Source organism: Sceloporus occidentalis, unplaced genomic scaffold, assembly GCF_023333645.1.
Source record: "Sceloporus occidentalis isolate IW3139 unplaced genomic scaffold, rSceOcc1.0.p SCAF_72, whole genome shotgun sequence".
Taxonomy (NCBI): domain Eukaryota; kingdom Metazoa; phylum Chordata; class Lepidosauria; order Squamata; family Phrynosomatidae; genus Sceloporus; species Sceloporus occidentalis.
In genome coordinates, this window is record NW_028317052.1 from 1,923,217 (window position 1) to 2,209,832 (window position 286,616).

Below are 286,616 nucleotides of genomic sequence, written 5' to 3' on the forward strand. Positions count from 1 at the left end.
TGCAGGAAGCGATTTACTGCATTTATTTCACACTAGACCCCACTGACACTCGACGCATGAAGTTTGCCGTAGACTATCAAGGAAATCATTAAATAATTATCAGGTGCATGAATGGTTAGTGCACCACCAGGTAGTATTTGGGGAGAAAAGGGGGCCATGTTTAATGTATTATACATACTATGGTTCGATGTGTTATAATCTTTGTGTAAGTTACGTGTGTAAAAGTTTCCATAACTTTAACACATAGCTGCTAATACCTGCCCAGGGTGATCTGTTTAATGCTCCGAAGAGCTCATGGAAAGGAACGTCCTCAGTGAATGGAATTTGTACGTACAATAAGTTTGGTCCATTTGTGTAAACTTTTACACATATATCTGTTAAAGCTGATCATTTCATATCTAGAAACTGGAAGGAATCAATGTTTTCTACCTGTTGTCTACCGACAGGAATAAAAACATACAACATATTGTATATCATTTAAAAAGCCATAAGAAATCACTGACTTGTAGCCAACATTTTTTTTAATGTACACAAGTTTAAATTGTCTGTGTATTTCCTTTTTGTTACCATAGCGATGCCGAGTTTATATATTTCCTGCTGGTTACACTACAGACTTCTCTATCCAAGTGCCGTACATGTCGGATGCTAGTATTTCTTTCCCGAGCCGTAGCAGATAAATATATAAACGTACCACCCCTTGCAAGCAGCAAATCACAAGTGACATCTCCACCAGAAGGAAAAAAGACCAGAAATCACTGGGACTACGTTCAGTTACAATATGTTGAAGAAAAAAAGACCATCATGGCAACTATTTATATTTAAAAATATGTGGACGGAAGATCTGCTCACACGGCGTGAGGCAAACTGTGGCAGTGCTGACTATTCATGTGGTTTGGTGGCTCTCAAATAGGGGAGCCTTTCCAGGCCATTTTGACCCCTGTGGCCCCCAAAGTGAAGAATTATTCTCAAGGTACACTTCAGGATGCCGTCATCAGCACAAAGTTTGTAAATGTGGCAGATTAAAAGGGCCCAGAGGCCCGCAGGGTTTCCCGAAAGTTCCAGCTCTGCTCCACCAATGCCTCTTGATTCTACATAAAATAAAGCCTGAACACCAATATACAAAATACAGCTAGGTACACGGGGAGCACAGTGCTGGTTCATTCTTTCTGCTTCCACATTTCTATTTCTGTACAAAAGGGATTCAAGGAAAGCACAAGCAAATTCTGGAGGTTCCTCGGAGCCGCAAGTTTGCTCTGTCAATCCCACACTCTCCTCCAACCTGAAAATGTCTCTGAAATTTACAGAGGAGCAGGGTGCCCTGACCTTCTCCCGGCTGGGGGGATCCGCGCTCACACGTCAGTGGAGTAGTACAATGTGTTTCGTTTCAGCTCCGAGAAACTGATGGGTGGATGCTGCATGTAGTAGAGCAGAACCTGGACCTGAAGGAGAAGGAGAGAAGGACACGGTTAAATGAAAAAAGTTGAACTTCACAGTAACATAGTAACATAGTTCATAAGGTTGAAAAAAGACCAAAGTCCATCAAGTTCAACCTATATACATATTGTGTCCTTACTGTGTTGATCCAGAGGAAGGCAAAAAAACCCTTATGAAGCAGATGCCAATTGCCCCATACCAGGGGGAAAATTCCTTCCCGACTCCAAATATGGCAATCAGAATAAATCCCTGGATCAACGTTCTGTCCCTATTAATCTAATATCCATAACTTGTAATATTATTGCTTTCAAGAAACACGTCCAGGCTCCTTTTGAACTCTTTTATTGAGTTTACCATCACCACTTCCTCTGGCAGAGAGTTCCATAATCTCACCGCTCTTACTGTAAAGAACCCCCGTCTGTGCTGGTGTAGAAACCTTCTTTCCTCCAACCGTAGAGGATGTCCCCTTGTTATAGATACAGTCCTGGGTATAAATAGGTCCTGGGAGTGATCTCTGTACTGTCCCCTTATATATTTATACATAGTTATTAAATCCCCCCTAAGCCGTCTTTTTTCCAAACTAAATAACCCTAATTCTGGGTACTGTAGTCCTCCCATTCCCCTTATTACTCTGGTTGCCCGTCTTTGAACCCTCTCCAGCTCCACTATATCTTTCTTGTACACTGGTGCCCAGTACTGTACACAGTATTCCATGTGTGGTCTGACTAGTGACTTGTACAGTGGTAGAATTATTTCCTTGTCATGGGCATCTATGCCCCTTTTGATGCACCCCATGATTTTATTTGCCTTAGCAGCAGCTGCCTGACACTGGTCGCTACAGGTAAATTTACTGTTAACTAAAACTCCTAAGTCCTTTTCCATGTCAGTCGTCCCCAGTGTTTTCCCATTTAATACATATTCCCAGCCTGGATTTTTCTTCCCCATGTGCATAACCTTACATTTATCTGTGTTGAACCTCATCTGCCACATCCCAGCCCAAGCCTCCAACCTATGCAGATCCATTTGTAATCGTGCACTGTCCTCTATTGTGTTAACCACGTTACAGAGTTTAGTATCGTCTGCAAAGATTGATACTTTACTATACAATCCCTCTACAAGGTCATTAATAAATATATTAAAAAGAATAGGACCCAAAACTGACCCCTGTGGTACCCCACTAGCAACAGTAACCCACTCAGAGTATGTACCATTAATAACCACCCTCTGTTTCCTATCAGTGAGTTTCACTAGTGATTAAAAGAGAAGGAAAATGCCATTTATGATTTTTTTGCACATAGCACTATATTAACTTCTAGTGGATTCAAATAATTTCCACAAAATGTTTAGATATGTTCCCCAGAGAATCATAAAACACAAAAATAGCAGAAAAAAGCAGTCTTGGACAGGAGTCCAAAATGAGATCTTGAGAAATGTGTGCAGCCGGCCACCATGGGAAAATGCAGGGCAAGAGCAATGCCAGGCTGGTGTATACGTAACCATTCAACATCACCAACTCAGTACTTGGAGAAAGAATTTTATCTAAATGAGTGTTCCATCATCACGTCATGAAGCTGTACTATTAAAAAGGAACTCATCCATCTACTTTTAGATTATTAAACCCCCCCCCCCAATTAAATACCTGTGCCATCACGTCATGTGACCAGATGTCGGAGGCCAGGTTCATGTGAACTTTAGTCTCTACCTCCGATGGCCTCAGTAATGTGGGTCCAAACACAGTCGCCAAATTATGGAGTGACATCTTGTTGATGGGTTCTTTCTCTGCAACCCTAGAAAATGTGGATAGACGGGGCACACATGAGAAAGACGGTCATGATAAAAAAGACTGACAAACGAGGGCACTAGATGTGAAGAAAACATTTTGAAGACCAAGCTGAACTTGGAGAATGTGGGAAAAGCTCTTCAGAGGAACAGCAATTATCCCGTCATCCACCTGCTCAGCTGCATATAAACATTTTCATAGCAGAATTAAATGCTGCCTAAAATACCCACTATTTCTACATACACATACCATAGACAGCAAAGCACGCAGAGGCTATCTGAAAAACTTTTCTAGCTCAACCACTGGCGTGAGACTTTTCAGTGAGGGCGATCACAGGATGTGGGTCAGAGCGGTGAAGGCCTCGTGTGCACATGGGCTTGAAAGGGCTGAAGTTGCAGCTTCAGACACAGTGATGTCACTGGCAGAACTTCAGATATGCAGCTGGGGGTCTCACGCTTCCCAGTGTCATTCCTTTATTACAGTGTGCTTTTCCTTAAAAATGCCAGCCCCCCCTTTTAATGTCCTGACAAACTGGGATACTGGTACGTGAAAACCAGCTGCCGCCATTCCCTCCCCTCCTCCTACTTCCCACTAGAACTGGTTATCCTCCAAGGGAGCAGATGTGGGACCTGGCTTGCACCTTCTGCTCGGAATGGAAAACTTGATGAATTTTTGGATAGGGTTTGTTTTAGTTGTATTCTTTGTACGCTTAGAAGCAGTAACTTTAAAAAAAGATTAACATGTTTCATAGCAAGCAAATACCAGGATTCAGTATCAAGCGACCAAGTTATAAAGTGATAAAACAGAGCACATAGAAAGGACATACGTATTACCGGAAAATTACACAGAAATCTAAGAGAAAATGAGAAAAATGTCCTGTCCTGCTCTAATATCTTCATATATGTACACATAATTAATTGTATGTCATCTTTATTTTTTGCATTAAGATCATTTTAGAGTTGTAACCCTGAGGTAGCCAACATCTCCATGGCTTGGTGGTCTATCATGGAACTTGCAGCCTCGGCCCCTGTTGATTATCCTCTACTAGATCTGTTCAATGACACTCTCTTATATTGTTTGTCTCTCTGTCTGTCTGTCATATTACACATCATTCAAGGGATCTCAGTCATTGCAATAGGTTGGACGTTTGGTTTAAAAGAGGAGACCAATTTCAGCAGATGTGTGCCAGCAGAACCTGCCTTCCTTCCTTCCTTTAGGATGACTGCACTTACTAGCAAACTGTGGACTCGCGTTATTCGACTCCATGAGTTATATCACATATGTTATTTGTGCAGCTCTGAAAGTAGGGATCTAATAAACGTATCATATAGCACAAACGTGGCTTCAATCTCATAAGACAGCCTTCTCTGCATGGTCCATTCCAAGCTGAATGAGAGTTAATCACTATTTTCCCGAATATAAGATTCTCAGCAATCACACACTGATACTTAAACATCTTCATGCTGTGCTTCCCACTTTTATTTTAACAATTAGAATTTATTTTCTTGTTTAATTCAATCAACCCCCCCCCCCCCGAAAAAAATTGAATTTCCTTTTATAAAACTTTATGACGTTTTTGCTTGGTTTATGCCTATGGCCAGATGACGCAGGTCACAGCAATAGTGGCCCAGTATCATGCGTGTTTCTTGCATGACTAACAATGTCTTATCAGCCATGTTTACTTAAGCAAACAATCTTTCGCCACTGTGATATTACAATAAAAGCTCTTTATTGCTGTTACTGGTCAGACAATTGTCTGCACAGTCGAGCCTCTGTGTCTTGGGCTTTGCAGCCAAATGAAGGATGAAATGTGAAGAGGGATGGCTGTATAAAACAAACACTATCATGTGGAGATCACCGCAAAGGCTAACGCCTGACACCACCACAAACGGAACCGAGAAACTCAGAGCTGGCCACCTGGAGACACCATCTCAATGATGGTGAGAGAAGACTCCCATGTTATCTAATAAGGCTTTTTACTTAGTAGATGACAAACTGATCTGCATAAATGTCAGGCAACAAATGTTTTCTCCTAACAAACAGGTAACATGACGGCGATACCCAAAGCTCATTAAAAAAATGGATTGTGTCTCAGAATTCTATGGTTACCTTTTCAAGTGCTGAAGCAAAAAGAGGAAGGTCATTAGGTTTGGGTCAGGTAAGGAGCGCAGAAGGTGCATCATACAGTTCTCCTTGGCTGCTGGATCAGAAAGAGCTGTAACCACAGAAGCAGAGGATACGATATCAGAGTGTGCACAAACGGCAATGACAGTATTAATAATCAACGTCTTAATAAACTGCTGTCTTCAAAGATCTGTCAGGCACCGGCAGGTCTTGTCAAGGATAAATTTACCAAAAAGTACAGCAAAATTCAACATGCATAAAGAAATGTTTTGCATTTTAAAATATTAAAACACAGTTATCAGTGCCACAGCTGTCGTTATGAGGGGTACAGTTTTGCTGGGTCCAGAAAGCACAGCGTGAGAAGAAAAAGACTGAACACATACCTATTCCTTCCATAAACGCCAGGTACAGTCTGTCTGTAAGGAGAGGTTCTGGCAGCTCACGGAAATAAAGTTTTAATGTGCCGGCTATTGCATTGATGTCCATGTCACTCAGCATCATAAGAATGTCCTTGTTATCTGGTAACAAGAAGTGTTATGTAGCGGAATCACCATGGTCATAGACTTTAACCAGGGAAAGGTTACAGAATTCAATGTTTATTATAACTTACAAACATTAGAAGGGTGTTAAGAAATTAACATATTTACTAATAATAAATAATAATAAAATATTATCAGGGAAACAGCAACTCACTGGCATCAAACGCAGATTTCAAGGACTGGATGTCTGTGGCGACGCCGGATATTCGGTAAATTCCAACTTCTTCAATTCCTCTTTTCTCCACTTCCTCTATGCATTGACGCACAATGTATGGCACCTTGGAGCGCTCGCGTCTGGAAAGATAAGAATATGGCTCATTAGAGGATCACTAACAAGCCCAACGCATGGGGTGTGCATGAACTGTGTGACATTGACAAGGACTTCTACTCTAATTGGGGAAGTCACAGTAGAACGGCACATTGTATTTAATGAGAGTTCTGAAAATCCGACATGGAATAAGTAAGCCTTCACTTACTTTGTCACGACACTTATTTTTACACCAAACACCCCGGTCTGTTTTTTGGAGGGCGTCCTTTTCAAACTCATATCTCGGCTGCTGAACTTCATGGAAAATTCCACTTTAATCTAGAGATGGATGAAAGAACAAGAACCCATCATGAGTATATTAACTCACTCAAAGCTACGGCTAAAGCTCAATGCCGAAGCACTTAGGGATAACAAGTTGTAGTTATTTCACTTCTTGGTAGTCATTACTAAAGCTCTCTGACCTCTAACACACGGCCAATAACCTTTTGCTGTATAGTATAATGGGAAAGCAGCACAGCATATAATGGGGGGCTGTTATTATTTACTGGGATTCTTGTTGTGCAGTTTGAAAAGTGATCTTATGGCTACAAGAACACTATTCAAACCTTTGCAGCAGAATCGGGTTTATAGCTAATGGCGCAACAAAAATCATTGTGCGCAGCCACGCATGTTTATTATAACATAAGAACAATGTGACAAAACACAATTAAGTAACTTGTGCAGACTCTATTCCCTGCATAAAGGGCATGTACTTTGTGGATAGTTTTTGTTATCTGAGCAGCACCGTGCTGACGAGTTAACAGTAATACACACAGTGCATCGAATGCCTAACACTTTCTACAGAGCGGATCACGTATTAACACCCTGACCCTCTGGAGTTACCCCGTTCATTTCGATCACGTCCATGTGCCAGTTCTTGCTCTGGACAGCCTGTGGATCCAGCTGAAAGACACAATTCCATTATTAAGTTTTAAAATGAAATTTACGACAAAACAAAGAGTCACAGCCTGTTGAAATGATTAGAGCCGGCCTGGTCCCGCACTGCAAGGAGACGGAGCGTCAGCACGTGGAGTCCTCTCTCTATTTACATTGTTTGGAAAGTATTTTTAATAAACATTTTCAGAAATGGCATGACTTGCAAACCATTTTCACTGTTCTTATAACCATAAGTATCTACAACAAATACACTATCGTACTGCACCCAGGCAATACAAACTGTTGCACAGTGGCTTATAGTAACCGCCGTTTCTGGCTTAGGGCTGTGGGAGTTGTAGTTTAGCAGCAGAAAGGCTTCAGTAATAAAGCATATAAAAGGGATGCTATCCGGTTAATAAGAAGCGGCGAGCACATCTGGAACCAAAGCTAAGATATGTCGTCGTAGCCAAAGGAGCCGCAGCGATTTGTACCTGTCCGGGAGAGAGCAAGTCTTTCCCAAAGACGGCAGCGCTAGATCTATTCCCACCCAATTAGCCTTGGGATAAACATGGGCTCTGTTTTGAAAGTTCAAGTTTTCCATTTCAATAACCAAACAGATTCTAGTCTATTTATAACCCCTGGGAAAGGCATCCAGTAATTTCCTGTCACGGTTTATTTTGCCCGAGGTTTGTGGAATAAGAAAAAATCCACATTGAGGACTGGAGTCTGGGCAGCGGCTCCTGCTATAGCCTGTGCATTAATATGATGTATACGCTGGCGATGACATCACAGCTCATTACACAATACACTCGCTTCTAATATGCATACCGATTTTTTTGTGTTCTCATACACTATTGATGCATTTAAAAATACCGTATATATTATTTTTAAAGACTTAGTTTGTTGATTGTAATACCTTCTTAGGTGATAGATCCAGTTTAACGGGACACAAATGTTATTGCGAATGGAAATGTTGCTCAGAACGGTTTATCAAGACACAAGATTAACATTATTTTCTTTATATCAGCCTTTTCTATAGATAAAAGTGTAGTATATCAGTGGAGTTTACATATTTTGTAATAAAATGTGATAAAACCTGGTGCATTCTAAAGCCAAGTGCTTCACAAAGTAAAGAGTATTCATTTGTGTGCACATTTGCTACAAACATGGCTACAGTGCAGCATATATACTGTATACATATATATGTGAATTATACAGAAATATAGATTTACGTGCCCGGCCTGTCCAAACCCTATGGAAAGATCACGTTTCCTAATCGCGTTACAGCTGGGTGTGGTATTCATGCCATGAAGCTTTTTGAAACATCTCATACATCACCTGAATTGTAAGGTTATTCCACAGAAACCCAAACCTCTCATTTATATTATGTTTATATATTTGTTGCCAACTTTATTAGGGTGAGAAGCGCAGACAGTTTTTGTTTTTTGTATACATTGTACAGTCAATACACTGTTTCTTGCAGCATGCTTACACCTGTTTGGTAGGCCTCGTATTATACTTTGTATTATTTGAGCCTGAGACTAGCTCAGCGCACCGACATTTTTTCTATTCCACAGAAACGACAATCTAACATTAAAGCTAATCTCTCCTCTAATTTTTAGGTATAAAAACGCCACCCATTTCAGTTAGAACCTAATTTTCTATGAAATCTATGAAGTATCTTTATAACAAAAAATCCCCGAACAGAAAAACTGCATACTACAGGGGTTGTGAACCGACTACTATATGGTATTAGCAGGGCTTGTCTGCAATACCCCAGCGAATCCCACTTTGCATACATCTTTGCATTACATTTTTGGAATCTAAAACTGTCCAGATGAGCCAACAGCTGATTTTTGATTCCCTGGCTTGTGGCATTTGTGCTGAACAGATGGATAAAGTCAGTACAGCTTTGATGCGACCGAGTACATGAAAAATCTGCCGGCCAGCACTTTATGACGGATTTAAATAAGATGCTGGATATACACGCAATATACTCAGTACTTGGACTCCTTGTAAAAGATATCAAGTGAATTTGGGATATTGGAGAATTTCCTTTCCTGTCCATAGTAATCAAAATGGGGGGGGGGGGACACTTTTCTATCAGTACCTTTTTTTGCTCTTATCCCATAGCACGATAAAATTAAAAGTTATTTCAGTACAATAACTACACTAGCAGGTAACTACAACATGGTGATACTCTAAAAGTGATGTGTATGTACAATCTATCTATATATAGTATACAGAGTTTTACGCATTTAGGTTTACTATCTGTTTGGTATACTTGATTATTTGAGTTGATCCACGGCACATAAAGGGTGAGGGGTTCATAAAATAGATCATCTAGAAAACGGAGCTTCCTATGGTTTTTGCCGTGATGTGTGGCGTCTGAAATACAAGCTGCCCCAGATGCCTGTTTTGAGCTGAATAAGGTAACGGTCTCGGCGAAGCATGCTTTCCTTTGATTGCCGACATAACAGGTCTTGATCTGAAAGACCTCTGGCTATTTAAGGAGCATTATTATGGAAACACTATGTTCTTAAATCAGAGACCAAAGGCTTCCACGACTTCAGATCTTCACTGTGCCGGCGTTTTATTTATTTACAGACAGATGTTCAAGTAGATAATATCGAGTCTCGGGGAATCAAGCAATCAGGAGAAAAAGTAACCGCAAAGCAACTGAAAATGCAGCCAGAAAAAACAATATTTTTAACAAAGTATAACATGGTCAAATAGAATATTGTATATTCTTTTATGCCCTAAGATATGAAAAGTGCAAACCAAAACCTCAAATGGTATTCTAAGGTCCCTGTTCACTAGATGGAAGATCTATGGGATCCCCTGTTTGGATAAAATCCCCCATCAGTGTTACAAAAGGCTAAATATTTCAGTTTGGACAGCCAGTGGTTGTAACCTCAACCATTATATAATATAAATTACCCCAAAAATGATCAGTCGGTGGTAGTTTGAAGGGAGCACAATATAGCAAGCTCATTTGATAAACGAGGGTACTTACTGTGCGCCATTTTTTTGTATTCTGGATTTCTTTTTATTCATATAGTTTAATGTTTTGTATGTTTGCTTTAGGAGGGGATTTGGACACTTTTTTTCACGCTGAAGGCTGTGGTGACTAAACCTGGTTTTGTGCTCTAATGAGACTTGGGAATCTGGGAAGCCCCGAGCTCAGGTCTCATGAATGATGAGATGTAGCGACAGCCTGCAATTTCCTACAACCAGTCAGTATAACGATAGTCTCTCATGACCTGCTAACAAACGTGTTACCATGTTCTCTACTAAATCTTTACCTCGAAACGGCTTTCCCCCCCTAATAATTACCCTCCATAGTAATATTAAGTGCAATAGTTTAAAGTTACATGAACATGCTTCATTTAAATAGAATAAAAGCATTGACCTGCATTCTCCAGGGCCTGTCCACCAAGAGCAAATGGCTAAGATTTCCCATCCTAAGAGACTTCAAAGGGATGCTTAAAGGGTATTGGATTTTGATGGGTTTTTTGCATGCGCAACTAACAAGCTCCAGTAACTGCAATTAAGCCGAGCAGCTCTCCTGAGTCAGCAGGTAGTGCTCTTTAATGCACTGCAGCTTCCCCTGCGCGCCTCTCTCAAGGGTACACAGAACAAAGGAGCTATTCACGTATAGCAGGAGGAATAAAATACTTCTTATATATCCAAATGACCAGCTGATGACACCCAGTTATCCATCAAAAACCCAATTAGCGACTCAACAGAGCACGTTGCTACCTCAATTCTTGGTGCTACACACCCGGTAAACATGCATGCCCATCTGCCTTTGTACTTATTACTGTGTGGAATATTATATTTGCTGGCTCTGGTGGAATAAATAAATAACTATTTTAAACAGGCATACCTGGAATTATTCTTTAGGAGGCAACCTGTAAAAACCAAGTGAAGAATACGCTTCCAATGCTCCCAGATTACTACTTGGTTGGAGCCGGTACTTTATTTGATGAATAAATATGAATGGCGCGTTACCCACTGACTCCTCGCAAGAATCTTGCCAATGGTTGATAACAGTGCTGAGTGAAGTTTTTATTGGATACAGCATATATGGATTCCCGTAAACACAAAGGGATGTTTAGCAGTACATATTTCAATTTAAACAGAGGTTGATCCAGGAATTAAACCGACTACCAACAGTCAAAGAAACCAACCAACCTACCTCCGTACTCATGTGGGGAAAAATGGCAATGACTTAGGAATGGTATGTTTGTCTTTGGCTCGATCAATATAACCAGAAATACCAGGGAACTCTTGGACCCCAAGTTTGTAAATTTTAGGCTTGAATTGAAGATTACTTTCTAAAAACAAGAATATTGAAGGCTTTGGAAATTAAGGTTCCATTAATCTATTTTATAACTGACATGCAACTAATTTGCATACTAATATTGTCCTTATTGGCTGTAAATACCATCGGCCATTTAGAATTTTTTTTTATTTTTTTTTTACTTATGTTGCTATAACATTTCCATTACCTGCCTCCTTCTCATGTGATCCCTGTAGCTTTCAGAAGTTGGTTGAGCTTTTCTCAATGATTAATATATATATATATATATATATATATATATATATATATATATATATATATTAGGCACAGTATATCATATTAAATAAATGTAAAAAGCAGGCATTTGATGAAATTCCCATGATCCTCCAGTCAGACAGGGCTTCCCTGCTTCATGTATGGACCTCTAACACCGAGGTTGCGCTGCACAGGCATTTTTTCAGCATCTTTACATGTTTCCCTGTATAATTTTCAGATCTGTATGATTTAGCAGGTTTAGAAACAGCATGGAAACGGTTGCAGCTTTCAGAAACAGCAATCCCAACCAGGAAACCAATGCCCCGTGCATGTTTCCAATTATACTGGCTGTTGTCAGCGCTGGGGAGGAAATTCGGTAAAGCTATTAGAGCTGGTTTGTGTAAATGCAATTCTGAAGTCACACAACGCACATTTACAATTAGCAAATGTACAAAGAGGAGGATGTCTGGATTTGAGACCTGAACGGATGCAGCTACATATTCTGCAAGCCATATGCTTTAATGATGTTTAAGCTATGGAGGTTTGGGGGCAACACATCATTGGCTGTAACAGATCTGTTTCCACTAATGGAAATACCACCAGTTATCATCGAAAGGGGTTCAGCAAACCATGAAAACCCATGATCCAACATTTCAAGAGATCTGGAGATCTGCTTCCTTCAACCAAATTGCACCCATCAATTGCACTGTGCATCCCATACCATGTATAATCATCACTGGAAGGAAAAGGACTCGGAGGAGAGAATGAGCCCAGTCCGGAATGGAAGATCAGCTTAAATAAATGAATGTGAATCTTATGTCTTTCCCAAAAACATGTTGAGGACTCCAGGTCTCAATGGGGGGGGGGGGGGGTTTGGAAAAAAAATTGTTAAATTATAATAGTCAATTACCTTGGAAACAAAATTCCCAAGCAGGGGTTTGTTCATAAATCAAATGATTTAGCATATTAAAGTATTTAATAGTTTTACTAGCCTTAATTTTAGAGTGAGGTCAAAAGAAAACGGCTTAAAAATCCAGAACGGAAATATGTTCAGGTATGGAAATTGCTCCATGTGTTTTCGATATGTTGGGGGCCGTTACGATGACCTGTCACAACGCATTAAGTGTTATGCTAGAAATTAATTTTAACTCTGTAAGTGCCAGAGGCTAAGATTAGCACAATTTATGTTGTAAGTTTGGCATATTCAGGTGGTAAAAGTACTGCAGAGATTTTATTGCTTCCCTACTCAGTGAATATATTAAATAATTTGGCATCATTACCAGGGTTTTGGATGGCATGCAGTCTGGGATGACAGGAAAAGTACGTTCTACACTTCTGTCAGTCTGCTAGAATTATTAGATTTTCTGGAAGGATGAGATATGTTAAACCATTAGGAAACAGCCCTACTTAACCATGTTTTAGATTTCTGTTTGTTCGCTGTGCAAACTGTTATAGATAAATGGAGGGTGCTGTGCTGAATACTCACTCACTGAGTACAGACTCCTACAGGTCATTCCAACGCAGCAATGAAACTCTTGCCGCATTCATGGAAGAGAGATTGGTTTCCAGCTATGTGACTCATGACCGCTCGCACCTTACTTTCACAGTGAACCGGACCAACATGATTCATTCCAGTCTGCTGACCTTGGCTGTGTTGTTTCCTAGGACTCTGACATCATCAGTGACATCACTTTCTCCATATGCTCATGAACACCTGTTGACTCATGGGGTCCAGAGACATGCAGATACATTGCCGATTGCCTCATAATTTTAACTACAGCTCCTTAAATCAGATGATGGTTGAATTTTGAGCTTTGTGTTTGTCTAAATTAACCAAACATTCATTCAATTGCTATGCAAAATATTAAACCCCTTTCCTCTCCCACATTAGGACTTTACCTTGTAAATCTGTGACTGGTTTAACTCTTTGGAGACAGAGGGGTGACTATTGTACAATATGTTCCTCACCACAAATTGTTTTGCAACTGGCTGTACAATACACCCATTGTTTTAATTTAGTAATGAGAGTTGTAGTCCCAGAGGGCAGCATATTACTCAACTAACAGCTCTAATAGAAGTGCTTGTATAAAATGAATAGTGCAGATACAAAGACAGTAGCTGAGTAAATGACATTTAGAAATATTGAAGAGACAACACATTTATAAAACACGGATTTATGTCACAAGCAAGTGAAGATTATATTTTAAATCCTGGACTTGGTAACCTGTATACAAGCAGGGAAACGCATATCGTACCATCAACAGAAGCCCACAGGGGTCGATTATCAGTGGTGTAATATTGCATAGGCTTAAGAATATAGAATTATTCCAGAAAATCTGTATTTTCTATAAAATGCAGCATGGAAGGACTGAAGTTTAAGCTGAGCAGCTCACAAACCAAAACTAATTCAAACCCCTAAAAGCTATAGACATTTGTTAACCCTGAAAAGGTCAGTTTCAATCTGTACATTGTGTGTACTGTCCATAGAGCAGCTGCAAAATGAAAAATATGTCTACTATTCCATACACAAAGCATCTGGCTCTCAATGTACCGAGGTCCTTCACATGAACGGGTCCGAGGACAACACATGCCAGATCTCAGTCCAGATTCCACTATAACAGCTGGACATTCCACAATCGGTGACGGCTTCCACCAGTCCTCAACTTCATTCAGCCTTGTTTCTATTATACTCACTATAATGAGGAATTGATGCAGAACAACAAATCTGTGATGGGCAAAATATTGTTAAATTGCTTAATTAGGGACCCAAACTGCATTTACTTGACTTGGTCTGCTTTGGCTAGGATGTAGATCATTTATGATCATTTAATACTATGTTAGCAGGGACTATTAGTATTTTTAAGCTTGTACTTTTGCTGTATGCAGAGATGGTAACAATGGTCAGATGTTCACAATTCATTATGAAGGACCAAAACTGGCAAGTTCCCCCAGCATGAAGGGCCCTGCATAATGTATAAATTAACGGGTGAGAATATTTTGGAGAAATCTTACTCATTTAAGTATACTTAACGGCGGGCCAGACAAGCTTATCCTGGAGCCAAAAGCTCATTGGGTTCATAACTCCTGAATGTATATTGAAGTCATTATACATAACTCTCCTGTCAACTCTCCCTTTAGTGAATAAGCTTCAGTATTCAAAGTCAAATTTAGCAGAAGTCTGCTCTAAAGCATCTTTTCCTACCGTCTAAAAAGACCACGCGTGCCAATGATTTCTCAAACTGAATCGAGACTCCAGGGAACAGTCCGGCAGTGAAGCAGCTCACATTTTTAAGCTATAAGGATCTTCACTATTTCTAGGTATCAACAATACACCGGAAAAATAATTCACTGTGAAGTCTGAGGAACGTGCGACCATCCTGCTGTTTTTGAACACCCATTGCTCTCAGTCAGCCAACAGTGATGGTAATTGTAGTCCAATAGAGCAGAGGATGTCAAACCCTCTGAAACATCAAACCCTTGTGTGAAAAAAGAAAGCTCTCACTCATGTACAGATGTCTTCAATTATTAACAGCTCAAACGGGAATTCATGCAGGAACCAAGACAGAACACAGAAAGAGACTATCACTGCCTCATTTTATTACTGATAAAACAAAGAAGCTCCCGACTACTCCTTGTTATACATTTAAACCATACAACCTTACTTAATGGACCCAAGGCAACTTGCAATGGTGGTGGAATTGGTTCTACTCATGAGAATGACAACATGTTAGTAGTTTACCGGTAAAAACATAATGCGGACAAATAACAGATAGGTGAGCAAAACATAAAGGCTTCAACTTTAAAAGCACGACTTGTGTTTTGCTCTGAAATTTGCTATCAATTTAAAATAAACATAAGACCCAATCAGTTACTTCAACAAAGTTCTGTGATTTGCTTTAGTAGTTTGCATTGCTTAGCAGACTCGGAACCAGTCAGCAACAAAAATACATAAGAGGGTACTAGACTAAGCCCCATATCATTTTCCTTTACCTTTTGCCTTAGCAGCTTGTTGCGGACTCTGCCCCATAGTCGGGCCCCTGTGTTGGCGGGGCGTTTGGCCCCTGGCTCTTGTAACCTGTCCAAGCAGCAATGTTCTAGGTGTTCACATACTGAGTTCAGATTGCAGTCTGTCTGCATTAAAACCTCCGTCATGTTCAGCTGCGCTCTTCCGTCCTTCTGATATGAAATAATCTGGAACGTTATCACCGGGTGATTTCCTTTAGGTCACTCTCCCCTACGGATCACTTCAAACACCTGCACAAAGGAGACTTGTTTCCGGCTTCCCACCCTGCTGGTCACTGCTCCCTCTGTGTCCGTCACGCCTCATGGATGGGTCTTGCACAAGAACAAATCGATGGAGAGGTATGCCAGTCAGCATATACCGGAACCACAGCTTATCGTCCAACTCAAAGTAAACAGAAGACAGCTGATAGCAGAATACCGGCGCTCACCATCCTCTACTACATGTAACTGAGCCCAGAACACTACAGAAGGGGGTTCAAAAGGCAGCCTCCTCCTGCTTACTCCTCCCATCAGCAAAACTCAACCCCCTTAACTCTTAAAGAACCATTTTACTGGAAAAGCATTGCAAACCAAGTATGCACCGTGGCACTAAGGGGGTTAAAATAAAACCCAGAAATGTGCGGTATATAATGCTTAAATATAGGATAGCAAAACGTGTTGCTTCAACAGCAGATAGCCATATCTAAAAGTTAGCCTGTATAAATATTTGAAATGCCAAATAATCCATGTTACTGAGAAATTTTCTCCATCAAGGTCACGTCAGGCTCAGGAGAAAAGACATTTTCCTGTAGAAATTATACTGCAGGCAATTTACACAAATGCAGTGTTTCCAGCACAGCCCAACACATCCAGTCCTTTCTTTACAGGGGTAATGGAGGTGTCACACACTATGAACATGCTTCATGCACACAACAATCTGCCAGTTGGCAGCTGGCTACGCGAGAGCGGCTAAGGAAATCCCAGCCAATCCTCACATCCATGGAAAAACGCAAGAACGAGAAACGAGGTCAGACAGAACCTTTCCTCTAACGCCAGGCTGCTCACATTCTATACTCCTGGCTTTTTATTACATTCATTTCCACTTGGATGTTATTTCTATCCCAGTGGAACCTGGCCAATGAAACCACATTCCAGATGCCCATAGAGGTGTATCAATTTTTACACGGACATTTTATGATGATTAAGGTGACCAGAGATTACTTTTCTCTGGATTATGTAGCCACAATACTATAACAAAAAAGCGTTACCAGCACGACGACTACTTTAGCAGGCTAAACTAATTAAATTTTTTTTTTAAAGAAACTAAACTTAGAGGCCCATTCAATGAATGATTGGAATAATGATTACGTATATGTATACACATATATATATAGTAAGAATTTGTACATTATATTTGCAATCATCAAGCCTTTACATGCTTGTGAGGGTGTTAAGTGGGACAAGATAGTGATGGAAAAAGATAGAGTTACCAGATGTTATCATCATCTACCCTTTTAATGCATTTAACTCTAGCTGACAAACACTTCCAAGTTGCAACGTTTCTCATTTCTTTCAATCAACGAGCGGTCCCTTTGCCCGTATTCTATCGGTCAATAAATAACAGTATAACAATCCAGCAGAAGCTGAGGGAGCCCTTCCTATCACACAGGCCCTAGATAACGTCTTACGTTATGGTGATCAGGTTGTATATAGGGCATAATATTACAGTACTTACAAGAAATCGGGAAGGGTCAGACATTATACCAGGAACCTAGACTGATGCCCTTGGCCTGGGGTCACCTCATATGTCAATCTAGAAGTAGCTAGGACAATGGTTAGATGGATCAAACATTTTAATACATTTTAGAATGCTATGGCAGCAAAAACCCAAACAAAAAATTCTAATCCCATCAACACCACCATCAAGCACCAAATGAATACTGATGTCAAAAGTCTATTCACTAATAGAGTTCCCAGTAGAGTTGTGGTTTAAACACTCTCGTTTCACAATTCATTATAAAGGGCCAAAGTTGGCAGAGCTGAGCTGGCCCTGCATAATGTAATTGGTAAGATGACTTTGGAGAAATCTTACTCATGTATCTACACTTAACAGAGGGCCAGGCAAGCTTATCCTGCAACAGAAGCTCACTGGACTTGGACACCATTTCCTTTGCAACATTCTCTGCAAAGGGAAAGCACTGTTTAAACCGTGTTTAAATTGCTTACTTACAATAACAAGCAAAGGGGAGCAGTGTCTGTATCTCCACCTTTTAACACACCTCATTTCATGTTTTAGACAGCAGGCTTCAACTTAGTGCCACGTGGCCAAAGCTGCATGATTAATTACGCTACTGAACCGGCCTTCCACCTTCTAGAGCTTCTTTCCGCAAATTGACTTGATACTTTACTGTGCAGTATCACAAGGGCTGTTCCACAAACTCAGAAATTAGAAAGCAATAATAATAAAGGGCCAAAACACTGGAGCATCAATAGGTACAATATGGCAGCTAAACCCTTTGACTCTTTGTAAAAGGTAAGATCAATGAACAGTTCAGGGTCAGTGAGCAATAGGTTTGAAACCAGTTTACTTCTAAGGGTTGGAACCCCAATGCAGGCTGGCAGGCAGATCTCAAGGAGAATTTTGTGTAAATCTGGCAGCATAAGGACTATAGCCGAATAAAGAAAAAAAAAAAGGAGAAAAATAGATTTATTTTTTTTTAACAGATCTTCTAAAGTCTATAATTGACTCTTTGAAGTAGCAAAGCTAAGATAAGACACAAACATATTTAAATTAAGAGCGGGTTTTTGCTATTCGGGGTGATTTTACAGATTGTGTTTCCTATGGCAACAACAAAAAAAGAATATTTTAGGCATTTATGCATAATATTACAGAGCACAAAAGATCCAGTGAATGTTGGTGCTCTGGAGACCTGGAGACATTTATTATCATGTACATTTTGTGCACACAGTTGGTCTCGGATACGGGATCGCAGCCACTCGCGATACAAGCTCCTGACAGTAGCTGATAAGGACAGCTGCAGTCACACAAAAGCTACTTGGGTCTTCAACAGGATACATTTTCCTTCCAAAACAGGGACAAAGAACGAATTGCAGGGCAGCTCAAGTCAGTGTTCAGAGGAAAAGCTAAATCTCATTTGTTCTGGGGGGCTGCTTAGTTGAGAGTAGTTTATAATGGGGGGGAGAGCATAATTTGCACTGGTTTCTAACAAACGGCATCAGCATCTATAAGCCCCTCAGTGCATCCGTTGACAGATCTCATTGACAATACAAGACCCTGGGTGTGGAAGGATAGCACCTTAATTAACGTACACTATGATAGATGAAGCTATTCTGTAAAGCCGGGATAGGTAACTGACCCTGATATTAATGTATAAGATACTGCGGTTAAAAAGCTTAGAATACTTTAAATAGCCAACTAATCCAGGACATAGGGTGAAAATAAGGATACCTACTATAAAAACAACCAGAAGCTGGATGGCCACCTCTGACAAGCAGTGCAGAGTCTGTAATCACCCAATAGTGATCTGAATGAGGATACTCCGCAGCTCCAGTCACAGCGGACTATGAGTCCCATGATGCATTTTTACCCAGAGTGTTAAATGAAATTCCTTTTGCATAAACAATAATTATGCCAGTTGTTTCCATTTATTTGAACTTCTACTAGTAATAAGAGCTGGCAAAAAGATAACAGCATTGCATTCCCTCTGCTACTGGGGTATGAGACCACATGAGTAAGTAAAGCAAATGGTTAAAAACTCCAAATGTCCCATGCAAGCTAAAATAAAATACTTCCAGAATTGGTAGAAATTATATGACCTTTTAAGGGCAAGAAGAAAAAAAAACAACAGATTTTTCATACAATCCCACGAGAGGGCTGAGGGGACAAATGAAATCCACATTTAAAAAGCCCACATTTTTTTTTTTAACTTTCAGCAGAATTGCCCGTAAGCCACATCTGCTTCCAATCACAGACCTCCTTCCCAGATGGGCCAGTACCAGCAACGGCAAAGACAGGAGAGGCCGGGCAGACTTTGGTGACAGGCGTAGATAACACCCAATGTGTTTACTTAGAGTGCTTCTATAGACTCAACGCCGAGTTGTCATCCCAGCATCACCATCAAAGCAACCTACTCGGCACATCATCTAAGCCTTCCATAAGGTCCTACACAACTAAAGTGCTAAACGTCCATATAACAATAAAGCATGGGTGATGTAACAAAATATAACTAGCTTGAACACATTATTCCATATTCAACATGTGACAATCTTTTCACTGAACAGTCTAAAGAGACTAAGCTGATTGTCCCTCTCAGTGCCAGAAGGATGAGCAATGCATGCCTTAACACTGCTGTAACTCAGATGCGGGTCTGATAAGAGGTCAGTGGGTGAATACTGCTTTATCCTTCAAGAGTCATTCTATGACCTTTATGTACAAAGGCAAATTTTGTCTCTGACTGCGGCACAGTCTAATGCTTTGATAAGGTCCCCACTCCTCTGCCACTAACTTCTGTACATTTAGTATTATACCATGGTTAAGGTGGCACGAGGATAAAATTAGGTAACACTGCATGCGCAATGGTATGGTCCAGCGCTTGTTCTCAGTGAGGAATAAACATTTATAATGATGGAGGGAGAGGCACTGGGCTCTTTGACAGGGAATCACAGAGGGAATGAAGGAAAAGACAGCATTTTGTACAATAATTGATTTAAAAAATAAAGCAGGCTAGTGGTCTGGACTTTTTAAAACTAGTATCTAGCATTATAGAACCTACAACTTTTTATAAAGGTTAGGCGTGCAAAATCCCCAAGAGCTTACAGTTTGACAGCCCCACTCTAGTACTCAGGTTCTGCTGAATATCATAAGGAAAAGCTCCCTTACCAAGATTGCTGTAAGGTTTCTTCCTCTGAGAATAGTAATGGTTTATTTTACCTTTGGAAATAACCGACACTACAGAATGGGTCACATTAAAAAATAAGCAAACAGCAACACAAGTTCAATACAGTTTAATGCACAGCAAGCAGCCAGAAGGCGCACAAAGGCTTAATGTCTGTATTTGTGCTGTAAGCGTAGACTGGGATATGAAATCTATTTATTTTCATAACACAAAACCCCATATACTTTTCTTTAAAGGACGGGGTCTGAGGATGGTTGTTTGGTTAACTACATTTGTTTGACGCTCAACAGAAATAATCAGGCTGAGAGGCAGGCAAACAATCTAGGTTGGAATGCCTCTTATTGCCTTTCCTAAACCCTGCAAAGCATTAACATTCCTGTGCAAGGGACAGGAAGGTCTCCATAATCTGCCTGCTGCCATATGATCAAAAAACAAAAACGTTGAGAGAAAGTATCATTCCATTTAAATTCACCAATTAAGAAACCATTACGGAGGAGTGCAGCCTGGAAGGCGTCATAAGGGCTAAAGGTGACTGGGACTCCTTTGTTACCTGTCTACTCTTGCTGAAGTAGCAAAATACTAGGAGTAAGATGATGCTATAACTTAAACCAATTACATCAGGGGCAGGCATTCCTTTCATGGCTGATGACAACTCATTAGACAGACTTTAATCTTGTGGCATTCTTAGTGAGGGTCAGTCAACTTCACTCTATTGCTCAACTAGTTATCTTGTCTGTTATCTATGTATAGAGAAGCTCAAGTCCAAAATGTTGGGCTAAATAAGATTGCATGCATTATAAGTGTAGTATTTTATGCTTTCTCAACAAAGAAGTGGAATATGTAGCAAAGGAACATTTAGGGCTGTTGCCTAATCACTCTGTATGACTTGTTCCCAGATGCGCTCCTTCATCCAATTATAATTCTTTTTTTTGCTGAATCTGTAAAGCACGTGTATTTCATGATCGGACTTCCCCTTGTTGTAAGAAGGGGAGCTGAAATAAAAATGGCTGTAGAAATTGGGCTCAACATTGAACTCGGTTAGGTACTAAATTCTAAGAGAGACAGCGGATTAAGATGCTGGTAATCCATTGCCATCTCTGCAAGTACCAACTGGGTTTAAGGCAGAGATCCCCACATGATCCATTTCACTTCATCACTTCTATAGGTCGTTCCAATAGTTATGATGTCCAGGTCTTGGGAATGTTTGGGACAGATAAAAAGCAACTTAAAATACATTTTAAATTGTTGAAGATGAGATCAATTTAAACCATTACGCCAGCAAAGTTAGAAAGTAAATGGTTTCCACCACATAACATTAGCAGTAGTGATAGTGATATGCGATCCAGAACTCCCACATTTTATGTTCACATTGCATCATAACCACGAAGCGTTCCGCATCTCAGTATCAAATCTATTAAGGAGCATCCCACAAGCCACCCATGTAGACCATTTGTATCTCAGTCTATCTCGCTACAGCTATATCTGTCCCTAGTCATATCAACGTCCTGGGGGTGACAGCACTTAGTCTAAACAAGACTTTAAATGGCTGGGATAAAAGGTCAGGACCCTGATCTGTTAGTGTAAGGGGCAGAAACACAGAAGGGGGGAGCTTGCTTGACAGATGTGTCCATGAGGGAGATGGGATGCCTTCCCATCAGTTACTCGCCCCTCTGATCTACAGACACATACTTCAGATGCAGCAACACAGAGTTCAATGTCTGAGCTCATTAGCAAAGTAATGTTGTGTTTGCTGAACACTTGTGTGCAGAGATAATGGTCAGGCTGCCGTGATCACTGGCATATAACCCTTCCTGAAAAGCTCAAAATGTTCAACAATTCAAATGCTCCAAAAAATATCCCCACGTACCCAAGGAAAGCCCTCTGCATCCAACTTAAAGAGGAGCAATTAAGACAAATTAACACAAAATGGCTTGATTTACTACAGATTTACTACAGATGATACAGTCTAACATTTTAAGTTTACAGAACTAGAATTCTTTGCCACCATATGGTATGAATTATCACACAATTTTTTAAACCGATTTATTTCTATTTTTTTAACATACATAGTGTGAAGCTCACCCGGAGGCTGCGCTCCATAATGCCATAATTTTTCTTTCAAAAGCAGTAAAACGCTATAACTGTTTTCTAACCGAGAAACGTATTATTAGTCCATTAACACAGAGCCACTTACGCCAATAATAATAATCATACATCCTTACGGTTCTTGCTGCCTGCGTTCAACACAACTGGCTAATCAGGTAACTAAAGGGACAATGGTAGGATAAATATTTTATCTATACTTACAATGTAGGCATTTACTATGAAAGGTATTTTCTTAACTCTTTCATGGTAGGGGGACAATGGTGTTGGCCAACTGAGATAATCCAGGGGGGGGGTTTACCGGCTGATTGATATTTCTAAAATGATGCCATGTACCTAATGTATCGGCTTGTCATAGTCTGTCAATTCTAGTTTTGTGCTGCTTAAATTGCGCTATATAAATGAGATAATAATGTAGACTTGAAATATTCAGAAACCATCTACTTGTCAAATAAAAAGACTAACCATGAAATCAAGTCAATGTCAGGTGGATATCTCCATCAAGCCCTAAACTTTATAGGTCACATATGCCCTGACGTATTCACCTGGAGACGAGTAATTATATAGATTTGTTTGTCCTGTTGGCCTTTGGGGGGCTGGTGTGCAGACGTGAATGGCGCACATTACTTGCTCCATGTAACAAGGTACACGTGGCTTTGGACAAGCAAGTAAATTGACATAACATTGAAATGCAACCAGGATGACAATTGCCGGTCCGGGCACGTCACGGAAAATCATGTCGTTAACGACAAATGACGGGTAAAAAAAAAAAATCGATCCGTGATCGATTTTTTTACCCAAACGGCGTTGCTGTAATGCCTCGACCTCGAGGCATTCAGCAACGCCATCATCGGAATCAGGGGCCATGTCTGGCCCCTCCCCGGGGCGTCAACATCCGCCATACAATGTATGGTGGCGGACGCCCGTTTTAAAAGCGTTTAGGAGGCGATCAACGATCACCTCCTAAACTTAAATGGTGTCGCTAGAATGCCTCGATCAGGAGGCATCCAGCGACACCAAACACTTACCTCTTGATGGACTGTGACCGCTCCGGAGAGCGGTCACAGCCGCAGCTGCCGGTGATCTTCGCCATCTGCAAGATGGCGGCGACCCGGGAAAAAAAATAATAAAGACGAAAAAGTTCGCTAGACGGTCTCCTGACCCTCTAGAGAACTCTGGCTCCACTTGCAGGTTGAATACAGGTACTGCATTCAACCATGCAAGTCAATGGAGCTCAGCTTTCTAATCACAGTGTGATTAGAAAAAAATAAATTAAAAATAAAATAAAATTAATAATCATTAGAAAAAAAATAGTAAAAAACCAGTAAAATGTAAAAATAATTTCCCTCTGATGTCACTATCAGGGGAACCTTCAAGTTGAAAAAAAAATCTTAAAAATGTTTTAAAAAAGGCAAAAAAAAATTTAAATATATATATAAAAAATATATTTTTGTGAGCAAGTCCTAAAATTAGCACATTAGCTTAAAACAATTCTCGCATGGAAAGAGTTAAAATACTGGCATATTAAATGCCCATGGGGTGTCTACTTTTAAAAAATGTATGATTTGATGGGGTAAATTGAATTGGCCGGGTTCAACAATGTCCCAAATAACACGGGGGGAAGGATGGCCACACATCTAATTTCCAATTAGAAAAATGCACACGTACCAAATGTGGCCTTTTAGTTCCCCCCAAAAATGACAAACCCATGCATGTGGGGTATCACTGTACTCAGGAGAGGTTGCTGAACTCATATTGGGGTGTCGTGTGACAGCGGCATATACCAGGAGCTCTAAATTCATACATAAAGTAGGTGTGTGTGGGAAAAATACACACACAAAAATACTACTGCAAACTTTGAAAAAATGCTGGTGGTAAAATGTGTGCATGCAAAGAGTTAAAATACCAGCATTTAAAATACCCTGGGGTGTCTAGTTTTCAAAAATATATGGCTTTATTGGCCACACTGAAATGGCCCGGCTCAAAGATGTACCAAATAGGGCATGGGCAGTGGATCCCCAAATGCCAAAGTTCCACATTGAAAAATGTGCACGCTCCAAATGTGGCCCTTTTGCCCCCAAACAGCCAGGCAAAATCATTCATGTGGGGTATCACTGCGCTCAGGAGATGTTGCTGAACACATATTGGGGTGTTTTGTGATAGTGACATATACGAGAACTTTTTAATTCATACCTGAAGTAAAATGTGTGTGACAAAACAAATGCAAAAAAATGACTACCACAAAGTTTGACAAAGACTGGTGGTAGATATGGTGCATGGAAAGAGTTAAAATACTAGCATTTGAAATACCCTGGGGTGTCTAGTTTTCAAAAATATATGGCTTTATTGGGCACACTGAAATGGCCCGGCTCAAAGATGTACCAAATAGGGCATGGGCAGTGGATCCCCAAATGCCAAAGTTCAACATTGAAAATGCGCATGCCCCAAATGTGGCCCTTTTTCCCCCAAACACCCAGGCAAAATCATATATGTGAGGTATCAATGTACTCAGGAGATGTTGCTAAACACATATTGGGGTGTTTTATGATAGTGACATATACCAGAACCTGTTTATTCATACCTAAAGTAAAGTGTGTGAAAAAACAAATGCAAAAAAAATGACTACCATAAAGTTTGACAAAGGCTGATGGTAGAATTAGTGCTTGGAAAGGGTTAAAATACTAGCACTTGGAATACCCTGGGCTGTCTAGTTTTCAAAAATATATGACTTGATGGGGTAAATTGCATTGGCCGGCTTCAAAGATACCCGAAATGGCACATGGGGGGAAGAATTACCAGATTTGGAAAAAATGGCTTTGAAATAGCAAAACGCTACCTGTACTTTTTGCCCCATAATGTGTAGAAAAAAGCAAAAAAACATAAAAAGATTGGGTATTTCTAAACTCAGGACAAATAGTAGAATCTATTTAGCAGGTTTTTTCATTACCTTTTATAGATGAGTAAAAGATTTTTCAACTAAAAGTTAGAAACAGTCATTTTTTTCTAAATGTTTCACCATATTTTATACTTTTTTTAATAGTAAATAATATGATACAATCAAAACAATGTCATCTAAAGAAAGCCCTTCTTGTCCTGAAAAAAAAATATCTAATGTGTGTGGGTTCAGTAAACGGGAAAGAAGAAAATTACAGCTAAACACGAGCAGCGCAGAAATGTTAAAACGGCCATTGTCACGAAGGGTACAAAAAGTAAAATCAGCCTTTGTCACGAAGGGGTTAATCTTCTTATGCCAGACTCAGCTGTGACCCTTTCACATATTCAGCGATTGTGACAGCAGAAGATGGGGAGAGGGATGAATATGTACAAGGTGTTTCAAGGACAATTAAAACAGAGACTCTCCCCTATAACAAGCATCAGGGCTGAATTGTTGCTCCAGAAAGAGAAATTAAGTAAAATTATGGACTGCCAAAAAGACAGAAGCACTAGTCACATTCATCCCTGTTTTAAGGAAGTTACTGTATAAAGGACAAAACATGAATAATGCATTCAAAAAAGTACCAGTAACCACCGCAGCTTCAACAATATAGTGATGAGTGAGAAGCGGGTTTATTGATTGCACATCATCGCTGTTATCCATATGGCCACCACCTTCCTCTCTTACTGTCCTAACTGACTGAGGACTACAAAGTACCATACAACGATCAAAGCGATTATAGGATTGGTTATTTCCCTTTAAATAGAAATGGCCATTCAGATCAATTTTATGCAGACATCAGAGCTGTGCTGCACTAATATGTCAATATTCTCTGACTCCGGGAGGGGGTCCAACAAGATCCCACCACCAAGCAAAAAATAGGTAATATATAAAGCGGCGTAGATCTCATTTGCATTAAAGTGTATATGATGGCTGGTGTGTACCTTTAATGCCCCCCAGTGCAGTTCATATAGCAGATTTTGATCTAAAGAAGCAGTTGGTAGGAGGCAGATAAATCCATAAAAAGCACATGCTAACCCAGCAAAAAATTAAACACAGTACACACTGCTCTTTAAAAAGAGCTATTTTGGGTGCCTTGGATTCAGGGCTGGGAACTTTTCTAACTCACCAAGACTCTCAAGATGTTTAATCATTTGAGTGCCACGTACAACACATTGCGCTGCTCTCACAGGGAGCCTGTTGCACCCCAACGCTGCTCACAAATCATTTAATCATGGCGGGAACTGAGTGAATGAGGATGTTGGCACCGAGAAGTTATGTACGCTGAGATAATGATATAAACAGCAGTGCATCGACAGAGATTACTAGATCACCTCCTAAGACAACACATGGGAACACTGTCTGGAAAAACATGATAAGCAATGTAATATTAATAAAACAGAGCAAACACAAGCAATTTGTATGAAGGTAATGTTAAAGGACAAACAGCCGTTTATATGAAGCACAAACAGGTTTGATTCTGTTAACACGTTAAATACATTAATACGAGGTGTCAGCAGAAGAAGATATCCCAGGTCTTCTAAATAATAATAAAGAAACCAGTTTACCCATTAAATGAATACTGTTTTTCACTGATATCCGGATAGCCACCAGTTCAAACAGCATGGTTTATTGTAATTTATCATCTTACTGAGCTTCTGTTACATCGGGAACTGAAGACCAGCACTGTATATAATAGGCATTCCTTTAAACATTATTATGTTTATTATTACCCCCTCAAATTTATTGTGATGACAACAAATCGCCTTCAAACCGTATGAATGAATTTGTTTTTAGAAAGACGTGTCAGATTATATATGAATATATTTGTGTGTTAATGTATTCATCTTTCTTTTCTTAATAAAATGTATGTTTCCTGAATGGACCTTTTGCACAGTGGAAAAAATAACTCATTTTCTTTTTATTTTAGATGCCGATTTTAAAAACCTACAGAGCTTACATTTTGAAAAACGCAGACACGCAGAAAACGCAGATCTCTTTAATCGGGATCTCTGTGTCTGAGCCTTTGGGTTTTAATATAGCAGGGAAAGCGTACATTTATCTCGTGTACATATCACCTCGATGCATTGACCCCGGTTCAGTGGGAGGAAAGCATTTACATAGGGGGCCTTGGAAAGGGTGCCGGCCGCTAACATAACCTCTTTACCAAGGGAAATGAGAAATTAACTGCATTCTTGCTTTTTCCCTAAAGGGAATCGTATAGAAGCGGAAGCTGAGCCAAACTCCAAGGCTACAAGGTATAGAAACAACGACTAGGGCTGAATTCTAACTACATTACGTGATAAGGTAAACATCAGAAGACCTTTACCCCATCGCAGAGAGCTGCAGAATATGATGTCTTTATACCGCGAATACCAATAAATAATACTCCACAAAAAAAAACCCCAAGAAAAAATTTTCCCTGATGCTGGAAACATTCTCCACAGGCACCGGAAATTAACCGGGGTAAGACTATCAAGTTCCAGAGCTATGCAAACTCAGTACTTCAAGCCTCAAAGTATTGACACCGGGGTGATCGGATGAGTGAAATTAAAGCTGAAAAACCGTGATTTTCAGAGCTCTGTTATGTTTATTATTTTGATGCAATAACATAAAATAACAGCACAGTAGTTATTACACTTGTGCATTCGGATTCATACAAATTTCAAATTTACAGAATTTTGGTAAGTTCTGCGGTTCATACGAATCCCCCAAAACAAAGAAAGATCCCCTCTGGGTCCACATTCACTCGCACTCTCTAAATCTTTCCCTACCTTATCTGCAGACCACTTCCGCGTCCGCGTCTTCTATCTTCTCCCTTCTCTAATCTATCTAACTAATCTTCAATCCTTAATCTATATTTTTCTTAACCTGGGAGCAACTTCTGCCAAAACGGGCCGCTGCAGTGACAGCTAGCACCGCCATATAGCCCTCAGTCCACGTGTCGGAAGATGTGGAAGCGGTCAGCAGAAATGGAAGTGATCAGCAGAGAAGATAGGGAAACATTTAGAGAGTGTTCAAAAGTGGAAGAGAGTAGGCAAGAGTAAACGTGGGCACTGAGCAACAAATTTTGTTCCCGAATCAAAAATTCCACATAATTTTTGGCTGAAACTAATGCTGAAAAAAATAAAAGGACCAAAAACGAACCAAAAAGCATTTCTAGTAATTCTATGTTTTGTACATATTTTAACCCAACTCAATCACAAATAACAGATGGATACAACGTTATTGATATTAATTGGAATAGTTTGCAATTCCGAGTTCCCAAAGAGTGTGAATACCTCTGTGCCCCCGACACGATGATACTATAAATGAAGAGTGTTCTGGGTATGGATGAATGAAAAGGGTTCCTGTGTAGTAACAGAACCACAATGTGACCCTTCTGTGTACCACAAATCATGGCTATATTCCTGTAACATTCACCAGCCACTAAACAATTATATAGGTGCATTATATAAATAATAGACATTAGCTTTCTGCCTGCCTTTTTATTTTGCATAAACTGTTACAGAGCAACACCTGTCTGATATCTGTTAAATGATCTTTCCAATGTATACAGTCTCATTTAGATTATATTCATTCATTTTCTGTAATGTTAAAGCTGAAAATCTGCAGAACAGAGACCAACTGCTAATGACCCTGACATGAGAAACCAACGTGATCTTTAAAAATGATTGTGCCCACCCCCCAACTAGATAATAGACCCCATAGTCTATCGTTTGCTTTACACATGGATGCTTTGTGGTGGTTTGCCTTTGAGCCCCTTGGCACTTTACCTGAATTTGCCCTTTGCCCATGATCTTGTCTACAATCTCATTGTTATCCTTGTTCATCTTGGTCTTATCATAGCACTTTTCGTAGCAGAGAATTCGCAGGTACTGGGATCCCTCCAGTTCGATCTCAAACTCCTGTGGATGAGAAGTCACAGATATAAGATCCAAAAACTTTGAGATGCACCTATTAATGAGTTCATCTAGTGGAACCAGGATGAGGATCAGGTGAATGCACCAAATGAGAAATACTAGGAACCGGCACATATACAGTTACTGACATCATCAAGTCAATTTACCGAATCTACTTATGACTTGGGTTTTGTAATTGTTTTGTAATATCTGGTGTAATGTAAGGGACTATTATATTTGCTGTTAAGTGGCGGCTGGTGGCAAAACCTGGATAATATTCATCTCCTGTCCTAAAAACCTCCCTTTACCCAGCATCTTCTAAAAGGGGAGAAATAATCCGTCAAAGTTGAAATAGCTGCTCCTAAATTATCCACAATTTGGTTTCTAATTCATAAGAATCCTCACCATGCATCCGATCGTTTCGACGTACCCCACCTACTTGCCTTGTAAGAGATGCGTTTGGCTGAACTGCTTACTAAGAAGTGTAATACGCAGTCATCGTTGTTAAGTCAGTTTGGAGCAGTTCTTTTTACACAAGCACCAATGTTTTACAGATATTGGATTGTAAACCGTGGGAAAAATCGCAGATATTGTTTAACAGCAGTGGGAACGCGCACTACGCACTTTAATTGAATTTAAAACAGAAATGCATGCTAGGCTTTGTTTTAATGGGAAGGGGTTATGTCTGCCAGACTTTTTGTTTCTCACCTCATTCCACTCTGGCTCTGTGGTATCACGAAAAACTCTGGTTTTGGCTTTACTGACAAAATAACCAAACGAGTCCACTTCCAGGGTGCAGTAGAGATCTATCGGCAGAGGAAAGCAAGAGAAAATTTTGGTGCACAAAACATCTTATTGCTGCACTGCATTACTGCTAACCACATGTTAATATGTACAGTTATGTACAGTGTTGTCGGACAGATTGCTACAGTAATGTTAACATGTACCATGGCCCACTGTAACCCTTTAGGGGCTGTAGTACTGAACCCCCCACATTCCTCAGCAAACCTCCTCAGAGTTTAATTACAGAAAGAGCAAGGGGTCTGCTCTCTGCATATACCAGGGAAAGAAGTGAACAACAGTAACACATGTAAAGGATTACACTGCCAAGCCTCAATATCTTAAATCAGTATTTTAGTTAGATTGTAAACAAGGTACGGGACATACGGGCTTGATTATCTGGAGCAGTTTCTTCATAACTCTGGGAGTAAAAGGCAAAGTGTTTACTCGGCACTCTAAAGTTAAGGCTATTAGTGATCAGCAGCATCTTGAATACTCCCAATCTTTATGGAGGGGGGCATTTTAAAATACAATTTCTAAAATCTTCCCGAAAAGTTGCAATTTCAAATGATTATTCAGAAACTTATTGGTTTAGAGAACTGCTTTGCTAGCTCGCATAGGGTTATTCCCTATATACAAGAAAATAGGTATACTCCCTAATTGCTGACCAGAAAATATAGGCAGAACAAGAGAAAAATGAATGAGAAAGGGGAGAGAGAGAGAGAGAGAGAGAGAAAGAAGAATAAAACAAAAGAAAAAAAAATACTATCTTGGTATGTCCTTTATAAACCCTGCACTTTATCACTAATAGTAGCTACATCTGAAAACCGAGCAGGTGTCGCTTACTGGCAGAATGGTCGAATCCTTTGGCAGAATGAACGATGACATGCAGAAACCCATATAGTCCAGGAGACTCATCATCTAGAATAGAAAACAGATGGGTTAATATAACAACAATATCCTCAAAGGTCTAGAGAGAAAACAGAACCTTTGTGGAAGAAAGATGCATAAAACCATTTTGTACCCATCTGTAACTGGCTAGCTGGTGGTAAACCTTCAACAGCCCGACATATAAGTATATAAGGGAAGCTGGTAAAGCAAGTACAGATACAGAACTACATATATATCCTCAGAAGATTTCCAGAATACAATCTGTTACACTTAAGAGGCCTCAGGAGCTTTGTCATACAATTATTATCCACATAATTCACAGAATACCCACTGGAAAAATCTCTGGTATTCCCAAAACTCTCTGTTAACTCGCAAAACACTGATTGCTCAACATCTTGTTATCTGGAAACATGAGCCAGCGCAATCATTTGCCACTAAGGTTTTGGTAACGGCTAGTTATATGGACAATCAAGCAAAGACCAACAACGCCTCTTCCCCTGAAGTATATGTAACTAATAGTCATAACTCATAAAAGGCTTCTTATATACATGTTTGGGAGGCAGATATACAGCAGCGGCGATCTCCAAACGCACATGAAGCGTTTCCGGTCTACCTGGGAGAGTTCCTAGGGAATAACCTCACATTCCTCAAGTTCTTCCAGGGAAGCTGGATACGGAGGGGCAACCAACCCTTCAATTGCATGCGAAACATCCGAGCAGGAGACTAACTGATTTTACTATACTGCGGGAGAGATTCCCAACAGATTCCAGGGGGGTAGTAGAAGTATTATTGAACACTCATCTACAGACACCAGACAAGCCAGAAGGGCTTGTTTTTTCCCTCAGAAATCTCATGGTGCTGCCACAACTACAAGGGATTCTGGGTAGGCGCATGCAAATAATGTCAACAATGATCACCTTTTGCCTCTATATCCACTTTATACATGGATCCCTTGAAAGTAATTGCCCGCTGTACAGGACAGCCTTTAGACAAAACTCCGGTAAGAGATGCAGTAGCCAGATCACCGCTCATGGACAGCTGTTGCTGTTCCAAGGAAGCAAAACGTCAATTATTACTTAAAACAAATGGATTTATGAAAAGATTGCCTCTCTAGGAACGTGTCAGAGAGGTGATTATACATATGTATCAACACACATATATACAAAATAATTACACTGCCCCCCCCCACCCCTCCACAAAGAAGTCAGCGTACTAAACTCAACTTACACATGCAGCATCACTAACTACTAAGGACGCTATACTATCTTGGGCAGATACAGCAATGATCATTGTGCCTTTTCAACACTAGTACATCTCTCAGATGTGCCCGTTACTGGCATGATCAGTGTATGTAATTCTCAGAGTATACGATAGCTCATTGTAAACACTGCAAAATATGTGGCAGCTTTAGCGGCATAAATTGTTTTCTCTTGTGTCAATATAATTTGAATCCAAATATGATGATTCTGGTTCATAACGAAACACAAAGTTCGTTGTGCGAGTGTTCATCCAGTATTTTAGTAAATGGCATTCTGTCAATGGAATGTACATTCTTCCCAGCCCATCCGAACCAATACCATAGTAACAATAATTGTGAGGAATCCATTTGTTATTGTCCTTCAACTACTTCCGTCCTTAAGGCTTGCAAGAAGGCAGAAACCCCATGGCAGCTGACAAGCATATTCAGAATACATACATTAAACTGTGACAATCTGCGCAATTTAACATACTCTGTTTATAAGAAATAAATAAAAATAACGCATCCAGGGGCGGATGTACGCAGCCCGAAGGTCTGTTAATGCATTCCTAGCCAGACTGGCAGCAAATGGGTGGATAAACACACTTTTCCGCACATGTAGCAACTTCCATTAAAGGAAATATAAGGCGCTAATCATAATAAGTTAAGGGTGCAATGTAAATTGTGCCTGGTGGGTAATAGCTGTGAGCCTGGCTTGGTTAAATCAGGAGCGGAGTCCTATAACTCTCATCATCCTAAACGCCCCTATTCTTATATCCTTAATTCACAACCTTTAAATGTCGCCATGAAAGCTATAGCTCAGCCCATACCGTGGATTCATTTTAACAAGGAAATATACTAAATGAACATGATATTTAAGATACAGACGTAGATCTATGCAAATACCCTGTGGTCTGTTTTAGGTCTCAGAATCACGGCAGTCACAAAGGTCTGCTGACATTTAAGCATGTAGTTTTATAAAGTAACCCTGGTAAAGGGATATGTCCAGAATAGTAAAGTGTAATCATTAAAATAATCACTTTACAGAAAGTTTACTCTCTCTTTGAATGGAGAATCAACACTCAAGGGCCACAGGACCATTCTGTTCTCTTTACACTGAATTAACGTGAGCTTGCAGTTACTTGAAGCCACGGGGCTCCCATGCTTCTGATAACTTTAGAGAACACTCAAAGATTAGATCTGATCATCCAGTCGCTCCTAAATTACGGCCTCGTGTACCAAAACCTAGGAGTGCACCTGCAGCTAAAATAGCAGAGAAAATCATCAGATCTCAGAAAACCGCCACATGACAGAAAGGAAAACTCATGTGAATTGTTCTATTTATTCAAAGAACAGTTAATATACATTCAATTTGGAATGTATTAAATAGATAGAACACCAGTACCAGTATCCTGGATACATAAACTCTGCATTAACCCCTAATCAATAGAAGAAAGACTATCTTTTTATAAGCAATGAAGAGTTGGCCACTCTAATCCTTTTAACAACTGCATTTTAATCACACAATATATCAGCGCTGCCAAGGGCATTCTGGATACCACAGAAAGTGATGCACATAAAGAAATAAGACCCTTTAATGCTAAGGTATGAAATGTGAATTTAAGAGAACGGTGTGAAAATCACTGCAAAATATTTCACATCTCCGCTGCATTTCAGAAATCACCGGCATATCTGTAACTGATCATGACGCAGTTTTGACATTCCGTGAGTGCACAGCGGCAGCGAAGCCGGGGTTTAAACATTTCTGTCCAAGCAACTGGTCACGGGTTTCGCATGGTCCATTGTCAAGGTTAAACGAAGCTTACACATTTGCTGTTGGCAAGCTGTGACCCCTATGTGGATTTGCATGAATCTCTTTAACTGCAGCATTCCCAAAAGAGTGTGCACAAGACAAGACTCCGATCACTCAGATCCTGTCCAGAGAACAATTACATGAACTGATGGACACGTGTTATACATTACAGCTTGAAAACGTATTAACAAAATGGAGATCTTCATATCTGTAAAGAGACTCTCTGGCGTTTGTATGATTGGCTTGCTTTAGATATAGATGGGCGGATGGAACTGGCTCAAACCCCTTGTCGGCTTCTATTTTGGATAGTGAGTGCTGCTTAACGAGGTGGGCTTGGGTTTTGGCATGGCTTGTGTCAGTTCGCAAAACCATCTCATTATTGTTTTGTTTTGTGTAATACCATCTTTTATTAAGCTTTTCAGGACGAGGGCTTCCTTTCCTAATTTATTCAACCTTACTTCCAGTTCAATGTCTGTATGATTATTATTATTAAATTATTGCACTCATCGCACCTCCCCTTAATTATACGGAACATTACTGCTAAATATACATATGTATACATACCTTTTCAAACAAGTCAATCATTTAATAAGCTTTGTTAGAAACAATAAAGGGTAAGCCATTGAGAAACTAGCGAGACTGGGGCTGATTTTCCCTGTTACTGTGAGGTTACACCTAGCGACTTTATTGTTAAACAGAGCAGTTGCAGCAGAAACATTAGATACCGCAGGTGGAGCAGTTAAAGCAATAACCCGCCACTGATATACCCAAGGGATTGAGGTTTATGTGGGTTGAGGATAAACATGACTCACTGTGGCTTGATATTGTGGGAAACCACTTTCAGAAATGTACTGGGGGCACGCAGACTCCCCCTCACATCATTTATAAATAGAAAGCTTAGATTGATACAAACTGGTTTACTGAAAGCCTGTACTGGGGCACTGTTGGCGACATCATCAACGTACATAACATATAATCAGTGAACATTACCAGATTCTGTTTCCCAAGAAGATATATTTACTCTTCCGTGAACTCTTACTGAACGCTAGTGCCACCTTGTGGGCTAAAGGAGTCCTTCACTTACCGTCCTTATTGCTGATAATGGGCACATTGTGAACCGTTCGCAGCTTGAAGCAGGACCCAGTAAGAAACTGAAGCTCCACAGAGCTGAGTGCAAATGTTTGGAGATCTAGAACAAAAAAAAAGTGTGCATAACTTGAAACTTGACAATAAAATAAAACCAGGCATTAAACGTCATTAAAACAGAGACATAGCTCAAGTAGCTGGAAACTGGAAGTCTATGGGGGTATTAGACTGAACCTGGCAGCTGCCCCTGTTACCTGGAGAGAGTATGTAGGGAGGTTTTTACTACGCTTACTGCAAAAGTATACTTCCAGCAAAATAAGCTCAAATTACATTTTCTATGAATGAAACAATTATGTAGTCCCAAGAGTTTTTCAATATACAACAGATACATTTAAAAGAAATGCTAGACTTTTCCTCCATTAAGCCACCTCAGAGGTTATTTCCCATGATTCTGCGTTTTGAAAATGGTGATAGCAAGTTTTATTTTACGCACTAGTAGCTTGTGATGGATGGGGCCCAATTTTCTCATTCTCACCATGGATACAGAAAATTGGCAAAGGAGGTTTGCACATTACGAAAAAAGTGGTGTTTACGTTTTGGCTACCTCTAAGTGCACATATATTTTTTGATATGAGGGTCAGTCACTCCAAGACCCGACAAGACCGCTCCTGCCTTTGAGAAGCACGGTCCTTCCGCGGGCTTGGATTACATTGTAGCATTCAACACACACAACTTGCGTGCTCACCTTTTTTCTGTAGCTTTTGGATGACTTCTCTCCATTCGGCTCTCTCATAATCAGAGGATAACAGGAATAGATAGCTCTGAAAGGAAGCAGACGAGAATGTGGCAGATACCCGTTTGTACAAGACACAGCACAACTCAATGTGTCACCTAGACTACTAACATGTTTTACTGGGCACTGAAATGCACTGATAAGCACGGCTATGTCACCCAGTGTTTTAGAAAAGGAAAGTGCTCGTTTTTTAATTTATATTTTTAACTGAACATACACATATGCAAGTGAATCTGTCATTTAGAGATGTTCTTCAAAGGATTTAGGATCTTGGCTTCTTGAATGGGATACTTGGATGAAGAACCTATTACAGGAACGTCTCATGACCTTCCCTATTATTTTAGCTACAAATGGTCACCTTAACAATAATCTCATTTTCAGAATGTGCTTGATATGTCCACATTGTATCGTACTCAAGTTCTAAACCCCTTATTTTAAAATGTATCCCCTTTTTTGTGTGGTATCTCCCCCTACAGTGTGTCTCTATAGCCGATTTAAAAGGGTTAACGTTTGGTACCTTCATCTGCTCCGTCTATGTAATGCATTGCTCTGGCCACTCGTTGGGGTAGCCCTATAAGCACTGAGGCCTCTAGGTTGGAATAGCAATAAAGTTCACTCTTACTAATGTAAACCACTTCTGCAGAAACCCCCTCGATGCATCTGACAGGAGATATTGCAAAAGTTGTAAGAAGATCTATAGCCAGCTTTCACAATCTCGGAGGTCTCTTCTTCAGACTTCTGAGGTCCTGAAACTTATGCAACTTTTTTTTTTCTTTCTATATTGACCCAATGAAAGTTATTGTCTTCTACTAAAGACTTCCTTTTATCATCATAGCAATGGTCCAATCATATGGAACACCCCTGGTGTGATAGTGGGACCACTGTGATAGCGGGATTGCGGGGTTGTCTGATATACATGTTATAATTTAGATTCACATGTGTTGTGCTCGGTATGGTCTGTATTATATCACATGTATCCTTACGGCATTCAGGCTGTCGTGTTCCACAGGTTCATGAACCCCATAATGTTTTCAGGCAGCTGCACTTTAGCCACTTGTATATGTTGTCACTCTGTTATCTGAGCCAAACCTACTAGACAAACACCCTGACTCCTTATCATACTGCCAGTGGGAACAATAGAATGGCTCAGTCTCAATCACTCACCCAGACTATCTAATTAATGAATGTCTATGGGGGTTCGGACTTCATTAGCACTGAAATCAGTGGCGGATCTACCGGGGTCGCAGGGGTCGCGACTGCGACCGGGCCCCGGCGGCAGGGGGGCCCAAGCCAAGGGGCCGCCCGAAATCTTTTTTACGTTTTTTTTTTTTTAAAATAAGGCAGGGGCGTCCAACATGAGGCCCGCGAGACCTCGAGGTGCGGCCCGCGTAAGATCGGCAGCCAGGGCAACCGATCTTACACGAGCCGCACCTCAAGCCCTGCTACTTACTTGTGGGAGGGTCTTCTGGACAGCACAGAGGAAGCGGAGTTCACGTGACTTCCTACTTCCTCTGTGCTTTAGCAGAGAAGGCAGAGGGAGGCCGCGCCCCCTGCTGAAGTCTGTGAGCGGCATCGAGGGAGCTGCAGTACAGGTAAGGGGGTGGGGAGGGTGTTTGAATGAGTGTGTGTGATTGAGGGAATGAATCTGTGAATGAATGATTATATGAATAAATGTGTGTGTGTGTGTGTTAGCATGGATGTGTAAGTGCTGGAACCTAGGCATGATGGGACTGTGATTGCTGTTAGCAATCACACTCCTATCATGCCAAGTCAGCCAGTACATGCTGAAACCTGGCCAGCTGCCCCCCTTGTGTAGTGATAATGCCAGCAGTATGGGGTCTGCACTTACAGCCACCCTGTACCAGCATGTACTGGCTGACTTGGCATGATAGGAGTGTGATTGCTAACAGCAATCACAGTCCCATAATGCCTAGGTTCCAGCATTTACTGGATGGATGTGTAAGTGCTGGAACCTAGGCATGATGGGACTGTGATTGCTGTTAGCAATCACACTCCTATCATGCCAAGTCAGCCAGTACATGCTGAAACCTGGCTAGCTGCCCCCCTTGTGTATTGATGCTGCCAGCAGTATGGGGTCTGCACATCACTTACAGCCATCCTGTACCAGCGTGTATTGACTGACTTGGCATGATAGGAGTGTGATTGCTAACAGCAATCAGAGTCCCATCATGCCTAGGTTCCAGCATTTACTGGATGGATGTGTAAGTGCTGGAACCTAGGCATGATGGGACTGTGACTACTGTTAGCAATCACACTCCTATCATGCCAAGTCAGCCAGTACATGCTGAAACCTAGCTAGCTGCCCCCCTTGTGTAGTGATGCTGCCAGCAGTATGGGGTCTGCACATCACTTACAGCCACCCTGTACCAGCATGTACTGGCTGACTTGGCATGATAGGAGTGTGATTGCTAACAGCAATCACAGCGAGCACAGTCCCATCATGCCTAGGTACCAGCATTTACTGGTTGCCTAGGCTAACAGCAATCACACTCCTATCATGCCAAGTCATATTGCTAATTTTGTCCAATTGCGTGTTACCTACTTTTATTAAACATGTGAGTTTTTATTATTATTTTTAAAGGTGGGGGTCATTTTCAGTTTTGGCTAAGTGAACCCTGAATGTTTTGGTCCAGAATTTTCATTTTAGTTCATCCCTAGAATAAATCTAGGGAATCCTGAATTTGCAGTCGCAAAACTTTCAAGGCCCAGAAATCAGTGAGAGGAAGAGTAAAGGTTTTGTGTCATTTTACTTTATTTTAATCTGCATATTTTATTAAAGGCCATATTTTTTGTCACAGTGAAAAATGAGTGCGGCCCGCGCACGGATACAATTCTGATGAAGTGGCCCACTGCAGAAAAAACTTAGACACCCCTGGATTATGCCCTTTGTACATGCGCCCCTTTTTCTTTGATTATGATTCAATATGTAAATTGAATTTGTTGAATTAGTTGAAAAAAAATTGTTGGGTAAAAATCATGTTTTTTTTGGGGGGGTGAGGGGGTGAGGGGGTGGGGGTGGGGGGCCCTTAACAGATTCTCGCACCCGGGCCCTGAGGCATCTAGTTACGCCCCTGACTGAAATCAAGGGGCGTTCCCGGTGATTTCACTGCTTGGCTGCTTTCACTGTTTGAGTATTTAATATTTAAACACGTGAATGTATTTAAGACCCGTATCTGCTGCTCACTGTATTTTGTTTACGTGTTGCTCGTGAATATTTATTTTCTTGTCTAAAATTACATTAGTTTTTTTTTTTTTTTTAAATCAAATTCACCTTGCAATCGTAACATGCATGAATCGAGACCAGATACTTTTGTTAATGTTTCTGAATAAGTGATCTTGATGACGCCAAGCTACATGACTAGTGCAGCTTGATCTGCTCACGATGTGTTGGCTTTGCTGCCCCCATCGCACATATTGGGTGCCGTGTCTTGTGTTTTGTGTTTTCCTGTTAAGTCATTACAGCTAGTCTGCCGTAAACCTCTCACAAACCAAAGTGCTGTCTACACTTGAAATGCAAAGTCTTTGAACATTCAACTTTAAAGAAACGTGTCCTTGTGATACAGACTCAAAGGCAAATACTGGGTATAAAGCCAAATCAGTACAAGTTCTGAAAGTAAGGAGCTCATCCGGCTCCCACGCACTTGTTCCCCTGACAGCCTTACTCACTTTCCACATCAGACACTGCAGAATTCCCCTCCTGGCATCATCCTCTCCAAGTCTAACAGATTCAAAGCATGCAAATAACCATTGCTGTCTACCCTCGGGTCCCAAGTGACAAAACCAAAGCCAAATTTTGCATTTTTTTTTTCTTTTCTACAATACCCAACGCCCCCCCACAGAGTAATAAATCTCTGCAGGGATGAAACAGCCGCCCGGTTCTCAAGCTTACCTTGCCATTCTTGTTATGGATGCGGAAAGGGATGGTGGGAGAGAAAAGGAGCAGCCATGACTCGTACTCAAACATTTTTTTCTTTAGTCTCTCGATCGCACGGCTGGAGCCTTTATTGGACTTCTGATACAGGACAAAGAAAATATCGTCAGAATATGATCTGTGTTTCTTAAGCAAAGTTGACGATTAACCAATTTAGCACATACAATTCAAGTATACGGAATTACATTGACATATGACATTGCATAGAAACCAATGAAATGCCTCATATTGACTGCATTTAAATAAAGACACTTCTCAGTTATCAGCTGTGTCAGAATCCAATGTACCGTTTTTGCTCGAATATAAGACTAGGATTTTTCAGAGCAAATGTTCTATAATGTTTTATAACCCGACTTCAAATAGAGGTCTGACCCAGGTCTCCAGGGGACCCGGATCCTCCTCTCTGTCAGCCGGTGGTTGTCTGCATGATGGGGCTTCTATGACTGAGCGACGACGTGACATGACCTTCCGGCGCTCAATCATTGAAGCCCGGGTGGAAGTGTCGGGCAGCAGCAGATGTCAACTTGGCTGCCCCACTAAACACCAGGGAGTCTGGAGCATGAGGGCAGATGTGCATAACCAGGGGCAGGTTGGCAGATAAAAGGAAATAAAAACAAGAAATGCATTTTTCTCAATGAGTTTTTATTAAATATGAAAAAAGAGTTTATATGGGAATATTTATATGGTATTCTCTTTAAACATAGATAATTAAGAGTTTTCCTCATCTCATAACACAATGCCCCCTGTTTTCTAACACAAATGCTGCAGAAACACACGGGTAACAAAATTATAACCAAAAACAGAACAGGTCAGCACACCAGTAACTGTTCTGTCTTTGTTATTGAGTTGCTTTTGGGGAGGACAATCTGTTTAGGATTTGCCACCCACTTTCTAGGTATATTAATTGCGGTGTGCCCTCCTGCATCCTATATAGTAAATACTAAAACTATAATGCCACAAACTCACCTTTTCCTTTTGAATTTCACTCTTAAGAACTGAGATCTTGGCCTTTGTCTCTTCAATCTCATGGTCAGGGGGAGCGTGGAGCTGGGGGATTGGCTCGGACTCCTCTGGGGAAGGAAACACCAGGTCGGCCAGGGGAATGTACCACTTGCAGTCATACTGCTGATGCTTCCTGTAAGTAACCAAATTCATACAAAATATTTAATGATCCCTGCGCATGGTCTGACACGTCAACTATGCGGTTTATATTCATGTCTTTTCCCTGGGAGAGATACCCTGCTGTGTGCTATGCAGTGGATTACAAATAAATATTCTTGCACACCAAGGCGTTTGTGCCGTTATTTGCTGGCTCCTGCGGAAGTCTCCTACCTTCCTGTTGTGCTGCATGAGCTTTCTTATTATGCTGCTTTTTTTATTAAATACCTCGACTTCATATTGTCACATTGCACACTGGAGTGTCCTGACATTGGAACATGAAAAGCTAGCCACGGTCAGTCTATGCCTTGGCCAAATCATCTTATTATTTTATAACCTTGCCTTTTATTTAAAAGGTGGGGCTCCTGGCAGGACATACTACATGCCCTTCTTACTTTTCTATACTTTCTCTGGGGTCACTTAGAAATGTCCTTGTTTTTGAAAGAAAAGCAAATTGTGTCCATTAAAATAACATGAAATGGATCAGAAATACAGTGTAGACGTTGTAAAGGACTATTGTAGCTGATTTTTAATGAAATATCCTCCTCGGCGTACAGAGGCCCTTTATCACCCCCAACGCTTCGGTGTTCCAATGGTACGCTGTGTTCACTGACCCAAGTTTAACTTTAAAAGATCGTTTGATAACCCTTTTGCAACTATGTTACAGCTAGAAATGTCCTTGTTATCCATGAAAAAAAGTAACCCCAAACCATTATACTTTATGTGGAACATCTAAAAGATGTAGCTACTACTTTACAACTGTGAGTAATTGTTCATTTTCACAATGCTTTGGTTAGAAATGGCTGGGCATTTGACCAGTGTGCTGCGTGACTAAAGCTCATGATCAGATCATGTCCTGGGCCAAGTCAAGTTTAATATTAGAATTTACGAAGCAGATAAAAGCTGGTTCTGTGGCTGTGCCCCTAGTTTGCGTGAAGGTAATACAATTGAATACAATTACATCTCTCTCTCTCTCTTTGAGCAACCTGTGAAAAACTTCTCTACTGACTATTTTCTTGCTGAGAGACCTAAGATCTCTCTTCCAGCAACCTGTGAGAAACTTTCTTGCTGTGAGACCAAAGAACCTGTGTAATCAGCCGCTAGCCAGTCTGGCAACAAAGGTCCTGAAGCACCGTCAGGGGTAAGCTCCTTCACAGGATGCCAATGGCTCGTCTGACACGACTAGAGCTGCCTAAACACCAAGATAATGACAATGGCGCTTCACATCAAGATGCTTCTTTCTCTGCAGTCCACCCACTCACAACATGAAGGTGTGGGAAGCAGTTTGCAGAGCGCCTACACCAAGAAGTCAGTATTGGTTGCATTACTGAGCAGATGTAAGAATGTAATCAGTTTAAATTCCTTGTAGAAATGGCACTATTTCTATGCAAATAGACTGTTTATCTGAAATTGTGTTGGATCATTGCGTACCCGCACTAAAGCAACACACTTACCTCCATCGAGGAATTACTTCTGGACAGAAAGTCCAGCCAAACCCAAACATTGATTTGGAAACTCATTTTACAAAACACCTATTACCACCTACCCAACAGTTGCCTTCTTGAGCTTGGCACAAAGGAGAAGGTCTGTAAACAAGAAGAGATGCCGCAGTTTGCGTGAGTTTTCAGATAGCTCCACCAAGAAACCATCTTTCACCAGCTGCCGGGTCTGGAACGAGACAGAGAACAGAAAATGGAAGAAAAAAACCCACAAGTGTTATAAACAATAAAAACATTGCACAGATTCTACAATAGAAACAATCTATAAATCATCAAAGCAACTGTTCTTGTGGTACTGCACGACTCAAAAAACGCTTCCATCCTCCTTTACATGTTTTAGGATGCTCATATGGAGCACGTAATAAGGCAATATGCAGCCGCCTACTGGATACACGCTGCCCTTCTACATTCAGTAAGCCGATGTAAAAATGTAGTATATCCAGCAAGCGGCTGCATGCATGTAATTTACTAGCCGCTGGCTTCAAAGCACCAGGGCTTTTTAATATTTTTTATCTCGGTCCGGTCTGGATCACAGAGCTGCCACCAAGCAAACTGATCGTTACAGATGCTAAACCGAAAAAGGAATGGTACACAGCGTGTTTCCTCAAATTAGAGCGTTATGTGTTGGGCTTCCTTTATTATGGACCTGAGGTCCAAATAATTATGTGACTGATAATAGCTATTAGAATGTAACTAAGCCACGTGGCTTCACTGTAACATACATTCATTCAGGATAATTATACATCTAACGTGAAAGGGGGGGGCTACAGGATGGATAAGGAACGTATATTTTATTTAAACAGGGTTTGGTTTGTGTTACAATATTATTTCTTTGTTACAAAGTCAGTACACAACTATTTCCTTTGACAAAATGATGCTGCGTTTGCGCTCTAAAAATCATGGAAACATAAAAGGATGACAACACTTTGTCTGATCCTTAGTGACTTCGACTACATCATCTTCCTCCCCTCCGGCGGCTGAAAGATGCATTGTATGGATGTGAATAATTGACCTCATACAGGCTGTGAGCTGCCCTCCAATCTTCTACATGCTTATGTCATTCTAAGCAACATAAACACGCTAACAATGAACCCTTTTAGCTAAAATGTTCTAGACAAATTGGGTTCCCTTTGGTTCATAATCTGACAGCAAAACTCTCAATGATGTGACATATTAAGAATTCGACTGAAGCTTCGGTAATGAATGACTCTAGATTGTATTTGAGCTTTAACCGTTAAGACTGCCAACTTCACGCGCTGTAGATTAAACAGTACAAGCAGTAAAAATATGTCAAGAATGGTTGGCCTTGAGATATTTCTTAATAATTTTTTACATAGTGACGTTACAGGGGACACAAACGGGTCATACGCCGCCTGCTAAGCCATGCAAACAGAGCACAGGATTAGCAGTAGGGTTCCAAGGTGATCTTCACTGAAGGATCATGGGTTATTTGTCATATTTGGTAGCAGTCAGAGCTGCAAAACATAAATCTAAATAACAAAAGAATATTAAAAAAAATAATAAATAATTTGGAATTCAATTACATCCAGATCTTGGATGCCAACGCTCTAAAGATCACCAGTCAGCTAAATGGTGGCTGCGGCTTATTGAGGTCTAAGTGATTTGTGCTTCAGGCTCATGAGGAGACAATGTCACATCAATAAACACATTTGTACTTATTCTCATTTTTTCCCCTTGAAGGAAAAAGAACCACACAAGAAACTAAATACATTTTAAGAATACTCTACCATACGATGTATGAAGAAATTCCACTAAACATGTAATCATGTTACACAATCCCCTAAACTGCAATTCATAGAGTTATCCATAGAAAGAAAATCTGCTATGTGTGGCCTTATTAACCAAAATAGGAAATGCTTTATCATAATATATGTTTAACCCTTCCTATGTCTTTTACACGCCAGCATGCACTGGTGTAAGGATCCAAATTAATAATGCCTTTATTTGCATCTTTCGTCTGACATGCATCTCAGTTCAGTCCTCTCCTGAATGTTTTATTATACGATGAAGGCACGTTATAGCCAGCATGTCCTTCTCTATCTAGCGAAGCAGAAGACTATCATAATTAGGCAAGACTCCCTTCCCCTGCCCCTCTCTCACCTCTCCCTTTGGAGTTGTGACTGCAGTTCTCCTTGGATCAATATCCTCATTGATGCTGGACAAGAAGTTCTGTGAAATACGAAGGGCGTCTTGAAGTAATGGGTAGTCCGGGTGATCAGTGGGGGTGTGTTTAAGAAGATCCTGGGGGGGGGGGGCGGAAAGCATTGATTTACATTTTACATCATCTCCTAACAAACAGATTATCACATAACATACGACTATATGATAAAACCACTGCAATATGTATAAAAGATAAGAGTTACACACTGGAGTTTATTCACATAAGTGGCAAAGTGGTAGTTTGGACTCACAGGTATAATACTCACAGGCATAGGTCTGATGAAACAGCGGCTAGGATGGCCCTGTATAATGTGTATTTAAATCACTGACACGTCACCAGGTAAACTATACTTTACAGACATTCTTGGGAACGTGTCAGGATTGGCCCTCTATTGAGCATAATTAAATCAGTGAGTTTGAAAACATAACTCTTGCAAGCTCCCTAAGTGACTAAAGCCCATTATCTCTGCTGTGAATGCAATTTATTGGGCAGAAACGGCAGCAACATGAATATTAGTCATATTTAACAAAAAATGCATACACTGAATAATAAGGAGTCAGTTCTGTATTTTGGAAAAAGCACATAAGCTGACCAGCCACATCGAGGCATCTATTAACGGATAATTGGATGTGGACTTTAAAGACTGATTTCATTTCGTATGACAGATATTAATTTGGTCTGGAAAGTCAGCCATAATGATGAATAATAATTATTTCTCATACGCCATGAGCTTTGGCTAAAATATAATACTAACCCCTCGTGGATACCTAATAAATATACTTGCAGGCTGGGAACACTTTCAATGTGTTCTCCCATGTACAGAAGATGATGGAATGCTGTACACCAAGCAACATATACCCTCATATGACTCGAATCTTTGCTGTACAACTTGTCATTAAATAAATGAAGACTCCGAAGAATCCCAAACCAGCTGGGTATCCGTACCTTTTCCCAAAGCCTATATTTTATAGTGTATAGAAGTAATATGTCATGGCGTTTACAGATTAAAACCATCAATATACACTTAAGTCCCCCTACTGTGGATACCATGAGGAAATAAGTTAGAATCTACATTATTCCTCTTTTATTTTGTTATCGCTGCCCTGCGAAGTTGTGGATTTGTAAGGGTGAGGTGTGAAGGAAGGAGAGTTCTCAAGGACAGAAGAACGATTAGACAATGCTGGTCCAGCCACAGACTGCCACCGATCTCTGCCTTCATAGGTTTCAAACTGAATATTTTAAAAACAAAAAAGCACAAGCCATAGATGGCTTTAGCAACTGAACTTCATTATCCTAAAAGCTGTCATGCTGATAGTTCCCCAAAGTCCATGTCCTGTGCTTGCCTTTTCACGACCACTGGAGGGCAGTGTCTGCAGCAGCCATACCTCGGCCTTCCCATAATAACACTGTCACATTTGGTTACACATCAGAACATTACGGGACATTACTCAGACAATAACACAATAGATGCAAATGACACTGAGCAGCATGTGACATTTAGAAGAACGCCGACATAAAAGGCAATTGTACAATACGGAAATATGCGTGTTAAATTAAGATTTGTTCTTCTTTCAATGACATTTCCTATAGCAGTGAATAAAATAAATTTTAACTCTTCATAGAAATCTTGACTATTTAGGATACTAAGAATTATGACTATCCTGCCATGTGCAGGAACATGCAACAAAGCCATAGGCAGGAGTATTGAAGAAGTGAATGGTTCATAGGCTACAATCACATCCTCAGGGGAAATAATGTTTGAGGAATTGCCCTGACAAAAAATAACCTTGTATAACAGATTGATTTTGGTAAAGGTCAATGTCCAGCCTTTCTGAAGTTCTGCAGACCTTTGCTAGAAGATCCCAGTGTTAAGATGATGAGGACTGCACTTTTATCCAAGTCCCAGAGCATGGCTGTGAAATGGTACATGTATAATTATATAGTCGGTGATAAATACTTACATGCAGGACCAGTGTGCTACGAGTCACACGATCTATGGGTTTGTACAGCAGTGCTAAAAACAGAAAGAGGAATAAAGACAAAAGAATAAGCAACGGTTTGGAAGTAACAAAGCAGAGTATATCACGGTGATCACGCAGCACTCACTAAGGTACTATATGGAGTTACTATAAAGAGTATTGTAATGTACTATTAAGCCAATACATGAGTATGCAGATAAGTTCTTCACTGACTGTAATAGATATTAGGACCACCGACCTATTCCAGTAATGTCCTATTCGCTTACAGCAGAGACATTCATTTTAAGAAATCTCTATACATGGTGCCCAAAGACTAGGCTGACTAGGATTGCCACCGGTGCACCTTCCATGTCAGGTAAACCAATCCCTTATGGTGTTACTGATGGAAGCAATATGCAACAAAATGGGGGCCAGTGTCATATGGTCCACATTGCAAGTAGATGCAACTACTACTACATCCACTACTGCGGCCTGCACCCATACCAGTCAGTTCCAGTGCTGACTGAGGTCCGTGAGAGGTCTTTGAGACCCCTTGTTCTCATGCGCAGAAAGCACTACCACTGATTATATTTTTTACAGGATTAACCAATGCATATTAAAGTACTTACAAAGTAAGGAACAGGTTCCAGAACTAGAGAGGACAAACACCAGGGCTGAAGATAGAACAATGTAATTAGAATAGCTATAGATATACCAACACAAAAAGGTAGGCACTTTGAACTGAACCAAAGGGTCATTTCTTGCAACCATTACACTGCTGTATCATTACTTCAATTACAAGCAGGGAATGACTGCAAGCCGCATTACACACAGATGGGGTTATCTATAAAAAGTGAATTCGATACAAAGTCTGAAATGCGATGCCACCACCATAGCATCCGGCTGAATAGTCACATCCGCCGTGGAACTTCATAGACTGCTTTAGCGAAAAGTACATTGACACCTTCAACTAAATAAGAGCCTATATTCCAAAATGAGTACTCGGTGGCGCATGAAACACCTCCTCTGCATGGTGACGTTCCGGCCATTTAAGGCTGAGGCAGAATATGCGGAAAATTTGTAGAATCTTGAACAGCTTGTGAACGTTTGAGAATAAAACAATAAATCATACAATACCGAATACTGTGAATTCTTCACTATTCGTGTGTGTATTACAATGACTGGCATCAAAACCATGTAAGACGGGATGCATCACGTGCCATTCCAATCATTCAAGTAGAACACATTCACTAAAAAAAACTCTTGTAGAACTCACCCTATCTATTAATCCATTAGATATTGTCCCCAAAGTAAAACCCTGACTGCTGGAAAGAGTCCATCACTCGTAAGCAGCAGACGGCGCGTTTGCTTTTCTGATTCAGTACGCCTCCTGACAATAAATGAAATCACTCGCAATCATTTGACATGAGACTGAGATCAGCTTTTTGTCTCATCTCTTTGGAGCGTGCTTTTTAACTACTACCTCGAGGAAGAGAACAAATACGGATATAAATAGCAGTAATGTTGCCAGGCGCTGGCTGAGTTGAGGAGAGGGGGTCTGGTACTCACTCCTTACACCCCACTGAAACAAATCCCAGCATCTCAGAACGCGTACAGTAAGCAGATTCATTCTGCATAGACTCGCTGGGGTATCAAAAACAAGCAGCTGCTCATACAATTACACCGCCCTACCTGTCTTTATGGAAACTAGGTCTGAATGGGACATATCACGTATAGTTATACGAAGCATGAGAAGTGAAAAAGGGGACATGATGTCAGAATTGTTAGGATCTTTATTGGAACCCATAACTTAATATTTTTATTAGCAATAGTACTGAAGGTCTTAATGGTAAGGTATGAATTTTTGCAGATGATACAAGCGTCAGCAACAGAGTAGAAATTTCAAATGGAAAGTGATTTCAGTAAATTAGAAGAGTGGTCAAGCAGAAGTTTTATGTTGAAAAATGTAAAATAATGCATTTGGGATGTAAAAATCCCAAGGCAGAATATATAATACATAATGACTTCTGATGACTTATGCAGACAACACAATGAGGTGTTGGAAAATGCAAGCAGGGTGTCGGGTTGTATAGCGAGAGGCATTAGTAGCAGGAATCTAAGACCAAGGAGGACCGATAATAGTCTGAGTCTTTACATCAGGAAAAATGGGCAGACAAGATGGGCCGAATGCTTCTCATCTGCTGTCAAATTTTAGGCTTCTATGCTGTTAAGTAAATAAGTGTTAAAACGAGTTTCTTCTGTAGCGCTGAGCAGACATAAATCATCTACTTAATTTGTATTCTGCAAGGATCAAATTATATACTTTACTGACTTTCAGAAATATGATGCAACATATCTAAAAACTTTTTTGTTGCTTTAATGAGGGTATCATTTGATTCCCGTGAACTGTAACACTTTTAGCGTTGTGTTTAATGGGTTCCATAACAATTACTGTAATTTACTCAAGGAACAAAACAGCTGCCGCATGTATCATAAAGCAATTCATAAGCTCGTTGAAGTGCAAGAAAAGTGGATATTACAAGCAATACAACTTCCAAGCCTAGAATTCCAAGAAAGGAATACATTTTTCTTTGTCGCCCCTTTGATGCAGTTTGTGTTATTGATCGGTGGGGTAACAAGGCCATGTTCATCGCAGAGACTTTATTCAGAACCTTCAAATGGCCATAGAGAACTTAGACAGTGTAACAAAATGTTTGTCTCTCGTAAATTATCATGGGGTATAAAATGTCTTCAAGGCCCTATATTTGTTGTGGAGTCGGCACCGTTTCTGAACACATACCTTGTACTGCGCAACAAACGCCACAGTTACCCAGATTAAACAACCCCTAAAATACCCCACAAAAAGCCCTCTCTATTCCGAGACCGATAGGAGCTCTTTTTATTATTTTTTTTAACTGAATTCAGAGTTAAAGTTCTGGGACAGATGTGTGCGTACATGAAGCGTGGGCACCTGCCCGCTAACAGCAAACACGCAGTTTCCCTGTTTAATGGAAGTCCCGTGTGTGCTGTTAAAACATACAACACTTCCATCTGGAGCAGGACTGCTTTGATTCAGCAGCCCTGATTACACTTTATAAACATGTTGGCCCTTTTGGCGCTTCTGTGTATATAAAACACATTTGAATGGTGCACTTTACATTTTGAGAAACGAGCTCTGATTGTTGAAGAAACACCCCAGCCGTATTTTCATGTAAAAACGTACTGCATTTCTCTGTATGCGCAGTCTTTAGTAACTGATATTAAATGCTTCCTACATCCCTGAAAGCTGCTTTTAGTAAAGGCCAGGAGGAGTTAAATGAGACAGAAGACTCATTCTCTATCTTCAGTTACTAAAGAATGCCAGCACCTATTCACATGCAGTAAAACACATGGAAGTCAATGCAAGATGGACAAAAGAATTATTCTTCTAAACTAGGCTGTCCCCAAATCATTTGCTCACTAGCCAATGTTAAGGTTACGTGCGATCATAATCACCGCATGCGCTCCTTACTCCTTACACGGGTGTTTGTCGCGTGTCCATGACAGTCACATGCCTGTCCAATGCACGTCTCCAATCTCCTGCGATACTGTCCTACATGCCTTCTCCAGGAGGGCTATTTTTCATCTCAGTGAGGAAATAATTTGTTACATTGTGTCCAAACCCAGAGGTCATTTTAGGCTCAATATCCATCTGGCTCCTGCATCACTTTAGCATTTGAACTGGCCAGAGGGGGAAGCCTTTTGGGTTATGCGGTGGAGGGTCTAGGTACTGGAAATAGATGCAGATATTTCATTATGTAGGTCATTAATCACAAGGTCATGGTTTTTTATTCACAGCTGGGCTAGTGAAAGGTTAGTGAAACAGCTAGGCTCCCCTTCTCCATTCCATCCAATGGAGTAATACGTGTTAAGAGTACTAATATGCATTCTTTCAAAACAGAAAAAAATATCTAGTTACATAATTCATAATAATTATACACAGAAGAGGCAGCCCTGCAGCTGCCCTCCCTCCTCCATGGTCTTACTATCCTGCTTTAAGCAGCCAATCAGTGGCAGGAAAGTGCTACCATTGGAACCAAAGGGAGCACTTTTCATACATCCACAGGGCTATCTGAACAGACCTCCGGCCACAGTATTCACCAAGGCAGAGGTGGCACAGACTGGTGGCACAGTACAAACGAGAAAACAAAATGCAAACCAGCAGGTAAAAGGTTAAAAATAATGGAATTACAAGCAGAGTTTATGTAAAGTTATTACTTTTATACACAATGCCTGTTTTTACAAGACGCGTACACCGGATTTGTGTTCTGCTTAGGGCTGAAACTAATCGATAAAATCGATAATAATGATTAGTTGAATCGATTTTATCCTTATATAATCCGACCTCAAACAGAGATCGGATTATAACACTAGAATCCAGTTCCCCTGCAACGCTGCAGGGGACCTGGATTCCCCTCACTGTCGGCCGGTCTCTCACTTTCGTCTCTCTCCCCCCCACCATACACCCCTCTGACTTCTCCCCCCTCCCATACACTGCTCTGCCTCCCTCCCAGCTCCCTGGTATTTTGTGAGCCTCCGTTGCTGACAGGCACTTTCACTGCAGCTTCATAGAAGCCTCAGCGTAAGTGAAGGGCAGTAACGGAGGCTGTCTGTGCGATGCAGACCCCCACCAGCTGACAGAGAGGATGATTCTCTGCAGGAGACCTCGATTCTCTGTCAGCCGGTGGGGGTCTGCACGATGCGCACAGACAGCCTCCGTTACTGCCCTTCACTTACGCTGAGGCGTCTATGAAGCTGCAGTGAAAGTGCCTGTCAGCAACGGAGGTTCACAAAATACCAGGGAGTCGGGAGAGAGGCAGAGTGGTGTATGGGAGGGGTCAGAGGGGTGTATGGGAGCCACCCTCCCATACACCACTCTGGCTCCCCCCCGCCACTCTGCCTCTCTACCCGGCTCCCTTGTGTCTTGTGAACCTCCGTTGCTGACAGGAGGCAGAGTGGAGTATGGGAGGGGGAAGAGGCAGAGTGGAGTATGGGAGGGGGGAGGAGGCAGAGTGGAGTATGGGAGGGGGAGGAGCCAGAGTGGTGTATGGGAGGGGGAGGAGCCAGAGTGGTGTATGGGAGGGGGGAGGAGGCAAAGTGGTGCATGGGAGGGGGGGGCAGAGTGGAGTATGGGGGGGCCAGAGTGGAGTATGGGAGGGGGGAGGAGGCATAGTGGAGTATGGGAGTGGGGAGGAGGCATAGTGGAGTATGGGGGGTATAATGAATTTCAGGGAGGCATAATGGCATATCTGGGGGAGAGAGCGGTGTATAGGGCAGGTAGAGTTGTGTATGGGGGTATAATGAATTTCAGAGCGGCATATCTGGGGCAGGCAGAGTGGTGAATCAGGGAGAATTTCAAGGTGGTGCAGGGCATTTATGGGGAGCGGAGTGGCATATCAGGGTGCACAGTGGCATATAGGGAGGTATAAGGCATAAATGGGGGCAAGTGGCATATTGGAAGTTATAAGGCATATCAGGGGGGGCATAAGACATATCTGGGGGTAAAAGGTATATTATTATTATTATTATTATTATCCTTTATTTATATAGCGCCAACAGTTTACGCAGCGCTTAATACAATACATAAATTCAAGGGATATGACAAGACAAGAATTGACAGACTAAGACAAACCGATACATTTGGTGGAGAGAGCCCTGCTCGCAAGCTTACAATCTAGAGGGGCTCAGTTGGATATCACTGGCATATAAGGAGTATAAGGCATATCGGGGGCACAGTGGAATCTCTGGCATATAAGAGGTAAAAGGCATATATGGGGCAGAGTGGCAAGCTGGGGGTCAGATGTGCATAACTGGGGGCAGTTTGGTAAATAAAAGAAAATATAAACAAGGCTTTTTTCTCAGTTTTTATTAAATATGAAAAATAGTTAACATATGAATTAGTATTTACTAATAGCTTTGTACACTGTTTGGGTTCTTGTAGCTTTTATTATGTCAGTAAAATAAGAAGGTGAATAGCGAGAGGCCATTGCAATAAAGAGATGAAAGTGTAAATTGTACGTTTTTTATTACATTATTTAAAATAAAAAAATTTGCATTTTTTATCCGTTTAATCGAAAAAATAATAGGCCAACTAATCGATTATTAAAATAATCGTTAGTTGCAGCCCTAGTTCTGCTGTCCTAGACACTGCTCCTTAACACTGCTATGTGTTCTACACGGCACGAGGACACTCCTAACATCAAAACACGTATGCAGCACATAAACTCCATACTTCCCAACAAAAGCCTTGGGCATCCCAGAGATAAGTTATTATTAATTTTAATGTCAATGAGTCATTCAGGCAAAACACTAAACAATGGAGACACAGCCCTTGCTAAGAATTCACTGACATGTCTTGAGCAGTCCAGATTTGGATGGGGATATCACATGGGTTGGATAAGGTAAGGCATTTTCTATAGATCATTAAGTAACAAACTGTTCAAGATGGTTACAAAAAAAGAAAAAAGCATAGCAGTGACGCAGGTATTCATTGGTAGCTGGAAGGAGCTCGTTCCTGGTAACCAGGACGACACGTCTTTCCAAAACTTTACACCTAACAATGGGATCATTAGATGTTTTTTAGTCCCCGAGGGAAGTAAACAAGTCTTATTATTGAATGTAAGCATGTGACACACAGACATTTTATAAAGCGCTGGTGTGCCGGGTTGGCATACAGACCTTTGCCATATACCTTTCATTGAAGTTCGTAAATAAAAAGCAGATTATTAGCGGCTCTTGTGATGCCAGATGATTAGGTCTGGCATGTATGCTGTTAGAGAGGGCAGCTATGATCTAGTAATAAAGTGTTGAGGGTACCAAGGTAAGTATACCCTTTCCTCAAGTTTATTTAGCCAGCAGCCAAAAGGGTTTATGGAGCCAAACACATTCACACTCATTGGGTTATAGCTGTCCATGAGCCATGCGAACGGTGTTAGAAACACCTGATGACTTCTAAGTGAACTTGTTAAATATAGACTGCAGATTAAGGAACTTTGTACAAAACACAATTACCTCCTTCCCATCAGGTTCCATTAGAAACAGACAGATGAAACCTAGCAATAGTAACCAATGACAGATCATTAACACTGTATAAGTCATATCTACTATATAAAGAGCCTTCTACTACCGGGAGTGTAAACCTTACAGGGCAGAGACCATTACATGTATGACAATATCTGTAGACTACTGTACATATTGTACCCCCTCCTTTTATTACACTGTAAACTGTAAAGCACATCTGTTAGGGCTTAATAAATAAAATATACATACAAGAAGCTGACCTACCCAAGGTCACACAGCACAGCGTGTATAAGCACGCAGTCTAGGGTCACAGCTTATTGGCTCAGTCACCACCGCACACTCACAGTCACCTTCCTCTGCCTATTGTTTATTCGGTGACCTGGATGCATCCCTCTGCAGTGGCCGTCCCTCCCCACCGCTCAGCATCATCCATTCATGTCCTACACACATCTGACTTATGCCGGAAGAAACGCCCCTCCCCACGGTAATACTCCTAAGTAGTCATCAATGAAAAGACTAAAATGCCATCACGTTCTAAGACTAGCCATTGGCACTTTGTGAGACCCATAGCTGCAGACATGCAAAATTCATTCCTTTTTGGTCCTTCTTCCATGAGTCTGCTGACAGCAGAGCAGCTGGATTCACTATTATCAAAGCATTTACCCTAAACCAGTTTATTGCAAAGCCCAAAGCACTGGCAGATGAAAAGCGGGACCATTAAAGCAGAAGACAATTTCAAAAGGACTCATACAATGGATGAAGAGACGCCTAATCAGTGGAGCGTGCAGCTTAAAGAGAAAGGCAGCGCATCGGCTTTTCCCTGACACCTGTAAATTCACAAAGAGACCGGGAGTATAGAGAACTGATGTACAATCACACAAACTGAAAAGGTGTTTAGAAAATGCATTAAGAACTGATTGAAGAACAAGGTAGGAAAACACAGACTTGCAACACTGTCACACACAAACTACTGATAAAACACACTACATGCTTAAGGAAAGACAGAAGGAGAGAAGATCTCTTTACCGTAGGTGCAATTACAGCAAAGCCGTAGGATCAACAGAATTTCCATCTCCCCAGCATCCAGCCATGTCTCATCCCACTCCCCACCACCAGCCGGTAGAAGCCAATCTGCTGCTTTCAGCACAATAGCAGTCCCCTTACAGGCAGGCTTACACATCCACACATACACACACGCAGACACACAGACACGCGCACCAGGCGATGGGGGGAAGTGGGAGGGATATCACAGAAACACAGGAGGAGCAAAACAGTGACAAGAGGTGGACTTCGCCGGCATTTAAAAAGAGATATACTTAGATGAGTTGGGTTTTTTTCTCTGCAATCCAAATCAATGCTCTAAGCAAACATCTAACAAAGACCGGCTGTGCCAAGATAAAAAGGGAATTCTAACCATGAGAAAGCAACGAGAAAGTCTAAAAATAACGCAGACAAGCAAAGGAAATAGGAAAATGACCAATATAAGAAGGACATTTCCAGTTCACTGTTATATTCCCCAGTAGCTGAACTAAAAGCAGTGGTGCGCAGGACTTTTTCTTGAGCCTTCAGCCCTGTGCAAGTGTTGGCATATACACAGTTATCCTCACACACCCCATGTACACATACTATCTGTCACACACATGTAAATACACACTATCTTGCTCATCCATGTTTTCACACAAAGCCCTAGTTACTGCAGGGTGTGTGTGTCCTTGGTTCAGAAGATGCTCTTTCCCAACTAACCTCACACAGGCTGTGTAATGTTTGGATACTTGCACATGCAAGTATGCAGCAATAGTGGCAACACAGTTGAAAAGCACAATGATCCAGGACTAACGGATAATGATGTACCCTGACACTTCAGTTTTAAAGACCATGGTTCCCAAATGGTAAATTCTGGATGTGTATGATGGGAGCTGCAATCCAACATACAGAATACCAGACGTGCAGGGAACCATTATCCTTACTCAGAAGACGACCTTCTTAGCAACATGATACGACCTTGATAAAGCCCATCCCTACAAGAGATCAGCATGGCTCACTCAAATAGCAGATCTTACTATATACACTATGGAAACATTAAATGTGATCTTAGAGAATGGATAGACTAGATGGACCACGAGGTCCATCTAGTCTGCTGGGAGCTTTTCCTCTTATCTACCACCTTCTCAGTAAACCAAAACTTCCTTAAGTTACATCTAAGCCTCTGACACTTTTAGATTCTGACTTCTTGTTCCAACATTTCTACTCCTTTGAAGAGAGGACTATGTATGATACATTGCAGAAAAACTCAAACCAATGCATAGTTTTAAAAAAGTGAGGGTGAGTGGCCAGGCTTTCTAGGAACAGTACAATACCTTCCATGGTAACAGATGTTGGCACTTCCTTTGAATCCTTAGGACCTTTCACCTTCAGATCCTGTAAGAAACAACTTCATTCAGAATGCAACGGGGTGCAAACAGGCAATGCAGAAGCGGAGTTAAATTAAGCTAAGCACATACCAATATGTAAACCAATAAGTAATAAAAGCCAGCACCAGGACTATAAACACTGCACTTCTCTGTCGATTAGATGCAGGCAATATGCTGACACCTTCCCCAGGGACATTTGAAACTTTGAGCACAAATCAGCGAGGGAGCCAAGAGATATGAGGAATACAAAACTGCTGAAACCTGACCTAAGGACACCGAAATTGTGGAAGGTTGTGGGCTATTCACACAGCCTCGCAGGGATACCTGATCCATTCCATAAGTGACCTTCATTTGTCCTCATTTCAGATAAAGGGAGATGCTGGGTGTTAAAGTCTCATGGTTTGTCAGAGAGAACTTATGTTAACTTTCTCCCTGGATCAGGGAGAACTATGACTAGCCTCTGCATGGCCCAAAAAGGAGTACAGCCGAGGGTCTCCCCAAGACATGCAGAGCAGTGCGCAGGGTATATTGTTATATGTTAAAAGATTGTAGTAAACATTATGAATGTACATCTGCCTACTACAGTCCCCTTTTAAAAAGTGTCACCCTAATACCTGATCTAATGACAAAATCACAATATGATGTTTCCCAATTTACTTGAGGAAGGTAGTGTGTGTGTATCTGACAACCAAGCAAGAGCCGCACAGTCTGGGAAGTGTATGTTTACAGTTTATCCGGCTCTCAGGACAGCCCTACGCCAGGCGGCCTCCAACACTTTCATGTTAAACAATATTAGCACAACAAATGATGTATAAAGGCTGGGAAGAAAGTTTGCCTCCAAAAACAAGCCAAGACCTTTGTTCATAGTATATAAGCACAATTTTCTGATGGGTTTGCCTTTAAATTCACATCTAAAATCAACACAAAACGTAAAATAAATATTTTTAATTTCGAGGTGGACCGGTCCTTACCTCTGAGATTTTGTAGAACTGGGTGTTCCCCTGGCTGCATTTTTCAGCCGTCTCCAGAGCACATTTATAGTTGTCCACAAAGGCCTTGTAGACTCCCAGCTTGCTGGCCTACAAGACAGATAATGAAAGGCAAGTTGAAGGGCACAGAGAAAGTTACATAACATTCTGATTATAAGAGGCACCCCCTCCAGTTACTCGGATAAATCAAAGTAATAAACACAAAAAGAAGCCATCCATTCCAGCACTTGAACTAGAATTGCCTGAGTTTCCATGGCAACAGATTCGGGTAATGGTTTAGCAAGGATTGGAAACCACAAAGGCCCGCAAATGGTTTTATTTCCCATGAATTCCACATCTGCAAACAGAGCACAAAATACGGCCTTCAAAAATAGCCAAGTGGCATTACGTATTCGTAGGCAGAGTGGTTTTTTTATTGTTTAATTTTCTTTGTAGAATTTCCAGGTGGAAAGAATGAGTTTCACCTGTTCCAGCAAGTTTGATAAACACACAAGGATATAATGAAAACTACATCAGATGCTGCGACTGCTCTAATACCCCAAATTAAATTCCACGTGAATAGCAGAATACACGCAGTGAATACAATTCTGTGGAAGCGCTAAAGCAGTAACTTTTTAACAAAGTATTTCGGTAGGGGGTTTAAAACTTAAGGAGCGAAATGTGATTCATTCATTGAAAACGTCCAGGTAGATGGAGAAGAGCCCATCCTTTTTCCTCGCCCTTCACTTGGGCTCTGGTGGTCGAGTGTAAGCTTGCAAGTTTTTGGCAAACTCTGCCTAAATAAGCTAGCCAACTATTTACGATCAGGGTGATCTCCTAGGATTGCTAACTGCAGTTGCAGAACTGGGAGATGTTAACAAGTAGCGGGAATGGGCATCCTGGTAGCCATTGGTGCTATCAAAGTGTCCCAGGTGAAATAGACTCTGCCAGGAAACAAACAATAGAGGTTTAAAGATGGCGGAGTCACTAAGGTGAATACTTCATTTGGAATATAGCAGAAATAGAATTTTAGAAACACCAAATACACACGGAATAGGATTAGAGCACAAGAGAAATTATAAACAGACTACCCCGTCTGACATTGCTGATATGAGGATGTAAGATTATAGCAAGGGTTTCATAGCTTGGCCTTCAGCTAGACACTGTCTGGTCAAGATTTTCTACTTCAGATGGGTTTCTCAGGAAAAAAGCCCAATTCTACTGCAAAGACAACACTTAATATCAGCAGTTACTGATTTGAGCCACGCAATCACTCCAATGACTGAACGGATTAGGGGTATTAAGAGATGTGGGAGTTTACCGGCATCTAGCCATTTTAATGTAAACAGCCCAATTTAGGGACTTCTTTACCCAAGGGCCCAGTGAATAATAATAATAATTTAAAAAGCTTTACCATTATATTCAGGGTTGTTTTAAATGTATCATTAACACTTGCAGTCTTACTGGAATCACGGGCCCCGGGATCTGCATACAATGTGGTTTCTACCTGCTTTGCTGCATCTCTGGGATTTTTCCATCTTGCTTTACTAATGGCTTTAACTAAAGGGATGTGAAGGGGCTCCAATGGATTTATCCCCCCCCCCCAGAAGGGTTCAAAAGAGAACAATGCTGGTAGCTGTGGGATAATTTATTGTAACATAAAAAGGGGAATTTCATTGAACAGAGCAAGCGGAGACTAAGGGGGCTGTTTGGTTGTACATAGGAGCAGTAACTTAAAAACAAATGCATTACTGTTCCTTAAATATACAATAAAAACCCCTCTTACATCTAGTTTCATAGCAGAAGTATCAATTGGACAATTATTTTAAATCAGGAAATGTTTTAACCCTACTAATACTATAGTTTTATAAATATTTTAAAAAAATAAAATAAAAAGCTTCATATAACAAATTATCATGAAATACTTTACATCAGAGGCAAACACTGAAATCTAATGACCGCTCTTATTTTACTGGATACAAGATGACACCTAACAGTCACATACACAATTCACCCTAACCCTGGAACATTACAATTATGCTGTATCCTTCAGAGTAATTAAGACTAATGTCACTGTTGCCAAGTAACAGGCAGTAAGTGTGACGGACACATTGCCAGATTTGCTAATTTGTTGTAAAATCCCAAATCCTGCAGGAGATAGGGGGATAGAATAAGGACTAGTTATTCTTTAGTCGTTATATACATTGAGTTCCCTTGTATCAACCCAAATGGTCACAGGAAGAGTTGAGGGGAAAAAGGACAGATTCGTTTCTTCTCCTTACAATCTTTGGCTCTTTTAGAATCCATTCTATGAAGCACATTATATGGGACAGCACCAGTAAGGAAAACATTTTTGTTTCTACAGATGAAGCAACATTAGGTTTTGGTGGTGGTTGGGGGGGGGGGTCTGTCTGTAGTTATACGGGAAAAAACAAACAAACAGATTAATCAACATCCCTACTAACGAAGAATAAATAGTAAAGAACACATACACTCAGAAGAAAAACAAAGCACTTGACGTAACTGATGTACAAAACAGCTGGGGATGGCGGAAAGGGCAAATGCATACAGGAGAATTATGCAGAAAATTTAAAGGGACCACATGGCCACGTGCATTAATGTGCGCTTAGTGGCTGTAATGTTACATTAAATATGAGCCCGCTTGCCGGGTGCCTTTTTGCTTATTGATATTGTGTACCTTTTGATTCACAGTTTAAAAAAGAGGTTTACAAAAAATATATCAGTCCGCTGAGGATCTTTTTCCTGTGAGTTTCATTTTTCTCAACTGAAAATTACTTTTGCAACCCCCCCCCAAATGAACAGTCTTAAAGTCTACTCTCCCACCATCCTTCCAAACAGTCTTCTAGAATAATTTCATTAAAAACATGCAGCTAAAACAGATATTTTTAAATACAGTAATATAATAAATTAAATTTTAAAGTTGCTAGGCAGCACTGGATATTTTTCAAAGAACACAAAGTGTCAAGTGCAATAAGTGCAACTCATGGGGGGTCTCAGATCAAGTGGTGCTTCTCCTTGACATTGTTTTAGAGATCTGGATTGACAGCATTCGGGTTGTTTGTTTCTTGAATATAGTTTGTTTCTTTAGTTTTAGTTACTGTTTAACCCCTTCGTGACAAAGGCTGATTTTACTTTTTGTACCCTTCGTGACAATGGCCGTTTTAACATTTCTGCGCTGCTCGTGTTTAGCTGTAATTTTCTTCTTTCCCGTTTACTGAACCCACACACATTAGATATTGTTTTTTTTGCAGGACAAGAAGGGCTTTCTTTAGATGACATTGTTTTGATTGTATCGTATTATTTACTATTAAAAAAAGTATAAAATATGGTGAAAAATTTAGAAAAAAATGACTGTTTGTAACTTTTACTTATCTATAAAAAGTAATAAAAAAACCTGCTAAATAGATTCTACTATTTGTCCTGAGTTTAGAAATACCCAATGTTTTTATGTTTTTTTGCTTTTTTCTGCACGTTACGGAGCAATAAGTACAGGTAGCGTTTGCTATTTCAAAGCCATTTTTTCCAAATCTGGTAATTCTTCCCCCCATGTGCCATTTTGGGTATCTTTGAACTCGGCCAATGCAATTTACCCCATCAAGTCATATATTTTTGAAAACTAGACAGCCCAGGGTATTCCAAGTGCTAGTATTTTAACCCTTTCCAAGCACTTATTCTACCATCAGCCTTTGTCAAACTTTATGGTAGTAATTTTTTTGCATATGTTTTTTCACACACATTTTACTTCAGGTATGAATAAACAGGTTCTGGTATATGTCACTATCACAAAACACCAATATGTGTTCAGCAACACCTCCCGAGTACAGCGATACCTCACATGAATGATTTTGCCTGGCTGTTTGGGGGCAAAAGGGCTACATTTGGGGCATGCACAATTTGGGGCATGCCCTATTTGGTACATCTTTGAGCCGGGCCATTTCAGTGTGCCCAACAAAACCATATATTTTTGAAAACTAGACACCCTAGGGTATTTTAAATGCTGGTATTTTAACTCTTTGCATGCACACATTTTACCACCAGCATTTTTTTCAAGGTTTGCAGTAGTATTTTTGTGTGTGTATTTTTCCCACACACACCTACTTTATGTATGAATTTACAGCTCCTGGTATATGCCGCTGTCACACGACACCCCAATATGTGTTCAATTTACCCCATCAAATCATACATTTTTTAAAAGTAGACACCCCATGGGCATTTAATATGCCAGTATTTTAACTCTTTCCATGCAAGAATTGTTTTAAGGTAATATGCTAATTTTAGGACTTGCTCACAAAAATATATTTTTTATATATATATATTTTTTTGCCTTTTTTTTAAAAAAAAGTTAACATTTTTTTTCAACTTGAAGGTTCCCCTGATAGTGACATCAGTGGGAAATTTTTTTTACAGGTCGAGGTATTACAGCAACGCCGTTTCGGTGCAGAAAGCGAAAGTTGATCGCTTTCTGCACCCGTTTAAAGACGTGCCGGTCCTGGCACGTCAATTGTCATTAATGACTTGAATTTTGGTGACGTGCTCAGACCGGCAATTGTCATCAAGGGGTTAAACAATCTGCAAGAACGGAGATTTTTTTTTAAACAGTTCTTTCAAATATGCCTATAAAGTGTATCGTTATATATGAACGAAACCATTGCATGTACGACTCACCTTTACATAAAATGCGTATTTCTGTTGTAAACTGTCTAAAAGGTTAACTATAGTATTGTATACATCAATCTAGCATAAAATAACAATAGACTCCTAATTTCACTGGTTTACAGACTCATTTTAGATTGTAAGAGTATGGTATTAGCAGAGGATAATGTATGTTCCACATCTCAATTATCCAAAGTGAGGTGGCCACAGTCAGAGCACAAGCAGACTCACCAACTTCTGGAAGAGGTGACCAACGGTGGTCTTGTTGTCCCACTGCTGAACAATGGGACACAGGTTGTCGTAGAAGTCCTTATGGATCCCGTAGATGTCTTCAATCTTGTAAAATATGGCATCTATCTGCTGCATGGTTAAAACAGGCTGAGATGTGGTGGCAGTGGCCTTCAGTGGTTTCATGGGCTGCAAAGTAAACAGACAAGCAACTTCGTTGAGCAGATTCTATTAATTAAGAATTAAAACGCAAAACTTCTACTTCTATTTTCTTAAAACGTGACGCCCCTGTTCTCTCGGAGAAGACTGTGTTAATAGATATTTAGCACCCAGCACTGGTAGGAGGCTGTGTATGGATATTAGCAGCCAGTCCTAAAAAAAACCCAAAAAACTATAAAAGTTCTACTAACTCACAAATCCTACCGATCCTTGGGTTTAGAACAATTGGTCATGATTACAATCAAGAGTCAATTTAATTTTTTGTAACAAGGCTTAACACTGCTTTATGCTACATGTTTATTATATTTGAACATATTGCATAACAGACAATCCAGGAGCAATAGAACAATGGAGCAGAATGCGTGTCACACCAAGCACATGATTTTCACACTCCTTTTTTCCACACTCTATCTATTCATTTAAACTCATGTTCATAGAGAAGGTTGGGAGCGGCTATTTAAAAAATATCTAGTATTTTCTGATACACCTGCTGTAACAAAGAAGAAAATACAAAACGTAGCGAATTACCAGAGGCACATACCCTGCTATTCTAGGAGGCCATTAAAAGGAGCTTTTTTGAGGACACTGTCTGTAACGTAAATACCAAGTGAATTAACAGGTGATATGACTTGCAAGAAAGCCTTTATATGCGGCATGACACAGAATGGCGCAGGTAAGCAAGGAAGTTTGCATTTATCAGCTAACCTGAGACCTTAAACAGACCCTACAAAGCAGAAAAATATACAGCATATAACACCCGCACAATAAAAAGTAATGAACTCGAGTAGAATCAGAATTCTGGTGGGCAGTAGCAGCCTCAATTAAATTAAAATACTGCATTTGCCTTTATTTTTTAATGGATTTGCAGCCCCTTTCCTTCATATTAACTTCCTTTTGAATGCATTGGCTGCACCATCAAATGACTTTTTAGGCAACGTGCAGCAAGATTCAAAACAAGAAAAGTAATTTCTGTTTAAAAGCAGAATTCTACAACAAATCAAAACGTAATTGGGCATGTAAGAATATATAGTGCGTGCCTCGGCAGGGGCTGAAAAAAGACCTGGATGGTCAGAGCATCTTCAAATGACCTCTGCATGTCATCTTCTACTGGGCACTCCATCAATATAAATAAGGGGTGTAGAATGTGGATATGAAAGAACTTTAAAGTAGCCCAAATACTAGGGGAACCTGACTCTATCTGGCTTCTTGTTTGTCTGTTTCTCTACTCTCAATATTCTTTTGAAAGCAAACTTAGGCCGATCTTTACAGAGGTTGAGAAATCCTGAAGATTATCCCATGTATTAATCTATCCACGGCTGTCATATGATGCATCCTTAACTTATTAACTAGTTATACAACACATGACATTGTTTCAGTAATATGTAATGGAAATTAACCCCTTCGAGACAAAGGCTGATTTTACTTTTTGTACCCTTTGTGACAATGGCCTTTTTAACATTTCTGCGCTGCTTGTGTTTAGCTGTAATTTTCTTCTTTCCCGTTTACTGAACCCACACACATTAGATATTGTTTTTTTCAGGACAAGAAGGGCTTTCTTTAGATGACATTGTTTTGATTGTATCATATTATTTACTATTAAAAAAATTATAAAATATGGTGAAAAATTTAGAAAAAAATGACTGTTTCTAACTTTTAGTTGAAAAATCTTTTACTCATCTATAAAAGGTAATGAAAAAACCTGCTAAATAGATTCTACTATTTGTCCTGAGTTTAGAAATACCCAATGTTTTTATGTTTTTTTGCTTTTTTCTACCCATTATGGGGCAATAAGTACAGGTAGCGTTTTGCTATTTCAAAGCCATTTTTTCCAAATCTGGTAATTCTTCCCCCCATGTGCCATTTCGGGTATCTTTGAACCCGGCCAATGCAATTTACCCCATCAAGTCATATATTTTTGAAAACTAGACAGCCCAGGGTATTCCAAATGCTAGTATTTTAACTCTTTCCATGCACCATATCTACCACCAGTCTTTGTCAAACTTTATGGTAGTCATTTTTTTGCATTTGTTTTGTCATACACATTTTACTTCAGGTATGAATTAAAATGTTCTAGTTTATGTCACTATCACAAAACACCCCAATATGTGTTCAGCAACATCTCCTGAGCGCAGCGATACCCCACATGAATGATTTTGCCTGGCTGTTTGGGGGCAAAAGGGCCACATTTGGGGCATGCGCATTTTTCAATGTTGAACTTTGGCATTTGGGGATCCACTGCCCATGCCCTATTTGGTACATCTTTGAGCCGGGCCATTTCAGTGTGCCCAATAAACCCATATATTTTTGAAAACTAGACAGCCCAGGGTATTTCAAATGCTAGTATTTTAACTCTTTCCATGCACCATATCTACCACCAGTCTTTGTCAAACTTTGTGGTAGTCATTTTTTTGCATTTGGTTTTCCACACACATTTTAATTCAGGTATGAATTAAAATGTTCTCGTATATCTCACTATCACAAAACACCCCAATATGTGTTCAGCAACATCTCCTGAGTACAGCGATACCTCACATGAATGATTTTGCCTGGCTGTTTTGGGGCAAAAGGGCCACATTTGGGGCATGCGCTTTTTTCAATGTTGAACTTTGGCATTTGGGATCCACTGCCCATGCCCTATTTGGTACATCTTTGAGCCGGGCCATTTCAGTGTGCCCAACAAAACCATATCTTTTTCAAAACTAGACACCACAGGGTATTTTAAATGCTGGTATTTTAACTCTTTGCATGCACACATTTTACCACCAGCATTTTTTCAAAGTTTGCAGAAATATTTTTGTGTGTGTATTTTTCCCACACACACCTACTTTATGTATGAATTTACAGCTCCTGGTATATGACGCTGTCACACGACACCCCATAATGTGTTCAGCAACATCTCCTGAGTGCAGTGATACCCCACATACATGGGTGTGTCATTTTTTGGGGGAACTAAAAGGCCACATTTGGTACGTGTGCATTTTTCTAATTGGAAATTAGATGTGTGGCCATCCTTCCCCCCGTGTTAATTGGGACGTTGTTGAACCTGGCCCATTCAATTTACCCCATCAAATCATACATTTTTTAAAAGTAGACACCCCACGGGCATTTAATATGCCAGTATTTTAACTCTTTCCATGCGAGAATTGTTTTAAGCTAATATGCTAATTTTAGGACTTGCTCACAAAAATATATTTTTTATATATATATATATTTTTTTTTTATTATTTTTTTTTAAAAAAAATTTAACATTTTTTTTCAACTTGGAGGTTCCCCTGATAGTGACATCAGTGGGAAATGATTTTTACATTTTACTGTTTTTTTACTATTTTTTTCTAATTATTATTAATTTTATTTTATTTTTTAATTTATTTTTACTAATCACACTGTGATTAGAAAGCTGGGCTCCATTGACTTGCATGGTGAATGCAGTACCTGTATTCAACCTGCAAGTGGAGCCAAAGTTCTCTAGATGGTCTGGACCATCTAGCGAACTTTTAAAATTTGTGGTTCCTGTTACAGGACGGCGGCCATCTTCCTTGATGGCGAAGATTGCCGGCAGCTGCGGCTGTGACCGCTCTCCGGAGTGGTCACAGCCCATCAAAAGGTTAGTGTTTGGTGTCGCTGGATGCCTCCTGATCGAGGCATTCCAGCGACACCATTTAAGTTTAGGAGGCGATCGTCGATCGCCTCCTAAACGCTTTTAAAACGGGCGTCCGCCGCCATACAAAGTATGGCGGATGTTGACGTCCCGTGGAGGGGCCAGAGATGGCCCCTTCGTGCCGATCGCGGCGTTGCTGAATGCCTCGAGGTCGAGGCATTCAGCAGCGCTTTTTGGGTGCAGAAAGCGATAGTAGATCGCTTTCTGCACCCGTTTAAAGACGTGCCGGTCCTGGCACGTCAATTGTCGTAAAGCACATGCTTTTCCGTGCCGTGCCAGGACCGGCAATTGTCATTAAGGGGTTAAATGTGCCATATATAATTATTTGCTGACGACACAAAAATTTGCAACAGGGTTGATGTTCCTGGAGGAAGAAGCCAAATGGCAAACGATCTAGGAAAACTGGAAAAATGGTCAGAGCTGTGGCAATTGGCATTTAATGTAGATAAATGCAAAGTAATGCACCTGGGGCATAAAAACCCAAGGGCAGAGTAAAGAATATTTGGTACTGTCCTAACCTCAACATGTGAGGAAAGGGATTTAGGGGTAATTATTTCAGAGGATTTAAAGGTAGGCAGACAATGCAGCAGAGCAGCGGGTAATGCGAGCAGAATGCTTGGCTGGATAGCGAGAGGTATTAGTGGTAGAAAGAGGGAAGAGCTCACGCCGTTGTACAGATCACTGGTGAGACCTCACTTGGAGTATTGTGTACAGTACTGGAGACCGGATCTCCAGAAGGATATAGAAATGTTGGAGAAAGTGCAGAGAAGGGCTACTAAAAAGGTTTATGGATTACAAGATAAACCTTACCAGGACAGGTTAAAGGATCTTAACCTATATAGCCTGGAAAAAAGACGGGACAGGGGGGATATGATAGAAACATTTAAATACTTAAAGGGAATCAACAAGGTAAAGGAAGAGTTTATTTAAAAGGAGAAATACCACAACAAGAGGACACAAGCATAAACTAGAGGGGCAAAGGTTTAATGGTAACATCAGAAAATATTACTTTACGGAAAGGGTAGTGGACGCATGGAATAGCCTCCCAGCAGAAGTGGTAGATGTTAATAAAGTAAAGGCATTTAAGCAAGCATGGGATAGGTATAAGGCCAAGCTAGATATAGGATAAGGGCAGGTACTAAAGGAAAGTACTTAGAGGTTGGGCAGACTGGATGGGACTACTGGTTCTTATCTGCCGTCACTTTCTATGTTTCTATAAGCTGAGTCAGGTGTCATGTAAGCGGATATATAGTTAGAAATTAAATGTCATCTTTAAATTCATCCACAGCTAGTAGAGGACAAAAGATTATAAATAGTGAATTTAAAATCTAGATGAAAAATATAACAAAATGCATGATGCACAAAAAGATTCTGATGCGATCATTGACCTTCCGATAACAACAATGATAAAAATAGTCTAACCAACAAGAACATTCCACTGGTTATTACTGTAATAAGACCACATCTCAAAAAGTATTTCAATGCATGGTCCTCATGGAAACTTACAACATGGTGTTAAATAGAAGCCAACCTGCCCCTTTTTATTGGTTGTAATACCTCAAAGCACAAAAAAGTGCTGCATTTACACAAGAAGTTACAAATGCAATTCACACTCAATACAGCAAGTGACAAACGCTATATATATATATCATATATACACACATATACACACACACACACACACACACACACACACGTAAAGAACGAGCACAAATCCTTTTAAGGGTTTTAATTCAATAATATTGGATAGGGTTAGAATAGGATTACCTGATTAAAGAGTTACCTGCAGCCCTCTCGCCTAATCTTGGACTAGTGCTCCCCTCCCCATAGCCGTTTCCCAATGATGGTTGGGGTTCCGGCCATACAACCAGAGGGTCATAGCTGGTGGACAAACTGGGTATCTTAAGAGTACAGTCCATGCATACACACAAACATCCATCCGTACGCATCACGCAAGGGCATGGGATGTGTCTTTAGGATTTCTCAACCTCTGTAAATTTCCACCTAAAGTTTGCTATCAAAAGAATATTGACAGCAGGGAAACACGGAGCCAGATGGAACCAGGCTCCTCTATTCATCCTCAATATTTGGGCTATTTTAAAGATCTTTCATATCCACATTCTACATCCTTTATCCAACGCAGGTAAACAAAACACGCACAAAAGTCTCCTTCACAGAAATACTGAAGTGTAAGTTCCCTTAGTTCAAACAACTATTGCGAAAGACGCTAAGTGTGGTTAACATGCTATATGTGTCATTTCCGGTAAAATACCTCATATTCTCGTATTTCAGCATTTTTATGTTTTACCCTTTATGTGCTAGATAATAGTTTGGGAATTTTGGTTTCATAAATTACTTTTTACATCTTGGGGTTTTAAAGCACAGCATTTTTGGACTTCATTTAGTGTATTAACATCGACTAATTCCATTCAAACACCATTATCCACACACGAACCTCCAGTTTACAGCCGTTTTCAGAAAAAAACGTATCAGGGTCTTAATATGCTGCTTTCTTCCCCAGCTCAGTAGAAGTGGCCCCTCATACCTTACACTCACTAACGCAACCTGTGATTTAATTTAGGCCACAATGTCTGTATTAAAAATGTCTACAGCATACAAACAAAAAGATAAAACACAAATGTATCCTTGGGAAGGAATCGTGTGATACCAGCACATGGGAACTTACCAACAGCAGAGCTTCCAGCTGATTTATATAGATCTCTTCACTTGCCAGAACCCCAGACAGGACGAGCTTTCTCATCAACAGCCCCTTGTCCGACTCACTTTCACCCTGTAAATAAGGAGAAACAAATGTTCAGAAGGCCTTTTGGAATGGTAACTATGCATCATATGGCCCCAAAAATACTTCTATGGTGTGCATATACGGCTTGTTGGAGCATGCCATGATAATACCAACAGGACAGGCATAATGACCAAGAGTACACCGATTTTAATGCTCTGTCTACACATGATGGAGTCAAGTGCAGCAGGACAGTGAGATGTCTCAATAGTTTAGCAGTTAGAACATTTTTACACGTTAACTTGATACATGTGATGCTCTGCATTTTTGCTCCATCATACCCCCTACCACCCAGTCTGAGCAGTCACAGCATAGTGGTAAAATGGTATGAGTACAAGTAACCATCACTATTTGGTCTGTGTGTAGTCCCAGCACACCGAGTCTGAGCACTGGGATATGACATCCCTTCCCAGTGCAGGGAGCAGAAGAGCTGTCCCGAGCAAACAAAGGAAAAGGTATATACACGCACGCACGCACGCACGCACACACACACAAACACACACACTCTGGGACCACGATGACTTTATCCCCATTACCTACAAATGGGGAAAACTTGGAACAATGGCGAACCTTCTTAACAGTGGCCGGCCTACCTAAATTCCAAGAGTGCATCGACGACTCATCCGGGAGATCATAAAAGAACCCAGACTAATGTGTAAAAGAACTGAAGGCCTCACTTGCTTCGGTTAAGGTCAGTGTTCACCATTCCACAATAAGACAAACAATGCAAAAATATCATCCATGGGAGAAAATGGCAAAAACCATTGCTGACCAAAAAAAAAAAATACAAAAAGGTCCGTCTCAAATTTACCAAAAAAACGTCTTGATAACCCCAAGACTTTTGGGATAATCTTCTGTGGACTGATGAGTAAAAAGTGGAACTTTTTGGAAGACATGGGTCGTGTTACATCTGTATCATCATACCAGCAGTCAAACACGTTGGTGTGATGGTGTAGGGCTGCTTTGCTGGTTCAGGACATGGGTGACTCTCCATAATTAATGGAACCATGAATTTTGCTTTCTACCAGAAAATATACGGCCATCAGTTCACAACCTAAAGCTCAAGTGCGTTGGGTTATATACCAGGACATTGATGTGAAGCACACAAGCAAGTCCAACTCTGAATGGCTCAAAAGAAACAAAATGAGGGCCAAGGAGTCAGTCCTGAAATGAATCTGATTGATATACTGTGGCATGACTTTAAAAAGACGGTTCATGCACGAAAACCCTCCAATGTGGCTCCAACTGTGTGAAGGATTCACACAGATCGATCACGTGCACGGAATTGAGGGGGAGTGGATGGGTGTCCCCAGTGAACCGTAGCAGCCGCCCCTCGCATCATCGATGACGTACCTGGTACGTCCCGGTCTGCCGGTAACCTTTGACCCGGAAGTACCAGGTACGTCCCGGTCTTGAAGGGGTTAATATTAATGTGTGTTTATGTCCATCAGTGTCTGCATTAAGCCTAAGAATAAGTATGTATTTATCACTCCGGGTACTGCACAGTACATAAATATATAGCCCACAAAAGGCACACACTCACGGGTCTTCAGAAATATTTCATAGGTTTAGGGGTGGAGTGTTATAAAGGCTCCAATACAGCCCCATCAACAACGAATGCATATTAAAGCATATTATTTCTGATGCTGCAACAGAATTTGCACCAATGCTAGGTTAATGCACCAAGGGAGCTTGTTCTGTACACGCATGCGAGGGGTTTTGTTAAAACCAGAAGTTGTATACGCGTATTGCGTAGATGTCCCCCGCCGGCCCCGCGAGTCTGCTCTGGTAAGTCGGGGGGGGGGGGAGGAGGACAGTGGCAGCATATCGTGGGGGGGGAGAGGAGGACGACAGTGGCAGCATATCTCGGGGGGGGGGAGAGGACAGTGGCAGCATATCTCGGGGGAGGGGGGGGAGAGGAGGAGGACAGTGGCAGCATATCTCGGGGGGGGGAGAGGAGGAGGACAGTGGCAGCATATCTCGGTGGGGGGGAGGAGGACAGTGCCAGCATATCTCGGGGGGGGAGGAGGACAGTGGCAGCATATCTCGGTGGGGGGACAGTGGCAGCATATCTCGGGGGGGGAGGAGGACAGTGGCAGCATATCTCGGTGGGGGGACAGTGGTAGCATATCTCGGGGGGGAGGAGGACATTGGCAGCATATCTCGGGGGGGAGACAGAGTGGCAGCATGTTTTTTTGGTGTTTTTTTAAAGAAAAAAAACTTTTTCTTTAAAAAAGCACCAAACTTTTAGGGTGCGGCCTATATACGGGGGCGGCCTATATCCGAGCCAATACGGTATATAATGTCCACATGCTCCTCAGGCGGCAATTCCTCAATGTCCAGCTGATTATATAAAGTTACTAAAAGATCTAAATGCTGTGTGCCCATAATGCGTATTTCAATATGCAATATCGTGAATATTAGAGATGTATGAGGTCTCTGGAAGCTACTGGGATGAATAACAGTTTATCAATACTGCTATTTTACAACAATAAAGACTAGAAATTATTGATGCCAGAATCTATGCCCCCTCCAAAGTTTCACACCAGTGACGAAAAGACTTACAATAGGTGAAAAATACAGAAAACAGCAGTCAGAAAATATAACTGTTCTAAACCTAGGAAACAGGTAATGGAAATCCTCAACCCTGCCCTACCATAAAAAGATAACAGCATTATGTAGCTTTGGATACTTTAATGATTAACTTTTGCCATTTCAGGGTAAAGGAGCACCTTTACTGTTAAGGATAGCACTAGATGGTAAACTTTCTAGCAATGAGCGTGAGTAAAATAAGGATATTTTAGAACCTAGTATATCTGCTTGGTCACAGGAGCAGACTATCAATGTTTGTGCCAACCCTAAGTGAGATCATTGTGATGCAGCAACGGGGGGGGGGGGGGGGAAAGCAATCCTAATATAGTCTTCTCTAGGTTCATAACAGAAAAAAAATTGAAAATGAGAAGAAAAAAAAAAACCACACACACTAATGGACTTTAGCAGGCAGATGTTACTCTGACTTTACCACATGCATAAAAAGTAAAGATAGACGAGCTTTGGTGAATGTGTTTAAATAACCTTTTCGTGTAAACAAGGTAATATTCTCGGTGCTGTGATTTATGGGACCGGGACTCCGAGGGTTAAAAAGAAAGAATTAATTACAGGGGGGTGCATAAATAGTTCAACTGATAGTTACCCAGTACAGGGCATAAGAGTAACGGAAGGGCTGTCATTACCCATTGTACAGCACTGTGGAATATGTTGTTGGTATCTAAATCAATAAATGCTTGGCTGGATGACCGCTTTGCAGAAGAGGAAAATGTGACCTATACAACCTTTCAGAATCTTATCTTAGTCCTTCACAAGGAGAATAACCCGACAGAGATCCAGACCCCACACACCTTATCTGTAAGGTACCGGTCAATCCAGTACAGTACGGAAACAGATTCATATTGGTCAAAGTCCAAAACTGGCTTGCACCGATAACCAATACACCAAGATATGACCTGTACATACTGGATTCTGTTCCAATTCTAAGCACAAATGTCCTCCACACAGATTTCTGAACCCTTACATTTATTAAAATGACCTACCTGCTTGTACTTTGGTTCTTCGCAGTAACTATTTGGAGATAATTGTGTTTAAGGGGGCTACGGTATCTCTCTGATAAAGACAGTGGCATCAAAACTGGCTTATCTAATCCAACTACTGTCCTTCTCTTCACCCCAGTATTAGAAAGGTGCCGGAAAGGGAGAAATACATAAAAAATGTGAGGCAATAACATAAGGGAAGCCTAAAGACAACTTCTCCCATAGAATACACAGCTTTATATATAGCTTTATTGCGGTGTATATTATATTTTTACATATATAAATATATATCCGCACCAGACAGGAGTATAAGATGCTCGCAGGAACAGCGTACAATGAATGGCACAAGTAGCTGGCATTGTGTACAGGAACATCTGCACAGGGCTAAACCCTCCCAAATCCAAATGGGAGATTCCGCGTAAGGTTTTGGAAAATACCAGGGCTAAGATCATGTGGGATTTCCAGATCCAGAAGGAAAAGCAGGTACTGGCCAATCAACCCGACATTGGTGATAGATGTAGCATCGCCAGCAACATCACTAATAAGGAGTCTGCGAAGCTGGAGAAGCACCAGGGCCTGAAAGAAGAACTAGAGAACTACAGAAGAACTAGAGAGATTCGAGGATCAGGGAGAGGATGTCACTGGAAGCGCTGCCATTTCAGCAGCAATTCCCGCCAGATTATGTGTGTGGCGATGCAGACAAAGTTACAAGATTGCAGATTGAAAATAGAAGATGAAGATAGAAGATGCTGAAGTGGTCGGCAGAAGCGGAAGTTGTCAGCAGAAGCGGAAACAGTCATCAGAGAAGGTAGGGAAACATTTAGAGAGCATGAGAGAGAGAAATCAAGAGTGTGAGGGAGGGAGAGTGAATGTGGGCACCGGGCAACGAATTTCGTTCCTGAATTAAAAATGCCCCTAAATTTTCAGCCGCACAGAACAGGCAAGGAATGTAATTAGATGCCTGGAAACCAATGGCCAAAAGCAAACTGAATAGTTTTTCGGTCCATTTGCACAGGTCTAGTAGTTTTATTGTATCACACAAAATAAATACTGAACAGGCGCTCAACACAGCGAAGGGGACCAACAGCTTAGGGGTACGTCTACTATTTTCAATCACATAAAATGCAAAAATATACCGTTCAAAATAATATTTTCTATAAGAAAAGTATATATGCAAAAGCAACGTATCTGCGTAACCAGATTGAGGCAGGATAATTTACAGTGAAGGAGGAGAGAGACGACGCGGCAAATAATAAAGAAAGAACATTCTGGCGAATACAAACTACATGGATAAGGACACGCAAGTAACTAGTCATCATGCAGGCATCTGATTGGCCCCAGATTTATTTGGCAGAATGACAACGACCCCAAACATACAACCAAAGTCATTAAGAACCATCTTCAGCGCAAAGAAGAACAGGGAGTGATGGTGTGGCCCCCACCAGAGCCCTGATCTCAAGATCATTGAGAAAGTCTGGGATTAAATGAAGAGAAAAAAAACAACCGAGGCGGAAGAACACGAAAAATATATGTAGAAGAGGCTTTGTTTATTTGGAATAAAGCCAATATTTTTATGGGAAATCCAAGAAATCGTCTTTCCACTGTATTTATTATGTAGCTTCATATGAAAGGAATATAATTTCCAGCGACTAACTGAACCACACAAAGGCTCGCCATTATCAGCTCTTGTGTGTTCAACTTCTGCATGGTACGGCTGTCATAAAAGAATTCATGTTACAAACATCAAAGTCGTCATTTGAAACAAACAGAAATGCAAATGGAGCCATGTGCGAGAAGTTAAATGCCACGCAGTGCGTGTTAAAAGAAGTTTTTTTTAATAGATGGGGGAAGAACAGTTCTTTGTACAACTTCACTGGCTTGCAGTCATCCAGACATCAGCAGATGCGGTATAATAACACCCAGAACCGGCACAATCAGCCCTAGCAATAGGTTAGCGGAGATGTATAATTTTCCTAACACACCCCTATTCAAATCAGCTCGATGCAAACACATATTCGAGCTGTTCTGCCAAGCGAGGTTTATTTTTAGTCGATATCTGCTGAATTTGAATCAGGAGTGGGGAAATTCAAATAGATGCATATGAAACACATGTCCTCATCTCCAGATCTGCTTTCCGCAGTACCGATATGGAGTAAAAAGGGCCGTGATCTCGTAACGCGCGCAGACCACACCGGTGCGGGATCTTCCAGGGTTCTTTAATACGGCTTCATTAATACACAGAGGGCTCTGTAAGGCTGGCTGGCGAGGGAGCACCGACTCGGCATTATTTGGAAATATGTGGAAAGTGTGTGTGAAGGGGGGGCTTTACAAACAGAGCTACCTCTGTTCTGAATAGACGCACAAGGATGACTAATAATTTTCTACATTTAGCCTTGAGGTTTGGGAGACCAGCGCTAACCAAGGGCAGGTTCCTAACAGTAAGAAATGACAAGTGTACAGAAGGAGCCTGGCACCGAGATCATCGCCCCAGTAATACGAAGGACCTTCTAGCCGAGTACGACAACCAAACGCAGAACCAGATACCCAGTAACACTGACGTATTGTTAAGTTAAGCAGCTCTGGGGTGTGCGGGTGCTGGTGTGTTATACATCCTTTTCACCATCTTCATGGTCTTCTTCCAGCACATTGAGCCTATTTAATGGTGATGTGGAAAGCTATTGGTTTGCAGCGACACCTTTTATTGCGCCAAAAGATGTACATAAGCTTCCAGGGCCAATGATGTCTCTTTTTCAGATGGAATGGGTAGGACTAAGGAGTGGGGAGCCTCAAAATACTAATATTTCTAATCAATGATAAACTACACCAAACGCAAAACACGATAATCCCCCGGCCTGCATACAGGCTCATAAAATCCCAAAAATACAACACGCAGGTTTAATTAATTTCAACTAAGGCAAACAACAGAAAATCTAACTTGGATGTTTCAGTATTTCTTTGTTTGGATTTCCATTAGAATACCTGTAAAGAGATAGAATGATCAGGAAATAAATGAGCCATTTTTCCATTCTAAGTGATTGGGTCTCACTATGTATTGCTTGGTGCAAAGAAGAGAGGGGGAGGGGTGTGATAGAAACATTTCAATATGTAAAGGGATTTAACAAAAGTACAGTAGGGACGTTTATTTCAGAGGAGAAATTTATAAACAATAGGTCATAATCTAAAACTAGAGGGTCAAAGGCTAAGATGCAATGTGAGAAAGTTTTACTTTACTGAAAGGGTGGTAGATTAGTGGAACAGCCTTCCAGCAGAAGTGGTAGAGGTTAAACCAATGAGGACTCTAAGACAAGACCAAGGACTGATTAAGGGCCGAGTCTATGGGCAGACTAGATGGGGGATTGATTCTCATCTGCTGTGATTGTCTTTGTTCTATGTATATCATCACCCTTCCTTAAAAGAGGAACCGGCCAATTGTTACAAATGTGTTGGTTGTGGAATGGGCTGAACAACAGTCACATGGTATTAACACAGAGGAAAAACAGCGAGGGATGACCTCATTATTAGCGAGACCACCGGCTTCTGACTGAGAAGCAGCTTCTCTTCCGGACCTGAGCAAAGCAAAAGCACATATCATATTATGATAGAAGCCATTCAAAAGTTTTACAGAACACAAAACAGTAATCGTAATAATAATACCAATAATAATAATAATAATAATAACGTAGCCATCTATTTTTGATCCAACATGAATCACAAAGTAAACCACAGTAAACAGAGCACACATCAAAGGTTTATTATAGTGGGTGAGGAGCGACGTATTTTGGTTAGGGATGGACACGGGTTGGTTAGCAGAGGCCTCTGCAGATATAAAGCTCACAATAATTAATTCAGCCTTTAAAGGGCCACAATGTGGATCATAGGTTTCCATGCTGGTGGAAGGCAGCTCTTTGACGTTAAGGTATATTTGTGGTTTAAAGAATATGTGGGGGATATATGATGGGGGGGAAATCTTGACCCACCTGTACCCCAGGTGGCCATATGGGTGCTAAAAGAGAGGCCCCAAAACACAGGCTGTGGGGCTCAAACCTTGTGTATCTTAACAATTTGAGCGTAAGCACACAGTTTAAGCCTGAACTGATAAGAAACGGGCAATAAAAGCAACAAGGGCATCAACCTCGTTTGCAACGTGTGTAATCACCTCTTGGCACACCTGCCCCCCCCTTTATATAAAACTCAATTAAATAATGATATTTTTTTCTCCTGTGCAGGCAGGGCTGGGTTACAGCACGCTAGGAACTCCTTCCAACGTGTAACTAGCTGAAGGCATAATCCACGGAGACACGTGTGACCCGGGTGTGGCGGTGCCTGCCAGTGTCTGGCTAAACACCTTGTTCCGCCATTCATTGTTGTGTGCACTGCTCGGGGGTACGCCTCATACACATGCGCAGCGCGTCACACCTCTGCCTTAACCCAGAACAACAATCTCTGCTACAACAAGAAAAGAGAATAAAGGTGTATTTCCACGTATATCTTTACAGCAGAGCCGAGTCACGTGGGCTCTGCCTGCTGTCTCTGAATGACAAACCCTATAATCCTCAAACAGAAGATGCTGGGAGTGATAGCAGTCGTCATCCAAAAGCTGGTTTGTCAGACACTCATTTAAAACTTTCAGAAACAAAAACATGTAAAAGGAGAAACACTCTGGACGAGCACCTTACAGCAACTTTTGGGGAGTAGGATTTGCTCGGCATTAAACAGAAGCCGAACGTGTCAGTAAATGGGAAGCGAAGCCGCTGCCTGGCCCATCGCATGCATGTAGTCTTGGCAGTGCTTATGGTGTCAATGCCTGTAACGTTACATGGAGGTAAGAACATATGGATGAACATCTGGTGCAAAGTTTTAAGAGCAGTCTTGTCAACGAAGCCACTAAGGGAATATTTTGGATGGTTGAACCATTCCACTGGTTGCTATGGTGATAAATCCACTCAATCTTTGTCCCAAAGCTACTCTTAGTAAGTAACCCTGTTGAATGTACCAGCTCACCGTAATCAGGCGCTGTCACACAATTAGCATAGAAGCTTGGGTATAAAACACAAGTACCCTAAGACAGGGGGAACGTAAGCATTATACATGAGATTTTACAGCAATGTCCCAATCTAAAATGCTCTTAGTGAATTAAACATAAATCCCAAAACAGGCAGGGGATTAAAGCAATGACAACGGACAATTCAGAAAATCCTAACCCTGCAACACCGCCAGCAGTGCTTCTACAAGTAGGATGTGGCGCTGAAACACGGAAACATGGGGTGCCCGGTTTACTAGTCAGGAGATATAACGCAATTTAGCAATGTCACACTCAGGATATCCTTTTAAAGGGCAAACTACAAGGATGAGGAATATAACCTTTCTACACAAAATGTGGCCTCGTTCTTTCAAAATACATTCTGGATTAAAAATAAGAAACATTAGCAAATATGTTGAAAAATTTAAAGAAGAAAAAAGTTTAGGATTCAATCGACTTTCAAAGACTGTATGACCCTCCGGTGCTTAGCGAGTTAAAGTCCTTTCGCAGGTGTCTTGAATATCATCAACATACATACTACACTAATGTGCCCTCAGTAACAGGAGAGCCAAGTCCACAGGCTGGCCGGTTATTACAGATCCAACACCCTACCTTGGATTCCGGGAATGTAGAATTCCCATCCGGGCTCACTGGGGTAGTACATTCTCCATCCTCTGTGTAAAAGACACCCTCCTCGTCCAGAACACGGTCCAGAAAACTGATGGCCTCCTCTTCCTCCTCCATCCTTGGTATGGTAGCTGGCAGATTGCACTCCATAAAGTTCTATGCCCAATTACATCAAGCCAATGCAACGGGGAGGTATGGGTCATGCTTGCCCGCTGCACATTTTCCTTGACAGAAACCGACCTGTGAGTATCACCCAGAAGAGCACCAACCCTAAAGATGAAGGACGCACTTTTGTTGCCCCAAAGCACCTACTGCCTTAACATGTTGCCTCTGTGTCTCCGAGCGCCAAGCGCTGCTGAGAATTCACTTCTGCCACTCTGCCAGATGAAAGGAGGGGGAGCCGGGGAATTACTGCTACTTCCTCAAAGCCTCTTCCTTTTTTTTTGGTTTCCCTTCGGTGTCTGCTGTTTAACCCCCAGTTCAATTCTTCTTGCTGACAGCTCCGGCATGCAAGGATCTGGCTCTTCTGGAGAGGCTGCTGCTTGTTCATTGAACTTTCCCTGCTGGGTTTGAACTGTCTTCTCAGACTCACAGGAAACGCTGCCTTGTTGGACAGGCCTATGCAGGCGGGGCTGCGAGTAACCCCTGCTGTACCAGAGACCAGCACACTCGGCAATCATTCAGATACATCGAGTCTTTACACTGCTATTTCATTCACGGAAAAATCTCACACAAAGGAACCTTAGTTTATTGCAAGCGCAGCTTTTTACTGCCTCTTGTAAAACAAATATATATATCCCGCTCACCTTACAAACAATTTACCTACAATGACAGCATATACTACCGTGATTATTATACATACTACTCTGCGGAAACAACGACTAGATGTCTGTATTTGTTTGCTTACCCTACGGTATTATTACAGGGCGTGCGGGACTCGCTCTCCAACAATATAACAAACCAAATCTAACCCAGAGAATGCATGACTACGATGCGGAATGTAAACTGATACAAACAAACGGAGTAAGACCCAAACGCTTGCTAATTCTGCTTTAGGTTGACAAAGGCTATGCATTAAGGACCCAGCATCCATAATGGTAGCCTTCCCCTTGAGAGCCGACATGATCATTGAAATCATGCTAATCACTGCCATTAATTAGCATGCCTCGGACCGGTAGCTCACGTTACTGAAAATCCATTTAAGGACGGCCAAATTATTAATAATTAAAATTGTAAACAGTTTAGCGTTAGTCATCAAAAAGCTGTGTTTGGAGCAATCTAGCTTCCTATCCCTAGGAAAGACAACTAAACCTACAGGGCTGAACATTTAAAATAAAAAAACGGACCCAATCACTTTTAGAATGGAAAAATAGCTCATAAGTCCCCCATTGTACAGCGCTGCGGAATATGATGGCGATATATAAAATATTAATATTAGGGCTCCAATACAGTTTCTAAGGCTATGACATGAACCTAGCTCTGTCCATAACCTTGTCGAACACACAATAAAGAAGGCTTTACATTGTTACATTTATGCGGGTTCAGGCCTCTAGATCAAATGCTCTGGAAAATGTGAGTTTTGATCTAAGCCGTCTCATTCCAAAACCACCAGACATGCTTTAGTTGCGCATGCTGTGGACCTCTCTACCACTGTTTCCGCCAATGCTACCTTGGGTTTTTGTCAGTAATACACCATCAAAATAAGAAAGATTTCCTTGAGATAAGGCCCAGAGCCTCGTAAACATGGCCATCGTCCTTCATCTCGACCACAAACTTTGCATACATGACAGCATACACATTCACAAACCTAATAGAGAATACGGCTAGCTGCTTGTACAGTTTCTCATTTTGGTGAGAAAGAAAAAATGAAGCCGAGGATGAGGTAAAGAAGTATTTACAGACCGGGACACAAAGCTTGTTCATATCATCTCTGTGTGGGAATCGGAAAGAACAGGAAAAGAAATGTTTTATGGGAATAAACCCTTCTTAGATGAAATCATGCTCTTGATTCCACCGTATCCGATCTACCACCACCTGCACACAGAGGTAATATGATCTTTGGAGGTGATTTATACAAAAAGCCATCCATTACCCATTTGGTCCATCTAGTCAACCCTTTTCAGTTCGATGTAAAAGTTCAAAGCTTGTTTGGGCCTTACAGACATTAAGCGTATCCCATGATTGATTTTACTCATTCTTCATGTATAAAATTAGAGCTTTTAACTTAGACTTGTCAAAGATGGTGCGACAACTAATCATGTGAAACGTCTGACATAAAATCACAGCTAAAATACATGGACATGTTTCGTATGATATTTTGTTTCTGAAAGTTCATACATAAAGTTTCTGCATAACATCGACATAAACCAAAAACTGGGTAACATGCAGCCTTCACCGCTGTGAGCTACCATAGTTCAGGTGTCCAACCTTCGGAAATCAAAGGAGATCGGATCATCAGAAGATACCGACCTCAGCACAGACAATCATACTAACACTTCAGAGACGGCTAGTTAAATAAGCCCAATGTTCACTTTTTAGGCAATAGTTCCCGAAGAACGGTCTGCTGTCAGGAAGCCGCTCTATTGCAGGTCATGGCAACTTCATGCACCAGATGTGAATCTTAACTGAAGCAAATTCACATCTCAGCAGAATATTCTGACCATATTTTCACAATTATGCAGCTGTTAATGAAAATATAAGTTTGTCTTTATAAAAAATGATAATTGTTGTTTGTGGCACTATTTTTTTTAGTGGACTAACATTTAGGTTTTTAAGGGGAAAACTTTTACAAGTATCAACTACCCTTTACTACCCTTTATATATCTGCCAAAAACACAAACATTTGGGACGAGTAAATGTACTCATAATTGAGAGCAATATAATAGTGGGTTATGGCATTACACAGATGCCAATGCCACCAATTTCGTTCAACATAGACGAACATGTTGCATTAAATCAGAAAGAGCGGTTCCCAAAACAGCACAATTGATATTCAAGAACACAAAGTAGAACATTGGATTATACTCTCCCAACAAAAACTATGGGCACGAAATACATACAAAAAAGCCAAATGACAACATAATAGCGAGTACAATTTGCAAAATAAATACAGCACCTTGTTCTGGGTTTCTATATGATGATATGATTATCAATATTATTATCTGTGACCCACAACGTAATGTTACTCTCTGGCGCCCCCTAGTGGCTACGCTGTAAAACCTGAAGACAGAAAGCCCAAAAATGGCAGACGTAGTTGATTTTGTGTCATCAGGCAGAAGCAGTTGCCGTGGTAACATTATGATAATGTTACTGTCAGTACAAATGACTGTTTGTAACATGATCATTCCATGAGTCCTGCGCATTAAGCGTTGGTACAGAGGTGTCATAGCAACATTATTATTATTCTAGAAAGGCTGGCTCTACACGAGTAATTCTCACTCTAGATCATTCCTGCAGTCTAAAGTTTCATGATTAAAAAAATAAACCATAACATAGAGGCAGGAATAGGATCAAAAGCAAAGAATTCTGTGCATATGACATATTGCCATAGAACACATTCTAACAAGTAAAACACAATTAAAAAAATTATTTGCCAGATAAAGAAATTTCTGCAAAAAAAAAAAAAAAAAAAAAAAAAGGAAAAGGAAAATCCATGCATATTGGAACCGGGTATTTCCATCAGGTATATTTATTATTTAGCCAGTCAGGTGCAGCTCAACTATGATGGGATCACAAGCGCTGGTGTGAGATTGGAAAAATCCCCCTATTGACTTGACTATGCATTATGAAAGGCAATCAGTAGTTTCTTCTGTGAATGGTGTCCCCACATTATCGCCGTGCCCTGCAATGTGTATATTTGAAACACTATGAACTGGTTGATAAGCTCATCCCTGCATACAAGTGTATGGCGCCCGCTGCAATGACAGGGGCATCTACTGTAACCACTGCCTGGACATCACTGGTTATTGCTGAAATGAAAAACATGCGCATGTCTGCACCTTTAACGCTCACTGGCCCCGGTACACCCCAACTCTTTACTCTACCCCATCTTGATAATATAAGGCTAGATGACTGTGGCAATTCTTTTTATTCTCTGCTGTACGGTCTTTTTTTATTTATTAAATCCCTTGCAGGTTGTGGACAAGGCCCTGCTGTGGCCTCTGGTTAAATTAGGCATTATTACGTACATTATTATTAATAATTTATATAGCACCATCATATTCTGCAGAGCTATACAAAGGGCAAAAAGGACATAGCGCATTACAGAACAATTTGGCCTTCTAGAAACAAAAGGTCAGGCAGGTCCGGCTCATCCGAGTTTATAATCAAGGATCACCCTCATTGTATTGAGCTATGGAAACGGTCAGCACCATAGAAACAGAAGCTGATCTATTGTAGCAGCGACGCAAGAAATACAGAGAACCCGAACTGCAGAGGAATATTTTAGAGTACACCCCGCTAAATATACAGTATATGCACCTGTTTACTCTGTGATCCACATCCTCACGCAATTATTCACACGCCACGGCCACGTGTAAACGCTGACCTGTAAATCAAGTCAGCCGGAGAGTAAACATAAGCGTCCATGGCCGGTCCCAGTAATTGTGCCAATAGCACTGCTGTGAAATCAGATTCCTGCAGGTGTCCTTTCCTTTCAATGCCTCGCACGGGTCTGTTCATAACAGAAAGATCTCATTATGTTCAACGACCCACGGACAGGCCAAGCTCCATCTCTCTCTGACGGCAGTATTTTAATTTTACTTTCCATCAACAATTATGCCATAAATAAGGGACATCAGCAAACACACACAACACCGTAATAACAGTCCTGAGCGCAGGAAATGTTTATTTACATTACGACCATATATATATTAGTAATAATAAAGCCAGGGCTGGGGTGCCAGACACAGGCCTCACTGGCTGCAAACAGGTGGTTCAATGATGATGATAACTAGGTCACAGAAGTAAGTTTACCAAGCTTATTGTGATAAGATGTTTCCATTTCAGGTTTATGCAAACGTTCTAGCGATTTGGTGACCATCCATGAAACTGTGACATGCCTGTAGTTTTGTTGGCATTGTGTGTGTTTTTGTCCCAATCTCCATGTAAAGTGGCTCCTTCCTCTTCTACACTGCTGTGACTGCATATAAGACTCCCAACTGGTGCTTTCATTGCCAGTATATTATGGTTGATATCCCTGCTTGAATGCAGGTGACTTAATTAAAGTGTATCGTTAAATAATGACAAGGCATGGACCCAAATTAGGTTAACACATTTGAAGGGTTGCGACATAGAATTTGCATACTGGGCTACTAAAGTGTTAATATCAGCTCCTTTAGAGAGATCCCAGGTATGCTTATAGGAACACACACAGTCCTTTGGGATTAAGCAGCAAAGCATTTGATTGTCATGGTGCAGTAAGGAATCCATTTATATTTCCTCTCATGAGATTAAACAGGAAATCATTTCACTAGGAGCTCGTGACTTCCTTGAGATCAATATAAATACAGAAAGGAGACGGTTATGACCATCAGCTGTCATTACCCGGCTAGCTTATGACAACACTTAACATACCGAGTACTGGAACAATGGCGACGTAATATAAATAAATAATGCAGCATGAAATATTCGTTGTACCCACAGATTTCCACTAGATGGCGCCACACTGCAAGCCTTTCCCCGGTTAATGCAGCTCTGCAAACCATAAAGAAAAACTGCACCATCCTCATATATATTCCATTTATTCTCCACAAGGGGGAAAACAATCCTGAAGATTTGAGTATGCCGTATTCCTTCGTACACAGGTACAAAACAAAGCCCTGCGTGCCATGTGTGTCAGCATGCAAAAAGCCCTCTATGTAGCAGAGGGTGACGTGGCAAGAAGTGCCTTATTCTAATTACTTAGAATAGCCTTATTTACGGTATACCATTATTATTATATTATATAATTAGTATGACATTCTTGTGCTATCTGATATAGTGCGCACCATATAACACTATAGAAGCATCTCTTTGAAGTGGCAGGAAAACCCCAGAGCTTCATGTTTATGTTAACACACATATAGTAAGCGGAGGAGCTCTGATGTTAAAGTTCTTTGGGGGTTAATCCATGAAACGTATCAACCACAATATCCCAGCAGTGCTACGTATATTACGCCGCATGCAGTCACTCAACAAGGTTTCTTACACATAAATGTCAAACTTTACCAGTGGATTAAGGAGAAAATTCCAACACAAAAGCAAGATGAAAATTCTCTGGCTGTAAATGTGTATAATCTGGGGTTTACTTCACACGTTGGTGAAAACGGGGGCTACAGAGCATCAGCTTTATGGAGGTCTGGCCGGCGAGGAGCTGCAGAGAAATCATTGTACATTTCCACCTCGGTCCTGCCGCAGACTCTAAATAATCCTCCGCACGGACGACTGATCCGCTGACGCTACGGCTGGCTCACCAAAGGCCAAAACCTGCTTCAAGTAAATACTAAGAACAGCGCAGGACTCTGAACCCACAAACTGCCCAGCACCCTGTGTTTGTCTTATTCCGGAACGGTTATCAATCTCATTAAGGTACGCCTCATACATGTGTTTAAAAAACAATGTCACCTCCATGTATAATTAAGGCTGTGCCTATAAAAAAAAAAAAAATTACTATAGAATTTGTTATTCAGAGACCCCAAACTAGATGAATAAAATCTATAGAAGCACAATTCAAATGGATATATTTACAGTAATATTTCTAAAGCAGGGAACACATTTGTTTCCTCCTTTATAACAGGTGCTATTTAATCCTAAAAAGCTATTCTACAAATGGATACAAATTTTTGCGGATCAGCATTGCAAATATACTGGTCGTTATGGCCAAGCTTCCGTGAAGTGGACCAGGACGGCCCTCAACCCACGCTCACGCCATGTCTTTCCTATACGTTTACAATGATAACGAGGGCACAGATCTTTTGTGTACCCCCCACATACATTATGGAGGCATCTGCTGCACCGCGGTCACGTACCAGAGAAACTTCGACACATCAGGGGTATTTTCTGGAGTGACTGGCAGTGCCCCTGTTCAAGGAACCCCAAGCAGCTGCCTGACCCACCTGGCACATAACATTATAATATATACATTATATATTACATTACATATTATTACATTATATATATATATAAAATCAAAGGATGTGGGCATTTTAAATGCTTGGATAACTGAAAGGACAGAAAGTAGGCTTTTCTCAACTATCGTAACCTCACTGTAATTAAAGGGTTAAAAAAGGGCTGAACATCCCACTCACTGCTAGCTGACATTCTATGAGAATGAGAACCATGAGAATTATGAATACTGTGCATTATAGTCTTTCCAAACATAAGACAAAAGGGATTCACGAGGATAACCGCCAGGGAAAATGCTTTCAAATCAGACATTTGAGCAATCTTTTGGTTTGTGTCACATCAGGGTGAGAGGGGCCGCTTCCCTCGGCTGAACGCTGCAGTTCCTTAAATCAATGTCTAGTCACGCTGCCACTTCAACCAAAGCCAAGAGCGGCTGCAGCAACCCTTCGCGCATGAAAACATGCGGTAAGCTAGAGAGCGAGGGCACGTACACACTATTGTATTCCGATCCCTCAGCACTTCATTATACTGGGAAGAGCGAGTGAGAGGCAGCAAATGAAGCCAGCGCTATTACCCACTACAGAGCTGCACATCACCTCTACAACCAGTAACTGACACTGCTAGGATACGACAGACAGCGGGGCTGAGACTGTTCCTCAGCCATTAACACTGAAAATGGACCAATGGTCATTAACCAACAGCCCTTCCAGCTCGTTAAGCCTCTTCATTTCAGGGAACAATTAACACCTGATAATGACTGCACTAGATAGACCTTTTGCGGCAACAGATCCCAGGAATCCAAAGTTTTTACCAGCCCACTGTTCCCAAGGATACCTTTACTGGGCTGTTCCAGAATATAAATGATCTGCCTCCTTTATCTTTCTTTAGACAAAAAAAAATTAATTACCTTTAGGAGAAGCTGCAGCGCACTGCCCCCTCTGTGGCTTTCTGCGCAGGGCGTCCGTTAGAGCATCGAGCTGGCTGGCTGTGAGTATAACGCAATGCACCGGCAAGACACAAATGCATAAAGAATGCCTCCATGCATTTACAAGAAGAAGAAGATGATCATTTAGAAGGGGACGTGTGCATTAAGGTACACATGATGGCTGGACTGTCCCTTTAGAACTATGGCTTTACCTTCCTGTGAGAAAGGCTTCTTAGGGGGGCCCTCAAATGCTTTCCTGACACAATAGGTCTGCCTCGGAGCTCAGGGGGCTATTTCTTTATGCAATGAATAAAGCAAGCAATATATTTGTAAACATTCCACTTGGAGCAGCTATCTGAACGTCCTGTTCTGTTCTCATGTCCTTCATGATTTTTCATGCCCATTAAGTTCTCCTCCTATTGGTACAAAACCTGAATTCATTTATTCAAACAGGTTTTTGGCATACTGGGGATCTTGCCAGTTCAGTATCTGGTGAACATCCCCCACTGCCATCTCCACCCGCTCCCCGCTGCCCTACTCACCAACTACTCCACGACCCATTAAAGTGTGAAAGCTTCTAGCCCTACACCTTATTACAGCGACATCCCCGGGACAGAGGGAGCGCCGTGGAGCCGACCATGGATATTTCCTAGATATGGGTTTTGGAGATATTTAGTTTAATAAGGCAATTAATGGTAAGCGATTCTTCTCCTCGCCCATCCTTACAAACGCAGACTGAAACCATTAACGACAATCAGTGACAGGGGAGAAATAATATAGTGGGGGTTATTCACTAAAGGGATAATTGTGGTTCAAACTCCCCTACTTTATTATTCATAAAAAAAGGGTCAACACGGGTACGTTTCTCCAGTGTGAAGGGCAGAGCTGGCCCTGTATACTGTATAATACAGCGTGTGAGGACACGTTGGAAGAAGTCCTACTGATTTAACTATATATAATAGTCTTCCTATGAATTGCAAACTTACGGTAAATTGTAAATTCGGCAATTCGTTGCCAAATTAAAAATGGCTGAACCAAATGGACAGGGAACTAAATTTCCGGGACATAAACTAAGCCAAAAAAATTGTCTGAATCTTTTGGCCTCTTTGGACAGGTCTGATACATAATACAGGGACGGCCAAGCTCTTCCTGTAGCATAAGCTTAATAATGTACGGTGGAGTCATGGAGCTAAAATCACAACCATCCTGACAATTGTCACTTTAGTGAATTTACCCCAATGTGGTGGAAAAATTGTCAAGATGGCGGCTTCCATAGGTTACTCAGAAGGAATGCTTATGAATTACGCAAGATGAATTTATTGCAGTTTTCAAATCGGCTCAGCTGCACAATGATCTGGGGAGGAAAAAAAGGCACTTGACTGATTACAGGTTCAGGCAACCTTTGTAAGTTGCGGTGAGGAAAAGGGAGAGGAGTCAGCTTCCACACTGTGAACCTTTAAACCCAAAAGTACAAACCACAGGGAGTTTTAATAAAAATAATTTAGTTATACTAAGAGCTGCATATTTATCGAACATGGCCATTTATTTATTTCTTCAAATTGTTTAAACTGTATAAAACACAAACCTTAAATTAACTTTTTTATGCTACTATGATAATGTAGATTTTCAACCTGCCAATGCATTTTTTTGGTCACATGACTAGAAGCTACAATTACACTCACTGGCCACTTTATAAGGTACACCTTGCTAGTACTTGGTTGGACCACCTTTTGCCTTCATTCTTCGTAGTATACTTTCTACAAGGTGCTGGAAACATTCCTCAGAGATCAGAAGATGAGTACACGGTGGTCATACAGGGATGGACTTGGTCATCAACAATAGTCGGGTAGGCTGTTTAGTTTAAACGATGCTCAATTGATACTAAGGGGTCCAAAGTGTGCCAAGAAAATGTCCCCCACACCATTACACCCCCATCAGCCTGAACCATTGATACAAGGCAGGATGGATCCATGCTTTCATGTTGTTTACGCCAAAGTCCTGCCATCTGAATGTCGCAGCTGTAATCGATACTCATCAGACCAGGCAACGTTCTTCCAGTTTTCCATTGTCCAATTTTGGTGAGCCGGTGCAAACCGTAGCCTCAGTTTCCTGTTCTTAGCTGACAGGAGTGGTGGGGTCTTCTGCCCATCTGCTTCAAGGTTCGACGTGTTGTGCGTTCAGAGATGGTATTCTGCATACCTTGGTTGTAATAAGTGGTTATTTGAGTTACTGTTGCCTTTCTGTCATCTCGAACCAGTCTGCCCATTCTCCTCTGCCCTCTGACATCAACAAGGCATTTATGTCCACACAACTGCTGCTCACTGGATATTTTCTCTGTAAACCCTAGAGATGGTTGTGCGTGAAAATCCCGGTAGATCACCAGTTTCTCTCAGACCAGCCCGTCTGGCACCAACAACCATGTCACGTTCAAAGTCACTTAATTCCCCTTTCTTCCTCATTCTGATGCTCGGTTTCAACTTTAGCAAGTTGTCTTGACCACATCTACATGCCTAAATAATTTGAGTTGCTGCCATGTTATTGGCTGATTAGCTATTTGTGTTAAGCAATTGAACAGGCATACCCAATAAAGTGGCCAGTGAGTGAATGAAAATATAAACGGGCCAGAATTACACAAACTAAAATGCCAGATCAAGCCGTATAAATTGTTTGTTATGCTATATTTTAAAACAGGTAGTATAGCGCTTCTACAGAGGATGAATAGGAAAGCTGTGCTGCTGTTTTTATTACCTCATACCTTCGATGTGCCCCTTTTAAAGCAGGACAGTCCCTCGTTTGGGACCCGATTCCCTCTTCCCTCCCTTGATGCCCCTCTTTTCTGGGAGCTCAGAATGCTTTCTGGGTATGAGTATCACAGCGTGCTACAGCCCTGCCGGCCATAACATCGTGCATAAACGTGTAGCCTATGTAGGTGAAACGCATGTCCAGCAGTACAGGTAGGGCGCGTTTCTGTGGCAACCTTAATGAAAGTCATATTTAGCAATATGCTGAAGCAATATACAGCTTGACTTTATGAACAGCACTTGGTCCAAAGACCTTGTAGCCTCTGTACGGACCATGAAAGGTCAAATATATATAATATATATATATATATAAGTATATCCACCCACTGCCTACCTTTAGAGGGACTTTAAATACCATCCAACAGGACAATACCACCTTTTAATGGACATCTTGCTAAAATGTTTTTTTTTTTTAATATACAACCGCCCAATCGTTTGCCATCAACCCCAACTTGAAATCAGTGTTTCTGCACATTTATGACAAGGATCTTTGGCTTTGGAAAGCTGTCAAAAGTGTCGCTGGATCCTGGACGCTTACCAAGTACAAAACCAGAGGCAAAAGCGTGGGGAGATGGGGAGGAGGATTAAAATCTGAATAGAGGTGGGTGGCATTTCACTGAGAGCCTTTGGTTTTGCTGGTAAGCGAAAGCATTGTAGCTGTAGCCGTGTCTGTTTCTTTATAGTAAGTATTTCTCCAGCCCAGCCGCCATGTGAAACACATTTGACTCTAACCCTGGTTCTCCGGAGGTTTTAAACACTGCCGGTGGGAGAGGTGGGGACAGGGCTTTATACATGGTGTTTGATGGCTGCTTATTAAATGACATTTTAATATATACATATTATTAAAGGTTGTAGGGAGGTAAAGTAGTGGGGGGTGTGCTTAAGGACAGAACAGCAGTATCAGCCACCGGGGAAGTATGAGAGCGCTCTTTCCAAGGGCTGTCCTCAGGAAGGGGTAAGAAGCTCCTGCCCTCTGTGCACCTCTGAGAAATACAGAGCACAGGGCTAAAAGGGGATGCAGAGACCACAAGCTGGGCAGCCCTGGTATAATGCAACTCATTCCACTGAACAAAAGACATCAGACACAAATACATATTGCTTTGCTGATGACTGGAGCAAAAAGTTATTACTTAAAAAAAAAATAGTCCTGACCAGGGAGAAACTTGGCAAAACCCTTCACTAGAAGTGTTAGGATAGGATGTGGAGGTCTTAAAAATACAATGAAAGTGAAGTTGTCCACGACAGTGTTTTGAATAGTTTGTTTTTCTTGGTTTTCTTCTCTTTGCTAAAATCCTGATCAACCTTTGGCATCGATGGGTACTCAGGGCACCACGTGACCAGAATGTATGCATGCATGAAGATCCAAGACTGTATAACGAGACGGTCAATAAACAAATGCTACCGGAGATATTGGACTTCACTCAGCTCATCTCTCAACATTCAAACACTGAACAATGTTTATCACTGGATAATGTGAATATTATATGGCAAACTCTTGTGTAATGACCATTATGGTTTAAATGCTTAGCCTATACTCTATAAATTTGGAATAAACATGTTGAAACACAAAAAACAACTTTATACTGTTGATCAAATAACTAAATAGCGAAAGTCATAAAGTCATAAAAGAGCACTGGTGATCACAACTCTGCAACAAAGTGCATTGTAAACAAAGCTGGAAATCTATAGCAATTCACTTTACAACATCTATGTCCTTTATTTTATAGTGATGTGTGGAGCGCATGGGTGGGTTATTTAAGTCATACTAATCGTACGTATTGAACAATTTATTGGCAAAACAGCATTTAAAGGAAATAAAAGGAACCATCACATCATGATAAAAATCATGATGTAATGAAAGCCATAGTGGGAAGAGTTACTTAAGGACAAGAGCTTGGGACCAGCTCCCTATTTATCATTACCAAAGAGCAGTTATTCTTCTTCCCCTGGCCCTTCATCTGTAAGACCATGTATCTTCCCACAATACTCTAAAAATACCAGCAGAAAGGTCCTTCAATGCAATGTTTTTAAGAGGAGGTAAAGTCGATGAAGAAATCAAAACCTTCGATTGAAAAAAGGAGTTGTGCAATATAGAATTCCGTTTTAATTGGACTAATTCCATTTTAAGGACGAGCGTTTGAGAGTCTCCCCTCTCCCTTTTGTCAAAAGCAATACTAATCATAAAACATCTAAGTGAGACATGGGCAGCAGTATAGGGGCTGATAAGCATAGAGAATAATAACTTTAAAAAAAACATCCAGCCATAAAATCTAAAGCTACAGAAAACATTCCTTACTCTCATAACAGCAAAAGGATCAGCGCATACCCAGTAAAGAAGCTGAAAACAAGCACTAGAGAAATGTAGCATTCTGCGTACCCAATAGGTTTACAGGGCTCTGCAGTGCATAGATAAATGCCTATAACACAGAGTATAAAACGCTGAAAGAGTAATTCACTGGTTTTATATATATAATAAAAACGAGGGCTGGAATACACAGTAAGATTTTTAACATACTGTGTATGAATACTCATTTTACCCTCTGTTTATTCCACTGCGTTTGAGGGAAAGGCAAAGGGATGTCTAAACCAAATGAAAACAATTTCATTACGCAGGTACCTAAGGTCTGGTCTAGCTATCATACTATAGATCATGCTTTCAGTTGTTACATAAGACTTGCGTGGCTGGATTAGATTTCACTCCTCTTCATATCAAAGATCTGAAAAGCTACTTCTCTATGTCTGATCTGAGTAATTTCTGACATATTGGATATCCAAGCAGTCTGGAAAGGGAGAGGCAGGCAACACAACTAAGTGAAATATAAATATATAACCAGGACACACAGCCTTCTGGAATCACCATCGCCCAGGTGCATCCACAAGCCAGCAGTCATATCATTCCATGAGGAGGAGCACACCGCGACTTTCACAAATAAGTAGAAAGTTTAAGTCAATAAAGAGCGAATCATACAAGACCTTTACCAGTCCAGACTTGTATGACGCGCTCATTACTGAATTAAATAAATTCTACTCATTTGTAAAAGTCCCTTTGTGCGCCTCATCATTGGTGGCCACCATAAAGTGACTGCAAGGGGACCATTCCACTTTCCTGCATTTATCAAATATAGGGGTCTCAGATACATTATGCTTCTTCAGTTTGATGTTGTTAAAGCCTTTCTCTGCCTCTGGCTACTTTTCAATACTCTGTACCACAGCAGCAAAGAGATTAATCTAGTGGTTTAATTGCTATTTAATTACAATTCACAGTTAACTACATTGGGGCTAGAAAACATGTGAGTGATATAACCAAAATAGTGCAAATCCTGTCGCGATGAGGCTGGCAATCTGCCGTATGTTATTAAAGACAAATAGAACTTAAGCCACGGTCATTTTTTTTTCAGATTGATGATTTATGTGAGGGTCTGGATGCAACTAGCCTACAGTACAAGCTCTAAACACATGTTTACACTGAAAAGATCCTTTACAAATTATAAACATTTTATAAAGACATCACTGTATCTAAAACAACCTCATAAGCAAATACTGTAATTCCATGATTGGTGGCAGCAGAAAAGGTCAAACAAGGAACAGAAAACTTTAAGGCATTCTTGTCTTACCCCTGGCAGCAACACCTCGGTGGGGGTAGGAGAGACCCCATCCACACTGTCCTGGCTCCTGGCGCTGAGTTGGGGAGACATGGTGGGAGACTCATCGATATAGGGCATGGTCTCCGAGCCTTCGCGGGAGCTCTTCTGCTCCTCATTCCCTTCGGCGTCAAAACCGTCTGTGCCGTAATTGAAATCTGTGACGAGGAACAAGAAAGGCCGTTGAGTGCCTTCAATCAGGGCAGCCAGAGAAGAAGGGTATGGTTTGTGCCTGGGGGTCATTCTGGCATCTGCGCTTCCCGATAAGATGGGGGCGAGTGATGAGTAAATGAGGATAAGCAAAAAAACGAGAATGAGATAAGCAACAGCACAAAAAAAACTAGGTTGAAAGAAAGAAGGGGAATGAAGGAATGAGCGAGAACAGAGCTAAGAACGTGAAAGAAAAAAAAACAATATAGGAACGAAGGCACAATCAGAAAACACAGCTAGCGAGGGAGGGCTGAGAGAGGTGGTTAAAGAGAAAAAAGCAACTAATCGAATAAAGAAAAAGTGCAAGAAAGAAAAACAAGACGTAAATCAAAAGAAGTGCGCTTGTGACTGGGGAGGTAATTTTCTCTCCCTTTCCTCGAAAAAGGCAAAAAACACAATTGTAATTTAAAAGGAAGAAAAGACAGGGATGTAGAGTGAAAAAACAGAGGCTGGAGGGGAAGAAAGCAGAAGAGCCAGTCCAGCAGCTAATCGCGGATTCCAGAAGTCAACTGGCCACCTCCAAAACAGCAAAAACTACGACTAAAGGATTAGGGGAAGCCTGATAAGCCTGCGAAAACTGGAAAATCAGCGGCTGTCCACAGATGACAGCATCAGAGCTATTCCGGGCCCCGCTCGTTGCCTCCTTCTCTGAGTCACTGGGAGACAAGAAGGGGGGTGAAGGGGCTCACGGCTTCCATACTAAAAAACCCGCTCTTCCTTAAATAACCGCTCTACCATACATCCAAAAAGGAAGGCATTCTCTCCTTTGCGTGGTTGTGAATCTCTTTCAGAAGAGCTATATTGTTTTTAGATATATATATACACGATTAAGATTTAACTCTAATTCATAGGCCCAAAGCCCCTGGAACTGGCATCACCATGGCAACCTTCAATGCAGGATTTTAGCAAATGGGCAGGCACTTTGTAAAGTACTAATCAGTTACTGTTGAGAGTAGATTTTCTTAAGCGCACAAAAGCAGACACAAAACAGATTTAAGCAGACACAAAGCGGCGTTGGCAGGTGGTCACCGACGCTCCAAAAGGCTACAGATCTTTGTCACAAAAGTTCAATACATGCTTTTCCCATCACGAAATCTGCAGAGGTCACTGGAGTCTCTCAAAGAATAAACAGGGTGCCATCCTACCATGATAGATGTTCTCAGGGTTTTTGGTGTGTATTTACTTTAAAGCAAAAGGCATTGCAAAATAAATATTTAAAATCAGCGTACAGATCAGGTGCTAGGAACATTCAAAGTTATTATTATTATTTATGGTCGTATATAGCGCCCTCATATTCCGCAGCGCTGTACAATGGGTAGACAGGACACAAGTAGTGCATCACATAACAATTTGAACAAGTTTCCTGAAGCAACTGACATTTCGGTTAAGGAAACCGTATGATATATTGACATCTCTCCTGCTCATTATTTCATATACGTCCGTTTACAATACACCACTCCCAAAAACAATACCTTAACATCGAACAGAAACACAGAATCTGACGGCAGAAAAAAAAAAAAACATTTAGTGGGCTCACTTTCCTTGATACAAAGGCTTAGACCTTAATCTGTCCTTGGTCTTGATTCAGGATAGCTTCATGCCCATCCCGTGTATCTGTAAAGACCAAAGTGCATTTATATAGTGTTTGAAGTTTTAAAGAGACTTTGAATCAGGTGACTTCTGTGCTTATAATCAGGTGTTAGGCAGCATGCCTGAAGTGCACTCAGACGGAGATTAGTTCAGCAGACCATTTAAAGGGGTTAAAGAATGAGGGATATTTGCAGAACTCTGCCGGCGCTAATTATATATCCGGGATATAATTTAATTTCTGCGTAACATTACATGAGCAAAATATTATTCAACTCAGAGCTTGATAAACTCCAGAAGTCATTCACATTGCCAACTTTGGGAGTGTTTCCTTATTTGCGTAAAATTATTAAAGTAAATATTTCTCAGTCATTACCTCCACACAGGTCTCTATAGAGCTACATTTACTCCACACACCGGTGTTTAAAACATTTGTTTTTTTAAATCTGCATTTCATTCAAAAAAGAGAGAGAGACTTAAGGACTTGGATAAGTGCAAGCCATCCCGAAGCATCTTCTCCATCGCCGATCTATCACACACCTATACTTTCCATAACAGCTAAGCACTCATTTGCATAATTAATGATCAGTAAAAGCAAGAGGCAGACGTAAAGTAAGTGAAGCGTGTGCATCCCGATCAATAGCCTTTCCCCACTGAGTGCACCGTAACTAGTAAATATTACAGGTGTCCGACACAGCCACGAGCTAATCGTATTCCGGCGGCCCTATGGGGGAAAGAGTCATTCAGGCCAAAATATGTTGCAACAGGGAAGGGTAGCAAAAGATACAAAGTGTCCTTGGTCCAACCATTTACCATAGCAGAAGCCTTAATTATTAGCTATTGAATATCTAGTATGATAAATCGTAGCATGTGACAGGTTAAAAAAATCCTAGGAGATAAAGACAGTCTCTCAGAGAACTAAGTGTAGCTTTCTGCATTTCAGTTTGATCAAAATATTTGTTTTACTTTATTTTTACTTTGTTATTTTTGCATTATAACAGTGGAGGTTGGCAGCAGGTATTATCATGTTGCGCTGGTAAGCAAGAGATGCATCGGGCAAACATCTCCTGGGGTGGGAACAGAGTGCCAATGCATAGGGGGGATTCGGATGCATTTGCATGGAGTAAGAAAACAAACAAAACATTCCATAATGGCTGAAGTGTCACTTTAATAATAATAATATAACTAGAGCATTCTGAGCCCTCCACACTTAAGGCGCAAAACCGTCTGTTACTCTTTCCCCTTCTGATGTCTCGGGATGCTTGGTGGGTATAAAATGTCACCAAAATGCAAGATCTAAAGATACAAAGGAAAGAGTGGAACAGACAGACCCACACATATATATATATACTCACTAACCTCGGCCAAGTTAGGGCTTTAGTTTAGTTTAGCTTTAGTTACGTATCAATAAGAAAACAAGCCCTGCCACCAAATTAGTAGCTCAGAGAGGATTTAGAAAAATAAAACCGCATGTTTTCTTTATCTGGTAAGTACTGCAGGCTTCTGGCATTCATTTTGATAAATTCTGAAAATGACAACGAAGATTAATTATACAGTAACGCGATCGCATGATGATGTGGTATGGCATGCTGTACTCAGGTATAGGAAAGGGTAACGGCGGCTCAACCCAGCTCACCAAAGCTGGCCTCTGGGTTAAATGCTCATGGGGCTCATACAGGATTTTACATGCCTTCATTCGATGCCCAAACCACTGCTCTGATATAGTAATGAAGGGGTTAAAAAAGAACCTCAGGAAGAGATGAGCAGAAAGAAAATTTGCGTTTGCGTGATAAGCCGTGGGAGGACTATAATTATTTCATAGAATCCCCAAAGGCATACGCCGCTGGCTTAACCATTTCAGCACACAGCTTTATGCCATGAACCTTATAGTTAACCAGTAGCATTCATAATGTTTTCGTGTGCACTTGGGTTAGTAATAGCAGGGTTAGTTCCAAGGCCGAGCCCTGAGGGCCCCAGGCAAACCACGCCTGTAGCGTCCGTAGTACACATGGACTTGTGTACTCGATGAGAAAGAAACTCATGGTTGTGCCTCCTACCAGCTCAGCCTATATGGTACAGCAACTTCCACTCGGCTCAAACGCCAACTCAGTAAACAGAAAGAGTGGAAACGGCAATGAAGGACGCCTTAATAAATCACAGTCCTTACGAATCTGATCACACACTCGATGCCGTCACCCAAGCTACGTGTGATCTGTGATGAAGGCAGGCACTGACTCAACGCGAGGCTCTCAATGCCAAACTTGTAGTATCCTCACAGGCACCAAACGCTCTGATTACATAATACTCATATTATACACACATTATATCCCCAAACACTTCTGTAAGACCACATAGGGCAGAGTTAATATTCCCAATAAAATGATGTTTGAGAAATTAAATTTAGCGGCATCACATATACTTGGCGGAAAATATGCTAATAGGCGCTTTTGGGGTGCGATCACTAAGTTCTGTGACATTTCTATAAACACAGCAAGCAAATTATACAAATTATAAAGGTCTGGTCTCTATATTATTATAAGAAACACACAGCGTTCCACGGACACGGCCGTCACAGCAGAATGTCGCTGGCCATTCACACACACACACACACACACACTATACAGGGATGGCAGATTCGAGTCTCCAAGGATATGCTGCTTACTTGGAAAACCCATTAACAAAATTAAAGGCAAGGCATATTAGTATTACACTCACATCCCATTCACCACAAACAGAAAATGTATACCTAGAAATATAGGCCACAATTTACTATTTACTAAGGTACTGAATAGCAGTAATTATGCCATCAGAGGACTTTGTGACACTGCTGAAAACCCAAGGTACCTTAGGAATCCATTGAGGGGCCGTGTTACATCACAGAGGTTAATAAAATACTACACTGATGGGCAAGCAGTGGCCCTCAAGCTGTTTGCTTACAACTCCCTAAGGGCTAAGGGTTATGAGAATAGCAGTCTAAGGGCAGAAGTTGTTGCGGGCACGTATTAATGCAAGATTACATAAACAGTCACTATTTACAAACATAAAGGGCGTAAGATCCCTGTCATCTCTCTGTCCTCGCCAACTAATCTCTGTGGGCTCCCAGCCCTGCAGTGTATTGTGCACAGGGCTGTGAAATGTCTTTATGACGGCCTATAATTAGGTGGGATTCGTGACCAATGTAACAGGAGTCACCGCTCTACAAAACACAACACATGTGATGTGAGGAGGGAAGGGGTCATCCCAGTCAATCATGGCATGCACTACTCCATGCGAGCGAGCAACATTGTTATCATAAGTCATTAGCTTGGGGTAAGGACAGAAAAATGACACTGCCCATACTAAGATTCCTATGAGCAGAAAGGATATTGAGTGCAGAGGGAGAGCAACACCTGCAGGAACCTCACTCACCCGGCTCCTGTAGCCACTCCATCAATGTCTGTGCCGTGTAATGCAGCTGCAGACTCCCCCTATACAATCCATTCAAGCTTCTCTCTGCAGATCCCGCTGGCAGCTTCACTTCCAGTGCGCACCACGAATCCGGGGATATCACACAGGAGACCGGGAGCCTTGCCTGTCAGTTTATTTGCTCCTGCATCTGAGAGATGAGCTTGGATGCGAGAGGAGGGGGTATGTGGGCCAGAAGCAGGTCAATTACCGGCACAGGGGGCTCTCTTGGGGATGACTATAAGTGTGCGTAGGGGTGGAGACTTCAGAGAGGAAAGGAAAAGCTTATGGAATGGTACATGATGGACGTGGGATCGGGAGCGAGTATCGGATTCCACTTAATGAGACAGCGCAGACGGTATTGTACTGCCTGGTTTTACTCTGGTCTACTAACAGAGGCTGCAGCTGACAGTGTTTTCTGTCTCACACGCTGGCAGCCTCCCAGATACTACTCTTCCCCAAGCCAGACATTCCTCCTCCTCCTCCTCAGGAGAAGATGCAACAAATGCCGCGGAGCTATCCAAGGTCCTTAACACGATTACAGAGCTGTCCTTCCCCGTCCATCCTTCCAAGAAGGCAAATGGAAAAGGCAATTTGTGTGTTATAAGCAAAACTCTGTGGACCTCTCTGCCTGACAACCTGAAGAATTCTCAAAGCTCTACCATGCAATATGTTTACAGCTCCTATAGCAACAACGGGGTTAACAAACAGAATCTACATGCAGAAAGGGGCATTTAACTAACACGCTGAAGACTATTTAATTAAAATCTTTCATAGCTGCCCCAGTCCTGTAAAACAATTCTAGGCACTAACAAATCTTTCCGTGGCAATAAATAAATAAAAACAAGCACTCTGAAACTTGGCTTTGACCTTTCACACCCACAAAGGTGACAGAAAGGAATTATTAAAGACTTACAGAATGGTTAACCTGTTATCCCACATGTAAGAAAGTATGAAATAAAATGGTTTGTAAAACAGCAATATCAAACTTTACTCCATTCACCTACAAAAACTATCTATATAATGGTGTTTACCAAACCAAACAGGAATAATCTATGTGCTAAATTGTTTACATCCTGTTAAGACATTATGGGTCAGAGCTGTTTTACGCTACAGGACCAAGAGCTACATTTTGCAGCAGTTTGGCACGTGGACCCATGAAAAATAAGCGTAAGTCTACAATTAAAATATCTATAATACTAAAAGATTGTTATATTTCAGGTGACAGGTTCAATGTAAAACATGCAAACACAGTGCCATTGGATTTTAATAATCACGCAACTGGCACAGCATTCTGAATGAGTTATAATGATCACATAGATCGTCTCATATGGACCATTTCTACGACAGTGATGCTGGATGGAGGATGTGGGTAACCGAATAAAAGTGATTCCTACAGAGCATGACCTAAAACGCATTGTTCAAGTGAATCTATAACAGTATCTATTTTGAGTTTCTGAAATCAATGCGACCTTTGCTGCCACTTTCGTTCTCCTGTGACACCATTCCAGTGAAAGTTATGCTAACAGCGGTTTAGTGCCAGCATGTTTATCAGCAGTGTTTCAGTAAATCTATACAAGATTCCCATAGTTACAATATTTAACAACGCATTGTATGCTTCTCCTAAGGTGTGCATCTTACAAATGATCTGACCAAAATTCTTCATTTTACATTATTTTTACACTAAATAATGCTACATAATGGAGTTTATATATTACAATAAGCAATTAAAAAGAACACCCATAGGGAGGGTATCTTAAATTCTTTTTTTCAGGATTCTTATGATTATTCCACCCCAACAACCAACATTGCTAAATTTAACACCCTTTAATAAATGTAGCATTTGAAGCTCATCCTAAACTTTTTGCCTGGTTCAAAATTTTTGCTGAGATTACTTAATTGTCGTGACACAAAAGTACAGATAGGGTGTTTCCATGGAAACAGAGAGAGCTATTTAAACATGTCTGTTGTTTTCAAGAGATTAAAACTTCAGATTACAGAATAACATGACAACAGCACTGTGTGTCAGCAGCTTGACGAAATGGGTTTTCCATAGCCGAGCAGCTGCACATAAGCCAAAGATCACTATGCACAATGCCAAGCGCCGTCTGAAGTGGCATAAAGCACATTGCCACGGGACTCTGGAGGAGCGGAAACATGTTCTCTAAAGCGATGAATCACTCATCACTATCTAAGTCTGATGGATGAATTTGGGTTTGGCGGATACCAGGAGAATGCTATCTACTGGAATGTATATGCCTATCGATGATGGGGGAATAATGGTCTGGGGCTGTTTTTCAGGGTTTGGGCACATCATTTCCAGCGAAGGGTAATGGTTTGGGGAGATTGATGGGGAGGAACTTAAGTGCCCTGCAACTTAAACCAACATCAGTGCCTGACCTCACAAATTCTCTTTTGGCCGAATGGGCAAATTCCCACAGAAACACTCTGAAATCTTGTGGAAAGCCTTCCTGGAAGAGTGGAGGCTGTTATAGTCACACAGAAGGGAGCCCAACTCCATATTAATGTCCATGATTTTGAAATGGGATGTCCAACAAGCTGATATAGGTGTGATGGTCATGTGTCCACATACTTTAACAGCACATAGTGTATGTTCACTAATTCGCCCAACGTCCTCACCTATAAGAGCAGCATCGGTTTTGCATATTTTTATTATTTTAGAAAGACACACAAATATACAAGGACATACAGACAGACCAGCATGTGTGTATGCAGACAGTGTGGAGGAAGCTTTGCTTTGTGTTGCATATACTGGCAAGTCTAACACTCATTCATGCTAAAAAAAAGACACTCTGTAGTGCCAACCAAGGTCTGGAATAGACTAACGTGGGTACACAGAAATGACTGTTTCTGTTAAAATCAACACTGCAGCTGGCCCCAGGATACCCTGCTACAGAAATACATGAAGCTACAGAGCAAACTGGCAAAGTGTAATCGTGTGACCTTTATTTCAGTACATGTCTGTGTTCAAAGGGCCAAACTAAAAAGAAGTAGGTGAAGCATAAATAGAAATAAATGTGAAACAAAGATGTTTGACATTGCAAGCCAAGGCACCTTAAAGATCACTGGTCTCTAGATGCATACGGCAGAGTAAGCAGGAAAAACTGCATGGAATGTATTCATGTTCTGTGCAGTAGTGGCTGGAAAGCCCCTCGCTACCACCACAATTTTTTTTCACGCAAAAGCAGACTGGTATGATGAGGAGGAGAGCAGGTGCATGCTGGTTAACGATAAGGAAGGTTCCCTGGCACTGTCATTTAGCATGGAGCCTGCGGAGACATTTAAGCCATGATTAATAATGTTTGGATTCCAGCTTTGGGCCTTCACTAACTCTGAAACAGCTACTGCCATATTAAGTTCACAACAGTATTTTCAAGACAGATGGCTGCGGAGAAGCATATTGATGCTACAGCAAATTACCGTATTTGCTTGTTTCTAAGACGACCCCCCAAAATCTGAATATTAATTTAGGGGGGGAAAAAAGTCAAAATATAAGATGACCCTATAGGAAAAAAGTTTTACTAGTAAATATTAATTCATGTAAACTATTTTTCCATATTTAATAAAAGCTATGCCTCCCTGATATGCCTTATACCCTTCTATATGCCACTCTGCCTCCCTGATATGCCTTTAAGCCCCTATATGCCACTCTGCCTGCAGAAATGCCTTATACCCCTATATGCCACTCTGGCATATAGGGGGTTAAAAGGCATATCATGGGACAGAGTGGCAAAGGGTGCATGGTTAGTGATCAAGAGGTTAAATCGTGTAAAACTTTGGATGGTGTTCCCATATTGACTATATTAGATGTTTTAGGGTTAATCGTGATCTTGTGTTATAGGCTGTACACCTGCCAGCGTATGATGTGGACAGCGTATGAGGCGGACTGCGGTCCTTAACAGAAAGCAGTAGGAAACAAAGAAATAGCAAAGAAATGAAATCCATGCAACCAGCTCCCTGAAATTTCAGTGTAAACTACGCCCCATCGTCCTCAGATCTTTTTGGGAAGCTGGATGTGTTCCTGGCAATGTGAAACCTGCTTAACACTATTAAACAAATGGAATATGGTGATGGAAACAGTCCTGTGAAATACGGTCATTAACCAGCATGGTGCCATTTGATATATCGCTCATAGGATGAATTAGCAATTCCTGAATATTAAGCCTTGCGTCACTGGCGCTGACAGATCAATACCAGAGAGTACTTTAGATAATAAAGCCTGCACACGAGTCACTTCACGCGGTCCACACGGTCCACGCCAGGAAACGTGAAGCAGCGACTCCGCAGTACCTCCTGCGATGAACGTCCCGCGGGGAGACATAACGGCAAACCTCCTGGTTTAAACAGGTTACCAATTTTTAATAGAGAACAAAGCATATACATTTATAAAATAAACACGGAGCAAAGTTTATGTTGTGCCTGATTACTACTGACTCAAAGTTAACCACTTAACGGACTAGTAAATCAGTTTAGACTCAAAGAACAGGCTGTCTAATTTTTATGATGTCATTTCTCGAGCATTGCCGTTATAAAGCAAAAAGGCGATTCAATCCACCAGCTCCAAAGACAAGTAATTCACAAAGCCTGATATCAGGACACAGCACACAGCCACCATGATCTTGCTTATAGTCAGGCTTCTATCACCATGGCAACAGGCTACAGCAGCATTTTCTCTTTGGGGGATACAGCAGAAAGTAAACGGCACTGAAAACAGGCGAAAATAAAGAGCTCACAAGTAATGTAGCCTACAGCCCCAGCAAGCCACCTTTCATCCACCGCAGAACGCTTAGCAAGCGCCATGCAGCGACACTCTCTCAAATCACTACAAAGACAGCGGCACAATGTGAACTTTCCCAGCAGAGCCGGACCCCTCATGCACGGTCCCACTCGTCAATATGCTCCAGCCATTCCGCAGCACTGAGCGCACGCGCGTAGAAACTATCAGCACAAGAACATTGCAAATTATAATTCAAGAGCATGACTTTTCTGGAACCGAGAGACTATTTCTGGGTTTGCTACTGTTTTTAGAATCTGTAAAGCAGCCATTTTCCTTGTAATTCTATTGCTACCCTGTGGTGTCTTTATACATTCATAAAGGATTGCTGTTTTCTCTGTTCTCTATTAGGAGTGTGGAAGAAATCACACAGAATATTTCCCGGCTACGTTTTGATGGACTGGAACCTGTATCACTTAGATTGACTCCTTTCCAACAGTATCGTTCCCACTGCGTGCCTCTAAATCACCATCCTTCTGAAAACCAGGTCCGGCCGCGCATAAGTCTTGTTGGTGAAGCTGCGCAGGTACGCAGTTTAAACAGACAAATAAATGCCAGACTTTCACCATATCCAGTAACTCACTTTTCTATTGTTTCTACTCTTCTGCCGGAATTGTTTCTTTGGTTTGTATCAGAGTTTGTTGTTCACATGGCAGCCATTCTCACTTACCAGCAAAATCAGATGAGTGCTTTTTACAGTTTCTATAAGGATGCTGAACCTTACTTTTCTATCTTTCATTTATAAAATGTTTGCCACCTTGGAAGGTGTGTAATGGATTCGCTGCATAGGAGGAAGGCTTCCTGCAATCACTTCTCAGCAACGCACAGCAAAGTATCACACAGCAATATAACATCAGGGCCAAAGAGTCGTGTATAGGAGAAGGAAGAGCTCAGGGTCACAGGTAGACTTACTGAGTGTCTTTACCAGCCCTTTAAAGTTTTACTAATTATCATCCATTATATATATCTTTTAACCTGCGTCTAATGACTGCAGTCTTACCCAGGGGTATTATTTACCGTACCTATTGTTTATTCTTTCCCTATTCATCTGGTGCATCCCTACAACCAAGTTAAAGGGATGATCCACGCATGTTACTTAGTAGCTGTTCCATAATTAACCAGGTTCATCGTTCTCAAAGTTTTCATCTTGCATTTAGAAGGATAGAGGGAGTGGATGGCTTGCTTGGAATTTCCTGAAGATAAAATTTGCTGTGGCAGCAAAACAAGGCGGAAACATTAAAGCACTTCAGAGAAATCACCAGAGACCAAGACTATGTCCAGTAATACAGGTTCCATCTATCTGAAGACCATTTCATACGATTCAAAGAAATCTGTTTCTTTTACTTTGGGGAGTGAGGAACGTTAACAGTAAACATGCACATTCCTTATGAGAAAAGATTTTAGTTCTGCCTTTTGATTGTATTATATATATATATACACACACACACACACACACACCAGTGCTTGACAAATTTGGATTGGATCTAGGCAAAAAATTGGGGAGCCAGCTTTTTATTTTGATATATTGCCTCCTGATGTGCAGTTAAGACGCTTATTCTTCAGTGCCGCACCACTTAGCACAGTACCGCAGTTAACCCATTCATGACAAGGGCTATTTTATACCTTAAATAATCAGGCTTGTATGCTCAACAATTATTCCTCTTTTTGTGCTTTAGTGTACCTCCCAAATATTAAGTTATTTCAAGGTGTCATATTAAACCATGTTCATGCTGATAAATATTTAGTGGGGCATGTACTTGGACTTGTTTAAACCCTCATATGCTGCAGAATATGTTAGTACTTTAATATGTAATCAACTTAAAGATTAGTACATACTCCTACATACACTGCTCCCTTCCCCTCTTAACCTGCGGAGATGCCCGCAAGCTGCCGACTGCTACCTCTCTACCCCCACGGGGTCACATAACATGGGCACCTGGAAGCCGTGCACCCGTGGCACCTGTCTCAGCACCCTCTTGTAGCCAAGTGGGAGCATTTTTTTCACACATACCTAAAATTTTTGCACAATACTATATACTATTCCATTTTAGAAAGTCTAATAGCCACATTTTCCTATATTTTCTTATGTTCCTGGGTTCCCCCTTCTTCAAGCCCATATGGCCAGGCTAGGATCAGTATTCAGTAGCTAAATTCTCTTGAGCCAGCGGTGAATGAGAGTAAAAAAAGGTATGCAAATATATAAAGCTTTCTATTTAATTGGTTTGCTAAAGAATGGCAATAAATGTGTAAGAACACAGGCACATTACACATTACATTAGAACAAGAACATAAGCGGACATCAACAAACTGCGGCAGCCATATATAATAAGCAGGCAGGGATGTGCACGGCTGTAGCATGCTACATATTGACACAAAAACAAGGTTAGATTAGTTTTGTATTACTGAGACAGATGATACTATGAAGCTTTATGAATGACCCAATAAGCCATTTTGGCAATCGGTAATACACAGAAAAATAAGAATTAAAAAGGCACATTAAATCAATCATCTAAAAGAAATACAACTTTTTTTAAATGGACAGTAATTCTGGATTTACAGAACAAAAAGATGAGCTAAAACCGGGGCCGGCCTTTGGGGTGTGCGACCTGTGCGACCGCACAGGGCGCCACACTCCAGGGGGCGCCGCCGCGGGGTCCGACGCCGCCACCGTAGCGGGGGGGGGGGGCGGTCCGCACCCAGCACCCCTCCAGAGACTGACAGTAATGTCCGCCGCTGGAGGAGCAGGCTCGCAAGGGAGCGGTATTGGAGGTCTTTAACAGACCTCCGGTATCGCTCCCTTGTGATCCGCGCGGCAACAGCTGCTGTGCGCCGGGGTTTGTTGTAAGATCCCGGCGCACAACACTGAAGCCGCGCCCACCGCTGTTCGTGCCCTCTGACCCGGAAGAACGGAAGAAGAGGAGCGAAGAGAAGGAAAAGGAGCTGTAAGGAGAAAAGAGGAAAGCATTCAGTGAGAGTGAGAGTGGATTGGTATATGTGTGGATTGGTATATATGTGTGGATTGGTATGTGTGTGGATTGGTATGTGTGTGGATTAGTGTATATGTGTGGATTGGTATACATGTGTGGATTGGTATACATGTGTGGATTGGTATACATGTGTGGATTGGTATACATGTGTGGATTGGTATACATGTGTAGATTGGTATACATGTGTGGATTGGTATACATGTGTGGATTGGTATACATGTGTGGATTGGTATACATGTGTGGATTGGTATACATGTGTGGATTGGTATACATGTGTGGATTGGTATACACGTGTGCAGGCCCGGACTGGGACAAAAAATAGGCCCGGGCATTTAAGCCTGAGCAGCCCATATTAATTTATTTATTTATTGTTAAAGCCCACCCTTCATGTACCATCTTTGCATTTAATCATTCACACAAATCATTAACACATTCATTAATGCAGTCTCACAAATCATTCAAGCAATTCATCCACACATGAATTAATTAATTGTCATACGCATTCACACAATTCATCCACACATTTATTCATTCATTCATTCATTCATATACGCATTCACACTACCCCCTCTCCACATCTTATCTGCCCCTTCTCACTATGTAACCCCCTTCCCCACTTCTCACTGCACCCCCCTCCCTCACCCTACTTACCTTGTTGCCGGAGCAAGCAGCAACTGCGACCGCGCCTGTGGCAGGGCAGGATTGACTTAGGGGCTGATGGAGCTGCAGCTCCAGGCCCCCACCTTAAAATAGGCCCAGTCAGGACCAGACTGGCTGGTCCTATATGGCCACATTAATGCAGAGCCCCTTAAGCCCGCCGCAACTACCCCCTCCTAACTATCTACCCTCTCCCTCTTTGAAGTTCACTTACCTTTCAGGAGTCCTGCGGCGGGGGTGCAAGGCCTCTGCCTCCCAGCTCTGCCACTGTATGGAACAGTATAGAATGATGGGAGTTATGATGTACTTTTAGAGCATAATTATATAATGAAAAATTCATTGGAAATGGTACAGCATAACACCCATCACTCTCACGCATTTACCAATCCACACGTACATCAATCCACACGCATACACCAATCCACACGCATACACCAATCCACACACATATATACCAATCCATACATATATACCAATCCACCCATATATACCAATCCACACATATACCAATCCACACATATATACTAATCCACACGTACACACCAATCCACACGTACACACCAATCCACACGTACACACCAATCCACACGTACACACCAATCCACACGTACACACCAATCCACACGTACACACCAATCCACACGTACACACTAATCCACACGTATATACACCAACCCACACACATATACACCAATCCACACATATATATACCAATCCACACACACACACACACACACCAATCCACACGTACACACCAATCCACACGTATATACACCAATCCACACGTATATATACCAATCCACACACATATACCAATCCACACACATATACCAATCCACACACATACACCAATCCACACGTATATACACCAACCCACACGTATATACACCAACCCACACGTATATACACCAACCCACACACACATACCACACAACACGTATATACCACACAACACGTATATACTAATCCACACACATATACTAATCCACACACATATACCAATCCACACACATATACCAATCCACACACATATACCAATCCACACGTATATATACCACACAACACATATATACCAATCCACACACATATACCAATCCACACACATATACCAATCCACACACATATACCAATCCACACGTATATACCAATCCACACGTATATATACCACACAACACATATATACCAATCCACACATATACACCAATCAACATATATACCAAACCACACATACATACCAATCCACTCTCACTTAATGCTTTCCTACCTTTCCTTTCTTCTTTCCCTCTTCTTCAGTTCTTCTGTCTTCTCTGTCTTCTTCCGGGTCAGAGGGCACGGACAGCGGTGGGCGCGGCTTCAGTGCTGTGCGCCGGGATCTGACAACAGACCCCGGCGTACAGCAGCTGTTGCCGCACGGCTCACAAGGGAGCGGTATCGGAGGTCTTTAACAGACCTCCGGCTCCCTTGAGTGATTACTCAAGGGAGCCGGAGGTCTGTTAAAGACCTCCGATACCGCTCCCTTGCGAGCCTGCTCCTCCAGTGGCGGACATTACTGTCCGTCTCTGGAGGAGTGCCGGGTGCCGCAAGTCGGCACCCCCTGATGAGCGGCACCCGGTGCGGACCGCCCCCCGCCGCCCCCTGGAGTGTGGCGCCCTGTGCGGTCGCACACCCCAAAGGTCGGCCCTGCCCTAAGGGGCCGGGAAGCCCCCACCAGGGCCGGCCTTAGGGGTCTGCGGCCGCACAGGGTTTAAATTAAAACATCAGGGTTTTTTTCCCCAACTTTATTTAACAACCTCCATCCACATGGAGGATGTTAAATAAAGTTGAAAAAAAAACCTGATGTTTTTATTTAAACCCTGTGCGGCCGCAGACCTGTAAGGCCGGCCTTGGTGGGGACTTCCCGGCCCCCTAGAGTGGCGGACCTGCAGTTGCGGCGGGCTTAAGGGGCAGGTGCCCCTTATGCCCTGCGTTAATGCGGCCGTAGGTAGGGGCCTGGAGCTGCAGCTCCATCAGCCCCTAAGTAAATGCGGCCCTGCCGTGGCCCGGCCCACCGGGCAAATGCCCGGTGTGCCCGATGGCCAGTCCGGGCCTGCACGTGTGGATTGGTATACACGTGTGGATTGGTATACACGTGTGGATTGGTATACACGTGTGGATTGGTATACACATGTGTGGATTGGTATACACATGTGTGGATTGGTATACATGTGTGGATTAGTGTATATGTGTGGATTGGTATATGTGTGGATTAGTAAATGTGTGAGAGTGATGGGTGTTATGCTGTACCATTTCCAATGTCTTTTTCATGATCTAATTATGCTCTAAAAGTACATCATAACTCCCATCATTCTATACTGTTCCAGACAGAGCTGGGAGGCAGAGGCCTTGCACCCCCACCGCAGGACTCCTGAAAGGTAAGTGAACTTCAAAGAGGGAAAGGGTAGATAGTTAGGAGGGGGTAGATAGGGAGAAGGGAGTGAGAAGGGGTAGATAGGGCAATCATACTCCTATCATGCCAAGTCTGCGAGTAAATCCTGGAATCTGGATATGCCTGGGCATGATAGGAATGTGATTGCTGTTAATTATATATTATATATATATATATATATATATATATATATATATATATATATATATATATATAACATTATTTAATTGTTTTGTCCTATTTTGGTGTGTTACTTACTTTAAATAAAAGTGTTAGATTTTTTTATGGTGTGGGGGGGGGTCATATTCGGTTTTGGCCAGGTAAATGCTGCACTTTCGGTTTCAGTCCAGAATTCGTTTGGGTGCATCCCTACTACTAAGCCAGACAATGAAGTGGTAGGCCTAGACCACATCAATGTTTGGCGTAGTATATAGTGATTGGGGTTTTGTTACAAGTTTTTATTCCTTTCTTTTTTGGGGATGGGGGGGCGCCAGAGGAGTAGTCCGCACAGGGCGCCAGAACACCTAAGGCCGGCTCTGGCTAAAACTGTACTATGTTAACAACAATCACAAGGATACAAAATGCCTGCTCTGCAAAATGAAACATTTCTATATGTTTTATGAATATGTTGGGCAGGTAATACAAAATAGGGCACTGAATGGTTGAAAGCGCTGCCATAAAAAATGAACAGAGTGAAAAAGTTACGCAATTATTACTACTATTATCTTTGGTTGGAACAGCATCTTTAATTGGTTATTTTTTTTTAGAATAGTTTGCAGGCTCCACTGTATCCTCGGGCTACATGATAATACGATAACTGCGACGATGTGGATGCTATGATTCCAAAGGAAAGGGTGACTTGGATTTGTGTCTGAGCATCTTATCACTGTTTTCTCGTACCTATCGCTATGCATTGCTATGTGCTAAGTGAAACCTGTTAATTAGCGGTTTATTGGAAACATGTCCTGAATTTCCCTCTGAAGCAGCAGAGTGTTTATCCTGTGTGATTGCCCGATTGTCTGTGCCTTTTTGATGCTTCCATTGCCAACATGTCCTCCAAGATACTGCAAGAACATTACAAACAGAGGGTTCGTGGAAAGAGAAGCTATTTGTGGGTCACTGCTGTTCATGTAGCTTGGGTTAGGTAAAAGATAGCTAATTAAAAGTATGTGGGCATCTAATATTCATGACAGAGGCGATAAGAGCTGTGGGTGCTGCCGCTGTCTCTGCAGGACATGTGAGAGCTATGCGTACACCTGATAATTACGTGGGAGTAGATGACAGCCGATGTTCTGAGCTTCCTGGATCATAATAGGAGAGGATGGAGAAGTATGCCATTTAGTGAAGCCTGTGGGAGAAGATGACAAGTATGAGTTGTCCAAATGCCTTTATGAAGGAGGAGAGGCGAGAAGTATGCGGTTGTTTATCACTATGAACATAATAAAACTGCTTCAACTCAGTAACAACTGCGCAGAGCTTCCTGGAAACAGGAAGTACCAAACAAGCCAGTAACATGTGCCATTATTATTATTATTCATTTATATATCACCATCATATTCCACAGCCCTGTACACAGGAAATAACAAGCAGTGCTACAATGTGTGTTTTATCTGAGAATGTACACTTAGATAACGTTATGACCACCTGCCTAATATTGTGAAGGTTCCCCTTTTGCCGCCAAAACAGCCCTAACCCGTCGAGACATGGACTGCACTAGACCTCTGAAGGTTTGCTGTGGTATCCGGCACCAAGACGTTGGCAGCAGATCCTTCTGCATTCTCCAGGTAAGCGACACACCGGAACATCATGATTTGAAAGAAAACCCAGGCCAGGTCACCTTCTTCCATTGCTCCATGGTCCAGTTGTGCCCACTGTAGGGAGTGGACAGGGGTCAGTATAGGCCCCCTGACTGGTCTGCGGCTACACAGCCCCAAACATCAATGCACTGTGTGTTCTGACGCCTTTCTATCAGAACCAGCATTAACTTTTTCGGCACGGGCCAGCCTGCCCGCCATCAATGAGCCTCGACCGCCCATGACCCTGTCGCCAGTTCACCGCTTTTCCTTCCTTTGACCACTTTTGACCACTGCAGATTGGGAACACCCCACAAGAGCTACAGTTTTGGAGATCTCTGACCCAGTCATTTAGCCATCACAGTTTGGCCCTTCTCAAAGTCACTCAGATTGTTACGCTTGCCCATTTTTCCTGGTTCTAACATCAACTTTGAGGAAGTAATGTTTACTTCCTACCTAATCTATCCCACCCACTGACAGGTGACATGATAACAATGTCATCAGTTATGGCTGATCAGTGTATGTCTCCATGACCAGCATTTAGTAGCCTCATAAACGGTTACAAGTTAGACAAATAAGTGACCAAGTATAAATCAGGTTTCAGAATAAGATTTGTACATTTATATCCAATTTCTAGTTTGTTTTGCGCACAGATCACTATCACCACTGGAATGACAGGATAACCCCCCCAGTTATTGGGGTTTGGTATGACAGGGACATTAAACACGCATTAGCTTATTATTAGAGAGCACTGCCCTCTGGCTGTTACACACACCAATATTACAGACATTTTTTACTTCTACATTTAACCCCAGTTCGATTAATATAGGAATAAATGAGACGGGTCGCAAAGGCTCTTCCATAATGAACAACACAGTGTGGTTTCTTAACAGTGGGCAGTACCCAAATGTCACGACAGGCTGACAGAACGTAAGACTCCTCCAGCACCTTAGATTTTTCATCCTGTTTCAGGAAAATGTGTCGAGCAGAACAGCCACGTGAAGATACCACCACCAACTGGAAGCAAGGAGCATACGCAGAGGATTTGGAAACACTGGAGAGTCTCTGAACGGTGGCATTAAAATATATTATTATATACAGAACAGACCTCAACTAGATCTATGCCAGTTACAAAAATGACTTAAGAAAATATTAAGTTTACTCTTAACCATTTTACTTCAGTTACACAAATTAAGTAGAAACTGTAAAATCAGGTCCAAACAGCGCCACTAGAACATGAAAACACTGACATATAGGCACAACCTAACTCTTCCATGATACCTTTAAACTACACTACACTTTTGGTAAGACAAGGGTAAGCACTCATAACACTATACAACCAAATGCCTAGAAAATGTGCCATTGGCTTCCATGCATCCTTTAATAAGACATACACAGAAAGAGGGGGTACATTTATGAATCATGCATATTATGGGGACTAGTGATCCCTGACAGGACTGGTGTATATGTGCTATAGTCTCTGACCCTTAACATAAAATGTGATGCTTGATAAAATGATTTTAGAGCACCATTGAGACCTTCCACATCTTTTGCAGCAAGCAACCATCTGGCAGCATGTATGGTTTGTCCATTAACTTCGCAATGCTGGAAAAGAGGGCAACAGAATCCACAGCTTTTACACCCCATTAAACACCCCCTCAGGCATTGCTAACCACTATGTTGGAGCAGAAAAGCAAAGTCTATGACCCCTCTCTGCTCCCAGGACTCTGCAATGCATGGCCTCACGAGGCACATCTAATCTGCTCAAGGCATGATAGTTCCCATTAAACTAACAGGGTAATAAAACAACCAGGTGCACCACGAATTATCCAAAAACGGCACAGAATGAAGAGCAAACGTATGAAATGGAGAACCTCAATAATTGTTTCTATTTCATAATTGTAACTGTACACACACATTTTTTATATATGAAATAGTTTTGTATATATGATATTTGACAGCCAACCTTAAGACCATTTAAAAAAAATAAAAAGAAAAAGGCAGCGTAGGACTAGCGATGTTTGACCAGCACCTACAGACAGTTAATGGAAAATCTGATGACTATATCTCCATATGTTGCACGCTGTCAGTTTTTAATCCATGTCAACACGGTATTTTGTGATATGTGGGTTGAACTATTTAAGCTAAGTCCTGGCAGCAATGCCCCCTGTGCCAAGCTGAAGAGGGCTCTAACACCATTGGGAAATTAAGATGTCAAAAAAAAATCAAACAAATGATAGTGAAACATGTGGTAGTGTGATGGTCTGGGGCTGCTTCAGAACCTGGGTGACTCTCCATCATTAACGGAACCATGAATTCTGCTTTCAACCAGAAAATGTCCGGGGCATCAGTTCACGACCTAAAGCTCAAGTGCCGTTGGGTTATGCACCAGGACAGTGATCCGGAGAAAGTCCAGCTATGAATGGCTCAAAAGAAACAAAATGAAGGTTTTGGAATGGCCTAGTCAAAGTCCTAACTTGAATCCGATTGAGATGCTTTGGCTTGACTTTAAAAAGGCAGTTCAACTTTACCTTCAATAAATGAAATGAATATTTAAAAGCTCTCAGAGACAGAAAATTTGAGAAGTTATTAAGGGTTGTAAATAAAAAGCTAACAAAAGGTAGATGGCAGCACTAAATTTCTACGGACAATGGCTACCCAATTGATTTGTCTGGTCTTGACCAAAAAACTATGGAACAAAATGTTTTGTCTATTTTCTCAGTTGAGGACACTCCTTTAAGAGCATGGGTGAGTCAAACCAATAACAGAGTTTCCATACACCAAGATAAGCTATTCTATGCTTATTCAGAATACACTGAGCAAGGACTGCAGGCTTCAGTAGCTACTCATATCTTTGGCTGTAAAGTAGACCAGTTCAATAAACCTGCTTCAAGCCCCAGGGGTACACGTGCTCCATAAAGGAAAGTAGGCCGTCGTGAAGGGAGTGGGTCCATTTCACAAGAGGCAGCCACTACAAGCCCCACAGACTAGACGCTGGACAGACAAAGCATGTCTGCTCTGCTAGACTCGGGGGAATCATCAAGACTACAGAGCGTGAGCAGCTTGTCTGACATAGCGAGCTTGGCTGAGCAGGAGGCCGGTCAGCCAAGGCCCCTGGTTTTCCCTACTGAAAATACTGAATTTTGCAATAAGAAAAGTTTATATAGGTTAGTCTGTTTTTAGGAACATACATTTAATGCCTCGTTAAAAAATAAAGGATTAACCTATTACACAGAAGTTAACGTATTACGTCAGATGAAAGGACGATAAAAGGAGCCGTTCTTGACAGAACACCGCCCGAGCCAATATTCCCTCTAAGCTGTGCACGCGTTTTGCAACCAGCGCACAAAGGAAATTTATGTCAGCACAAAAGGTTAGTTAGCGGTGTCAATAAAGTAGGACTTGTACTGTATAATACTGGGGCCGGCCATCCGATTTTGTGTGTGGCTGCAGACGTAAAAGAGATCTGCGGCGAAATGCTAACTTTGCAGCCCCGCATCATATTTGGTGCGGAGCTGCCTGGCAGATGGGCAGTGAAAGACGACACCACAGAACAAGAGGCAGACTGGCACACTTAGATATGATGATGATGATGGGGGGAGTATGAATTGTGATGCAAGTATGATGAAGATCAGGGGTGGCTCTACACTTACATACACACACCCAATATAACACCTTACACATGCATACATACACACACAGACTCTAATATCATATACTTACAAATACATACATATATGTACAAACACCCACTCTATCACTATACACTTACACATCTACATGCACACACACACAGTTTAAGCGATGAGACAGAGAGAGGCCATGCCAAAATTACATTGAAATAATTTCAGATTTATATTTGCACATGCAGTCAGTATGCATATACTTTTGTAACAGGGAAACATTTCTGCACACACCAACTACTAACAATTAGAGGGAATATTGGCCCCATTATATTAAAAGGGACACTTCAGTATCCCATACAGTCTAACCAACTAATAATGCATAGCAAAGCACTTTGCAAGTTCTTTATTATGAATTCTTTAACCTGTAAAATATAAAAATGTAATCACTTGGCTTTAGGAGAGGCTACATCTCCAGAGCTGCAGTACACTGGCCCCTATGTGCCCCTGTTGACCAGAGGCAAGACAGTACTATCATGGAAGTAAATAGAGTTTTTTATGCGCATGTACGTATTGTAGTTCTCCCATAAAAGGTTAATTACATGGAAAAAAACAGCCAGAAACAGCTTCTGTGGCAGTAAAAACATGCAATCTTTATCTAAGCCCCCAATTTCTGGTCATGACTACAAGCTGAAGCCACAGTTTCCAATATGTAATAGGCAAAATATGTTATGAACAAATTCGTGGACAAGGTTTGGATATCCAATAGGAAGGATGATTACAATTGCACATTTAATTATAAAAGTGTTACATGTACCTGAAGAGGTAAAACGGGACCCAGTGGAGCATCCACTAGTGTGATGTGAAGGCTTTAAATTTGCTTCCCGATCACCTCATTTTTACATTAAATGTAGGATTTAGAAAAGTGAAGGATTAAGTTCCCACACCTTTAAAGAGAAATGTAACCTTTCCTAGGATTATGTTACAAAAACAGGGAAAGGGGCAACATTTTTCATTTGCTGATGGATGCAACACACTGCACTAATGCCCAAGTTTCACTATTCTACTGGGAGAATGTCAAAGTGTTTCAGAATGCTGCGCTGCTGCACAAGCCAGCTGGGTACCGCCGCTGAGATCTAACGCGATGCCCCCCATCCGATTTACTGTCTACTGAATTGCGACCCAAGTGTACCCTGTGCACTGATGTTGCTCTCCGATTCTTTGGTGTGAAGGCAATCTCTGATGCTGAGCCGCCGAGGCAGCTTCTAAAGACAATCTGCAACAAAGAAGATTCCTTGCCACAGTCGCACAGGGAAAAGAAGACTGCTCTCACCAAGCTCATCCAAGCAACATAGGTTTTGTATGTTCTTGCCACAACAATGGAAAATAACTGCAGCCATGCCCTCTATGCACAATTACTTACTTTGCCTCTATTATAGGAACAGTTATAATTTTCATACAAATAATTTCGATAACATTGAGGAGAAATTAAATCTAAAGTACAAGTATAGCTGTATCCATCCAACACCCATTTGATGAAGGATATGCCTTCCATGTTACATTTTCAACGACCAACACCCTAGTCAATCTTACTCAAAAACTGTCAAAATTACGACAAGGCTTTGTAGATACTTTCACATGTATTTCATGTATTTCACATGTATCTGTGCCACATTCTTCGCAAATCCATTTTTATTAAATAAAAAACATTTTAAATGTATTGTTTTCTACTGCCTTGGGTATATTAAAATACAATGCATCTAATTAAGGCTGTCTAAAGGACACACAGAACTGTTAACACCCCAAGACATACATCTGAAGAGTTCATTGCCCTGGCCATTACATACCTACAAAAACAACAATGTAAAAAAGAACTAAAAGAATAAAAATTGTAATTCCATAGCATAATTTCATAATAGCAAACTCCCCCAGCTAGTGAGCTTCTCTTTTGTGTACGGATTGGGGGGGGGGGGACCCAAAAAACATTTTTTAGGGTGCATTCACTAACAGTGTGATATATATATATATATATATATATATATATATATATATATTATTTGTGTTCAAAATGAGATATATGAACTCTCAAATTGCAAGAATGAATAAAGGCACATCAAATCTTCTGGATAACATAGCCCAAAAAAATAACTTCACTGTATGGATAAAATACCAGATTGTCTGATATTTACTGCTTATTGTGGAAAGTCTATTTGATGTTATGTTTGCTAGTGGTATTTTATCCATAACCTTTTTGGTTTGTTTTTTTCGCAATATTATCCTATTACGTTCCTTCTTTCTCTTTCGGGCAAACATGAAGACCCGAAAGATTTTACGTGCAGGTTCCATTTATCACATGCAAGGTGTGCGCTCCACCAAATATATATCCTACCCAGAGAATAGCTAAAGGGTGGGCAAATGCATTTGTAAGGGACATCTCAGTTATCATACGATTTATAAAGCGGATATGATTGCTGGAGTGGAGTCCAAATGAAAGGGATTGCCATAAAGTCTTTACCTTTTCAAATTTACAAAATCGCAGTCGATCCGTTTAGACACTTTGCATTAAATCAATTCTTAGCAATATTAGTAACACTTTGTTTAAATGCCTCCTGACCTTCAGGATGACCTCCGCCACACCATCAGGGTACAGCCTATATTAACTGCTAGGTCTGCCTCTCCAGCATCAGCTATAACGTGCATGCCTGAATTAGAATTGTTTTCATTAGTTTATGTATTCTGCTTCATACAGCAATTTTCTGATACCAGAAGCCAAAGAAACAGCACAGATGCAATGTTTATCATACTGCAATAGGAAACATCAAAGCTAAATGTTTGGGTCAGGGAAAAGCAAAAGGCAACCAGGTTTCATACAAGCAAAATGGATCCACATGGCTGAAGCGGATTAAAATTCATTTCATGTAGATGGGTTTCCATGTATAACAACAAAGCAACCGTCAGGCAGTGAAACAAAGATGTGTAAAGGGCACAAAACTCACCCGACGGTATAAGTGTCCTCGAGCAAGGTGTGATTGGGAGCCTTCGTGAGGAACGTATTGCTACTGCTTGGTTTCTCGCCGGAATATACCACAAAGAACTTTATCATGAGCCGCCTAATCATGTCGATGAACCATCCCACCACAAACTGGCACCGTCATTAACTCTCAGCCGAAATTGGGCGCCGTAAAAGGAACAGCGGGGATCAGAATACATACTTCCCTAGCACCATGTGTGAGAAGCCTACACTCAGTGGGAATCGCAGCCAAACAGAAGGATTAGCAGCCATTAGCTAGATCCTTGAATTTGTTCCTGCTATTTTAATGTGAAAATAAGGTTGTCCCCTGTGGCCACGCAGAAAAGGGAGTATGCACACATTTACGAAATTGCATTCTAAAACACGAGATTCTTTAAGAGAAACGAAACACATCCGACCTCAGACCCTTGGAAATGAATTGTCTTTAAGACACTGGCTGAGCCACCAATATTTTAAAGTGACAAAGGGATTCTCCGGTTGACCCGCAATGAGGCAGAGCCAGAGCGATTACTTTAAATAACAAAAGGAAGATTCATTTAATCCCCTTTACAAAACCATTTATGGTTTAAATGGCCAAACAGTGTTAAAGCCGTGTTTCACAGCATATTACAAGCAGAAATGAGGCTTCATGATTTATTTACTACTGAGATATTATGCCAGGATAAACTAATCTAGCATTATTTTAATAATTTAATACAGTTTAAAAGATTATACAGATAAAAAGGCAGAATTAGATATCGTTATATTCCAAAGCCAATAATCTTATCAAACACATTCATGTTAAAAAAAAAAAAAAAAACCCCAACCATTTCCAATTAAATATCAATATATAAATCGAATAATACAGATATGACACTGTTAATAATTATCGTATTTATATAGTGCCAACAATTTACGTAGCGTTTAATTATGTCATATCTGTAAGTATTATTATAATTATCTTTTATTTATATAATGCCAACAGTTTATGCAGCGCTTAATACAATACATATATTCAAGGGGTCTGACAAGATGAGAATTGACCGAAAACCGATACATTAGGTGGAGAGAGCCCTGCTCACAAGCTTGCAATCTTGAGGAACAGATGCCCACAATATCTAAACAAGTCCTTAGCCCTGTAGCTGGCAGCGCAGGGGGTCATCTGTGATTCATTAAACGTAAACACATAAAAAAATGGTTATAATATGCCATAAATAAGCCTTTAATGTTGTCTAATATTACTTATTGTTTTATTTAGCACCATCCGCAGCGTTGTACAATGGGTAAATAGGACATAAGTAGTAAATGACCATTCAGGGTAAGAAACAAGGGGTAAGGAGGGAAGTGCGCAAATGAGCTTACAATCTAGGTGCATTATTAAACCAAAGGAACAACCAAAACACCTATGACTATGTTTCTCCTGCCACTAAAATGTCCTAACTATCCCAAAATGAAGAGTGTCTGTCCCCTAGAAATGCATTATGAGCTTAAACTTAACAGTCACCATAATCAAGTCTCAGAGGTTTTCCAGAAGCATGTGGAACTTACATATACTTAAACTAATCTACAGCCAAGTTAATAAACCATGAAATGTAACAATAAACTGTTTAGTGTCTGGTGACCGCAGTCATAAATGATTGACACGGCAATAAATGGCAGAGCTCATGCTGATATAATCGTATGCTCCAGTATTTAGGCGCAGTCATAGACAACACGCTGTGCCGGGGAGTCGCTGGCAGAGAATGAAAAACGAAAATTCTGCTTTTCTTTGTATCTGAAAATTTATTTTATTCCAGCCATGTTTGCTTCAGTGACCAAGCCTGGGATTTAACCAGAGGTTATACGGAATGCCAGCGGCTATTGAGTGTAGTAACAGCTTTATACTTTATGATCTTTTAACAGTTTGATAGTGTTCCCCAGATACTAACATGTTTAATAAAGAAGCCTCAACCTTTTGCAATAAGGTGGATCTATATCGTTCCTCATCTCTTTAAATAAACCTTTGTAATTGTGTTTACATATTAAAGCGAACCATCTTATGCGCTGTTTACCATAGGCAAAGGGTATCCGAAAGGGATGCTCCAGTGCGCCATACAGCCCCATGAAGGATGCAAGTATATTACTTTGTAAGTATTTTAATATGCATTTTCCTTAACTGTATGAAACAAGAAAAGTACCCACCTTAAGGAGAAGCTGCATCAAAAGCTCCATCCAGAGCTCAATTTTAGATTTTTCTATACATACATAATAAATTATATATTATATATATGCATATTAAATGCATTTACGGGTGTATTTGCATGTATATATAGATGCAAATACACCCGTAAATGCATTTCCATACTGATCCATTGGGAGATTATGTCTGTGCACTTCTATATATGGAAAAAACAAAGATCCATTTTTGTTTCATTGATGATCCCAGAAGACAAATACATATGCAACCTTGTTACATGGTATTAGTAAGATTATTACTCAAAACATTATTCTACCCTTAAGGACCCCTTAAACCCATTAATGACAATGCAATGTGTACATGTACGGGCTTTGTCGTGAAGGGGTTAAGAAAGCACTGGCAATTGTGACTGAGCTGTCTGTGATCCGATTACAAAAAAACTCAAAGAAAGTAAGCAGTTTATTAAACACTGACAACACTGGTGTGTTTTAAAATGGATTATTCCGAATTACATTTGTAAGCGTAGTGTTCTGTTCTATTATTGATCACCTGTTAGCGCTCATTCAGTGGTACTTCCCGTGCGCGGCTCAGTGATAAACTCTGAAAGTCCATGAACGTAGGATCTAAGCTCAACTATTGCTGGCCAAGAATTACCACCATCTGCTCATCGAAACCTATAACCGAGCTCATGGGTGCCAGAAAGGTGCACAATGTATATTCCTTATAACCCACTTGCTACACACCAGGTGCTTTCCATGATGCACACTGTGGGCCACTTAATGCACACCTGATCTTGTGAAACCCTCAATGTATAGAACAGTTTCACAGTATAGCCGAAGACGGGATCCACTGTGCTGTTCAATGGTCTCCACTAGGTAACTTTTGACAGGGATCGCCATTTAATAATTACACATTTCCTACAACAGGCTTTCTAAACCGCGGCCATCATTGTTGCACAACTTACTTCAAACTTCAAGGTCAGCCATTCCTGTAGACAACATTTTTGGGTGTCTAATAAACAAGGATTTTTTCCACTCTCTAAAAGGGTTAACAGACATTCTTGCTCACAGGGGACAGACTGCTTGCAGCTAAGTGAATATCCTTACTCCTTTCATTAAATGGAGGAGAGCCTTATGATTAAATGTTACACGGTACTAAGCACAGCATTAATAACTATCGGAGGGTGAGGTGTGTGCAACGCGTACATGCTGTAAGCCAGAGCTCCGTATGAAAATATTCCTTGATCCAGGACTGCAGGAATATGGATCATATATAGTTCAGTGGGACATGCAGCAATAGGCAGCCCGGCGATATAAACACATACACCCTTTCTTTTGTAGGTCGTAGTCTTCTGACTGACGATCAAACAGCACGGAGCTGCAGCCCATCCAGACAGAGGAGACAGCAGATAAATCCCACGCCAGACTAATTTGCCCGGCAATGCCAGCCCCAGCTGGGAGAAAATGAGCGCAGAATAGCAGATGTGAACAGAATGACACAGGGGAAGTAGATGCCACAAGCATTTCTAATGTAAAGGGACACAATAACATAACACTGTAATAACGGATGAAGGAATTAGCACAAAGATCAGCGAGATAAAATAAAATACAAAGCAATGGGAATAATTACACAGGGACACTTAAATTATATATATACACACATTCACACACATATATACATACATATCTACACCCAGTATAGGCATACAGATGTAAGTAGCAAACATTGCATTTACGCAAAAGGCACTTAACATTTCATTTGCATTTAAGTAATATTTGCGTTCTGGTTAAGGTATTGAAGAAAGGAGACATGAATTATAAATGAGTAAACCCTGCACGCTTCAGCAAAATATAGAAAGTCACATTTTGCAGGGTTATTCCAGGAGGTCACCCATTTGCCCACAGGTGAGAAAACCACTGGAGTTCTTCTATCCCTATCTGCCCCTCAAAAGCATAGCACAAAAAAAACATACACCATCAGCTGTTAAAACGGGGTACATTGATTTCATAGAAAGCAGTGTGCATTAAAGGTGAAAAACATTCATGCTGTAGAGTGTTAATTCAACACTAACCATTATATAGATTTACTTATTAGTATCAATGCATAAAAGAACCCTTCCAGCTTCTCATACTACTGGAGCGACGGGTTCTATGATTTTAACCCATACTTAACACATTTCTTTTAATCCATATAAATAGCCAAACATAATGTATCTATCCTAGGGTGGTACTTACTGCTGTAGAGCGTATCTATCCAGGATAGACGAGGCATCCCTTGATGGCTCACCGGCTCCATGGTGTGCGACTCGGAGAAGGTCCTTCAGAAACCCGCCTGCATCGCACAAACACTACGGACCCTGGGGAGGAGGTTTAGGGCAGGAATAGGGCAGTCGTCTGGGAGAGTACAGGTTTCATCCCTCAAAGCGAGAGCTACCAAAGGTAAGCCGAACAGCACTAAGCACAGCAGAGGGTAGGAGGACTGCAGGGGACCCTGCCAAGCTTTTGGACTGCAGAGAGAATGTGTATATGAAAGAACACAGGAGGGAAGAGAAGGGAGGGAGAGAGGAATATATGCTAGAGGCAGCAAAGAGAACCAGGAATCCAGCAGATCAATCAAGAAGGAAAATCCAAGTGGCCAGGATGCTAAGCAGATCTCATGATTTAGGACTGGTTTAGTCTAACAAAGCAATGAGGAATTCTGCTTTGTGTTTCTGAAGTTGCCTGTAACAATAAAGAGTGAATAGGGGGCTGGGCTAGGTAGAAACTGAGAGGGGGCGGCAGAGGGGAAGCTCTGTCCTTAAACTGACAGATGGGAGGATGGTTTTCCCGTTGGATGCAGATGGTAATTAGCTGTGTCCTCCACACAGACTCTGTGCTCCCTCCAGGCACCTGCTGGGGACCGAAGCATCAGAGCCTCTCCCCCCAGCTCCACCCCAGTACAAGAGATGCTGCTCCCTGGGGCATCACAGTAACTGCAGCAACGCGTGTCTCAGAACACAAACCAGTACTGAACCCCCCCCCCCCTCTGAAGGCAACGGGGTAAGTGTGTTTAACTGCAGGACTTTAGATCTATTCGGAAGCTAAGAATTATGATGCTAAACTGCACCTTACAGCTGCACCCACTAACATTTATTAATGGATGGGAACACGTTTAGCTGAATTGGCAAAATGTTTCTGGACCACTTTTTTTCTTAACATATTGCTACACGCGTGTACCCAGGTATATTTTCACCGTGACACCGTGTGTCCAGTACTTCTATGCCCTAACCACACACTTTGTCTTTAAAGACGTAAATGGGAAACACGCTTAGAACAGTGTGACATTTTGCCTCCACAACACACATGCAGCAAATGACAGCTAATGTGGGTGTGTTGGAGGTAGACAGCGACTGTCCATCGGGCACACGCGGCAAATGCCAGCAGCACCTACCTTTTTACTTTTATAGCCCGTAGCCAAGTGCTAGCGTGTGAATGTACTCCTGTGATTTATTGGCCACTGGCCCTAAAGATTTTACTGCGCTAGTGTGGTTCTGGTTGCGGAATTTCAACTCATTGACTTCTCCGCACTATGAATGTATGCGTTATTCCGTGAGATTACATTAAAGCCCAAGGATCTAGCTTTGCTTTTTGTAAAACCAACTAAGATGTTGCAGAAGAAACTCATACGCTTTTTCAGCCTGAATGTGCCAACTGTTAAATCCTTGCCATTTACATCCTTTCTGAAGCCAAAGTTTTTTAATTGGAACATGTTCTAGTAGCTGTATAACAAATTCTGATTTAATCAGGTCCACAAAAGGTTAACAACCTGCAATGTTGAAGTCCCTAGAGGTGCCCATTACTAAAAAATCAGGGGCTTTTCCATTCATTTCACAGCTTTGGTCCCAGGCTCGGGAGCTGGAAGCAGAACAGCGTTCATACAATGACTGTGTTGTGAAAACATTAATGATTAGTTGTACTCCAGAGCATCTCGCGTTTCCATGCTTTCAGCGCCTCTGTGCTTGGCCTCCGATTTGGGAAACCGCAGAGCAAACGCTTAATTCGCTCGTAAATATGTAACAAAGCCAAGTCATCCTTACCGGTAACCATTACTGCGTAGTACTCCCTGTCCGATTCTCTTACAATTTACACGGTTTTTCTCTCCAGCTCACTTCTATGTAAATGGACGGGTTTTGCGATGTTTACACATAATTTTACTCAACAATTCTCTCCCTCGCATATACTTGAGCTTCAGAATGCACGCATGAATCAATGGCAGAAAGTAAGTACACATATATTCACATAGCCCTATACACACGAATAAATGATTAGTATAAATACACATTTTTATAAATTATACCGTAAATTAAATTCAATCTAGTTTAGGCATAGTCTAATTTTGCATTTCATTTTCATGCAAATAACCAAAAAGCTGTGTAATTATCCCTTGCCAAACATTTAATTAATTTAGTCTTTTTCCCCCAGCAGCATTCCATGCCCCCCTCCCTCCCTCCTGTACCGAGTTGGCTGCACAGCACAAAGCACAGGGCTGGCTGGAAGAACAGCTCTCTGCATCCGCTCTGAAATACTAGCAAATGTTTGGGAGTAAATCACGTTCCGTATCAGTAAAGAGAATTCCAGGGGCTGTAACCAAATAAATCAGGATACTTCTCAAACAGTCACACACCGCATATTAATAGGGCATATGCGAATGTTTCCTCCCCGGCTGTGCACACACATATCCCCCTTTGTTATGTACCGGGAAGCAGTGTACTCTGCAGTCTGCGCACGCACAGGGAAGCAATGATTGTAATTTACGCGCCTGCTGTCAATAGATAACGGCACAGAAATAATCAGGTAATAAATATAGATAAAATCATTCGCACACAATAATACAACAATATATTAGCAGGTATATATATATTTACATACCAACAGCTTGGCATATTTAACACTTTAAGGGCCGGGGTCTGGAGATTTTTTTTACCATGGGAGTCAATAATGATCAGCAGTATTAGTGTATTTTATTTACAACTTACACTTTAATATAGGGAACCACACACACACACACACACACACTAATAAATACCTAGTTTAGGGAATACAGCACAAATGGTTAAAATACTTCCCAATACATGCCAAACCAAATAATAAAAGTAATGACAGCCAAGCCTCATAGACACACATGAATGTAGTGGTACATATAGACTGCACACAAAGGCCGTGTGTACTATCAGATTAGCATTAGGTGTATAAGAAATGCAAGCGTGATAATAAAGATGTAATGATACAATTATGACTGGATTAGGCAGAGTTTTTACATTATATATATACCTACAAAATTATATAATTTATTATACTAATTAAAGGTAAATATCAGTCCATTGCCAGCAAATGACATTTTCTAAGATTTCTGCATAGATTACAAAAATCCCACATTGGACCAATATATTAAAAGTACAGTAGTGTCACATATACCCCCCTTTATCTTACAGTATGGTGTACATTTTTGTGGGCTTGACATGTGGGACATCCGACGAGTAAGACAAATGTTCATTTATGCTGGTAAAACAACGTATAAAATTGGCAGCCATCATGCGGAAATCTATAGTGTTCCTTTATTTACGTCTTCAGAGAAGCTGCTGATTGGTCACTGAGTGATCAGAAACCCTCCCCCTTTCACAATTGGAGCCTAAATGTTTAATTGTAAAACATGAGTTGTAAAAAATTGTAAAACACTCTGCATTACAAAGGAACATCCATGGCGAGCATCTCCTGCAAGAGCGGCTGAGCTGGCCGTAGATAAGGCTGGGAAAACTCCAAGAAATCTTCTTGCATTACCTATGCATTATAGGACAAGTAGCCCTTCCGGCAGGAGAGGCTTACTGGAGGAATCAACTCTACATAAAGGAGAGTCTAGGTAACTGAATATGCACATTTAATGTAAAAATCTCCCACTATGGAACGCATGACCCCTTTAAGTACTATTTGTGCGCTCCAGTAAAAACTAGTAACACTTCTCTGGGAATTGATTCTCATTATGTCAGTAACATTATCTGTACTTCAGTCAGGTTTCAGGGGGAACGCCTCGCACTAAAATATACACGTGAGAATGACACAGTTTCAAAAATCAAAGAGTGCTCGCAGCGCTAGGACATGTCTCTGTTTTACAGGACAGGCTGCCGCTATTACCATGCACAGCCATGGGTCACATTGTTGTTTAATTAGTACCTAATTAAGAGGAATAGCAGCAGGGAATTCTGGAATAAACCGATAATACTCAAGTTTTGCCTGCACATCCAAATTACTGCTAATGTAAAAAAAATTGTTTATTATATCGTTGTGAAAAGAATTGACCGTTTTTAATTAACAAGGCTGGAAGAACTGCTCGATACTGACAACTGGCACAGATAGTACAAATTGAGAATAAAAGCAGTACATATCGTGCCAGAAATAAGCTGTTTCACACAAAACTATGGAAAACTCGATATCCCAAGGCAAAAAAAACAAATGTATTCCAGACTTCCTCTAAACTTTGTGTTAATAGTATCTTTAATCATACTCATCAATCCCCAAAATGCTTCACCTCTAGGTGTTGGACAGGATTTGCCATCACCTGCCATTAAACTCATCTTGAATTAACTAAAATAATCTATTACTTTTAAATCAAACAATACAACTGAAAAATAACCCATAGTCAGGTATAATAAATGAACCGATGGTAACAGCTGTACAGGGGGACTGCTCGGGTTTAAGAGAGCTGAAATCACATATTTTTGATGACTCCACAGAGAAGGAAAATGCAGAAGAATCTCATTGATCTGCACGCTGTAAATAGGGAGACTGTCTATATAATGATAACGTGGAGAGGTCTATGAGGGGGAATAACCATAGTTACACAGAATATGGATGTTGTATGATACTGGTATCACTGTGTGTGTATATTATATATATATATATATATATATATATATATATATATATATATATATATATATATGTGCCATCATTGCCCCAAACAACTGTCTGTGCCTTCTTTGCTCCCCTTCTAACACACCATTACACATTCGCGCTCACACACACAATTACACATCTGTGCTCATACAAACATTCCCAACCCCACTTATTATTGTTTATATAGTTACCTCTGACTGCTCCTGCAGCTCTCTGTCCGGGGTTTCATCGTGGGGTCATGTGACGTCACGTGACCAGTTAACACAATACGCTTCTGTCTCCACATGCCGGTTCAAAATAGTTTAGAAAGGGCCCTTCTGACCTGGAGCAGTGTGGTCCGAGTTGGAAGGGTCATTTCTAAACTATTTTGAATTACTAGGAGACATGAACAACGCCAGTGTCTAGAGTTGTCAGTGCTGTAACCATAAAGACAAGGCCTAAAAACGTAAGATTTTTTTTGATTGTTTATTTACATGTCATTTCTTGGCATTTACACAGCTGTGAACCCTTCCAAATATAGTTAACACACACAATTAGGGCTGCAACTAACGATTATTTTAATAATCGATTAGTTGACCTATTATTTTTTCGATTAATCAGATAAAAAAAAACAATATGCAAATTTTTCGTTTATTTAAAATAATTTAATGAACTGGATGTTAAAAAACAACTTAAAATTTACATTAACATTCTTATTTTGTTATGATGTAATAAAAAACAATATTTTCAAAGTACAAGAACCCAAACACAATATTTATGAAACAAAATAACCCCAAACATTCTGAAAAGAGGTGGACTATTACTGTTCAAGAAACTTTGCCCCAGCCCTGGCACTTTTCACCCAGCACTCGGCACCCAGCACTCTGCACCCAGCACTCTGCACCCAGCACCCAGCCCTGGCACTTTGCACCCAGTCTCCAACTCTGCCCTGCACCCAGCCCTGCCCCCACATTCTGCCCTGCCCCCACACTCTGCCCTGCACCCAAACTCACACCCTGCCCTGCATCCCCACCCCCACTCTGCTCTGCACCCAGTCTCCCACTCTGCCCTGCACCCACACTCACACCCTGCATCCCCACCCCCACTCTGCCCTGCACCCACACTCACACCCTGCATCCCCACCCCCACTCTGCCCTGCACCCACACTCACACCCTGCATCCCCACCCCCACTCTGCCCTGCACCCAGTCTCCTGTGAATAGCTCTGTGCGAATGGAGCCACTCGCACAGAGCCACTCGCACATAGACATGAAGAATACTTACCTCCGCTACGGACTCGTTCCACTTCCAAGCTTCAAGTTTAAAACTTTATTGAACTCTTGATTGAAGTGCGTCACATCCGTCACGTAGCTAAAAGAAGGTGGAGACTGCAGAGCGTGTAGCAGAAGCGGGGAACACTCGCGGAGGTAAGTAAAAGGAGCCGAAGTGCTCCAACAACGAATCGATCACTCGATTAATCGATAACGGAAATCGTCGACAACGATTTCCGTTATCGATTATTATCGATTTTATCGATTCGTTGTTTCAGCCCTACACACAATAGTAGACATATGTATCACAAATACACATGTGTATTATATCACATAAGCAAGTTTTCAGCAACCGCTCGGCAGAGACCTCGCACTCCCACCACAGGACCTCTACAAGGTAAATGAATCACAAAGGGGGGAGAGGGGGTAGCTAGTGAGAAGCAGTGGCGTCGCTACAAGGGGGCAAGGATATTCCTTGCCCCCCCTGTTGACCCCCCGCCGAATTTGGAGCCACCCAGGACAGTCCCCTTGACTGCTAACAACGGCATGGTGCCGTTGCTAGCAGTCCCAGTCAGGTGCCAACGACGGCACCATGCCGTCGCTAGCACTATCTTACCTTGATGGAGGTCTGTGGACCCCCATCACCACCTACCCCGGCGATCTGCCCCTCACACTGAAGGGTATCACCGGGGCCACCCGATCCGGCCGGTGACGGCACGCGCAATGACGCGATGACGTCACCGTGCAACTTTATTAATAACTGCCAATTGTCAGTTAAAGCGGTATGGGGGCATGCTGCTTAGATGCCTGTATCTCAGGCATCTAAGCAGCTACAGACCCCCAACATATACCGTTGGAAAGGTAATTATCTCACCTGTCCAACGGTGTATATAGCGTGTAAAAAAATGTAAAAAAAATGATTTAAACATAAAGTAGTTAAACTTTAAAAAAAGAAGTGTAAGTATTCTAGCTAAATGATCACTGTGGTAGCCAATGTTACCACAGCGATCATATAGCTATAAAAAGTCACATTCCCTTTTTAAAAATGGCCGATACTAATTTTTAATCCCATGACCCCTTTGATCATGGGATTAAATTTAGCCAACGGTAGAGGGAGGCAATTTTTGAAATCCTGATGAACTGCAAATATTATTAAAATCAGCAATTTAGCCTGTGTGGTACGTGAGTAACCATCTCATCCCTGCAGCGCCTTGCATTTTTACTGCAAAACTTATTTTTGCTGTAAAAGTGATTTTTTTTTTTCTCTCTTTACCATCATTTCTTTGGGATTGTAAGGGGAAAGAATGGTGTGTGTGCTTCTGTGAGTGAATGTATGGAAAGTTTGGTGTGTGCTTCTGCGAGTGAATGGAGATATGAAAGGCATGTGAATGATAAGTAATTAGGGTTGAAGGTTTGACGTGGCATTACTGCTCATGTAGGAAGTTAAATTATGGCACAAAAAGTAAGAACTACCCCCTTGGCGCATCAAATGAGGGCCTGCATGTGTTTCTAGTACAAACGTTCATTTGTGTCTAGCGCACTCCACATGTCGCTATGGATAGAAAAAACATTTTCTAGCCAAAGCGACATATTCCATCATTATTTGTGCACTCAACTTTTGTCCTAGAAATACATGTAGCCCCTCATTTGAAGCTCCAAGGGGCGTAGTTTCTTAAAATGGATGAATTGTCTGAATGAGGGAGAGCATGAGTTAATGTGTTTGTGTGTATCATAGATGTATAATTGTGGAAGGGCAAAGATGGCACTAGCAGGATGTTTGAGCCTTGGGGACCGAGATGGCACAGGCCGGATGTATATGGGAGAAACATGGCAAATCGTATGTGTGTTATCTGGGTGCTGGCCAGGTTCTATGTGGGCAGTGTGGATGCCAGGGCTTGCTTTGGGGTGTGCAACCTGTGATCTATGCCTGTAATTTAGGGGGTTTTAAATATACCTTTAATGCTGTGTTTTTATGTGAATTCCAATTGATCTGTACCTGCAAAGCTGAGTTTTTGTGTTATTCTGTAGATCCATATCTGCTATGCTATGTTTCCATACATTATTTATGTATACCTGCAAATACAGGGTTTGTATGTCTTGTTCAGTTGATTAATAACTGCAATGCTGTTTCCATGTATTTATTTGATCTATACCTGCGATGCTACGTTTCATATATTATTATTGTATACCTGCAAATACAGGATTTGTATGTCTGATTCTGTTTATTTGATATATACCTTCAGTGCTGAGATCACAAGTGAATTTCAATTGATCTATACATGCAAAGCTGGGTTTGTGTGTTAATGTATTGATCTATACCTGCTATCAGCAGCAGGGTCTTATATATATATATATATATATATATATATATATATATATAATATAATAGGCAGCAGGGACCAATATTAATACATATCGGCAACTGGGGCTAATAATATATATGGGCAGCAGGAGCTAATATATATATATATATATGAGCAGCAGGATCTAATATTAGGCCCTGAAATCATTTAGTGCAAAAGTTAAGGTATTGTGTTGTTTAAAGGATTTCAAGGATTAGTCGTACTAAATTGTGGCTTCAGGCTTCCCATGTTGAATGATCAAGTATTGTATTGCCCAATAACAAAAATAAAATTCCATAGCACATTACTTTTGGGAATATATATTTTTTCAGTGGTATGATTTAATGGTGGAAATTATTAATGCCCCCCCAGTTTGACTGTGGTATCTTGTGTGCCCCCCCTATATACTGTTTCTAGAGTCGCCACTGGTGAGAAGGTAGGGGGGTAGCTAGTGAGAAGGGAGAGAGAGGGGGGTAGCTAGTGAGGAAGGGCATAGTAAGAGTGAAATAAATGAGTGAGAATGAGTGAAAGTATGAATCTATACCTGCTATGCCATGTTTCCATACATTATTTATGTTTACCTGCAAATACAGGGTTTGTATTTCTTATTCAGTTGATCTATACATGCAAGTGCTGTTTCATGTGTTTATTTGATCTATGCCTAAACTACAGGGAGTAAGTAAACAAGAGGTATGGCTTAGTGAATGGGGACACTGGGGTAATTATGAGGGAGAGGACCTCTCAATGACGCGGTAGGGTGAGAAAGAGGGAAGACTGCACTGACTCTCACAGTCTACCCCCTAATCTGCAGTCATTGTGGCAAATATACATTTTTTTTGATGCGGGAGCGGATGGAGTGATTGCATGCTAGGAAAAGCAAATGCTTGTGTAGGATCCAATTTTTTGTTTTTGGCAGCAGGGTCTAATATTTATGTATATTGTCAGCATGGTCTATGGTGGGAGAAAAACTGTGATGGAAAACCCCTCCATCCAGAATTAATAAATAGTAGAGAAATTATTAAACGCTCTTCTACAGTCACCAGACAAGCCAGCAAGTTTATATGGCCTCTACTGTTCCGTAGCACAATAAAATAAACATTAATATTGTGTTTTAAGGAGAAAGTCATAGTATATTTCTAGCTTTGTATGACCCAGTAAGTGAAATGTTCTTCCCCAGAGTAAAGAATCTGGCTGGCAGATAGCTTCTCCCATGCAGGGGATTCCAGGCCCAGGTTTCTCAGATGATAAGACATCTAATTAAGCGTAGAAAGCTCACTCCTGGGTTTAAGATACGTTTTGTGTAGGGACTCGCAGTAATGCTGCACATGGCAGAAAATCATTTAGAGATTTGGAATTATGAAGACGTTTCTAGCCGTGTAATCACAGTTCAATGAACAGCTGTATCCACCGTGGCCAACTCAAGAGAACAGTCAAAGGCAGAGGGAAGGTAGACGTTAAAAAAAAAAAAAAAAAAGAATTTATATTGTTTAAGTAGCAGAAATACATTAAACATCAAAACAGGAACTAAAACAGGCCATGATGCTTCCGATTGTTATCCATTTGAGACGTTGAAATGGAAAAATGCTGCCAGTTTCAGAATTTGTGTAATTTAACAATTATCTTTGTACATCATTTGGTAATTTGTTATGTATCATTCCTAGGAGAGCAATAACATTACTAGGGCTGCAACAACTAATCGATAAAATCGATTCAACTAATCGATAATGAAAATCGTTGCCAACGAATTTCATTATCGATTAGTTGAATCGATTTTTATCGATTATTAAATGAGGGTTTTTTCAGAGCAAACGCTCTGAAAAATACCCCTCATTATATAATCCGTTTAGTCTGACTCGCAGCAGCAGCTCCTACTTACCAGTCCCTCCCTGTAATCACTGTGACAACTGGCCCCGCCCCCTTCCTTCTCCCAGAAGGCCAGAACCACATGGCTGTGACACTCATCTAACTGTAAGTATAAAATTAATATTTGGGCTGCTGAAAGTTAGGGGAGGTGGGAGTTAACTTAGGGGCAGTTATGGTTAATGGGGTGTTTAGGGTTAATTTAGGGACAGTTATGGTTAATAGGGTGTTTAGGGTTAATTTAGGGGCAGTTATGGTTAATGGGGTGTTTAGGGTTAATTTAATGATGAGGACTGAGGGTTAATTTTATTAATTTATTAAAGTTAACTTAAGGTGCAGTTAGAGATAAAGGGGGGGGGGCAAACCAAGGGGAATCTAAATCCTGGGGGCAGTGAAGATTAACCCAGTACTTATTTATAAAAGTATGGTCTGTGACTCTGAGGGGACTATGAGATATCTGGGGGGTATAAGGCATATCTGGGGAGGACGGAGTGACATATCTGGGGGTATAAGGCATATAGGGTATATAAGGCATATATGGGGAGGGCAGTGTGGCATGTCTGGGGAGGACAGAGTGGTGTATCAGGGTGTATAAGGCAGATCTGGGGCCACAGTGGCTTATCTGGGGGTAGAGTGGAGTGGCATATGTGGGGAGGGCAGTGTGGCATGTCTGGGAGGTAGGAGTGGTGTATCGGGGTATAAGGTGTATCAGGCACAGTGGCATATGTGGGGGTAGAGTGGAGTGGCATATGTGGGAGGCAGCGTGGAGTGGCATATGTGGGAGGCAGCGTGGAGTGGCATATGTGGGAGGCAGCGTGGAGTGGCATATGTGGGAGGCAGCGTGGAGTGACATATGTGGGAGGCAGCGTGGCATATGTGGGAGGCAGCGTGGAGTGGTATATGTGGGAGGCAGAGTGGAGTGGCATATGTGGGAGGCAGCGTGGAGTGGCATATGTGGGAGGCAGCGTGGAGTGACATATGTGAGAGGCAGCGTGGAGTGACATATGTGAGAGGCAGAGTGGCATATGTGGGAGGCAACGTGGAGTGGCATATGGGGGAGGCAGCGTGGAGTGGCATATGTGGGAGGCAGCGTGGAGTGGTATATGTGGGAGGCAGCGTGGCATATGTGGGAGGCAGCGTGGAGTGGCATATGTGGGAGGCAGCGTGGAGTGGTATATGTGGGAGGCAGAGTGGTATATGTGGGAGGCAGAGTGGCATATGTGGGAGGCAGAGTGGAGTGGCATATGTGGGAGGCAGCGTGGAGTGGCATATGTGGGAGGCAGCGTGGAGTGGCATATGTGAGAGGCAGCGTGGAGTGACATATGTGAGAGGCAGAGTGGCATATGTGGGAGGCAACGTGGAGTGGCATATGGGGGAGGCAGCGTGGAGTGGTATATGTGGGAGGCAGCGTGGCATATGTGGGAGGCAGCGTGGAGTGGCATATGTGGAAGGCAGCGTGGAGTGGCATATGTGGGAGGCAGCGTGGAGTGGCATATGTGGGAGGCAGCGTGGAGTGGCATATGTGGGAGGCAGCGTGGAGTGGCATATGTGGGAGGCAGCGTGGAGTGGCATATGTGGGAGGCAGCATGGAGTGGCATATGTGGGGGGCAGCGTGGAGTGGCATATGTGGGGGGCAGCGTGGAGTGGCATATGTGGGGGGCAGCGTGGCAAGCCTGGGCTCAAACGTGCATAAATTGGGGGGGGGCTGGTTGCAAAATAAAGAACCACATGGCTGTGACACTCATCTAACTGTAAGTATAAAATTAATATTTGGGCTGCTGAAAGTTAGGGGAGGTGGGAGTTAACTTAGGGGCAGTTATGGTTAATGGGGTGTTTAGGGTTAATTTAGGGACAGTTATGGTTAATAGGGTGTTTAGGGTTAATTTAGGGGCAGCTATGGTTAATAGGGTGTTTAGGGTTAATTTAGGAGCAGCTGTGGTTAATGGGGTGTTTGGGGTTAATTTGAGGCAGTTTTGGTTAATGGTATGTTTAGGGTTAATTTAGGGGCTGTTGTGGTTCATGGGGTCTTTAGGGTTAATTTAGGGGCAGTTATGGTTAATGGGGTGTTTAGGGTTAATTTAATGATGAGGACTGAGGGTTAATTTTATTAATTTATTAAAGTTAACTTAAGGTGCAGTTAGAGATAAAGGGGGGGGGGCAAACCAAGGGGAATCTAAATCCTGGGGGCAGTGAAGATTAACCCAGTACTTATTTATAAAAGTATGGTCTGTGACTCTGAGGGGACTATGAGATATCTGGGGGGTATAAGGCATATCTGGGGAGGACGGAGTGACATATCTGGGGGTATAAGGCATATAGGGTATATAAGGCATATATGGGGAGGGCAGTGTGGCATGTCTGGGGAGGACAGAGTGGTGTATCAGGGTGTATAAGGCAGATCTGGGGCCACAGTGGCTTATCTGGGGGTAGAGTGGAGTGGCATATGTGGGGAGGGCAGTGTGGCATGTCTGGGAGGTAGGAGTGGTGTATCGGGGTATAAGGTGTATCAGGCACAGTGGCATATGTGGGGGTAGAGTGGAGTGGCATATGTGGGAGGCAGCGTGGAGTGGCATATGTGGGAGGCAGCGTGGAGTGGCATATGTGGGAGGCAGCGTGGAGTGGCATATGTGGGAGGCAGCGTGGAGTGACATATGTGGGAGGCAGCGTGGCATATGTGGGAGGCAGCGTGGAGTGGTATATGTGGGAGGCAGAGTGGAGTGGCATATGTGGGAGGCAGCGTGGAGTGGCATATGTGGGAGGCAGCGTGGAGTGACATATGTGAGAGGCAGCGTGGAGTGACATATGTGAGAGGCAGAGTGGCATATGTGGGAGGCAACGTGGAGTGGCATATGGGGGAGGCAGCGTGGAGTGGCATATGTGGGAGGCAGCGTGGAGTGGTATATGTGGGAGGCAGCGTGGCATATGTGGGAGGCAGCGTGGAGTGGCATATGTGGGAGGCAGCGTGGAGTGGTATATGTGGGAGGCAGAGTGGTATATGTGGGAGGCAGAGTGGCATATGTGGGAGGCAGAGTGGAGTGGCATATGTGGGAGGCAGCGTGGAGTGGCATATGTGGGAGGCAGCGTGGAGTGGCATATGTGAGAGGCAGCGTGGAGTGACATATGTGAGAGGCAGAGTGGCATATGTGGGAGGCAACGTGGAGTGGCATATGGGGGAGGCAGCGTGGAGTGGTATATGTGGGAGGCAGCGTGGCATATGTGGGAGGCAGCGTGGAGTGGCATATGTGGAAGGCAGCGTGGAGTGGCATATGTGGGAGGCAGCGTGGAGTGGCATATGTGGGAGGCAGCGTGGAGTGGCATATGTGGGAGGCAGCGTGGAGTGGCATATGTGGGAGGCAGCGTGGAGTGGCATATGTGGGAGGCAGCATGGAGTGGCATATGTGGGGGGCAGCGTGGAGTGGCATATGTGGGGGGCAGCGTGGAGTGGCATATGTGGGGGGCAGCGTGGCAAGCCTGGGCTCAAACGTGCATAAATTGGGGGGGGGCTGGTTGCAAAATAAAGGCAAGAAATGCATTTTATCAAAGTTTTTTTATTCTGCTGTTTGTATTTAATATAATTTGTTTATTACATTATTTTAAATAAATGAAAAATTTACATTCATTTTTTTTATCCGATTAATCGAAAAAATAAATCGGCCAACTAATCGATTATGAAAATAATCGTTAGTTGCAGCCCTAAACATTACAGTTTCATCCTTGAAATAACTTTATTAGATTTATTATATTGTGCACCACAGCTAACCATACTCTAATAGAAACACTATACAGGACACAGAAAAGCTGGGATTCTTCAACATTCAAATAATGTAAAACATTAAAAAAGAGACTTTTTGGGCTGTAAAATGTTTCAAAAGTAGGGATCAAAACTAGCGAATAGCCAAGGAATCAGAATGTTCCTGTCCAAGAGCATGGGACGCAGAGGGCGCCTATCTGATGTCCTTAAGAAGTTATCTCCATATAAACTACTTTATTAAATGGGGGTTTATTTCAGGAGAAAGCACTTTTGTTTTATTTATTTTTTTACACATACATTAGCAACAATGTTCTTCCAATTCACATAAAAGAATACAAGTAGCTTGTAATTACGAATAGAAAAGATGATCTTTCATTATATCAACCTTTTGAGGCATGTGGGCAGAATGAATTTACATTACAGTGAATTCCCAGATGAATCACCCATCACTGTACAGAGAAAGCGTTCTTACATAGGGAATGAAGCACGCGAGACGCAGAAACCGCACTCATGTGTCACTCACACCTCCCTCACACTCCCATACACTGAACAGCACGGAAACCGAAGGCCGCACAACACCGCACAACTTCATAGGAAAGATGCTACTAATATCAAGCAGTTTGTCAAAGTGCATTGTTGTTACTAACGTCTCAATGTCTCCACTATAAAATATATACCGTATTGGCTCGAATATAGGCGCCACTTTTCCCCCCCACTTTAAGTCTTTAAAGTGGGGGTGCGGCCTATATTCGGGGTCTAGCGCCCGAAGCCCGGGACATGCAGTCCCGGGCGCCGGGCAGACAGCGGGGTTAGGATACAGATCCCCCGCAGCGGACCTGCATCCTACTCTCCGATACGCTCAGACAGCCCCCCCTGCCAGCACTTCCCACTTCTAAGCGCATCGTGCGGACCGTCTGCATGATGCGTTTTACCTCTGCCCCCCCGACTTACCGGAGCAGACTCCCGGGTGTCTTGCGGGGCCGGCGGGGGACATCTACGCAATGCGCGTATACAACTTCTGGTGCCGGCACAGTGGCAGCATATCTCGGGGGGGGGGAGGAGGACAGTGGCAGCATATCTCGGGGGGGGGGCAGTGGCAGCATATCTCGAGGGGGGGACAGAGTGGTAGCATGTTTTTTTGGTGTTTTTTTAAAGAAAAAAGCGTTTTCTTTAAAAAAGCACCAAACTTTTAGGGGGCGGCCTATATACGGGGGCGGCCTATATCCGAGCCAATACGGTAATATATATACTATACTCCCCCTGTATTTAGACATTATGTTCAGTTTTTCTTCAAGCTTACCTTCTAAGAACTAGCACTGAACGTTGCTTGAAATGCATCATTGTTTGTACACAATATTTATTGGTTTATGTAGGGCCATCCTATACCACAGTGTTGTACAATGAGTGAACAAGACATGAGTAGCGCATCACATAATTTCCATTTACGGAAACGAACGGTGAGGAGGGTCCTGCTTGAGCAAGTCTAGAATTATGTGGCGAAACCACAAAGAAGAGTTTGCTTGCAGAATTGCGACAGGAACACACAAGCAGAAAAGGCATGAAAATCTTTGTGACTAGTATGAGGTTTTAGCAGTCTTGTGTATTTCTTAACACCGCTAGCAGAAACTAGTATGCCTAATTTAAAAGCAGCTTGATTAAAAACTATAATTGCATATTCACTGTACCCCTATGGGAAAGCATGGTGTAATTATATATATTTTATAATATATAAAAACAAATTATAATAATTATAAAATAGAACAAAATATATAAAGATATATCCTTACATGTGTATACTAACTGTTCCAGGAAGAAATCTAGGAAGCCAATAACAGACGGACCTAAACATACACTACATTTCGGCTACCGGTTAATCTTCTGTGGTGAAACTCCACATATTTAGCATTAAACTAAACGTACGGATAAAATTGTTGTAAGAATGGCTATGAATGTCCCCTATGGACACCACAACAATACTGTTAGATCAAATAATTATTATGCACGTCAAGGCATGAAGTGTTTACTGTAATGGTTGCAGGGCAATTGTATTGTGCAATGTATGTAAAACTACATGACGAGAACTTTGGATTTTGCTCTGTATTGTAAAACGATTGACTGTGCTTAACCACAAGGTCATTCTATACACCATGTATTGGCTTGTATGCAGTGAAATGTATAACACAATAAGCTCAGTGTAAAAATAAAAAAGGCAATAGCGACTTGTACCCAGCAGTTTTATGTTTATGGCCGAGGTTTATCCTGCAACTAATATGAACAAATTATAAAACAAAAAAAAAAAAATTGTAGACCAGGAAAAGGACTGATCTTCTGAAAATCATGTCCTGAAGAACAATCAGTTTTCTATAAAAACATTAACCTAAAAAGAAACGGTCTAATGCATGTGATGCTCTCTCCTATAAATCGGGGCACAGCAAATGATGAGCAATCAGACACTAATCAAACCGCATTGCGGAGTAACACTGCGCCCTCTAGTGGGCACCAGCAGAATTCACAAACCATCTGAGTGACAAAAGGCTTGCAATTCTTCATTGGCAATCCACTGCGAAGAAATGCAAAATAAATAAGTGGGTTCTATGAATACTGAAAATACACTTTATGTTTTAACCAGCTGAGCATCTAGGAGACGAGCAATGAGTTCATCTTTCCTCACGCAATTAGATGGTAAGGTTGCCACAAATTGCAAATTGCAAATACGCAATGCACAGCTCTCTGGTGAAATACGTACATCAGCATAATCACAAAAGGCTGCAACAACTTCCCAAAGAAGCACGTTTAGGTATTTTGCATTTTAACATTATGTTTCTTTAACTGTGAGCCTACATTTTTTGTGCGCCCACACAAGGTATATATTGGTTTTTCAAGGACAGATATAGCTTTCTTTTCATGCTTTTTTTGTACTGGTTTCCTGTGGAAATTGTCCCCAAACCAGTTCACCAAAACACCACAAAATATAATAATGCAGGTGTCTTTTTATTTTATTTTTTAATGGGGTTTTTTGGAAGTTAATGGGCACAAAATGAAACATTCCCGTACACTTTTCCAGATTTGAAATTTTCAAGTGTTATTTTTTGACGCCTTATTTGGAACTTTTAGCACTTGGACAGTGACCATGAAACCAGTTGGTCGCCAATCCCTGGCATTCATTTTCATAGCTTTTTTCACCAAACCGTCCATGTTTGTACAGATTAGCTTTAGCCTTTAAAAAATATTCAGCTACATGTCTACATTACAGAAATTCCCCACATGCATACGTTTTTGTACATGTTTGTAATATACATGACATGCTCATTATACGGTGCAACAGAAAATAAAGGGTTCAGTGATAATATACTATACAAATACAGTTTAGATAGTAAAAGATACATATTTAGATTTTCTTTTTGCTTTAAGGCAGCAGTTATGTTTTTGACACTTCTGAGGCTGCTGATCAGCAAGGTGTTCAGGAAGTTCTGCGTGGTAACAACATCACGCAAGACTTCCAAAGTTAAGAGGATGAATGAAGATTTCCCCCCCGAAGGACCGTCATTCCTGTCTTTAAGCAATGATCACATATTTTTTATTTTAATTTATTTTTTTACTTTTCTGAGGCTGCTCATCAGTCTCTGACCGATCAGATCATTACATAGGATGTTATTGTAATTTTAGCTTCAACTGCAAAATTTTGTGGGGACAAATAAATATTGCAAATTAAACCCCTGCTGTGTTTTATGTCAATTATAGCCTGTTTTTCTTTCTCATAAAGTAGTTCCTTTAACTAGAATTAAATGTTTGCCACTTTTCACGGTCTCAGTGAATCCCTCCCTCCTGACCGTGCTTCTCAAACACTTCTGTTGGCCCCCTCAGTCATCCTGATTATTGAATGCCTAACGCGACATCCTATTACACTGCAACAAAGCCAAACAAAAAAAGTGATTTATTCTGACCAGACGCTAAATGCTGGTATGGAAAGCACTTCAAAATTGCTACACATGCTTGGTAATGGGGCCCAAAAAAAACACAAGTCCTTAAACGAGGCATCAAAAAGTAAAATCAAAAGGAGCAAAGGTGGGAGGCTTTTGGATAACTCGGATGAGTCAAGAACATCAGCCTGGGACGTTTCAATCCAAGCTAAACGTGTTCACCGCAGGAGCGGGTGTTTTTAAGAAAACATGGTGTGAAACCTAAATATGATATGAGGCACCCTTCATTCAGATCTTTCTTCCTCTTCTGTGTAATCGTCACTGTGATCAAATCACACTTAACAGAAACAGGCCAAACGTAACAGGACTGAACAGCAAGGGTGCGTATGAGCCGGCGGCCCGGACTTACATCCAACAGAAGAAGCGAAGATTACGCAGCCAGTAAAAACAAGTAGAAAGCTCAGGAGAGAAGGGAAACAACTGAGCAGGCAGGTCACCGAGGTGGCCCTGCGGTAAACATGTTTAGGAAGAAAAACATCAGCTGCTTCTCACCGACTCCAGCATCGCAAAGAGGGAAGCTGGGAAAATGGACATGAAACCAGTTTGTGACATGCAGCCAATCAGCCAATGTCAGACACGCTCTCCCACTGAAACGAATGGAAAATGAAAAGCACTTTCCACGCAGACCCTCACTGAACAAGAGCTGCAGAATCCCCCCATGCATTGTGAGAGGGAAGGGGGTCACACAATTTAAAGGGACCACTCGGCTATTCGGCATATTTATTAAAGTGCGTATGGCGACTGGAGTGGCCCTTGAATAACATTGCAGTGTGTTGGAACAGTGGAGTAACAACAGCCGGTTCCTGCTGAAACATACGATGAGGGGCGCCCCCGTCCTTCATGTAAACATCCAGGTTCCTATCTCAGAATGTGTCACTGAATGTGTGTGAATTTGGCATTTAGCGATACGTAGTTATACCGTTGAGCAATTCAACACAAGCTGCCAAGTATCAGGCTAGTGATATAACACACACACCTTTCATATACCTGATAATAAACCGCCAGGAGGAGACAAGCGGTGGGTTACTACTGCTACAATACCTCCGATTCCAGTCTAAGACCAGTGATATTCTAATCACACTCACATACACAGCATTCAGCATAATTAAAAAGACCTCTCCGGCTCTCGTTTCTAGACTTCTGTCTCGTGTTCCTCCTCGCCTGGCTGCCTCTACTGAAAGTACTTAAAGGAGAAGCCCCATGAAAATCACGTTTTCCCTCAGCATTAAGTACAGCGCTGCGTGCCATAACGTAGCCAAGCACCGCAGCCGGTTATAGTTTATTATGTTTCGAAAAACTTCCTTTATCCGCAGACCTGGAGGCTGCTATTGTTCCCAATAAGCCAATTCTTTCTGACCCCGCTAGAAATCCCCATCCTTCCCAGAGCGAGAACACACAACAAATATACCACTGCTTTATTATCTGAAGACTAAGTTGTTCTTAACCCGAAACACACATTATTTATTACTAGTTGTGAGGGAAGGAGCTGACGGGCGGATGTGTCCAGTCTGGGGCACAGGACGATCCGTCACATTGGTGGCAGCGGTGGGATCTACTCCTTCCAGACCAGAGCGGACCAAAGCAACTAGCCGCAGAACAAAGTTATACCCTGGCGAGGAAGAGCCAAACGGATCCACAGATGGAGTGGATTGAACAGTCACCGGGATGCGGGGTGACTTGGAGGGGAGATGAGACCCTCGAATCGGAGACTCCAGTATGGGAGTTTGAGAGACGGACCCGAGCCCGGCTCGTGGGATGGAGAGCGGCCCTAGAAAAGTGGAGCGCCCACCAAGGTACACATCTGCCCACCCTAGAACAACGAATCAGGGACCAGGTGAATGGGAGGCTCTACTTGTTCGGGGGACCTGCGTCTCCAGGTGAGGTTGCAGAGCTAGAGAAGCTGGTCCGACAGGAGATTGGGCTCGAAGAGGAGTACCGAGCCATATACTGGGAAGCCCGAGGCCCACAGCGAAAATCCAGAAAGCCCCATTCTCCGGAAGGGATGGATGTTGGCGGGCCTGGCCTGTTGTGGGAGGCATTCGAGGAAAGGGATGTCTTTGGCAATGGCAACATGGACCGATGGTGGGACATTAGTGACAAGCGCCGGAGAGCGCCCTGCCGCCCACTGCAACAAGTGAACTCAGCCAAGACCTTGAGAGACTAGTAGACAGAGAATGGTGCCTTGAGGCAGAATACTTGGCGCTGTTCGAGGGGCGCTACGCCCTGCAGTGTGAGCCGACAGATGTCACAGAGCGAGCTCCGGAGGCCGCTCACTGTAATTGGCAAGCCTCCGGACTTGAAGGTTCAGCCACTCTGCCCCTGGTATTGCAGCCAGAGCCCAAAGAGGTGAAAGTGGGCAATCACTTTTGGGAGGAAGTCTTCCGGGCGATTATGGACCGCATGCAGTCGCCGGAATTTGAGGCAGCAGTCTATGGGTTTCCACTAGAGGCGGCAGAAGTGCCAACAACAGGGCAGAGGGACGCTGTTCTCTGCCCAGCACCATGCGCCCCTCCTGCTCCGGCTGAAGCGCCGGCAGCGGGGCAGAGTGCCACTGGCCTCTGCCCCCCCCACAGTGAAAGGTCCCTGCCTGCTAGCAGGGACCCACCAGAGCAGTGCGACGCGATCCTCTGCCCAGCACCGCAAAATGCCAGACCGGCAGAAGAGCCGGCCACGGGGCAGAGTGCTGCTGGCCTCTGCTCATCCCCCAGCACAGTGTACCCGCCGGCTAACGAGGACCAACCAGAAGTGCTGGCACCCGGAGAGAGAGTCGCTGACCTCTGTCCTGCACCAGCAATCCTCGCTCTGGCTGAAACGCCAGCAACAGGGCAGAGTGCTGCTGGCCTCTGCCCGCCCCACAGCGAAGGGTCCCAACCTGCTAGCATGGAACCACCAGCGGAAGAGCTGGCCACAAGGCAGAGTGACGCTGTTCTCTGCCCAGCAACGTTCCCTGCACCAGCAGAAGCACTGGCAACCGGGCAGAGCGTCACTGACCTCTGTCCTGCACCAGCAATCCTCGCTCTGGCTGAAACGCCGGCAACAGGGCAGAGTGCTGCTGGCCTCTGCCCGCCCCACAGTGAAGGGTCCCCACCTGCTAGCAGGGAACCACCAGCGGAAGCGCTGGCTACAAGGCAGAGTGACGCTGTTCTCTGCCCAGCACCGTTCCCTGCACCAGCAGAAGCACTGGCAACCGGGCAGAGAGTCGCTGACCTCTGCCCTGCACTGCTTACACCCCCATTATCTGGCGCTCCCCAGCACGAGCATCCGGGAGGGGACGCAGGCGGCGACCCTCCCCAGCGGCTGTCACCAATTATGGGAGGAAGGGAAACCGGCACTCCTCCCCAGCGGCATGGTCCAGTGGGCAAAACGAGCCCCAGCTCGGAGAGCCAGGTAGGGGTAAGTGAAACTGCTGCTGCTTTGGAGTGGGCTCTTGTTGTTTGGGTGGGGGAATGTGGAGCTGACTCGGGACAAGCCCGTAGTCAGGGTAACCATGGGAGGGTTCCATCAGGTTGGGAGGGAGCCGAGTCTGGGCTGAGTGCCCAGAGGGGAAAGGAAGCCCTGGAGAAAGGTCTCCCATGCCTGCAGAGGAGACTAAAGAGGGCTGCCCACTGGAGAGGCTTCTGGGCTGGCCTCTTACCCTTTGACTACGGGCCAGGCCTAGGAGCCCGGGTGACTGACATGGGGCTGCCAGGGTGCCCCAGAAGCCGCACGCCCGCTCTCCCTACCCCGCAGGACTAGAGACAGTAGAGGCCCGGTCATCCCCAAGCCGATCCGTTAGGGATCTGGCTGTGTCTGCCGGACGTTTGCACAAGAGGGGAGTAATGTGAAGAACCTATGTCTGATCTTCACTGTTATTATTATTATTATATTTATTTGTACCGTTTGAATGTGGCTGCAGCTCCAGCCTTCAAAGAGACGATCCTATAATCTGGCTGGGGCTCTTAATCAGCCAACACAGCCCTGTCTGCCCAGACGGCACCCGCACTACAGGGGGGATAACACAGGTGGTGGAACCCATTGTATCCCTTAATCCCCTCACCTGATACATCCCCTGTATACCGATGGGATTTGTGAGGGGATGTGGCTGATGGGATTTGTGAGGGGATGTGGCTGATAGGATTGGGGGTTGGGTTCGGTGCACAGTGAATGTAGATTGTATATAAGTTCTGTGTGTTTGTAATAAAGAGAGTTCTGTTTTTAACCTCAAAGCATGAAGTCCTGTCTCATGATTGAGGGAAGCGCTGGTCTGTGACTGCTTTCTTCGGACAGCCACAGCGTGTCCGCTTACTGGGAGAGGGAAGGAGCTGACGGGCGGATGTGTCCAGTCTGGGGCGCAGGACGATCCGTCACACTAGTATCAAATTAAGTATGCGTTCCAGACATGCAGCAACTATACCCGAGTGCTGCAACTGACTTCTCCCCCGCTGAGAAATCTATGAACTACTATACGTTGCATAGGTTTGTTTAGCGCACTGAACTATAAAATATAACAATGCTTTATTTTGTTTTACTAGGTTTAGGTATTCTAATTATACATTTCTGTATGTGTTTAGGGAATCCCAAACAATCAAAAAAAAGTAGCAAGAATAATGATTTTGGGTGGATGCTCGTTCCTTTGCCATAACTCCGTGCCAACCGGAAAAACTGTTTCAACCTCACCCAGCCGCGTTCTGCTTAACGTTAACTGCTTCGGAGTTTATAGAAAATAGCTGAAAGTTGTACCAATAAGTATGTAAAATGTATGAGACGTAACTATTTTTACTTGTAGCAAGAAGCATGGGATTTCAGATTATATGTGCAGGGCAGCAAAAAAAAAAAAAAAAAAAGTCACATTTCCATGGAAGGTCAACCCCAACTGCATCTAGAATTTAGCTCACTGTCAGAGAACAGAAACGCTACAAAACTGAGCAATAATAAAATAATTATTTGCATAATGGGACAATAAAATGTGATTTGAATAATTGCAGTTCTCAGGAACATTATCACAAAAAACAAAGACTTCTGCATGTAAATACGATGTTCCCTGAATGTGTTAAAATGTCCTGAATAATGCGTGCAAAAGTTTCAACATACAAACCATTTTTACAAAGGAATGAGTTTGTCTATTGTTTCCAAGTTCATCAAGATTCAAAAGGTTAAAGTGAGGAGAGAAGACGAGGCTTTACACGCTCCCTGTTTAGCGTACGGTTTATGTACAGACTGCCTCATGGGGTGGGCTACGAGGCCAAATGCTTCCGCTAACTGGCTCTATAAAGGGCCCTCTATGAGATTATCCTGCGAGAGAATACCTTGTTAGAGGTATCTCCCCACAATAAAGATGATCTGTCGCTTATCCCAAATCCAGCAGTTCTCTGCCCTCTTTTATAGGGTGGAATATTCTATGCCTATTAAAAAACAATAATAACAGAAGCACCTAATGTATACCATGGACCAAGTATCTTAACTCCCTTTTTCTCAGGATATGAAGAATTAATCCTTTTGATTACTTTAAGGCAGCCTTTATGAGGTTGGGATTGAGGAGAGAATTTCTGAGTTAGGAAATCGCTCCAATAATGCTGTTGTTGCCACAGACTGCCATGTATCTTCTGTTACTTCACCAAAACAATAGCCCTGGTAGACAAGCAAAAAGTACAAGCTACGGGCAGTTTCAACTAACAAATGTAGTTATGCTAAAAGCTGCGATGGAAACAGAGCCCATTAATAGGGATATAGGAGACATTTAAGGCTTTCTATTCATAGGTTTTACGAGTAATGATTACAAATTCCAGCCATTGGGATATACTACGCCGACAGTATATTCGTTTACAAAGCTCGAAGATCTGTAGTTTTGTACACCAGGTAATTACAACCGCATGTACATACAACACATGAAAGGGTTTATTCATTAAAGCTTTACTTTGTTTCGGTTCAGCAACCCAGCTCAGCTTTCTGATCCACGGATCTCTAGATTGCCATCAGGGCCTTCTTTACCTAAAGTATGTGTTTGTCTTATTCTGTCTGTTCTGGTTTTGTCATACCCCTTGCATATATTTCTAGTAGGGGGCAAATGGGTAGGAAGGAAGAGAAGGAAGGCGTAGCGATACTGGTTGGTCTGATGTGCCAGGTGGGCCACCTGAGAGTAAAGATGGAAAAGGAGACAGATAAAGAGAAATTAAAGAAGGGGGCAATCGAGGGAAAAGAGAAAACACTGTAGGGATGTAGGAGGGAGAGGTGTTGGTTAAGATGCCCCTCACATAACTACAGGCTCATTAAATTAGCCATGAAGTGTATTGTAAGAACTGTTGGCGCTACATAATGCTAACAATGTGGGGTTCGCAGAGTATTGGTAAAGAGGGATAAAACACTAAAGTATCGCATCCCAGTGAGAATGAGCAACAGAACCAACTGAAAGCGGTGTGATCACACGAACAAAACATGACAGGATCTATGCTTTTCTGGTCCTTAAAAACAGATTCATCTAAGCCATTATTCCTTATAATATCACTCTTTATCTTAAACATTGTTATTGTTATTGCCAAGGCTACCTGAAACGCGAACCACTATATCACAAAGCTTGCGATCACAAAGGGCTACAAGCCTTTCTGGGGACTAGCATTTCTTATTAAATACCGTAAGAATATAATTACCTATCATATCCCGAACGCCTGTTAAGTCTGCAATTCATACGATTAGTGATTGATAAATAAGCCTTAAAGGTTCTGTTCCACCGATTCTGCTGAATGTAACACTTGTAGCTATATGCAGCATAGGAAACATTATTCCCAATACCATTCATTACCCAACCCCCCTCGGGAAACATTTTGCCTTGATCATCATTTTTGCTGGGAATATAATTGTCATGTGACTCTAAAACCAGCACTGTTAAACAAGAAACTGGAAACGCCCCTCACCCACAAACTTTTGTGTCTTGTATTATCAGGGTAACCTTCGGAGGAAATAAAAAGACAGACCTGCCAAGGTTTATTTACTTAACATACTAAACAGTGCAGTAGTAGAGCACGTTTACAGTGTTTGCACTTGCGCTCCCCAGTCTCTAATTAAAACTGCTGGAGAAACGTGCATTAGAAACGTCGGCCTTTCCTAGTACTTTAGTAATGTGGGTGCACCTGTCCTCTCTACGTGTACTGAATACATCATTATTTTGCTGTGAGCTCATGACATTATTTATGATGCCTTTGCACCATTCTATTAGTAATTTTAAACTTTGCTGGGATCATACATTTTAACACTATAAGTACTGCATTTACAAGCTTAAGTTCCTCCAGTAACACACACGTACACACGCACACACACACACGTACGCCGACACACAGCCTCACATGCTTCTCAGCCCGCAGACAGGCAAGCACTCCGCTTCCTCGTATAAAATCTGACAGACAATCGTGGCTGGGTAACTTTGTAGTTTTCAGGCGCTCAAGACAATCTTGCCCAGGTCCTCCGCACTGTTAGAGACACCGCAAGGTTCCAGGAAGCACAAACAATGCACTTTGGAAGAACTTTTACATACACTGAACACCCAACGCTGAATGCTTTCTGGCTCTTCTCACGCAGCCCAGGTCTGATAGTAACCATGGCTTCTAAAATTATTTGTACAGAGGCTGAATTCCACACACTAAAATCTTTCAAAGGCGTTATCAAACATATGGCTACCTGGAAAACATCCCTTTTCATTGCTGAAAATAAAACTGTATATTAACTTACATGAAATATATAATATACAAGAAACAGAAATCAGATTAAGCCGGTATCTGAAAGCATTTCCCATCCCTCAATGTGATTCACAGACTGCATGGAAACTGATGGCAATTATCTAATCTCTTAGAAGTATTTTTCATGTGATGCGAGATGCGTGTGACATTTCTAGAACAATTAAAGTCAGTCTTCCAACCCTTAGATGCTTAGTAAAGTTGGGTCCTGATATTTAACATGCAGATGACATTAAATGTAGGAAGTATTCAGATGCTGGAGGCAGGTAACCTTTAAGCTGTGAGTGTTAACCCTCCGCACTCTGAAGCCGACTCGCACACAGTTTGCCCACCGGCCTGTGACAAGAAAAAGTAATCATGATTCACTAAATACAACACATTACACCAAGTGAGACGCAAGCATTCATCTCTCAGCTTAACTTTCTATTATGAAGGTCCAAACGCGGCAATGTTCTCATTCAACGGGGGCCGAATGGTCCCCGAACAATGGATATTTAAATGCGATCCCACCCCAAAGATTTATGTACGCATTATGCTGCGTTTACTGGACCCTTTCTAATGTATAAAAAAGGTCTACATTAAATATTACCACAAACCTCACTAGTCAGTGAATAACCCCGTGAGCGGCTGTCACTTATTCACCACATGATGAATCTCAGACATATTCACAATTTTTTCCATACAGACAGATGATGGGACGGCTGTACGGCATTCATGCATTTTTGAGATCACATTCCTCACATGATTACAAATCTAAAGTTAGATATGAGAAGCTCAGCAGGTTCTGAAGCCAGACAAGTCATTTATAGGAATAAGAGTTAATATAAAACATCAAAAAAGGGTCAAACCTGTTGCAGAGAAACAGGCCTATAAAACCAAAATGCCCTACTACTGAAAGGGTTAATTATTCACATTCAATCATAAAACTGATATAAAAGGGGCACAGACACCTCTCAAGTATTTAGCACGCTGTCCTAAATATTAAGAAAATGCATTTTAATGGCACACCAATAAACTACTTGTAAATACAGTAGATTTAAACAAATTCAGGCCTTTTAGTGATATGCTGCATACTAGTCTGGCAATGATTGAGTTAATTTTTAAGTCTCCCATTGTAGCTGGGTTGAGAACTGAGGCCGGCGTCAGGATATCAGCAGCTCTACAGAGCAAATTTCATATTTATTCATGTATAAAAAAGGACTGTTCCTTAAAACTAATGGTCTGAATGTTCTGCTTTTTGTGAGCGTGAGTAATATTCGGTTTTGGAATGGCCGAGAATAATATTTCATTTTAATACGTTTCCAGTTCTGCTTTATGTGGCACTTGCCGCAGTCCACGCACAGACTCCTTCTGACACTATGGCTATCGTGCATTAGCTGGTTGTATTCCCGATGGCAAGCGTCATTATTAAGAGGCGACCTGTGAATAGTCGGCTCTGCCTGACATCATGTATTGTAACAGCGGCAGCACACACAGAATCCAGCGCTGCTACATACTAACCTCCAAGGGTGCGGCGTTACTCCACATGCCAGCAGAGGTTGGGTTACGAACCTGTATAGCAGCAAACATGACTCTGTGTCAACATGAAGGGGGTGTGTGTGTGTGTGTGTGTGTGTGTGTGTGTGTGTGTGTGTGTGTGTGTGTGTGTGTGTGTGTGTGTGTGTGTGTGTGTGTGTGTGTGTGTGTGTGTGTGTGTGTGTGTGTGTGTGTGTGTGTGTGTGTGTGTGTGTGTGTGTGTGTGTGTTCTCCAGATCGGCACCCCCTATATGCATCTAACAACTCACTAGCTAACAAGGCAGATATTAATTAAACTGAATGAATTTTGCACAATAATCCTTTTCCTTCCGATTTCCAAACACACGATAGCATGGAGCCTACAATGGAAGGGAACCTGAGCCAGCAAAATTACATAAAATGTATATAAGTCTGATTTAGCCAAATGCTGCAGGTCAAAATACGGCTTAACCGGCAGCAGTGAATTTTTACAAAAATTATAACGGACAGTGACAGACATTACAAAGCGACGTGCAGCTTCCCAAACACCAAAACTAGGAATTTACACTAAAACGCATTAAGTCTAGATGCGGAACAAATGTTAGTAAGAATGGAGATGTACAAAGCCTATTCATATACAGAAACAGAATGGGGCAAAGTGGAAATTCCCTGTTTTAAGCCAAAAGATCTACAACCAAAAAAAAAAAAAAAAAAAAAGCATTCTGTAGGAACGATAACACAAATCAGCAAAAATAGCCTATACCTAACAGGTAAATAAGTGACAGGCTAGTAAATAAACTTACAGCAACGTTTATTGCAACGGGAAGTGGGCAGTTTTTTTAAATTGACTTTTGGCCAAGAAAACGAGATCTTTGAATATCACAGAAAATGTCTATTTTCAGAAGCTGCTTTTTTTTTCCTGCCTTCATGAGAGATTTCGTTTACCCACTTAAGTCTCTCTAAACATGCCGCAGAATATTCTGTACTGACCAGAACAAGCGTATCAGAATCCAACTTATTTAACCCCGTTAATATCTGTCCATAAGAGTTAACAATCCCACGTCACCCTTTCCACGCAGCGATAACTATTGTCAGGATGTATTAGCTCAACTGTCATCACATCTAGGTTTTTAGCCATCGTTCAAACTCTTTGTCAATATTGGAAAGGCTGGAAAAACGCTAAGCACCATTATGTTCTATCCGCCTCCGGTGATAAGGTGATGGGGGTTATCCAACAACAGCCCGATGGCTTACAATGTTTAGAAATGTGTTACCATTGATAACCACACACACAGCTTTATCACATATTCACAACATTACAAATCAAGACGGGTCAGCAAAATAACGGGTTATGGATTCCACTCTTGTTCACATTTTGGAATCTTCATCGAAGAAGGCAGGCATAAAGCGCTTACTTCGGCAAAAGTGCAAAGACAAAATATGCCCTGCAGTAACTCAATAGTAATTTCTACAGACATTTCTGCCAAGAGCTTTTAAATTAACAACTAAAAGAAAAGCAGGTGATTACGATCAGTTAACAGACTAAAAAGAACGCTTGGGTACGACGAGCTGCAGGGGCTACGCCGAGAGGACAGGTTTGGGTTAGCGACGATCCCGTACGTCTGCTCTCTCGCTCGCTCTGGTACCAAGTATGCTTGCAAAGTGTAATCCACAAACTATATTAAAATTTAATACAACTGAGGGGGTTCTTTTCAACACGAACCAAGCAAGAAAAAAAAAAAAAAAAGAAAGGGTTCTAGAACCTCGCAATATTCTATGGGATCACATCTTAAAGGCCATCTACTACGGCCAAATAACGCGAGACATTAAAGTGTAATTTTACTGAAAGCGCTATTAGTTTAATGAGGAGAAGTACATTGTAGGAAGATGTACCGGAGATAATGGTCACGGGCACATAGTAGGAACCATCTGTAATGTATTATACAAATAGTCTGTGAACGATGAGATACATTGTTTGTTTCAGCGTAATATGCAGAGTGCAGACTGATGCTTGTGACACAGAGAGGACATATAGGCATAAAGATGCTGCAGAGCGACTGATATCACCCTGCAGTGCCTGGGGAAAACCCTGCAAGAAACACAACTGTCTCAGAGCTGTCTCTGCTTCCCAACACCTGCATGCAGCCTGCGCAGAGATTAATACCCGGACAGGCGCCAATCACAGGAGAAAACACAACGAATGAACGGTCTGCTGTTGAACTCTTTCACAATGATCTGATGCAAACAGGATATTAGTCAGGGAGACAGATTTACTCCTCAACACTTAATACCCCATTCATCCAACATGCTTCCATAAACCCGAGTGTAGAAAAGGAGCAGACGCCTCACAGGTATGATGTCAGAGAACATCATACACTACAATAGAAGACATGTCACAGGTATGATGTCAGAGAACATCATACACAACAGAAGCCATGTGCCAGGAATGATGTCAGAGAACAGGAGATGCTGTGAGAGAACGTCAAATACTGCAACAGAAGACATGTCACAGGTATGATGTCAGAGAACGTCATACACTACAACATAAGACATGTCACAGATATGATGTCAGAGAATGTCAAGAGCTAAAATAGAAACCATTGCAACGGTTTGATGAAGAGCATGTGACACCTCCCAAGTATGTCAGAGAATGTCAATCACCAACACACGTATGTCCACATGACACTAACATGCTATTAAAGGTCCAGGCGGCATGGGGGAACCTACCTACTGAATCGTCCTCCTCATCCCGGTCGGAGCTCAGGTAGCCGTTGCTGCTTCTCTCCGGTGAGCTGGTTCTGGGTGAGTTCCCCTCGGGTACATGTAACATGGTTTCCCCGGCGGTGATCAGGTTGCTCAGCAGAAAGCGCTCGGTGCCTCCCTCCTCATCCTCAAAGTCCCGGTCCAGCACGGGGGGCGGCTCGGTGACCGGCGGTATCACTCCACGCCGTGTTCGCTGAGGGGGCGGAGGCGGCGGGGGCTTAGCCCGGTTGCGGGGTACGGGCTTAGCGGTCTCTGTGCTCGTATTCCGAGACAGCGCGGTCTCCAGGTAGGCAACTTTGAACTTCTCCCCTTCGAGCATTTGTTGCAGTCGCTTCAGGTTCGTCTTACAAGCTTCCAGCTCCCGCTTCGCGTCCTCCACCGAGCTCAGGGTCATCACCGGAGCCTCCTCTCCGGGGAACTCGGTCCGCCAGTGCAGCTCAAACTCCTCCGGGTCCCACATGGCAGCGGCAGCACCGGGGACAGGGGCTCCTGAGAGCTGGCCCACAGGGGGCACCTCACCGTGCGAGCGCTTCAGCAGAGCCAGCCAGAAGGGTAGGCTGGAGGTATCCCGCACTCACCGGCTCCAGGCACACGGTGACGGTCCTTTTCTCCGAGCAGCCGCCCCTCCTCCACCACCACCAATAACCAGTCCCTCAGCCCCTCACAAACTTTCCCTCAGTGTTTCCGTGAGTCTAGCAGGTCCGACACGATGTGACGTCACGCAGATGGGCGGGGCCAGGAGGGGAAGCAGTGCGGGGCTGCCACTGTCAAGGTGGCAACCGGCAAATGGGATGCTCGGGTAACCATGTAGCAGCCGTCTATCTATACCCTAACCGGGGCAGGTTACAGCGGGGTTAGGGGGACAATTGCCCCTGGTACTGACTAGCTGATTTTTGTGTTTACTTGGAATAAGGAAGTTTAAGGCAGTAAACATTATGGGTTTTGTACTACATAGTATCTCTGACTGGTTTATAACGTCCTCTTGGGGTAATTAGACAGCCGGTTACAAGGGAGATCTCTGGTCTTTCCAACCTATTTACACCATGGAGTCTGTGCTGACACAGAGCATCGGGATATGATGTCATATCAAAGGAAAAAACATGTCACTGATTTGGCCCCTTGGCCGAACTTGCCCCTGGGTTGAATGCTGCTAGTGCTTCCCTGTGCCTGACCCCTCTGATGGTAGCACAATGATAGAGGACACCCAGTTACTGACCCCCATGATGGGTATACTGATGGGTATACTGATGGCTGATGTGCAGCAGCAATGTAACCATTTTAATCTTTGACTATATTTATTATAGGTCTTCATTTGAGCCTCTTTTGTATGTGCCTCTCGTGTGTCATTTTCTATGGAATCTACAGTATCTGCATTTATAGTACATATTTGAAGCCTTTTTAAAATAAGAGAATGGTATCAACATGTTAAAATATATGTCCTTCTGATATGAATAAATGGCGCTTCCAGTAAACACAATTGAGTTTGTTTACTAAATTTAAGTTGCAGTGAGATAAAGTCTAATCAACTCAGCCTTTCCTGCTGCTAAATGCCCCGTAAGCAACAATGACATCCGCAAGTCTGGTCACAGAACGGATGTTTGAGTACGGACACTGCCTACTCCTGTACAATCTCTCTTACATCTATTCTTAATCAGGGTCATCGTTTAACCTTCTCCTCTTAAAGCTTTACACACAAAGGTGTCTCTCTCCACGTAGCCCTTTCAGTGATCCAGTGGCCTTTGGTTTCAGTCCTATATTCTTGGTCACCAGATTGCAGTTCATCCCAAGACCTGCACCTCTGCTTCCCTCACTTTCCCTTACTGTCTATCTCATTCTCTTATCCACAGAGGTGGATAGGTAGGACACCAGTGGAAAATTTGTGTTAATTTTCGGGTGATACGTTTTCTTCATATTGGAGGAAATTCATCCACCATTTTCATTTTCGTAAATCGCAGTCATTCGTCCAGTTGCCGCAGAAACAAGAAATAAACGCTTGAAAGCTGAATAGGGAATTTGAGACCAATGGATGGACGAAAGAGGGTCAAAATTATCTCAGAGTGATAGGGTTCAGGATGGTAGTGTTCTGCTTTTAATTTTCTTTCAAAGATGCAGCACAGCCATTGGACAAGCCCTCAGCATGATGTGACAGGAGTGAGCTGATTGGACAAACAAAGATCAGCTCACTCAATGTCCCTTCTCTTAGTGCAGGAAAAATGGCGAGGTTCTCCTCCTCTTAGTGTAGTTAAAATCATGTGTTATTTGGTCAAATGGACGAGTAACATTTGGCACAAAAACGCATTCGTCTGTAGGTACGAACATTGCCTTTGGTGGAGATTTACTGGGGCCTGTGGTAGACAATTAACATTATATTGGGCATCAGTTTGACCTTTCCTGCAAAGAGCCAGTACTTGAAATCAATTATTTGAGGGCCCTCCCAGTATATAAAACTTGACCGCATGGTTTGTGTATCCACAATAAGACGCCAGAGAAACAACGCTGTGGGGAGGCTGTGTTTCTGCTTCATTGCGCTGCTAATCTGAATATCATTAAAAGATCTACTTCCAAACAGCAAATGTGCTTTCACAAGTTATTTTAGTCTACGCAAAACACTCAAATGTGTTAATCTAAAAGTCACAGTCTTTAATATTATCCTTAAGAAAGGCTATTGCTAAATATTCATGGAACAGGTAACTGTCTGATAGTAAAGGGCTGATGCATTTTAGTAATGTGAGCATTCTGTGAGAATGGTTAAAACCCGATCCTTAAAATGCAAATGATGATTTTAATCTCCAGTCTGGCCCTGCTTTCTGCACTGCATGGGATGTGCCAGTATATGACATCATGTCAAACAAGGAGCCGGAAGGTCAGCGACGGGGCAGTTCTCAGAATCAGTGCAAATCCTAAATACTCCATGCTTCAATTCATTCTTAACCAAAATGTCCCAGACAATCGTCTCTCTCTGAGTGTCTATTTTCATTATGCCGTGATAGCTAATTTGTTTGCAACAGGTGTGCAGGGCCTTTTTTTCAATTGACAAGGATAGATAGCATGTTGGCAAATCTGTTTTGCAAGACCTTATCATAGGAGATTGTAGGACAATAGAGGATCCCCCTACCTTTTCTTATGAAAACACTGTCACATTTCCATTTCTTGTCTTCTACAAGTGCTAGCTGCCCATACTCTATAGTGTAGTTGCTTCTTTAGACACATAATACAGTTAATAATAATAAAGTTTAATATTTTTGCCATATATAAGAAGAATGTTCCTTGATTATTGCTGATGCTACTCGTAATAGCATAAAACCTACATGTGCCTTTGATCCTCTGCATCAATGAGATATAGAGATCTTTAATGATGGCCTTTCTGACCATGACAGCAATATAGGGAAACATCCATTAGGCATTATTGCAAATACATTGTTGTTCTTTCAAATCATTTGATTTAGTTAGCTCAGCCTGCCCGGTATGGCAAGATCTACAGCTCTCCATGATGCTCTTATTTTTCATCAGCCAAAAGATACACGTAAAATAAGTCATTTCATTTATTGAAGTGGGAGACAAATTATTCATAACATACTATAGCTCCTACTACCCTATGGAGTACAAAGAGCTTGGAGCCTGTACATTTTCCCCCTCATACCAACTTGTTCACCACTTTTCACCTTATACGCCTACGATCACGCTAGACGAACCATCCATAAGGATTCATGTTGCTAGTGAAATTACTGTTCTATCAATTTTTCAAAAATTATACTTATCTTTCTTTGTGTTTTTCTTTAAAATGAAACCTCCTGCTAAGATTTTGTTCATGCAGCCATATATGTGAAGTCTTGTGCTTTGACACCAAAGGGATTAATGCAGCTTTAGTTGTATAGAATATAAATAATGATCTGTAGAACAATGGTACCAGTGCAAATGAGACTTTATGTGTATGTTTTAGAGTGATTATTTTTATGAAGATGTTTTTTTATAGTTATAATGTTCATAGTGTTCACAAAAGAAGAAGTTCTTTAGAGTGACAACATTTCTTTAATAGGGAATCCATGTTTTGCAGGGCATTCCGAACAGGAAAGTAAGTGAGAGTGAGAGCAACTAAAAAGTATTACCACATCTAAGTTAATAATGATAGATAGATAGATAGATAGATAGATAGATAGATCATTTCAACTACTACAAAGTGTATTTTCTATTACAAGAAATATTGTCAATTACAAGGTTTGAAGACTTATCTAAACATAAAAAATATCAGCCTCAGCATGTAGCCATGTACGATTTTAGTTTCACATTTGAAAACCTGTTTAACCAGTTTGCTTTGGGGTCAACTTTATTTATCCAGGAATCATGCAGACATTTACATTACTCGTAGCTGTGAAATATGGGCTCACTATGATTTTAAGAATAGGCACTTACGAAAGGTTTTGTAGTAAAAGGTACTCAGTAGCCATAACTTTTTCTTAAGCCTTAGGGAGTGATAAGTGACCTATTTCCAGTCTGATGCGGTGGATGAATAGGAGGTGACAGCATTTATGGACTTGCAACTGGTGTTTTCTTAAGTTGACATAAGAAATGGATGGCCCAGACCAGCACCAAGGATACATCTCACAGTACTAACCATACAGTGTCAATTTCTGACCATGCCCCATGCCGTGACCAACAAAAAAGAAGGTCTTAGAAAAGAAGAAGGTCTTAGTGAGCTGACCCAACCAGCCCAATTTGGCAACACATTCACTAAAATGTCACTCCTTTCCTTTTCCATCTCCTAGCAGGCAGCGCCTTGTTGACAGTAAAATATATCTGGCCTAGTTTCTACCTTTTCCCTAAACTTCCAATGCCTGCCTCCAGAATAGACACTATATGAACAGAAGGTGTTCATAACTCACATCTATCTGTAATATTCCACAGAATACAGGATCTCCATAAAATATTAGCTTCTTAGGAAACAAAGAATTGTCGCTTATGCTTGTCAGACATTTTGTTACAAAAGGCCTTTTGTTTTATAAAGGTCGCATTCAGGAGTCTTCTTGTATACTGTGACACTCTTCACGACTACATTTTCTTCAATAAAGCAGAAAAGGGAGGTAAAATGAGGACACAGAACAATATATAAGAGAGTAGCACATCGTGAATATCTGTAAAAAAAGAAAAAAGCCATTGCAAAATGAAGAAATGTAACAGCAAATTTACACTTAGAAATGTTCATACAGCACCGCTATACATTTATTGTTACATAAAAGAATCTCTTTTCAGATTAATCCGAGTAATTGTCCTCCAACATCCAAAATATGTTTTTTCAATACTGAACTGAACATCTTACTCCAAAAAAATTTTGCCAGTGAAAAGACAGCAAAAACAAGGTCAGCTAGAGTCAGCTGGAAAGCCAACCATGAACCAAGAATTAATTCATTACAAGCCATTTGGCATTAAAGGTACATTTCACCTATATGCAGTTGGATATATAGCTATCAGCTGTGCAGATACCCCAATATCCGTGCACGGTAAGCTCTCCTATTGATTTCAATGGGTGAGCTTTCTTGTTACTGATTGGCTGTTTCAATGCAGCGCCATCAGTTGTTAGACCATGGAGGCATTGAGGAGCTGCCTTTCTGAAGCTGCAGCTTCTCTTTAAGGAACGTGTTCTCTTTATTCATGTTTAATGCATGGAGTGTCCATTTTAGAATTCTATATATGTACCCAAAATGTAATGAAAAGTATGTTACATGCATATGCTAGATCTTTTATTACTTTTTATGATTGATAGAGTATTATAATTTTAAAATTTAATGTATTCATTGTCAATTTGCTTAATTAAACTGTTAAATCAAACACTGACTCTGTGTCTACATAACTTACATGTCTGGCACCCAAATGTTTTTAAGATCAACAGAGGGAATAAAGCTCCCCAGTCTAATGTTAAAATGATATATAAATCAGTGTTGTAAAAAAAACTCTAGTCATTCCCGGAATACTCGCTACTGAAATAGCAATATTTGTTGTAAATGGTTTTTCTTCTAAAATACATTTCACTGATGGTGGAAACACATGGATCAGTTGGTTACCAGACATAAACCTGTTTTCACCTGAAGGAATGAGAGTTTTAAGATTTCCAAGACTCTTATTCTCATACATGAACATTTTTTTTGGGGGGGGGTGTATTTGGTGGGTAAATTGAGAATTATAGTGGTAGATGATTTAATTGCTTATATAAGCTCATAGTGAACTATCATATGGATACTTTAAGGATACTGATATGTTAAGGTCCCACTGTGTGAGATGTTAATATCAGAGGTAACAGCCTCTCTATAACCAATGCTGCTTTAGCTTATATTTGCCTATATAATGTATAGAATTAGCTGACTATGTGACAGATCCATACAAAATCTTACAGGAATAAATATGTATTTTACATGTATAAGTTGGGCAGTATTATACCCATGCAAGGGCTACTTATGACCTGTATGCATATTTTACAGATTATCCATTTTCCTTATTTAGGAAATTTGGTGGACATTGTACACAAGTAGGAAATACAATGCCTTGAACTCTGGTTCATTCACTTATCATTTCCCGTCTTGACTACTGCAACACTCTGGTTGGCATTCCATTGCCTCGATTCTCTCCTCTACAGTCTGTCCTAAATGCCGCTGCTAGGCTTATCTTCCTTGCACGTCGCTCCTCTTCTGCTTCCCCCCTCTGTGAAACCCTCCACTGGCTCCCAATTACCTTTAGAATTAAATTTAAAATCCTGGTACTGACATATAAGGCCATCCATAATACTGTTCCTCCATACATTTCTGACCTCATTAGCAAATACTCTCCTACTCGAACCTAGGTTTTTCTCCTCACTTATCACCTCTTTCTTTTCCCGTCTACAAGATTTCACTCGAGCTGCCCCATATCTCTGGAATCCACTCCCAACGAACCTTCAGCATTCACCCTCCCTCCCAACATTCAAGAAACATCTAGAAACCCACTTCTTCAGAGAAGCCGCGCCATCTTAGCTGCTAGAACTTCCTTGTCATTGATACGACCAACACACTACCTCTCACCCCTTCTCTGTGCCTTATGTTTGTCGCCCCATTCCCTCAAGATTGTAAGCTTGCGAGCAGGGCTCTCTCCACCGAATGTATCAGTTTGTCTTAGTCTATCAATTCTTGTCTTGTCATACCCGATGAATTCATGTATTGTATTAAGCGCTGCGTAAACTGTTGGCACTATATAAATAAAAGATAATAATAATATTTTTTACAGTGACTTTAGTCCAAAATCAAGCATATGTATTATACTTGTGCATATTATAACCCAAGATTAATATGTTTCAATCTGCGATGCCTGGGATAAATGCAGAAACATAATAAAACTTTAATTGCATGTGAGGAAGGAAATGATATATTTCACAGGTCTATTAATAAGCAAGTGATATGCTCACCCCAGCTGTGGGTGATCAGTGGCAGCACATGTGGGACCGCAGAGTAGAAGGACAGCTGCTGCGGCAGGGGTATAAATTCTAGGTCACAGAGTACCTTGAACTGTCCCTTTAAACCGTTTTTAAGATGATAATGTTATCCTGTGTGCAGCCCACGCTGGGCCATTCATAAAAACTCAATAGTGCTCCTCTTTTGGAAACCAAATTTAAGGGAAACGTAAATGGGGATATGGACTTTTGTTATAACCCAATATTTGCATGTAAATACCCCAACATAGACAACTACACTATATGGACAAAATATTGGGACACCTGACCATTACACCAAGGGGACATACCAAGACATTTTGGACAATGCTTTGCTTCCAACTTTGGTGCCCCAGCGCACAAAACAAGGTGCATTAAGACATGGTTGGATGGGTTTAGAGTGGAAGAACTTGACTGGGCGCACAGAGCCCTGACCTCAACCCAATGAAACACCTTTGGGATGAACTGGAACGGAGATTGTGAGCCAGGCCTTCTCATCCAACATCAGTGACTATTCTCACAAATGCTCTACTGGATGAATGGGAAAAAATCCCACAGAAACTCTCCAAAATCTTGTGGAAAGCCTTCCCGGAAAAGTGGAAGCTGTTATAGCTGCAGTGGGACCAACTACATATTAATGTCTATGTAATTAGAATGCAACCTCATCAAAGTCCTTGTTGCTGTAATGGTCAGGTGTCCCAATACTTTTGTCCATATAGTGTATATCCTGTTAGTTAAATATTGACTGTGTTTAATATTAACAGGACTATTTAATTTTGTTGCTGGTTTCCTTTAAATACATTTTGATTAACACGTGATGCATGTGCGTTTTGTGTCCTTTTGAAACATCAGTGGTAATTGAAGGTGACATTCATCATTCTGAAAGTTTGAATCGGTTTATCAATATCCAATTCCATGCCAGCTTTTATTGAGTTTCTAGCATTACCATACAACAAATAGTTTCCAACTCAAACATGTGTCAGGTTTGAATGATACACTTGATTATTTATCTTTCAGTGAATAAAATTTGTCAGTTTCAAACCAGATGAAAAGAAATAATATCTGATTATAAATGAATGAAATAATTGATGAATGAGCCTGGGATACCCAGACCAAACGCACCGGTTTAAAAGACAAGCATGTATGAAAAAAAGAGTTTTAACAAGACAGACAATGGAGTTTATTTACTAAAGGGAGAGTTGCCAGGAGAGTTTGCAGGAGAGCTGCGGTTTCTACTACCTCGCTTCCCTTTACATTATGTAGGTCCATTCCATGTGAGCTTCTGCGGAAAGAGCTTGGCTGGTCTTGTATAATGCATGGTTAAATCTATTAAATTATGCATTGTACAGGACCAGCTCTGCCCTTCTTGCTGGAGACATAACCAGCGTTAGCCCTTCATATTATTTAGTGAATAGACCTCATTGATCTCCTAGCCCTTTGCATTTCATTGATGCCAACAATCCAGAATTTGCCTGGACAGTCCCGACTAACCGACTTACCTGCTAGTGTTATTGGGACTGTTGCCTTCATATGAGCAATGTCCAGAGGTTGAGCTACCAATATACAAGCAAATTACAGCTAAGCTGACCTATACGGACTTTAAAAGAGGGTGGAGAGGAAAGACGTCTGTGTAATCTACTTCTAAGAAATTTAACATATGCATCGTGTCCCCTCGTCTATGAATAATTAAATGCATTAATTAAAATTTTTACAGAAGAAGATGAAGATTTTTTTTTTTTACGGATAATCTGAAGAGTTAGGTCTTTATTATAAATCAATGTGACTGTATCCTGTTTAATTACTTTGTATCAAAATATTCCAACATTTTGATCATTTCAAAGAATAACGTCAAATCCTTTTTTGGGCAATAACATCATTTCCGACTGCTGAAGCAGTGCTAATCTTACATAAAGTGTAATGACTTTTCCACTCATAACACATTCGTCACAAGGATCACGTGAATGAGAGGTGCTAAGCTTTGCAGAGAGAATGAGATCATAAATAACAGGCTGATTATCACCCTACAAATTCCATGATGTGAGATATAGATCAGGGAGAAGATTCTGAATAAATTAACAGAAAACGTGATTGTTCAGGAGGAAAACCGAATAGACATCCACCTTGGCTCTCTTTTAAAATATATTGTTATTTGAATAAAGTTCTCCCCACCGACATACGTTGATAACCTGTCTCTCAACCAAAACTATTCCACCCCCTCCTTTTTTTTGATGATTTCAGGTGCTGAGGTATGAAAATATTTACTAGGTAGCATATATATAACAATACACTAGGGATGCAAACATATGGTAAAAATTTAAAAAAGATATGCTTTTGAAAAGTTATATCTTGAGGGAACGCTTAAATTATTCAGACAAGTAGGGTGCCATATGTCCTGTATTAAAGAGAAGGGGGAATAGATGTGTTTTGTTCCTTCATTGTGAATCTTTTGTTTCTTAAATAACTTGTATTAACAGTACATAAATCTCTCAATTTGTCTCGCATAATATGGTGGCAAACAGATCCAGACCCAGATCCAGACCAGGCAAAGTAGGCAGCTGTCTATGGTGATTAACTGGTAGGAGGTTAGTAACCCTATATCTGGGAGCTTCCCAGGGTAGGCTGCCCACAGCACTGCAACCACAGAGCTCCCAGCTTTGGTATCCGGCCTATGGTGTTAGGTAAGGCCCAGACCTGGTGGCTTAAAATGATGGGGCTCCCATGTAATCGAGGGGACCCCTCCCAGTGTAATCAAGGGGACCCCTCCCAGTATTTATCCGAGATGTAACATATTACCATTCTCTGTTAAGAAACAATATCTTACTTTCTGAAATCTCCGGTTTTAAGGAAAAATGAGTTTGAGATGGTGTTATTGCACCATTTGGCACTACTTAAAAGTTGGGAAATCATCTAATGGGTTATGTGGGGATCCTGCCTGTCTCTGTCCGTCTGTCACGGAAAGACAGTTTAAAAGACACATATGTTAGGTATGCTATTTAACGCAGCAGTGATGCATGGGGGGAATAAAACCAGTTAAGAAGAAAACTACTTCTTTATGGCTGAACTGATGCCATTATATACAGTGGAATAGGAACCATTTCATAACGGCCTTAGTGTCAGCTTGTTATGCCATTTCCGTGGCATAACAGAGAACATAAGTAGAGAAGGGATGCAGAAGGATAATCTCTTCATTACTAAAACAACTGCCAAAGCCTGGCATTAATGGTGTCTAATGTGCTAGATTGTGAACATTGTTTAGGTGATATGGTCTGCAAATCATATATCCGGCAGAGTGTGTGCATGAACATACAAAATAAAGAAAGCAGATGATAAACTTCTGCCTTTAATCTGTTTGCAAGGATTAAATTACTTAACTGACAGAAAAGGGAGATGATAGCCAGTGACAATGGGAAGTCTGCCGTCTTATATCAAGTAAACTCCCTTTATGTCCACTGGACATATCCGGTCATAAATGCAAGGGAAATATGAAAGGATCTAATCTTCCTTTCTTTAATATGTCTCCAATGAGTTCAGATGTAGTCCTGATGTAGTATGAATGCTTAACGTTTTAGATGAAAAATCCTCTTTTGCTGCAGAATCTTATTTCCCCTTTCAAGCTAAAAAAAGAGTAAAATACATTTTTTCCAATAAACTCATATTATTGAACCAGATGCTATGACTGAGTGATATTTTTTTGAAATTCAATTGTTAAATATGTCAAGGAATGAGTTGAATATGAAGAATTGGAATAATGCTGAGGTACCTTATTCCATTAGGTAAAATAGTCTCATACATTCAAACTAATTATCTTTACAATAATTACATCGATGAGTATGATAAATATATGATGAACATATATTATTTGAACAGTCTTATAGGTCTTTTCCTCTTGGAATATCATCATTGATCAAGACATTGTCAGGACCTCACTTGTCTTGTCTTTCGACCATCTTTTCCCTCTAGGTGGCATCATTGGGTTCTGTCTCATTTGCTACTGTGCCTTAGATGCAATCCAGGGCATGTATTAGCTACTAGTCCTTGTATCCAATTGCATGCATTTGATGTCTTTTAACGCGTTAAGGACCAGGGATTTTTGATATGTGGTTGTTTAAATGTAAATTTATTCTCTATTGTTTCACGCTCCAATTCATGTTGTATGTAGTTTTTAAAAGAACAGTTAGAGATTTCTTTGGAAATATATATAACTGCATTGTAGTATTAAAATACAGTTTCCCCCCCCATTTATTTTGTCAGTTTGCTGTGTGATGCTGCAAGAAAGTACCCCAGATTTTATGCAGTCTATTATTGCCGTATATCTCCTGAGTACAGTGATACCACCCATGCATAGGTTTGTTTGGCTGTTTGGGACTTAAAAGCCACATTTGGTATTTTAGTTTTTCAACTTGGAATTTTGAGTTCTTATTTGGGACATCTTTGTAGACGGCCAATTCAATTTATCCCCATCAAAACATATATATTTTTGAAAACTAGACACCCCAGGGTACTTTAAATGGTTGCATTTTAACACTTTCCATGCTCTAATTTTACCATCAATCTTCGTCAAAATTTTTAGAAGTCATTTTTTTGGTGTTTTTTCTCACACATTGTACTTTAGGTATATGTCATTGCCAAATAACAAAAAAACATGTTTTTCCCCATTTATTTTGTCTGTCTGCTGTGTGATGTTGTAAGAAAGTACCCCAGATTTTAGGTTTGTTGCGGAATTTGCAGTCCAAAAGGCCACATTAGGTAAATGCAGGTTTTCAACTTGGAATTTTGACATCTGGTCATATTGTACCCATGTCTTATTTGGGACATCTTTAAATCTGGCCAGTTCATCTTACCCGCATCAAACCATATAGTTTTGAAAACTAGACACCCCAGGGTATTTTAAAGTTCAGTGTCTGAACTGGATGCCAAAATTAATCTACACTATAGGTATGGAGTATAACAAATTGAAAACCAATAAATATAATTTTTATTTCTAACTCCCAACCTAACACAAAACCACTTATCCCAACCAATTGCCTACCTAACTATAAAATAAAAATAAAAAGAAGATATCCACAAAAAAAGAGAAAAATATCTGAGCAGTACAATGTACTGTCATGTGATCGTCAAGGGTTGCTGTGATTGGTTAATCTCAATGATCAGCTGACCCCAGGATGACCGAATGGGTCCAATCTCCCATGGGGAGATCAATTGCAGCTGCCCTTTATTGGTTAATGCCAGAGGTGCCCCTGCCAGCAAACAATAGAGTCGCTCTTACGGACCTTTAACTCCTGGCGCGATCCTATGGATTCCCTTTAACCCTGCTATACTAGAACACTTAAGGTAGGCTCCCACATTTCCCATTGAAAATTAGCTCATTTGCATATTAAGCCACAGGTGATATCATAAGCAATAAAGACCACAGATACATATAAAACACATAATGTATAATATTTTGTTTCCATTACATGAACAGTATAAGTAATGTTTAAAAGGAGTCCCTTTATTCCCTTTATTCTCTGTGTGGACAGTGCACATATTATGCTGTTTCATGTCAAACCAAACACTGGGCTGCAGTAAAATAAAATCTCACATGTGTATGATCTGGTGAGGGTGGTAAGATAGGAGACCCTCATATAGATGCTTGCACTGGGTCCCATTAATATTAAAGATGGCTCTCATAAGGTAGAGTGCATTCCCTGCCTGTGTCATCTTTGCCCCCAAACAGCCTGACTGTGGCATTTTTGCCCCCCCCCCAAAAAAAAGTTGAGCAGAAGAGAAAATCCTGGTGGTGGTGGGGAGAGCATTTACTCTGTAATGAGCCCCAAAATATCCGATGGCTGCCCTGGATCCTTCCAGAATGCAGAAGAAGTCATCTCAATTTTTGGTATGATTGTGCTAGCAGGCTGCAGCTCCAAAGTTGACCAGCAGATGGTAGCAATGTACAGCGCTCCTGCCTCCACTGCCACTTCCTTGTTTCTCATTTCCTCCTGCTGTCTGTGAAGATGTCCAGGTTTGGTTTGGTTCAGCTTTGTAAGGAGGATAAAAGGTGAATGGAGAATGGCTGCTGCTGCTGCTGCTGCTGCATCCTCTGGGCTTCAGTGGGATACCCTGGAGCAGAGAAAACACAAAGGGGACAACCTGTACTACCAGATATACCTGTGGAAGATGCAGCAGCTGCCTGCAGATGTGCACAGGTTTTGTGACCCTCACTTGGCTGCCCCCCGCAGGAAGGAGCTGCTGCAGCTTCTCAGGAGCCTGGATGAGGGATCCAGCTGCCAGCGCCTGCAAATCCTCTTCTCCTTCTCTGTCCCCAGCGCCCTGGTGCTGGACCTGCTGTGTGCCCTGCACCTACCATTGGTTTCTGCGGGAGCTGTGAGTATGATCCAGTCTGGATAAAGTTAATTTCAGGCTGCTTGAACCACCAAGTGCAGTGAAGGAATCCAGTGTTATGACTACCTGACCGTCACACTAAAGAAAATGCATGTTAGTGTACTCTGTGAGGGTTTAAATATGAATTCTTTAAAAAAGATAAAAAGGTACTTTAGGGAGAAACTGCAGCTACAGAGCTGCAGCTGTCCTTCTCAGTGACTGATGATTTACTCCACTAATTGGCAGCTTGAAATCAATGGGACCTGGTTCATGCATACGCACAGAGGTCTCAATAGGCTCCCATCCAGAGTGTTTGCATAGCCAGCTGAGTGGTGGTGAGTATATAACGTGTGGGGAGAGGTGTTTGTCTAATAACAAATAGCTGGGCGGCAGGTATCTGCGAGGACGACGCCACAAAATGATCCAGCCATAGTCTAAATGATGCTTTATTTCTTTAGTGAGACTTGTTACCACCTTGGTCACTATTGAATAGCACTATTGAATAGAGTGTAAATCTGCTGCTCCTTTAGAGGCCTGTTTGCTGAGGGCAGACCTCGCAAGATCAGAGCCCTCTCCTGCTTTCCCCAAATGTCTTAACATGTCCGTTATTGCCAATCCCATATATTGTCAGTTTTAATGTTTTAGTTAAATGTTCAATATCCTCTATTGTAACAGCCCCACGGAATCAGCTGGTTGAGAATTGCCACGCTTTGGGCTTTCATTGAGTTTGCCAGACATTGAACATGCCATTGTTGGCATTTAGAGAGTTATATGTAATATCCATTGATTACCACTGTAAGCAATATTTATATGTATACAAAATCCACCTTATGTACATACCATACCATACCATACCATATCAGCAATAGGAATCACTTCCCCTTCTCAGGATCTGCATTATTATTCCTCCCCAATAACTTATCCCTTCCCTATTGTTTGGATACGGATTGTTGTCGATTGGTTCAGGCAGCCTTTGTAAGGGAGAACTTCAGGACAGGAAGGTATGACCGGACCTGCCGCTGAAACACAAACGCTTTAGGTAGTGTAAACGTGACTTTACTTATGTTTAAAGCTGTGACAACTACGGTTCCCTTTAAACCGTTGACAACTTGATATCTCGGCTGGTGAACTAATACATCATCAGTTGTTTGTCCCTCTGTCCATCAAAAGGGAAATGTTGTAAGAAGAAGAGTGATAATAAACCGCTGCCAATATACATAACTCGCCACTCTGTGCATTTTATCTTCAGAGGTCGATACCCTGACTTTACCTTGGTCTTTGTTCAGGGCACAGGTTACTGGGAGTATTTACTGCAGAGACGTGGACTGGATGTGGTAGCTTTTGACCGAAACAGTATTTTCCCACCCGAGATGCGTTATACAGATATCACGGTAAGAATGGTTCCTCCATTACGCAGGGGCGTAACTAGAATCCATGGGGCCCTGGTGCGAAGATTCCCCTCAGCTTCAACAGTTAGTGTGTGCCATCATTGCACCTAAACAACTGGTCTGTGCCTTCTTTGACCTTTGCTCCCACTTCCAACATACAACAAATGTAAACACACACACACTTACTCATACTCCCTAACACACACTCACTCATACTCCCTAACACACACTCCACCTCACCCCACTTACACATGCATGCTCGCACACACCTACACATGCATGCTCACACACAATTACACATGCATGCTCACACACACACAAGTGCACTTCCATGCTCACACACACACTAGTACACATTCATGCTCACATATATAAATACAAACACATATACATACATCCTGCCCCCGCTCACCTCTCACCCCTCCTGCAGCTTCCTCTCCGGCTGCTCACACACTGTGTGTCACGTTCCTGTCTCCCCGTTCCGGTTCAAAATAGTTTAGAAAGGGCCCTTTGTAAAAAGTTTGAACCTGTACGAGGAGAGACGAACAAGGGGTCGCACCGGCACCCCTAGACAGAAGACACGCTTTCAATCACTTAATGTTTAGAACATCACTTACAGACCAATTCTGAAATCCTTCGCTTACTACATTTTTAATGGTATTGATTGAGACTGACACAGTTTTTAGATTTTCACCAACACGGGGGCCCATTTGATAACAAAAGGATTTCCCTATCAGTCAGTGGGGGCCATACTGAAACAATAAATTAAATAAGGGGTCTGAAAACACCCCAGGGTCAGTCTGTTGTCATATTGCACCGCTTTCTTGTAAAATATTGAGATAAAAAAATATTCCTTGAAATATATAACCAGCAAAAATGTTTTGCGGTTACGTAAATGTGTGTAAATTGCCTTGTAGGTTTACTTTGTGGGGGTAAAAGCCTCCTCTTGCCCTTGTCCGTTGATAACATGTCAGCTATATGGAATAATTTGCCCCCTATAAGTGTCGCAAAAGAATAAAAATATTTATGATTATACTTAAGTGGTAATGTTTCTTAGAAAAAATATATTATTAAATAAATGTATACCTATTGTGTGTTTTGTGTAATTGCAAAGTGTCATATATCACAATACTCCAAAATGACTTGCTTATACTTGAAGACTGGAAAACCTTATAATTACATCATGTCTATATTTAATTTCCATAAGAATAAGTGACCTTATTGGTTTGATATACGGGATTCATTTGCTAAATGTTTTCATTAGGATTTAGGCCTAAACAGTACTTATTAAGATACCGGTGTTAAAGGAAATTATAATTCTCTGTTTTATTTAGACTGGAGGCCCTGAAATTCTAGAGCACTTTCCAGACAGAGCCTTATTCCTTGCCTGGCCAGATGCAGATGGTAAGAATCATGTTAAAGCATACTGAGAGCCTGTATATATAGATACAGTGTGTGTATATATATATATATATATATATATATATATATGTATATATATATATATATACATACATTTTTTCCCTACGTCCAGGGTAATTTTTGTGTGTGCATCAAACCATTTGTTGATCCCAACCATGTCACATTCAGCATCAAGAGTACCGTCGAGTGATCACGGCATATATTTCACGGCGCTTATGACGATGGCAGAATTTCAGGCTCAGAAACAAAGTTTTTCTATGAAAGAGATGGGCAGGCGCTAGGAAGTGGTGTCCTGATTGACAATTTTTATTTTGTTCAGTGTACATTGATCAGATACGTCTCTTCGCTTTCTAAACTATGATTTTGTAAATTTTATTGTTCATTTCAAGAGGACTTTTTGCATTTTGTTCCTGTTGCCTAATAAAAATAATCAAACCATATTTTTTTCTTAATTTCTCTCCTCTCCTTCAGAGTCTTCCCGCTTCTCGCTGGATTGCCTGGCCTATTACAGAGGCCACACAGTCATCCATGTTGGTGAACTACTCGGGGAAAGTATTACATCGAATCCCTGGGGCCAGTCGACCTCACGTGATTTCCAGCTGGCCCTTGCGGAGGATTTTTGCTCTGTGAAGAGAATAAGGCTGCCCAACTGGCCAGGACAGGTGGACTCATTCAGTGTGTGGAAGAGGAAGAGTTCTCAGCTGGTGCTATGCGATGGCGCACATTTTCAGTATGTGGATACAAATTTGGAAGCAAATTAATAGCAGTGTCCCCGGCATTCATTGCTTTTAAAGAATGGACCGGAATGATGTTGTATATTAGTGGACTGGAATATAAATGTACAGTTATGACTTTTTACAGAGTTCAAAACTTAGTTGATTGTCGCTCGAATTCATGATAAGGGCTCAAATTATCTGGAAATGGTGTAAACATGATAGATACCCTACAGATTTCTAAGCGTATCTTCTTCAAATCTTACTAAATAAACGTATCTTTTCTATAGCATTATTTCAATTAAGCACATTTCTTAATTATATTTATTGTTTATTTGCACTGATACGTGAAAAATAGAATGGGTTGGCAGAAGGTATCAGGATTTCAGAAAGAGTGGGTTAATGAAAAGGGGGCGCTAGTAAGAAACACTATTGACTTGAGGGGATGGTTAGGGACGACACCAGAAAGTGCCGGAGAAGCTATTTACATTTGTATAAGGCTAGAGATCGAAGAAGAGTGAGGATGGATACCATCTTGTGCCGGGCTACATATCATGGGATAAATAGGCTAAGTTTGAGAACTTGATAGGATCCAAAGTTGCTGCAGACTTGGCTGAAGAACAATGAGCTACAGCCAGTGGGGACGTGAGAGTGAAACACAATGTGATCTAAAAGCTTCAGTTATCGTACTTTGCATTGTCTGTGTATAATGGGTTCTAGTGACTGTGCCATAGTAAGGCTTCTTCTTAAAATAAAATATAGACCACACTTAATAACACTATTAAGTCTTATCACAGGGTACGGTCAATATGTTTATGGTGCGGCTCATAGATAAAGTGATAATTCGAATACCTGCAATATATATATAACTGTCCCAACAATGTAAATTCCTGATAATGCAAACATCGGCAATTTTGTTTCCTAATGGACTGTGGTAATGCGAATGCCTAACTTTTATTATTATTTTCTCCTTTGTTTATACACTTTTACTTTGTTTAGTATCTATCATCTCAAAATGCAATGATACACTCATTTGTCATGCTGCATGTATAAAAAAAAAATATAGGCCACACAATATAGTTAGACAAATAGCAATGCTTTTATTACAGCATATATATATATATATATATATATATAAAGGGAAAAAAAATGACCCAGGATAATCCACCCACAATAAAATTGGATTATTGAGTCCTGGGTCAACGAGGGCTCATATATTTATACAATTCTTTTTCCTTATGTTTGCTGTAATACAATTATTGTTAGAACACCATTATTTGGGCTAGGGCAGGACCAGTCACTTTCCTTACCCATCCAGCCACCTTGTGATGTACTGAAGAACGCCAAGATATGATGTCATATTATGGTATTCTGCTTCCTTTGGAGCTACGATTAAGGTATCTGCTGCAAAAGTACAGACCACAAATGATTTCATAGCTCAGTGGAGACCCTCTGTGCCCCCTGAAACAAGACCATGATCCCCAATGCCTACAAAAGCAAGATAGTTGGGCAGTTCAGTGAGACATTGGGACTGTCCTGCCTATAATAGGATAGTTGTGAGGTATGGGACACTGGATACGAGATTAGGTCTGACAGTGAACCTTCTGTAATTGAGACCCTTAAGACATGCTAGTAATTTATTTGCCCTGTTTCTATACATTCCTTTATTGTTTCCAATCTTGCAATCCCTTTCTCATTCAACCAAAAGACAAAGTTTATGTGCAAAACAGTGAGATCCCTTGGCAACAGTAAATGCATCATGTAAAATATATGCGGTAATTGAACGGTAACCTTCACAGACAAATGTACAGACACATCAGATTTATGTTTTCTTAGAATGTTTGAGTCACTTGTAATAGTATATGTTCCTGATGGCAGTACATTCACTGCTGATCTATTACAGACAGGACAACTTTAATGTTGAATATTTATGTTTAATATAATTTTATTGATTTCAAATATATTATAGGAGACAAACTGTTTGAAATCAATTCATCAGGGTTCTCTGCTTAGTTAACTGTAATCAGCCGATAAGTTATGGGCATACAAAGCAGAACAATCAGGGTTCCCATTGAGCTGGAAATAGCAGGGTATATGTGTAACTTTACCGGCACAGTTTTGGCTGCATAGATAAAAAAAAAATTCTCTTTTCCTAATTTACAAGTCCAAACTTGAAAAAATATTACAGCACAATGATTTTACTACTTCTCTCCTCCTAAAATACACAGAAACAAAAAGGCATGTTAATAACATTGCTCATCTTACTTCTACCAAGATCTTCACACTTTAACAATCAGTAATTAGACTGTCAAGGAGTAAAATATGATTACGGTATTATGTTTATGGCTTTTTTTTTTGCCCAGTTCAGATTAAAGAGCACACATTCCCTTGTTTAGGTTCAAGCCTAAAGCCCATTATTTGTAGTTCTACTAATTACACGTATAACATTTATAACAACCAAGTGGCCCATGTGGTTCACCTAATATGTATTTGATAAGGCTTGCTCCCGTATGCATTGACTAGGATCACTCCTGCCGCTTTCATCAATAGTATACACCATATACCTACCAATTTACAAATAAAACCGTACTAGTAAATGAAAAGTGCCTCTTGATCTGTATTCGTGTAATAAACTGTTGAATGTCAGAAAGAAATGCAGACATTTAAAGTAATGCAGTGATGGTCAAAGTGGTTGGGAAACAGTAAACCTATGAGGATTAGAGAGTCAGCTGTTTGGCTGGATTTACTACACTTTATTAGTAAATATATTATTTAGGTCTACTATTTGCTGAACTTTACCGATGGACACCGGGCAGTAATTTTCTTGGGCCCAAAAAAATGAAATGTAACTAAGATGAATTGCTGAGCTCAGATCAACTTGGTACCAACTCATTGGTCATCGTTATAAACTCACTAGCCAACGCTTTGAGCTTAATTGCTAGACTCCAGTGAACAATTTGAAGAGGATTTTTTGTTCTTAGTATTGCCGCATCAACACACCTAATTACATTTAAGTGCACAAGTGGGTTTTATGCTCATCAGAAACAACCTTTTAAAATGACAAATGATTCAGCAAGGTTTTTTTTGTTTGTTTTTTAAACGATAGTATTTATTGAAAATGATGAACGACATATGGATCAATTGCACCGTGACAGATGTTAAATCATGCAAACAATAGAACAGAAACATGCGCACCCCAAAAATTCATGGAAAAAAACCAAATACAAAAGAAAAAGAAGTAAGGTGCCACATAGAACTGATTAACCTGTAAGTATCCCCAATAAAGCTACTAATAAAAAAGCGCTGGGAGAAAATGATTTATTGACCCAAAAATAAGCTTCAAATTGGTTCTTTCTACCCAGAGTGGGTCTTCGTAAGGTATTTTGTACGTGTTTATGTGTGATACTTCTCTTATCAATTACATATTTGTAAGCAGAAGGTAAAACCAAAGGCATCAGGTGGCTCCTTGGAACCTTAAATTAACAGTTGGAAAATCCAAATCTTAAAGAAAACAGAGAATGAAAACCAATTTGATACTAGACAATTCTTTAAATTAAAGTAAATTTACACTCTATTACCAGGGACTGAAAGTACCTTATCAGAGAGAAAAATGTGTATTATACATGAAAAAAAACCAGACTGTTTAAAATGTAAGAAATCATCTGTCCATAAAATGTTAGATTATATTCGTTATTTAACCCTTTCATGACCAAGAACCATGATTCCCCTTTTCCATGTTTAGTGTACCCAACCAAATGATACATTGTATTTTTAGGACAACTAAGGTCGTCTTTTAAGATCATAAAATAACACAGAATGCAATAATTATTGGTATAAATGTTTAAATAATATAGGCTAAAACATGTTAGTGTGCGTTTGTGTCCAGTTTTTTTAGTGTCAATGTGCATGTGTGTTAATGTGTCTGGTTGTGTTAGTGTGAGTGTCTGTGCATCTGGATATGTTAGTGTCTGTGAGTGTCTGTGTATTTAGGTATGTTAGTGTGTGTGACTGAGTGTGTCTAGTTATGTGAGTGTGTGTTAGGGTGAGTGTCCGTGTGAATGCGAGTTACTCTGATTGTGTGAGTGAATGTGTGTGTTTTAGTGTGGGTGGCCCTACCAAGATCAGGTTCCGGATCCACCCCTGACTTATACACACACTCATTATAACGCATACACACACTCACACTAACAAACACACACACTCAAGCATATTTTTTCTTCATTTTTCTTTGCACTGCTCCCAACGAATGAAAGAGTTCCCCTTGGTGATCTCCCTTAATCTTGTGGACCCTAGTGATTTCATTTTATTTACATTTTTATCACTATGGTTTTGTGAGTTGAGTGAGTTGTGTGTGAGTCTAGGTATGCTAACGTGTGTACATTTCAAAGTTTGTTCAAGTAATATGTTTAATAAAGTAATTTTAATATAGAATTTATGCCAGGAGGTTTTTTTGCTTTTGTTTTTCTCTTGTATGTTTAACGGACTGGAACTGAATTGTAAGTTAAGCCCCTGTGCCTATATAAAATATATGGTATATATAGAAATATGCATGTATAGAATAACTTATGTCAGTAGGCAACCACCAGGTCAGTAAAAGAGCTGCAGCAGCTGCTAAGTTTGTAGGGATAGATAGATCAGTGAAACAATTATACCAAAGAGAAAAATTAGGCATAACCTTTAATTGGTCATTTTCGTACACAGGCAAAAGAAACGCAATGCAATTCAAACCTTTTGTTTTTAACTTTGATAGCGATATATGTCATACATGTATAGGGAGTTCTTATAAACCAAATGGCTGCTTATATGGCGACATATAAGAACATTGTTCCTGCATTCATTCCTTCTGGTAAAGTTCTTGGTTTAAATTTGTTACAAAAATATAATCCCTGCTAAAAAGGTAAGGATCCGATCTGGAGGATTATCATCGTGGTACCAATTTCCTACATGTATAATTCTCGCAATCACGTTGCTTTTCTTCTTTCTTCTTTGTGTGTGCAGACCCCGAGGGCTTGAAAATGAGAGAATTGGAATCCGCTGCCATGAACACAAATGCCTACCTCAGAGACCGTATTTAAAAAGATATACTTGTTGCATTCCACGTTTTACGAGGATCTCAACTCAAGTAGAGGGAAGAAAAGAGATTTTTATTATTCATTATCTGCTCGCCTTTAGCAAAACTAAATTCAGCCCTTTATCTTAAGTGCTTGTTAGCATACCAAGACAGACACACTTACCCTGCATTGGGTGAGCTGCTGGCTCAAGCTTTGTCACCCACCCCCACCTGTGGGAAGATGTACCTGGTCCAACTCTCCTGTGAATTTAGATACAGCCATCAGTTTATAGCAGCAAACAGATCAGATACTACAGAGTCCCGGCAGCATCCCTAACAATGAATGCATATTACGGTACTTGGTAAGTCATATATATATCTCCATGGTCTGATGTTTCACCCTACTGATAGGAGAACCCCCTGAAACTCGCACCGAGCCTGCAGTCCATGGAGGTGTGGCGCCTTGACGCAGTCTTCCATGGTATAAATGGGCCAAGTCTGAAAGTCCCGGACCAAACTGGTCAGCCAAAGCAGATTTGTTGCGTAGTGAACCTTTTAAGGCTTCATGGACAGTAGTAGGCCCTGGCGGGGTCAACAAAAAATATGGTTCAAAGAGGAAGAATAAATTTAAAGGAATGTAAAGCAGCTCGGAGGAGGCCATGGTAGTAGAGCGGCAGAGAGTGCCAGCTGTACTGAAGATAAGGACATTATAAAAATTAATTCCCTGACTCCAAAATTTCATAACGGCCACTAGTCTCCCTGCTGACGCTAGGACACCTGAAGCACGATATCCCCATTTGCAGAGCAGTAGGGGAGCCACAAATCATTATATTTCAGTAATCTGTATACTGACATTATGGGGGTCCTTAATAATATGAGTCCTGATATTAAGGTCTTGAAAAGGACACTGTAATGCAGGTATGAATGTTTTAGATAGAATGTGCCCCTTTATGATGATAATGATGATGGAGAGTTACCATTTTGGAGATAATAGTGCCAGAGAGGTATAAAGGCAATACAGTGATTTAGTGCTGGCGACTGATAATTACTGTTCTCTGTCACCAGTCATAGAGGACTCAGGGAATGAGTGAGCAACGCATTGCAGTCTCCCTGTGACAGCTCATCAATCTGTCACCCTGCAATAAATCAGACGTCTATGAAAACAGGCTGAGACGTGGAGCAGGGTCTAACAAGATCTGGCTTTTACACCATTTTAGCACTGAATAATATGTATTACGTGACACAGTGACATTGTCCTCAGGGTATTATATATGTATTACTCTACTCCTACAGAGCTTTTACCACTGTGACTTTAACATATCCACTCTAACAAAGATCATCACACAGAAATCAAATATTATTCTATGGCTTCAATTAAACAGCATTGGTTTTAAAACCATTTTCAACTCACCAACCTCATGTGTTATGAAGGGTCTACCCTGACATTTTTTTCCCTGCCTAATGCATATGTCAGTTAGTGATGTGACTTTAAAAAAGTACGTATAAGGCAGAAAAGCGTTGGCCTAAGGTTGTGATCGGAAATGATTTGCTATGCAAATCATATTGAACTGGCAGGGTTTAATGGTTCAAGCAGCACAAATGTTGAACTTAGAGACCAAGAACCATTAATGGCTCAGGATTTCCTAAGCACTCTAGCTTTTTGATATTGTGTACTATTGATTGGGTACAAATAACTTAACAGTATCCCCTGTTTTCTTCCTTAACTCTTTCTATCAGTTTGTAAGATCCCATATATTCTACTTCAAAGGCAATAACAAAAACTGAAATAATTTGCTATCTTCCAAACTTGAAGGTCATCCATCCCTGCCAATTCTGGATCTCTCCATAGAAAAATAGAATGTGGCATCATATAAGATGCATTCAGTGCATCTAGGATGGCATTTTTTACCTGTGGTAAAGACCTCAAACTTTATTTCTTCTATGGTCTTCTTTAATGTTCAGGTTAGTCACATGTTTAAATTCCTTCACTGTATTAGCCTCTGTAACCTCTGCAATAACAAATAGGGTGAATAATTGAATAAATGAGAAAGTTTGTTGTAATAAAGAAGGACAGGCAGAGTTGGATTAAGACACGCCGCCACATGACGGTGTGCTGGTAGATTACCCATCATTGCATCATGACTCTCCTGAGCTCAGGCGCCCCTAGGTACTGGCCTACATCATAAAGATGTATCACTTTGATGTTGGATTTGCTTCTCCTTGGAGAAAAGTTCTGCGCTATAAACCCAGATACACATATTCCCAGACAGACGTTTTTCAATATTCCTAGCACGGTACTATTGTCTGAATAAAGATATCCCCAGACATATAACGCAGGAAAAAAATTTCAACAAAGTATGCACAGTGTGATTCTCGCTTTTGAACCAGTCCGTAAGTATACGTCTAACTAGAAATGTATTTTCCTCTGGATAAAAGTGTAATTGTATATCTAAACATAGCAAGGACTGCAGGTTTCCTTTTCTCCCCTGGACTCTCCACGGAGTTTCACCAGAATACACACACAACGCCAAGGACAAGAAGCTGGAGGTCCCATCAGAAGCCAGTAAATAAAAGTTCGGACTCTTGGATATCTGAAAATGGCTTGTTTATTTTAAAATTGGAATCCGGTGCATATAACAGCAGGGGTACATCACATAAGATGTTTTGCACTAAACATGGCGCTTATTCATAAGCATTTGAATTTGGACTTTTATTTACCTCCAGCTTCTTGTTCTTGGTGTTGTGAATTAATAAATATAACTTTCTTTCCCCAATGACAAGCCTAACTTTATCAACATATTCCTTCTACTTTCCCAGCAGCCCACTTATAAGGGAAATTTATAGAAGTAGAGAAGTTAGTTGGTTCGACAATGACTTAAAATGTGGGAGCCATGGTGTAGTCATAGCTGCTACAGATTAAGGATGCTGCGTTGACAATAAATTTGACCCACATACTTCATCAATCACAGCTCATTAAGTAATGCTGCGTATGTAGAATCCAGGGATTTCTGCACAGTGATGACTATTGATCTTATTGAGAAAATACGTCTATGTGCAAAAAAAATAGACAATGGCGCTATACAAAGCGATAAATAATAATAATAACAGTCTGTGCCCAAAATAATAATAATAACAGTCTGTGCCTGTGTGAAATAAACTCACCTTATCATTTGAGTGCTGAGCCTTTGCTTCTTTATTTTGTGCCCAAAATAAGTCTATCCTGACAATTGATTTTATTGCACAAACTGTAGTCCTAAGAGAAAGTACTACACTGGAATTCCCAAGGGTAGAAAGAAAAAATAGGTACTTTTTAGTTTATATTGTGTAGTTAGTATGGCGGGGGTTAGCTAGAATAATCATCTTAATCATTTTAGATTAAACATTTAGGGCTAGGTTTAGGGCTAGGTTTAGGTCTAAATGATCGGGGGTTAAAAAAAATATTATATGTGTAAAACATTCTCACATTGACGATGCAATATGCCTGGTCAACTTAGCCCTACTTGCAGAACAAAGTCATTATGGACTACATAATGAAGTTGCTAAGTTGCAATTTTATGTCGGTATATATTATTTTAAATGTGTAAATTATAGAATTAAGTATAAAGTACTTAATAATAAAGTACTTATAATAATATAGTCATATAACAAAGGTATAGTCTACACTTTAAATGAGACATGCCCCCCCCTTTTGTCATTTACATTTATATATTTTTAATTTGTATAAATGTCAATAAACACAATAACGGTGCACAATTAACGTAGATATACTGTACATCCCTTTATAACTGCTAACAGACTACTGCTACTACAGAATGATCAGAACAACTGATCTGCATACATACAAGGGGAACTACTCAAGGTCTTAAGGGTTAACTTCAGTTTGTATTCCCACCTAAGCTTTATCCCACCTGTCCTGCACCACATGGCTCCCACTGAGTTATTCCCTTTATTCTGTCCCTTCCACTATCCTCCTATATGAAGTTCTGTGCCATCCCCCCTGCTTCCGAAACAATTGATAAATAGGTAGGATCTTCCTGCCCCTGTATGCTCAATGCCATTTATGTGCTGCGCTGGTCCATAAAGATCCTTTACTCTGCTGTTTGTCACATTCCTACAGTCATTCATTTAGGCTTCTAAAGTTCTAATGTAGATTTTTTATTCCTTTTCAGCCTAATTTATGATCCCAGAGACTGCTGGCCAGAAATAAATAATATGTGCATTTCATCATATTTTCAATCATGCTCGGGAGGGGGACATCGCTTTGAATATTTAGCTAATCATCCATCATTAGCAAGCCCAACAAGCAAAATAAAATATGCTTATATGAATATGGGCCTAAAAAATCAGCCAAAAAATAACGAAAATGTACATTACAGGCCTTAATGAATGACTCAAAATAATAATGCTCTGTACTGTATTAAAAACATGAAAAGCCCTATAAACATTACAGGTTGCCAGGGTGATGTTATCATATAACCAGAATAAACAGCTGCTTAGAGTCACCAGAGGCCTTTAGATGATATGGGAGGCACAGGTTCTTTTTAAATGTATATGACTATAATTTATCTTGTTCAATTTATATGACTATAATATATCCTGTTCAATAACCAACCAGGCCCAGGAAAGCAGCAGCCGTTTGGGCAACCAGGTTCCCTGTAGTGCCACTGCTGAATTCGCCGGTTAAAAGGGAGATCACTAGAATATGACATCATATGACATGTGTGTACATGTGTGTTAGTGTATCTGGTTGTGTTAGTGTCTAGTTGTGTCAGTGTCTGCATGTGTCTATGTTAGGATGAGTGTCTGAGTGTGTGTGCATTTGTGTTAGTGTGACTGTCTGGTTGTGTTAGCGTGAGTGTCTGGATAAGTGTATGTGTTAGTGCTTGTGGTTGTGTTAGTGTCTGAGTACCAAATCTGTTATAAAGAAAAGCTCACCAGCAAACCTTAAATAAGACCTAAAATAAGACTTTATGGCAGATAAACTAGAGTCATGGGCTAGTGACAGAGGCTCCATTGCACAGAACACAAACATCGACAGCTTCACCATATATATACTGGCATATCATTTGTACAATCAACATCTTTCACGTTGCAAACACTGATACATTTGTAAGTACTCTACTGTGTTGCAGCACCAACAATCATTTACACATTAGTCTGTAACATATTATAAAGAAGCAACAATCCAGAAAGCAGCAAAAAAAAAAAGGAAACCATTCCAGGGGCCCCAAAAACGATGTGGTGTTATGGCAGGAGTGACACCTGGGGTTGAGGGTGGTGTGGGGGTTAGTCTTCCTCCTTGAGACTGTCATTGATGGAGTGGTCTTTAAACAAGGTGAGGATGAGCGTGCGACAGTCTTCGTCAGCGACCCATTCCTTACCCAGGATCAGGCGGTTCCTGGCAACCCTCATTAGGTGCTCCGCTTTCTCTGCACCCTGCATGTCTGGAAAAAAGTCCATATAGAACAGAGTTTTACATGCAGAAACATATTGTAACGGGTTCACCAAGAGAGCTGTAGTAACTCCCAGAGATCACCCACATGTATCCTCCTGTTGTCCCCGGAATCACTTCCAGCACCAGCCAGCATGCGCACCTTGGAACCCTGCTATGTGTACCCAATAAGTAGACACACAACTACCTTGAATTGAGTACAGCAGGAAAGAACAGTTTATTGTAGTAAAACATAGACTCATATAGCCACAGAACGTCATTAACATAAATTAACAGATACATGTATTCAACCCAACCTTTAATCCCCAGTCAGCAATCCTATTGATGGGATTAATTAAACAATGGAGTTCCTGCCTGTTTGGCAGCCAGGCTGGAGCCATCTCTGACTACCTTGGGGCCTTGTATAGTAACATAGTAACATAGTTCATAAGGTTGAAAAAAGACCAAAGTCCATCAAGTTCAACCTATATACATATTGTGTCCTTACTGTGTTGATCCAGAGGAAGGCAAAAAACCCTTATGAAGCAGATGCCAATTGCCCCATACCAGGGGGAAAATTCCTTCCCGACTCCAAATATGGCAATCAGAATAAATCCCTGGATCAACGTTCTGTCCCTATTAATCTAATATCCATAACTTGTAATATTATTGCTTTCAAGAAACACGTCCAGGCTCCTTTTGAACTATTTTATTGAGTTTACCATTACCACTCCCTCTGGCAGAGAGTTCCATAATCTCACCGCTCTTACTGTAAAGAACCCCCGTCTGTGCTGGTGTAGAAACCTTCTTTCCTCCAGCCGTAGAGGATGTCCCCTTGTTACAGATACAGTCCTGGGTATAAATAGGTCCTGGGAGTGATCTCTGTACTGTCCCCTTATATATTTATACATAGTTATTAAATCCCCCCTAAGCCGTCTTTTTTCCAAACTAAATAACCCCAATTCTGATAATCTTTCTGGGTACTGTAGTCCTCCCATTCCCCTTATTACTCTGGTTGCCCGTCTTTGAACCCTCTCCAGCTCCACTATATATTTCTTGTACACTGGTGCCCAGTACTGTACACAGTATTCCATGTGTGGTCTGACTAGTGACTTGTACAGTGGTAGAATTATTTCCTTGTCGTGGGCATCTATGCCCCTTTTGATGCACCCCATGATTTTATTTGCCTTAGTAGCAGCTGCCTGACACTGGTCGCTACAGGTAAATTTACTGTTAACTAAAACTCTTAAGTCCTTTTCCATGTCAGTCGTCCCCAGTGTTTTCCCATTTAATACATATTCCCAGCCTGGATTTTTCTTCCCCATGTGCATAACCTTACATTTATCTGTGTTGAACCTCATCTGCCACATCCCAGCCCAAGCCTCCAACCTATGCAGATCCATTTGTAATCGTGCGCTGTCCTCTATTGTGTTAACCACGTTACAGAGCTTAGTATCGTCTGCAAAGATTGATACTTTACTATACAATCCCTCTACAAGGTCATTAATAAATATATTAAAAATAATAGGACCCAAAACTGACCCCTGTGGTACCCCACTAGCAACAGTAACCCACTCAGAGTATGTACCATTAATAACCACCCTCTGTTTCCTATCACTGAGCCAGTTACTTACCCACATACACACATTCTCCCCCAGCCCAAGCATTCTCATTTTATGTACGAGCCTTTTATGTGGCACCGTATCAAATGCTTTGGAAAAATCAAGATATACGACATCCAGTGATTCACCCCGATCCAGTCTTGAGCTCACCTCCTCATAAAAGCTGATCAGGTTAGTTTGACGGGACCGATCCCTTGTAAACCCATGCTGATATGGAGTCATACATTTATTTTCATTGAGATACTCCAAAATAGCATCTCTTAGGAAAACCTCAAACAGTTTACACACAACAGAAGTTAAACTAACAGGCCTATAATTCCCCGGGTCACTTTTTGTCCCCTTTTTGAATATTGGCACAACATTTGCTATGCGCCAGTCCTGGGGAACAGACCCTGTCACTATAGAGTCCTTGAATATTAGAACTAGGGGTCTGTCTATTACATTACTTAACTCCCTTAGAACGCGGGGGTGAATGCCATCTGGACCTGGTGATTTGTCTATTTTGATTTTTTTTAGGCGGCACTGCACTTCTTCCTGGGTTAGACAGGCGACATGTACTGGGGCATTTATCTCATCCTGCTGTATATTACCTGGCATTTTCCTCTGTGAATACAGCAGAGAAGAATATATTTAATAGATTAGCTTTTTCCTGATCCCCGTCTATAACTTCTCCCTCATTACTTTTTAAGGGGCCAACGCTTTCATTTTTAACCTTTTTACTATTTATATAGTTAAAGAACATTTTGGGGTTTGTCTTACTCTCTTTGGCAATGAGTCTTTCTGTCTCCAATTTTGCTGCTTTTATCTGATTTTTACATATTTTATTTTTTTTCCAATAGCTTTTTAGTGCCTTCCTGTTTTAGTAGCTTAAATGCCTTCCTGTTTTAGTAGCTTAAATGCCTTTTTTTGCCATTTATTGCCCCCTTTATATTTTTATTTATCCACTTTGGTTTTCTCTTGTTCTTGACTCTTTTATTCCCATACGGTATGTACCTTTCACAGTGAGAATTTAAGATATCCTTAAAAATCTCCCATTGAGTGTCTGTACTCTTGTTTTTGAGGACATTTTCCCAATTTACAGTGTTAAGAGCTTCTCTTAGTTGATCAAACTTTGCCTTCCTAAAGTTCATAATTCTTGTGGCTCCTCTAAGAGTTCCCTTACTGAAGGACAAGTTATAATGTATCATATTGTGATCACTATTTCCTAGATGCCCCCTGACCTGCACATTAGTTACTCTGTCAGGTCTGTTGGTTAATATTAAGTCCAGTAGGGCGCCCCCTCTGGTCGGGTCCTGTACCATTTGGGACAGATAATTATCCTTACTTATAGTCAGAAACCGGTTTCCTTTATGAGATTCACAGGTCTCGGTTTCCCAGTTTATGTCGGGATAGTTAAAGTCCCCCATAATAACCACCTCATTGTGATTAGCTGCCTTGTTTATTTGCTTTAATAATTGATCTTCTGCTGCTTCCATTATATTTGGTGGCTTATAGAAAACCCCGATCAGTATTTTATTATTTTTCTTTCCATATATTTCTACCCATAATAACTCCACATTATCATTTCCCTCACATATATTCTCCCGCAGTGTGGCCTTTAGGCTGGACTTTACATAAAGGCAAACTCCTCCCCCTTTTTGTTTTTTTTGATCCTTCCTGAATAGACTATACCACTGTATGTTAACCGCCCAGTCATAGCTATCATCCAACCATGTCTCTGTTATACCCACTATGTCATAATTTTCTTCAGACATTATTAACTCCAGTTCGTCAGTTTGGTCAGACTTCTGGCATTAGTAAGCATACAATTTAGAGGTTTATGGTTTTTTCCCTATGAAGCCTATCCCTATTAACTATTCTAACCCCTCCCTCCGCTCCACCCCCAGGTACATTTATAAGCCCCAGCTCTCTATCTACACTATCTTCCCCTTCTATATTGTAGTTTCCCTCCCCCTTTCCCTAGTTTAAACACTCCTCCACCCTTCTGGCCATCTTCCCCCGAGCACAGCTGCACCCTCCCCATTGAGGTGCAGCCCGTCCCTAGCGTAGAGCCTGTATCCGACAGAGAAGTCGGCCCAGTTCTCCATGAACCCAAACCCCTCCTTCCTACACCAGCTTCTGAGCCACTTGTTTAGCTCCCTAATCTCCTGCTGCCTCTCTGGTGTGGCACGTGGTACAGGTAATATTTCAGAAAATACTACCTTGGAGGTCCTTGCCTTAAGCTTGCTACCTAAGTCCCTGAAATCATTTTTAAGGACACTCCGCCTACCTCTCACTTTGTCATTGGTGCCAATGTGCACCATGACTGCTGGGTCTTCTCCAGCCCCTCCCAGTAATCTGTGAACTCGATCCACGATGTGCCGAACTCGAGCGCCAGACAGACAACACACTGTTCGGCGATCCCGGTCTTTGTGACAGATCGCCCTGTCTGTCCCCCTAATAATTGAGTCCCCCACTACCAGCACCTGTCAGGCCTGCCCTGCACTCCTCCTTCCCTCCTTACTGGAGCAGACACCCCTCTGGTGGTCAGAGGCAGTAACTTGCTGCAGTATTGCTAACTCTGAACTTACATCCCCCTCATCTGCCAACCGGGCAAACTTGTTGGGGTGTGCTAGATCAGGACTAGCCTCCCTGGCGCTTTTCCCCCTACCCCGCCTTCTAACTGTAACCCAGCTAGCTGCCTGACGTCCTGTACCTCCATCCCACTATCCTCCCCCACCTCTACCTGCGAGAGAGCTTGCTCAGTGAGCAGCAGACTCCTCTCCAAGTTGTCAATAGATCTCAGTGTTGCCAGTTGCTCCTCTAGACACCTGACCGCATTGTCAAACATGGAGGACATCTTGGCAATGGGGATAGCTCAAATAACTGGCAAAAACAGACAGTAAGGTGCAAAATATATATAAATATATTATATGGAATCACAAGGATTTATACTTTACCCTCCTTCTTGCATGTCATTCTGTCACATATCTCCTCTCTTAAAAAGAAGACTGAACTGGGGCCAGACCCCAACCGGGTCGGCAACCAGTTCAGTCGGGGAGCACAGCTCCGTCGCTCCTAGAGTTGTGGATGCAGGGGGCTGGCAAAAGGCACCTGTCCCACTAACCAGTCCTGGGGTGCACTTAGAGACTGGGAAGTTCGGGTCCCAGACGAGGACAACAGTCCCACTCGCCAGGGCAGGGAGACAGGGTCCATAATCTGTAAGTAGCAGGCTTGCTTTCAGTCCTCTCCAGAGGCCCCAGTGATGGACAGTTCCGTCACACACTCCATCACATATCTCCTTTTTCTGGGGGAGACTGACATCTGATAAGACCCCACACTGTTTGACTCTGAAGTCAGTCTGTATATCTGGACCACCACTGCCAGCCACAAATTGGTACTCCCCAAAACAATGTAACAAAAGAGCAGTACTCACCCGCCTGCCCTCTGCCTCTCCCGAAAAATATAACTGCCGCTGGAGAGAATTAACAATTGCACCTTCTCTATGGAGTCTTCTCAGCCGCTGGGGAGATGAAAGGGTGCCAGGGGCCCCCTCAATCAAGGGTTGGGGATCCGAGCCAGCTGCCCAGCAATTCTGGGGACCACAGGTGGCAACCACAGTCTCATCCACCTGTATGGGATACATGTCCCCCAGTGCTGGTTTTGTACCATCCTCTAGTGGAGGGATGTCTGATGAAGGAGGGCAGAGGCCAGCTGCACTCTGACCAGGAGAAAGCTCTTCTATAGGCTTTGTGGGCACCTCCAGTGCTGGTAGAGAGGGGCCGTCCTGCCTCTCTCCTGTTGCCAGTATTTCGGCTGCGGTGGTCTGAGCGGGCACTGCGGGAGCGTCATGGTCAGACTCAGGAACAAGGGGGAGGGGTGGGCAGAGAACAGCAGCACTCAGGTGGAGTGGAGGTGTGGAGACCGCAGTCCCATCAACTATCACAGTCTCTGGGGATGCCTGACTGGACCCTACAAGGTTGCTGTAGTCAGGCTCGGGAAACAGGGAAAGGAGCAGGCAGATGCCAGCGGCACTCAGCCCCGATGGCAGCTCTTCTGCTGGGTGGGTGCTTGTGGAGACCTCAGTTCCATCTACTACACCCAGCTGGGAAGGAAAGCCAATTGCAAGCCCTCCCGGACCAACATCCTCAGATGTAAAATCAATTAAATCCACAGTCTCTGGATCGGGTTGTAGTGTACAGTCACATAGTTCCGCTATCGGATATGGGTTAGCTGTCCAGTAATCCTGTGACTCAGGGGCAGAGACCGCAGTCCCATCCACCCCTCCTGGGTCAACATCCTCAGGTGACCACTCAGTAAAATCCATGAAATCCATGGTCACTTGGGCATACTGTTGCACATGGTCGAACAACTCTTGATATGCCTGTTCCAGTTCCCATTCTTGTGTGACCAAATAATCCAGGTCAGCACACAGCTCAGGCACATATGGGATATCCTCCGCCCTTCGCTCCTGGACGTCTTCCCCCCGACACTCCGATGCATCTTTTTCTATAATTTCCAATAATAATCCCGGGCCGCCGAAGCCATTGCCCTCTGTGACACCTTTCCAGCCCCAGGCACAGCTGTGCTGTGTACCACCGCAGAGCCCGATATCCATCTTCCAACCTCAGCTCTGTCTGGGCCAGCACCTCCAGCTCAGCCACCCATTCCTCTTTGGACTGCTTCCCCAAGAACGGCATCCGCAACTTCCGCTGGAGCCAAAACCTTTCCTCAAAGGTTGGGAGGCTTTTTCCCTTGAACTTAATTTCCAGGTGGAGAACCTCCCTCCAGAGCTTCAGGCGGGTACAATTCCTCTGGATCAGCTCTGCGTAGCTGACTTCCATTCTCTTTCCTGGAGACAGATCCCGGTGCAAAGGAAGTGTCCCTCAAACTAGGAAGCAATCCCGCTGCTTGCCACCAATGTAACGGGTTCACCAAGAGAGCTGTAGTAACTCCCAGAGATCACGCAGTATCCTCCTGTTGTCCCCGGAAAACCTTCCAGCACCAGCCAGCATGCGCACCTTGGAACCCTGCTATGTGTACCCAATAAGTAGACACACAACTACCTTGAATTGAGTACAGCAGGAATGAACAGTTTATTGTAGTAAAACATAGACTCATATAGCCACAGAACTTCATTAACATAAATTAACAGATACATGTATTCAACCCAACCTTTAATCCCCAGTCAGCAATCCTATTGATGGGATTAATTAAACAATGGAGTTCCTGCCTGTTTGGCAGCCAGGCTGGATCCATCTCTGACTACCTTGGGGCCTTGTATGACAGGTCATTCTGTCACACATACTATAAATGTTACTGAGTTTACTGCATACATACAGTTATTCTGAATCTTCAGACGCCACAGAATCATGTTTAAATGTACTAAATTTACATATCACATACACATTGTTATAATATAAATGCCCCTAACACACAGGTGTAACAGGAATCAGAATGCCACTCTGGATATCCCCATGCCTCAATCTGCCCAAGACTATTTTGTACTTTAATTCTCACAGTTTTATAGCCCAGTCTTTACTTCTAAAATTGTATTAATTATAGCCTGTCCGTCGGCACACAATTACAGAGGCCAGAAAACTAAACTTTTAAACATACTGTAGAAGAAGCAGTGATGAAGAAGTGGAATCCTTACATCCCATCATAGCCCCAGGTAGATTGCCCTGGCCTCATAAAACTCACCACAACACAGAGCTATTGGCGTGTAATATCGACCACTCACTTTTCCATTAGGAGACAAAAGGAATGTGATTAATGTCTCAGTAAGGTAGAGACTGTATTTCCAGAACTTCTTCCTCCCTTATTCACAACAAACCGTCTGTAAAACCATACTGCCGATAATTAACAGTAATTCTTTTAATTTCATGTGGTTGTAGGTTGGGAATGAGGTTTACAATGATATTACCCAATAGAGAAACATAAAATAAAATTAATTAATCAATTGAAGTTAAATTTGTAGGTAACAGTACACAGAAACATAGAATTTGATGCCAGATAAGAACCATCTAGTCTGCTAGATGTAGAGACTAAACCTTAATCAGCCATTGGATATGCCTATCCCGCACATGTTTAAATGTATACATGGTCTATTTACAGTGAAGGAAAAAATTATTTGATCCCCTGCTGATTTTGTACCTTTGCCTACTGACAAAGACATGATCAATCTATATTTTTAATGGTAGGTTTATTTGAACAGTGAGAGACAGAATAGCAACAAGAAAATGCAGAGTAACACATTTCAAATAAGTTATAAATTGATTTTCATTTTACTCAGTGAAATAAGTATTTGATCCCCTATCAATCAGCAAGATGTCTGGCTCCCAGGTGTCTTTTATACTGGTAACGAGCTGAGATTAGGAGCTTGTTACCCGTATAAAAGACACCTGTCCACGGAAGCGATCAATCAATCAGATTCCAAACTTTCCACCATGGCCAAGACCAAAGAGCTGTGCAAGGATGTCAGGTACAAGATTGTAGACCTACACAAGGATGGAATGGGCTACAAGACCATCGCCAAGGAGCTTGGTGAGAAGGTGACAACAGTTGGTGCAATTATTCGCAAAAGGAAGAAACACAAAATAACTGTCAATCTCCCTTGGTCTGGGGCTCCATGCAAGATCTCATCTCGTGGAGTTTCAATGATCAGGAGAATGGTGAGGAATCAGCACAGAACTACATGGGAGGATCTTGTCAATGATCTCAAGGCAGCTGGGACCATAGTCACCAAGAAAACAATTGGTAACACACTACGCCATGAAGGACTGAAATCCTGCAGCGGCCGCAAGGTCCCTCTGCTCAAGAAAGCACATGTACAGCCCGTCTGAAGTTTGCCAATGAACATCTGAATGATTCAGAGGAGAACTGGGTGAAAGTGTTGTGGTCAGATGAGACCAAAATCTAGCTATTTGGCATCAACTCAACTCGCCGCGTTTGGAGGAGGAGGAATGCTGCCTATGACCCCAAGAACACCATCCCCACCATCAAACATGGAGGTGAAAACATTATGCCTTGGGGGTATTTTTCTGCTAAGGTGACAGGACAACTTCACCGCATCAAAAGGACGATGGATGGGGCCATGTACCGTCAAATCTTGGGTGAGAACCTCCTTCCCTCAGCCAGGGCATTGAAAATGGGTCGTGGATGGGTATTCCAGCATGACAATGACCCAAAACACACGGCCAAGGCAACAAAGGAGTGGCTCAAGAAGAAGCACATTAAGGTCCTGGAGTGGCCTAGCCAGTCTACAGACTCTAATCCCATAGAAAATCTGTGGAGGGAGCTGAAGGTTTGAGTTACCAAATGTCAGCCTTGACACCTTAATGACTCGGAGAGGATCTGCAAAGAGGAGTGGGACAAAATCCCTCCTGAGATCTGCGCAAACCTGGTGGCCAACTGCAAGAAGCATCTGACCACTGTGATTGCCAACAAGGGTTTTGTCACCAAGTACTAAGACATGTTTTGCAAAGGGGTCAAACACTTATTTCACTGAGTAAAAAATCAATTTCTAATTTATTTGAAATGCGTTATTCTGTCTCTCACTGTTCAAATAAACCTACCATTAAAATTATAGACTGATCATGTCTTTGTCAGCGGGCAAACGTTTTTTCTTCACTCTAGTCATTCTACTAATAATGGGGATAACTTTCTAACAGGACTAACTGCTCCCGGAGATCCAGCATTACTATACAGATGGAAAAAGGAGAAAGAGAGAAGTGATTCAAGTACTAATGACCTGAAATAGAAACAATTGCAGGTGATTATTCAGACATATTCTTTAAAGAGTTATTTTTCCCCTTTTCTGGTTGTTTGACCTGCCTTTGATGTGAAGATCAGCCCTCCAGCACTGCACCTCTGATTTATTGGGCTGTTACAACTCAGACATTGAAATTATCACTCTCTTCAAAGAGCCAGCAAAAAGTGACTGGTAATAGACAATCATCCAAAAACTAATTGTAACTGTTGATAAAACTGCATGTTAGATAATCAGATAGTGTTAATAAATTAAAATCAGCCATACAGAGATCATGTTTAATCTGATAAAAGAGCAATTTGTCAGGATATACAATCACACTTTTCAGAACACACTCACTTTTATGCGGAAATGCCATTCCATGAATCAAACGCATATCTATTACTTAGAGGAAATAATAATCATAATACACATATCATTGTAACTATACTTTTATATAATGAATGATATGTAGTTGTATATAACAACGAGCCAATCAGAGATTCAGACTGTAAAAGAGACCATATGTCGTCATGTACACAGGGTAATTTTTCCAAGTCACAGGTGTGATGACATATTGGCTCTACTACAATGACAAGGACTCCTGTGACAGCATGGAAAGCTATATCTCTTTAATGTGTTTTTTCTGAAAGGTATATTCTGTGTAAAGTGCTAGTGTTAAATTGAGAAGAATTAAAAAACCCAATGGGAATAATTTATTGGGGGTATCTCCCATGAAGAAATTAAAAAACATTCAACAAATACATCAAAATAAATAAAATAGATACATTTTTAATTAAAAAAATTCAAGAAACAGTTCAAAAAGAAAATAGTCCCAGAATGCTTATCCCAAGGCCTCAATCGTCAACGCATTTCACCAAGTAGAAAAAAGTAGCTTCTTCGGGAGGAGCATAGAGGAAAGTGGAGAGATGGGAAAAAAGGGGAGAGATAATGAGAAAGAAAATAGATGGAGAGAAAGGGGAGAGATAATAAGAGGGGGAGATAATGAGAAGTGGGAGTGATAATAAGAAAAGAGAGGTGGGGCGAAAAAGGAGAGAAATAGAGAAATAGGACAGATGAGATAAAGAGACAAGTGCACTTCATTGGTTGATGGCAGACGAGCCCCCTGCTCACTTGTACAGAGTGCCGCAACCGGGGAGACCACTGAGTCACTCGTACCAATAGAGTCACTCGTATGGACCATTAACTCTTGGAGCGGGGAGACCATGTTCTCCCCAGGCCATGTTCCGCCACCAGGCATTAAAGGGCCGTGTGGACGACTCTATTGGTCGCCTGCAGGGGGCTCGTCTGCCATCAACCAATCAAGTGCACCCAGAGCCGGCCTTAGGTGTTCTGGCGCCCTGTGCGGACTACTCCTCTGGCGCCCCCCCATCCCCAAAAAAGAAAGGAATAAAAACTTGTAACAAAATCCCAATCACTATATACTACGCCAAACATTGATGTGGTGTAGGCCTACCACTTCATTGTCTGGCTTAGTAGTAGGGATGCACCGAAACGAATTCTGGACTGAAACCGAAAGTGCAGCATTTACCTGGCCAAAACCGAATATAACCCCCCCACACACCATAAAAAATAACACTTTTATTTAAAGTAAGTAACACACCAAAATAGGAAAAAACTATTAAATAACATTATATATATATATATATATATATATATATGATTAACAGAAATCACATTCCTATCATGCCCAGGCATACCCAGATTCCAGGATGTACTCGCAGACTTGGCATGATAGGGTTTGATTGCCCTATCTCACTCCCTTCTGCCCTATCTACCCCTTCTCACTCACTTCTCCCTATCTACCCCCTTTCCCCTGTCTCACTCCCTTCTCCTTATCTACCCCCATCTATCTATCTACCCTTTCCCTCTTTGAAGTTCACTTACCTTTCAGGAGTCCTGCGGTGGGGGTGCAAGGCCTCTGCCTCCCAGCTCTGCCACTGTATGGAACAGTATAGTGATGGGAGTTATGATGTACTTTTAGAGCATAATTAGATCATGAAAAAGACATTGGAAATGGTACAGCATAACACCCATCACTCTCACACATTTACCAATCCACACATATACTAATCCACACATATACCAATCCACACGCATACCAATCCACACGTATACCAATGCACACGTATACCAATCCACACATATATACCAATCCACATATATATACCAATCCACACATTTACCAATCCACACACATACCAATCCACACGTATACCAATCCACACGTATACCAATCCACACGTATACCAATCCACACATATATACCAATCCACACACATACCAATCCACACACTTACCAATCCACACACTTACCAATCCACACACATACCAATCCACACACATACCAATCCACACACATACCAATCCACACATATACCAATCCACACATATACCGTTCCACACATACACTAATCCACACATACACTAATCCACACATATACCAATCCACACATACACCAATCCACACATACACCAATCCACACATATACCAATCCACTCTCACTGAATGCTTTCCTACCTTTCCTCTTTTTCAGTTCTTCTGTCTTTTTCCGGGTCAGAGGGCATGGACAGCGGTGGGCGCGGCTTCAGTGTTGTGCGCCGGGATCTGACAACAAACCCCGGCGCACAGCAGCTGTTGCCGCGCGGATCACAAGGGAGCGGTATCGGAGGTCTTTAACAGACCTCCGGCTCCCTTGAGTGATTTTAAGCCGGGTTCAAGGGAGATCCTTGAACCGGCCTAAAATCACTCAAGGGAGTCGGAGGTCTGTTAAAGACCTCCGATACCGCTCCCTTGTGAGCCTGCTCCTCCAGCGGCGGACATTTCTGTCCGTCTCTGGAGGGGTGCCGGGTGCCCCCCTGATGAGCCGACCGTCCCCCACACTAGGTACGCTACTGGCGGCAGCGGTACGCTAGGGCGGCGTCGGACCCCGCGGCGGCGCCCCCTGGAGTGTGGCGCCCTGTGCGTTCGCACAGGTCGCACACCCCAAAGACCAGCCCTGAGTGCACCAATTGGTTGATGCCAGAGGAGGCCCCTGCAGGCGACCAATAGAGTCGCCCGCATAGATGAGGAAGGGGCCAGATAGATTAGTAAACGTAGATGAAGATTCTTCGTGTTGTGTGTCTTCATCTTCGTATACGTTTTGCCGTCGCCATGTTCGTATGTTCGGTATTCGGGCTGAACAAAGAAAACGCACCCTTCATGTTCGCTTTCATGTTCGCCCGAATACGAATGCCCAAGTCTAAATATAACTATATTAAGTATATAATAATATAATAAATATAACTGTTATCTGCTGAAGTGTTGGAGGACCTTTCTTGGTGTGGCAGCTTTATTGTCCATTGATCAGTCTTATTTAGTCCATTTGGAGAGACAACAGTTTAAGCTTCTCTACCCATTTATGATTTTCATTTTTGCATGTTTAGGCCCCTGGGAATCAGCGTAGCTAAATGGACAGGGAGCATGTATGTGTGTGGGTTAGTGCATGCTCAGGGCATGTCCGTGTTTTGATTGGGGTATGTTAATTGAGGGGTGGGAGACCCTAGGTGATATAAGGTGCCCTCTGGGTGACCCCGGTCACTGTCCTTTTTTACAGACACGGCCAACAGTCTTACCTGGGCCAACACAGTGTTTTATGGTTTTATAATAAAATTGTGCTGTGGCCTGCTTTATCCAATTTCGGTCTCCGTGTCGTTATTTGGTGGGTTAAACTGGTATTGGGTTTACAATGCACGATACACACTACCTACATACAAGAACTTTGCAAGTATACCTTCCATTCTCTTATAAAATATACACAACATTTTCTGTACATGTTTTTAAGCATGATGTATACTCAACATAGTCAACAAGAAAATGACCTAATATGTTATTGCTACAAAACTAAAACAGAATAAACACAATACAACAGCATCCTATGTGCCATGAATATCTGCTAGAGCGGAAAATGGAAAAACGTAAGTTACAGTATACATATTCCATCGGCGGTATACTATTGGCTTACCTAGATTATAATGATTATAATGTCAGTAACATGGAGCATTGAGATATACTGGTACAGGAGAGGAGAGGGCCCTGTTCTTGCACAGTTTATAAGTGTTTCTCAGTTACTTTCATTATATACCCTAACTGCAATGATTTGACTATTTCTGTGTCTTTCTCAAACCTTCGGAGAGACCAAAAAGGGTTCAAAGCATAGCCTGTTGTGGTAGTATAATAAAGGTAATCTACAAAGACTAATTGGTAATCGCTGACTATATTTAATTGTAATCTGATATATACGGCTAAAATTACTAGTTTGTGGCAGAGAAGGAGTATCTCATCATCTGGTTAGTTAGCCAGCACTGATGAGTGGAAATTGGCTTTCCTTATGTTTTGACTGGCTGGTTCCACCAGCTTTATGTCTTACCAGGAATAAGTAAACCACGGTTTTATGACATTTATCCTTACCGTTCTGCTTAAGCGAACTCCTCTCTATTTCACACAATATCACTTCTTCACCAAACGCATAAGCTACTTAATCACACAGACTTTTCTATTGGATGCTGGCTTTACGTGGCTTGCTTAAGAGCCATGAGAAAAATGACCCTAAGACACGTATAAAACACACGTAAGCTTTGTGGACCTCACACATGCTGTAAGGATCTTTAACCAATCTTCTAGTTATCTTTTTTGCCTAAAGAACACGTATCTAAAGGGGGCATTCCATTTTGTCTATAAGTACTACAAACCTAAAAGAATACTTCTATAGTTAACACAACCAGCTTAACATTGGAGCTGCATGTTCTCTAATGTTCTAAAAACTTGTGTTGTCAGTAACTTACGGTGGAACGCCCTATTTTCTGCTGCTTAAACCGGCCCTTAAGTGCAATGTGAAAATGAATTATTTCCATCCATAAAAAAATATGACAACCTATAGTGTGAAAGATCTTTATCCCATTAATTGGGGATATAATGGAACACGTAATAATAATATAAGGGTGCATCATTTTTAACGTGACCAAAGTTATTGGTGAAGTGTCTTATTCAGGTCCCTCTGGAAAGAAATGCAGATGTTCACTGAAGTTTAATGTGTGGCATTACTGTTCAGCTTCAGAAACCCCTAGACAAAGCTGGATGTCAGAATAAATACATGCAAAATATTCACTGTGTCAATCACTTTAAATAAAATATAAATCAAAGTAATGAAAGAGCTCTGTAATGCAGTTACCAGTTCCGAGCATAGACTTTTAGAACCTAAAGCTATCACTCATGTTTGAGAATTTAAACGCTTGCTTATTGTGAATATATTCTGGGTAAATAATATGAACAGAATAAGAGATTTATTAAGGCGAGAAAATCAGACAGTGTACGGGAGAGAGTACAGCGATATGCTGCAAGCAATTTGTTTGAAATGTTAATAAAAAGATAATTATTTCCATGGGCTGCTGCCTGTCAAATGACTTCTAATCTGAGCATGATGAGAAATAAAGCCATAAATAATTAGACTGAAAACAGAAAAATAATTAGCCTGGAGCATGTATATACGTTTTTCTTCTAAACCATGACAACCTTACATAAAATATATATGAAATATATCTACAATGAAGTTTAAATATATAAACACGGATTCAATTCTTGTTGCTCGAAGAGCATTGTTCTATTACGACAGAAACCGTTGATTTCTGAAAATCCATGTTATCCCATTTGGATAAGGAACAAACATCTAAAACAATCCAGCCGTCGCATGCTTCCCAGCATTTTGAAATCAATGGGGGCGCCAAATGTGTGAGAGGGGCCTTGTTAGACCCGCTAGAAAGCTTGATTGAGTGATCACTGGAGTCATCAGGAGGTGAGTGCCTTAAACTTCTGCAGTTGGACAAGAACTGGAGCTAGGGTGCTGGGAGTCATCCAAAACTGCAAAGAAAAATAAAGACATTTAACTAAATGCTCCATAAGCCACCATAAGACACTAGTGTCGATGTACAGACATCTTGCTTCCTCCTGGATATGAATTAAAGAGACTTTCGTCAGTTTTGTCAGGATTTTATTTTTATCAGTTCTCAGTAAGGTAGTTTTTTTTAATGTATTACACAACATTTAGAAACACATTTAGTGGAAATTATTTACCATATATTTTGGTGTTAGCACAAACTGATAACTTGGAAGCCCTCTTATAAATCAGTATCTTTGGAATGCAATTATGGGGTGTTTTGTCCCTTGGTTGTCTGATATATTAATATATTTTTAAATAAGTATATTTTAGATTCCCCATAATATAAAATAATAATAAAAATAAAATAATAAAAAACACAAAATGAGTCTTTTTTTGTAACTGCTGTGATTCCATGGTGAATTTACAACACCTCCACTCAGGAAATACTAATGTATATAAACTGTGGCATATAAATCATATACTGTATAGATATTATTATCATTACATGTTCAGTATAGGACTTGGGGTGAATCTCGCCCAAGAAGCCTTAATACAGACTTTGAATGTTGCAGAGTTTGTTAAGGGCCCTGTTTGTGTTTGCCTTTTATTGGCATGATATCCTGAAAATGTTTGACTACCCCCTGCACTGTACTGTATGTACAGGAGATACATTATTAACAGTCAACATACACTAACTTCTTTTTTTTTTAATTCATACATCCCCAGGTATAAGAAAAATACGAAACCTTTTCTCTACCAAGAATAAGAAACTGAAAACCTAAACCTAGTCTTCTCTGTCCCGAGACTAAACAGGCTTTCTGGCTCGATGATAGACATAGTTCATTGGTTAATTGCATGTCAATTAGAGATATCCTAAAACGCTTTTTTTTTTTTTTTTACTATTCCTCAACAGAAGAATCAAATAATGGAAAACAACATGGTTAATGGAACTTCTACCCTTCACTTTCAACTATTACAGTACAGCTTCTATAATAAGACCCGCTCAAGATGATTTGGCTCAGCAACGCGCTGAAATGTGGATACCCTAGATGTCCAAGAGGGGAATCATATAGGAATAGAAAGCTGAATCTAACTTGCATTTTGGATTTCCCTGTTTCAATATTTTTGTTACATATATTCAAAGTCCCCCTATGGAGGTGTCATCTTTTTTTTGGAAGAAGCCGTCCATGTATAAATATAATAAGGCTTTTCTATGTCTGATATAGCTGTATAAGTATGTATGTGGAATTATTATTATTTTCTTCTAGACGGGTTAAAGGTCCTGGACAACGAGAAATGCTAAGGGTTCTACAAGCTTAGCAATACACTGCTGGCCCCTCCGGCATTTCAGGTTTTAAGGTGAACACCTAAACAGATTAAGGGGAAAGGCCTGTAATTTGTTGCAAGAGGAGAAACTGCTGTGTAATTTTGCAGATCACTATGTCAAAGCACTTAGTACAGGCGCTTGCATGCTTTCTATGATCTTCTCTGACATAGCTATCAAACCAAAATCAGTCTACCTGCAGGCAGGTAATAAAACGAAAGACACAAGCTACCTGTTGGAGGCTTCATGAGGTACAATAAAAAGATAACTGGTATTTAAAAAGTAGGCAGAGCTTAAAGGGAGTGTCTATGACAGACATTAAAAAACTGTGGAGAACGAGGAACCTTTAAAAGTAGCCCTTGCTTGAGACAGAAGTACAAGATACACTGACAGGTCTATGGAACACGCAACTGCTATGAGCCTTAGTGAGTCAGAATTCTCAGAGGATGAGCAAGAACTGGGAGAAGAGCAGAATGATGACTGCAGACAGTCTCCGGACAAACTCCAGAGTAGAGAAAGTGGTAGTGAATTGGATGATGCCAAACCCAGGAAAAGGACCAGACCTGTCAGGTCCAAAGCTAGAAGGGTAGCAGCCAACGTGAGAGAGAGGAAAAGAATTTTGGACTACAACCAAGCCTTCAATGCACTGAGGCTGACACTAAAGCATGACCTGAGTGGCAAGAGGTTGTCCAAGATTGCTACCTTAAAGAGGGCAATCAATAGGATATCTACTCTCTCTATGTTTCTCCACTCAAGCTCTCAACAGAAATGGTCCTGCAGCCACAGTGAGTGCCACCTTCAATATGATGGGCACAGACAATCTGAGATTAAGGACAGCTGCCCTCAGCCTCCTTTTGTGATGTCAGAACAAATCCATCAAGTTGTGCCACCCATTTCTCCCTATGAAGATACCAACCATTTCCAGCCGAACCATTCTCCAAGTTACTCCAGGCTTTCACCAGAGACTTCTTATTTCCAATGCCAGTATGGGAGCCCAGCAGAAGACAATAAAATCCCAAATTGTCCGTACTACATGCATGGGAGTTACAGCATTGGCATCAGAGGAGCTTGCTATCAGAATCGCATGGACAGTCTTGAGGAATCATATGGTGGACACTTTAAGTCATGGCAGTTTGGTTCTCTGCAAGGACCATCTTACCAGCATTCTCTGCCCATGCACTAACATTACCGCTGTGATATCCGAGAAGAGTTTAATGTGAGTTTGGCAAAGGACTTCTAGGATTTATAGGCATTTAAAATCACATCCAAGTTAATGTAAAAAATATGTTTTTGCAAAACTTTATAAAATATGCTGTGTAGCTGTGAATAGTTAGAGCTCAGGGGTAAGAATACTGTATATGACTATATATATATATATATATAGAAGACATTGAAGGTATGTTACCAATGCAACTATTGACAAGAGTAACCATGTTTTTGCTATTTAATTAATCACTTGTCATTTCCAAACACTTATTTTATTACAATTAACCCTCTTGTATATGAAACACTTATGCAAGACAACTTCATAATTCTTTAGAATGACTGATAGATTTGGTGTGTTGAAAGATGGTGGAGCCTCTGATTAGCAGGGATTCAATTAACGCTGGCAATGAAGATGCGTCTTGAAATCACTGAGTTCCTTATACATTATTACAGCTTAGTGAGCTTGACTGACCCTGCATAACGCATAGTTGAATTAGTGAGATTTATTGAAAGTTACCAAACTGATAAAATTATGTATTATGCAGTCAGCTCAGTCCCTCTTGCAACCTCACCAGGATTGGCCCTTCATAACCATAAAGAATTAATGAGCTGAAACCATAATACTCCTACCAATTCTCCCCTTAGTGAATAAAACCCTTAGATAATTTGACAGATGTATTGAATTTAACCGAATCTCAGCTTTGTGTTAAATGTTTTCTCTGGTTTAATTTCCTGCCTCCGTATTACTGACATTTAGGTACTGTGACAGTTACATAGTGTGTGTGTCCAGATTAAATATATACCTGAGAAATACATTTATATCGGATGTACAAAATCTGTCTGGCTGAATGTGATGCAATTTTATGTACAGCTACAGTTCATTAAAGAGCTATCCAGACTGGAAGTTTACCGGTTATCAAACTGTCCAAGCATTCGTGCTTCAAGAATTTCACTTGCATTGTCAACATCTTACAATTATTATTCAGTTTATGTCATGGCTAGCATAGAGGCAATCATAGCAATTGTAAGAATAAGAATACCATGTGTACAATTATTTCTTATACGCCATTAATGATTTTAACCTCTTTTATTGCTCTTGGACAGAAGTACAGAAAGAACATTTGTTCATTAATTAAAATAAACCAAATGTAAAAAATGTAAAATGTAAAAATGATTTTGTAATTCTAAAATAAAGATTTTTATGTTCTTTAAACACTTTACTCTGAATTATTCTAATTCTGGAAACACTTAGAAAGTTTGCATTTTCTAGCAGCCACCTGGCAATTACTGTAAAAATGCACACATACAGGTGTAAAAAGCTGGCCTAGCCACGGCACATATGGGGCAGTAGCCCAATAGAAGATACAACTGAAAAAAGTCACATCTCAACTCAGTACAGTTTAATTGTAGGAAAAACTACAGAAGTCATCATTAAGGGTAAGAACGTTGTGTAGTGAGAGCTATCACCTGGCCGAATACTGAATTATGGATGATGTTGACTCTGAGAAGGTGGCAATTGTGTCTACCATATGCATATATCTGGTAAAGTATAATGCTTTGTCATGTTGGGGCAACTATTTCTTTGGAACCTCTTGTACACCAGCAGAAGATCACAAGTAATCAAGCTTGTTGAGAAGAAATATCATACCTGCGTTATTACGATGAAAATGGGGTCCAACACAACAACATTATATCAAAACATTGATCCAGTATAGTGATGTTTACCTCATGCTTGGTTACAAAAATACTATTAGACTACACAGCAAAACGTCTGCTTGGGATTTAAGATTAGGGTAGCCATCTTTGCCATTTTTCATGCTTCATGCTTAAATGTTACATGTTGCTGACAGTACATGTATAGTGCTGGTCAGCAGTATGTTTCATCCATATGCTCACACAATGGAATTAATTAATTAATCATGATGGCTTATATGAGTTCCCCTCTATGATTAATGTAATTGCTTCCTCTAAACACATGGATAATGCATACTGCTGACCAATGCACTACCATCAGAAAGTCCTAAAATATAAGTCTGAGTGAAGAGACCAAGGTGGCACCACTGGTCTAGTATGTGAGATAGTGTTTCTGCACAAATGACCACCTGCCTTCTGTAGAACTTTTATGACATTATGTCTTATTAAAGAAGCCCACTAGGGAAAGATGCAGAGCGTCTGTCAGTAAGAAAACACTCTGCATCTTTCCCTAGTGGGCATCCTTAATAAGACATAATGTCTTAAATGTTCTACAGAAGGCGGGTGGTCATCTGTGCAGAAACAAAGTCATCAGTGTTTCCCTGTGGCTTTGTTATCACATACCATTATATAGCATCAAATATATCATTCCCGAAAGGATAGTATGTGAGATAGCCCAGACATGAAACAGGCGCTTCTAGTTGAACATCGGATGTAAATAGCGACATCATTTTGGAAATTACAAATACCCTTAGACTAATGGCTCTAGATTGTTAATATGCGTAGCCAAAATAGTGTGTGGTAAAAATAAACATAGAATAGCGCTTTAAAATTCAACGTGTAAATTAAACGCTAAATTTAATTTTAACAATTAAATGATAAATTATAAATGTCCGGCTGACTTGTGCGGTTTCTTTTTTTGTATTACTATTAAACAATATCTTCTTTAATGCAAAGTATCACAAGTAAGCTTGATACAGAACTGTGTTATATATATATATATATATTTTATTTATTTTTTTAAACTAATAATGTATATTGTTAATTGTTTCATAGTCTTGCTTTGCTGTAATTGTAGTTTCTGAAAAAAAATGAAATTAGGCATAGTAACACAGCCAGTCACCAAAAAAATTAATAAAATGATACATTAAACCAGTAAAGCACAAAAAAGACTCTGTATTGTTATAACTTTTATTGCCCCAGAGTATGTTTTATAGCTAAAATAATTGAACCCCACATTTCCTACCTCCTAAGGAGAGGATGGCCTCCCTCCTCCTGAATGTGTTCTGGCTTCACGGTTTTTAAAGTATTACAAAAAGTGATTTGGTGCCATGTTTTAAAAGTACTCTTATCACCATAGCAACCAATGAAATGTCACTGCTGATAAGCCCATTCGTTTGGTTGTAATGCCATCACTTTTCAACCTTTTGCACCAGAATCATAGATAACCTCAAAGAGTTTAAATACAGTTAATTTAAGTACTTTATGACAATTATCTAAAAAGAATTTTTTTTAGAGAACAAAAATCAAAATATGTCTTTTTAAAGACAAAAAATTATGGAAAAAGGCTATTTAACTTTGACACCATATTTTAATGAGTATTCATCAATCTTCATCCAGTGATGACCCACAAGCTATCTCTCTGAGTCACACCTTGTTCAGATAAGTCACCCAAGGATATGAAGGTGAGCAAGTCTTATGCTCCAGTCATTACCTCCAGGGACTATGCAATTATCGCACAAGATAAGGCAATACTTTTGCCCATAACCCTTTCACTGCTTGTACTTGCTGTGGGGTGTATCTTCCTGGAACTTAATAGCTGGCCAGAGGGCTTGATTCAAAGCAAAGAATAACCTATTTCTGTCTCAAAGGAAAAACCGATATCAGGTCCGCCCTTCTAGACAGTGGTGGAGACAGAATTCTTGAGTAGCTTTGGAATGAAAGGAATGGAGTCCATTCTCAAAGACGAACCTGAAAAGTGTTAAGAGTTCTATGGAGGAGTCATATATTATAGTCAATACATCTGCGTAGGGTTTAAAAGATACAAGACCTTGCACCACAAGAAAGATCATCTAAAATAGCCTGCGTCACCCCTTAGTATCATTTATCAGCCCCTGGACCTAAAACACAAGGGCTGGTTTACATGCCCAGTCCAGGCCCTGATCACAGCCTTGGTGCCATGCACTGACCCATCCATTTGGTACACTTTTAAAAGTGCAAAAGGGGGAAAAGTGAAGTTATATTCAAATTCACTGGCTATGGCCCAAATATCCTGTAGCCACTGGTCCTGGGTCTGTCCTTTTGATTGAAGAGTGTATCCTTTAGTATAAGACTAGCCTTGTTTAAGAGTTTTAGCCTAATTGTAGCAGTCTAGCTCTGGCGGTGTTTCTCTGATTAAAAGAAATGTGCCTGATATTGGAGAGTTGCATCGCAATCAGGTCTGAGATTAGTATGATGTGCGCTTAGATACACCATTTACTGAGCTAATGTTAGGACTGTGACTGTGATGCTAGATCACGTGTACTTCTACATCCATCCGTAAGCTTGATATAACGATAGTATAAATTTAATGGAAATGTATAACATTCATCTTGCTTTATTTTAACCATGCACTCCATATGTTTTTGCCAAAGCAAATGTCAAATACTTTAAGTCTGTATTCAATCACATTGAAATAAGGCACTTTAAAATACATTCCTGGTAAACATTTAATTTCCTTCAAGCTGCTGAATCATTGAATCCCTGCATTTTGAGCTGAAACTGCTTAAAAAGAAAAAAAAAGTAATTCAGCAATGAAAACAATTCCAATGATAATGCAAAGTCAAAGAAAAAGCTTTTATTCATGTTCAAAGATTCTTAAATTAGTTTATAAAATATTTTATTATTTACATTTCTAATCACTTACCCACTTAAGGTCTACATTTGTAACATTTTAAGGTGGTACTGAATTTAACACAAAAAAGCTTTTGTGTTACGAATGTCACAAATCCTGGTTCCAGTCTAAGAAATAAAGCCCCAATGTACCAGATCCCCTTATTAACCAGAAAAAAACATTTTATGTTTAACTAACCTTGGGCAAATAAAGCATAACCACGTCTTCTCATTGTAAAAAACAACAATATTATCATTATGCATTAGAATTGTGCATTTACCAAATTTTAGTAAATTCGTATGAAGCCCTCAAAAAAGAGGCTAGACCCCCCCCACACGAATTGGACAAAAACAAAGAGAAAAAGCTCTAAAATTCAAAATTTGTGGTTGCACATTCACTTTCACTCTCTCGCATTCTTGTTCACTCCCTCACACTCTCTAAATATTTTTCTGCCGACCACTTCCGGCTCTGATGACCACTTCCGGCTCTGCCGACCGCTTCTGCATCTTCTATCTTCTCCCCTCACTTCTCTCTTCCCTATTCTATCTTCAATCCTTAATCTACTATTTTCTTTCTTCGGCCGCATCTCTGCAGACATAACCCAGGGGGCAATATGGCGGCTCTTGCTGTTCACCTGAGGGCTACATGACGGCGCTTGCAGTCACTCCCTCCCCCCATTTGGGGAAGCACCGCCATTTTGGCAGAAGTTGCCTGACCAGCCAATATGGCAATCAAGCACAGGTTTGGTGGCAGAGGGGCATAGTCAACATACCTTGAAACTCCGGGTGAAGCACCGCTTCTCCGGGTCAACACCTGAATCCTTCGGGTCGCGGGAGCGGGTTCTTGACACGCCCCGCTCTCCACCCATTTGCCCTTTAAATGGGTGAACACCCTCAGAGTCAGCGGGAAAGCCCCAGACGTGAGCGGGAACTTCCATAGACGTCAGCGGGACCGCCAATCGTCGTCACGGGACCGCCAATCGTCGTCACGGGACCGCCCACCGTCGTCACAGGACAGTCCTGGCTGCGTCCCGCAAGGGTAGCCGGAGTGAAGAAGTTCCCAGGTATGCTAGTCTACCTTGGCTAGAATACGCCATAGCACTGCTCTATGTGTGCCTGACCCAAATTATATGAAACAAGTTGCCTAATCAGGTCAATGTGCTTGTAGTAATATTGTGATATAAATGGCGTCCTGAGGGGAGTAGTTATCACTCCGCCAAAGACATTTGCAATGAGAGTGCATCCTGCATCGTCAGGAAATATTTTATAAAAGTTCTCTTATACTTTCCCCCAGGAGAGGTCCTGTCTATTCACATATGCAAAGTATGATGTGTATCGTTGCATTTGGAAACTGCTCATTCTCATGGCTCATGTTAGAATGCTGGCAAGGCGACATTCCCTTTAGTTTCACATTCACTATGCACAGCTGTCCACTAGGTGGCGCAACAATCTATGCTTATTGCTTTCACAGCCTCTCGATTCATAGCTAAAGTGAGTTTTTAAAATATTATTCCACCATTGATTACCGTGATAGACTTAACAGTAACCTTTTCATCAAGATGTTATAAAATGCCCTCACAAATTCACCATCGCCACCTCACATTTGTACTCAGTTACCTAGAACTGGCATGTGAGTTAAACAGGTAAGCAATTTTTATATAATAAATATTAAAAAAACACAAAAGAATTGGAGTTTCCCAATACCTCATCTTAATTTAGGGGGTAATGAGAGCTTGTCTGCTACTAACTAGGAGTTCTATTGAACATGTACAAGAAGCATATTGAGGTTTGGTCCCTATTTTCAATAGAAACAGCTGGGGAGGAATTAGACAAAAGAACCCCAATAACTAAAGAATGTGTGCACCTTGCATGCAGTAAAATACACTGGAGTCCATACAATGTATATTTAAGAGGAAATTGGGTTTAAGTGCTCCTTTAAAAATGCCTTTTATCAGTAAATATTAGACTTGGGCACCAGGGGGCTCTTCGTGTTCATCTTCGTGCTCGTCTTGGGGAAAAAAAATCTTCGTATTCCGCGAATATTCGCCTGTTCCTATCTTCTCTTCGGGTGAATATTCGTGGACATTCTTCGTGTTCGGTTTTTCTTCGTTTTTGCCGGTTAAGGGGTTAATATGGGGTTAAGGCGTACTGCAGCAGCTCTGGCGCCAGGAGTTTAAATGTCCGTATGAGCAACTCTATTGGTCGTCAGCAGGGGGCTCGTCTGCCATTGGTTGATGGCAGACGAGCCCCCTGCTGGCGACCAATAGGGTCGCTCGTACAGACTGTTAAACTCCTGGTGCCGTAACTTACTCTGCAGATCCCACTGGCCTCCCAGTTAATAAATGATAGAACAGGGAGACCAGTGGGATCTGCCGGACAAGTTGCTTCATTAGGGGTTAACTTTTTAAAGTCTGTATGAGCGACCAACAGAGGAGACTTTTAGGCTCCCGGTGCACTTGTTGCATCTTAAGGGGTTAAGGGGCTGTGCGAGTGAGCCTATTGGTCGCTTGCATGGCCCTTTAACCTATGGATTTCCGCTCCCGTTATCTAACGCAGCATTGAAGGGGTTAACGGGAGCGGAAATCCATAGGTTCGCTGTCAGGGGTTACAAAGGCCGTGCGAGTGAGCCTATTGGTCATCTGCAGGGTCTTCCCTGTAGGCGACCAATAGGCTCATTCGCACTGCCCTGTAACCCGTGACGGCGAACCTGCGGATTTCCACTTCCGTGAACTGCTGCGATGCCGCGATGCCAAGGTAAGTTAGAAGGGGAAGGGACCGGGGAGAATGGTAGACGAAGACGATCATGAAGATCTTCGTGGTGTGTGTATTCGTCTTCGCCTACGTTTTACCGCCGCTGTCTTCTCTTCGGGGTGTCTTCGGAACGAACACGAAAACGCACTCTTCGTGTTCGTTTTCATGTTCGCCCCAAGACGAATGCACAAGTCTAGTAAATATATCATAGAAATGGGGTTGTACATATGTTGTGCATGATACCAATGTAGGTGGCAGGACACAAAATAAGGCATGGTAGACACACATAAAATGTGTTAAACTATGTATTCATGGCAACGAAATATAATCTAGAGAATATACACATTGTTAACTGTTTTGCGCATCTGCTCCTTTTGTGGACTACAACTACATCAGCCTGGCTGAGGGTGATGGGCGTTGTAGTCCATATGCCTCAGCTGCCCTTGTTTAAATTTAAAAAGGCATTTGATGATTACGAAGTTTAACCCCTTAAGGACCGGGCTCATTTTTCGTTTTGTACCCTGTTTTGACACTTTTGTGGTGCTTGTGTTCAGCTGTAATTTTCTCCTCACCCATTTAGTGTACCCACATAAGTTATATATTGTTTTTTTCAGGACAAGATGGGCTTTCTTCAGATACCATTATTTTGATCGTATCATCTTATTTACTATAAAAAAAATAAAAAAAACATGGTGAAAAATTAAAAAAAACCACATTTTATGACTTTTATTTGAAAAATCTTTTACTCACCTAAAAAAGCAAGTAAAAAAACTAGCTAAATAGATTCTACTACTTGTCCTGAGTTTAGAAATACCCAATGTTTTTATGTTTTTTTGCTGTTTTTTGTAAGTTATAGGGCAATAAGTACAAGCAGCGTTTTATGATTTCCAAATCTTTTTTAACAAATCTGGTCAGTCTGCCTCCATCTCCTCTTTGGAACATCTTTGAAGCCGGTTAACTCAATTTAACCCATTCAAACCATATATTTTTGAAAACTAGACACCCCAAGGTATTCCAAATGCTGTTATTTTAACCCTTTACATGCACCAATTATACAACTACACTTTGTCAAACTTTGTAATAGTAATTTTTTTTATTTTTTTTTTCCACACAAATTGTACTTTAGTTATAGATATACAGGTGCTGGTATATGTCACTGTCAAACAACACCCCAATATGTGTTCAGCAACATCTCCTGAGTACAGCGATACCCCACATGCATGGGTTTGTCAGATTGTTTGGCTGGTAAAAGGCTACTTTTGGGGCATGCGTAATTCAGGTGGTCATTTGGTCATTGTGCCTCCCTCTCCTCTTTGGAATATCTTTGAAGCCGGTTAACTCAATTTAACCCATTCAAACCATATATTTTTGAAAACTAGACACCCCAGGGTATTCCAAATGCTGTTATTTCAACCCTTTCCATGCACCAATTATAGAACTACACTTTGTCAAACTTTGTAATAGTAATTTTTTTTATTTTTTTTCACACAAATTGTACTTTAGTTATAAATATAAAGGTCCTGGTATATGCCACTGTCAAACAACACAGCAATGTGTGTTCAGGAACATCTCCTGAGTGCAGTGATACCCGACATGCATGGGTTTGTCGGGTTGTTTCAGATTTAAAATGCCACATTTGGGAAGTGCGCTTTTTTTCTCCATTTTGGTCAGTCTGTACCTATGCCCTATCTTTGAGCTAGGCCACTCCAATTTACCCCATCAGCCATTTTTTTTATATATTAGACACCCCTTGGGTATTTGAAGTGCTTTTATTTTAACTCTTTGTTGAGATTTTTGAGAAATTTTAGCACTTGCTCAAAATAATAAACTTTATTTTTTAATTTTATTTTATTTTTTTAATACTTTTTTTATATATTTTTTTACACATTTTGCTGGTACTGGATGGTTCATCTAGTGACATCACTGCATAATTATTTTTAAATGTTAGCACATTTTTTTTTTTTCCATTTTTTATTTATTTTTATTTTTTTTTGAATATTTTACTAATCACATAGTGATTAGAAAGCTGGGCTCCATTGACTTGCATGGTTGAATGCAGTACCTGTATTCAACCAGCAAGTGGAGCCAGTTCTCTAGAGGGTCTGGATCTTTATTGTTTTATTTCCCGGGCCGCCGCCATCTTGCTTGATGGCGAAGATCACCGGCAGCGGCGGCTGTGACCGCTCTCCGGAGCGGTCACAGCCCACCCAGAGGTAAGTGTTTGGTGTCGCTGGATGCCTCCTGATCGAGGCATTCCAGCGACACCATTTAAGTTTGACGACACCATTTAAGTTAAGCTGTTGACGCCCCGGGGAGGGGCCAGACATGGCCCCCGATGCCGATCTCGGCCTTGCTGAATGCCTCGACATCGAGGCATTGCAGGAAGGCCGTTTAAGCGAAGAAAGTGATCCTTGATCACTTTCTAAGCTTATTTAATTTTTTGACGGTTCAGGACCGTCAAAGGTCATTTAGTGACCTTCTTGTTATGACGGTCCTGAACCGGCAAAGGTCGCGAAGGGGTTAAAGAGCGTCACCATGTAGGAGCTTTGTGGTTGGCATAACGTTTTCATCTGCCAGATGAGATGAGATGTGGGTAGGTTAGCGGAAGGTAGTTAACCTGTCAGTTGATAGGCTTCGCCGAAGAAACCAATCTTAAGAGATGTTGTTAAGGACTGGAGACAAGGGAAGAGTCAGATAAGAAAAAATTGCATTTCCCTGTGGAAGGCAGGCAGACATTTTCATCTTTGTAGAATACAGGTAGTCAATCACTAGAATCACTGCATCTTCATTTCCAGAGTGTTTACTGTAGAGGGTAAATAGGGTCAACAGAATACATTTTAAGTATTGAGATATACATACACTTAAATGCTCATGCTAATACACACTCCCTCTAGTACACACTTGCGCATACACACCCATACTAACACATGATACTCTCTCTCTAACCCTCCGGAGCCTTCTTTCTAGCTTTTAGGGCACGTTTACGTGACCCTACTGGTTTCCCACCTCTGCAAAACCTCCACCTTTTTGAAGAATTTTGGACCCACTGGGGGTTTAGTTGATATATTAAATGTTTAAAGTTTGCCTCAACAGAAGCTGTGAACGAGTGGCACTATAAGGAAAAAAGATTGAAGTCTTGGAAGATTGGAAAAGCTAGTAAAACTGTGCATTTAAACCCCCTTTAGATATATTTCCATGTACTTTGCACACAATGACTTGTTGACCACCCTCTGTTTAGAGAGATTCTTCCATCATGGATGATGTTACTTTCCAGCAGCCAATATTACTCTCCATTGCCATTGTACCACTAACTACAACTCTGCTGTAACAGTTATGAGGATTTATTGCTATTGTAGATTATGAGATGCAGTCACTCTGACATCACCACCAGAACCTTAGCAAAAAAAGTGCATGCCTGTGTCGGATACCGGGGACTGCAGGTATCTTGCCAATAGAGAGTTGGCAGTTCGTCCAAATACTATGTAGTCAAGATGAGGAAGCTGAGTTGCCGTTGAGTTTGCAGCTAACTACACAATAAACTACACAACTTACTACAAACTGGAGCCAACATCATATCAACATCATTTGATCTTTAGTGGATTGAGGCATCTATGTAGAGCATCCAAAACCTTCTTCTTTGCTAATTTATACACCCTAATGCATGCCAGGTAACAATGCCCATGGCACAGACAGGATGCCTAGGGGTTTAGTCCTGGACCCAGCCACATGGGAGAAGTGCACTTCTCGATACCGAGCTCATTACTGTTCGGCTTAAATAAATGAACCCTCCATTAAGACGTACTGGAACGTAGGTAATCAAATAGTGTTTCTTATTGGGACTTTAATATAAAATTGATCAAGGCAGCCATTTCAAGGTGAATTTGCTGGCTGGAGCACATCATGAGCGAAGCCATCAGTCTTTTCTATTCAGTTCTACTAGGCAGCCGCCTTTTGCAGCTGGTAGAAAAACCTGGCTTTTTTTCTGACATATCCTCATTAGATATCAAACCCTACATGGATGGTTATCGGGAATATTTTACGATAAATTCTGATTTATGATATTCTGCTTAGTCTATGTAAGAAAATGAGACATACAGGTATTTATGGGAGAAATGTATCCTATTTTTTTATTTTTTTTTAACCACCGAGCACATATCTTTACCACTAATCATCTAAAAGATCTCATCAATTTAGCAAACATTGTGAATGTCCACCTGGCAGAAATTTAGCAGGGCAGCCCTGTAAAAGATCATGGTTAAAGCTTTAAGATAGAATGTTACCTGGAAATCAGTTTAATGGAAATGCCAACGCACAATAGCTTCACATGAAACATACTGACACTGTTCTTAATTTGCCTAAATAAGCATCATATATTTCCATGTACTTTGCACACAATGACTTGTTGACCACCCTCTGTTTAGAGAGATTCTTCCATCATGGATGATGTTACTTTCCAGCAGCCAATATTACTCTCCATTGCCATTGTACCACTAACTACAACTCTGCTGTAACAGTTATGAGGATTTATTGCTATTGTAGATTATGAGATGCAGTCACTCTGACATCGCCACCAGAACCTTAGCAAAAAAAAGTGCATGCCTGTGTCGGATACCGGGGACTGCAGGTATTTTGCCAATAGAGAGTTGGCAGTTCGTCCAAATACTATGTAGTCAAGGTGAGGAAGCTGAGTTGCCGTTGAGTTTGCAGCTGAGTTGGCAGTAATAAACTACACAACTTACTACAAACTGGAGCCAACATCATATAAACAGCATTTGATTTTTAGTGGATGGAGGCATCTATGTAGAGCATCCAAAACCTTCTTCTTTGCTAATTTAGACACCCTAATGCATGCCAGGTACCCATGCCCATGGCACAGACAGGATGCCTAGGGGTTTAGTCCTGGACCCAGCCACATGGGAGAAGTGCACTTCTCGATACCGAGCTCATTACTGTTCGGCTTTAATAAATGAACCCTCCATTAAGACGTACTGGAACGTAGGTAATCAAATAGTGTTTCTTATTGGGACATTAATATAAAATTGATCAAGGCAGCCATTTCAAGGTGAATTTGCTGGCTGGAGCACATCATGAGTGAAGCCATCAGTCTTTTCTATTCAGTTCTACTAGGCAGCCGCCTTTTGCAGCTGGCTTTTTTTCTGACATATCCTCATTAGATATCAAACCCTACATGGATGGTTATCAGGAATATTTTACGATAAATTCTGATTTATGATATTCTGCTTAGTCTATGTAAGAAAATGAGACATACAGGTATTTATGGGAGAAATGTATCCTATTTTATTTATTTTTTTACCACCAAGCACAAATCTTTACAACAAACATTGTGAATGTACACCTTGCAGAAATTTAGCAGGGCAGCCCTGTAAAAGATCATGGTTAAAGCTTTAAGATAGAATGTTACCTGGAAATCAGTTTAATGGAAACGCCAACGCACAATAGCTTCACATGAAACATACTGACACTGTTCTTAATTTGCCTAAATAAGCATCATATATTTCCATGGGATTATGGGTATCTTGGCTTATTAAATTGTCTTTGTATATACAAGCTAAACGAGAGCTACTTATACTGCTTACCTACACCAGACATAGAAGAAATATTTCACGATTGGGATCATAACACAGCTCAGACATTTAAGAGCCACAATTCCTCCCATCCTCTGAAAATTTGTATTACACTGCACATACATCTTTGTTTTAACTATATCCAAATGCTCATTTCCCACCAAGATACAACTTTTAATCACTACTTATCACTGAGTTTAAAACCACGCAGCTTTTAATATATCCATCATCTAACATCAAATTAAAATGTCAGTTCTCTAATATATTTCTTATTCTAGAGTTTAATGCCCATAGAAGTGTATCAATTGTTCCATTACTGATGGTTCTTCCTCTACTCAATATAAATAAACTTATCCAGGAAGCCCCACGCCATACATTTCAGATGGTTGATGTGGAAGCTTGGTCTTGCCAAGAAGCATGTTGATCAACCACACAACTACATATGGTGGAAATGGCAAGTTGCAGTCATGTTGTCCATTCATGGTGCCTTGGATCATCTAACTGGTACTGAGCTGAATGTGGGTCAATCAGCAAGAGCATTCAGGGGGTTTCTTCACTAATAGCTTCACTTTAGAACTTTGTCAATTTTGCCATAATTTTTTTGTTCAGTGACATGAACCCATGGAAGGCAAATGCACACTGACTTAATGTGGGGGTTGTATAGGTAGGCAGCTATGGTTAAATGTTATTGTACATGAGTTCAAGAGCTAAACAGCACTACACCTAGTTATAGGTAACATGAAACTATATAATTGCACGAAGAGAAATGAGAACATTTCGGCAGAGTTTGATTAAAAAAAATATCAACTAATGGGTTCACCTTGCTACAGGGTCATTTTAATGCAAGATATATGGACTCATAAAACAGATACTTCTACTTCTGTGACATTTTATTACACATACTACAAAAATTGGTACAGGTTTTCATTTCCCGGAAATATATCCGTCAATGGAAATATTAAAAAGCGTATTAAATTTATAAAGAAATATAGAAATTTTGAAATATTGAAAGTTGTGTGGCTACAAAGAATGGACTCTTAGTAGGATGATTGCATAATTGTGTTCATCCAAAGCATGAAGATACAGTGTCGCTGTCACATAAACAGCTCTGTAAAGAAATTGTTTTAATAAAATTGCATCTAGTTCATATGTGGCATATTCTGGTTTATTCCGACTAAGCCTAGGGTGATAAGACTTCTCGTTGCGCTGTTACTCAGTGGGTCAATGGGTTAAAAGGGCGATCTCCCAAAACGTCACAATCGTCTGCGGGGTGAAGTGGGACATTTTGACACAACACAATGCATAAGAAAATCTGTGCTCATTTAACGCGTTTTCTGTACAGTCCCTTTTGGTAAATGTGTTAGGAAAGTATCATTAATCTCTTTCACATCAGTGTCCCTGCTAACCCTTTGCACACAGTAACACATCTCTAAGATGCCTCTTTTCCCAGACTCTGTCCTGCATCCAGCGTTAGGCAACATATATGCAAAAAATAATCAGTAAATACCCAGCATGAGCACATTATAGGAAAGGGGTTAATGTATCTTTAATGCACGTTTTCTTTTTCGTTATCTAAGTACTTTGGGTGCCAAATTGCACGTTTTGTTGATTCTCCTGGCTGTAGTTTATTTTCAGTAAGATGCCGCTTTACACAGCGTTTGAAGGAGGGTGTGAACAGCCAAGCATTCGTATATTAAGCAGATAGATTTTATAGTCTGCCGTAAAACGCATGGAGGGGGCATGAAAACTGACATTCTGTACAGTAGAAAAAAAGGCAAGTGCATCAAATGCATGTGAGGAATTATAATGATGGAGAGCAGCTCCTTAGAGATCCTGGAAATGAAACATACAGGTATTATTGATCAGTATATGTCTTGTTAATAATAAGATGACTCTGCAGAAGGGCTGGGAGCGGAATCCCACTGCTAACACCCAGGAGAGTCCCGGCGCTCAGTGTGAAGGCTGCAGTAATCTGCCTGTGTCATCAGACTAGAAAGCAAGTTGGTTTGTCCTGGGAGGACGATTCCACTCCAGAAGGCTTTAGCTGAGTGTGGGGCAGGGCAGCAGCAGCACTCTGCAGCAAACCTTCCAAAGAGGCAGAGCTTTCTACATCGGGTCATGCACCACCCAACTCTCCATTCAGCTCTTCATTAACTATTGCAGCTCTCCGCTGGGTAATAAACACATTACGCAGCTCTGATTACTTTTTAACATCCTCTTACGGTGTTACCTCCATGGAATTTTAGCAGCTCTGAATCAGAAGTTTGCCACTTATTTCTTCCTGCGATAATTAGCATTAACGAAGCGGACTACTACTGCCATGGCTATTAACACAGATGCACAGTATGAGAAGGCACTGGGGGGATCAGGTAATCCATTGCCTGCAGACTCACATGAGACTGAGAAGCTACTCATATCTGCCTCTGAGATGAAGGAGGAGAATGGCATGAAGAAATCTTTCTCAGTGACCATGTCCAGTGACAAGTCCATGGGGGACCTAGACCAGAACGGGCACAGCTTGCCCTATAAGTCGGTATCTGCAGGGCAGCTGGAGTCAGCCCCACTCTCACCTTCCAGGGCAAGTCTGGCCAGGGCTTCCTCTACAGCGACCACCAACGCCCAGGACCAGGGCAGGCCCACCGATTATCTCGTCCTGGCTATCTTCTCCTGTTTCTGCCCTGTGTGGCCAGTCAACATAGTGGCTCTGGTTTTCTCTATTATGGTGAGTATTAGGTCCCCGTTGGGAATTGCTGCTCTGCACTTTTGTTTTCAATACATAATGGATTATTGTGTCTGTCAATGGTAACATTGTTTCCAATAGAATCTGGCAATGCACTGCAAGGAAGGCTTGATGCAATACTGAATGATGCTTTCAGTCACAGGGATAGGCAACAATAATAAAAACAAAGAAATCTAGAATTTGATGGCAGATAAAAACCATTCAGCCTGTCTAGTCTGCCCTTTTCCTCATGTAAAGAATCAGCTCCTGGTCTCAAGAATTGGGATAGTCATATGCATGTCCTACGCATGTTTAAATTCCCTTAGTGTATTAGCCTCTACCACTTCTGCTGGGTAGCTGTTCCACTTAATCATCATACATTCCAATTGTTTGGAATATAACTCTTCATTTTCTCAAATCTCAGCATGCTCGCCCAGGCATTGCTGATGAGAGTTGTAGCCCACGGCAGCAGGAGTTGCCAAATTTTGATTATTCCTTAAAGCGATCACTTTACCCCGTTTCAACCCAGAGATACCTGTATTTATATTACATTTTTACTATATGTGTGCCATATTTTTGTTATATATGTGACATGGGGATGTGATCGTATTGTATTCCTATGAATTCATCACCCTTGCTTTTCTGCTTATGTGACGTTTTGGCACAGCGCCCTTTTCCTTTCTGGTTTATTCAAGAGCATGTGCTGCTTACTGTACAATATTACAAATGCACTCGCTCCATTAATGAGATGTAGCCGGATCCAAGCTCCTCCTTACCGATTCCCTGCATCCACTATACTTTTGGCCATCTTGACATGTTAAAGACTGAGCCTGTCTCATTAATCAGAATGATGCACATGGAAGGAGAAAATCTTTGAAGCATGAAAAGCTCTATGTGTTATTGTTAGCTGATTAAATCTCTGCTCTTCTCGTATGAGTTATAGCTTTCATAGGCTGTCCGTAAGATTGGCCACATTCAGACACCCTACTAAAATATTAATTCCGTTACACACAAACGACGTTACAGAGAATAGAGTTACTTTAGTGGGCCTGCCTGCTGAGAATTCTCACCTATGTACATAGGTTTGTAGAGACATCCTCTATTATCTTATAACCATTCATCAAAAGCATGTCCGCCTGTAAATGTATTAAATAAGAACAAAACTGAATCGGTCTTGCTTTGGTATCTGGTTGCAGTACAATTCTCACAATTCTTAGCCGGCTAGGTGCCCAGTAACCAAAATCCAATGGCTTATTAAAGATTGTTGAATGTACAACTGTCTTGCTTTTGATGAGTATATTGTCAGTTGGCATGTTCACAATATAACTAGAATAGGTTTTATTCCAAAAGTACACAAGTGCATGGCACAGATTCCCAGATCTATATGAAGAGACAGTATGTAAGCCGTGACAGGTTTTGCAATATGTGTAGACAGGGGTAACCCCACTGTAGGAAAGTGCGTGAAATAGAGGTCAGGATGAGTGGAAGGAGGGCAAATAAAGCTGACGGTTTAACCAGAAATCCTATGCTCATGAGAGATACAATCCAGGACCTGAAGCCGAGAGGGGTTTTAATGCCCTCATAAAACACTCTTATTGATTCACAGAGAGATCTGGATCAATGCATGGCTCTAGAATTTACATCAGACCTGCAGGCTTGGTTTTCTTAGATCCATTCATTCCTAGTCTTCTCTTGTCCGATACAATTTATGCTGGATATGTAACATTAACAGCAAATCCTGCATACAATTTCATATGGAAGATGTATTTAGCGAGGTTTTCAGGTTTTCTATGATATTCCACACCATGTTTAGTAAAGCGTATGAGAGGGAGTTTCTTTTACTGTAGAATTTGGTGTACCTCTTATACGTGTACTGAAACATTATCAATATCACAGAGACCCAGCATATAGTCAATAACGTATTAACAGAAAGGTTCTCTTCAGCACTAATTAACATTTGCGGGCAAAGTGGCTCTTCCCTGGCGTTTAACGATATTGAGTACAAATATATGCCCCAGACTGTTGATGGCGTATAATGTGTGTATTTTAAAATGCAGTTGTATTTAACCCTCCTAAGTTCCAATCTCTATCACAAGTGTTAACATTAATGGCAAAGGATGGGTTCACTGAAACAAATGCCATGGACGTTTTCTCTGCAAAATCTCTTGTGAGAAGAGATCCCTGTGTACTGTGAAAACAATTTGCTTTGAGAGGAAAATCTAAATTATTAAAGCTATTAAAAAATAGAACAGTTTAATGTACACCTTCAAGCTAGGCTGACAGAGGTAACGGTAACACTTTCCGCAGAATACATTTGGAAGGCTTGCTAATGGATTTCTATCCAACCTCATGCCAGTTTCTCACGTGAGAAGTAATGCAACCAGCTATTAAATTATGCAGATTTGTGCTGCAGAGGGTGCTACAAAGTACTGGAAATTATTTCATGCCCCTAACGCAGAGAGGGGTTAAAGAAAGCAATATTGCCTAATATTTGACATAGTAACTGTGACTGCTACTGACTCTTGTCCAGATTCATCAGTGATGGCCACTATCACTATATTGGTTGTCTACTGATGTTTTTATGCATCTTTTAGAACCGGGTATTTTTTTATGCATAATTAAGTTAGTAAATTATTTTTTTATATTAACCAAAAAGACAGGCGTTGAATATTAATATCCCAATATATATTGTGACAAACCCTATAGCATGAGGGCCATACATGTCACTTTTAGGGGTCCTAAGCACAGTCCTCTAGGGCAATCAGAGTCAGGAACAGCAGCTTTGAACAAAACAGCACTTTATTTTACCCGCTTAAACCCCAAAAACCAAATCATAAAAATAAAACCTAGCTCCCAATTGGAGCCCTCTCTAACTTAACTATGCTGGTCCAGACTGACCAGCCTAATCACCCACTACCTCAACCTCCCAGCCAGACCCAGCTACGCCAGGCTCTGGAAAACCTCCCCCAGACAACACACAAAATGTCCAGGCAGGTATTGCCTCACTTGGCTCAGGGATTGTCTTCTTCAGGGCCTCTCCTTGCCCTGGGAGCACAGGGAACTTCCTCTTCCCCCAACAGTCTCTCTGAGTATCAGGCTCCAGGGGTTTTTAATGTCCAGCACCTGTGACTGATGCTGGCCCCATAGGAATCCTGTGGACTTCTTGCCTCCTGGAAAACCCGGCATGGAATTTCCACAAAATGGGGAAACGGGGCATTGGCCCACCCTGCTCTCCAATTGCTCCACCCCAGGGACCCATATTTACAATCTGGATAGCACCTGTACCCAAATGCCACACTAAGCATCTCCCTGGGGTTTACACTGTCACAATATATATATATACAAAGTTGGCATATAACTAATCCAATCACGCATTCCGTTTTGATCACAGCTGGTGTTTCTAAGAAGTCCCCTCAGCAAAACTTTTAGGTATTTTCTCTTGACGACCCCCACCCAGAAAGCCTAAATCTTAAAAGCTACCTATGGCTGAAATCTTGGTCAATACTTATTTGTCATCAATAATTTCACTAAAATGGATCCACTTCTAAATACATTTTGTGAATGTGAGTGATCAGTTGGTCAACATTTTATGTTTATTCAAATTATGATCACGTTACATCGCTGTAGATTACGCTGACATTCTCTGTGCGGTTCCATGATTCAAGTGACAGGTTGTATCTCATGTGGTGTCTCCTCTGCGCCAAATTGGCATCCCACTTGTCACTGGCTCACAGAACACCACCAGGTAAACATATGCACAAGACTTTGCCACATTCATGCACGCAGTTGCATCGATGTTGAAAATGCATTGGTTCATCAGTGCCTCTTTCATTAAACCATTTGTTGTTCTGGCCCCCATCCAATCTTCCTGGCATTACTGATTCCTTTTGATTCTTGTGTTTAGCCCCCACCTTCTCTTCTGAATGTCCCATGTGCTGCTTATGACCTTTGACCACTGCCCTGTTTTCTGAACTGGCCCGAAGTGGACCTCTGGCAAACAAGGCAAATGCCTGTTGTGTTGGTGGTTGATGGAGCTGCATACTCACCTTTACTGCTGGTCTTGCCGCAGATCATGTCCTTCATTGTGTGGTCACTGGCTGGATCCGTGCAGCCACGTGCTGTGAGACTGTAATAATGTATGTCATCGGCATACACTGGCCTTAAAGTGCCAGGGCCAATTTACTTACCCAATTTGGCCCTGCTGCCTGCTCATGACCTGTTGGAACTGTATGACTATTCTCCTGTCTCTGGTGATTTGGTGCTTTGCTTGGACCCTGTGGGTCTTGGGTTAAATTATTACTCTGACTCTGCATCTTGGGCTCCACCACTGGGTGTCCCACACATGTATATACAATAAGCTTGATTTCTGGTAACTTAGTATGAATTCTGCCTTAAACTGCAGTGTACACATTTCATTTACAGCAAACGATATATCTCAGTTAATTAATTCCAACCTATGTTTTATGGTAATTATATTTCAAATAGAAGACACTACAGTGAACCAAAATTATAATGCAAAAATTATAAAACTAAAACAAGGTTAGGTGTGGGTGGCTGCAACCATCAGAAACAGCACGTGATCAGGGAAAGTGATTTAAATTGTATTTGGTAACAAATCTACAGTTATCATCAAAATATTTATTAACATGACTCTATAGCATCTTCATTGCTGTAAGAATCCCTAAGTCACGGTAGTGATTTCTGTGGCACCCGAGATCTTATTTAGCTTACTGGATATTCACAGTTACCACAAGCATGGCGTAAAACGAGATTGCAGCTAGTTCAGCTTACTTGAGCTTCTGGCTGACATTTTATCCATCCTGGTACTGCATGGGTTGAAATTTCTTGCAAAGGTAGCATATGTTCTTTAAAAATTAATGCAGTACAAAAGTGCTGGCGTATGCTGGCAGCTAGTCCCGTTGTCTAGATTAGAGTAAGTGGCAACAGTACTGTGTGATGCAGATAAGATCATTTGCACTAATTATAAATGTACAATGTTATCTTACTATAAATTTACAATGACAGTCCTGTCAATATTATTTTAAGTCTACAAAGGCATCGGAGACCCAACTGTTAGTGTTTTATTAGGAGTTTTAGGAGCGTAACTAGAAACCACAGGGCCGCGGTGAAAATATTGTTCTGGGACGCCCGACTTCACCTAGCAACATGTCTCACAGTGCCACCTTTGCTCCCAAGCAGCTTATCAGTGCCATTTTTGTCCCCAAACTGCTTGTCTGTGTCATCTTTGCCCCAGATAGCTTGCCTGTGCTGTCTTTGCCCGAACAGCGTGTCAGTGCCCCTAATTAGTATGTCTGTGTCATCTTTGTCCCCAATTTTCAGTGCCCCCAAACAGCTTGTCTGTGCTATCACTGTCCCCAGACAGCTTGTCAGTGCCCCCAGACAGATTGTCTGGGTCATTTGTATTTCTCAACTGCTTGACAGTGTCCCCAAACAGCTTGTGTGTGCCATCCTTGTCCCCAAACAGCTTGTGTGCCATCATTGTCCCTAAACAGCTTGTAAGTGGCCCCAAACAGCCTGCATGTGCCCCTGCTTACACCCTGCGTGAAAGCTCATCAGCTGTAAATGGGCAGTCGAGTTGTGGGCCTGTTAACAGTTGCAACCCCTGGAACGCCAGTTTTTGTTATCTGTGTTTTATTTTAAGCTAAAAGTGCTACACAGGGACCTTTGTCATACTTCTTGTATCCCAATCAAAATATCTGTAGACTACAGTACTCATCATATAACAGAACATATTGTGCCTTACCTTTTATTAGCCTGTAAAGTGTTAAGTAAATCTGTATTTAAATATACATACATATATTTCATATACCAGCACTCTGTATTGTGCAGCCGTGTGTACTGTGCTCATTTGCAGACGATACCTTGTGTCTATCTGTGTAAGCCTCCCTAGGCTTGATCTGCCTGTGGCTAATTATGGCACTGGTATGACTCACATACCTACCAAGTGCCTCCGTCTCACTGCCCTCTATCTATGCCCTCTTTTCTAGGCGCTCAGTGCGTTTGCTTGGTATGAGTGTATTAGTGTTCTACAGCCTAAGTGTCACAATTGTGTATGAAAACAGCAGAACGTGTGTTTAACTATTATATTCTATATATATAAAATACATTTTTCTTCTTAATTATGTCTCTTCAGAGGCAGCACCAAAAAGCTTAACTTTGTATAAGGGTGGTAGTTGGAAGTGCTTTCAGTTGGTAGCTGCCCTAGAATTCACCACAGACCCTTCAAGCCTACACTTTTTGTTTTAATCCCTTAAATATGATCTGGCCTATGGCTGGTGATGGAGAGGAACATTTCTAGGAGACACTAGAAGATCTGGCATTCCCTTGACTTTGGTCTGGGAAGGAAAGAAAAGGGGCTGTATATTATTATTATTAGCTTTTATTTATATAGCGGCAACAATTTACGCAGCGCTTATATCCCCTCATGGGGAGTGCAGCTCAGGAAAAAGAAGATTGAGGACCTGGTTTCCCTGTGGCCTTAACCCACTTGGAGCACAAACACCTTTTTTTTCTTCCCAGCGCCAGTGGAAGGTCAGTTCACCCCGGACTTCAAAAGGAAAAAAAACTGCATTTATATAAAATATATTGACCTTCTTGTAAATTAGTAATATCCTAAGAGGGCTTACACACTGATTTTTTAAACTATGTATTATCACACCCAGGACAGGCTGTGTTCTGCTGTATCGGAGATATGAAATTCATTGCTTTTTTCAGTGTTCTGTGAGGGTATGACATTATTGACCAGCCGAGGCAGACAGCAGTAGGCAAAAGAAAGTCGCATTGGCTGCATTTCGGGGTTTTTTTTAGTTTTTTTTTTAAATGAGCATATTTCACGTTTATAATACCATAAAGTCTACATAGCCAAGTTTCCATACATAGCCAAAGCTCAAGCTCGACAAAGACCCTATGGTTCGAAACATTGCCTGTTTTCACTTAATGGTTTGAATAAATAGTTTCTATACTTCAAACTGCAGTGTTATCAGAATATTTCTTCTTCAACATGTCCCACAGTCTGAATGGAGTCTGTTATTCTGCACCCAGATTTAGCTTAATAGAAGTCACAATAACTTTAAAAAGTCTAAATGAAATTTTTTTTTTCATTTAGTACACATTGAAGAATAAAATAACTATCCTTAGTACTGCTTCTAACATGATATCTAGTTGGAATGTTGCACCAGTTGTATTTATGAAGTGCAATGTATATTTCTGCTTTGTATAGCTGTCAAAGTTGAAAAGTATGATTTTTTTGTGGTTGTTTAGATTTATTTATTTCTCCCTAGCCCCTCAATCACCCCCTTAGATAATTTGTTATATTCAAGTAGTGTGAGGCTTAGAGTATCGTTGCTACAAAAATGAATTATTATATTGATCTTTTTGTTTTAAAATTGATCCATGGAAAGTAGCACCTCTTTGATGAGGAGGTTGCTTTGTCAATACAAATAGTTACCTAGAAGCAGCAATACCAAATCAATTCAGTTAATAAATATGGCATATATTTGGTTTAAAACTGAAATGTATAGTATTACTGTCACGACCCAGGTAAGCAGGTCGGGTAGGAGCCCAGTAGCAGGGGATACAAAGGGTTCCGTTTGTACCCCACGATGCATGACGGTAAGTGGGGTGGTACGGACAGGCGCAATAAAACACAGTACAAACAGAATACGTGGAAAGGTACTGTATTGATATAGGTGATATGACCAGCAAGTAAAGGCAGAAAGTCTCTAGGCAGGATGCCCACTGGCAGGGCTGACGGATACGGAGGCCCACTGGATGGGCTGATGGCAGGAAGCCCACTGGCCGGGTTGATGGGTACGGAGGCCCACTGGCCGGGCTGACGGGTACGGAGGCCCACTGGCAGGGCTGACGGCAGGTACAGGCAGGTAGCTCAGGTACAGGCAGGTAGCTCAGGTACAGGCAGGTAGCTCAGGTACAGGCAGGTAGCTCAGGTACAGGCAGGTAGCTCAGGTACAAGGCCAAAGCAGAGCGGTCATAACACTACAATGCAAAGGCCCTGACTGCAGGGCTAGGCAGGCTTATAAAGGCTGAGATAATTAGGTAGCAAGGTGCACCTGGACATGATAATCAGCCAGAGTGGTCCTGAGTGGCAAGGGCGGCCACTAGTGGTTGAAAACGGGAATGAGCCACACAAAGTATGAACAAGTCCAGCCAGCGAAGGGTGAAAACGTGACAATTACAAAATATTTTTGTTATGGATTAGGATGTTAAAACACTCATAAATATAGAAGAGATGAAGGTACAGAAATTACTAGTGCAAACTGATTTTTTTAAATAATCATCCACTCGTACTATTCTAAAAACTGTACACGTGATACCAAAGGCACACGAAGTTAAAATAAACATTCACACGGCCACACATTATTATACAACAATAGAGACTTAAAACACTTTGGGATATATTTACTAAAACATGACTTGGCCCAAGTCTGGGAATATTCAACTTGGATAGTCACAGTTTAAGTAGATATTTTGACAGCTTAACCAAGCTGGACCTTGACAGATCACCCGAGTTGAACAGCCCAAATTCAACTGGCTATTAATAGGGGTAATATGAGTTACCATTTGTTGAATTCAAGAATTGCCTCCCCATTGCAGTCCATGAGCTCGCATCAACACCATAGACTAAAAGACTGTCATCAGTAGTAACGGCATACAGGGAACCCATAGGTTCACTGATAAACCCAGATATCGCGATGAAATGTACAGCTTATCAATGTTTGTCCTCCCACCGTGCTGTGTACAGGATGCTGATATATGCAGCTGTGGAGTGCCATGTTCTAAATTATCGTCAATGGTGGTAGAGGCCCAGGTTTCAGATATGACTGGAAGGGCCAACTTTAATTCTAGTGGATCCTTTGTAGTTGGGTCCCATACATATATCTCTGAGGGACAATGCATGCCCATGCGATTGCATAAACTTACCCTCATTTATCCCAAGAAGGAACTATGAACAAGGTTTACTAAATATTGATTTTACAGAGATCCCTAAAATCCATGCATTCATATATATGTGTACAGTGTATTTTTGTGTGTCTACATTGCGAGAATTAAGAATTTATGTTTACTGTGACCATCTCAGCCAGGCGGTACATCACATCAACTCAGGAATAAATTATTAAGCACATTAATAATAAATAAACTGCCCTTACTCACTCACCTGTATTCAAACACACATTTCAACAAAGCAACAAGTTTTTTAATACCTGTGCTTCATATATACTCACCCTGACTCAGGAAGAAGCAGAAACAAAAAACATTGGAGCTGCCGGGCCAGTAGTTACTTCTGCGATGATTTGATTTAGATTCCCAGACTACAGCATAGCAGTGGCCAAATGTATTCAACTTTCCATGTGTCTTCTCTGCCTTCAATCACACCATAACACAAAAGGGCAGCCAGGTCACTGAAAGACAATCCGTGGGGGAAGGGGCAGCTATGCATCGGCCCCCGAGGATGTGTGGGGGGTGCTAGTTCCTGGTAGTCTAACAGGGAGAACTGTGACTCAAAGTTAGACGTATTACCCTCCAGTGAGCAAACGGCAAAAGGCCAAGATGCTCAGGAAACCCCATGAGATTCTAGTTCATCAGCAGTGAGGACTACTCTTAAACCTCCCCTGCTCGAAAGCATTCTAATTGATTTACTACATACCTATATAATGCATAAATATTTGATTATGTGCTAAAACGTGTGTTTTTTTTTCAGATGAACTTAAAATGTAGCATATTTTGTCCCCAGTTATATCCCACATTTAGGGGGCTGGCTACCATTCCCAAAACACAAGGGTATGACAGGAGCCTCTATTTGTATCTGCTGTAAAAGGTAACAAGATAAACGGTAAAAACACACTTAGTTCCTTCCTCTATAAGGCTAGGTTTCCACTTGGTTTTTTTTAGCTAAAAACGCCCATAAAAACGCCAATAGCGCCACCTGGCGTTTTTTAGTGAAAAAACGCAGCAGCCAGATGTTAGCTGTTCTTCAATAGGAAATCGCAGAATGCCATATCCACTTGGCGTTTTTTTGTTTGGCGTTTTTTCAGTCCTCTTTGGCGTTTTTCTGCTTTTTTGGGCTCTGTGGCAGTTTTTCAAAATCGCAGCATGTTGACACTCTGGCGTTTTTTGCAAGGAAATCTTGGCGTTTTTCTCCAATAGAAGTGTATGGGAGAGAAAAAACGCCATGAAAAAGCCATGTGGGTTTATTGCCTTGGCGTTTTTTATGGCGTTTTTTCCACAGTTACAATGCAGAGGATGGACCCAGTATCTGTGTGTCCTACGAGAAATAGGCTGGAAACAAACAGTTTCACACAAAACAAAGTTCATATTGAATTCTACACCATTTGGAACAAACATGCCATTACAAACAAACATACGCGACACATCAACTGGATCCTGCGTGCCAAAAGCAACAGCAAACAATTTGCACCATCATTTGGGGCCAATCTTCCTAGAGGAGCAGACATTCGGAATAAAGCAGGCCTTACAAACCACAGAAAAGTGACAAAAGGGTCCGCCGGGGCGTTTAAGTAGAACTCTACCAAGTAAATGACATCAGGGGGCAGATACTTGCCATTTATCCTAATCCCTTTTAGCTGGGTGAAACTTCTAACTTGTAAAGGCTGGAAAAACTGCCTAAGGTCAAAAAAAGCAATTTCCACAGAAAGGCTAAAACGCCAGAAAAAACTCCAGAAAAAACGCCAAAACGCAGAAAAATGCAGTGGCAGTTTTCTTGGCGTTTTTCATCAAGAAAAAAAACGCAGGACAAAAACCCAAGTGGAAACCTAGCCTATGGGTGATAAGAAACATATTACCCAGTCGCTCTCACGTTCATAAATGACAGTAGGCTGAAAACTTGATCAAAAGAATGAAATCCTGTAAAGTGACACCTTTATACAATAAACATACATGTTCATCTTAACATATAGAATATCCTTTTGCATACATGTGCAATTTACATGCCAATTCCAATAGTATTTTATATGAACACCTTACTCTATTTTATTACAGGTGAAATTATGGGTTTTAAAGGGTATTTGTCTGTTATATAAATATTTTGCCTTTTTTTTTTTTAACTAGTCACGGAACAGCTTGCAACAGGGAGACATGGATGGAGCCAGGAGATTAGGACGCCTGGCCAGGCTTCTAAGCGTGGTGTCTATTTTGCTGGGGCTTATTATCATCGTCCTCTGTATCCTCAGCTTTACAGGTAAGTAAAGTGGTCTAGTAATACTAGTGTGAGCTGGGAAAAGAGCTTCTTTTAGCAGTCGAGCTGCTTTTGACTACAACTCCCATCATGCTAAATATGTAAATGGGTAAGGTATGGTTTGAGATGAATTCAGCAGCAGCTGGGAATAATCGTTCAGTCTATTGAAGCATTTGCACCAAACTACCTGGGCGTTGTTGTCCTTCTATTTGGAGGATCCCATGTGTTTAAGATCTTTGTCACTTATAACTGGGCAGGGAGCAGCAGAAATAAGTAGATTGCAATTCTTGACTTGCGTAGAATAAACTCAATTCAAATAATTAATTTCTAATGATGGTGGTAAAAACCAAAAACTGTGAAAGCATCCACTTCATGGCTATTTGACGAAAACATTGTATTTTCCCTTCAGTGGCCATTCTGTGTTGTGTTATAGATTTCATTTGTGACAATCATAAAAAGACAGTTTATAAGGATGTGGGTCAATCACTGATTAAAAAGCCCCCCTGTAGGGTATTTATCTTTCTCCACATTCTAGATAGAATATAGACATCCTTACACATTGCCTTTTGAAGGTATTATGAGCTGCACTCTGTAGCATAGGTGCTCCTAGGCCACCTCGTAATCCGCTGGCAGTAAATCCTTAACAATATATAAGAGAAGACTTACTTAACCCGCTGTGGCATCGCGCCCTCTGAAGAAGTTCCCCACGAGATGGTGGTGTGACTGGCAAACATGACAAGGCGCCACTTACGAAATACCCAGGATATTCATTCAGCCATCTTTAGAATTGATGGATCCCCATTTCTCTGTTTCTTTCTCGTCTAAAATACTAGTCTTGCACCATAGCGTTAGTAAAAGGCTGTTCACATTAAGTCGCATTATCATATGGCAAAGGGGGTGGCAGAAGAGCCGGACACATCCATTCTGTAAACAAATAATTATGAGCTTAATGTAGATAGAATAGGCAAACCTTTTCTCTCACCTGTCATCACAATCGATATTATGAATGAATGAATATCATTATATGAAAGTGCCTTATTGTGAAGGACAGCTTGTACCATGTGCCGTGTTTCCAGAAAGTTTCTGGGAAATTAAATGCAAATGCGCTTGTGCTATGTTTTAAAAGAATGATGAAAATGCATATCACATAGATTAGTACCTTAGATGTTGAAATGTTCTGCATAAGAATCTAGATCAATAGAAATACAATTTCCGCCGAGCTCTGGAGATGAGGAAATAACTTGTTGTAGATCTTTGGGAAGCGGGGGCTGTAACAGGCTCCTATACAAAATGAGTGCCTACATTACAAAGTATTGATATAAGCATAACCTGGAGCACATATTTAGTGCAAACAAAGTGTTTAGTGATACAAACCATTGCTAGGTTATTCTACATTAAACCCTACCGATGTTATTAATGTTTATTATATGAAACTATGATTTCTTTATGTTATTGTTTAACAAATATCTGCTGACAACAAAATAAGTCACATATTCTTTAAATTATTTAGGGTATTTAATAAAATCATTATTTATCATAAAATCAAAACTAATTTCAGTTGACTTTCTGAGACGGTTACTTAAATCTGTTTAACCTATGCGATAATATATATCTCATGTTTAGTAACTACAATAAGTAATGCGGGTAAGCGTACTGCCGTTGACTGACCACTCGTCTCTCCTTTTCAGTTTTCCAATAGATCTTGCGGGTGGGACGGAAGTGAGAAACGGATTCGTCCATGGCCTGCCTTTTCCTTCAGACACTTTCTTGAGCCCTCACCGCAAGAGTATCTTACATTTTGGATCATTGTTGAAGGAAGGAGCAGGCCTTACTCTGCCCAACATCCAAGGGATTGCATGCAGCACTTTATACACCCTTGGGAATTGACACAGGATTTACAGCACACACAAACAAACTCACAACGTGGGAATAACCAGACACCCAGGAGGATGATTTACAACTAATGTAGGCTGAAGATGGACACTGTATGGGAAGGCGCACTGGGACTGGTATTCAGGTGATGGCACAAGTCCTGTTTTTATTTCCAGCTTTTGTATCAAAGGAATGAACGCTATTGTCTGTATGAAAATAGTATAGCTGAAAACTGCCAAATATAGGGTTACTATTAGAAAAAGACACTGGTGCTCCCACAACATGCTGGGTGGCCTCCCCTGTTTTGGATGATGCTGCTTCCTCGCTGACAAAATGGAACAGGACTTTTAATCTCTATTTTTAGTATTTTTGATGTGTAATTTAAAAAAACCTAACCTTATGCATGTTTGCGTTTCTCTGCCACACTGATCACCTCTACTTTTTCTGCGTATGGTTGGACAGGCAAGCTGTTTTCAGATGATGTATAAGGGGTTACGGAAATGGTTAGGCGCTTGTAAATCTTTACAATGATACATGGTGGGTTCATGGCTAGATATAGGAAGGTATTCTTTCTGTAATCTTGAGGGTTGAGCAGTGCACATAACTTCTACATTTCCAGAGATTCTAATCTGGGTGTCTGCTGGTATACAAACATATTATCATTAAAAAAGGCTTGATCTGAATATTTGCATGGTAAAAAAATGGATTTCCTTATTTAGAGGTGGAATCTTTTGTTGGAACTTTTGGAACCTCAGAGATATCTTCTTCAGATGGAGTGCAATTATCTTTGACTGGTCCAGATATCCATTTTTCTTATTTAGCTACAGAATGTCCAAACAAAATTTCAAAAAAGTCATCTTTAATATTTTATCTTTGCATATAACCTACAACTATGAAAAGCTATAATTGTTTGCCTTTAAACACTCGGTAATAGATGGAGTTTTTACATTTCACCAAAATCTGATTGTATGCAGAAAATATTATACTAAAAAACCCTCTGGGTGTGAAAAGCATGGTATCTGTAGGTAAACTAAACAGACTTTAGGTCTAAATTTCAGGTGCAGAGAGGAAGGCAGGCGAACAAGCCGAGTGTGGGAATCTCATTCATAGGGCTCTTTTCCCTGTGCTGTCTCTTAGAACTTAAGTTTTGCTCAGCTTTGTTACTAGCGACTCTGATGGGAATCTGCTGTGCTCAGCTAAATATTTTTCCAAATTTTAGCACTAATGGAATGATTATGGGGAACTGTCACATAAATGAATGCCTCACTATAGGTATTTGTTTTCATATTTTTTGCTATTTTGAATTATATTTCACAGCTCTGATATCACATTTGCCCAATTACATCCTCCCTTATTTCTAATAATCTCCCTAAATGAAAAAAAAGAATCTTAATTTTAGCCCAAGAAGGAAATTGTAAAGACCTCCTAGACTCTACCTCCACTGCTGTAGCAGACTATGCATGTATCTCTAGTACGATCCCGCTTTGGCCCTCTGGGTGCCTCTTTCAAAATTGCTAAAAGCGATTGCAAAAAATACATTTTCTGTTGGTAATGGGGCTGCAGACTGGTTGCTCAGGTGATCATCAACACCTGTCTTTTACTTCCATTGGAGGCTTGAAATGGCTTCATATTATATGGAAACCTATTGTTTACATTTAAATGCAATCAACCAGCAATGGAGGTAAAATAAAGATGATGATTAGTCAGTGACCAATCATCAGCATCTTCACAAGTAAATTATCCAATCCCTGCCTGTAAGCAGAGATTGAAACATCACACAGCAGCTTATTGTTACCATGACAACATGTCAAAAATAATAAAAGTCCATGCACACTTTTTAGATCAGCTGGTCAGCATGCAGTAACAATTGTCTGATCTCTCCTTACTTCCAACAACTGTACATTGTGACATGATGAGTGACTCCATCTCCCCATGCGCCTTCTAGCCCCTTCCCCCACAAACAAATCTATCATTTTTTAAATGTTATTTTTAAATAAAAGAATAGGAACCACAGGTCAGTGAGAATGATGATGTGGTGATTAGAACTGTACCCCCCAAATGTATGTGCCCCAGAGGTACACAATAGTTAGCCTATTCGTCAAAACATGCATTTTATGCCTAGATAATGTTTTTATTATAATTATATAAAATACCTAAATCATGTGTATATATCACCTACACAATCAACGCAAAGCACTGCAATGTTTATAAGAAGAATTTTTAGTTTGGTGCTGGGATGATTACCCAAGCATTTCTAACTCAGAGTATGATGCCAAAGATTACAAAACAATACTCTGTGATTGTATAAAATGACTTTTTACCTGCCAGTTATATTGATTGAACTGAATTGGAGACTTTGTGAATTTTCATATTTCTTTGGACTGACATATAATTTCTTACCTGTAGAAATCTCTTTTTAATTAATCTAGTTTTTAATGTGTTATTATCAGTTTATATGTTTTCTATTTATGTGAGATGCCCTCTTACAAGAAGTCAATCAAGTCGAATTCTATCTGAAGGAATATTGGTGGCAGCAGACACAAAAGGAAACACATACCTTTACTTTGTATGCTCTCTTTTCCCAAAATTCTTGGTTCTATGATGGTATTCATATTGCAGTTCAAAAGGTGACTTTTTGGAATTGATCTGGGAATCTGTGCTGTGCCATAGGGACAAGTAAAGCTAATTCACACAGTCCACTGAAATGCTATTAGTGGCTTTACAGAATACTGAACTAAACTGTCATTTCTTGTGTAACCTGGTTTAAAATCCAGTTACCCTGATCAGAGGAGTTCAACATTTTGCCAAAGAATACAGTAGCACAAGGTTCTTCATTTTGTGTTCATTATTTAACCGATAATATGAGAGAAATCCCAGATCCCAGTTGGAATTTATTGAATTAATGGAGCACTAATCAATTGTGTCTACAGTGAAAATGGATTTAAACTTTGCGCTAGCAGAAATTCAAAGCTCTCGTATAATATGAAAAATTGGAAGGGGGTCTTATTTAAATTCCAAAATCACGAAGGGGAACCATATGCAGATTAAAAGTGCTGTTTTGACCCTTGAGCTCAGCTTGCCATATGTCTGCTATAAACAGGAAACTGGTCTTTGCCAGCGAGAGGAGACATACGCTTGAGACACGGCAGGAATGTATCTATGCCAAAGTGAGGTGCAATGCAGGCAGGGCAGAGTGCCATGCTCGGAGATGCTGCATGGCTACCGTCCAACCCTTGGTAATCAGAGGCATGGCCAATAAACAGTTGCATAACACCCTATGTTTCTCCTGTAGCATAGGCAGCTGGCTTTCACCCTGTGGTCAAAAGACTTTCTTAGAATCTCTTATCATTCAATGAACAATAGCATGCAAAAATCCCACACTGTCGCCCTCTTGCCAAAACACAAGGGCATAGTAGGAAGGTTCTGTATACGTAGAGGACGAGGTGAGGGATTGACTGCATTCCATTTTGTATTTTACGGCATGAAAAGAAATAAAGTTGACAATGCATGGGACGAGCGTCATCAGTCTGATTTTTTTATTCTTCTGTGGGTTGACAACTTCCTGAGATCCTGTTTGGCTTTGCTTCCCAGATGTCTTTGTAAAATGGGCTTGGTACCTTCATTAGAAAAAGAAAGTACAATGAGGTGGAACAGTCTGGAAGAGGTCCAGGTTTTCAATATATTAGGGGTGAAAAATGATCTGAAACAAGGAGCAGGCTGAGAGAGAGAGAGAGAGAGAGAGAGAGCAACTGTAAATCAAACTGGCTTTGCACGCATTATTCTTTTCACCTCAGTTAATCAGGCTTGGCCAAGCAGCAATGCGGGGAGTGAAAAGAACACATTAACTCTATGAGCACAGTAAATTGCTGTGGAGGTAGAATTCCATCACTTTGTTTGTTGTGGATGCAGGCTATAAAAGAACACTAGTATGCAATACTATCACAATGGGGAAGGTACATTAATATGAAGTACTATCACAATTAGCCAGTTCTTTTAATTATCTTCACGCATATTATTTACTATTTATTTTGTTTCCATTTTAAAGGGACACTCCAGCCATCGTATGCAACTTAATGCATATGATGATAATACAATAGATCCCTCTTTAAATTGTCATGGTGTCCCTCTTGCAGATGCAAAATGCAGAATCCCTTCCCACGGCTATTTTCCATGCAGGAAATGTATTTGACCAAACGTGTCTCCATTCACATAACATACTGTACGTAGCACCCAGTCAGCCCCAGTGTTGGCTACAGCTAGCAGTGCTGGTTGTTTGGAGACCCATCAGCATACTCAGAAAATACTCTGACTAATTGCAATGAAGCAGCCAATCATTGACAAGAATATTTGAACCGTAGTGGCTCCAACTTCTAAACCATGTAAGTAAGTGCTTTTTTATGTTTTTGAATAATGCATTGTAAAGTACTCAAGAGTGCTTTAATATGCATGTGGGGCTCAAGGGCCAGTAACAGGACAGGATTAAGCCTCTTATGTATCTATGATACTATGGAGTCATTATAATCTGAACCCAAAAATACTGCTTCAGAACATTATAATTTACAGTTTGCAATTCAAATGAGTCTTGCCGATAGGTAATGCGCAAGGAGTAGTATGCCAGTGATGATCCATGAACTGACACACCGTGTCACAGGGATTTACGAAATCAAAAAGTCCTTGCAGTAGTAGAAGCCCAAAACTCATTGATGTAAAGCAATGCCCATTTCCCACATTACTAGTTTAAGGATATCCTGTCAGACCAACGTGAGAAAGTGATTCAGAAATCCTCGGTCATACAGGGATACCGATAAGGGTGTCTAAATGCACTCCGCAAGGGCCAAATTCAGAACAAATCATTAACGTCTTGTAGGATTATAGTAGTGCTTTCTGGATGGTGTTGGAGTTGAATTTTGCTCTGAAGCACCACAAAAGCACCAACACGCAGACATCGAGTCGGTGAAAAACCAATGATCCTCCTGAGAGATTACATTCAAGATTGTAAACCAGCCCGAGAAATATTGACTGCGATCTAATGTCAGACTGAAGAAATGCAACAGCATGTCCATGCAGCAGGAATACTAGATCAGGGTACAGCGAGGCGTCTTAGCCTAGTGATTATTACTGGAGGGTAATATATATATATATTATACTGTATATACAAACACACATTACATTTAAAATACATGTTCCTTAAGTTCTGTCAACCAGAGGAAAAAACTGTACATATAAACAGTTTGTATGTGTGTAGTGACCATATAATCATAGAGCACAACCTCAAAAGAATAAAGTCTTGATGTCAGCAAAAAAGGCATTGGGGAGACGTAAATGTAAATGATCCACCTGAGGGATAGCATTTAATTAAACAGCCCAAGACAAAATATCTAATTCCTGATCAAAGAAATGGAGCAGCATGTCCATCCTACAGGAATCATGGGTCTAACAGAGACAACAGCCTAGCAAAGACTGCGACTTACTACATTTCCCCTGGTGCTGCACTAAAGGAAAGAAGCAGGCAGTGCTCTGGTCTATTGCATTATTAATAAACTAGCCTGATGTATCGATTAAAAATTCATGCATGGGAAATGGCAGTTTCTTCTTCATCCAATCACTCTCCTCTCACAGATCGTAAGACAGAAAAATTACATTTTTTATTTTTGTTTTTTATGGTCAACCTATTAGTCCTTTTGTATATTGTACATTGTACATTAACTCTAAAAAGGAAATTGGAGACGCAGCATTTGGATGTCTAATGTAGAATTCATCATGGACCGCGGGTAAGATACCAACAGGATAACAAACCTAAACCCACAGTTACTTCTTGTGAATGCTAATATTTCTATAGCAAAAAAAGGTAATCCAGCCAGTTTAATACAGGTCTTGTCAACGGTGACCTTTGAGCTACTGGTAGCTACCTGGCTATCATTAGGTAGCTTTTGAGTGATCGCCACACGTATCCGGAGGAGGTAGGTGATAAGTATATATTTTATATCACATCTTATATATGACAAACTTAGAAAGAAATACAATAAAAAAAACAACTTGAAACATAAAATGGTGAATAAGTACAATGTTTAAAATATATTCTTAACGCCTAACGTGTAACCTTTTCCCTAATACATTTTCACGGTGTAGCTTGAAATTGTTAATTAGCGGTGGCTTTTGTAATATGAAAGGTTGGAGTCCTCCTATTTCATACGATCTCAACATAATGTATCTGTTTTACAGAAACACAACTGAATGATAGAAATGCTCTCCATTTGTTGCAAGCTTCAATGCTTCTACTGGTGTGATTGGCAATATGGTTAGTAGTGGCTCTCTCCACCTAGTGTATTGGTTTGTCTTGTCACACCCGTTGAATGTATGTATTGTAAGAAGCGCTGCGTAAACTGTTGGCGCTATATAAATAAAAGATAATAATAATAGTAATAATAATAATAGTAGTAGTAGAAAACACAGAGGAGCCTTGATAGTATTAAGACAGGAGTAGATTGTCCCAGGGAGCAGCTGCCTTCAGGCATTAAACATTCGGTCAGCCCCACCTGGGAACTGGGTGTCCAGAGGGGGTCATGTAATGCAATTTTATATGATACTGCACTAATGCAGTAGTTGGCATGGAGTGTGGGCAGGAGTGGAGTCAGGTATGCTGATAAAGTTGGTGAGTGAGGGTGGAAAATGATATAGAATGTAGAGGGCCTGTACTTGCCCCGTGGGCTAAAAGGAGCCAGCACTCCTCTATATAAACACCATTATCACAGACACACAGCCATCACTACACTAACAGCATTACACAACTTAAATGGTTCAATTTAAATAACAGTTATTGGAACTTACTTTAAACCAATTACAAGATGACACAGTCTGAGATCAGCGTTTTATAGAAAGGGTGGTATAATGTCCAGTCAGGAGTGGTTGAGATTGCTTTAATAAACTATTTTCAGATCTGATTAAATTCAAAACACTAGGGAATTACGCATTTGTCAAAAACAGTTGATTATAATGGCTTTTTGCTTAAAGGTTTTCTGCCTGGAGTAGTTGATACACTGAAAGGTTCTCGCTTGTAACCGAACCATTCACAGCCTCCATAGTATCACCCTTCTGAGGCAGAGCGCTAGGATATGACATCACATTTCACTACTCAGCAAAGAGGATGGTGGTTGAAGTCTGGCCTATGGGCTTTCTGGGATAACTAAAATAAAATGGTGGGCACCCCTGAAAACACAGAGAGCAGTATATAGTTTTATATATATATATCCCAAATCTATGAAGGACCCTTTGTACAAAGGGCGTTTGTGCTGGAATCTTCTCAGCTCTTGTATTACTGAAAGGTGCAATGACCCAGCGCCTCATCCTTCCTACAACTGGTGTATGCAGCAGCCTGCAGGGAAGTTCATCCTCGCGAGAGATAAATTCACGCATACGGTTTGCATCTAACTGCTGTCAGCAGAAAACCTTCTCTATGGATAGTATATTAACTGACTGGTAATTCACACAGCAGCACCCAGAGCCAAGTGCTTTCCATACTGCCATAGCATTTAATCTGATGCCCCCTGGAATATTAAAGAGATTTAACTTCTCAAGGAGCTGCTATATAACGTACCGGAATTATCTTCAGGAATGGTAACTTTTTTTCACTAGAATTCTCAATATGACTGAACAGATAGTGTTATATGGACTGTATAATGCAGGAGACTTTGAAGGCCCTCACTATTCTACCCAAGCATTGTACAGGGCCTTCCCTTACTGCAGCAGAAGGACACTGGGGTTGGACCCTCATAATGTATTGTAAAGTGAAACGTGATTCCAGTTTTAAATTCTATATGATATAAAATTTTATCAGAAACTACATTTTGGGAGATTATTTCATACGGTTATTTACTGAACAATTGCATGTCAGGCAGTTCTGGATTCTTTAGAGAAATTTATACTGTAAGCAATGGGTGTTTGGCTGTCTCAATGTGGAGGTCCATATTCTCCATCCTCCAACAGACATCATATGTTAGCGCTCCGTGTCTTAAGGTGTGCAGCATCTTCTTGTTGTAAATGGCTGATTGGGGAGATCGGATATCTCCCCCATAACCATCCCGTTGAGCAGCACGCTAGGGGGATGATAGCCCTAAAGGACCATCTGCCTCCCAGTTTTGTGGCAGTAAGACCACCTCCCCCTGGACCTGCTGGAGTAACGTGCGGGCCTTGTGTACATAATTTATTGGCTGATGGTCCTAAAGTGCCAGAATTATTTTGAATGAATCAAGTCCCCTTATTGTACCACGACCATACAAATGTAAATGGAACCTGGCACATCATATACAGCATCACCACCACAAATCTAGGGTTGCAGTGTAAATATAAGAGTCTGCCCAATACAGCATTCTGATAATAGCCTGACATCACTAAGCACAAAGAAAAGGTGACGCCATCCCAAAAACTGCTGTAGGCTCCTAGCTTATGGAAGGTTATTTCTTCTTTTCCACCCATACCCCATCCCATTCACTAGCTCCTGCAATATTCTAGTTTTCTAAACATCTGGTTTTCTATAAACTCTTTTTTTCCACTCACAACTTTACCTTCTACAAACTCTACAACTGCTCATTTGTATTATATTATTATTATTATCATTATTATGTAATGATTTCTATAATAATTTATATAGCACCATCATATTCCACAACGTCATAGTAGCTCACCACTATATTCCGCTGAATGGCAGATACCGTCTGATATTTTAGGAGCAATTGTCCTCCAACATCATCATGTCCCAGCTCAGTCTTTCTCTAAGAAAGAGCAAGCAAAGAGATCCTGCTCATAATACTGCGAGGACAACTGTTAAAAATGGAGGGGCAAAGAAGAAGTGAGCAGCCAGGCGCGGATTGGCCATGGGGCATTTATCAGTCACTGGCCTTTAAGTGTCAGGACCGATTTCAATCCCCAGTTTTTTCCTGTGAGCAACATAGGACTTAGTTTACTCTCAAGCTGCCACCAGAGGATTGCCAAAGGCCATAGATCAAGTAGCATCTCTGGGCTCGCTCTGCTCTTCCGCCGCCAATTAACACATTTCGGAAAGCATTTAGTGATTGTTTCCAGAAATTATCTCACTGCTGAGATCAGCAGAACAATAACTTTCAATGATGATGGCTAAATCCAAGTCCATGTCCTTAAAGTGATCTCGTTTAGCTTTTTGTGCACTGTACAGCCTACTGGGTAAGTGCATTTATTCAGTAGAAAAGCACTTACACTAAAAGTTAACGAGCGGAGTGCCACAGAACTGGACAATGTCTTATTTGCAAGTCGTTCTTCAACATTCACATACTAAAAAGAGTTGAGATATTTCTTAAAAGGTCTGGATGTTTTCTTTTGGAGAGACCTTGGCATTTCACATCATATTTAATAGTGTGCTGAACCTACAGCTCCTGCTGGTAATATCTCCATTAGAATTATTGCTATTGACTGTTTCTTAAGTACAGTCGCTTGATAGATAGTTGCGCAAAACAAGCTGATTTTTATCTTAATGGCCTCTCCGTTGTTGCAATCAGATCAGGTTAACTCAAGAGGGAGGCCTGATATTTCCTCACGAGAACTGAGGCAGCGTCCGGTTATTTATCGACAAGAATCTGTGTACTCAGCAGTCATCTTCAAGCGCAACCCCACTATAATCTTTATAAGGCAAAACTATGTTCCCTGTTGGTAACTAAACATTAGATCTTCTTCGCCTAACCTTAACTAATGGTTTCTGTCAGATTTTTCATTTTGTCATTATATATATTTTAGGTTTGTTGATATAGGAATTATTTCTGATTATTAGGGTACGTATTTCAGACTGTCTCACAAAAGGAGAAAACGTAATATTATTGTCTGTTTGTCGGCTAAAAGGCCACATATAGGAGGTGTGCATTTTTTTACACTGTAAAAACTGTATGGTGGTAGATTGAGTGGGTATTAGAACAAGCTTTGTGTCTGTGTATTTCTTTACATGTAAAAAATGCTAATGTATGCATTTTACCCTATTTTATTAATTTTGTGTCTTATTCTACCAATAAACATAAAAGATATAAACAAGCATGAAAAGCTTTAAGCCAGTACCAATAACATCAGATGTTATTGGACAACATTCATCATCAGACTCAGTGACAGTTTCACTCCAACAATAGCTGGCAAACTGCTAATTGTGCAAGTTATATATAGTGAGTTGAAAATTATGCAATTAGGGATAAAAAAGTTAATGAAAATGGAGGTATTTAGTAGACGCGGTTTACACGCACCAGTTAACCTTACATCCTTATCCTCATTATTGACACAGGGATGAGGAAGTTAAATAAGGGAAACATTTAGAAGAGAAAACATGTTCCCCTATACATCAGGTGCTAAGGTTTAAAGTTCTTTGAAAAAAAAATTTATATTTTGAACAGCATCAGAAAAGGTCCTTCACAAGGGTATACTGATATCACGCCTGACAAAGTTAGTTTAACTTGAGCCCACGACAAGTCAGATCTGTCAGCCATCAAAGAGAATCCATATCAAATATGATTGTCACAGGACACCATACGCCTGTCAGGATAAATGAGGATTAATGTGAATCTGTCAACTTCTGAGTTTCTTATCCCACTACTTTGTTAATACTTTTAACTATATTCGATTTATAATTAGTTAGTGGCTATTTAACCTCTGCTGAAGTGCACCTTGTTTGGATGAATAAAGTAAAGGGTTGGTATAATCATGAAATTGCTGTCAAGTCGAATGCTACTGGTGGTGAGGGTTTTGGAAGGTATCAGGTCCAGGCCTGGGACGGGTTGGCAGCCCCTCCGTTGTTTTAACCTGAAAAGATTGGCCTCTTGGTGCACTTACTTAATGGGTGGGTTGGGGAGATCAGAGTTCTCCCTTGTAACTGTCCCATTTGCACTACAGGAGTCTGTGTAGTACTCCTCTGCCATAGCCTGTGTAAGGTGCAGGTCCTTGGTGAGGCAGCTGCCATAGGTCAGACTTCATAGAGCGTCCCCTATAAATACAATCAATCAAATTCTGGGCAGGTTTGGGTTGACTTGGCCTAATGCAAAGCCATAACAATAATTTATCTCACCAGTTCAACCATGCATCATGCAGGGCCAGCTCAGCCTTTTATTGGACCTGGTGCTTTGTATTGCAGGCTGAAGCCAGACAGCAGATTTGTTAAGCTCCCTTGCAAGGTTTGCGAATAGATCCAGTCAGCAAGACACAATGACTTAGCGTAGACACAACAGTTTTGCAGTCTCTTTTCATAACCAATTGCAACTAAAGACAGATTATTTCTATTTTCGCAGTTTAAGCTGTGTATGTAGATATCCATATCAGCAACTTCCGAAGTTCATGATTCCTTATCTTAATAATCATGTGGTGTACAGATGCCATGCACCGATAAGGCAAAATGTAGAAAGTGGCAGTAATATTAAAAGGGATATAGAAGGTAATAAAACTCACAAAATACATGTGCAATAGTTCTGTTTCCAATGACATTTTAAACAGCAGCCAACAATGGGCCAAAAACGGTTTGGACAAATTTATCAGTTGTTTTTTTAGCCCATTCATTTTTAGGCAACAAATTGAAATTCCTGCCCATTAAGTTTGGATGCTCACATTCAGTCTCATTCTCTCTCTCTAAGTGTTTCCATACCTTCTCTGCCGACTACTTCCTCTTCTGCCAACCGCTTCAACATCTTCTTGTTCGTCATCTCCTATTCTCTCTCTTTTCTCCTTGTCTGCATTTCTGCAGACATAACCTGGGGGAACTTCCACCAAAATGGTGGCGCGTCCCCTAACATCCTCTCTCCTGATCCTCCAATCGGGTGGGAGGATGTCACCCAAAGTGCTTCAATTTTGTTCACCTTAGGGCAAAATGGCGATGCTTTTGGTGCCCTCTCACCCAATTAGAGGAACAGACATAACCTGACACAAACTTTTGCCAAAATGACTGCACCCTAAGGTAAACTTCTGCCAAAATCGTGATGCTTCCAGTGACATCCTCCCACCCAATATAAGGATCGGGCAAGAGGATGTTACTGGAAGGGCTGACATTTTGGCAAAAGCTCGTGCCAGGTTTTGTCCGCTGAGATGCAAACAGAGTCCCACCAATCAAGTGAGAGGACGTTACTGAAAGCACCGCCATTTTACCCTTAGGTGAACTTCTGCCAAAATCGCAGGGCTTTTGGTGATGTCCTCTTGCCCGATCCCCCAATTGTGGGGAGGACGTTAGAGGCACTGTCATTTTGGCAGAAGTCTGCGCCAGGTTATTTCCACAGAGATGTGGACAAAGAGAGAAGATAAAAGAGAGATGAAAGAGAGAAGATGAATGCCACTGAGCGACCGACTACCTCCGCTGGCTAGTGCTCCCTTAGCCTGGGACACACACTCTTTCCCGGTTTCCCAGTCACTAGCTGATACTCGGTGTAGGGTATAACCAAAATGAAGACTACTTTATTTTATACACATCTTCATGGCATCTAGCTGGGAGAGGAAGGGGCAAATAAAATCAGGGGGATTCTGCAGAAGCAGTTTTGCGTTTGAAAAATGGACTACATGAAAATGTAAAGTGACCCAAGCTATCATATACATTAAAGTGTTCCTTGTGACCTGGTCCAGGACAGCATTGGTTCAAGTCAACTAACCTGAAGTTCCAAGGTCAACTTTCTGGAACCAACACACGATTAAACATTAGAATCATGTTTAATCCCAGCTTATATAATTAAGAAATATAATTAAAATCTATTACCATATTTCCATGAAAATCCCTGGTCATTTTGAATGTTAGTTACCAGTCTGCACGTTTCAATTTTATGTTAATCAGTACGTTTCCTTATAATAATCTTTACTCTGTATTTACGCATATTAACAATGGTTGGGAAACATGTTGCTGTGTAAACGTGTATAAGAAAGGTAATTGATGGAAAAGGATATGTATCTATCAATCATGTAGGAGGGAAAAACCAGGTTTAATGGTCTAGGTAGTTATTTGCTCGAGTCCTCTAAGTAGCAGATCTACGGTGCTGACATACATACATTTTTCTTTTTAGTTTTAGCCAATATTATTAATGGAGAGCATGTTTGTAGCACTGCAGCCTCATTAGCGAAGGCCTAATGTAGAGGGAATTGCTGCCTCAAGACTTTGTGCGGTTGATTAATGCATCTGAAGGCCAGAGAATGACACACATCTGGGTTTTTTTTATTCGGTAATAGTCTCCTGTCTATGACATTACATGGGAGCTATCAGGTAAAACGCAGCATGATGAATTACTGAAATATATTTGGTTCCTAGTGGTTTGTGGAAAAGACCTATTTTTCTTAATATAACTGGAATCAGCATTAAGCACTTTGATTAGCCTGAGTAACACAAATAAAACAGAATTGCCTTTCTCCTACATCATGGAGATGTTGGTGGATGTCGTGTTAATAGATTCTGGTCACTTGTAGAAGACACTGTAAGACTAAATATGTATAGTTTGGAGGAAAGGAGAGTGGGGGATGCAACAAAAACATTTACAATACTTAAAGGGATTTAACAAAGTACAGGAGGCAAGCTTATTTGAAAGGAGGAGCAATGTTTGACCAAAGCCTAACTAGAAAATAATGAAAATAATGCGGCACCAAAGTGATATGCACATTACCTTGGGAATATTAGTATTTGTTTTGTTTTGTAATATAAGTACATTTTTTCCCCCAATTTTGTGTCGATCAGTGGCTAAAAATCCTAACTTAATTCCAAATGGTAAGACACTAAATGTGTAATGGTCTAAGATGATGAATACTTATCCAAGGTACTGCACTGTACATACATTCAATAGCAAGTAAAGACCAAAAACATTAATATTTCTAATTTATTATTAAATTACATAACAAAGCTTTCTTTTTTATTACAGACAGAAAATGCAGCAGAAATGGGAAAATAATTACAAGAGCGATAAAATATAATTAGTTTCAATAAGCCATTCGTAAAATAAGAAAAGTGCCATTAGAAGGAGAAGGTTATATACAGGTAGTACTTTGGGTTTGAAAATCCTTTCATCTGGTCAACAATTTACACTGAGATTTTCAAATAAATTGCACTCCTCACATTCTAAAGGGGGGTTTCAAACTAAATGGTTTCTGCAGTAAAATCATTTTACTTAGGATCATAGTATCGGTTGTAGTACTGAAGCAGTTGAAGAAAAAACCCAGGATACAGACAACGAACACTGTGAAATAACATATTCCCCAATTATTTTTTTTTTAAAATGGCGGTGGCATTGGGATTCTCATCCCGAGGAAGCATTACTTAACAGAAATCAGACTGACCTGAAAGAAGAAATGGACAAGATAACCAGCAGAAGGGGAAGATCTTGCCCAATCAATCCAACACTTTGGGGTTATTCACTAAAGGGAAATTTTGAAGGAGAGTTGTGGTTATACGCCCTTAACTCCTCTATTCATCATGAACAGCCAACACTAGCACATGTTTCCAGTGTGAAGGGCTGAAAAGTCTGAAGACATTTAACAGACTTAAATACACATATAACAGAGACTACAGAGCTGTCAAGCTTCTCCGGCAGCAGAAGCTCACTGGGGTTGGACCTGCATATTATACAGTAAAGTTAGGGGGTTTAAACTACAACTCCTCTCTTTAGTGAACAAACCCGATTGTTCTTTTTTTCACCCAAACCTATTTTTTATGTTTATAGCACATTACTTTGCATTATTTTACTGCAGCTCGTGCCAGACCAGTTCTGCCAAAGTAGTATGTATGTGTAATCTTCATTATGCAGAGTGGACATGTACAATTAGAAACAAGTCGTAAGAGGGACCAAAAAGGCCCTTCCCAAAGCCATTTTTATTTAGGCTACATTGTATTCAGTGTTTGCTGAACATGTAAACTGTAGCTGCTGGCATGGGATACCAGTCTGTGAATGAACAGTATGGATTTTCACCAGTATACAATTAAGCAAGGAGCAATTATCACCAACAACAAAATAGGATGTGCATCTTAAAGCACATATAATAAAAACGGATTTCTCCCACATCCCGATTCAATTTGAACAGCTGTGTAGCTCTTAAAATTTTCCCTGGCCTTCTCCAGGAACAAACATGTGAAATGTGAAATAAAACTTCAGGATTATTGCATGGTCCCAACATTAATGTCATTCTTTTAACTTAACAAAAAAGACACTCATACATCCAATCATGTTTCAAAAGCATTAATGAATATAAGCAAATAATTTAAAGGTAATTGTGTTACTCACACATTTGGGATAATAGTTCAGAAGGAAATCAGCAGCAGTTGTACTTAATATGGGGGGGCAAACAAGCATTTTCAAATCTCTAGTTTCTTAATGAAAATGGGGAAAAAAAAAATTTATATTTACAGAACTGCCAGTCAGAAACCTATGGTCCCCTGGCTGAGAATGAACATATTTACTGTTAGAATCATGATAAAAACCTTGGCATTCCAGATGGACAAGTAACTGGGAATAACAAAGGGGTTTTAAACAAATCAAAAATGATGTCATTAAGTCACATTAGTTGCAATGCTTTGCAGAACTCTGACAGCGATTAAACCAGATCCACATCACCAGGTTTTCTAGAACTGACAGAGTTCCTCTCAGAATCTCCAAATACCGAATGGATACATTAAAGAGATAAAGTGTTAAGTATGACTGGCTTGAACATAGATATTTACAGTACTATGGAGACTGCTATTATAAAATGTAAATTCTCTTAAGATATCCCAATCCTTATCTACTGACGCTGTGTGAAGAACTGAAGCTTTCACTTCTCCATCTGTCCTGTTGCTGCTGATCTTCTGGTTTGTAGCAGAGTCTGAGATGTGTCAGTCATCAATGGAAAGCGTACAGTAGCAGCAAGATAGTGCAAATGCCAATAACAGAGCCCAGAATGAGTGAATCCCGACGCTTCCTCAGATTAATCCTTTGGATGAGACTGTTAACAGCAGGAAAACGATCTGTGGGCACAGTTGTTAAGGTTTGTAACAAAAAGCACTGGCTATTAATGGCTATTGATGCATGATAACATTACACAGTAGCAGGGAAACCTTTCTGGAGTTTCTATAAAAAGAGTACTATGTAAGAGTACATAGTACAGCAGTGTCAAAAAACAAATCTTGCACATACAAAAGGTACTGGACTTGCCCGTAATTATAACCAATGGAATCCCTGCTCATCATGTCTACCACTGGAGGTTTGTATAGTTTCATGGTTAATGCATTATGATACTTATACAATTTACACTTGTAACTCAAGGACACACTTCTATCATGTCAGGGCAGCCAGCACATGCTAGAACCTGGGCATGATAGGAGTGTGATTACAGGCACCCTATGCCACCCCACACACACACACTCATATACTCATTCATATACAGATACTCATTCATTCCCTTAATCACACATACTTGCTCATAAGCCCTCCCCCACCCCCTTACCTGAACTGCAGATCTCACTCGCAGACTACTGCAGGGGCCCTGCTGCTTCCTCTTGAACAACTTCTCTGGACACGCCCTCAGGGGAAGAAGGAACGAAGCAGAGTCACGTGACTCCGCTGGGTTCCTGCTTTTCCTGGCCGAGATGCTGCTCGCACACTGCGCAACCAACGCGCAGATAAGCAGCCCAGCCCCTGGTGACGATTATTTTCGTCCGTTTATTTTTTTTTTATTATTTCTGCATTTTGCCAATAATGCCATTTTCGGCCACCGATATATCATGCATCCCTAATACACACACACACACATATATATATATATATATATATATATATATATATATATATATATATATATATATATATATACACACACTTTTTTTGCTTTGTTTATAGTTCATAAACCCCTATCTCTTTCAGTATATTTGCCACATTTGCAGTGGTTTCCTTTTCTACTTACTAACACATTTAATGCAATGTTCAGCGGCATTTAACAGAACATCTCAAATATTTCTATTTCTCCTGGACTCCATTTAAAGCCACCCAGACCATCAAATACTCACCTACATATCTTTTCATTTTAGAAAAATCTGCCTTTCTAAAATAGAAATCCTTTGTTTTAGTGTGGTGCAATGCATGCAGCTCTCTCCTTATATTAAAGCACACTGATCCGTGGGGTCCGTGGGCCACGGACGTTTCCCCGCTCGCTGCGCACGGATGCCCGAGGCACCAGTGGTCTCCGTTCCCGCCGGCGGTCGATCCATTGAATGCCGGTACGGAAGAAGGAGCAGTTTAGGGAACTCCTAAACGAGCAATCTTACAATTGCTCGCCGGCATAGGAGTTCCCAGAGTAGTGTACTCACCTCTCCTCCGGCCGTCCGTCGCTCCTCTAGGGGCGCTGCTGTGTGGCAAGGCAGGACCCGGGGAATTGATGGACGTCTGGAGGCGCGGCCATGATGTCTGTAGAGGTGGGGCCTGAGAGTGGCGGCAGATTTAAAAGTCAGTCTGTGCTACTCTCAGGCACCCTGTTGTGGTCTTCTTTAATGTTCCTGTGAGTTTTGCTGCTATTTACCGGTATATTGACCCTTCCATTTCCTGACTACTCTTTGTCTTACGATTCTGCACCTCTGCCCGTGATTTCTGTGTACCGACACGGATAGTCTGCCTACCTCCTCGCGTTACGAACCTCGGCTTGTCTGACTACCTACTTTGTTACCGACCTGGCTGCCCTGACCATTCTTCTGGAATTAACCCCTTCTGTCCTGATCCGCTGGTATACCTCATATTGCTGTTTCACCTTGCAAAGTACTCAGTGCATACCTACATTCTGCTTTCACAGAGGCCTCCTCACTGTTGGGATCATCTAAATCCTGGATTATCGCTGTTGAGGGCCCCTCTCTCTTCAGTGGTTCTCCGGGCAGAAAAACTTCTGCGGTGAGTGCCTCAAGTGTAGCAGACGCAACACTGGCACAGTCTCCTTCCTTGTTGACTCTTCTACCAATTGACGAGAACACACTCTCTGTATTCATTTAGGATGCTCCTACTACTAGTTGATCCATCTGTTTGGTTTGTTCAGTCTACATCAGGGCGAGTTAAGTCCCCTATAACAATAATCTCATATTCAAAATTTTTACCCAAAAAGTCTCTAGACTTCCCTCCTTACCTTTTATCTGATTAACCTTTAAGCTATTTCTTATATTACATTTATTTATATAGCGTCAGCAGATTCTGTAGGGCTTTACAATCAGTCAGTAGTATACATTTAAAATCAAAAAAATTTCAAACTGGTACAAAAAGAGAATAATCTAGAATCTAGTCTTACACAAAGGACAACCCTCTTGCTTTTCTGCCTTCTCTATCCTTTCTTTATAAAAACCACCCTGATCATTTGCTCATTGTACCAAGTCTCAGTCACTAAATCCACATTCTCACTAATTACCAAAAGTCAGGGTATCTTATTCCGTAAACTGGGGGCATTTGAGCACATCACTCTAAAACTAGAGCTTTCTAACCTGTGTCACAGATATTTCTTAAATTATATATGCAATGGTGTAGGGGGCAAGTAGTTATTCTGTAGCATCCCATTGCCCCCTCCAGTAGTTTAAATGCGTGTTAACACGACCATTGGAAAGCTCAATAAAAAAAAGTCTGTTCTTTTGGCAGAAAGATACGAGACATCTTTTGTTATATACTTCCTCTTTAGTAGTCCTGGAAATAAGTCACAATCCCTGTTCTAAATATAAATAAAGAAAATTCCCTATCCGTGAATTAAATTCCCTAATTTGCTGCCTCTCACTATCCTATCTCCTACACACAGAGGTTTATCCTCTGAAAAGTATGCTGTGGATTCCACTTGCTGGAGTTCCTTACCTAGTTTACTGGAAACAGCTGATATCACACTGACCTCCTTACATGACAAATCATTTGTCCCTGAATGCATCCAACTCTCCACCCTGTTCTGCTTCCATAACAATTTTTAAAACATCTATTTCTCTATCTCTGTGAGCAGTAGATCGAGGATGATACATGACATGGTTTCACCCAACACCAAATGCTTCCTCTCACAGCAGTTTTCTCTTCTTACCCTTTAACCAGTAGATGTAGTCTTGGTTAATTATGTTGCTGGGTATGGGGTCTGAGAACCTCCACAACAGCATTGGGAAATGTGCTAACATTCAGGCTGGATTCTGAAAGGGCAGTCATTGAACTATGAACAGACACAGACTGTGGGACAGGCTTTAATGTGCATTCTTCCAAAACTTTCCATGAGTTTGAAGCTGTAGAATTGCTGCTGCTGTAGTCCTCCTTGGTTGGGCAATTGTTGGTACTGACTGGTTGCCCGAAGAAGCTAATCAGTGGCTGGAAAGCTCTCCAACAGAAACTGGAATTCTTTCCACGTATGCGAGTCGGAACAGACCCCCACTAGCAGCTTTTGTTGGGTCAGCACTGGAGCCGACAGGCACTAGGTGTATCATGGGCACGGAAATGTGTCTGATCTAACATCTGCACAGAAAATATAGTGGGATTCTGCAAAATCGGGGGGGCATAAAATCTTAAAGGGCCGTTACAATATGCATTAGAGTACATATGACTGCTGGAGTGCCCCTTTAAGTATTTTTGAGCACGCCTGATTACATTACTCTGTATCTGGACATCATCCAAGTTTGCTCAAGAGTCGAACTAAAGCAATTATCTATTACAGCGATGATAATACTTTCCGTGCACGATCAAGATATTTCAAGTGCACTCAGTCACAACACCATCAAGGCATTCTTAAAAGATAATCATTTCGGGAACTCACCCCACACTTTGCAAACTTCAGAGGAGACTTCACCACCATTTGTCTAGAAATGGCATGTGTCATCTGGCTGATACAAGAGGTGTAATACAAACCATAATATAATTATTATACAAATAAAATAGAATTTCAACCCGCATACAAAATCCCGCATCTTTGAGAGAATGTCATCTTCCAAAAACCACAGATATATAACATAGAGCCTCAAACATGACAATTACAAGGAAGGATACTGGCCAAGGTGTTCATCCTGCTCTGTATAGACTTAAGTATTCCTCTCTGCGATGTCATATTTTCTTTTGTTGCCATTGCAATACTGCAAAATAAAGAATTGAGAACATACTTAGAATCAATTTGTTCCTTTTGCTACTAAACATTTGTGATTGCTGGCTACATTTGAAAATCATCACTGTGAAGCATTCTTTGATTTGTATTGAGCCTACTCATATAGCAGGATCATTGGAAACCACAAACTTTCTCACATAAAATCTTTTATATCATTGCTGCAAAGACTAAAAAACAAAAGCAAATTAATTAGACATTTAGCAAGCAGGTTACGAGGTCACGCGGCGGGAAGCGGTAACTGACTCTGTCCGGCATTTCCATTCACTACTCCAACTGAGCAAACTTTATACAGTTAATGCACAACACGTCTTAGGAATTTATTTACTAAACTGTGAGGTTTTGTTAGCTAAAACATATCAAACTCCCAGCTTCACTAGACATTATGAGTGGTGACAGAAGGCTTTGGGATGCCTAATTATTTCAGATTTTGGTAATCAATAAGAAACCTTATACCTCCCTGTTATTATTTCACTATCATGGATATTAGAACAAGCAAGCAGTAAATCATCTCATTCCTCCCTGCCCGTGTATATACCGTATTCGCTCGATTATAAGACGACCCTGATTATAAGACGACCCCCCAAAATCTGAATATTAACTTAGGAAAAAAGAAAAAGCCTGAATATAAGACGACCCTAAAGGAAAAAAGTTTTACCAGTAAATGTTAATTCATGTAAACTATTTTTTTTAATAAAAGCTATGATTGAGAAAAATATTTTTTTTGTTTTTATTTCTTGTATTTTCCAGCCTGTCCCCCAGTTACGCACATCTGCCCCCAGGCTTGCCACACCAATATGGCACTGTGGCCCATGATATGCCTTTTAACCCTCTATATGCCACTGTGCCCCATGGTATGCCTTTTGACCCCCTATATGCCACTCTGCCTCCAGAAATGCCTTATACCCCTATATCCCATTCTGGCATTTAGGGGGTTAAAATGCATATTATGGGGCAGAGTGGCATATAGGGAGGTATAAGGCATTTCAGGAGGCAGAGTGGCATTAAGGGAGTTAAAAGGCATTGTATAGAGCACTCTGCCTCCAGAAATGCCTTATACCCCTATATGCCACTCTGGCATTTAGGGGGTTAAAAGGCATATTATGGGGCAGAGTGGCATATAGGGAGGTATAAGGCATTTCAGGAGGCAGAGTGCTCTATTAAATGCCCCCTTAACGCCACTCCAGAAATGCCCTATGCCCCCATTTAACTAACACACACACACACACACTCTCTCCCCCCCTCCCCTCCCCTCTCCTCTCTCCTCTCTCCCCTCTCAGCCCTCTCTTACCGGTGCTTCCAGCCGGGGCAGCGGGTTGACGTCGCCTTCTGCTGCAGCCGGAAGGAGGTGGAGTTGGCAGCGGGGGTTTGTATGCGTCCGTCGCGTATACTTTCCCCGGCTGTCAGAGATCAGAGATCTCTGACAGTCGGGGAAGGTCTACGCGACGGACGCAGACAACCCCCGCTGCTAGCCACACCTCCTTCCGGCTGCAGCGGACGTTGTCTACGCGGATCGCGTAGACGTCAACCCGCTGCCCCGGCAATACAGCAGGAAGCACCGGTAAGTGTGTATGATGGGGGGGGGGGGAGACAGGAGGATCCAGGTCCCCTGCAGCAGTGCGGGGGATCTGGATCTTAGTCTCCTAATCAGACTCTATTTGAGGTCTGATTAGAAGACGACCCCGATTAGAAGACGAGGGGTATTTTTCAGAGCATTTGCTCTGAAAAAAACCTCGTCTTATAATCGAGCAAATACGGTATATACGTTACTGTGTGGCGCAGGCAGGGGATTGCTGAGAAAGAGAGGGAATTCCAAGTCTTTTTTTTTTCTTCTTCAAGGACACAGAAAAAAACACGCATGGCGACTCTGATTTATGTCACTGCAAAGCAGTATTTAATTCTGCTTTTTACAACTCTGCTGAGCGCTGGAACGGTAACACCGAGCACGTGCACAGCTGGAGGCTGAGAGTCTGAGCCGACAAACCTAAGCCTTTACAACTGGTTTTCTAAAACATCACTTCTGTGTCGATGAGGACAGGGCTACATGCAGCCCTTCAGGAGATCAAAAGCTTCATTGACACTCAAGTAACTCTTACAGTGCCAGAGAAATAACTACTACCTGACATGCACTCACCATTCTTTCCAATACTAATTATCCCAACTCAATGAACCACCTTTAGGAGAATCGGTCGTGAAGAAAGGATTGTTATATTATCAGAAGGAAAAACAGACTTGGGGCTTATCTCCTTGAGTAATGAAAAGACACTCATGTTTTTAATGGTTACCAAACCAAAATATCTTTAACATGTTTGTTTCACGGGGCCCCCGTCTCCCATTTTTATAGTACAATAGAAAAGATTGCAACTTTTAACAATATTAAGCGGCCACGTGTCAATAGATATTAACCCCTTAAGGACAATGGGCGGTCCCAAAACCCATTGAAAACAATGCATTTTGAGCCCGTACATGTACGGGCTTTGTCATTAAGGGGTTAAAACAAAAGATAAATATTGGTGTGGTATGTTTCATTCTTCATTTCATAATATTTAGAACACTGAATATTCACTGAAACAAAAACATAAAATTTTTGACTTTTACTGCAACAAATAAAGGTCTGTTTAATATTCTGTTTATATTGCATACACCTGAAAATAAGAATATAAATAAAATAAAAAATAGGATTTTATCAGAGAGAAAAAGGACAGAAAAGCCCCAAATGTGTCAAGAGTAGACAAGAATGACCTATATGAGAATTCTTCGTGAAGCCTTCTACTGGCCAGCATTTATATGCATGTGAGATGGACGCGTCTTCCTCGTACTCATTACCTTCACAAACATTGAAGATGAACAGGTCTGCCCGGCTGAGATGCAGAGTGCTGCCGCTGTGTTATGCAAAGAATACCCCAGAGACATAATTATCAAACCTCATTAGGAATAGATCCTGGGAGTGAGAGCTTTTAACATCTGAAAAGCACAGCTCAATAAGTGAGAGAGGCAAATGTTAGCAGCTTTCAAGATTTTACATTAGGGAAAGGGATAGCTTTACATTCTGTAAGGGAAAAAAAATGTGTAACTTCACATCAAAAAGGAATTAGTGAAGAAAGGGATGTGCTTTGTGCAGTTTGAGAATGGACCAGCGTAGAGAAGCATACCTAATCAGCTCAGGCTTAGATGGAGCCGGATAACAGCAATGCCCAAAAGGAATTCTTGGATTTTGAAAGTATGTTGACTACTCTTTGTTTTTTGAATTATAAGGCTACATACAATGACTTGCTGTTAAATGGTCTTACGAGAGATGTCCTCTTCCCATGAGTCAAAACCCTGCTGATGATAAATATGGGAGTCGATGGCTCAATCTTTCATCTTTTAAGATGTTAGACACTACGTATATAGAACTTTGTTGACAGATGCAACACAGGCTGCCTTTAAGATTCTAATGCATACGCAGCACAACCGTTGACAACTCAGTGGTGTCAGATAATTCTTGATCTGTACCATAAAATAATTTTTTTTTTTATTTTGATCTCACTTCAGGGCACCCTGACAATATAAAGTATCAAAGAAAGAGCATATCTTGTTTTGCACGTGTCAAAGATTAAGCACTCAGTCTACATTCTGGACAGAAAGCGAACTGCGCAACTGGATTAAGAGTTCATTAGTCCCAAAACAGGTTATGCTCCCTTGTGTTTAGCCCATTTGCGACCAATGACTTACGTCACCAGGTACGTCATGAAAAGATGTCCCTACAGCACCAATTATGTAAAAAATAGTCACCTGGCACTAAAGCAGCAAGTTAACAGCAGATCCCCTGCACTTCTGTGCATGTGTGCACCTCTCCAGCCAATCACAGGCACGGATATTGTCACATAACAAAGGCAGTGCTTAGTAGAAGCATTTCTAAACACTCATCTACAGACACCAGACAAGCCATGGTGCTGCCACAACCACAAGGGATTCTGGGTAGGCGCATGCAAATAAGGTCAACAATGATCACCTTTTGCCTCTATATCCACTTTATACATGGATCCCATGAGAGTAATTGCCCGCTGTACAAGACAGCCTTTAGACAAAACTCGGGTTGCAGTAGCCAGATCACCACTGCCTCGCGCTCCTTCTCGCTGTGACTGGGAGTTTATATTTTGTAATTAGGGTGGAGGGTGGTTACTTTTTATTTATTTTTGGAAACTTGGAAGTGATGGTTTCCAAAGTTATATATATATTCACATTTACACTGGCTGTGTGTAGTTTATATACCAGCAAAACTGTCTTAGATATATGATATATGGTTTTAAAAAGCCCTACTTGTCCCAAAAAGAAAGAGGGAAATAAAGTTTGAAAAAGACATGACAAAAACACAGCGATTTCCCTGGTTCTCGAGTGGGACATTTGAGCCATCACATGTATGAGGTCAGAGAATATTAATAAAATCTGTAGGTGTTGTAACAAAGCATGATGCTTTTGTGTGTCTGTTTTGGTGCAAACAGATTTCCCTGGGAATTTCCTTTGCAGGTTTATGTCGTTACTGGCACTCCTCGGGGGGACTGCTGAGCATCATTAACATGTTTACTCTCTGGAATAATTAGCAATCTGAACTGTTTGCTTTTTCAAACAAAAAAAAGTTACTCTACCTGTTATAACAAGAGGTTGTGATATGCTATGGAAGGCTTTTAGATCTATAAATCATTTAAGCTATTAGGGAAGCTTCCGCTCACTTATGAGTTTCATGAAGCAAACATTCCCCACAGAGGCAGAAACGTACCAAAAATCCTATATAGCAAGCAATCATCTTTTATTGGTTCATGTGTAATGACTTCTGTACATCCAAACAGAGTTCAATTATACTTTAAACAAAGGAATGCAATAGATCCACAAGTCAAGCTTTGTTATTCTTACTCTGGGTTTATTGCAAAGATATCGGTTTTAATAGCATTTAAATTTAGTGTTTCCAGGATTGCTGTAAAAATGTAATTTCTGTGAACTCTTCCAGGAAAAAGGAGTGTATTTTTGCTAGTACTGGGATGCTGACATCTAGCTGAAAACTGGTAATAAGACATTACTTATGTTTTATTGAGCAGAATATATCTTGATGACGGGTCAAACTTAAGCCCACTGTCATAAGCTTCTGAGCTCTTCCATGCTCTGTGTGATAGACCAAGGTTTCCCCAACACTCAAATGGGAATAGATGGACTGTTCAGCGAGATTAATCAGCGAGAAAAGTCTCTCGCATCTTCCATGATAATAGCATGATTTATATGTAGCACGATATAGACAGCATGAACATAATTGTCAGTCTGATATAAAGCTGAAATGTCACCCTTAATTTATGGCCTATTATGGAGTAGGAAAGAAGGACATTTAACATGGTTAATTCTTTCATCTTTAAAACTATTACAAAAGTATTCCCTAAAATTATTTGTTTCACTTTCAACCCAAATTTTTTTTCCAAATTATTATTATTTATTGTTTTATATAGCGCCATCAAATTCCGTAGCGCTGTACAATGGGTAGACAGGACACAACAAGTAGTATGTAACATAACAAATTGACTAACAGAGACAACAGGTGAGGAGGGCCCTGCTCAAACGAGCTTACAGTCTAGAGGGATTTAGGGTGTATTACGCAATAGGTAAAAGTGCCATTGTTAGGCATAGACCAGCCACACTAGTAAAAGTATTGCAGGAGAGGGACTAGGAAAGGTGAGCTAAAGGAATATGGCATTAATGTGCTATGTTGTAAGCGTCCTTAAAGAAGTTGGTCTTGAGGGATTTTTTTGAAGGAATAAAGGCAGGGGGGAAAGACGGATAGGCTGGGGGGGGGGCATTCCAGAGGATAGGGGCAGCCCTTGAGAAATCTTGTAAGCAGGGATGAGAGCTAGGAATCAGAGGAGAGGATAGAGGGAGATCATTGGATGAGCGGAGAGAACCGGTGTGGAGTGTATGAGTGAGGAGATCCACTGTGAAGGGCTTTGAAAGGCGAGTGAGGATTTTGAAATGAATCCTGAGGGGAGAGACATTAGTAAAGCGATGTGAGAGGAAGAGAAGTCTTGCAGCAGCATTCATGGTGGATTGCAGAGGGGTGAGACGGTTAAGAGGGAGACCAGCTAAGACAGTAATCTTAGACGGGAGATAATCAGGGCATGGACAAGAGCCTTAGTGGCACGCTGTGTTAGGAAGGGATGGATGTGGGCAATGTTTTTAAGATGGAGGCGACAGTTTTTGAAGACAGACTGAATATGGGGTGTGAACAAAGATCGGAGTCAAGGGTGACACCAAGTAGTAGTTCAGTTTTGGAGAGGTTAAGTTTCAAGAAACGTGCAGACATCCAGGTAGAGACAGATGCAAGGCAGTTAGTTACACGATCTATGACAGAGGGAGGGAGATCAGGGGAGGATAGATAGATCTGGGTGTCATCAGCGTACAGGTGGTATTGAAAGCCAAACGATGAGATCAGTTTGCCAAGGGAAGTGTAAAGCGAGAACAGAAGGGGTCCTAAAACTGAGCCTTGGGGCACCCCAACTGAGAGAGGGAGGGGAAGTGTTACTGGAGACAGAGACACTGAAGGTACGATCACAGAGGTAGGAAGTGAACCATCAGAGAGCAGTATCACAGAGGCCAAGGGAATTGAAAGTATTAAAGAGCCGTTTAAGTATGTGAGACAGGGAGGAGATGAGGGAGGTGAAGTAGGTTTCTTTAGCAAGGTTGAGAGCAGAGTAGTAGGAACGTAGCATTAATTTATAGTGCAGAAAGTCAGACATGGAATGAGACTTTCGCCAACTACGTTCAGCGGTGTGGGAAGATCATCGTAGGTGTCGGGTTACAGTCGTGTGCCAGGGTTGGAAGCGTGAACATCGTGAGGAGCGAGTAGTAACTGATGCTACATGCTCAAGAGCAGATGTGAGAGTGGAGTTATAGACAGAGGTAGCATTGTTAAAGCATGACATGTTTGAGAGAGGAGAGGGAGTAAATTGATTGAGAAGTCCTGAAGGTTAATAGAGCTGAGGTCTCTGGTAGGGCGTGGTTGGGGTGCAAGGGAGCGAGTATGAGGCAAGATTAGAGAGCAGGAAAGGAAGTGGTGGTCAGAGGGGGGGGGGATTAGAAATGTTAGTGAGAGAGCACATGCTAGAAAAAATAGGATCCAGGGTGTTACCATCATCATCATGAGTAGGGGAGTTAATATGTTGTTGGCGATCAAAAGAGGAGGTAATAGAAAGACATTTTGAAGCCATGGGACTCAATAGGGTGTCAAAAGGGATGTTGAAATCCCCAAGGACAACAGAAGGAACATCAGAGGAGAGGAAGATAGAAAGCCATGAGAAGTGATCAAGAAAGATGTTAGCCGGGCCAGGGGGGGGGGGCGATATATAACAGCAATGCATATGGAGATGGGATGAAATAGTCGGATAGCATGGACTTCAAATGAGGAGAAAGAGTGATGGGGCAGAGGGAATAGGTTAAAAAGTACAAGTAGGGGAGAGTAGGAAGCTACCCCTCCACCCTTCTGGTCATCAGATCTGGGAGTGTGAGTGAGGTGTAGGCCACCATAGGAGAGAGCAGCAGGAGAAGCAGTGTTAGAAGAGGTTAGCCAGGTTTCAGCTGGAGCGAGAAGGTGTAAGGGACTAGAGGCAAAGTGGTCATGTAGGGCTGTTAGTTTGTTAGAGACAGAACGTGCATTCCAGAGTGCAAAGGTAAATGGGGGTTAGGAAGAGCGGCAGGGTATGTGGACAAGATTATTGAGGTTTCTGGAATGTTGACTGGGAGAGGATGAGGAAGAGAGCACCAAAGGAGACCCAGGGTTTGGGGAGCAAACTAGAAGTAGAAGAGAGAGGAGATAGGACTTGTGTGAGTGGAGAGATTTCTGGGGGTGAGGGGAGGTGGGGGAAAGGGAGGATGTGAAGTTGAGAAGTGCTTGGGATGAGAGAAGGGGAGAAGAGTAATGATGGTGCAATACAGACATAGTGTGGGGTTGCTGGTGACTGAATATGAATAATAAAATGGTTTTAAAGTGGCATACCATGTAGAAAGCAGAAGAAAAGGCAAAAAAAAAAAAAGAATGACAAGTCTTACCTTATAGTTTCTTCTATCAGACGATCAGAACTACAGAGATATAAAAATAAATACAAGATATTAATGGGTTTCAGAACAAGCAGTTAACATTTAGACATCATTAGCAAACTGTAAATGATCTTTAGGTACATTAATACATTTGTTACGCCAATGAATGTAGATATCCATTGCTCGGATACAAACTTAGCCCTATACAATGAACATAGGGACCCTGATACCACTCCAGTTAATCCGAGAATGACGCACACTGATCACGTGGTAAACTCAGATACTTCATTTTAGCCTATGCTCTAAAGCATAAGTGGCTGCTTTCTGTACAAAGGCTTTAGCGATACAGAGAGCTCGGCAAGTACAAAGACATTATCTCCCACAACTAAAGTTGGTGAAGCAATTTCCCCATCGTACTACTGGGAACATAACGAGCGCGGATAATGTGTTAAGTGTTTCATTATCAGCTGCAGTAACGACACTCAAGCTGAGTGACACAAACGCTAGCGAACAAGATGGCTACTTTTGGGGAAAAAAATATGACACTCCTAATATAAGCAAATATTTACACCCGCAACACAGTTATTTTTTTTTATAAGGGATTCTAAACATTTTATGTAAGTAGTTATGTGCAACTAATCTAATAAACATCTGCATTTCGATTTATCTAAACACAACAATCAAAAGGTAATTGCTAAGGAAAAAAGAAAAGTGGTAATAGCATACAGTTCACCATTAATCATGTGGGATTTATGCACGTACATAAACACACAATCAATTCAAGGAAGAAGCTAAAGCAGTCATGTTGTATGAGAATTGTGAGCTGGGACAATCCTTGGGGGGGGGGGAGTGGTAAGAGAAAAAGGGGTCCAAGATAGGGGAAGATGAGGGATACGGATTAATAAAATCAGGAACATGAATGAAGACAAAACTTCATTAATTGTGAAATTAGGACCAATGGATAATTTTGGTCATGAGGTATGGTATCACAGGGGGCTTATAATGGAAGTGAACTACTAATTTCACAATTATTTCCAGAAAGGGTTTGAGTATTGATGAGCAATGGGAATGATGGTTTTTAAAGCTACAATTATTTTTTTTATAAAAAGCCTTTCTGTAAACAAAAGTAAGCACATGCTGTAAACAAAATAAAGAAGTTGAAAAGACCCTCCTGAGAACGCTGGCTCCACTTGCAGGTTGAATACAGGTTCTGCATTCAACTATGCAAGTCAATGGAGCCTTCTAATTACAATGTAATTAGTGAAATAAATAAAAAAAATAAAAAAATTAACACGGGGGGGGGGGGGGGTTGAGGTGGCCACACATCTAATTCCCAATTAGAAAAATGCACACTTCTCAAATGTGGATTTTTCGCCCCCCAAACAACCCGACAAACCCATACATGTGGGGTATCACTGTACTCATGAGATGTTGCGGAACACATACTGGGGTGTTGTGTGTGACATATACCAGGAGCTGTAAATTCATATCTAAAGTACAATGTGTGTGGGAAAAATACACAAATCGTGGATTCAGAAAAACTTAATATAGAGCACAATTAAATATTACAGTACCAATTTAGACAAGACAGAAAAAAAAAAAAAAAAAAAAAGAGGGGATGAGCGTATTTGCCCGTATATCTTTATATTTCTAACTTACGTATATGTATTTTTTTTCCTTTTGTTTCTATCTTTTGTTTCTTATTGCACGGACTTAATCACTCCATGTTTCGAGTAGTTTAACCCATTTGTCCCATAATAATCTTCTTTGGTATTTTCATCCCAGTTCACATGTAAAAGGGCTATCTCTGGGTGTACCTGATTGTTCTGCCACTTAGATGTTTAATGCTATCAAATGCACGTTTCCAAATTGGCTTGAGTTTTTCTCAACCCCACCATTTTATGTAGGTAGGTGCCCTTAGCTTGGTTACATCTCCACCACACTTCTGGATAGTCTGGAAATATTTTATTTAATCTATCTGGCACCATATACCATTTATTAATAACTTTTTATTGTGTCTCGGAACAATTTAGGCAATTGATAGCCATTGTGGTTAAGTGGAAAGACTTGCCCCATTCTTCTTGGGAAATTTTACAGCCCAACTCTAGTTCCCACTGCGAGACAGCTTTAATGACTACCTGCTTAGCTATAGTCTTAATAACTTTCATTGCTTTAACTAATGGTTTGTTGGTACTATGATAGTTCACAAGTCCTTCTAATAAATTAATCGTATCAGAACTGGTAATAATACAATGGGTTGTCAAAGCTGGACTGGATCATTTTCAGCCAACTATCTGGCACTTTTAAAAAGGTACCATTTGAAATAAATAAGACCATGTGGGAATGATATAGGCTTGAATTGTGTTAATCCTCCCCCACCATGAGATTTCTTCCATTCTTTGCTCTTTTAACCATACATTTGTTTGTCTTAATAAGCACATAAAATTTGTTTCCATAGTTCTACCCGCTTTGCTGGTTAAATCTATTCCCAGATAGTTTATGCACTTATTTTCCCATTTAAATCTAAATCTATTTTTTCTCTCTTCTCTATGTGTTTTCTTTACATTTAGCGACATTATTGTTTTGGACTTGTTTAACTTATAATTGGACACCGCGTTGAATTTATCTATCTCCGTCATTAGTTCACCAAGGGAAGCAATTGGTTCTGTCAAAGTGATCATTAGCTTTTATAGATGAGTAAAAGATTTTTCAAGTAAAAGTCTGAAAAAGTCCTTTTTTCAAAAACATTTCACAGTATTTTATACTTTTTTTTTTTTTTTTAATAGTAAATGATATGATACAATCAAAATAATGACATAAAAAAGCCCTTCTTGTCCTGAAAAACAATATATAAATTTGTGTGGGTTTAGCAAACAGGAAAAAAAAGAAAATTACAGCTAAACGAGCACCGCAGAAATGTTAAAACAGCCGTTGTCACAAAGGGGTTAAATTCAGCAGAGTAGGTGTCCATCCATTGCTATAAACTTCTGTTAGCCCTTTTTGTTTTGTAAAAGTATGTCTTAACGCACTGTTAATGTTATTGTTCATTTTCACTCGTCCTTGTGGTATTAGTAGTGCACTCCATAAATAAATGTATTGTAATAAGTAGAAAAATATTATTGAGATGGTTCATTCCCTCACAGATGGTAGAAACAAAGTGTATGATTCAGCAGTTATCTGCTTAATTGCAATAATATCAAGTGAAGTATGAGATGGAAAGGCCATTATAGCCTAGAAGCAAAGTTGTTTTTCATAGTGGGTGCATCAGGTTGAAATTTAGTTTAACCCATTCACTGCTGTAAGACTCACATTAAATGTAGCTAAAGAAGGATTTATGTGGCGAGCTACAGGTGAGTTGCTGTGACATTTCAATTTAGCCGTTCTACAGGACTTAAAACAACTCATAACTGTAACTCTCTCCAAAGCATTCATCAGATGCACCTAAAGTCGAAGTCCTGGATTTTTTTCCCAGACTATCAATCAATTACAAACAAATTTTCTATACGTTAAATATTGGCTGGACCACCAAATCTCTCCCATACCCAATGGACACTGATAAAAGTATAGACAAACAACACTACCAACACAGCAGATCCTTCCTAACCCATGGATAGCATCTCTATAATAAGACAGACTTGGGTGACTGAGTAACGCAGTATGTCATCACAATGGTTTCACAAGGAAGAGCTCAGCCTATGGTGGGAGGCTGAATGAGGGAGATGCACGGCTGAGGGTGGACGGTCCTTGTATCTCTATGCTTTCCCACAGAGAGAGTGAGCATCCAAGGTACGGCAGGCTTCATTATCTAGTAATACATTATGCATCTATAACACAGTCGTATGACCAAACACTGACGTTCTGAACAATTGTTCTAAATGTGGAAGTTTTGTTAAAAGGCACAAAAATAAACTTCAGACTTCTATATAATATACACACACAAAACTGAACTGGGATCTAAAACACGGTCTATTAGTAACATCAGGGTGCAGACTGTTTCATAACCACTGGAAACCAATATAGGGATTTCTTTGCTTAACATCTTATGATATACACACACTCTAAAATAACCAGTCTTTATGTTTAACACACCACGTACATGTAATTGGCATTTAAGCAGAAGTTATCAAAGGGAGCAGTGCCTCCGCTGGGCTCGACATTACGGTAGGAAAGCAAAAGATGTCACAGCATCTGCACACTGAGCACTTCATCCCAAATTTCCCCTGACCCAGAGAGTCTGCTAGGATATTACTAACTGTATTTCTGAAATGTACAACTAACGTGACAAACTATTTACAGCTACTGAGTAATAGCACAATTTATTAACGGGACTATCAATCTTCCGAAGGGATTATAATTAAAAGTAACAGTTATAAAGTGAGAAACACAGGAATGTAATCTTTGTTTCCACGTAACCAATTTAAACAAATTATAACCTCCATGAAACAATGAAAAATAAATAAAAAGGAAGCCAATACCGGCTGCATACGTGTTATTTAAACTCCGAGCAGCAGGTGGCCGGACTCTCCCATGTAATTTGCTATGCAGAAGCCCCTTCTGAAAGGCAGTAAAGTAAGCAAAAAGGAGGCATTACTGAAAGTCATTAACATTAACCGCAATAGTCCCAGCTATGCCAGGAACAAGGCTAATGGATTCCCTTACTCTTTGCAAAGTGAAGGATTAACATATCTAACAGCAGCATTAGGAAGGTTTTCAATGGGTACCAGAACCTGCACTTAACCTTTGAGTGGGTGAACAGACATTTTCCAAGAGTTACCCAGATCATCAAAAATATATGCAAAGCTTCACGAACTAAAAGAATGACAATATAGTGGAATGTGTTTCCTAGACACTATAGCACAATATCCACTTAACAGCACATTTCAGCAGCTCAACCTATACCACGGGTATACATTCTGTGCTTGAGACGCTCCAAGTGCTCCACAGTACAGTGTTTGCCTTAAACAACAGGTGTTATGAGCACAGTAGATACAACTAGACCTAGAATTGTAGGCTTTGCTATCATCTACAAATGACATTTGGTAGATAATTCCAAACGGCACAGGGGAAGGAGGCTGTTATTGGACAAATATCACGGCGGCCGGGCTACAATGACACGGGTAAAGCCTGTAGAGCTGTATGGGGTCCATACTGCTGCACTCTCCACACAAATAGCTCTTATAGGCCAAACGGTTTAGTGTTGCGTATGTATGTATATATATATATATATATATATATATATATATATATATATATATATATATATATATATACACATATATACACACATATATACACACACACACACACACATATAGACATACATACAAACATAATAATAAAATCCTGTTTACATCGGTGTGCGTCAACATAAAAAGACACAAAGGTTCAAAAGCTTTTTTTCTAAAAACAATAAAGCTATTTAGTAATTAAAGACAGTCAGGATTAAAGTTTAAATTAAAGGAATGCATTTAACCCTCGTTTCCCCACCTGACATATACGGACACACATTCACGGAGATATGATTTTTGATACATTTCAGAATGAGCCCTGACCTCCAATCTGGTTTGCAGGTTTTGAGAAAGGTCCAAGGAAAGGAAATAGGAGAAACATGCTTACGAGATTCTAGCATCATTTTGTGTGGTGCATAGGATATACCGGTAAACTTCAATGCTCTGGGATGTTTTAGGATTCTGGCGGATTGATTTGGGAGAAGGGCAACATCAGCTACACAGATCTGGCATTAAATGAATTCATTAAAACAACCTTTTTGTTGCCTAAAAAAGCACTTTTTTGTTTTAACTTGCACAGCTTATTTTTGTGTTCTAAAAGTCTCCTCATCCTGTCTTTCTAAAACAGAATTATGGGAATCTTGTAATTTCTTGTCTCAAAAAAATATTTGTTATTTGGGGTTTTAATGACTAAACATGGAGTTTAAATTAAAGTTTTAATTTCAACTTGCAGATACCGTTACGCATTGCCTCGACAGGCGCAAATAGCATTGTATAATGCAGATTTCCTGAAAGGATTTTCTATGATGGAAGTATGCATTCTGGAAGAGCAGCTCAGTCCGTCTTGAAGAAACTTGTTGGGACAGGCATTTCTTAATGTATGGTGTAGATCGGGAGCTAAAATCTAAGAATTCCTTCAAATACACCTGCTAAGAGCAGCTTTAGCAAATAACCCGATATAAGTTAAGATTTTTTGCTCTCCCTATTTTTTTCTTCTTTTGCCTCTTTTTTTTTTTATTCCCTGCTCCTTTTTTTCTCCCACAAAACTATCCAGGCAGCCACTAATGCACACCAACACACTGCTGGTCGCCCCCCTATTAAGTGTCCACTGACCACGTATGTTGCAACACGCCGTCCAGCAGCCCCTCACCCCAGCACAGCGTGACAGACAATTCCCACTGTGATAAGGCTATTGTATATGTACGGTTTCCGCTTCTAGTGGTATAGAGATTTCTCCTGACATGGATGGGTCTTTAACCAGTTAAACAATAGGAAAATGATTCAGTTAAGGCATTTCTGTTATGAGCATGAAAATAATTAGCTAAATGTCAATGCAGGGTACACTGAACGCTCTGTGTGACGTAGATGACCAGGACTATAACTGAAATCGGTAATATGTAAGTAATTTCTTGAATGTTTAAGGACGTAAGTATGAGAAAAACTGCCCTGCTGTAATGCATAAATCAGGCAGCCAGATTACGCTGTCTGGGAATACAGTTGGGTTTGTTACGCTGCAATATCTTTGGGTGGATAGGTTAGTCAGCATGCAACTGCTTGGGAAATTGCAGCAGCTGGCATCAAATGAACAATTTTAAACACAGACGGCATAGATGCTTGGAGAAATACAGCCAGCTCTCATTTGTCTAGAGCACAGCGCTGGTTACCTCAAGCATAAAACAATTGCTCAAGATGAAAGGCTTTAGCACACTCCCTTCTGGATTTAGTGATAATGTTTATCATTAGTTAGAAGTTTTCTCCCTAGAGCTTTAACCCCTTCGTGACAAAGGCTGATTTTACTTTTTGTCCCCTTCGTGACAATGGCCGTTTTAACATTTCTGCGCTGCTCGTGTTTAGTTTTCCCACACACACCTACTTTATGTATGAATTTACAGCTCCTGGTATATGCCGCTGTCACACGACACCCCAATATGTGTTCAGCAACATCTCCTGAGTACAGTGATACCCCACATGCATGGGTTTGTCATTTTTGGGGGGAACTAAAAGGCCACATTTGGTACGTGTGCATTTTTCTAATTGGAAATTAGATGTGTGGCCATCCTTCCCCCCGTGTTAATTGGGAAATTGTTGAACCTGGCCAATTCAATTTACCCCATCAAATCATACATTTTTTTTAAAGTAGACACCCCATGGGCATTTAATATGCCAGTATTTTAACTCATTCCATGCGAGAATTGTTTTAAGCTAATATGCTAATTTTAGGACTTGCTCACAAAAATATATTTTTTATATATATATATATTTTTTTTTTGCCTTTTATTTTTTTTTTAACTTTTTTTCAACTTGAAGGTTCCCCTGATCATCAGTGGGAAATTATTTTTACATTTTACTGTTTTTTTACTATTCAACCTGCAAGTGGAGCCAGAGTTCTCTAGAGGGTCTGGAGACCACCTAGCGAACTTTTTCGTCTTTATTGGTTTTTTTCCCCGGGCCGCCGCCATCTTGCTGATGGCGAAGATCACCGGCAGCTGCGGCTGTGACCGCTCTCCGGAGCGGTCACAGTCCATCCCAAGGTAAGTGTTTGGTGTCGCTGGATGCCTCCTGATCGAGGCATTCCAGCGACACCATTCAACGATCGCCTCCTAAACGCTTTTAAAACGTGCGTCCGCCGCCATACAAAGTATGGCGGATGTTGACGGCCCGGGGAGGGGCCAGAGATGGCCCCTTTGTGCCGATCATCGAGGTCGAGGCATTACAGCAATGCCGTTTCGGTGCAGAAAGCGAAAATAGATCGCTTTCTGCACCCGTTTAAAGACGTGCCGGTCCTGGCACGTCAATTGTCGTTAACGACTTGAATTTCGGTGACGTGCCCGGACCGCCAATTGTCATCAAGGGGTTAAGTTTCATTAGTATACGACTGAAAGGGCTACAGAGATGCCTTGCATCAGCAAAACTGGTGTACCCAGGTAAACTATATAGTGTTTATTCCAAAAGAAAATGTGTCCTGAGGAAATTCAGAAATGACTGAAACGTTGACTTTGTTTGAATAAAGAAAAATTGTTGATTTAAAGACCTGGAGTGCTGACCATCTCTTGAAAGTGCTTTACATATATATATATATATATATATATATATATATATATATATATATATATATATATATATATATATATATATATATATATACACATACACACATACAGTTGTGTGAAAATTAAAGTACACCCTCTTCAAATGCTAACAATCATCTGTTCCATAGCAGGTCTAAAATTGGGTAAATACAACCTCAGATGAACAACAACAGATGGCATATTATACCCTGTTGAGATTTATTCAACGAAAATAAAACCAAAATGGAGAAGCCATGTGTGGAAAACCAAGTACGCCCTTACTGCTTCTATATAAATTAAGATGCTAAGTAGCACATAGGTGCTGCTAATCAAATGCCCTTGATTAATTGATCGTCAGTAAGTGTGACCACTCTATAAAAGTCAAAGTTTTAGCAGTTTGCTGGTCTGGAGCATTGTTAACACAATGCCAAGGAGGAAAGACATCAGCAATGATCTTAGAGAAGCAATTGTTTCTGCCCATCAATCTGGGACGTATTATAAGGTAATTTCTAAACAATTTAAAGTTCATCATTCTACAGTGAAAAAGGTTATTCAAAAAAGAAAAACATTCAAGACTGTTCCCAATCTTGCCAGGAGTGGATGTCCCAGCCAATTCACCAAAAGGTCAAAGAAATTGCAAAAAACCCAAGAGTTACATCTCAGACTCTGCAACACATGAAATGTTTGCGCTTTAGACAGTTTTATAAACATAATGGTATTTACATAATAAAATAAGCATATTTACCACCTTACATGTATAGATACCATAAGGAAAGGTACATCAACTTTAACCATTAAAGCAGTCAGTCCATCTAAATCACCATAAAGGGACCTCTCAGCTTGAAAGTGACACACTGGCATATTAACGCTGCACAATTTATAGTCCTACATAAATCATTAACTACTTGTAATGTTTTTTGGCCTCATCAGTGTCCCTTTTTATCCTCTATGTGCCTCCATTCATAAAATGCTAGGTAGCTAAACACAGACCCTCATTTAGTTTTCACCCATTTCCTTCAGTCACCGGCCACAAAGTTTGTTAAAATATATTAATTAACTCCTGCTACGCCCTGTCAGCAGAATGGTTTCTATTTAAATTGAAAACAATTTGGGGACTTTGACATATGCTGTTATAATAGCTGTAGAATAAAACATCCATTTCAGCAAACGCCTTTTTAAATAAAAGCTTTCCATCAACGTAGGTAAACCTAACCGGTCTGTGTCATCGTTTGTCCTGTCAGCAGCATTGGGAAGCTATATGTTATTCGCTGAAGCAGAAGAAGTAATAAATGTTGAATGGCATGATGAAGGTACAGAAAACAACATAAAAATTGTATTCGTAGGCTGCTCACAATCATTCTTGGTGACTGAAGAAAACAGGTGAGTTTTACCAAAAGGTTTTTTTTCTTATATACACAAAGAAAATACAGACCAAATACACCTGTGTTGGGGGTTTGTCAAGCATTGGGGAGGGCATCAGCTGTCATCCCATGTATGTGGGTCCGGAAACATGGCCACCAGCCCACCATAACCAATGAGCCACCTTGAGGGAGGAGGTCACGTTTAAGTTGGAATGGAGGACAGGCTGGACATAAATGATTGTTATTACCATGACATACTGTGTTTAACTGAAAAGAAAGCCTAGACTCTCTGTGACGTATTGTCGGCACTGGTCTGAATGAAACTAAAGATACAGTAGTAGGCAATATAAGCTTGGCAAAACAAGGCAGCGCTGAAATGGAAGGCATAATATGCCCCTTAAAAGATGGGGACATAATATTAATAAAGCATTTAAAGGGACGCCAGTGATGTGTTGATATTATAAGGGGTACTTCTAGCAACAACATAGATCTCTGGGGTCTAAAAGGTTCCTAAGGGATCACCAGTCTTGTTGCTCCTCTCAAAAGGAGCATTCCAAGATAAATAAAAATACACAATGTAAAAGAAAAAACAAAAATCTCCAATTAACCTATACCCCTACCAGTACAGGAATAAACAAATGCTTCCCATCAATCTAAAACTGACTGACTTAAAGATAAATAGCTCCTTCAAATCTTAAAAAGGGACAAGTGTAAAAAGTGGTTGAATAATAGTGGAAAAGGGATGGATATTTTATGACCTGGGAAAACACATGTAACGACCCTCAACCTTGCTGCCTTGACCACCCAACTGGCCAATGGCACCTGTGGACCCTGTAGTAGAAGCACATGGGAAGACCACCCGCTGCACTGAAGGACTCATTCAGTTGTGGCAGCGTGACATCTTGTTTTATTACAAGTTTGTAGCTGTATCTTATCTCTTCTTGTGAGGGCAGCTTTAATGTTTATTACTTTGGTACTCCACTATTCCTTTTTTCCATTGGATACCATGGATTCATTTTTTTGGTTACAAAAATATACTTATACACATTTTCGTCTCCTCTTGTTATTTCCTACTAAGTGATTGCAGGAAGTGTGTCGAATACCTGAATACATTCTGTTTTCGTCATTCACCCTACCCATTGGCACTAGCAACATAGTGGAACAGTTAAAGATGTATATTCCACAGAGCAAACAAAAAATCATTGCATTCCCAAAATCAATGCACTCAAAAGGTTTTCATTCATGGCAGTATAGGGCAGCCAGAACCTATACTTTTCATCCGCAGGTAAGGAATCATGGATCAGGTTGATGAGGGAGTGTCAGAGGTATGGATCTACTCGAATAATTATAGCTACTGGGCATTCGCGTGGGAACAAAAAATGAATTTTTAATGTGCGTCCTGATAATTTAGTATTGAGGATGAAGCTTCAGTAACAATCTACCTGCTTCTACTAGGCAGCATGCGCGTGTGACCTACCTTCCCGTGTCCTAATGAACGGCAAATTATTAGCATCGTTCTAACTGATGTACAGCCACCTTTGTATTTAGTGTACCAGTATATGGAATTAGTGACCTCTAGCCAGGATGTTCTAGAGCTGGCCCCTAGATGTAGGATTTGTTAAGAGCTGCATTAATCTGCATGTGTCTATAGAAATATGGAACTTGACAGAACGTAAGACCCATTCACCTCATCTAGCCTGTATATTCGTCCTAATCATTCCTGGGTCTCCTCTTAGATTCAGGTTACCTTTATGCCTATCCCATGCATGTTTAAATTCTCTCACTTTATCAGACTCTACTACTTCTGCTGTAAGGCTGTTCCACTTACATACCACCATCTCAGTAATATAAAAACATTACAACTACTTTACAGTGAAACATTACATCTAAGACTCTGGCCTCTTGTTCTAACGTTTCTCCTCCTTTGAAATAAACGTCCCTCATGAACTCTGTTAAATCCCTTTATGTAGTTAAATATTTCCATCACATCTCACCTCCAAGCCATACATATTGCACGTTAGTCTTAATGTTATGGTCCTTTGGTAGCGCGGCATCTACACAGGCTAGTTTTACCTTTTTAAATAATGCATAAACTCAACAGAGGAAATACATCTCTGGCTAATGGATTGTGGACCGGACTGTGTATTATACATAACTCCAGATCTATCCAGGCCCGTTTTCATTCTAGTAGTGAAAAGCTGGTGGAGCGTTGCACCAGCGCTATGAAGTGTAACTATATCAGCCTATAATATTGTCAAGCGCAAATAAAATCACAATGAACATTAGTTGCCCAGGTGTAAGATGAAACGGCAACAGATGCCACGGGGAAAGTATATGGCAATTGAGTTTTGTCAGGGTCTTTTCAAAAAGGCATTACAGTAAAGATAAAGTATCCAGGCCCCAAATTAGGCTCAGCAGGGAAAACAACTTATGACACACTTCAACTACTTCATATTAACAAGATGCATTTTAATTACATGGAAACGCTTTCAGAGCAGTACTGGACTGATAGCAAGAATGGAGTCCAACACAGAATATAGGCGTTTAACAGACGAATAAATGCTGCACCCTACAGGCGTTGTTGAGAATAGCAGCTCAGATTCAATCCCAGTAGTGGACTTTATTATACAGATGGTAGTGATTTGTGAAACCCTAACAGGTTTTGCTTTAAACAGACCCAGAGCATGCGAGAAACCGCCTGGAGCAGTCACCTCATGTATGATCACAAAGAGGTATTTGAAACCTTGTCCTGTTAGTAGCATACTTTAAACTTACAATTTTCACAATGTACATCTAACAATTTTTTATTTATTTTTTTAAACGTTTGCGGTAGTAATTTGTTTTTGCGTTTTTGGATTTCTTACAGCTTAAAGAGAATGTATACTGTATACTGGTTTACTTCAGCTGTATCAATGAACTTAAACAGTTAGGTACCAGTATTATGCACAATAGGATGCCCAAGCTATTATATTCCCAGGGCCCTCCACACCTGCCTATTGGCATACATTTGTTGCTTGTATATCCCACTGTACAGAGTTGCAGAATCTGCTGGCAGCATACAAGTAAAAGATCATATTATTAGACCATCTTCACACTATTTACAAATCACTGAGCATCACAAGATACATGCATTTCAAACGCAGAAAATAACCAAGCTACTATTACTAGGTAATAGCCCTTTCTCTACCAGTATCCACAACTGGCAGAAGTAAAAGACCTACCTTCTGAGATGCTCATGTTCTTTCAAAAATAGCTCTGTTCTCCTGTTGTTAACACCAGACCCAGTTTTGTATGACCTGCAACAGAAAAAAAAAAGACTTATACTTCTGCAGAGGGAAACTTTTAAGTACTTTTTTTTTTTTTTTTTAATACACCTATAGAAAAGTTGAGATACTACAGACTCAAGGGTGATGCCTATCTCAGGAGCAAGCCTGGGAAAGCACTGGAAACAGAGAACCAATATGGTATGGGTGAGTTGGCTTGTCTTGGGGGGCAGTGTCTTGTTCAGCATGCTTACCAAAGTCTAGATCTAATCTAACAGTCTGAGGATGATGAAAGCTGAGTGTCAATTGGCTTCAAACAGGTCTTACTGGGTAGCGATATTGTGTTGTTATAATATGCATATTGTCAGGTCAATGTTGTTGAATATAAGAGAGAAAACAGACAAGGTTTAGGACCCAAGAAGGAACAACCAACAAGCCTGACAAAAAAAACTTAAGCACCAGCTGAAATGTTACGGGAGATTCCTGGCTCTTGGCATTTGTTGAACCTGTATGTAAATTATATGTGATATTAATATGAATAGTGTAGTAAGTTAATATGTATCCAATATGAATTTAAATGGCAAACAAATGATTCAGCAATAAAATGCATTGAAGTATTTTCCAAGGAAAACTAGAATCACGGGGCAGCTAATGCTCTAGAGCAGGGGTGGGCAATTAATTTTCCCATGGGGCCACATGAGAAATTGGAATGGTTTTAGAGGGCCAGACCTCTACAAACTACAAACTCCGAAGCCTTGTCCATTTTGTTAACTTATGTGCTGTTTAATAAAGTTATTCAAGCCTACGTCATTGGTAGAGGTGCTTGAATAAGTAAGGCCTGAATAACTATTAGCACAGCACAGAAGTGAACAAAATGAACAAGGCTTCGGAGTGCATACCGTATTTTTCGCACCTGCTGATAAGACGCACCTAGATTTTAGAGGAGAAAAAAAAGGAAAAAATATTTTGAGCTAAAAAATGGGCTAAAATATTTATTACAATAACTGAATAAGCTATGAACACAGTAAGACACACGCAGTAAGACACACACAGACACAGTAAGACACACACAGACACACACAGACACAGTGAGACACACACAGACACAGTAAGACACACACAGACACAGTGAGACACACACAGACACAGTGAGACACACACAGACACAGTGAGATACACACAGACACAGTGAGACACACACAGACACAGTAAGACACACACAGACACAGTAAGACACACACAGACACAGTGAGACACACACAGACACAGTAAGACACACACAGACACAGTAAGACACACACAGACACAGTAAGACACACAGACACAGTGAGACACACACAGACACAGTAAGACACACACAGACACAGTAAGACACACACAGACACAGTAAGACACACACAGACACAGTAAGACACACACAGACACAGTAAGACACACACAGACACAGTGAGACACACACAGACACAGTAAGACACACACAGACACAGTAAGACACACACAGACACAGTGAGACACACACAGACACAGTAAGATACACACACACACAGTAAGACACACACACACAAACACAGTAAGACACACACACACAGTAAGACCTCCCTCCCTAACCCCCCTTCTCAGTATCTCCCCTCTAACTCCCTAACCCCCCCTTCTCAGTATCTCCCCTCTAACTCCCTAACCCCCCCTTCTCAGTATCTCCCCTCTAACTCCCTAACCCCCCCTTCTCAGGATCCCCCCCCCCCCCGCCCCGGTCACTTACCTTAAACTCCTGTGTTGGAAGCGTGAGGCGTTTGTCTCGGGTGCCGGCGCTTCACTGCTGATCGCCGGCGTCTGACGTCATATGCCGGCGCCCAGCGTAAAGCGCCGGCACCCGAGACAAACGCTTCCAACACAGGAGTTTAAGGTAAGTGACCGGGGCGGGGGGGGACACCGGACTCATTGGTGAGTCACCAGGACACTCTTTGCGGGCCGGTCCGAGCTATTCAGCGGGCCGGATGTGGCCCGCGGGCCGTGCTTTGCCCAGGTCTGCTCTAGAGGAAATTATATCTTGAAAAATAGAGCACAAGCTGTGGCTGAGAAGCACACAAATGAGTAAATAATCAACTACTCTAACATACTCACTCAATATCTTTCCTTACTGATCCCATGAGGTCTTCTCTTTCTCGAACCGCCTGGAAGTTGGCTTTTGTTTTGTGGAATTCGTGTGTATAATCCTGAAAGGCAACATTCACAACTACTGGTAAAAATCGGAGAAATGTGTTACTTTTAAACAATGACAGAACTCGGTTTCTGCACACATCAGCGTTCACATAGCACACAAGTACACATATTACTCGACACTTTCAAAGGCTTTTATATAATGCGTGTACAAAAATATCAGAACTTTAATAACTTGTGCAAAACTCATTCATGGTGGCAAAGGCAGGAGGAACAAAACAGAAAATATAACCAAACATGTGCGTCCCTACAGCAAACAGGCTGGCATCCTAAAGGGCCTTTTCAGGGCCTATTTCCATGATTAACATGTATAATAAATGTAAACAAGAGCTAGACTGCACACATCAGCAGTCTCTACTGAAAACTTCCTTCTTGCACTGTAAGTATACCTTTTTTTGAGCATGGCTCAATTTGCATTGGAGAACACACAAAATTGCAGCAACACATTCACACTGTTTAGTAAAACACAGATGGTATTCCCCACTTATATTGTCCGTGAAAAGAAAAGTCCATGTATACTCGTAAAAGTCACAATATGTTATACTGTTTTTGTATTTAAAGTCTGTATTTCATGGTATACTTATGTTAAAGAACAAAAGATCATAACGATGACAAAAAAAACACACTTATAAAGTCACCTGTAGGATATCCCTATGTCTCTGTAATGTGTGCATTAGCGCAGCGTTTACTGAAGTCACTCCAGCTGTACTGCTATATTCTGCCATTTTGTCGTTCACCCCGGTGAGCTGAAAAAAAGAAAAATACTGGCTGTTAACTCTTATTGTAAGACTTCATGCCGGTGTAGCAGAGTCATCCATGACTGGTGGTGTCCTCGTTATTCATTACACGACTAAGCCCTTAACAAGACATTTGAAATGTTATCTCTTCCACGTAATAAGCAATATCTCACAATCATCCGTAACTACACAAGCATTATCACGCTTTTGTCATCTTAGAAAACCAATTCCAGGAAGTATTGTTCAGTTTGTACCGAACTGAGAAAGTTCCTTGAGATCATCTAGGAAGTAGTACCTTTGCCAGAAGCTGTTCTATCTCCACTGCCATTGTTTCAAACATGTGATCCTGGCTCGATCCATTCAAGAGTGGCGTTGTATCAGAACTGCAGCAGATACAGAAACAGACATCAGTTGCAGTAGCGCTGACTTTGTTATTGTTACTGTAACACATACACAATGTCAGTATACGGTTGCATCTATCAATGTATTGAAGCCCTTGACAGGTTATTACGTAGAGTATGCTTAAACTGTCTATTACCCGAAATGTTACTCTTTGAATGCATGTTAATAGGAATATGCATTGTTAAATTACTGGATTAGAACATTTTAAAGACAAAAAGTGATGAAGGACAGTCTGAGACAGGTGTGTGTGGAGAAAAAACAGTGACCAAAAATACTTCCCTTCTTTCTTGTCACTGGTTCCGGATACCCAGCTGCAGCCCGTACAAAACACTCTCCAAGTGTTTTTAAACAGAAAAAAGGACACTAGGGGGCGCTCGTGTATACCGGTTTAGATCAATCGAAAAAATAAAACAGAAAGAAACAAATAATAGCGTAATATTGTATACAAAGGTGGCGCTGTATGACTCAGTGATGCACTCACACTTTGTGTAGACTTTCAAGCGTTATAGGACCTCCAGTCCTCCAGGTGGACGTATAATGGGAATATGCAAAGAAACAGAAGACACGTGGAAAAACCCAATGGTGTAGTATTTAACAATAGTGTGACCCGCAAATATAGAGAGACACTTACACTTACTACAAGGGTATAACACCCATCAGATATGTATTCCTGGTATTCCTCCTCCGTGCTGTTTGGACACTTTTCCGTATTCCCCGGATGTGAACTGGCGCTTTGTGATGGAATAGAGGTAAGTCCACACTATATTCCAATCAAGTATATTTATTTATAGGCTATAAGCCAAAATAATAAAAAAGTATAACAAATATCCACTCAGGGATATTGGAAAACATAAAATAAAAAAGTTCAGATAAAAAGAGCTCTATAAAATCCTCAAATCCTCAACGCGTTTCGTCAAATAGACTTCATCAGGAGTATTCGTGTGTTGTGTGTTTCTTTTTAAATGTTCCGGGCGCCATCTTGGTCCGCCTCCGTCTGACGTCAGTCCGTGCGTCGTAATCGATGTTCCGTCTGTCCCTCTGACCCTCCGTGTATATTGTGGAGATGCGTGCCATAGAGAAACAACGGTAAGTAAGTAAACTTTATATTTACGTGTTCGCCTTAGTTAAAACCTATCTTAAAATAAAAAATGTGTTATCCTAAAACATCCGGCAGCCCCACCGATCGGGGGCACCCCTGGCCGCAAACGGGGCACATCGGGACCTGGCCGTACCGCGGACGTTGCCACCAGTACCTCCCCACATCACACTGGACGCCGGGATCCACAACAGAGACGGGGAGGAGACCACCTCCACGAAGGAAGGTATTGCCCCCATTTCCCACTGTTGTCTCCAGTACATGAGAGCTGTACCACCAGATGGACATTCCCAATCATGCACTAAACAATGTGTTTCTTTCTATCCTTCCATATGTACTTATATGGATTCTGAGGTCTACAACTAAAAAATAAAAGTATATATATATAATGCTGAATTCATTGTATTAAGTGAGTATTCCTCTCTAATGTCCTATAGGTGTATGAAAAATAAGAATCAGTTTATGTGTAATCAACTAAATAAAAATGATGGTATGATATATGGAATTGAAAATGAAAAATGAATATATATGTTATTTAATAAATGAAAATGATGAAAAACAAAATATATGCTAAAAAATAATAAATAATGAAATAATAAGTGCAAAAAAATAATAAAAAATGATGAAGAATGAGTAAATAAAAAAAGAAGACTGAAAAAATTAAATATTGATGTTCTCATTATTTACTCTATACAAGTTGAATCGTGTGAGGCCAATTACATATATGTCAATATATCTAGTTCCATATTTAGACCCCCCTTTTTGAATGTTTTTAATTTAAAAATCCACTCGGTCTCCCGTCTTGATAGATTGTCAACCGTACTGCCCCCTCTCCAATTAGGGGGGACCCAATCAATCCCTATGATTTTTAAGGTGTCCAAAGAGAATTTTGGGCATTTATTACAATGTCGGGGAACACTATGTTTAATATCTTTATTTTTTATATTCCCGAGATGTTCTAGTATCCGTTCTTTCATGGGCCTTATCGTTCTCCCTACATATTGTAGCCCACACCCACATTCCAATAGGTACACTATGTTTTTAGTCATACAATTTATGAAATGTTTGATGGTATATATTTGACCAGTTAATGTGCCGACGAACTGATTTGTTTTCTTGGGGAGGGATGTACACATTTTGCAGTGGCCGCATTTATGAAACCCATTTGGTTTTCTACCTATAAACATATTAGAATTTTTTACTGTCATTTGTTTTGGAAGGACACTTGGGGCCAATACTGTTTTTAACGATCCTGTCCTTCTAAAGATTATTTGTGGTTTCTCTGGTAATGTCGTGCCCAAAATTTCATCGTTTTTTAGTATATGCCAATGTTTATTGATAATTTGCTTAATTTTATTGGCTTGGGTATTGTATTGTGTAAAAAACGAGAAGCTGTAGTCCCTCCCCTTTGGTGTGTTAAAAGACCTGTTTTTGTTCCCCAATAATTTTTGTCTGTCCACTTCCTCTACCTCACGGAGGCTACTCTCTAGTTTATCTTCCGGGTAGTTCTTCTCTAGAAATTTTTGTTTAATCTCCTTGGCTTTTAGTTCAAAGTCCTCCCTTCTTGTACAGTTCCTTTTTACCCTCAGGAATTGGCCCTTTGGGATGTTGTTGAGCCATAGGGGGTGATGGCAACTATTGTAGTTTATATACCCATTCCTGTCCGTGGGTTTACTGTAGTTCCTGGAGCATATCTGGTTACCTTCTGAGAACACCTCCACGTCCAAAAACTCAATTTGTTGCTCCTGTATGTTTGAGGTGAATTTTAAATTAAATTTATTGTTATTGGTATACTTAATGAATTCATTTAAATCTTCCTTTGACCCCTTCCAAATGATAAGAATATCATCGATATATCTCTTCCAGAGCACCAGGTTTGCACCGAATGGGTTATTATTCCATATGGATTGATGTTCCCACTCAGCTACGAACAAATTAGCGTAGCTCGGTGCAAACCTGGTGCCCATCGCGGTCCCACATAGTTGGAGGAAAAAGTCATCCTCAAACCAGAAATAATTATGTTTCAATATATAATTGATACATTTCAAAATAAATGATTTTTGTAATGGGTTCATATCTGTGTCTCTCGATAAAGTATTATTAATCGCTTTTATAGAGCTCTTTTTATCTGAACTTTTTTATTTTATGTTTTCCAATATCCCTGAGTGGATATTTGTTATACTTTTTTATTATTTTGGCTTATAGCTTATAAATAAATATACTTGATTGGAATATAGTGTGGACTTACCTCTATTCCATCACAAAGCGCCAGTTCACATCCGGGGAATACGGAAAAGTGTCCAAACAGCACGGAGGAGGAATACCAGGAATACATATCTGATGGGTGTTATACCCTTGTAGTAAGTGTAAGTGTCTCTCTATATTTGCGGGTCACACTATTGTTAAATACTACACCATTGGGTTTTTCCACGTGTCTTCTGTTTCTTTGCATATTCCCATTATACGTCCACCTGGAGGACTGGAGGTCCTATAACGCTTGAAAGTCTACACAAAGTGTGAGTGCATCACTGAGTCATACAGCGCCACCTTTGTATACAATATTACGCTATTATTTGTTTCTTTCTGTTTTATTTTTTCGATTGATCTAAACCGGTATACACGAGCGCCCCCTAGTGTCCTTTTTTAGAACATTTTAACCAAGATGCCACTCGGCCATGGCCCCTGTCAATCACACGTATGCTAGCATGACATCAGTGTTCAGATAGCATACATGTGATTGGCGGCTGCTACTCCCTTTGATTTGGCTGAGCAGAATGGGAGTTGTGCTGAGCACTATAGCAGTATACTCCCCATTTTCTAGAGACGGCTGGGGAGGAATACATGAGACAGGAACCAATAACGAAAGAATTCCTGCAAATGTAAAATGGACTCCAACACAAATAAAACATGAAAATAATAACAATAGCTAAACATACATCGTGGTTAAACCGTAAATTCGTGTAGATGCCAAAATTTGGGAGGCAGCTTGATATATATATATATATATATATATTTATTTATTTATGATGAGTCATTCTATAAAAGGAAAACTAACAATAAACCATTGCATTTTCTTTTTCCTCTCCCAATATATTCTGACAATCCAATTCATGCAGCGGTCTCAGCGTTACACAGTAGCATGAGCTCACAAACTACAGACATAACAAATTAGCAACAAATGGTGACATGAATACACGAAAGCTTAATATAAATAGAATAAAAATGTGTAGTACCTATACCTGTCGCGTCTTCCGTCTCTGGTGCTGCTGTGGCTGTAGCTGGTACATAGTTTGCTAAAGGAAACAAGCTTCAGGTCCAGCTCGTTCTCCAGCTGCCTGGCCTGCTTCCTCAAGTCTGCAGACATCAAAACACCAGGTCAAACATACCCCAAAATCAGCTATAAAATACTTTAGGAAGCATGACAAGAAAGAGTTAACCCCAAAATTGACTACAATCAGTGCATTAGTGCTGCACAATGATACACTAACAGATTTTCATCATGTGATAACAAGGGCACAGCACCGTAATAAATGATATATCATAATTCACTCTGACAGGAGCCATAAACACTCAAAATTAGAACATAATATATATATGTCTTGTGCCCTATCACACAGAACATGGAAGCCCTTAAAACATACGTGACAAAGATGAGGAGGCAGCCAGTTTGCAGAAATGTTGCCCAGAGCTTTATATATTATTATATTGTTAAATGGCTCTTTAGCCATCTAGATTTCTTTGTTTACTCCATTTTTGCACATTCACAGTTACTAAATGCTTAACTTATATTACACAGTATGTAAAATTATGAAAAAAGCCAGCATTACTGTACATCTTTGTAAGCCATATGCTGCTGCAAGCTCTTGTGTTGTACAGGTGCCGTTCTACTTAGAAATAATATTGATTGCCCCCTCTGGTATGTGACAGGGGAACCGCCATTAGTTTTATTACAGCTATCACTTTAAATATGGTATTATTTTATGCTTTGAAACAGTTCTAAGATTTAGATAATGAAAAGGCTTTCAGACAGCCGTGTATTTATCTTGCACATGTGTCCTAGCTCATCCTAGCCAAATCCACTAGACAAACACGCTGACATCATACCGTCTTAACATAACCAATCAAATTAAAGTTTTCTTCAACTCTAAACTTAATTACTGTATTTAAGGTTCAAAAATAAGTATTTGTTTTTCCATGAGACTCTCCCTTAAAGCAAACAAGTCGTAGCAGACATTTTTGGAACGTGTAAGAATGTATGGTTTCTATGGCAACTAACCATCATTTCCTGCTTTTCTTGTCATATGGAAAGTGCTACCCGTAAGAATTAAGAATGAGGTGGAACCAGTGGCGGAACATCCAGGGTCGCGACTGCAACCGGGCCCTGGAGTTCTGACAGTCAGGAGGGGCCCAAGCGCACGGAATGCAGCAGCCGGCAAAAGCTGCTGTATTCCATCACCTAGGACAGGGGTCGGCAACTCCTGACACGCGGGGCTGCCGACTGTCAGGGCCTGACTTGCCCACCAGGATACCTAATCTAATTGAAAGCCTCCTCCGGCACCATGTCTTAAAAGGGGTGGGACGAAGAGCTGAGGCACGGCCATAGGGCGCATGCACGCCGGCCTCCACCAGATACCAGGGAGTCAGAAGCAGTGGTAAGTGGGGGGGGGGGGGGTGTTATATGGCAGCATAAGGCTTTTCTGGCGGCAGAGTGCCCCATTATATTCCTTTTAACCCCTTTTATGCCACTCTGCCTCCAGAAATGCCTTTTGACCCCCTATATGCCACTCTGTCCCATGAGTGGCATAAAGAAACAAGTGCGTTGAAAATAACCATAGTCTCTCACATGACACATACTGTATATGACACCTGTCCCGGGGCAATATACCAAAAACTTCTTAAAATAAATAACTGCTGGACACTTGAGAACAGTTGGGGAAATAAGAATAATCCAATTAAGCAAGAGGTCAGACAATAAGAGAAAAAACATGAAAGGAAATTCTGAGATAAAACTTTACATCCTTTTCATTGTCATTCATTCAATAAATAAGCATTGTGATTAGTTTATGGAAGATACACTAATCCAGCAAACCGAAAAGTGATGTAATAAAAAACCCTTGGGAATCATTCAGTACAAGTGATAGAATGTGTCACTACAAAGCGATGATACTGCACACAGCACCTGCAAGCATGCATCATAGTTGGTATTGTGTAGCTTATGAAACATCAATATAAATAAAATCAGAGCCCTATTTCAATTGTGAAATCAGGCTGCCAGTGCTAGATCAATGTGGCTGAATAAACAGCGTTATTCTCACTCAGACGCCTTGCAAGCTACGAGCGAAGCACTCTACAACGTTCTGTTTAACAATGACGTCCCAGGATGTGGACATATTCCAGAGACGCACTTATTCACTGTTCGGTGGTGGTGGTGGTGTTTGTTTTGTGGAATTCAGGGATGTTTTTTGATGAGAAGATTTGCTATAAAACTAGCATATTCTATTAGCATCTTGAAATTTGTAGTCAACCTTATGTTCCTAAAATGTTTTCCATCTGAAAAGGGTACTTCGATTAAAGGATCAAGTCACACAGTTTACTGGGTGCAATATACAGGTTAGCCCTTCTGTTCTTATTTCACATTTTTACCTGGACTTCAGCACATACAGCGTGCATCTTCAGCAACAAGATGTGCGTCCCAGTGTGTGCAGATAATCTCATAGTACTTTACACGTAAATAATGTTTATATATATATATTCTAAATACCACTATTAGGATGCTACTCAGTAATTTTTTATTGCATTGTGCATTGATAGCCAGTCAGTAAAAGGATCGGCAAACACGGGTGTATGAGATGAAATAGGTGCCCGCATTATAATGTTTCGCATTAGTGACAGTTTATTCACCCAGACAGAGCTAAAACCGCCAGAAGCACCGCGCAATTAGGCCAGCTGTAGATGTGACAAAGATTGCCCTCATACAGATGGAGTTATTTATGAATTCGTACTTCTGACAGAGAACTGGTGGCATTAAAAAAGCAATGGAGATAATTACAGGATGTAAAGCAGGTTAATATAACTTACATTGTGGAAGAGAAATACAAATTAAATGCAGTCTCACCACAGCGACATCAACGTGACTTTATAGCACTGATAATCTCATACCTCAGAAGAGCATAACGTGTATATTGATACGTGTGTGTGTGTGTATATATATATATATATATATATATATATATATATATATATAGGCAAAAGCCCCAGACAGTTTCTTGAAGTAAATAAACTTTTCTGAACCTCAGCAAAACTCCTCTGTGTGCTCATTTACTTTCGTGTGTGTGTGTGTGTGTGTGTGTGTGTGTGTGTGTGTGTGTGTGTGTGTACACGTACGCACGTACGCACGTAAAGTTATGGACCACTGTAATAGGTTACTGCGTAAAGCCATTGTAGGTGCCTGTCCGTACATCTACCATACATGAGGCTGACATGGATGTGCTATTACAAGGAGTTAACCCTTTTTAAAGAAAACATCATGTGTGCTTTCACTTCAATCTACTGAGACTTCACACTGCATCTCAGCCTGCACAGCACAACAGCTCAAACACAACGTGAATTCACTTCTCATGCATCCCAGCTTGAACCTCTCCGGTGTGTATCCGGTATATCCCATCCCGGAATCCGTTTCTCACCTTCCCAGTAGTTGCTGCTCCCTGCCGCCATCTTTGTTGTCCAACGTCACCCAGTCCGGTAAGTAGGGAATAGAGAAGAGACGCGCCAGAGAGTCGCTGTGACGGACAAGAGAACCCTGGCTGAGAGCATACGTGGCAGCGACACCTACCGTACATTCCAAGCAACGCAGGTTTCAGTGTCTCGACGGAAACAAACGGAGGGCAAAACCTTGTGCCGAGAGAGCATTTTAACAATTGGTTTTTAAAAACCCATTAGTTATGAATTCATCTATTGAAAGATATTCCTTATTGTTACACTAAATCATTGGAGTCTGATTAAATTAGTGATTATGAAAGAAAAAAAAAAAGTACATAAATTCAAAAAAAAAAAAAAAAAAAAAAAAAAGGAAAGTGTACTGTGTAAAAGCAGAGAATCAAAAAATCAAAAAACCAGCTCAAAATGTTACAAACTGATACGCAAATACAAACGTCTAGTCCTGAGACTGTTTCTGGACAGCACATGGGACATTCCAGTCGACACGAACATTGCTGAAGAATCCCTGAAAGCGTCGGAGAAGTTTGTGAGGCTCCTGACTACACGTGAAACGGGCGCGCAGTTTAACGAAATGATCGCTTTTTGCCACCGCTTCCTGGACAATGAAAAGCAGAGCGTTCAGATGAGCTCGCCCGGAAATGTCAAAAGACCATCACTGCGCCAGTCGCCAAATATTTCAAGGCTTGCTTGGCATCTCTACTGCTGAAACTTCAGTCTAAGGATGTTGAGATTGTCTCAGCAAGCATGTTCTGTCTCTACTACTGCTTGCCGATTGTGGGCTGCGGGGACCTGCGGAAACTACTACAGGGGCAAAACATCGCCCGCGGGGATGACATGCAGCTGAAATCCATCTATAAGACTCTGGTAGAGGAGTACTTTTTGCTAGCGCAATACCTTGTGGTCCGGTCCGATAAGTTTTTATGTCACCTGCCTCTGATGAGTAACGCCCTCAGGCAGATGGGCTTCCTCATTGAATTTATGAACTATAAAGACCTCAAGATGTTAAATGAACAAATACACTTAAATAGCCTCCTTGAGGATCTGGCCGCGCTGTCACGGTATCCATTCAAAGCAGTGATGGAGGCAGCAAAACACACCGAGAAACTTCTGGCTTCTAAATAGACTACGGCAATGCATCACCCACTTTTTCCATCTGTGGATGTCACCGATCAGATGAAAGAACCAGAGGAACCCATTGCTGCATTTATCGACATCGAGGCATTACAGCAACGCCGTTTAAGTGAAGAAAGTGATCGTAGATCACTTTCTAAGCTTGTTTAATGAAATAACATACCAAGCACGTCATTGGTCGTTAAGTGACCGTTTTTCCGTGACGTGCCTGACCCGTCAATGGATGTTAAGGGGTTAACGAGGACCAGGAAATGCAGGAACTTTAAATAACTATATTTCCTCAGTATATATTAAGGAGGAATCTATGGCAATAATAATGCAAATGACTACTGCAAAACAAATTGTGATTGGATGACTCAGGACAAGGTGCTGCAGCAACTAAAGAAAGTTAATGTTAACAAAGCTCCGGGGCCTGACGGTATTCACCCACGAGTACTTAAGGAGCTGAGTCTGGAATAATGCTAGAGTAAGCATGTGTACGTCTGTATGTATTTGTGTTATGTAATGGGGAACTTGGCTTTACATACCCATACCCACCAGAAGGTGCCAACCCTCCCCTGTCAGCGGATCATCCTTAATAGATGTCATTTTATACTTTTCTATTAAGGTTTGATCATATAAAACCAAAAGGAAAAACCTTTAAGATGCTTTTTTTTGTGGTCCTGTGAAAACAACGTATCAGTGCCTATTCTTGTCGCATAATTTTTTAAATAAAAGTGAAGCAAAATTTTAGTAAAGTAAAGAATAATTTCTGGTAGAGGCTTGGACATTTAGCAGTTCTAGGAAAGATGTTTTTAGAAAAGTGTAGGTTGAACAGTAGTCACTGCACAATAAAGCATTTCTCATCAAGAACTTTTAGCTCATTATAAGAACATGGCCTGAATCATTAGTCCTCATTAGCTTTAGATAAGTGAATACAATTAGCACACGATCAGAGCAATGTAATCAATAGTCCCATTTAAAGATCAGCAAATAACAGTACAGCCACGCATCAATCAGCTGCTCTGCCATTGAGCTTTGTGCTTGCTCTCCAATTTAGTGATGACTGCCTTCTCTATCAGATTACATCTTGCATAGTAATGAAATAAAAGCACTTCTTAAAAAGATGCTTGTTTCCCTTGATGTTAGATTCTATGCGTAGCTCAGTTTATTTACTAAATGGTGAAATGTACATAGAATTTGATGGCAGATAAGAACCTGCCTGTTCTGCCTATTTCTGTTCTTGTTCTAACATTTCTCCTCCTTTGAAATAAACTTTTCTCCAGTACATTGTCAAATCCATTTAAGTATTTAAATACTTCTGTCACTTTTTTTTGTCTTCTTTCTAACAAACTATATGTATTGAGCACCCTTAGCCTATGGCTAGACATTATCAAGAGGCCATCACGTTCTTGGGAGATTCTGGGGCTTTATTTGGTAAGCAGGGCAAGCCCCAGTTAGACTGCAGTAGGTCTGAAGTAGGAAAAAGTAGGCTATGACAAATGGGGAATGGGCATAACCCGAAAGGACTCGCCTCAGACCCGCAAGTTCTAGGGTATGGTATCACCAGTATGGTGGAACATACTTACATGCAAATCTAAAGATGTCAACCAAGAAATTCACTGTTTACAGGAGATAATTCCCCTTTTGAGTTTACAAATGAGAGTGGGTGTTTCCCCGAGTGGACCCTTTTATATTATCTCGAATAGACTGCTTTAGTCAAAATGGTTCTCACACAATAACTGCAGAACATTTAGATGTGTACATAGAAAGTGTAACCAAGTATTGAACCAAGTACTGAATAGGAACGTGCACATTAAGCAATTCACTTCATATTTGTATTACCTACCTTAGAATATCCATGTCTTTCCAATTTTGTCACCATAAAGCAATACACTGCTGACCCTTGTCTTAAGGGACCTGTACTATATGACCAAACACATGTGGGCACCTGACCATTACACCTATATGAGCCTGTCGGACATCCCATTAGGCGTTCATATTGAGTGGCCCTCTCCTTTATGACTATTACAGCCTCCACTCTTCTGGGAAGGCTTTCCATAAGATCACGGAGGGTGTCTGTGTTCATTTGTGCCCATCCATCCAAAAGTGAATTTGTGAGGTCAGGCAAAGATGTTCCAGTTCATCTATCTCAATGGTGTTCAATTGCCTAAAATGTCTTTGTATGCCGTAGCGTTAACCTAAGGTCCCAAACCCTAAAAACCACCCCCAGACCAGGGCTTGACAAATTTGTTGTAAATCTAGGCGCCAGCTAAAAAAGTTAGGAGCCAGGAATTTTTTTTACACTAATTGTTGGTTAGGAGTGATCTGATCATCATCAGCCCACTTACTAAACTCACAGCATTTGACCTGGAAGCACCCTGGACTTTTAGGACAGTGCTGGGTTTTTTTTTTATATATATATTTTTTAACGCTTTCAATGCTGATGTTCCATTGGAGCACAGCATTGACTGATATTTAGTCCCCACAAGCTTGTGGGGACAAATGTTAACCCCTGGAATGCCACAAATGTGTTATAGACAATTGTGGAATTGAAGGGGTTAACGCTGCACTGTCTCTCTCATGGAGCGATCAGGCAGCAGGGGAGGGTTGGGGCTGCTCTCCGCACTCATGTGGAGACCAAAGAACCCTCTGTCCCTGAAGCTGCCTCTGGCAGCTGGGATGCAATTGCTGGTCTATAGAGCAGCCATTGCAGGGGGGAGTCTCTGATGACTGCTGTAGGCTTCCATGCCTACAGGAGTCAAAGGGCTTGTGGGGGCTGGTTTTTGCTGTTGCTGGTCTGCCTGGGCTTCCAGGCAGACCACCAGCAGCAGAGCCCCTTACAAAACGGGAATTAACCCCTAAATGCCGCGACCGCCGCATTGAAGGGGTTAACGCTGCCCTGTCGCTCTCATGGAGCGACCAGGCAGCAGGGGGATGTTGTGTCAGGTCCCCACACTTGTGTGGGGACCCAATCAACACCGAACCCCCTTTCCTGAAGCTGCCTGTGACAGCTGAAAACGCTATTGCAGGTTTTCCTGCAATCGTGGTTTCAGCCTACAGGATCACTCCGTGGGAGGGGTCTCAGGCTCGGGGGCGGCCTCTGAGTGGCTGTGCTGTCTGCCCAGACTCCTGGGCAGACAGCAGCAGCAGAGCCCCCCGTGGTGACGCGGGGGCATTTTTTTTTGGATGTAAGAGGCTGACAAACTCCTAGGCGCCAGGACAAAATTCTGAGTCGCCATGGCGACCTGGCGCCTGGGATTTGTCGAGCCCTGCCCCAGACCATTAGCCCTCACCAAACTTTACAGTGGGCACAATGCATTCTGGGAAGGTTGATCTATCACTAGTTGACACTTGGCCTGGCGAGCCATTTCATGAAGCTCCTGACGGAGAGCTCTTGTGCCGATGTTGGTCCCGGTTTGGTACTCTGTAGTAGGTGTGCGTGAGCGATTGTTTTGTGGCTGACTTAGTATTAGACCCTTTCACTTCACGATAATAGCGCCTACAGTGGACTGAGGCAGGTCTAATAGTGCACACATTTCACAGACAGACACCTAAGCTAAGCTACAGAGTATTGTGTTATTACCAGAAGCATATTGATTTCTTGTAGACCATTCTGAGGAGGGTTACTGAAATGCGGAACGGTTTCCAGGACAAAAATTATCAGTAAAGACCAATGCGTCTCAATACGTTTAGCTTGAAGGAGGGAAGAGAGAGAGAAGAGATGTGATAGAAATATTTAAATACTTAAAAGGCATTTAAAGCACAAGAGGGAGATGTTACATGAAAAGCCATAATCCAAAACCAGAGCCAGGGGCTTAGGTGTAACGCGAGGAAGATTTACTTTACAGAGAGGCTGGTTGATAAGTGGAATGTCCTCCCAGCAGAAGTATTAGATTTTAATACAGAAAGGAAATTTAAACATACATGGGATAGGCATATATTGGATCCAAGATGGGGCAAATGACGGATTATTTTTCCATCTTTCTAGCAGGAGAAAAAGACAGTTGTCAAATTCTATGTTTTCACATGCGCTGGAGATTAAGATATTCAGAAACGGATGAGAACTAGTGTCATAACAGTTTTTAAAGCAGATAATTTTTACTGTATGCCATTTACAAAGCGCCAAACAAAATGTTAAATCCAGATCCAGTTTAATAACAGAAGCCATTTAGTGACAAAAATGACAAAACATGTAATGTTTCTTAAAGCACATCAAACCGTTAGCTTCAAGAAAGATATTCTTTGCACATGTGCCATCATTAGCATTTTCTATATCATTCAAACGCGGCAATAAGGCACTTCAGGAATTGTTACATATTAATGTAGCATAGAAAAACGCAAAGTAAGGGTCCAGAGTGCCTTATTGTAAATCAACTGCATAAGAGTAAGCAGGAAACACATAATACTGCATGCCCTGTCTGTGTGTTTTATACGGACAGTGGCTTGAGGCAGGAATTCGTCATCTTGATTTATGTTTCACAAATATATAAACTACATAAGGGCAGCCACCTCGTAGCTCTAAAGCTGGTCTAGAACTTCATCTCCCATTAGTTCTCCAGCAGCCAGAGAGGTACAGAATAGCTATCCCTGTACTAGATATTTACAATCAAATCCAGAGTGTAAAAAAAAATTAATAAAGGCCAAAACAACCGAGGTAGCCTCTACGTAGTGGGCTATTTCTCAGCCTCAAATCTCACACATGAAGAAATTGTTTAATATAAATAATGCCTGCTGAGAGAGGGGTCAACCCTTCAGTGTTTTATGGGCCTTAAGCATTCATACTCAAATTTCATGTTTAAGTTAAAAAAACAAAAATTCACCACTCTATCGGCACTTGAAGCAAAACGATGGACTAGGCTCACAGGCTGTACACCAAATGGTAGGAGAGTGTAAGGCAGTGGATTTGGCAGCTTTACATATATTAAATACCGGGTCAAAAAAAATTAAGGAATACATTATGGATACTGCAGACAGTCAGCCATTTTGTATTATTTATTCCCATAGGAATGGTAGTGCATTTTCAAAGCATGGCCTTCAGAATGAGATAGAAAAAAAACAATAAATCCTCACCAACCTGTTTTACTCCAACATACACCAAGACTTTATATCCTTAGGGAAAAAAATATACTTACAAGAAGAGATTCGCAAGTTAATTCATTTCTACATTTAAAAGTGTGCTTATTGCAATATTGATAACATTGGCAGTCTCCGTGTTTTAAATGGCTGCCAATGGAATGGGCTAGTTTCTGGGGAAAATGGACATCAGGTTACACGTTTAAGTTGAATATTCACTTCATTACTGTAGATTCCTGAAGAAAAACATATCACACAAAACATAGCATGTGCAGTGATGACTGCCTTCTCTATCAGATTACATCTTGCATAGTAATGAAATAAAAGCACTTCTTAAAAAGATGCTTGTTTCCCTTGATGTTAGATTCTATGCGTAGCTCAGTTTATTTACTAAATGGTGAAATGTACATAGAATTTGATGGCAGATAAGAACCTGCCTGTTCTGCCTATTTCTGTTCTTGTTCTAACATTTCTCCTCCTTTGAAATAAACTTTTCTCCAGTACATTGTCAAATCCATTTAAGTATTTAAATACTTCTGTCACTTTTTTTTGTCTTCTTTCTAACAAACTATATGTATTGAGCACCCTTAGCCTATGGCTAGACATTATCAAGAGGCCATCACGTTCTTGGGAGATTCTGGGGCTTTATTTGGTAAGCAGGGCAAGCCCCAGTTAGACTGCAGTAGGTCTGAAGTAGGAAAAAGTAGGCTATGACAAATGGGGAATGGGCATAACCCGAAAGGACTCGCCTCAGACCCGCAAGTTCTAGGGTATGGTATCACCAGTATGGTGGAACATACTTACATGCAAATCTAAAGATGTCAACCAAGAAATTCACTGTTTACAGGAGATAATTCCCCTTTTGAGTTTACAAATGAGAGTGGGTGTTTCCCCGAGTGGACCCTTTTATATTATCTCGAATAGACTGCTTTAGTCAAAATGGTTCTCACACAATAACTGCAGAACATTTAGATGTGTACATAGAAAGTGTAACCAAGTATTGAACCAAGTACTGAATAGGAACGTGCACATTAAGCAATTCACTTCATATTTGTATTACCTACCTTAGAATATCCATGTCTTTCCAATTTTGTCACCATAAAGCAATACACTGCTGACCCTTGTCTTAAGGGACCTGTACTATATGACCAAACACATGTGGGCACCTGACCATTACACCTATATGAGCCTGTCGGACATCCCATTAGGCGTTCATATTGAGTGGCCCTCTCCTTTATGACTATTACAGCCTCCACTCTTCTGGGAAGGCTTTCCATAAGATCACGGAGGGTGTCTGTGTTCATTTGTGCCCATCCATCCAAAAGTGAATTTGTGAGGTCAGGCAAAGATGTTCCAGTTCATCTATCTCAATGGTGTTCAATTGCCTAAAATGTCTTTGTATGCCGTAGCGTTAACCTAAGGTCCCAAACCCTAAAAACCACCCCCAGACCAGGGCTTGACAAATTTGTTGTAAATCTAGGCGCCAGCTAAAAAAGTTAGGAGCCAGGAATTTTTTTTACACTAATTGTTGGTTAGGAGTGATCTGATCATCATCAGCCCACTTACTAAACTCACAGCATTTGACCTGGAAGCACCCTGGACTTTTAGGACAGTGCTGGGTTTTTTTTTTATATATATATTTTTTAACGCTTTCAATGCTGATGTTCCATTGGAGCACAGCATTGACTGATATTTAGTCCCCACAAGCTTGTGGGGACAAATGTTAACCCCTGGAATGCCACAAATGTGTTATAGACAATTGTGGAATTGAAGGGGTTAACGCTGCACTGTCTCTCTCATGGAGCGATCAGGCAGCAGGGGAGGGTTGGGGCTGCTCTCCGCACTCATGTGGAGACCAAAGAACCCTCTGTCCCTGAAGCTGCCTCTGGCAGCTGGGATGCAATTGCTGGTCTATAGAGCAGCCATTGCAGGGGGGAGTCTCTGATGACTGCTGTAGGCTTCCATGCCTACAGGAGTCAAAGGGCTTGTGGGGGCTGGTTTTTGCTGTTGCTGGTCTGCCTGGGCTTCCAGGCAGACCACCAGCAGCAGAGCCCCTTACAAAACGGGAATTAACCCCTAAATGCCGCGACCGCCGCATTGAAGGGGTTAACGCTGCCCTGTCGCTCTCATGGAGCGACCAGGCAGCAGGGGGATGTTGTGTCAGGTCCCCACACTTGTGTGGGGACCCAATCAACACCGAACCCCCTTTCCTGAAGCTGCCTGTGACAGCTGAAAACGCTATTGCAGGTTTTCCTGCAATCGTGGTTTCAGCCTACAGGATCACTCCGTGGGAGGGGTCTCAGGCTCGGGGGCGGCCTCTGAGTGGCTGTGCTGTCTGCCCAGACTCCTGGGCAGACAGCAGCAGCAGAGCCCCCCGTGGTGACGCGGGGGCATTTTTTTTTGGATGTAAGAGGCTGACAAACTCCTAGGCGCCAGGACAAAATTCTGAGTCGCCATGGCGACCTGGCGCCTGGGATTTGTCGAGCCCTGCCCCAGACCATTAGCCCTCACCAAACTTTACAGTGGGCACAATGCATTCT

General features: G+C 41.1%; 3 protein-coding genes across 6 annotated transcripts; 1 reads left to right on the top strand and 2 right to left on the bottom strand.

Moving 5' to 3' along the window:
• Window positions 1-1,349: 1,349 nt before the first annotated feature.
• On the bottom strand, window positions 1,350-121,552 carry LOC149286076 (active breakpoint cluster region-related protein). 3 transcript variants are annotated; one of them, XM_089494353.1, is made up of 24 exons: window positions 121,492-121,552; window positions 92,524-92,708; window positions 87,810-87,811; window positions 68,732-68,828; window positions 62,172-62,357; window positions 57,270-57,377; window positions 56,245-56,305; window positions 46,832-46,884; window positions 44,810-44,950; window positions 42,736-42,857; window positions 40,998-41,166; window positions 39,990-40,109; window positions 36,032-36,107; window positions 35,285-35,389; window positions 31,106-31,180; window positions 30,188-30,285; window positions 29,354-29,485; window positions 7,028-7,087; window positions 6,354-6,463; window positions 6,032-6,171; window positions 5,722-5,856; window positions 5,324-5,429; window positions 3,074-3,221; window positions 1,350-1,439 (listed from the first exon to the last, which is right to left on the bottom strand). In XM_089494353.1, exons 1-24 carry the CDS (start codon window positions 121,550-121,552, stop codon window positions 1,350-1,352), a joined length of 2,580 nt encoding a protein of 859 aa, XP_089350479.1. The 3 variants fall into 3 exon arrangements, with proteins under 3 accessions (XP_089350479.1, XP_089350480.1, XP_089350481.1); XM_089494354.1 differs by lacking the exons at window positions 87,810-87,811; window positions 92,524-92,708; window positions 121,492-121,552 and adding an exon at window positions 78,060-78,196; XM_089494355.1 differs by lacking the exons at window positions 29,354-29,485; window positions 30,188-30,285; window positions 31,106-31,180; ... (12 more) ...; window positions 92,524-92,708; window positions 121,492-121,552 and adding an exon at window positions 15,612-15,773.
• A 90,626-nt stretch (window positions 121,553-212,178) lies between these two features.
• Window positions 212,179-232,740, top strand: LOC149286077 (trafficking regulator of GLUT4 1-like). The gene is made up of 3 exons (XM_089494415.1): window positions 212,179-212,580; window positions 223,684-223,813; window positions 232,694-232,740. The coding sequence occupies exons 1-3, from the start codon at window positions 212,179-212,181 to the stop codon at window positions 232,738-232,740; spliced, it is 579 nt and encodes a 192-aa protein (XP_089350541.1).
• Window positions 232,741-241,509: 8,769 nt separating this feature from the next.
• On the bottom strand, window positions 241,510-277,887 carry LOC149286078 (Golgi SNAP receptor complex member 1). 2 transcript variants are annotated; one of them, XM_089494471.1, is made up of 9 exons: window positions 277,857-277,887; window positions 274,413-274,527; window positions 269,971-270,058; window positions 269,577-269,684; window positions 268,843-268,934; window positions 266,680-266,754; window positions 253,814-253,843; window positions 245,641-245,723; window positions 241,510-241,634 (listed from the first exon to the last, which is right to left on the bottom strand). In XM_089494471.1, the coding sequence occupies exons 1-9, from the start codon at window positions 277,885-277,887 to the stop codon at window positions 241,510-241,512; spliced, it is 747 nt and encodes a 248-aa protein (XP_089350597.1). The 2 variants fall into 2 exon arrangements, with proteins under 2 accessions (XP_089350597.1, XP_089350596.1); XM_089494470.1 differs by having other exon boundaries at window positions 274,407-274,527.
• Between the last annotated feature and the right edge of the window lie 8,729 nt (window positions 277,888-286,616).

Excerpts from the sequence above, each read along its gene's own strand:
- LOC149286076 (XM_089494353.1), bottom strand. The coding sequence starts at position 121,552 with ATGGAGCCGGTGAGCCATCAAGGGATGCCTCGTCTATCCTGGATAGAT. Across the intron at positions 57,378-62,171 it reads GTCACCTCTTCCAGAAGTTG|GCCAGCAAGCTGGGAGTCTA; the intron begins GTGAGTCTGCTT and ends TCTGTCTTGTAG. Across the intron at positions 44,951-46,831 it reads GTAGCACACTGGTCCTGCAT|GATCTTCTTAAACACACCCC; the intron begins GTAAGTATTTAT and ends CCCCCCCCCCAG.
- LOC149286077 (XM_089494415.1), top strand. The coding sequence starts at position 212,179 with ATGGCTATTAACACAGATGCACAGTATGAGAAGGCACTGGGGGGATCA. Across the intron at positions 212,581-223,683 it reads CTCTGGTTTTCTCTATTATG|TCACGGAACAGCTTGCAACA; the intron begins GTGAGTATTAGG and ends TTTTTTAACTAG. Across the intron at positions 223,814-232,693 it reads CTGTATCCTCAGCTTTACAG|GTTTTCTGCCTGGAGTAGTT; the intron begins GTAAGTAAAGTG and ends TTTTGCTTAAAG.
- LOC149286078 (XM_089494470.1), bottom strand. The coding sequence starts at position 277,887 with ATGGCGGCAGGGAGCAGCAACTACTGGGAAG. Across the intron at positions 266,755-268,842 it reads TCAGTAAGGAAAGATATTGA|GTCATACAAAACTGGGTCTG; the intron begins GTGAGTATGTTA and ends TTTCTGTTGCAG. Across the intron at positions 253,844-266,679 it reads GAACATGAGCATCTCAGAAG|TTCTGATCGTCTGATAGAAG; the intron begins GTAGGTCTTTTA and ends ATATCTCTGTAG.